The 288,358-nt window shown below is 44.6% G+C and overlaps 6 protein-coding genes across 12 annotated transcripts; 3 read left to right on the top strand and 3 right to left on the bottom strand.

Annotated features, from left to right (window-relative positions):
* Nucleotides 1-96,921: 96,921 nt before the first annotated feature.
* On the bottom strand, nt 96,922-161,251 carry Wdr27 (WD repeat domain 27). The gene is made up of 22 exons (XM_057753562.1): nt 161,066-161,251; nt 158,200-158,341; nt 152,751-152,875; nt 150,726-150,839; nt 148,513-148,564; nt 146,988-147,058; nt 145,771-145,891; nt 144,661-144,778; nt 140,967-141,070; nt 138,950-139,017; nt 138,610-138,731; nt 138,155-138,237; nt 135,856-135,934; nt 134,460-134,537; nt 131,571-131,668; nt 127,528-127,617; nt 121,188-121,309; nt 119,859-119,992; nt 116,166-116,263; nt 115,294-115,415; nt 109,685-109,782; nt 96,922-97,039 (listed from the first exon to the last, which is right to left on the bottom strand). The coding sequence occupies exons 1-22, from the start codon at nt 161,249-161,251 to the stop codon at nt 96,922-96,924; spliced, it is 2,343 nt and encodes a 780-aa protein (XP_057609545.1).
* Nucleotides 161,252-180,104: 18,853 nt separating this feature from the next.
* Nucleotides 180,105-182,913, top strand: C2H6orf120 (chromosome 2 C6orf120 homolog). Its single transcript, XM_057755215.1, has 2 exons — nt 180,105-180,507; nt 180,673-182,913. Exon 2 carries the CDS (start codon nt 180,783-180,785, stop codon nt 181,338-181,340), a length of 558 nt encoding a protein of 185 aa, XP_057611198.1. The 5' UTR covers nt 180,105-180,507; nt 180,673-180,782; the 3' UTR covers nt 181,341-182,913.
* On the bottom strand, nt 182,034-198,851 carry Phf10 (PHD finger protein 10). Of its 2 annotated transcripts, none has more exons than XM_057755202.1 (12): nt 198,666-198,851; nt 196,659-196,765; nt 193,083-193,213; nt 192,433-192,510; nt 191,599-191,732; nt 191,355-191,504; nt 190,660-190,769; nt 189,391-189,544; nt 187,365-187,520; nt 183,575-183,683; nt 183,144-183,332; nt 182,034-182,246 (listed from the first exon to the last, which is right to left on the bottom strand). In XM_057755202.1, exons 1-12 carry the CDS (start codon nt 198,747-198,749, stop codon nt 182,161-182,163), a joined length of 1,488 nt encoding a protein of 495 aa, XP_057611185.1. In that variant the 5' UTR covers nt 198,750-198,851; the 3' UTR covers nt 182,034-182,160. The 2 variants fall into 2 exon arrangements, with proteins under 2 accessions (XP_057611185.1, XP_057611176.1); XM_057755193.1 differs by having other exon boundaries at nt 182,035-182,246; nt 192,433-192,516.
* Nucleotides 198,852-198,933: 82 nt separating this feature from the next.
* LOC130863504 (proline-rich protein 2-like) lies at nt 198,934-199,629 on the top strand. The gene has a single exon (XM_057753548.1). It carries the CDS (start codon nt 198,934-198,936, stop codon nt 199,627-199,629), a length of 696 nt encoding a protein of 231 aa, XP_057609531.1.
* Nucleotides 199,630-202,191: 2,562 nt separating this feature from the next.
* On the bottom strand, nt 202,192-216,092 carry Dynlt2 (dynein light chain Tctex-type 2). Of its 2 annotated transcripts, XM_057762840.1 has the most exons (4): nt 215,985-216,092; nt 206,989-207,195; nt 203,860-204,018; nt 202,192-202,302 (listed from the first exon to the last, which is right to left on the bottom strand). In XM_057762840.1, exons 1-4 carry the CDS (start codon nt 216,090-216,092, stop codon nt 202,192-202,194), a joined length of 585 nt encoding a protein of 194 aa, XP_057618823.1. The 2 variants fall into 2 exon arrangements, with proteins under 2 accessions (XP_057618823.1, XP_057618824.1); XM_057762841.1 differs by lacking the exon at nt 203,860-204,018.
* A 158-nt stretch (nt 216,093-216,250) lies between these two features.
* Ermard (ER membrane associated RNA degradation) lies at nt 216,251-238,513 on the top strand. Of its 5 annotated transcripts, XR_009056676.1 has the most exons (19): nt 216,283-216,677; nt 216,893-217,061; nt 217,626-217,765; nt 218,817-218,918; nt 219,489-219,578; nt 220,662-220,759; nt 221,493-221,629; nt 222,207-222,321; nt 223,232-223,334; nt 224,060-224,089; nt 224,886-224,954; nt 225,885-226,058; nt 229,613-229,696; nt 231,554-231,630; nt 232,166-232,291; nt 232,613-232,831; nt 233,828-233,941; nt 236,171-236,443; nt 237,665-238,513. XR_009056676.1 is itself a non-coding variant. In XM_057761752.1 (18 exons), the coding sequence occupies exons 1-18, from the start codon at nt 216,265-216,267 to the stop codon at nt 236,355-236,357; spliced, it is 2,040 nt and encodes a 679-aa protein (XP_057617735.1). In that variant the 5' UTR covers nt 216,251-216,264; the 3' UTR covers nt 236,358-238,513. The 5 variants fall into 5 exon arrangements, 4 of the variants coding, with proteins under 4 accessions (XP_057617735.1, XP_057617734.1, XP_057617736.1 ...); XM_057761752.1 differs by lacking the exon at nt 216,283-216,677 and adding an exon at nt 216,251-216,270 and having other exon boundaries at nt 236,171-238,513; XM_057761751.1 differs by having other exon boundaries at nt 236,171-238,513.
* The last annotated feature ends 49,845 nt before the right edge of the window (nt 238,514-288,358 follow it).

The following is a 288,358-nucleotide window of genomic DNA, read 5'->3' as shown; positions in this document are numbered from 1 at the left end:
AAACACGCAGCCACACCTCTTGAAAGAGAGGTAGTGACAAACACGCCTCTGCTTCCCAAAGAGATGCCCATGCTCCAGTTTCTGAAATAATTGTCTGGAAAAAAGTATTTGTGGAAGAACACTGGGAAACATCCTTAGTACTTTCTCACGTGTTTAATGAGAGGATCACAAGGTTAGCGTGCATCTAGCTGCTATGGTGCAGAAGCAGTAGGAAGTCTGAGGGGATGGTGGGAGCGGCAGTCAACAGCCTGTCTGTGCAAGTCTGCAGGGCATAACAAGCAACTTGGGGAAGAGCAGAGAACTCGTCAGATGGAATGTCATGTGGACGCAGGTGGGGGCACACAACACTCTGGTCATGACAGGGACAGGGTCCAATGGAACCCAGGGAGTGCCCATTTACCGCTTACCAACACCATGTAGTGTTCCCTCTGGTCCAGGTGGGCTATGAACAGCTCAGTGTCACATTGTCAAACTAGGCCTCACTGTCAAGAAGAGATTTTAAAAAACTGTCACCATATAATTGTACATCAAGACCAACAGCCGCCGTAGACTTTAGGAAGAAGCATCCATGACACTTGGGACCAAGAAGCAGGAAGTCTGGAAAGCTTTCCGAAGCAAGTGACATAAAGTTTAAGCATAAATGACCAGCACTAACTAGAGGGTGGAAGCGCGTGTGTGTCCTCTGTTCTGTGTTTGTGAATTGGGGCCACAGGAAAGGAGTATTTCCAGGCAGAATGGGGTTTAAACTGGTCAGAGGGTGAGGCCCTGCCACAAAGTGTGGTGAAAGGCAGGAGGCAGGGTAGAGGAGTAAGGCTGAGAGAATTGGTCTCTCAGAACCTGTGTCCTGTGAGAGACCAGGGATTTACAGTAACAGGAAAAAACCCTCCGTGAATTAAGGAGAAGAAAGGACGGTGGCAAGCAGGAAGCTTCTCCTGAGACATTCCCTCTGGCTACTCACACTCACCAATGTGGAATCTGAAGATAGGTGTAGAGATAAGCCATGATTGATCACACATTATAGCAAGCATCGTAACTGTCACTTTCTCTTTCAGAACTTTCCTCACAAGCCTTCCAAGAAAACCCTGAAGTTGATGTCTTCCCACCCCAGAGCAAGCTGGAGACAGATGAGGTACGTTGGCTCAGGTCACACTCTTCCCGAGGCTCAGGACCACAGTGGGCGTCCTAGACGTGGGCTACCTCCTCCTCGAGGCCTTGATGCTGTCTGAGCCAGAGCAGAGTAACACCACGTGTCCTGGGGTACTGCCTGTGATCTCTGCTGAGCTCATTCCCATGTCCAGATGCTACACCTAACACTTTCTACACAGGCTCTCATAGCGTAGAACGGTGGTTCCCAACCTTCCTAATGCCATGACCCTCTAATACAGTTCCTCATGTCACGGTGACCCTCTAGCCATGAAATTACTTTTGTTGCTACTGTATTTCGCTACTGTTCTGAATAATAATGTAACTCTCCGTTGAGAGCTACTGGTATAGAGTGAGAATCCCGAGCTTGAGCTCTTTGATGCTCCTCCTTGGCTTCCCAGTTGCTGGGGTAACAGGTGTGGCTGCTGTACCAACTGATGCCCTCTGTAAGCAATCACTGTTACAGAACAGTCACAGTGATGTTGGGCCTGACAGTGATGCCAGCAGGAAATGCTATCCTTACTCCAATCCATGGGGAAAGGGGGGGGGGGCTACTGTAAGGCAAGCATCTGGAGCCAGAGCCTTGGGTTCAGTATTCTGAGGTCTTCTGACTGCTCCAATCTGGGAGGCACTGAGCCGGGTCCAGGCCTTCCACCCTGTATTTGGCCGGGAAGCAGCCCCAGGTGCTCACTGGAAGCTTGTTACAAACAAGTGGAATTCCAGTTTCAGAAGTGCCTGTCTTCCTTACTCCTGGCGCAGCCTGGGTTTTGGAGAATGACTAGCGTCCTTGAAGGCCTATGTGTCCTTGCCTCTCTCCCTTAGGTGGTGGGTATGGGAGCCTTGATTTGTTGAGTTAGCTTTGAGTTGCATGGAGACTGTAGGCAGCTAAAGAAAGAAGGCATTTATTAAATCTAGCAAAGAAAATATTTAAACAAAAAACAGCAGTATTTTAAATGAAAGTCATAAGAAGGCATATATTTTATGAGCTCAATTTGGTTGCCATTCATATAATGAATTCTTGCTTGGCCCTCATTAGCACGGTTAGCCATGCGCCAGCTTCCTCGTCAGCATTCAGAATATCTCATGAGGTAGACCTGCTTCTCCGGGGGCTTGCAGAGACCCAGCTGGGAAATACAAGGTCAGGAAGACTTCATTAGAGTGTTCATACCAAGGAAGGCTGGGAAAACCGCCAAAGGTTTAAAGCACTTAATCTAAAAAGGCATACAGATTATTGGGAAATAACAGTTGTTTATTTAACCAATGATAACTAAAAAATTCAAAGCAAAAGACAGATAAAGACAAAAACTCCCTAGCTCTTCAAGATTAAATTTTTCCAAGCAAGCAAACACATAAGTGTGTGTGAATGTGTGTGTGTGCATCTCTGAATGTGTGTCTATGTTTCTGTGTCACTGTGTGTTTTATGTGTCTGTGTGTGTTCATATTGTATCTATGTGTGAGTTTGTATGTTTGAATATGTGCCTTTTGTAAGTTTGTGTATGTGTGTCTGTGTCTATATATTTTCTGTGTATGGGTCTGTATGCGTCTGTAAGTATGTATTTGCATGTGTGTCTGCATGTCTTCCTGTGTGTGTCTGTGTGTTTGCCATAGAGACATATTTCATATATGTATATAACAACATATCAGAGATTATCTTGATAAAATACAAAATCTTTGTTTTCTACACCATTTGCCAGAGGTTCAGGCAAGTTCCTAAGGCATGATTCTTTTGAGAGCCCCTGTGGGGTGACCAGTAAAGAGTCCTGAACCACCAACATACCAATAAGAGTGCAGCTGAGGCGAGAAGCATGCATCATGTTAAAGACCATGGTAGAGCAGACACCAGGATCTCAGAAGTAGTCAGATCACGAGAACTATGAAAGAGCGGGCATGCGGCAGGCAGAGACGAAGACCTAGGCTATCATAGACCAATCATCTTTTCAACCTCAGGCTGCCAGGTCAGTCAGAGCAGGGAAGGAAAAACTTCCCAACACTGAATAGAGAAGAAGGTTGCAAATTAATTGGAAACTGTGATACAGAAATGCTGCTTCAGAAAATGATTCGATTGACAAAAATCAGATTTCATTTCATTCCCAAAGTTCCCTTTTGTGCCTATAAACCCCAACTCCATGTGCTGTGTGCCTATAAACCCCAAGTCTCCACTTGGGGAGAGAAGTTTCTGCTCTGCAGTTTCTCTGTTTCTGAAAACAAAACAAAACAGATTTCAGGATTAAAGAGAAAAACATGCTCTTCCAAATCTTTACTGACTCTAGATGGATATTTCAAGCAAATAGTATTAAATAGATAGAATTAGTTTCTGATTCTATGTAAGTATGTCAATTATTTCACTTTTGGAAGAATCTGTAGATATTTTTTCTATTTATGGCCAAATTGATCAGATCTCTTTTCATAAGATCTGCCCTTCATGGCACTCTAAGACTCATGGCCTAGTTAGCTTTAGTAGTTCCCTGTGTCTCTTTTCTCTCATTTTCTCTCATTATGGAAACCCAGGGAGTCATCCTATTTCAGAACCAGTTCTTCTGCCACACAGAATCCTCTCTGCACAGAAACATTCCTTCTCCTTTTAGTTTTCCCTAATGAAATACAGCATTCCACTTTCAACGTTGTACCTCCCTGCAGGACCTACCGATTCTGCTCACCTTGAGTTCTTAAATTTAGACTTGTAAAAATCAATCCTTTAAAATTCTGAATCAGACAAAATTCTGTTTTCTCATAGAAAATTTTTATGTCTTCATTATACTGCCTCCCATAAATGCACACAATAATTTTGTTCTTCTTGTTTTTAGACATATAGTTACATGTATTATTAGAATTTAAGTTTCTAAATTGCAAGTCAGGGAAGAAAAATCTTCAATTGTTTGCTACAGACCAACAAATTTTAAAATATTTTTTGGAAGTATAATATACTTAAATTATTTCTCTCTTCCTTTTCCTCCTCCCAGCCTTTCCCATAGATCTCCTCTTGCTCATGCTCAATATCATAGCCTCTTTTCCTCTCACTGCTGTCATTCATAAATATGTGTGTCATATACGGTAATATATAGGGAATTCCTGCATACCTAAATACAACAGGCTCAATCTATACACTGGTATTTTGTATGTCTATGGTCTCAGGACTGACCCCACAGTACTGAGTAGTCGAGGGACTCTTCACTGGGGAAGAGTATTTCTCCCACTCCCAGCATCCCCTGTTGCCTATAGTTCATCTAGAAGACTTTACCTGTAGAAGGTAGAATCTCTCAAAAGTGGTAACAGCCATCCTGTAGTTTTAACTTGATGCTCCATTTATGTTTTCCTCTTGGGGGAGTTTTCAGGATAAATGAAAAAAAAAAAGAAAAAATTATATATATGCTATAACCAAACCAAAATAAAAATTCCTATGGAAATTTCCAAATAGGCATTCACATCAAGCAGTATTAAACCTACACTCCCAGGGAATAGCATTTCAGAAGAGAATTGATGTCTTCACAAAGTATAAGTTCTCAGGAAATTGGAGAGCCCAGAGGATGATTCCTTAGACCATGAAAGGTTCACAAAGACAAGCTTGAATAGACTCACAAATGGATAAAAAGTCTTTTATCTAAGGTAACCTTATACAAATCAAACCCCAAATGAAGTCTACAAGGCTATCACAAACACACATACACACACACACACACACACACACACACACACACGGACAATCCAACTGAGAAGATTCTCCAGGACAGGAAGGTCTAGTCACGGAAACTGAAAGTGCAAAGGGCACCAAGCACGGTGTCACAGTTCTCCCACAGCTGCTCAGACCCCACTTCTGACACTAGTATAGAGGAGAGAGAGAGAGAGAGAGAGAGAGAGAGAGAGAGAGAGAGAGAGAGAGAGAGAGAGAAGCAAAGCAATGGGAGAGTGCACATGACAATGGGTTAGACATGGACAGCCAATGACATGTCCAGAAAGCTGAGGTTCAGGGGAAGTCTTTAAATATTTAAAGACGAAATTAGTAATATCAAATAACTGGAAGCAGCAATCGGAAGCTGGAAAGATTCCTATCAAATATGGTGTCAGGATTGGGATGGACAGGCAGTTACTGAATCAATGTCTTTACAGAAGTATTTGTGTGTGGGGGGGGGATTGAAAGTATTTCTGAAAAGTTGTGTGGTAATGGGGTCTTTGTAAAATGTTATTGTCAGATATGTGTATGTGAGACCCCAACGTTCCCCTCTGTTTATTTATGAATGTACTTATTTGTTTGGTTAGGACCAGACAAACCCAGCTCCCCCCACCTTTATTTTGAATTTGACAAGGTTCTCAATTTCCACATGCTGTGTGGAGTTGTCTAGGTTGTACCTGTGTGTGACTGGCAGCCCAGCAACACCACCAACAGGTAACATGCTGCCCTGTGACATTCTAATGGCTACATACAAGGTGACAAGATAGTTTTTGGCTTCACATCACCATCTGATACTGTCATCTCCACAGTGCTCAGATTACTAGGGTGGAGGGCTATGCATCCTGAGGTCAGCTTTTCAAAAAATTTCAAATGAAGGTTTGCCGTTCATTTTTTTCTCTACTCTATACCCTTGGCCTCTGCATAATTCTAATCCTAATACATACAACTAGGGCAAAAATATATAGTTATCTTCCTGGTTATTGGAAGTAGACAAGATTGCCAGGCAAAAATTGGGAACACGGGGATGGGGTGGAGTGGGGAGAAGGGGAGATGGGGGGGAGAGAGAAGGGAAAGAGGAGGATGGGGAAAGCTTGGGGGAATGGGATGGTTGAGATGGAGGAAGGGTGGATATGAGAACAGGGAAGTAGATATCATAATTAAGGGATCCATTTTAGCTTTGGCAAGAGACTTGACTCTAGAGGGGTTCCCAGGTGTCCAAGGAGATGTCCTCAGCTTGTTCCTTGGGCAGCAGAGGAGAGGGTGCCTAAACTGGCCCTATCCTAATAGCCACACTGATGAATATCTTGCATATCACCATAGAACCTTCATCTGGCAATGGATGGAGATAGAGACAGAGACCCACACTGGAGCACTGGACTGAGCTCCCAAGGTCCAAATGAGGAGCAGAAGGAGGGAGAACATGAGCAAGGAAGTCAGGACCGCGAGGGGTGCACCCACCCACTGAGATGGTGGGACTGATCTAATGGGAGCTCACCAAGGTCAGCTGGACTGGTGAACGAGCATGTGATCAAACTGGACTCTCTGAACATGGCTGACTATGAGGGCTGACTGAGAAACCTACGACAATGGCACTGGGTTTTGATCCTACTGCATGTACTGTGGGAGCCTAGTCTGTTTGGATGCTCACCTTCCTAGACCTGGATGGAGGGGGAGGACCTTGGACTTCCCACAGGGCAGGGAACCCTGACTGCTCTTAGGACTGGAGAGGGAAGGGGAGGAGGAGTGGGGGGAATGGGAAGGATATGGGAGGAGGGGAGGAGGTGGAAATTTTTAATAAATAAATAAATAATCCCCACAAAACGCATGTGCTACCGAATGAGTAGCTTCAAAGGGTAAGGGTAAGCGGACTGTGTGCTTCACTTGCTCATATAGAAACACTGTTAGTTAAAGGTAGTTAAGTTCCATTTTCCCAAGCCCTTTATCCATGAGCCTAGGCATTATTGGACATCAGTGAAAAGATTTGGGTTGAAAATATTTTCTCTTTGACTTAGCCATTTATGTCAATGTGGTCTCTAAAGTTAAGTAGTTCGTGCATAAGTGAGTCACCATTGGATGATCAAGAGGAAGATGTGGCCGGGAGTTAACACATCGTAAAGTTTAACACTCAGCTCATTTCATAATCAATTTTTAATTCTTTATTCTTAAACACATTTTGAGTTCCACAAATCTTGCTTGCACAGGACCCTGCCCAGGTTCCACACAGCCCCCCAGGCAGGACACATGTACCCACACTCTACCCACTTAGTCATCTCTTCAGAGGCCAGTCTCAGCCTGCTGTCTTCAAATTCTCGGTGTGCTGCTTCTTTAGACTCCTCTAGGGCTTCGCTTCTGCCCTGTTCTGTCTGTTACCTTCTCCTTATCGTCTCTGTTCCCAATTCAGGTGAACCCCAAGCACTGATACAACCCACTGATAACCCAGAGTTGTTACCCAGTAGTGGGTGATGTGGTATCCTGAGACTGGAGATCTTTACTGCCGGTATTCTTAAATTCCAGCCCTGCTCTTCCCCTTCAGGTGTGGGCTGCTCCCAGGAGGGTCCTTTCACCCACCAGCTGGGCAATGATATGTTTACACATTTAAAGAAAATACAAAAGCCCAGATCTACACTTAGATTTCTTCACAGCACAGTGATTCCATCTGCCCGGGTTATATCCCAGCTTTTATCTGTGGTGCAGAAGGAAATGATACTTGGGATGCCCCAGCCAGTGTGACAAACTATATGGTCACCACCCTTGTACACCACAATTATATGCACACGGCTAACTCTTGATAAAAACAGAAACACCTATAATCATATTAATCATCATCATCATGAACATGGAGGACATCTTTAAAATAACTCTATTTTCATTAAACATAGTTTATTAAACCACAGGAGTATAGGCATGTTTAAGAAACCAATGTGGTAGAATAAAGAAATGTAGTAATTCTGGTTCCTTGGGAGGAAGAATTAAAGTCCATGGGCACAGGGACATTTGGACCCTCCTGTAAGAAACCATAATTATAGTCTCTTAAGTAACAACCCAGAGAGCCAGAGTTTCAACTGTGACACAGAGGGAAAGAATGGGAATTTTTTTTCTACGTTTGCCCTTTAACTAAGAAGCAAAACTTCTCTCTAAGCATTTAGGGAAATAAGAGACAGCCGCAGGAAATTACAACCGTAGAATCAGCGCATGAGATTACAGGCTGCCCTCAGCGGCCATGCTGCCCGGGGAAGTCTCTTGTTATTAAACAGGATTGCCGCAAAGATAGAAACTGCAGATCATGTGTTGGAAAGGACCCGTGGCTCCTCCCTGCATTTATCACAGACTGGCCAGGGGTGCATGAGCTCACGCAGCAGGCAGCTGCCCATTTGCCTTTCGACCGCAGGGCTGCGGTGTCGCTTTGCCCATAATGACTTCCCCAGAATGAAGGTATTTGAGCACACGCATGCACACAGTTGTCAAATACGTAGATGCCTTCTACCCACAAATATAGCCTTCTTCTTCATAATTTGATTGTGCAATTAAACTGAGCGGCCTCTTTAATGACAGTTGGGTCTCGTCACGGCCCGTGTGAGCAGGAGCCACAGGGCCATGTACGGAAATAGGAACTATCTCTGAAGTATCCGGCCTGTGTCTCTGACTGTGAGACAGTTAAACTGTCATGAGCTTCAGGGTCTTTCTTAAATGCAGACAGAAGCATAAAGGTTTTACTGAAACAGCAGCACCACCCTGGTTCTGACCAGATGTCGGGGTCTAGCGTTGATGGAGTTCCCACGTTCCAGGATAGGGGCTTGTGGATTAAAAATATTAGGCAGAAGGAACAGAGAAATAAAAGAAAATGACAGAGATGCATAATAGAGTCAGGAGGGCAATCCAGTGACTACTGAGTTCACCCACATTTATTTTCCATGTGCTTATATACCCCACTCCAAAAATGAGGGAAGAAGGCAAAAGACTAGTGTTTTTATTGATTTTTTTTATTGAGCTCTACATTTTTCTCTGCTCCCCTCCCTGCCTCGCCCCTCCCCTTCAACTTTCTCCCACGGTCCCCATGCTCCCAAGGTACTCAGGAGATCTTGGCAAAAGAGTAATTTAACACGCTACAAAGAGCAAATGGAGCAATTACCTCTTTAATACCTAAAGCCTCAAGCAACTATACCCTGAGTTCAGTATTCTCAGTACTCTAGTGTTTAGGCAGGACGGGCAGAGACCACACCTTGGGCCAAGCACCCTGTAGGCAATCACTCCCATGGTCAATCCTACTGTCCTATCATTGAAGAAGCAGGAATAGGCCTGAACTCTCTGACCTTTGGCCAAAGTGTAATAGATCCACCTCTGTGGGCCTTCTTAATACCCGAAACACCAAGACACCACACCCTAGGCCGGGATATCTTGTTAGCAGCCACACCTTATGTGAATAAACTTGAAAGAGTAAGAATCGGCCTGAACTCTGACCTCTAGTCAAGGTGGAATGGACCCACTTCTGTGGGTTCCCACACCAAACCATTGCTGTGTTTCCTGACTTGAGGGGCGGAGTGAGGAAAATGACCAAGCGTCTGTGTCAGGTGGGAAACAAAGACAGAAAGAAAGCAGAGGCCGGGCGGTGGTGGCGCATGCCTTTAATCCCAGCACTCAGGAGGCAGAGGCAGGCGGATCTCTGTGAGTTCGAGACCAGCCTGGTCTACAAGAGCTAGTTCCAGGACAGGCTTCAAAAAACCACAGAGAAACCCTGTCTCAAAAAACCAAAAAAAAAAAAAGAAAAAAAAAAAAAAAAGAAAGAAAGAAAGCAGAATCCAGAAGGGAGGTTGACACAGTGAGCACCAGCACCGCGTCCCTTGTGCACTGAAGCAGCCACCGCACCCTGACTGGAGGGCAGGGGAATGGACCCTGCACAAGGAAATACATAGGGTGATGCCACAGACCCGAGAGAGCCCTCTGCCTCCTTCCCCAAATCCCCATTAACACTGCATACTCTGCTAGTCCTGTCCACAAGAGACTGAGGCGACACCCACAGTCTCCAGGCTGCTTGGAGAGTGGCCTGGAGTTCATGGACCTGTGTTCCCAGACAGGGGTTCATGTTATAGACTCTCTAACCTATGCGTGACTCAAGCTGACCTCTTAAAACTGATTCGTGGTTAGAGCATAGCCCCCCCTAGGTCCAGCAATCACAGTGAATTTCCACTCAGGATAACGTGTTCATGTGAGCGGCTACAACGCCATTACTCCAGAGCTCAGAGCCCAGTCAATTACAAAAGCCAGCCTCCAAGGACTGATGGGTCACAAAACCCAGTTAGTCCCCCAGGGAACTGGCAGACAGACTTAGAGAGAGAGTGCCCTGATGTGTTCACACACATCTGCACCCTACCTAACAGCTGGGTGGCAGCTTTGCCTCCCTCTGATGTAGGATATCCTTCTGTATATGTGTTGCTTTTATTGGCTAATGAATAAAACTGCTTTGGCCAACGGCTTAGCAGAGTAAAGAAAGGTGGAAAATTTGAACAGATATATATAGAGAGAGAGTAGGCAGAGTCAGGAAGACTCCATGTAGCTGCCAAAGGAGGCAGACACCATGTAGCTGCCCAAGAAACAAGAGGTAACAATCCATGAGCCTTGTGTTAAAATACAAAATAATAGAAAAGGGTTAATTAAAGATACAAGAGCTAGCTAAAAATAAACCTAATTTGGCCAAACAATGTTGTAATTAATATAGTTTCTGTGTGATTATACAGGTCTGGGCAGTCGGGAAACAAACAAGCAGTCTCTGGTTAAACTCCACAGCTGACCAGTACACAGCTTCTGACCATAACACAAAACAGCCCAAGCCAGCCAGGCGGGAGCTTTGTCCCTGTAGTGAATGAGCCTGCTGCACATCTGGCCTGTCCACAGTACACGGTGTGCCTGTGTCCAGACCTCTAGACCTGGATGACAGCCCCAACCTCTGGTCTGAGCCACGAGCTGTGTAGTCACATCCTAAGACACTTGGGCAGATGCAAACATCGCCAACATCTGCCTCAAAAAACAATAATAGATTTCAAATAGCATAATAATACAACTCAAATAACTAAAATAAAAGAACAAATGAAACCTAAAATTTCATAAATAACAAAGATCAAAGCAGAATTAAAAGTAATTAAGACTGAAGTACTATACAAAAGAATATGAATCAAAAATTTATTGTTTGAAAGCACAAAATCACCAAACCTTTAGATGAACAAAGAAAAAAGAAAGAAGCAATTACATAAATTCATATACTAAAACAGGACACATTATCACTAATAGAAATATGGAATCTTATTAAAGATCATTCTAGCAAAAGTTGGATAATCAGAAGACATGAATAGATTCATGTGCTCTTTAGGCTTATGAATTTTTGATATTGAAGAAATAAAAAATTTAATGTCAATATTGACCAACAAAATTCATTCGACCTTTCTAATAACTGATGCTGGGAAAACTAGATATGTATCTGTGTGAAGATGAATTTAACCCCTTCCTCTCAGATCATGTTAAAATCAACACAAAATGATCAGAAAACAAAATACAAACTCTTAACCTGCAGTTTCTGGAAGAAACCAGGGTCTGGCTGGTACACCAAAGCCAGTGGGCCCCTTCCTCCACTTTGTCTTCAAGAGTTGAAGTAAAGAAACTACCTCCTAGAGGAACCTATACCCAACTTAATAATATCAGTATCTGTGGGTTCAGCCAACCGGACGGAAAATATCTCAATCGTGTTTTTATTCAGCATGTGCACTTTTTGCTCACTGTTTTCCCCTGAATCACACAGTTCAGCAACCACTTACACATCATCACACTGCACCAGATCGTATCAGCAATCTAGAGATGAGCAGAACGGCATGATTCTCTGTAAATACCAGCCTGTTTGCATGAGGTATTGGCACGTCCGTCGTGGATTTGGTAATCTGGGACCAGGCACAGTTGCTGTGGATATGAGGACATGGATACTCAGCAGATTCATCTAGAACCCTCAAGAGAAGCCTCTGTCCTCTTGATAAAGGGTCAGCAGGAGAAGAGTATTATTCCAGGCCCTGGTCAGCCGTATTGTATGACTGACTCCACAGGTCTTGTTGACTACTTCTTCTGGGGAAAATAAGGACAGTCCTCATCTCCTCAAGTTATCATAGGTCAGCGGTATTGTCTGCTGTTCATGCATGAAGATTTTTAGATAAGGAATCTAGTGAATTGAGTTCAGTCTCTTGCGCACCTTCTCTTAGAGGAGGCCCCATTGCTGTCTCTCATAAACAAAGCAGTACACCCTGTTTCATCAATACATTAGAGTAATAAAGCAAGACCAATACAAAGAATCTAGGAGCAGAGCAATTTCCCCAGACCCTGCTCTTTGCTCCTCATGGATATTAGAAGACAAAAGATGCTGGCGTGCTCCACCTGAACAAGCCAACTCTCACTTTCTCCAAGTCAGTTAATTTATTAAAATAGTCACCTGTGGGTAAATGAACGCGGCTCATGTTTATCTTGAGTCAAATATTATTTTTAGGATAGAATTTTCCCTGAGTCAAATGATGGCAGTCTGGGAGGATTGCTGGCTCAACCAGTTTGTTTTCCACTCATATTCCTATTAAGAAACATATTGGCTTTAGAATATTAAACTTTGCCTGACTTTATTCTTCTGCTGGCTTGGTCCTCTGAGACTGTAGCAGTGCAAAATGTACTTAATGTTTTTGGATCCTCCTTCTTGTCTTCTCAGACCGACCTCAGTGCATCAGGCATCTGTGGGCTGGGTCATCTCCACAGTAGAAGAAAAGGCTTCCAGGCACATCCCGCTCTGACCTAAGGCCCCCAACACTGGGGCTGTGGCACGGAGCCTTCTCCAGGCTGAGGACCCATTTGTTTTTCCAAGTCTGAGCCTCTTCACTCAGCTGGTTGTCATTAGGGCCTCTGCAGTAGCTGAGAGATTAACTACAGCCAAGTCTTTAAATTCTGACACATTCTCAAACAAAATTTGATTTGCGATGTTGAAGATGAGTTGAGAAGGTGAAGGAGGAGACGTGGCTCCCTCATGTTCTAGACACCATGACTTACACGGTTGAGAGAAAGTCCTAGCCCCTTCATAAAAACCGAATGCCCGTGCTGGGGATTGGGCTCAATTGGTAGAGTATGCACAAAACTGGGCTAAATCCTCAGCAGTACATAAACTAGGTGTGGTGGCGTATTACTGTAATCCCAGTACTCAGGAGGTAGAGGCAGAAGAATCAGAGGTTCAAGGTCACCCTCAACTCCATAACAAGTTCAAGGCCAATCTTGGCTACTTGAGAATATTTCTCTTAAAACATTATGAGGAGCTAGAGGCGATTTAATTTTCAGAAGCATACCCTCCCCTACAATAAAGATAGATCCCAGAGAGAGCTTCAGTGTCATGTTTAGATGGTAAACCAGTCTCCAGTCCATGTGGCCCTTCACTGGCCACTTCAGATCTGAACTACACAGGGCTTCATTCTGTCGACTGTAGTCCTTCCCCACGAATACTGGCGATAACCAGAAAACACTTCAAAGCAGTTTCTGGAAACACACCAGACAGCAAAAACTCCTCCGGGACTGGTGACATCCAGGAGATGCACACCACTGCAGGAGTGTGTCAGTGTGATGGACTTAGTAAGGTGTATAGCCCATGTCTTCCAGGAACAAGGATGTGGCCTATGATCTCTATTGACCAGGGGATTGTAGGTGTGAGGCTTGCAGGAGTCAAGGGAGGCTTTTTGGGTAGGTAGTCACCACTGCGTTAACAAATTCTGGACAGCTATTAAATGTTCTAGGCTCTGTTTAAATTTGTAAAATAATAGGAATTGAGAAAATGACCTCTAATAGACTTCCTAAGTTGCATTACTAATAACTATCTTTGCCTCTCAGTTGTCTCATAGTGATTAAATATTGGAAAAAAACATTCAAGTATGAACAGTGGATGCAAGTGTGTTAGATAACAGGTATTTGTAAATGTTAATCTGAAGAAATGTCTCATTTTAGCTATATTGAACAATGAATCAGATGTGAAAAAATATCTGACTATTAAGTCAGTCTCTGTGCAACCAGACATTAAAACATATTAGTGATTTTAAATATAAATAAAATGAGAATAAACTGTGAAGAGGTCTTTATTTTCTGTGAAATGTACAATTATATAGCATATATACCATTTGATTAGAAATGTCTACTATCTATGGAATCAAACATTTAACATACAATAAAATAGTTGCATACTTCTATGAAATCACATTTAGTTTTTTTCATAATCATTTAAATAAAATTTTTATCCTAAAATCATTACACAATCCCAAAAACAACAAACAAGCCTAAATGTTAAGGTGATAGAGAGAAGATGAGCTGCCCAGAGCGAGGAGGACAAAAGTCCTGTTTTCTCAAGGACCTCAGGATGAAGATGAGCGTGAAACTTGAAGGAGAGAAGAAATGTCCAGAGCCTGGGCATTGCACACAAAAATTGTGTGTGCTGACACAGGTTCCTGTCCTTCATTCTGAGTTAACCTGAGTTGGCAAAGATCACCAGCAGTGTGCAAGCAAAGACAACATCATGTTTCTGCCTCCAAATGTCTCGTAATCTATGATACTCAACACATCAACTTGGATCATAAAATTCCCCATCAATGAACCTTTCCAGTCTTCATATTGCCACTGGGGCAGAATGTCATAAACTCGATGTTTGTACCCCACAACTGTGAACAAGAGTGGTCTTTTGTGATCACTCACCTGGTCCTAGATGAGCTGTAACTGCATTCATGTGTAACAGTTTCCTCTGAGATCTAAACATCCCATGTTGCAGAGATCTCCTTAAGCAAGAAGGTAAGTAACTCAAAACAGCTTACAGAAGTCCTTGAAACTGACTAGATTCACTAGGCCCCTTCCTGACAGAAAAAGCCATGAAAACAGAGCTGCGAAGAAGGTCTTGGGAATGCAAGGCTGCAAAGAGACTCTTGAGACCAGACCTGCGACCTGGAAGAGATTTAGACCAACTGAGGCTCCTGGAAAGGACTCTCTCCAGCCTGGTGAGCTGCCTGTGAGGTGCGAGGTCTCACCCATGCTGGGTGGGCTTCAGTGATGCATCTGTAGGTAACTCTCACTCATACTCCTGTAACCAATTCCAATAAAAATTTATTGCTTCACCAAACTGGACTTTGGTGGTATCTGTACTTTGGTCTGTCATGAGTTCCCTATCCAGGATGAGTACACATGTGTGTGGCATCTCCTCAGGGACAGTTTTGTTGCAAAATAAGCAGCCAAGATGGCAGTGCTGGCCTGGTCCATATCACTCCCTCTCACCTGAACTATCACAGAATGTCAGTGGGTCGAGAAGTACAGGCCTTGGGGTAGAGGATGGCCAAATTTCACTTACAGAAGATGGTAATCATATGATTCTTCATCTGTCTTTTGTCTGGAGGCAACCAGGTCTTAGACTAGCCTGAGCTAGTCTTTGTCTAATGAACTTTGATCAACCTGACATGCTATGTGGACACAGCCCAGGAACATTATGATCTCCCAAAGAAGAAAGAACCTGATTCTTGAACTGAGAATCTGTGAGTGTGGTCAACTGCTACGTAGTCATGCATGCCGGGAGTCAAGATGTTGCATTATTGTAAGGTTATTATGGAATATACAAAGCATTACAACAATAGCTGTGATTATACTACAACATACTAAATATCCATAGTGCAGTCTGTGGGGTGGCTGCTACAGTAAACACAGCCATACAGATGTCAAAACACAGTGGAGGAGAATCAAACGCAAAGCCTGAAATATAAACTAGAAGAAAACAAGATAAACATGATTAAAAATTAAAAATCAAATTGATGAGCCAGCAAGATGACTCACTGGGTAAAGGCACTTGCCACCAAGTCTGACAACCTGAGTTCAATTCCTGGGACCTGTTGTGAGCCACATTTTTGGTGTGACTTCAAGCTGCAATCCTAGCCATGGCGGGTTCATATATCTCATGGTAGGGGTGTGAGGCTTGTAAAAGTTAGGTAGAAGGAATAGAGGTAAGAAACACACAGAGGCAGGATAGTAAAGGGAGGGAAACTCAGCCAATACTGAATGCTGAATTCTGACTTCTGAGTTCACCCATGTTTAATTTTCCATACACTTTTATACCAGATACAAAAGGGGAGAAGAAGGCGGAAGACTGATTTAACATTATACAAAGGATATCCACAACAGTTACTTGCCCCAATGCTTGAGACATCAAGCCATTATTTTTCAAGAAAAGCATCTGATGCTAGGGGCAGTGAAATAACCCTAGACCAAGTGTCCTGCAGGCAACTACTCCCTTAGTCAAACCTCCTATTTCAAAAGAAGGAACAGAAGCATGCTTGAATTCTCTGACCTTCGGTCAGGGTGGAGCGGATCTACCACTGTGGGTTAGCCTAATGTTCAAAACATCAAGCAACCACACCCTAGGTCAGGGCGTGTAGCCACACTTGTCAACAATGTCAGGAGAACACAGTAAGCTCAAACTCTCTGACTTTCAGGCAAGGTGGAATAAGCTCACATTTTTGGGCCTCCACAGGGACTTACATGGTAGAGAAAAAAATCAAGTACCAAAAGTGTTATTCTTACTTTCACACAGAATGTGGGACATACATCAACATAGAAGGCTAACTAGTTAATTAAAAATCAGAATTATAGAACAAAATTATATAATAGATGCACATGTAAATACATCAATATTGTATGCTTGTATTAAAATAAAAATATAATAAATATTCCAATAAGAGATTCTTAGGTTTTAAAAACAATTATATACTTCAAAACAAAGATAATTGAACTTTATACACAAAGAAAATACTAAGTAAAATATAAAAACAGAATATATGTCATTCATATTCAGTACCCAAGCAAGCTAGTAAAGAGAGGCTGGTTCCAGATAATAAATAAATAAAATAAATAAATAAATAGAAAAGAGCATTTTTAAATGGTAAAATGACATGTACACCAAGACCGTTTAAAACCTCAAAATGCGTTTCAAAGCAGACAGGGTTCGAGGGAGAATCACAACAGAATTCAGTGATAATCACTAACAGTGTGTTATCTGAGAAATGTTCTTATAAAGTTTGTAACACTTCTTACTACTTGATAGCTCAAGTGTCTTCCAGATATCAGCATGTGTTGTTGCTATTGGTTAGACTGCTCTGGTGTTAGATCTTGCTTTGGTTGCTAGCAGGCAGACATACCCCATTTGCTGGTTGTCTTACTTGCTTTGCTTGTCTCTCTGATAACTTGTCCTGACAAAGGCAACTTAAAACAGGGACGGACACGTTTGCTGTGGTCACAGCCTACCCTGACAGCAGAGTCCTGGGAGCAGGAATGAGATGTAGATGGTTTCATTGCACACACTTAGAAAGCAGGGTCAGTGGCTGGTGGTGGTCAGCTAGTCAAGAGTTGATGCCCAGAGAATGGTGCTGCCCAAGGAATCAGGATAGCTCCTCACACGCACGTCTCCTCGGTGATTCTATAGCCTGTCTACCTGTCTCAAGTTGATAACAATTATCAGCCATCACAAATCCACACTTGTGTTGATTTGACGCCTAAACACATCACTTTTAAGCCATAACATCCAATACCATTTTTCATGTTTAATAATAATTTCAACCTTGTTTAAAAGGGCAAGGTCCAAAGTCTCATCTGAACTCCTAACTGTGAGCGCTCATCACACCACAAACCAAGTTATGTGCTCGGCTTCTGCCATTACTTCAGGCTGTGCACTCAGATCTCAAGATTTGGAACCAGGACAAATAAGAGAGCATATGGTAGTGTCTTCTCTTTCTGGGTCTCGGTTGCCTTACTCAATAAAATGTTTTCCAGTTCCATCCATTTACCTACAGATTTCATGGTTTAATTTTCTTTACTGCTGAATAGAATTGCATTGTGTATGTATACCACATTTTCACTATCTTTCATCAGTTAGGGACACTTAGGTTGTTTCTATATCCTACCTGTATTAGTCATGGTTTGCTAGGGGAACTGACTTATTATATTACATATTGTATTATATTTTATATACATACAGGGAATTTATTAGACTTACTTACAGACCACCATCCAGGTAGCCCAACAGTGGTTGCCTACCAACGTAAGGTTCAAGCATCCAGTAATTAGTTGTTCAGTACATGAGGCTGGGTGTCTCAGCTGGTTTTCAGTATACGTAAAATCGCAAAGAAGTAGGCTCTAATGCCAGTGAAGTGATAGACATGCCAACGAGACTAAGCAAGCAAAGAGAAAAATTCCTTCTTCTGTGTCCTTTACAGAGGCTGCCTCAGGTGTGGTCAAGATTAAAGGTGACTCTTCCCACCTCAAAAGATTTCCATTTAAAGTGTTTCTTCTCACTTCAAAGGACTTAATTAAGAAGAAATTCCTCACAGGTGTATGCAGCCTCTTGGGTTGTAGTTAATTCCAAATGTCTTGGTGACAATCGAGAAAATCCACCACACTACCTATTGTGACGAGGACAATACACATGGCCGAGCAAGAACTGGAAGAACAGGATCTTGAGTCCTTTGATATATGCACGGAGTGATAGAGCTGTGTCATATGATAGATCTACACTTTATCGTTTTGAGAACTCTCCACACTAATTTCCAGAGTGGCTACGCCAGTTTGCATTCCCACCAAAGTGAATGAGGTCCTCTTTCCCCACATCCTAAGTCATAGTTATCGTTGGGTGTTTTGTTGATCTGAGCTGGAATAAGAAAATATTTCGGAGTTATTTTAGTTTGTACTTCCCTAATTGCTAAGGATGTAGAGTTGTTTTCTTGTTTGTTTATTTATTTATTTATTTTGCTGTGAGATGGTGTTTTCTAGACATGGCATGTAGCTGTACCAGTGAAACCTCAACAGCACAGTTGCCTGAACAAGACCTGCACAATGAGACCACAGCTGACAAATCAACAAGGTGGAGGAAATCTGACAAGACTCCGTCCATAGGTGAAGCGCTACAGGCGACACATGGCTGCTGAGAAAGGAATAGTCGGTATGCCAGGAATGATTCCCTGTAAAAGGTTACCTGAGCCAAGAAGTCAGTCACGTATACATACAAGCAACACTAAATGGACTTAGTAGGTCACACACACACACACGTGTAAAAATAGTAATAAGGGGAAAGAGATCTCGAATGTCAGAGGAGAGAAGAGGAACCTGGGAGGAGTTAACCGAGGAGAGGGAGAGGTGGAAATGTTAAATATAGCACTCATGTAAGAAATCCTCAAAAAATTAAAAACTTCACAACAACAACAACAGAAACCCAAGTTATATACCTCTCTGTGCAATGCCCCAAAGAAAAACATACCCATTCCAAGGGGGTAGAATTGTGTCACACTAGCGAATTCTCAGCGAATGCAGAGATAAAGCTAACCTAGATATTCCCCATGGGTATTCCCAGAGGCTCCTCTAGACTTTGTGATTTTATCTCTCTGTATGAAACCCACAGAAGTTCTGCATCCAGCTCCTGTACACACACAAGACCCTTGCTCTTATGACCCTTGCTCTAATTCAGCTGCTCACTGAATTCTATCAGCCAGCTCTCCTGGCAAGGTCACACAGGTTCCATGCATACAGCCTTGATTGTGAACCACTTCGGACTGACTTTATGTAAACATTGTTGGTGTGTTTTGTGGACATAATCATTCAAGCCTGCCCTACCCAGGGAATGTCTGGGTCAGGAAACAGGTCATGTGCAAACTTAGTAAGAATTGCTGGAGAATATTGCTGGAATCATGGACCATTTCACAACCCTTGTGATTGGTGAGGTTCTCCACACTGAGCCCTCAACTGCTGGGTGGAGGCCTCTGTAGCCTAAGGTATCCTGGTGAGGGTTCCATTCCCTGTGACTTTTTTGTTATGTCTTAGCCACTAAAGTCTTAGCCCCTTCCCCAAATGCCCACTGGCCAGTGGAGTACTTGCTTTGTCAAGTGTTCCTGGAGTTTGCTGCTCAGCTTTTACTGTGGCTGAATATCTTCCTCTGGTTGATTTGTGGGTGTTCTTTCTGTATTGTGGAGGTGGGTAAAAATACCTTACCTTCGTAAGGTTATCCTCTGAGAATATGTGTTCTAGATTTTGCTGAAGTCTAATTTATCCATGATCGCTATTTGAGGTAATTTATTTTATTTTATTTATTTTATTATTGATTTTATTGAGCTCTACATTGTTGAAGGAGCTGCGGGCAGCATTTCCGCCCAGCACCTGGCCGCCTGGCTAGCATATGCCCTTAAATAATTACACAGAAACTGTATTCTTTTAAACACTGCTTGGCCTATTTCTATTAAGGTGTGTAGCACCATGAGGTGCGCTTACCAGGAAGATTCTAGCCTACGTCCATCTTGGATCGGAGCTTCATCAAGTCTGCCCTAGAGAAGAGCGGCATCGCGCCTGAGCTCACTCTTCTTCCTCCCAGCATTCTGTTCTGTTTACTCCACCCACCTATGTTCTAACCTATCAGGCCAAGCAGTTTCTTTATTAATTAATCAATGACCTTCCTCCATCATTTCCCCTTTTTCTGTTTAAACAAAAAAAGGAAGGCTTTAACTTTAACATAGCAAAATTACATATAACAAAACAGTTATCAAGTATAAATTACAATATTTGCATCTATTTTATCTTTATCATAACTAAGGAAAACTATAACTATAACTAACTATTCGTCAACTCCATCAAAGACTCCAGAAGGATATAATATTACCTAATCAAACAAGAAGTAAGCAACTTACAAAACTCTAGAAATCACAGAGACATCTCGCTGCCTGAACAGTCACCCAAAGTTTCTCTGTACCATTGGGGCATCCATCTTCGACCTACAGTCCCATAGTTTCCAGCAGACATTTCCATGAAGCAGGAAATTTCAAAGGCAGTCAGTCACTATCTGCTGTGTCCTGTAGAATGTCTCGCAGACTCTTTCCATGAATCAGGAACCCCGAAAGATCATCTCACCTTTAGGCAAGTTCAGTAGTCCTCTCTCTGCAGGTTCTCTGTGTCCAGTTTATGCAACAGTCCAGGCAAGAGCAGTTTCTTTCCAAAATGGCTATCAAACTCCATAAGGTGCCTCTTCAATGCCCATATTCTTTCTTCTTGAAGTAGATTGGTGCTGCCAGGAGCAGATGTGTCTCATTGTCATGAAAAGCCCTAAGTTATTAAAACATTTAAAATGCCATATTCTATAATCTTTGAAAGATATGAAGAATGCCTATCTAAAATATATCTATGTATATCTAGAAAATCTTAACTAACATGACTACAAACTTGACTATTATGATTATCTATTAACAACCTATATACATTACATTTTTAAGTGAACTACACAATCACAATACCTAATCAAGATCAGAAATACATATACATATAACAAAATTGACCTAAAATCTCTATCAATTAAGCAAAATCTATACTAATGCAAATTATTCATACCTATATCATATCCCCTTTTAAATGTAAGAGAACATTTATAAACAATATTTGGGAATATGGGTGCAGTTTTTTCTCTCCAAACTGCTTCCTGCTGTATGGGGGTGCCGTTAATTAGATCTTTCATGGTTGAACCTGTGTGGCAGGTTCATCTCAGTCAGCAGTTGAGTGAAGTAATCTTTTGAAGGTGTTCACAGCAACCTTTCAGGAGGGTGTGGCCTATCATACCATATTGGGATAGAAGCAGTTCACAGGGTCTTATCCTCTGTGAAAACAAAAGAAGAAACTCCTTTCCAAAGCATCACATCCTTAGATCCAAATTTTAAAGTCAAGGTATTTTCAAAATATCTATGTTGGATTAGTTCAGCATATAAGCAAATATCTTTTAGCATCTGTTGCTCCTTCCTCAGCATTCAAACAATTCAAACAGAGCATAATAGCATACAGTATCAAGATTCTCATTGTATTTTCCATCTTTGTGCGCTTTATTTTAACCTCTATTTCATTTATTTTTACTTTTATTTTATATTATCTGTATATCTTTGTCCTGGAATAACTCTGTAGACCAGGCTGTCCTTGAACTATCAGAGATCCGCCTGTCTCTGCTTCCCAGGCATTGGGATTAAAGGCCTGTGCTACCGCACCTAAAGTCACAGAGGTCAATCTCCCTCTGGTTCCCAAGTGTTGGGATTAAAGGTGTGTACTACCACACCAAACTACTCTCTTTATTCCATTTTTTTTACTTTAAGAACTTTAACTTTTAGCCTGCATATATTTTTAACACACAGTAAACCATTTAGAAATTTTCTTTGTCTTTGAATCTCTCTTTACTGTATATCTCTCTTTTTCTGACCACATGAGTCTTTAATTTACCAAGCAATATCAGTAGAACTAAAGCCGTGGCTTTGACAGATGGATCCAGCCCATTCCTTGGCTTTCCAGCCTCATGGCTGAGGTACTGCCTGTAGCCATGTTTATTGCCACAAGTCTATGGCGTTTCAAGGTCTCTGCCAGCAAGCAAGCTGCAGCATTCTGCTCATAGACCACACTCAGTTGGACTGGACCGTCTGCCTGAAAGAGTCAGAGTTTGCCTTGGCAGGACGGCCCAGAAAGCCGGCATTTTAAAACAGCACAACTTTTTTCCTGCTACAGCTGAAAACAAGCATGCAGTCAGCTTTTCTCAATACCATTTAAGTGTTTTGTGGCAGGACCTCATAAGAGCTGCAGCTGCAGGGGAAATGGTGGAGGAAGGTCATTGGTTAATTAATAAAGGAACTTCTTGGCCTCATAGGTTAGAACATAGGTGAGTGGAGTAAACAGAACAGAATGCTGGGAGGAAGAGGAAGTGAGCGTAGACGCGATGCCTCTGCTCTCTGGGGCAGACGCGATGAAGCTCTGACCCAAGATGGACGTTGGCTAGAATCTCCCTGGTAAGTCACCACCTCGTGGTGCTACACACATTAATAGAAATGGGCCAAGCAGTGTTTAAATGAATACAGTTTGTGTGTTGTTATTTTGGGTCATAAGCTAGCCAGGTGGCTGGGAGCTGGGTGGCAGGAATGCAGCCCGCAGCTCCCTCAACACTACATTTTTCTCTGCTATGTAGTACTCTGTTGTGTAAATGTACCACATTTTCCTTATCCATTCTTTAGTCGAGGGGCACTTAGGTTGTTTCCAGGTTCTGACTATGGCAAACAATGCTGGTATGAACATAGTTAAGCACATGTCCTTGTGGTACGATTGTTCATCCTTTGGATATATACCCATATTTTGGGTAATTTTTATGCCTTCAGATATTGTTGGCCCCAAGGGTATCAAGACATTTATTTATAAGACAAATTTCTAGAGCAGTATTTCTCAACCTGTGGGTTGTGACCCCTTTGGAGGTCAAATGACCCTTTCACAGGGGTTGTCTAAGACTTTTTGAAAACACAAATGTTTACTTTATGATTTATAACAGTAGCAAGATTACAGTTATGAAGTAGCAATGAAATAATTTTATAGTCGGGGTCAACACAGCATGAGGAACTGTATTAAAGGTTGCAGCATTAGGAAGGTTGAGAACCGCTGTTCTAGAAAGACATGGCTAAATCCAATCTGACAAATGTGTAAGACATAACTAGAAGATAAATTCAGTGATGTCCTTCCCACAGATTTACCCAGCTTCTTATTCTTGCAATTGATGAAAAACAGAAGATAAAGTTGATCTAATAAACAGTCACAAACTGGGTTAAAGGGTGGCATCTGAGACATCAGAGAGAACTTTCCTAGGGTTCAGGGTGAAAGAAATCAGAGCAGAAAGTTCATCGAGAGAGAAAGAAGTCCTCACTCACAGCCAATGCCTATAAAAAGGCAAGCCCGTTCCATGCCAGGGATGCCATCTTAAGGGAAGTGATTTATGCAGACATCATAAAAATGCTCAATCAAAGGACACAGATTCAAGAGTCTTTTCAGGCTGGCATAAACAATGGTGCCTTGTGCCAAGAGCATGGTCAGGCCAGGCCTGGAACATTCCTGCCCTGAAGAGTAATTGCAGCCTCAGCGTCAGAACTGAGACCAAGCTTTGCCTGTGAACTTTCTTCTTCTTTTCTCTCCAAGTCTCCTAGAACACACTCAACTGTTATTGTTTTTTGCAAAAGGACTGCTGGTGATGAAAATCTGAACAGACAGCTAATTCTACTGGGAAGAGTCTTCTCTAATCACAGCCCACATTCCAGAACAAACAGAATAGCTGACAGCCCTTTGTCTAAATCAAACGTTGAATTGTCCCAGCAGTCAGATAGCCCAGTGTTCAGTAAAACTAGAGATAAACATGAGTATTTCAGGATCAGCTTTTGGGGAATTAAGAGAACACTTAAAGTCAGAACTGCTTTCTTGTTTTAGATTTTTTTTTTAACTAATAGCTTTTATCAAGAGTAAGTTTGGGGAAGGGATTGTGGCGATGACATTAAAATATCTTGTTAAATATGGAAAGCTTGGCCTGTGGGTCCTTGGCTGGCTCCATGAGCCCCACGTAGGTTGTTTGCACAATATGCTGGGACCACATTGTGAGATGCTCTTCCCACATCTGTGCCCATCTCCTCATGACATCACCACTCCTGCGAATTAGCATCTTATGCTCATCCTTTTTTCCACTGACCGGACCTGGTTTTGCTTCTGGCCCTTCTCTCGATGTTGTGGGCTCGTTTCAAAGCACGTGTGTTCCCACAGTCACTGTCTGGATGTTGGTGATGCCATGAACCCAGGACACCTGTGACCACTTCTACTTGATTCACCTGTCCCTTGACTGTGACATCTACTCACTAAGCCACTCATGCTATGACAAAGCTGGTACTCTCTCTCTTTTCAAAATAGTCTCTCTTGCTGTCTGTGGAAAGTGCCCACACCCAGTGCTTCCACTAAATGACAATAAAAATAAGCTTGACCCTGGAGCCCAGGCACTACAGCGCCTCATTGTTGCCTCCAGTCACCCTTCTGTTGTCTTCACAGCCTTCTCTGCACTTACATCTTGTACGTTGTCTCCCTCTTGCCTGTGACTTCTGCAGCCCCCTACAGAATGTCAGTGACCATGGAAAATTAACTCCAAGCTATGTCCTCTCAGATGATGGTGGTCTTCTGAAGCCCAGAGTTTTACATCCTTGACCATGAACAAGAGGGGTTTGGAATTGGCTCCAGTTCCTTCCTGCCTATGTGTTCCAGGTCTCCACAACCATTGTTTCTCCCACCTGCTCATCATCTGTCAACTGTATGAGAAATAAGGGAAGGGGGGAGGAAACAGGGAAAAGAGAGGGAAGGGAGGAAATGGAGGAGTTTCTGAGGTCTTCAAATCAGGCTGGAGACCCAGGACAGGCTGGTGCTACCGTCTTGGCTGAGTCTTAAGACTTAATGAAAACTCAGTCAGAATTCCTTTTTCCCAGGGGCCTTGAGTCTTTTCTCTGAAGGCCTCCAATTGCCTAGATTGTCCCCCAACAATAAAGGGTCCTCTATTTTACAATAAGACTTCTTGTTTAAATACTTAATTCATGTATCCTATCACAGCAAACCCTATGCTGTGTTTGACACAACAATCACAAGGAACAGAAAACACATTATCTCAATCACAGTTTGTATGGTCCTGTTGTTCTGTCCAGCACCCTAAATTGTGTCTTCTTTAACTTTTTACCTCTCTCACTTGGAGAAAACAACTCCAAATGGACCCAGCTAGTCCCAGCCTGGCATTCCTGAGTGCTCAGAATCCTGGGATGGGCACCATATAGGTGGTAGTCAACAGACAAAATGGACCAATGTTGTTGACAAAGGTTTCTGTCCCACCCAGTCCCGCAGTCTTTCAGTCCCAAAGAAACACACAGAAGTCTACATTAACTATAAACTGGTTGGCCTATTAGCTCAGGCTTCCTATTAACTCTTAAAACTTACATTAGCCCAAAATTTTGGTCTGTGTTAGACTTGTGGCTTGGTACCTTTTATCAGAGAGGCATTCTCATCTTACTTCCTCTGCATCTGGATGACAACTGCAAACTGATTCTTTCCTTTTCCCAGAATTCTCGTGTTCTGGTTACCCTGCGTATACTTCCTGCCTGGCTACTGGCCAATCAGTGTTTTTATTAAAGCAATACAACCGACAAATCTTTAAAGGGTACAAGATCATTGTCGGCAGCACCAATGTGCTTCCAACCTTCCTGTCATTCAGTTTACCTGGGACCTAATCCCTGTTCTGTCACAGGCCCTTCTGTCTCCTTAGAAGGTGCCCACAGTCCAGTGAGCATCTGAGAGCCCACCCTGTGTCATTCTTGTGTGTTTGCCTCAGTGTTCTTCCAGACCTGCAATGTTCTGGAATTCCTACCTGTTTCTGTCTGATGCATACATCATGGGCTCAAAGCCCATCTGGGCCATCCCATTTACCTCTTCTCCCACCTCAGGGCTCTAACCCACACACAGTTCATTATCCCCTCTCTCCCCACAAGCAGCTGGTTCCTGTCGATACCACGCACAACCCAAACATCCAAAAGCAAGACCTTAGTAAAGAGACTGACTTCACATAAGCCGCATCCTGCAACTGGCCTCTTTTGGTTTTCGCCAGCCCTCTTTTCCCTTGTCTTTTGTCCCCATATTGCATGCCTGATGCTTCTCTGGACAACTAAAAGTTTCAAGTCTTTTTTCCCCAAGATCTCACTTTCCTTCTTGAAGACATCAAGATGTTTATATGGCCTGAGGCCCAGCCATGGACTTGAAGGTTTGACTCTGAGTTTCCAGGGTCCTTGTCTATACTGCACATTTACCCATCATCCACTTGCTGGTGAGATCAGATGCTGCACACAAATCTCTACTGAGCATCAAGATTATCCTGATTTTCTTAGGACAAAGGAGGCTTCAGACAAAACACCATTCTGTGGAGATCAGTGCCCGTACCATAGCAGAAAGGTGACAGCATAAATCAGATCAAGAATGAACCTCAAAGGTAAAAACAAGGAACTTTGCCCTCAACATAAACATTCCAAGGGCTTCCAAGGTCAGAGAGTAGATTAAAGGAAGTCAGTAGTCAGGATGTAGAAGGATGGACACAGCCTAGGGTCATCTATGCCCAGTAATAGCCCATGGAGTTTGGTCACTCATACTTCAGGTACTGGAACTAGCACATTCTCCTCTCTCTCTCTCTCTCTCTCTCTCTCTCTCTCTCTCTCTCTCTCTCTCTCTCCCTCTGTCTGTCTGTGTGTATGGGTGTGTGTGAGAGAGAGAGAGACGAGAGAGAGAGAGAGAGAGAGAGAGAGAGAGAGAAGGAGGGAGGGAGAGAGAGCTAGAGTTCTTCATTTCAGAGATCTGAGAGGAATATGTGCTGCACTGATCGGTTTTGTGTCAGCTGACGCAAGCTAGAGTCATCAGAGAGGAAGAAGCCTCCATTGAGGAAATGCCTCTATAAGATTCAGCTTTAAGTCATTTTTCCATTCAGTAACCAATGTGGGAGGGCCCAGCCCGTGGCGGGTGGTGCCATTCCTGGGCTGATCATCCAGGGTTCTATAAGAAAGCAGGCTGAGCAAGCCATGGGGAGCAAGCCAGTAAGCAGTACCCCTCCGTGGCCTCTGCATCTTCTGCCTCCAGGTTCCTGCCCTGTTTGAGTCCCTGTCCTGACCTCTTTTGGTGATGAACAGCAATGTGGAGGTGTAAACTGAATAAACCCCTTTGTCTCCAACTTAACTTTTTAGGTCACTGTATTTTGTTGTAGCAATAGAAACTCTAAGACAAGTGCCCTTTTCTCGGAAGTAGTGATGGGCAAGGTCCTGGGTCTTTCTGGACTTAGCCAGAGATGCCACCTTCACAGTCTCAAGACAGGAACAGGAATCACAAATGTTCAAAGTGAGTCCTACGGGGATGGCATGTAGATACCAGTTGGACTCAGCAAGCAAAGTCTCTCAGTCAGTAAATAATTCTTAAAATACTCATCCGATGTTTCACACTTATGTTAACCAAACATATGGATCAAATTTTCCTTAACAATTCCATGCTTTGAAAACCAAGCAGGAAAATGCCTGGAAGTACTATTAAGGCTATTTTTTCAGATGGTTTGGTTTTAATTATAAATATTTTCAGAAACCCCGAAAATCCATGGGACCCACCCATCTCAACCAAAGTAATAAAAGTTACTGGCATACAAACCTCATAGCAAGTGTGGTACAGCCCCCTTGTTCCCCAGATTCCACAGCTCTGGACTCAAATGTTAGCTCAGAGTACAACTTCATTACTGTGTCCTTTCTCTCAGCTTTCTTTAGCTATTGATTCTAAAGCTAGTGCCTCTCATGACATTTTAATATTTTAAACATAATGCACAACTCTCACCTCAGAACAGGATAGCCCAGTGAGTTCTGGCAGCCAACATGTGCATTTTGGGAAGCCATTTCTTTCCAGAAAATAAGTTTTTTTCATTGATTTTTATTATTTTGAATTCAAGGACCATCAGGTTACAGTGAATGAACGGCGTCTTACTTTATGCCCCCCTTTCCTAGTTGACTGTAGTGATATTCTTCCTATAGACTTACAGAGTATGTGCATATGTCTTTAAACTCTGTGTGTGTGTGTGTGTGGGTGCGTGTGCGCATGTGCGTGTGTCTTCAAGGGCTTCCAGGTCATCTCTGAGCAGCCTTTTCCTGTGACTCCTTCTTTTCTCTAGTGCCCTGTTCTTGGTTCACGTATGCAAGATCTTAAATCTCCAGGGAGAGCAGTGGCTTTTCTGCTACCGGCATACCTTTGGGCCTTCTATTCTGCTTCCTTCTCTGTAGGGTTTTGTCTTCCACTGTAAGACGTCTCTTGGGTGCTCACTCCATCCTAATTACCTAGTCATAATTAAAACCAAGATCACATTCCTGATGTTAGAAGATGCAGTCCTTGTGGGATCTGAGATTGACTGGAAGGTAGGGTACATGCTGTCTGCTCAATCCCTCCTTCACAGGCTGGGTGCTTTAATCCCACTGAACACCGCTACCCAGGGCAGGACAACAGGCTGCATCCCATACATGCAGAGATAAGCAGGTGAAAATTATCTGGACCCAGCAAGGCCGAGATCATTCACACCTAACAGATGACTGCTAAAAAGGACACAGACTCTGACAGGAAGAAGGGATGGAAAGAGGAACCAGATATCTGAGGATATTCCCCGATTCCTCTACCAGAGCCTAATGGGTGGCTGGTACTGCTGACAGGTCAGGGGATGAGTGCAGCTTGAGCTGGTCCCAGTCCTCTCCTGCTCCTTTCTCTCACCTGCACTGCTCATCCTGGTGGGTGCGTGTGGGGAGGTGAAGTGTCTTCCTGCCTGTCACTCTTTAACCCAGGTGCTGCAAGTTTTTTTCCAAGGACAACTTTGCATACAGCTCTCAATACATCTGGAAGTGACTTTGGCACACTGGAGGGATGGTTTTCCAATTGCATCCGAACAGAACGTTCTCAAATACCACTCTTTCAATCATTCGTTCTCTGAAGTCAAAGCCATGAATCGTTGGGACTGGACATCAGACAAGTAGGGTTTCAGTCCCAGAATCTGCTCCTAATTATTTCTGTAAGTTGGGGGATCTGCTGATCCTTGTATAGCCTTGAATCTTTTTGTAATATGCAGATACCAGTACAATCCAAATGTCCCATGCCTTCCTGGTCTGAAACCTCTACATTAAAAAGGATAGAGTCCCAATGTCCAATACCTCCCTAGCCTCAAACCTCTACATTATAGAGGTTGTAGCCCCAATGTCCCATGTCTCCTGAACATCAAATCCCCACTTAAAGAGGCAGCAATCCACTGTAGATGAGGAGGCTCAGGTCTGACCACAGGGGAAGGGGGGACAGAAGGACAACAATGAAGGCAAAGGGAACCCGGGCTCCCTTACATAGTCTCTCTCTCTTCCACCCCAGCATCCTCTGAAACACAAAGAAAGAAATGATTTGTGGCTTTCTTTGTACTTTTTTTTAACATTTGAGAAAGACAGGGAGCAGTGAGAGGGCCACCCTGACTCCACCCCAAAATATGGAATTTAAGAAGTCTCAGTCATCAATATTAACACACGAGGCCAGGAAAACCTAGAGCAAACATCTCCCCAGCAGCACCCACCCCCTTCACAGAGGAGAGCAAAGCAGAACAGCTCAGCGGGGCTCTGGGGTTTTCAAAATGAGAGCCAAAGCCATCTCCAAAAGTCATCGGTGACTGTCAGCCTCTGACTACCTCGGAACGTGTTCCAGGTAGGGTCACCGACACTAACACAGAAGAGGTGTGCACTGAAGTACAGGATGACAGTCAGTGCCTCCTCCCCAGGAAACTCGAAGCTTCTGTCTCTGAGCTGTGGCCCTGCACACATTGCCACCCATCCCCCTCTGAAGACTAGCCCGACGGCATGGTCATTATCTGGTCTGTGCGGTAGACTGCATTCCCACCAGGGTCACCAGTTAACTATGAAACTTGGTTCCAGACCCTCTGGGTTTCTCCAGTAGATGTCCTTCAGTCAGACATCCCTGCCTCTTCTGATCAGCCTGCGTGTATTTTTTAGGGCTTCTATTGCTGTGACTAAACACCATGACCAAAATTCAACTTGGGCAGGAAAGGGTTTACTTAGCTTACACTTCCATATTGCTATCGTGTTGTTCATCATTGAAGGAAGTCAGGACCGGAACTCAAACAGGGCAGAAACCTGGAGACAGGGCCTGATGAGGGACCATGGAGGGGAGCTGCTTACTAGTTTGCTACTCATGGCTTACTTGTTCTATTTTCCTATAGAATCCAGGACTCTCAGCCCAGGGATGGCACCACCCACAATGGGCTGGGCCCTCCTGCATCAATCACTAATTAAGAAAATGCCTTACAACTGGAGTCTATGGAAGCATTTCCTCAGTTGAGATTCCCTCCTTTAAGATAGTTCTAGCTTGTGTCAAGTTGATATAAGACCAGACCATACCAAGTGAGGAAGCACACTAGGTTGTGTTGGTGGGCACCTCCCATGTGTTACAAGCGGCCATCTCAGGCATGAGAGCTAGGAGCCAGCTAGAACCAGCCATTGTACTGAGGCAACAGTGGTAACCAGTGGACTTTGGGATAACTCTGTTCTTGTCATTCTTTCCTTATTACTTTTTCTTTATTCCAGGATATCAGATGACAAGTAGGAAAACAATAGTCTAAAAACAGTCCGGCAGGCAAATCGTCACCCCAAATGCTTAAAGTAGCTATTTCAAAATATGCTATCTACTGTCAAAATGTGTTTTCCATTTTTGTTTTGGGCTCAGCCTATATTGAGCAATCCAAGATCCTGAGCAAAGGGTGTCCAGCTGGTACTGGGCAGCCCTCAGGAGATTGGTAGTAAGGGGTGGTCGGGAGGAGGCTGGAGCCTGGAAACCGACTTCCAGGGAAAAGAGCAACACCTATGTAGATTCTACAAGGCTGATTAGGACTTTGAGATTGTAGGAAGTTGGAATGTTAACAAATCCAGAGTCGAATCGTATTAGTCTTAGGACCCACTGCCAGCATCTATGTCTAACATCTTTTCAATTACTAGATTAAACCTTTGGAATAGATTAAATTAGCACACCACTGATTTCCACCAACCATAAAGATAGAAACGTCATCAGGCAGCTTCTGAGGCCTACGACAGACATCCCACTGCCTTCCCTAGCCTGTCTACTCGATGTTCACATCAATGTATTTGAAAAATGCCTTCAGTTTTCTTTCATTTTGTGGCTATAAAGATTCGTGTGATAGCTTCCATGTTGGAACAAGGGGCAACCTGAATTCATTTCCAGTCATAGTTACAGATATTTGACTCAGAAAAAAGCTCATGTCCTCTTCCCTCTGAAGAGAGAACTGCGTTCTACAAGGACAGTTGACCTCCATCCGGGTGTTCAGCCATCTTCATAACCCAAGACAGTGGCTATGTTTGATCCCAAACCTATAATGGCTTTCACTGACATCTGAGATCTCAAGCTTAGCAAAGTGGAAGAACCAGTGGTTTCTCTCCTGTGAAGTAGAGCATCTAGGAACTTTTACATGGCCTAGAAACAAAGATGGAGCCCTGGATAGCAGATTTCATGCCACAGCTGGAGCCCAGAAGCTCAGTGTGGCCAGTACAAGTATGAGGTCACATGGAAACACAGGACAGGCAGAGAGGAAGATGTCAGGTCCCTACAGAGTTAAGTCAGAAAGGAAGGCCTGTTATGGAAAAGACCATTTCCCAGGGATGAAACAGCCCAGATCTGCAGGGGTACGAACAGCCCCTGGAAGAATCTGGCGCAGTACAATCCTCTCCATTTTGACATTCTAACCTCCTTAGAAGTCTGACCTGGAGCTGTGATGGGTTTCATAATATAACAGGTAGCCATCAAAGGCCATCCCCAAACTAGGGCATGGAACTGGCCCCATCAGAGATGCTGAGAAACCCCGTTTTCCTCGTGGTCATTGGCAGTTTGGTTTCCTTCTCTGTACCATTGGCACCTGCATCTCCACGTCCCCACTGGCCTATAAACTCCTTGGCAGCAGGACTTAGCTGTTTTCATCATCATGATGCTTTCCTTAGCATACAGTCTGGTGAGAGGCTAGCTGGGGGTTTGAACTCATAATTTCTTACCCACTGGGCTGTGCTCAAGTCATACCCAGCTTCAGGCTGTCAGACAGTAAGTGTTGCCCTCTGGAGCAATTTATTGTGCTTAATCGTATCATCATGTCCACTTGGGTACACTCACCAAAGGAAAAGGAAAATTAGAAACCAGCTCTTTGACTGTAGTTGAAGATAAACGGTCCATTCAGTAAGAACAACGTGCACATGGCTGGATCCCCAGGTTATCACTCATCCGATGTCAGGGAGGCAATTAGCACTGCTGGCTTCTCTTCTCTGTAAGATCCAGCTTTACAAACCATGGACAGGGGTGGAAAGAAGAGACCGGGGCTGTCGCAGAGAACTCAAAGAGAGTTGACACTGTGGGCCACCAGCGATGGCGATTCTCCAACCTCTATCTGATCCTCCTCACCTCGTCTTCCACTCTGCTGGCTGCTGCTTCTCTGTCATCTTTCCCCGCTTCCCTTCTCCAAGTGCCATCTGCTTGTGGCAGCCTCTGCAGACCCCAGAAGTTTAACACAGCTGCACAGTTGCCTTCCTCCACAGGCTCTGGGGAGTTGGAGACCGCCACACCACTAACAAGCTACCTAGAAAGACGCAGGCTCCCTGTGTTCTGGGAAGAAGTGCATCACCCCATGTCCTACAACTCTAGAGGGAGGCTCTTGAACTTTTCCACTTATACCCCACTTTTCCCCAGAACCTGCCCCATCCACAGGCGAGAAACCAAACCCAGAACTTGCTCCATTCACAGGGGAGACACTAACCCCAGAACCTGCCCCGTCCACAGGTGAGACACAAACCTCAGAACCTGCCCCGTCCACAGGGGAGATACGAACCCCAGAACCTGCCCCATCCACAGGGGAGACACAGACCCCAGAACCTGCCCCATCCACATGGGAGACGCGAACCCCAGAACTTGCCCCATCCACATGGGAGACACAAACCCCAGAACCTGCCCTGTCCACAGGTGAGACACCGACCCCAGAACCTGCCCCATCCACATGGGAGACATGAACCCCAGAACCTGCTCCATCCACAGGTGAAACACGAACCCTAGAACCTGCTCCATCCACAGGTGAGACATGAACCCCATAACCTGCCCCGTCCACAGGTGAGACATGAACCCCAGAACCTGCCCCGTCCACAGGTGAGACACACCGACCCTAGAACCTGCCCCGTCCACATGGGAGACACGAACCCCAGAACCTGCCCTGTCTACAGGTGAGACATTGACCCCAGAACCTGTCCCATTCACAGGTGAGACACCATACCCAGAACCTGCTCCATTCACAGGGGAGACACAAACCCCAGAACATGCCCCACCCACAGGTGAGACACTGACACCAGAACCTGCCCCATTCACAGGTGAGACACCGTACCCAGAACCTACTGCTTCCACAGGGGAGACACGAACCCCAGAACCTGCCTCGTCCACAGGTGAGACACTGACCCCAGATCCAGACCGCAGCCACAGGTGGGACAATGACATAATCTCTTTCAAAGCAGAAAGATTTTCTACCGATATGGTTAAGCTAGGATAACTGAGCAGGTACCCACAGACACTGTTCAGGTACCCACAGACACTGTTCAGGTGCCCACAGACACTGAGCAGGTACCCACAGATGTCGCCTTTCATGAAGTAGTACACCAGAGGCTTTTGACTTCTCTCTGCCATTGATCAGATACCCAACCAGGCACTGTGAGGTTGCTGCCTTGTACAATAGGTAGCCGGACACTTCATCCAGCTGTCTGTGACTGCTCAGGGGTAACTTAGAAACAGATCGTGGTTAGAACCACACTGGTTGGAATCTGTGTGCCAAAGATCCCAGAGGGGCTCAGCTGGGCAACTCGACCTGGGGTAGAGGATTTGTAGGAGGAAAGCCAGGCTGTTTGTTTGTTCCAGCCACCCAGCTAGTTCAGCCCTGAAATAACCACACAGAAACTGTATTAATTAAATCACTGCTTGGCCTGTTAGCTCTAGTTTCTTATTGGTTAATTCTTACATTTTAACTTAACCCATTTCTATTAATCTGTATATCACCACATGGCAGTGGCTTACTGGGTAAAACTTAGCACATATATCTCTGGTGGTGGATTCATGACATCTCTCTGACTCTGCTTTCTTCCTCCCAGAATGCAGTTCCATCTTTCCCCCCTACCTAAGTTCTGCCCTATCAGGCCAAGGCAGTTTCTTTATTCATTAACCAATACAAGCAACACATAGAAAGAAGAACCTCCTACACCAAGGATTCACATTCCAGACCCTAGCTGTAAAGGTGTTTGGGCAGGGACAACGGAACAGAAAGACCCAAGCCAACCAAGAGGTAACTGCTGCCCCTCAGAGTTCAGACAAATAAATATCCAGATGGGAGAAAATACTAGGCTGAAGAGAGTAAAGTTGGATATGGAATTAAGGGTACTGTGGTGGTTTAAAAGAAAATGGCCCCCATAGGGAGTGGCACTATTAGGAGGTGTGGTCTTGCTGAAGAAAGTGTGTCACTTTGAGAGTAGGGTTTGAGGTCTCCTATGTTCAAGCTACACCCAGTGAAACGGTTCACTTCCTGTTGCCTGCAGATAAAGATGTAGAACACTCAGCTCCTTCTCCAGTTTCACATGTGCCTGTATGCCACCATGTCCTGCCATGATGATAATGGACTAAACCTCTGAAACTCTTAGACACCCCTAATTAAAAGTTCTCCTTTGTAAGATTGCCATGGTCATGGTGTCTCTTCAAAGCAATAGAAACCCTAACTAAGACAAAAATTGGTACCAGGGACTGGGGTATTCCCATGATAGGCCTGGAGAAATCTGGACTTTGGGAGTTTGGATTAGATCAGGGGAATACTTTAAAGACTGCTTCATGGGCCATACTGGTAGGGACATGGAAGTCAATGGTGCTGAGGGTGATTTGACCTGTGGGGGCCTGGCTCAAGAGGTTTCAGAGAAAAATTTTAGTATGTTGCCTAGAGATCATTCTTATGATATTTTGGTGAAGAATGTTGCTGCTTTTTGCCCTTGTCCAAAGAGTCTACCAGAGGCTAAAGTGAAGAGATTTGGATTAATTCCACTGGAAGAAGGAAATCTCAAAACAGACTAGTACAGATTCTGTCCTGTGGTTATTACTGTTAACTCTAATGATGATTTATAACTGAAAAGGAGCAACCTGAGGAAACAAAAAAAATGAAATGTACATTTTGAGGAAAGAAGGACTGGGAAGTAGAATGGAATGAAGTCCTGTATTTTTGGGGGGAAAGTCAACTTTAAAGCTTTATTGTGCAGGACAGAGGGCCACACTTCTGCATGCCCACCTCCAAACTTTTACATTGCTATTGCTCTGAGATCCTGGTGACCCCTTTCATGATCATCACCAGAGTTTGAAGAGAGTATAACCGAGAAAGCTCAAAGCTTCCTTCCTTAAACACAGGCAGTATATTATATTACAATTTGTCTTTACATTGAAGATGAAAACCACACTGGAATTTATCATTAAGCTAAATTTATTTTTTCCTTCTTAAATGTTTTTGCTACATACCTTTAGCTATTCTTGTGACTTCTTGTCCTTAATTTTGTGGTGCATACAATGTCTTCATCCTTTTTTGGAATTTTGCATCTTTCTTGGCACCCCGAGTTACTTTTGGGTTACGTTCACTATCCAAAGTGGCTCCAGTTTTTCTGGATCTCAAAGACCTGGCATCTAAATCTCCAGAGACACCTTTCTCTTTCTGAGTCTTCAAGATTTCTGCACCAGCCTCACTTGTCTCCTCTGCTGCACAAGGATGGGGAACTCACTCTGTCCTCCAGACCCTAAGCACTTTGCCCCAGATGTAGACCTCTTGACTCTGTCATCTGTCTTCTGCAGCTCTGTCTCCTGGGAGCTCTTCATGGTCTTCTCGTTTGTCTTCATCCCGTCCTTCTCTGCAGATGCACCAACCTTGGGTCTTGGATGCTTTTCAATCATTTTCTTTCGGTATCTGGAGGCAGAGGTGTTTTCTGATTGGGAGGGGTTTAGTTTTCTACTTAAACAGATTGAGAAATGGAATAAAGGGAATGGTGGCTTCAGAAAAAAAGATCCCATCCAGCTAAGTTTCCAAGTTGGGAAAAGGAATTAAGTTTAGAGTTGGGTGTGGTGGTACAAGCCTTTTCTCCCAGCACTCCAGAGGCAGAGGTACACAGCTTTCTGAGTTTGAGGCCAGATGATCTACAGAGCAAATTCCAGAACAGCCAAGCTTAGGTAGTGAAGGAAACCATCAAAACCAAAAAAACTGGTAAAGATGTAATTGAAAGATCTCTAAATTCAAGGACATCCTGGTCTACAGAACTAGCTTCAGAGCTGTTGTGATAGTTTGTTTGTCTTCTGAGTGTTAACCCCTAGTTAACAATAGAGGCCAAATAGTGGAGCCACAGACCTTTAATCCCAGCACCTGGGAGGCTCAAGCCTTTGATCCCAGCATATGGGAAGTACACACCTTTAATCCCAGCACTAGGAAGGTGGAGACAGAGATGTAAGGTGAGTGGAGACAGGATTTGAATCCATTCAGTCTGAGTATTTGACCTCCCCTTTTTAGTCTGAGGATTTCTAGACAGAATCTCCCCCGTTCAGTCTGAGAATATACAGAGACAGGATCACCCCCCATTTGGTCTGAGGTTTCACTGTGGCTGCTCTGTTTCTCTGATCTTTCAGCTTTACCCTAATATGTAATTCTGTGTTTTTATTGATTAAGACTAATTAAATTAACACTTCCCAGGACAGCCAAGCTAACGTAGTGAAGGACAGAAAGCTGGTGAAGATGTCATTGAATGAGGGGACCCTGTTCCAGCCCTAATAAGCAGCAGAACTTGGCAGCTCCAACTACGTGGTTCTGGCTTTAGAACCAAGGATAGAACAAAAGAAACATGGAATATTCCTCTATAACTGAGGACAGCTGCTGAAGCCAGGCTTGTGTCAGGTGTGTCCCTGAATGGTGGCCCAGAGATGCCATTGCATGAAGTCATGAAGGTGAAGCCTGGATTGCCTTGGAGATCCCAAGATGCTGGAAATGCCAGAGCCATGGGAGACCTGCTGAGGAGAGCTGCTAACAGCGAGTGGAACAGATCAAGAGATTAATGCTGCAATCAACCAAACTGAAAGGAGTTGGAGATCTGAAGAGCTCTTTGACATCACACATGGAGATGCAGAGTCTGGAATTTGCCAAGTTGTTCTTCGGTCTTGCTTTGGTCTAATATTTCCTTGCTACACCCCTATTCCCACATTTTGGAACGGTATATCCTGTGCCATTATATGTTGGAAGTCTGATCTTTTTTATTTTTATTTACAGGGGATTACAGTTAAGAGACTGTCTGAATCTCAGAAGAGACTTTGAATTTTAGACCTTTAAATAAGTTTGAGACTGCTATAAACTATGGGGACTTTTGAAGTTGGACTGAATGCAGTTTTGCATTGTGAAATAGCTATAAGCTTATGAGGGCCAGGGAGCGGAAAGTGTTGGTTTAAAAGAAAATAGCTCCCACAGGTGTGGCAGCTTTGTGGAGTAGGTGTGGCCTTGCTGAAGGAAGTGGGTCATTACAGGGGTGGGCTTTGAGGCCTCCTATGCTCAAACTGCACCCAGAGAAACAGTTCACTTCCTGTTGTCTGCAGATTAAGATATTAAAATCTCAGCTCCTTCTCCAGCACCATTTCTGCCTGCTCGCTGCCATGTGTAGCCATGATAATGATGGACTATAAACCTCTAAAAATGTAAACCACCCCAATTAAATGGTTTCCCTTATAAGAGATGCCATGGTCATGGTGTCTCTTCACAGCAATAGAAACCCTAACTAAGGCAGGTACTGATAAGGCAGTTTAGTGAGATAGGTGAGTGCCTTGGAAGAGGCAGGCAGACCCAGGAGGTCACATGAGCTGAGAAGGACAGAGACTGACAAGCACAGGGAAGACCTGGCCACCTTGCTAGCTGTGCAGCTGGAATCCAGTATTGGTTATCAGTGCTGGGCTGACTCTTATCTTATAGCCAATGGGACGAATCAGTACCTCTTGTTCTATACCTCATGGAAGAACTGAAATGGATCTCCCTGGAGCTCAAGGAAGGGAGGTGGCAGCACCTCTCAGCCTGGGTTAGTTCTAAAGGACCAGGGTTCCAGGCATCTCACACTGTCAGATCAAGGATGCCTGTGGTTTAAGCCACTGTACATGAAAGAACTTGTTATAACCACAAGGACAAACCAGGACAGCAGTTAGCATTCATTTCTCACACATTCTGAAACCTAATGGAAAGGTTAAAACTATACCACTGCCGGGAGGGCAGACAAACATTGACATAGAACCAGGAAAGATTTTCCAGCTGATGGTGGAGAATAACACATCTCACTGGCGGCATGGTCAATCTTGCTTTCCCCTCCATTGACATGGAATCATCCAGAACCCCAGTCAGTTCCTATCAGCTCCTCAGAGTGTTTCTAGACTTTTCCATCCCTGCATCCTCTCTGTGTGGCTGTTTAAGTAGGTCCCTTGTTGTGTCTAGTGACTTGACAGGCCCCAATTCCTGCATCCTCCCTGGGTGCTGTTTAAGTAGGTCCCTTGTGTCTGGTGACTTGACAGGCCCCAATTCCTGCGTCCTCTCTGTGTGGCTGTTTAAGCAGGTCCCTTGTGTCTGGTGACTTGACAGGCCCCCATTCTTCTACTTCAGGCTGGTTTTCAGTGCGAGTTTTATTGCCCCACAGATCTCCTTCCATTCATAGGAATCCACCTGGACCTTCACTTGAAGCATATGAGAAAGCTGTGGTTCCTCTGGAGAGCAGGGCATCCTGGCATCACAGGGCTGTTTCCATCATCCAAAACTTCTCAACGCAGCATGCATGACATTATATGTATAACAGACTTTATCTTTCCTGCTGCAGTTATCTGTAGGGGTGTGGAGTATGAGCAATGACTGTAGGTGTGTGTGTGTGTTGTGTGTTGTGCTGTTACAAGTGTGTGAAAGTCTCCCTGGTCTCATGCAAAGGTTCCAACTGTATCTGAGTAAGTAGCCGTTCCCCAAGAAGTGTCTTTTTAAAATGCTGGCTGCCTTGAGTTCCTTATCCTCCTCAGCCATGGGCTCGAGTGGCATTGCTTTAGCTCAATGTGTGTCTCCAGATTCTCAGGAGCGACCCTGGACTGGAGTCAGAGGAACATTCCCTGCCAAGATGGAAATCTGTCTCCGCTCTGACGCGCTAAAATCGTATTATTTACTAACACTTCCTCAGCCACTGTCAAGGTGACCGCAGCTATGGTAAGCTGTTGTCCTGGATTTGCTGATGCTGAATGCCCTTACCCGTGGTGTAGCAATGCACAGCCACCCTCTTCAGCGCGTCATTCCGTAGTCTTTGCTGGAGTTTGCTCTTACCAGAATTTAAATGACTCACACCTGCTTCATAAAGCTGGTCACTGTGTTCTCCCACATTCCCGAGGCCCCAGACGTGCATGAATTTATACTATTTTCTATTTTTAAAAACCATTTTTGTCTAGACCCACAAAGCCGTCTGAGTCCAGTGTCATTTTTGTGGGATGCTCTATTGCTACAGTTGTAGCTTTTATTGCCTTTATTTTTGGAAGCTCAAGGTTTTCAAGATATTTTTTACTGATAGTGAATGTGAGAGTCCATGTTAATAATTCATATGTCTTGTTTTATAGTGATTTAAAAATGAAAAAAAAAAAAGCAAAACTGGTACTTTCCAATATGAACAAAAACAAAATCTAACATGCATTATGCTTTTTGCTGGTCAGCTTGATGGTTTTGCATTGACTGTTGGGGGTTACTGTTGGGAGCCCTTCTATTCTGTATCAGGGGACTGACAGTTCTCTAGGACCATCTGCCAGCACAAAACCTTACTGATGTCATATGTCTAGACAGTCTCACTCAGCGGTGGACAGACTGACACTTTGCCTTTGTGTCAGTAGGGCGCATGCAGACCAGTGGGGGAAGCTGAGCATCCCGGCTAGACAGTGAGGGAGCTGGGCACCCCGACTGGGCAGTGAGTGGGGAGGCAGCTGAGCATCCCAGCTGGGTCATTGGGGGCAGCTGGGCATCCCGACTGGGCAGTGGGGGCAGTTGAGCATCCCGGCTGGCCAATGAGGGCAGTTGAGCATCCCGGCTGGACAGTGGGGGCAGCTGAGCATCCCGGCTGGGCCAGTGGGGGCAGCTCTGGTATCAGGCTGTTCTTCTCAGCCATGTTGCTCCTTTAATGTCAGGATTTATTAGAGCACTGAGGGGGACAAAGGGATTTTTATAGTAGATCTGTTTTTAATTATGTTTGTTTTGGTCAGAATGTTGAAAATATTTTCTTCTTTTTTATATAATTTTTGGTAGAATATATTTTCTCTAAGTGTTCTCTTAATAATTTTATCCATGAAGTTTCCTCTGGATCTAAGACCTCAAGTACACATGCCTGCGAATACACACACAGACCACACACACACACGCACACACACACACACACACACGCACACACACACCAGGTCTTCTCTATGGTACTGTGGGTTGGCTCAACAGTCACCATCCGCCCTGTCTCCCACCAGTCTGTCAAAGCCTTGCTACATTGCCTTTCGATTATAGAGTGATGGAGGTGGTTCTTGTATCTTATCTGTTGCTTTCATTGGTTAACTAATAAAGAAAACTGCCTTAGCCCATTTATAGGCCAGCCCTTAGGTGGGTGGAGTAAACAGACAGAATGCTGGGAGAAAGAAGCCGAGTTAGGAGTCGCCATGATTCTCCCACTCCAGACAGACGCAGGTTAAGATCTTTCCTGGTAAGCCAGCTCTTGGTACTACACAGAATATTAGAAATGGGTTAGATCAATATGTAAGAGCTAGCCAATAAGAAGCTGGAACTAATGGGCCAGGCAGTGATTAAAAGAATACAGTTTCCGTGTAATTATTTCTGGGCATAAGCTAGCCGTGCGGGCGGCCGGGTGCCGGGGACGCAGCCCCGCCGCTCATTATTACAACAATAGAGACCCATTTGCATGTGCCCTCCGTGTTACCAGTCGGCGTGCTAGACTCAGTCTGGTGTGTACCACATTCTCACAGTCAACATCTGTTTTACTCTAATCCATCATTTTATCATTTACCTCCATTTCCTTTCAGGAAATAATTTCCCGCATATTGGAGAACACCTGCCTTCTCCCTCTGCACCTCACACATTTCAGTCATGTTTTACATTAATTTAAACTTTTCATAATAGACCTTAAATAATACTACTTTGCCCTTCTATGCATTTATCCCATTTATGTTCTGGTTTTGGTGGTGGTAGTTTTTTATTTTATTTTATGGTTTGATTTTTAGATATGGTCTTATGCATAGCAGGCTGGGCACTCAGCTCCTGAAACTTCATCTCCCAGAATACACTGGCTCCTCAGTGGCTTTCTTACAATTAATGTGACCTTACTCCCTAATACTAATAGCGATGTATCATTGAAGAAAAGAGAGAATGTCATCCACCCTTCAGAAATCTCCGTCACTGCAGCTTCAGAGAAACTCAGTATGTGCGTGACTACTGACTCTTGTGTGATTAAACTTAGATTAAAACCAGAGAGACTGTCTCACAAGGTTTATGGCAAAGAAAACGTGAATGTTCTCTGCTGTGCCTGTGGCTCAGGTGTTAAGCTTCATGCTTTGGTTGTGGTCTCTCTTGAAGCTGAACAAAAACAGAAGTACTGTAAGCTCACTGAAGTGACTTTGGACTGGAGGCTCCAGTTATCCAGATTATTGGGATGACAGCTTCCTTTCCTTAGGGACTGAGTTGCTGCTCAGGATTCTATGGTTACCAGAATGAGGACTGCAGACCCAAGGAGCTACTGGACTAAGGCCTTCAATTCCCTGTGGTTCATTGGCTGAGTGCCTCCTTCCACTGAGTATTGAGGTGAGGTCTTTAGACCTCTATGGCTGCTGGACTAAGGTCTTCAATTCCCTATGATTTGTTAGGGTGAGGGCCCCGTTCCTGCGTGGGCTGTCAGTGTGGGGACTTCAGTCACATCTGTGCTGTGTGACTCTCCCCTCAGCAGTGCTATTATGATCTGAATCTGAAATGCCCACCAGCAAACTCTTGTTTCAGGTGCCTGCCTCAACCAGAAACACTATTTTTAGAAGTTCTAGAGACTTTAGGAGATGGAATCTAGCTAGTATAGTTAACTTGCTGTGGGTGATAACTAAAACTTCCCGGGTCTTTCCACTGCTCTCTGTTTCCTGACTGCCATGATGTGAACAGCAGCCTGCTGCCACATACCGCTGCTGCCATGATGCCCCACTCAGGAGTCTGGGGCCCAACACATATGGACTGAACTCTGTGAACATTAATCCTAAATAGAGAATTCTTCCCTTAACCTGGTTCTGTCATGTATTTTGGCCATAGCAATGCACAAGCGACTGTTACTGCCAACAGTGGCGAAGATGTTCTGACTAACTAACGATATCTCGTTGTTATGCCTTCAGACTGTTTATAAAAGGAAGTCAGAGGAGGGTGGGGATGTGAGATAGGGATGTCCTGAAGGCTCATGGGGATAGCTTAATGTGTGCTCAGAGGACGAGGGTGTGGATACAAAGGACAACAAAGAACTAAGGTCCTGAAGCTTCAGACAGAACTAAGGACTGCATTGGGAACTGTCCTAGAGACTGATCACATCACATTCTGGCAAAGCACTTGTCTACATTTTACTTGCAGACAGCAAATTTTGTGAGGCTCAATTCAAAAGTCATGGGCTAATCAATTTGACACAGGAAATTCCACAACAGTGTTTAGCATTTGGGCTGTGACATGGTTATTACTGGTTGCTTTAAGGCAAGTTTGACCGTGAGAAACAGGAGCAAAAAGCAGAGAAGCAAAATGTGTAAAGCAAGCAGTTTGACCAAAACAGGGAACAGGAGCACTTTAAAAGTTGTGAACAAAGAATTGTTAAAGACATTAGTGCCTGGGAATGGAGAGATGGCTCAGAGGTTAAGAGCACTGACTGCTCTTCCAGAGGACCTGGGTTCAATTCCCAGCACCCACATGGCAGCTCATAACTGCATGTAACTCCAGTTTCAAGGAATTCAACACTTTCACACAGACATACATGAAGGCAAAACATGAATGTAGATGAAATAAAAATAAAGAAATTATTTAAAAAGAGAGAGAGATTAGTGTGTAGCACCCTGACTTTGATCCACGGGGACATTAAACAAGAGAGCTGACAAACAGGAGAGAGAGCAAACTGTCCTCTGATTGGCATCTCCCCAAGCAAAAATGAAATTGTAATGTTAAACACGAGTAAATTAAAAAGAGAGAAGCACCTTACACTAGGATAATAAAGAGGGAGACTGAGGGTGTTTTAGGAATTGGTGAGGTGTCAGCAGGTACATCACAGACTCCACTGTGTAAAACGGCAAACTCATTCGACAAATTTCCCTTTAAGAAATCCATGATAACAGGCTCACATGGGGTTGTTTAAGGAAGTCATCACAGATTCAAAACCAAGTGGTACTAAGATGCCCATTGCCACAAATGCCACCATTCATACCCAACACTGCTTGAGCGGGCAGAGCTTGGTGTCACTCACATGGCATCTGGTTTAAAGGCATGCAGAATGCAAGAACCTCAGCAGCATGCAAGTTTCCCCCAGACTCTGAAGGAAGGTCTGTGAGGATGGCTGTGGATAGCAGGTTCAGATTCCCCAGGGAGAGTCCCTGAAAAGGCAATGTGTGTGCTGTGTAGATGAACCCTAAGCTGTGCTAGAGATCCAAGCATGCTGTAAACACCAGAAATATGGAGAGCTGTAGGCACTGAGTGGAGCAGCTAAGAGGAGAGACACCATGAGACTCACACAGCAAAGGCATGGTGACAGGGCTGCCCAAATATGTTGGAACTCAAGTCGGTTCCACACATCCCTCAGATGGCAAACGTGAAGCTATGGGATGACTGTTTGGCCTCTTTGGTTTTGGTCTTGGCTTTGGGTGACTCTTTCCCTGACATCATTCCATTTGTCCCCACTTGGAATGGAAGTATTTCCTCTGTGACCTTTTATATTGGAAATATTAACTTCCCTGTTGATTTTATAACTCATCTTAATCTTCAGTAGAGAAACTTTGAGTTTGGACTTGTGGGTAATGTTGGAACTGTTATTATTATGTAGTCTCAAAATTGGGCTAAATGCATTTTGCATTGTAAGAAGACTATAGGCTTTGGGGGACCAGGGATGAAACTATGGCTTGAATATCAAATGTCCCTCACAAGTTCATGTTTTGAATACTTGATTTCCAGGTATGGGCACTACTTGGGGAAATTCTAGAAACTTTGGTAAATAAGACCTAGCGGGGGATAGGTCCTTAAGAATATATTGTCCCTGTCACTCTCTGCTTCCTGGTCCACCATGGTACAAATTACTGTTCTTGGCCACAAGCTCCCACCTCTGTGATACTCTTCTCAAGCATATAATCAGAAGTGAGACAAAATAAGTAATTCTTCACTTATATTGTCTCTGTCGGGCATTTTGGTCACCAAGAATCAGAATTATTAACATCATGATCACAGTGTCATAATTTGCTTATAAAACCTTGAAAGTCTGGAGAGCAAGAGAAAGTGAGAGCTAGCAAAGAAGACCCGAAGGTGGAAATCTTCCTGTCACAGGCCCGTGCGTGAAGTCAGACATATGGAGCTGCAATCTACTGGCTGATCAGTGTAGACTCAAGAAGGAAACCAGGTCCTTTCACGATCAAAGCCAGAGCCTGGCTTCACTTTTCTTCATGGCCGTGCATGTCTATACCTGAAAGTTTGGGTTATCAGAGTGCTTACTAGTTTGACTTTCTAATGTTGGGAACTTCTCTGGCCTCATTTGCGTTTGGTGGGGTGGTGTCTGTGGCTGTGTTACTGAAATTTGCTAGCCAGATATTATTTTAAGAGTTTTTCTCTCGAAGTAAGTGATCTTTCTACAGAGTAACTAGAATTGGAATTGCATGTATAACCTACCACGCTTGTTCTGGGGTGCACTGACATCTCTGATGACTGGTACACACATAGCAATGCTGATGCCTACCCACAGAGTGGTACTACCACCCACGGGGTGACACTATAACCCACAGGGGGGCACTACCAACCACATACCAATGCCGACTTGTATGCACAGAGCAATACTGACTCCTGCCCAAACTGTGGCACTGTCTGAAAGCCCACCTACCAATGCTGAGTGGAGACACATAATGATAACTGGTTTCCATATAGCTCCACTCACACATGGAGACATTGGTACTCACAGTAAGTTGCTGACTGGTACCCACTAAAGATGCAGACAGTCCTGTTTGGGGTTTTATAAACTTGACACAAGTTAGTTGTCTATGAAGAGGAAGATGCCTCCATCCATATTGCCTACAGGAAAGTCTGCATGGCATTTTCCTGATGGATGTGGAAGGGTTTGACCCACCATGGGAGGTGCCATCCCTAGGAAGTACAAAGCAAGCTGAACAAATCAGGCTGAGCAACCCAGTAAGCAGCATCCCTCCATGGTCTCTGCTCAAGTTCCTACCTCCAGATTGCTCCCTTGAGTTCCTGCCATGACTTCCCTCAGTGATAGACTGTGACCTGAGAGGTTTAAGAAAAAATAAACCCCTCTCTCCCCAGGTTACTTTTGGACTTGATGTTTTATCCCAGGAATAGAAACTAAGATGCTGACCAATATAATATTAAAGGTAAGTTTTCATTCACTTATCCGCATAGAATCTCAGATGTGGAGGGGGGGAAAATCCCAAATGTACCGATACTTATTTTATTTTACTCTGCGGTCAAATATGATCATTTATGAACTCTCAAACATTTGCTATGATTAAAATATAAAACAGGTTTGTTCAAACTTTTTTTCTTAGCCAGAGTAAAAGCTATAGTAGATAGGAATATAAAAAAAATCCAAGACTCTTATAGAATAGAGCAAACCACATTTGAATTAGTAATGACTCCAAGAAACATGAGCCTTCAACACAACCTATCAGAGCCATACATAGCAACAAGTATCTTGTAAATAGTTGAGTTCCTGGTCCAGAAGTTTCCCCTAGCAGAGCAGGGAAAGATGTAAGCGTAGAGTCAGAAAGAAGTGGAGAGGTTGGGTAGGCATGGCCCAGCTAGAAGCCTGTGGTGCTCAGATCAGAATCCAGGATTCCTCAGGAACCTATGCTCCCAGGTCACTATAATGTATGTGGCAGGGTCAGCATCATGACTTGGTCAACAAGTCCACAGGTATTTGAATGAACACAGAAACAAGATTTCTAATCAAAACTTGAACCAATAAGTGGATCAATCACCCCTTCCCTTCCCAAAATTCTGGTCCACACAAATGTGGCCTGAAGAGAAAGGTGTTTTTTCTTACTTTTCTTTCTCTTTTTTTTAAATTAATTTATTTATTTATTAAAGATTTATGTCTCTTCCCCACCACCGCCTCCCATATCCCTCCCCATCCCCCAATCAACTCCCCCTCTCTCATCAGCCCTAAGAGCAGTCAGGGTTCCCTGCCCTGTGGGGAGTCCAAGGACCTCCCACCTCCTTCCAGGTCTATTAAGGTGAACATCCAAACAGCCTAGGCTCCCACAAAGCCAGTATGTGCAGTAAGATCAAAACCCAGTGCCATTGTTCTTGACTTCTCAGCAGTCTTCAATGTCCACTATGTTCAGTGAGTCCGGTTTTATCCCATGCTTTTTCAGACCCAGTCCAGCTGGCCTTGGTGAGTTCCCGAAAGAACATCCCCATTGTCTCAGTATGTGGGTGCACACCTCGCGGTCCTGAGTTCCTTGCTCGTGCTCTCTCTTACTTTTCTCACCAACCCAAAACATTCACATAGCAGCCTAAGCGGGGAATGGGGAAGACGTACCATGCTGTAAATGGGTCTCTGTACAGAGAAGACCTCTTTCCTCATCCCTATGCTGCTTCGGGGCCTTGGCAGGCTGTTAGATGGCCAGTCACTCCTGAGACTGCTGAGGTTAGCAGCCAGCGTCCAGAGCCCAGGGCCCGCTGAGTTACTTCTGGAAAAATCTGGTCTCCGGATGCATTTTCCATGTGGTGAGCAGAGCCTCTCTGTTCCAGCAGAGCGGCCAGCACTTCTCCCCTAGCGGCCTTAAATATTTTACAAAGTGGAAAATATTTTGCTTCCTTGGACTATGCAGACTGCAGAAAATGGAAGGCTCTGTCCTGTGTTTGGGCTGTACACTCATTTTCCACATCTGGTGATCTCTTAAGTCCGAGTGAACTGAAAGGGTTTCGGATTTGCAGTTGAACCTCGCAAACCAGAAATGTGTATTGTTAACACTGTAAGTAGAATCTCTTCATGTTGTAATACTTTGAGTAGCATCTCTTTCCTTATCTTCTGGAAGCTACGTTCATTTCTTTGCAGTAGAAGAAGAAAGCATTTAGATTAACGTTTATCCCTACTGAGAATAGAGGGACGGAAGTTTGGAGGCTAAGACAGAGGGCATCTGCCATTCGCAGTTCTTGAGTGCAGCGTGAGCACACAGAATACTTGACCGCAGCCCGCACTGAAACCAAAGCCATGCCCTCTGCACACCGGTGTTTCAATCATTGTCTCAAGAAGTTAAAAAGCATACATTATAAGTTGTTAATAAAATGTTGGGTTCCATACTCCTGAATAATGACCGACTAAAAAGCTTAAGATTGAAATGGGATTCTTATCATTTTACTATAACTTAAATTACTACAATTGTCTTTAGAGACTTCATTTTAGCATTTTAGATTTTGTTTTCTTTAAAAGTGTAACCTATCTTCCCAGGAGCTACTCTCACACTGGTTAAGCCCATCTGACATGGAAGAATACAGTGATACATCCAGATGCTAAGCAGAATGAAGACAGGCTATATTAACTCGGGCTTTGATTTACCTTTATTGGGACAAGTCAGCTTTGACTAGGACACTAATTTTTCAAAAGACCAGATTTGAGGAATGGTTCTCTGCAAGTGCTTTGCCAGATGACAGGATGCTGCCAGAGCTGGAAGAGATGAAGGTAAGAAGAGAAACTCTACAAAACACAATCCTTCAGGAGACTCCTCAGATGCAGAATTTATTCTCTAAGAAGTTTTGAGCTAGGTTGAATAATGAGTAGCAAAGAACTTAGAAACTTACATTTCCATCCACCCAACTTTATGACATTTTTCATAAGGATTATTTCTCAAAATACCTTATGGTAAGAGCATTTGTACCCAGAGCTTTATAACCAGAAGAATTAATAATTACCTTTTTATGAGAGGCGGGCAAATAACAGTGGAGACAGCGCAGCCCTAAAATTGAGGGCCTGGCCTGAACTTACAGACTTCACCTCTGTTTGCCACACTCACTAATTAGGTCATTAGTGCCTTTGGACTCCAAAAGCTGAGATTTCATTCGGGCTAACAGATGGGAACTGGGCCTTTAATAATTTGCTACTGAGCAAGATTCAGAAAATATTTGCATTTTTACTTTTTAAATTACTTTAATCCTGAAAGTTAAAGTGAAATACATGTATCACATAAAGTTCTTAGTTATAACCCTTAAGCCTATTATGACAACTCATGCCTGTCATCCTAGCCCTGGGGAGGCAGAGGTACAAAAATCACTCCAAATTCAAGGCCACCGTGGGCTACAGAGCGGCACTCTGTCTCCATCCATCCGTGCATACCAACATCAAACAGTCCACCATAGAGCAGAGTTCATAAGGCAGAACGTGTGGTTGCTATCTAGGACAGGGACTTTTTTCACGCCCACAAGGGAAACTCCATGTCCCGTATCTTTAGCAACAATCCCCTGTAAGCCCTAACCTAAAATCCACTGTCCCCAGATCTGCTTCTGAACATTTCCTACAAATCAAATGAGGCCGTGTGTGCATGTGTGTGTGTGTGTGTGCGTGTGTGCGTGTGTGCATGTGTGTGTGTGCGCACGCGTGTGTGCGTGTGTGTGTGCGTGTGTGCATGTGTGCATGTATGTGTGTGTGTTTAATGTGGTATCTAGTTTCTTTTATAGTCTTGTTGAGGCTCTCAAATGTTGTAGCATTTCTGTAATTTTTCCATTTTTATTATGATTAAAATACAAATAAAATTTAATCCCTAAGTCCACAGTTCAGTGGTTTTAAATATACTCGTACAATGTGCAGCTACTGCTATTACACCTCAGGTTCCCTCCCCAACCACGCACTCCCTGCTCCTCTTCATCCCTGGCTCTAAGCGCCCACCTCGCAACTTCTTCTGTGCCGTGAAACTGCTCCGGGGACCTTGAGTAGTGGTGTCTCTCAACCTAACACATTTCAGGGAATAGGCTGAAACCACACCAGGCCCCCTTTTGCCCATCTATTTATCATTATGGGTACAGTTTACTGTGTATTAGTTTTGTCTAAAACTTCAGTTATTGAAAAACTGGTCACATCTTCTTGGCTGTCCCTGCTGGGGAGAAACACACAGGAGTGCCAGGGGCTAGCCACGTGCTCTAATGAAGTCGAGTGGAGGCCCCGCCCCTGCCCCCACTCTGCGCAGGAGTGAGCAGCTCTCTGTCTTTCAAGGAATTGTGTGCTGGGCTAATGTGAAGGAGTTTCTAGCTCTTTCCTCCTGGACATCCAGTCCTCCGCCTCCTTTTCAGTATCAGTGGCATTAGACAAGGCTGCTCACCAAAGTGCAACGGACTCCACAGGATCCGCTCCAGCTCACTGCTCTCATGAGGAGTTTGGCTTCTGATGCTCCGTGACTCCCAATTCCAGCTTATTTTTACAGTGTGACATATTTAAAGGAACAAGCATGGCACATTCCGGTTTGTGGACCATTTTCCTGTCATAATCTATTTTGAAAGGAAGGTAACATCGTGCCTTCCTGTAGGGCACTGTCACCTCAACAGATGACTTTTCTGGTTCCAACAGGAAAGCCCAGGGCTAATAGTTACCCTTGTAATGTACCCCAGAAATGTAATGTAAACAAACTCTCAAATATTTAAGATCTGATTTTAATGATTGACTACGGGCTTCAGAGAACTTACAAGTGTTGGTAGGACTCAGCTGTTCACTGGTGGTACAGGAGGAAGGCCGGGTTTACATTTAAGTAAATGAATCAGTTATTTTAAAAGGCATTAATTAGAACCCTAGAGGATATCTATCTATCTATCTATCTATCTATCTATCTATCCATCTATCTATCTCTATAGATAAATATAGATATAGATATCTATATAGATATATAGATATAGATAGATATAGATATCTATATAGAGATATAGAGATTAGATAGATAGATAGATAGATAGATAGATAGATAGATAGATCTCATATATATCAATATAGTATGTCCGTATAAAGTTGGCTATGATTACTCTTTTCTTTAGTCTTAACTTATAAACTATTTTAGGAAAGAAAAAAAACACAGGTGCTGGGGTCCTGACTCCGCCTACCACCATGGAAGTTTCTACAGATGCCTTTGAGCTCCTTCTGTCCCGACGGGAAGTACTGGCTCAGCATCAGCCACTGTAATAACCACACGCGGGTCTCTGGTTATTTAACACGCAGCCCTTTCCACAGCTTTTACTGAGACCCCTTCTTCCTTCCTATGCTCACCAATGCTAAGAGGGCCTCTTGGCTACATGTGGGAGCTGAGGGAAGAAGCAGGCTAGGGAGAAGGGGTGTGGAAGGGGCACAGATGTGCCTGGGCCGGGATGAACGGTGGAGGAGAGGGAGGGCTTCTTCCTGACCTGTCCATCAGAGGCAGTATTTCTGGAACCTGTGGCCCTTGTCTTCACGGACGAATTCCACCCTCTCTCACATCTGGTACACACACTTCCCCAACAAGTCTTGAATGGCAGTTCCTGTCTGGAATACCTCTTGACCCAGACCTGGGTTTTACAGGATAAACATTTAGAAAAGCAGCGCTTAAAATATGCGTTATGACTGCAAAATATTCACAAACACCACACAAGAGGAGCACGCGGAATTAACCAGCCTCGTCCCCTTTGAATTTCTGATTTCACGAGTTTTAGGATTTAAATGCCTGGCAGACACACTGACATGTGGAATCCACATTCTTCCAGGCACACATGCTTTGAGTCATTGGGAAGAAGGCTAGACAGAGGTCCCAAGGATGGTTAACATGCAGGGCACCCTGACCCTCGTGCAACAGTGCGAGAGTCATATGGAGGGTGCAGGTCATGGCTCCCTGACCTTCTCTCCTACTCCTCTGGGTGACGGAGGGATCCTCTCACTCCAGGGTTGCTTGCGTGCTCCCTCAGTGGGCTTGGCAAGCTATGATGGTTCCATGACACGGCTATCCTACTTCTGACCCGGTGCTGGCTTTGAAGGAGCAGGGAGCACAGGATGAGTTCTCATAGCCGTGTATTCTCGTGTGTGTGGTCTCCTGACACGTGCTGTGGGCACCTACCTGCACATGTATGTGTGTAACCTCACCATGTTCTTGAGTTTCTTGTCACATGTGCTCACATATATGTGTGTGAGGACGGAAAAGCAGGGTCAGGAGGAGGTGAAATCAAGTAGCAGGAAGCTGGAGAGAGTGGGGGAACTCCACAGGCCATGAGAAGGTCTGTAGACCAGATCTGAAGCCAGCACTCTCTCTCATTTGCAGTCTCCGCAGCAATAGCGTTTATACCCTGTCCGTTCAGCTGAGATTTCTCCATCCAAACTCAGCCGGCTGACCATGGGAAGCAGACCTAAACTCGCTTTTGGTGATCAGCACAACTGAATCTCCTGACAGCACACCCTTATGAGTGCAGAAACAATGGTTGTCAATCAGCAACAATGCAACACTATCAATGCAATGAGACAAAGCCAAATGGGTGCCCTGGGTGTCACATGCCACCCACCTATGGGAGCTTTTGTGATATTGCCTTGGGTTTCTTTTAATAAACAAACAAAAAAAAAACAAAGATTACAGGCATACCCCAATTTTCTCACCTTCCAAGGGGGATCTGAGTGAGGACCCATTGTGAAGGCTGTGAGCACACACATATACACACATTAGTCACAGAGGCACCTCTGTCAAAAGCCTGGAGAGGGACCTGAATCCCAAGGGAAGAACAGCTAAAATATGTAGATGGGAGACTGAGAGAGGTGAACAGGAAGAGACAGGTGGATCTAACTGGCACTGTGTTTAGAAAATAATTATTTTGTTCCCTCTGTTGCCAACTCTAATAAACGTTCCCAGCTTGCAGCTTTAAATCACTAACACATCATTTTACCATCATCTGTAAAACGTGTACAGAAGAGTTGGTAAAGTCGATTATAAGGCGTGCTTCGTGATATTATAGCCCAGATTATGACGGATCAAAACGCCATTCTGTCCCAGAATTCTGCTAGGACTGGAGCAGGTGCTACCTGAAGAAGGCATGTCACCTCATCATACATAAAATGTCCTCTGGATAATTTCTGAGGAGGAGACCAAAAGTCAGTTATCAGGACACACAAACTGAAAACCGAGCAAATCAAGGGTAGTATTATTGTCAGCCAGGTCTTTAGCAGGAAGTTGAACATGCCTCAGAAGCAGGGCTGTGTCCTGAGTCTGTGAGAACATGATGATCAGAGACCACAGGCGTGTCAAACCATCAAGTATGGTTGGATAGAACATGGAAAGGTCTCTGGACTGATCGCAAAGTGTGCAAGGGTTTCTGTTTTGCTGACTCTATGACCAGCACCTCTGCTTCTCATCCCCTGGGATCCGATCAGCACCACCCGTGCTCTGAGAGCAGGCTCTCATCTCAGGAAGCCCCACACTTGCATTGCTTCTTGATGAGTGTAGAGAGGCTCCCCAGAGCCCCACATTTGGGGTCTTCCAGTGCACCTGGTCCACAGATTCTTCAGAAGTTTAGAGACCATATGGAGCTCCTGTGGCTCCAAGTATTCCCACGAGCATCCGAGTTTGGGATGTGTGCCACACGCCAAGGACAGAGCTGATGTGGATGGTTGGACCTGGCCCCAGGCCAAAGGGGTGGTGGCATTGGAGACAAATGCATGTTAAGATAATGTATAACATAAGCACATTTATTATATATTTGATTCTAATTCAAATGAAGAATTTTAACAAAGCAAAATCCAAACTTACTTCTGCACCTACATCATCAATTAAAGCAAAAGATCCTCCCAGTTCTTTAGGACATTTGACAGGAATAAATAACAGGGTCTCCCTTGGAGTTTCTATTGCTGTGATAAATCACCATGGTCATAAGCAACTTGGAGAGAGAAGGGTTTATATTGCTTCCACTTCCTCTCCCATTATGGAAGGAATTCAGGGCAGGAACTGATGCAGAGGCCATGCAGTGGAGAGTGAAAATGACTGAATGAACCCCGTCCTGGCTTACTCAGTTGTTTCGTTATAGCCCCTAGGACTGCCAGCCTGGGGGTGGTACTGCCAACAGCCATCTGAGCCCTCTAACATCAATTGTCAATCACAGGCTAATCTGGCGGGGTGTTTCCTCAACTAAGGCTCCTTCTTCCCAGATGACCCCAACTTGTGTCGAGTTGGCATCAAACTAACCAGCACAGTGTCTGAAGCAACAATCAAGTGAGAATTAGATGTGACTGAGAAGAGCAGGACACTAAAATTCACTCAAGAGAGTGTGGTTCTGTATGACTCTTTTCAGAAATCTTGTCCTTTTCCGTCCTTCTTCTGTATTTATCTCCCTCCCCCTCCATAGTTAGGACCTCCTCTTTTGCCATTTCCTCCATCAAATCATGTACACCCTGAGATCCCCCCTTTCTCTTGCTCCTCTCGCATCCTACCTGCATGCCCTGAAAACGGTCCCTTTTCACTTTCCTGCTTTCTGCAGTGATGCCAGGATATGTGCTCACATCTGAAGATGTAGAGCTAGAAACGTCTGATAACAGAGAGCATCCTCCCAGCTGCTATACCCCCTGCCATGATGATAATGAACTAAACCTCGGAAACTGTAAGTCATCACCTCACCTTAATGAAATGTTTTCCTGTATAAGAGTTGCTGTGGTCATGGGGACTCTTCACAGCAATAGAAACCTGCTATGGAATATTAGTTTAAGATATGCTGTTGACAGAAGTTTCTGTCCTGCCCAGTACCTTAGCCCTTCAGTCCCAAAGAAACACACAGAGGTCTACATTAATCATAAACTTGTTGACCTATTAGTTCAGGCTTCTTATTAACTCTTACACCTGAAATTAGCACATAATTCTTGTCTGTGTCAGCCACATGGCTTGGTACCTTTCTATCAGTGAGGCATTCTCATCTTGCTTCCTCTGTGTCTGGCTTTCTCTGTGATGACTGCAGACTCAGCCTTTCCTCTTCCCAGAACTCTCCTGTTCTGGTTGCCCCGCCTCTACTTCCTGCCTGGTCAACCCCACCTATTCTTCCTGCCTGGCTACTGGCCAATCAGTGTTTTATTAAAGCGATACAACTGACAAATCTTTACACAGTACAAGACCATTGCCCCACAGCACTTCCCCCCTTTTTTATTCAAAACAAGAACTCTGAATTGAATCTCCCTTATTTAGTTTTCTTCCTGACCATTATCCATAATAACTGTAGCCAACACTCTAAACAAAGAAAAAATCCATAGTCCATTTTTGGGGAATGTAGGCATAGTTTGCTAGGCTACTTCCTGCTGATTGGGGGGAGCTGATAATCTTATGGGGACCAAAAGAAAATTGAGAATTATTGTCAAGTCCTAACTGGAATATTTTGTGGGTCTTGATCATTTCAGTCAGCAGTCTTGAGGCTGTTCTTGATATAGAACTCAGACATCTGCGTCATTCCTCCTATTGGAGATTTCTCAGGGGTCTTCCTTGATCAACCCTGATTTTTCTTAGCCCACAATTGATGGAGGAAGGTCATTGGTTAATTAAAAAAGAAACTGCTTGGCCCTCATAGATTAGAACATAGGTGGGTGGAGTAAACAGAATAGAATGCTGGGAGGAAGAGGAAGTGAGCTAAGATGCAGGACAACTCCTCACAGAGCCAGATGCCATGCCACTGCTTCTCTCCAGGGCAGATGCGATGAAGCTCCGACCCAGGATGGATGTAGGCTAGAATCTTCCCAGTAAGCACACATTGGGGTGCTACACACATAAATTAGAAATGGGCTAGTCCAGGTGCGAGAGTTAGCCGAGAAGAGGCTAGATATAAAGGGCCAAGCAGTGTTTAAAAGAATACAGTTTGTGTGTTGTTATTTTGGGGCATGAGCTAGCCAGGCTACCAGGAGCTGGGGTGGCAGGAACACAGCCCGCAGCTCCCAGGCCTGCCCACAGCTCCTTCTACACACAATGAATCCACAGCCTCTCATTTCCTGTGGAAACAAAAGCAAAACCTCTTCTCCAAAGTAACATTTTTTTGACTTAAATTTTGAAGTCAAGGTATTTTCAAAATATGTATGTTGGATTAATCCAGCAGCATTTATAATCAAATGTTTTTTACTAGCTGTTGTTCCTTCCTCAGCTATCAAACCATTCAGAGACAACACAATAATATACAATATCCAGACTCCCTGTGTATTTTCCATCTTTACGTGGCTCTATTTTAAACTCTATTTCTTTTCTTCTTACTTTTATTTTTTTATTTTTTTGAGACAGGGTTTCTCTGTGTATTTTTGGCTGTCCTGGAACTCACTCTATAGAACAGGCTGTCCTTGAACTCACAGAGATCTGCCTGCCTCTGCCTCACTTGCTTCTCAAGTGCTGGGATTGAAGGTGTATGCCACCACACCCAACTACTCTCTTTTCTCTTTTAAAATAGACTTCATCCTTTTTCTTTTCTCTCCCAAGCCTACAAATATTTTCAAACACACTGTAAACTGTTTAGAGGTTTTCTTCATCTGAATCTATCTTTACTGCACATCTCTTTTTCTGACCACATGAATCTTTAATTTGCTAAGTGATATGACTAGGATGCAAACCATGGATTTGATGGCTGGATCCACCCCATTCCTTAGCTTTCTGAGAATCTAGCTTCACAGTGCAGGTACTGGTAGGAGCCATGCTTATTGGCACAACACTGTAGAGTTTCAAGGTCCCTGCCACCACCAAGAAGTACGCTGTTGGTTATTCACAAACACCATTTAAGTGTTTTGTGGTAGAGCCTCTTAAATGAGCTACAAGGTTTTTACAGCTAAAGCTGAATCAGAAATCCTCTCTTAAATGAGATGCACTTGCCTTTAGCAAACAGAGTCCACCTGAGAAAATGCTGCTACCAAAAAGCCATGCTTAACCACGTTCTTTTGTGTCTAAAATTCCTTCCCAAGCTCTCTCACATTTTATGTGGATGTAGTTGTCCACATTGGAATATTTGTTTAATGATGTAAAGATGTGTTGCATTCTTTTATTTTTCATTTGTTTAACTCTGTGAAGCTGTGTTACTTTGCCTGTCTAAAACACCCGATTGTCTAATAAAGAGCTAAACAGCCAATAGCTAGGCAGGAGGGAGAAATAGGAGGGGCTACCAGGTAGAGAGAAGAAATAGAAGGAGAAATCTAGGCACTAGGCTCGAGATAACAGCAGAAAAAGGAAAAGGAGGATTGAGAAAAGAAGGAGATGAGGATGTCAGGGGCCAAACAGCCACACAGCCAGCCATGGAGTAATAAGTAAAGAAATATATATATATTAAAGAATGATAAAAAGCCTCCATGTATTTATTCAGGAACTGGGGTGGCAGCCCCCACCCAGAGGAAAAAAACTACAGAAATACAGAAGCCCTAACTAAGACAGTAACCATCAGCTCTCTAATTCAACTAATGACCTAATCAACAAGAGAAAAACCATGCCTGGTACTGGAAACCTGGTTAACTACCTGGGACTAGTGAGTTCATAGATCTTGGAGGAGAGCCTATGACTACTGTTTTACTAAACCATGGTGGTGGTGGCGGTAAGACTTTAAAAGCCAGAAGACCACGGAGTTTAGTGTGAGATTGTGTCTCCCAGTAATGTCAGAAGTACACCCATAAAAATATCACCAACATGACTGCCTAAACATGAGCTGAAGAATAACAACAGCAACAGACATGCTCACATGCATGCTCACATGGACAGATGAAACCCATGAGGTCTCAGACCTACAGGCAAGTAAGGAGTACTGAGAGAGAGGAAGACAGTCTTCCTCGGGGAAGAAAACGCCAACTAGTTATCCAATACCAAATGGTCAGTCCTGAAAACACACATGCAAATAATATTATACAGACCAAGCAGGCTGTACCTATGTAGTGTGTGTGTGTGTATGTGTCTGTGTCTGTGTGTGTATAAAAGAGGCCATGGATTGGAAGGAAAGCAAGGAAGAATATATGGGAGAAATTGGAAGGAAGAAAGAGAATGGAAAAAATAATGTAACTATATTATACTCTCAAAAAATAATTTAAAAATAAGGGAAAAATATGATAAGTTAAAAATGACAACTGTTTAGTTTTTATTTCTGCAAATGTATAAACTAACCAGCTTTTCTGCTCAGTTTATCTTGAAATAAAACTCCCTCCTCAGAGAAAGAAGGAAGAAGCTCTTCCTCTTTCATAACGAACACAGATTTTTCTGGGAAAATACAAAGGAGAAGATAAGTGTTGACCTTAATTCCCATTCTGTTCTGGTGACTGAGGCGGAAAGGCTGTTGTGAGCTTCCCACACCACCATCCTCACACAAACAGAGACTTCTCAGTGTCTCAGCCTTGCACGGGTGTGACTGTTGAAGCATGGTTCCACCGTTCCCCAAGAGTCTTAGCAGGCAGGTATTAAAGAGTGTGATCGGGTACAGGATCACCCCCATGCCCTCCAACTCCCACACTTACACTGAGAAACCCACACTGCCACTTTCTGTCACAAGAATAAGACCATTGCTCTGGTGGCTGGACCTCCTCTGGCAGATGATAGCAATGCACCCTCACTCAAGGGCTGGCTGATGGTGACCCTGTGGAATGAAAGGGGCTCTGCAGATGCTGCACAGCTGACAGAAGTTCCTAGGAAACACCACAGAGCCTGGCTGTGTCCAGCTGCAAGTCAGGGATGAGGGCTGGCTGCCTGGAACAACAGAGCCCCGAGATGACTCCAGCCAGGATTTGAATGGCAGATTCAGTCCAAGAAGTGATTGGCTGACACCATCCAGAGAGGAGAGGAAGGGGTCTGAGATTCGCTGAAGAAGACCCAGACTCAAATAGTATGTAAGCACAAACAGCATTTATTCTGCAGGAGTAGTCAGCATGCATGGGTCCATCGTCCACACAAAATGGCGATGGTGACCCTGGACAAAGGCCCCCAGGCCCCTTTAACAAGGAACTTGGGGAATTCTTAGCATGAAGAGGTAATCTTTGTTCTAATTGGTCAATCAATGAGCTGTTACAGGGAGCACATGTTGATTGGCCAGGGCTAGTAACAGCTTTACCCGTTGCGGGCTTTTTAGTCATATATGGCTAGCAGCAGCCATATTCTGTTACTTTGGGACCCACACACACACCTAGCTTTACAAGGTCAGGTTTGAAACTGTTTATCTGATTGGTTAAACTTGGCTGGGGGACTTGCTGGACCCAGGCTTGGGTCATTTTCTACAATGAAGCTGCTCTGTGTCTAAGACGGAGTCACATTCAGAACCCTTCAGAGCCTAGAGACAGTGCATTTATTAACCTGGAATCTCACTGAACATGCTTCTAAGTCTCTCTTGAGTGCACATCATGAACTGCACAGTGGGGTTCTTTTGAGTACCCTCTCCCTGCCCTGTACCTGAGGACCACTGTTCTCCTACACACACACATGCACATGTGCATGCCCACACAATGCACACATTTACACACATGTACACACATGTGCATGCACACATATGCACATATGCACATGTACACGCATGCACACACTCACACACACATACACATGTACATGCCCACACATACGCACACATTTACACACATGCACATACACATACACACACACACACACACACACACTGGTTCTGGTGACCTTCTGCATAGACGATCCAGCAGACATACTTTCTTCCACATTATTGCCATTTCCCAGCTGTATTACACATGAATGGGCCATCGATACTTGGGTCCTCTGCCTGCTCCAGGCTGGATAACTACAGTTCAAACGGCCTCCTTGTGTATATACCCATCTGCTTTCCCTCTTGGGTTTCTCCTGCATATCTTTACACCAATCTGCTTCCAATCCCTGTGACAGAAAAAAAAAAAAAAAAAGACACCTGAGGAAATCAACTTAAAGAAGGAAAGGGAAACCTGGCTCATGTTCTCAGAGGTTTTGGTTCATGGTCCATGGACTCCAGTGATTGGGGGCCTGAGGTAAGGTGGAAATCATGGTGGGGAGTGTGAAACACTCACCTCGTAGTGGCCAGGAAATAACAATGAGACACAGGGGGAGAAGGTGATGAAAGAAGAGACATCTAAGGATGGGGCTGGATTTTGACCATTTGGGACACCTCTGAGGCTAATCCTTCTTAAATATCACCAACCCATTTCTGCTACACTTGCCACAAGCTTGTCAGCAGACACTAGCATACAACTTCATGCCAAAAGTTTCTTAGCCTTATTCATCATGGTGAGCTTGCTGTGGGTCAATAGTTTTACCTTGTAAAGATTTGTTTCTTGTACTTGTTTAACAAAATGCTGATTGGCCAGTAGCCAGGCAAGAAGTAGAGATGGGGCAATGACAACAGGAGGATTCTGGGAAGGGGAAAGACTCAGTCTGCAGCCATCAACTAGACACAGAGGCAGTAAGATGTGACTGCCTTGCTGAAAAAGGTACCAAGCCACATGGCTAACACAGACAAGAATTGTGGACTAATATAAGTTATAAAAGTTAATAAGAAGCCTGAGCTAATAGGCCAATGAGTTTATAATTAATGTAGGCCTCTGAGTGTTTACTTGGGACTAAAAGGATGTGGGACGTGGTGAGACAGAAATCTCAGCCAACAGTGAGCTGGTATATTATCCCAACTCATGTTATACACTTTCAGAATAATAGTTATAATAGTAATGGTTCCCCCTGGTATTTAAGAGTATAGCTGTGCTTCAGACTTCAGGAGAGCTGGATACTCTCCCCGCAATCCAGCAAGTACACAATGAATCAGAATATAACAAACATCCCAAGGACATGCACCAGAAGGCAATCTCTGTAGCCTCAATGCTTCACAACAGAGAGGCAGCTGCCTCCCACAGAAACCTCCATGATGGCCCAGAATTTGTCCTTGGGGATACAGAGGGAGGTATGCTGTAGAACATTATTTTAAAATATGTTACATTTGTTTATGCTATGAAAATGTGTTTAATGATGCAAGGATATGTTGCATTCTTTTATGTTGCATTTGTTTAACTCTGTGAAGCTGTGTTATTTTGCCTGTCTGAAACACCTGATTTATCTAATAAAGAGCAGAAGAGCCAATAGCAAAGCAGGAGAAAGGATAGGCAGGACTGGCAGGCAGAGAAAATAAATAGGAGGAGAAATCTAGGGCAAAGATAGAGGAGACCAGGACTCCAGGGGCCAGCCACCCAGCTACACAGCAAGTCACAGAGAAAGAAGTCCAGAAAAGTATACAGAATTAGACAAAGATAAAAGTCCAGGTGCCAAAGGCAGACAGGATAATTTAAAGTTAAAAAATAAAAAAGCTGGCTAGAAATAAGCCACGTTAAGGTCAGGCATTTGTAAGTAAGAATATGGCTCCATGTGTATTTATTTGGTAACTGGGTGGTGGACCCCCAAGAGAGCTAAGAAAAGCAAGAGTAAATAACAACCAACAGTGCAAGTGTTCTCAGAGTCTTCTGGCATTGTCATGTCACATACGGGGTTACACAGGACTCCTGAGGCGTAACTTCACTACCAGTAGGGATTGGTGATTGTGTGGAATGGGGATTCCTGCCATGGCCATATCCAGACCGGTGCACAGCAATGTGTGTGCACACTGCTCCACCACTGGCCCTCCCTGCTTCTGCTGGAGTGAGGCTCACAATGAAATCAATGTGTTGAACAAATGTCTAACTGTACAACAAACCTCATAGGCTGCCTTCCTGCTGCCACCTCAGCCTCAGGCATCAATTAAAGATAAGACCTGTGGTGGTTTGAATAAGAATGGTCCCCATAGGCTCATATATTTGAGTGCTTAGTCACCAGAGAATGCCAGTATTTGAAAGGATTAGAAGGATTAGGAGGTAAGTTGGGGATGTGGCACTAGGAGTAAACTTTGAGGGTTTCAAAAGCTCACACCAGACCCAGTGTGTCTATCTGTCTGTCTATCTGTGTGTGGGTGTATTAGGAATTAACATACTTAGCTACTGCTCCATCAAGCTTGCCAAAGAGGGTATTTGATAGTTTGAGTTTGGGGAGCCTGCAATGGCAGGCTTCACACTCAATAGAAATCCTGGAAGCTGCTGTCACTACAAATGAGAAACACAAGAACAGTCAATGCCGTGGGACACTCCCACCGGCCTCGTCTAGAACTCCAGGGTGACACAGAATTGCGAAATGTGTGGAGGGGCTTTGTGTCAGTGGGAGTACCTGTCCATTTCTGGGTGTCTCCTCTGGCAGCTGCACCTGGAATCTGGCAGCTGAAGATGATGGCTAGAACCCAGATGACCAGAGCACCTTTGGGTGAAAGTGAGGGAGTACTCGACAGGTGAGCAGGAACTCAGCTTCACGGTGAGAAGGGACTGCCTAGGGAACTGGCTCTTACTAACAGGATCAAACAGTCAAGAGCTCTGGTCTTGCAAGCAGAGGCACTGTGGGAAGGAAGTTCAGCATGAGTTCCAGCCCAGCAGGGAGCTAGGGACACAGGGAGTCATGGCCTTGACACCTTTCCAGAGTTCTCAGGCTGGTGGGAAGCTGGGAAAACCCAGTCACAGACCGACAGGGACCTGCTGCATGCCGTGGTGGACAGTAGGGCAGCCTTGGCAGGTGGGGGTGGGGTTTGGGGTCCTTCTGGGAAATGTAAGAAGATGAGCTATCGAGCTACAGAAGGGCCTGGGTGTCCAGGGAGTAGAAAGAAGTCCTGTCATTTAGGATTACGGGCAGGCACTAGGGAGAACCCCATGGCTGAAGATCTTGAACAGGAGGGAGAGGATCCTGCAGTTCAGAATCAGTTCTCCTGGGGACAGTGGTGCTTTGTAGGGGGACTGGGTCAAGGCTTGGGTTCACACAGATGCCTCTATATATTGCCAGAGAATTGGGGCTGTCCATAGGTGCAAGGGGGAAGTTTGTTCTTTTAATTGTTGTGTTCTATACTTGTGGAAGAAAATAAATACAAAGCATTGGGAAGATCTTGACATGCTAAACAAGGGTCTTTTTTGTTTTTTAAAGGAAGACTTTAGCCTGTCCATGCAGATAAAATTATTTGACCGTGTGCTTCAGACATAATTCGCTGCCAAAATTTCTTAACTATGTATTTTTAGCAGACCCACTGCTGACCCGCTTTAATTACACAGCGTTCTCTGCCTGAGAAATTACTACAAACTGCAGAGGAATTGCTAGGCTGACCTCCGACGTCCTGGTGCCATGTCCTACCATTAAAAACAACACTGCAGAAATGATATCCTTAAAAGAGGGGGAGGGATGCAGACCAATGAACCCAACTTCTTTCCTGTCTCGGATATAGACAGTTAACATTTCTATAATGGTGCAAAAAGATCTTTATTAGAATTGAACTATGGAAAATGTGTATTACAAAACAACAGAGAAACTTCCAGAAGAACAACTAAGATGGTCCTTTGCCCTTTTTTTTCACTAGGACTTGACTCACAGCACAAACTCTGCGTTTGTTTTCACAAGAAACCAAATGAGTGTTGTTGGAGGCTACTTGTTCGATCCCCAGCCACCCAGACTCCTGAAATAACCACACAGAAACTATATTATTTAAATCACTGCTTAAACTATTAGCTCTAGCTTCTTATTGGCTAGCTCTTACATTCTAAACTAGCCCATCTCCATTCATCTGTGTATCGCCACGTGGCTGTGGCTTAACAGATAATGTTCTGTCCCCAGCATCTGTCTCTGGTGGGGCTACATGGTGTCTCCTGACTCCACCTTCTTTCTCCCAGCATTCAGTTTAGTTTTCTCCACCTAGCTCTACTCTGCCCTATCACCAGCCAAGGCAGATTCTTTATTCGTTAATCAATAAAAGCAACACATATACAGAAGGACCTCCCACACCACATAAACTTTTCTGGAATTGGAATTTACTTAAATTTACTTAAATTTGCTTCAAATTTACACATTTGTCTTTACAAGTTAACATGTTTGAAGTGTGTGCAACTTGGTCCTTGTCATAGCTTGTTTCTCTGTTGCCATGATAAAATACTGACCAAAAGTGACAGGGAGGAAAGCGCTTATTCGCATCATACATTCTGACACAATTCATTATTTAGCAGGCACCATGGAGGAACTAATAACTGGCTTGCTGCTCAAGGCTTGCTCAGCTTTCTTTCTTGCTCAGCCCACCTGCCCAAGAGTAGCCCTGGCCACAGTGGTCCCTCCCACATCAATCATTCACGAAAACGTTCCTCAGACATGCCCACATGGCAATCTGAGAGAGGTATTCCTCAGTGGAGGTCCCCTTTCTAGGTTTCTGTTGACAAAAACTAACAATCACAACCCTTAAATACACCAGGAAAATGGTATTTCTTGCTGGAGTGTGTTCACTGTTCAGCCTGCTGGATTGGAGGTGTCTTCTGTCACAGACTAGACAGTCTGCTCGGTTGGATATGTCCTCTTCCTGGGACGGACAGTCTGCTTGGATGGTGGTATCCTCTGTCACAGACTGAACACTTTGAGGACTGGATGTGTCTTGTTTTGTATGTGCATCTTTAACATGTCACGCAAAGGACATATTCTACATCCCTCTCTATCCTAACCCAAACACAGAAGTGAGTTCACAAATGTGCGAGGCCTCATAGCTTTGGCTATGAAATGCGTAACCTCAGGGCTGGCATTTTAAATTCATTTGTTAATTCTGTAATCTCCTGGGTGAGCTAGTGTGGTGTATAGAGTAGAAAAATACCACAGAGACCCTATTTTCAACAAAGTATAAGATAAGCATTGACACTCGAGGTTTTCATCTGATATTCACACTCACTGTGGCACCAACACACCCAAGTTCAAACATATGAATGCACACACACACACACACACACACACACACACACACTTATATAGCCATAAGCAAATTCTGATAAACTAGTTTTGATTATATAAGTTATTATAATACTTTTTAAGTAAAATGCTTTATCTTTTTGTCCTCGGATATAAATATTGCTTTAAATATCTTCAAAGACAATAATAGTTCAATATAAAATTCCACTAAAATTAGACAAGTGGCTAATTAAAGTAAAAGGCCAAGATAAGAAGTGGAGAAGGGTAGATGTAAATATCACAGGGAAACTCTACTTTGGAGTGCCTGATACAAAAATCAATATTAAATAAAGCCTTTGCTACTATGTTTCATAGTAAAAATTACAAAATATTAATTCAAATATTAGTTACTTTTATATATTCACACTAAACAATATTTTCTGAACATGGAATCATGGCTGAAGCTTTTACCTGGCAGACAGTTCAGTGGGAAGAAGCAAGAGTGTTCAGGGATTGGTTTGATGGTAATGAACAAACAACTCGGGTGTTCAGGTCATATACAGACAGCACCATTCAGATAGTATCAATCATAATTATAACATGAAAGATTAGGAGTGGTTTTCAAAATTAAAAATGTTACTATTATAAATATTTGCAGGCATTAAAACCTCACAGCACACCATAACCTCGAGTCACTGCAATGAAACTGTCATGTGTGCTTACGGCAGAGACTGGGTGGCATGTGCCATTGTAGGGACTGTGCTCTTAAAATGTGAGCCAGCTGGGCAGTGCTGGCACACACCTTTAATCCCAGCACTTTGGAGGCAGAGGCAGGCGGATCTCTGAGTTCGAGGCCAGCCTGGTCTACAGAGTGAGTTCCAGGAAAGCCAGGGCTGTTAGACAGAGAAGCCCTGTCTTGAAAACCAAATAAATAAATAAATAAGTATATACACACACACACACACACACACACACACTTGTGAGCCAGTCCATATGAAATGGTTTAGGTGACAGACTGGGAATCCCGTAGAGGGTGACACAGACTAAAACTAGGGCTGTTTTAGTCTCAGGAAGGCAAGGAGGAACAGTGCCAAGTGCCCCAGAGGTTCTGCGGCACAGCTTTGGTTGAGACAGGTGATGCGCCTAGCATAGAGTATTCGCCTGAACTGTCACAAGAGTCTGGCACTGGGACACTGATGAACAGCCAGGAAAGGGGAAGAGCACCAGTGTTGGCCTTACTGGCGCAGTGTCCTTGAGGGCACTCCTGGGTGCCTGTACAGTGTTGGCCTTACTGGCGCAGTGTCCTTGAGGGCACTCCTGGGTGCCTGTGACAGTGTTGGCCTTACTGGCGCAGTGTCCTTGAGGGCACTCCTGGGTGCCTGTGACAGTGTTGGCCTTACTGGCGCAGTGTCCTTGAGGGCGTTCCTGGGTGCCTGTGACAGTGTTGGCCTTACTGGCGCAGTGTCCTTGAGGGCACTCCTGGGTGCCTGTGACAGTGTTGGCCTTACTGGCGCAGTGTCCTTGAGGGCGTTCCTGGGTGCCTGTACAGTGTCCCGGCCCTGGCTTTCTGTTGGCCCAAGTCTTACAGTAGTCACTGGGGAGAGAGCAGTGTAAGCTGGGCCAACACAGAAGCTCAGCTGGGCTCACAGCTTGCAAGGTAGTAGGAGAGAAACCAGAACATAACTAGACACGAAAGATTTCCCCAGAAGCAATCCATGGAGAGCTTATCTAGAGTGGGCCAGGGTATAAGGCCCTCTTTCAGAGGGAATAGAACAATAAATGATCAGGTGAACTCATGTCCATTCCCCCAAACATCTACTGTTTTTATTTTCATATGGTTTTATAGCCCATACCAAAGACCACCTTAGCTTCAGAGGGCAGGAGTGAAGGCATGTGCTGTAGACTTCTGGTCGACCAGTAGAGTAGTTTGCCTTTAAAGCTTGTATCGTTTCAAAGGCTTCAACTTGTAAGATAGTTGGTTGCATGGCAGTTTGTGCTGAGTGTTTGGCGCCGGCAACCCCCATACAGCACCACAGACACAAAAGACACGTCCTGCACAGACCGGACAGATGGCAACCAGCTTCTACAGTTTACGACACTCTGAAGTTCACTCATCCATTCTAGAAAAGCCTCTTGTTTTCTCTCCTGTTTCCAGTCAGACTCGTTGCCTCACACAAAGGATAATGTATACAAAGGTTCTGGACACACTCCAGGGAATTCCCGAGAAAGCTCACATTTGAGATTGCTGAGGCAAAAGAAAAAGGCTACAAAAAGCACTGTTTTCTGAACTGCAACCCAGTGAGTGGACATGCCTCCCAAATAGTGTTTACACCTGGGAACAAGTATTCAAAACATTATCTTGTGGAGCTACTTCAGATTCAAACCACAGGATTATCTCATAAAACTACAGTGACATTTGAACAAAGTAGAGTGACAAATAGGTGGCCATTACCTAATTCAAAGGTGAAATGGTTTTTGAGTATCCGGGGTAGAAACTAACTCAGCCATTTAAATTTGATTTGCATCAATACATTTTATTTCCTCCTAACACCTTTCTTCCAGACTTCACACTCACCAGCATCTCCTCTTCTGTACTCTTGGAGAAAAACCAGAGCAGTAGTCCTTGACATCAGTCTGCAGTGGTGGTCCCTCCAGGAAACTCAGTCCTCACAAAGGCTGGGGAGGGCACAGTCTTAGGCACAGTGCTCTGTTGGAGGAGTGGAGTCCCAGTTGCTGCGGTGCTGGCACATGGCACCTCAACCTGAAGTTCCTCTTGTAAACAGCTTCTGTCGTAATTCAAAGGACAACAGGCCTGTGACTTCAGTGGTCCAGATGCTGTAGGAACCAAGGCTGCTCCCTGTGGGACACTACAGTCCCATGTGGAGACTCTTGGGTTGTGGCTTGTCATCTTTGACCCCACCTGACAGGCCAGGCAAAGGACAGAAGGGCTGCTTGCCCTCTTCAGGAAGATGTTTTCTGCCCCGGCCCTCTATAAACTGTGCACTAACTGGTGCCTACCTGGATGGGACTGTCTAGGGGGCTCCACAGATCCAGCACAGTGAATGTCAGACTCCTGCAGTTCATGTTTAGAAAGAGATAAGTTGATCCTCTTTTCCAAGATTCACACGGAGAATATAACATTTCTATGAATGTAACTGTTATATAAATCAGTGTCAAGAGTCATAAAATAATCAGTGCAAGATGGCTCCCCCTCTCCCCAGACTCCCTGGTCGAGGTCCAGGTACAGCGTCCTGTCCCTGTCTTCATCATCTCTTTCTTTGCTTGTCCCCATACGAGTGGCTATCCTTTCTACCCATGTCCAGTTTCCTGACCACTCCAAACACTGCAGAACCCCCTTCAGCAGTTGGATAAATGTGTATCACTTTTCTTCTGAGCCACCTGTGCTATGTCCATTCAGCTCTTGTCTTTCTGGAATCTATGATGTCATGATGTCATGATGAAAGGAAAAAGGGGCACTCGACTCTCATTTTTTTTAAACACACTGTTTATGAATTCAAGTGCATGCAGTAAGTAGATTAGTAAGACTTAGGCATCAGTAAGTGGGAGATAACTTGAGGCCTCAGGCGCCAAGGGACTAAGGCCCCAACAGCTACCATAAATGGTCACCTACTCATCTGGGAAAATTTTTTACCAAAAAGAAAATTCCCCATGTATGTGGAACATTCTCAACCTCTTTGGTGCCAGCAAATGTCATGAACTCAGCGTGCAAGGCACCATGGAGCTATGCCCCAGCAAACTCAGGGATAACAGGGGAACTTTCACAGAAGAAACAAATCAAAGTAAGTTGATCCTAATTAGAATATGAGCAAACTTTGATCGGCAATGAAAAAGGGAATAAAAGACATGAGAGAGAAAAAAACAGGGCAGTGAAGACATAGTTTTACGCTCACTCCTTTAAGCGAGAGATTTCTGTGGTCAAAATGTGGTCAGGCAACCAACACGCCAACAGTTCGGGTTTTGCTGTAATACTGACAGTGAGCTTCTGGGGGCCTGTCACCTGTGGCCTGCATGCCCCTGAGACCCACAGACACCTGTACCTGTACGTACACTTTGTCTTTTCCCCACTAGCCACCTGGTGTATGCACAGCACAGAGAACGTTCACGGTAGACAGGAAAGGCCAGCTTCCTCTCCAGACAGGCCTGGAATGCAGAGCAATCTCTTTAAGCTGGAGACAAGAATGGGGCCCACATCTGCAAAGAAAGTCTTGCAAGGGAATGGGGAAAATGAACAAAAAATTGCTTATTCCAGAAGGTTTGGGCCAAATCCCTCTGTGGCCAGGCTTGGGACCACGACCACATTCTTGCTTTGATGTCTTCAAACACATGGATGTGCCAGTGTTGAGCAAGCCCATGACATATTCCCCAGAACATGAATCATTTTATCTTTCAAATACCAAAGGGAATCATAAGAACCTCTTGTTAGAGACTGAGAAGACCAAACCGAGTATGGTGTCCATCTTCTGTGCCCTGGGCCTTGCTCGTACTGAAGAAACCAAAGAGGGACATCAAGGTGGACAGTATCAGGCTATGGCATCCTTGCCACCTTGCACCCTCCAGTGCAGCTGCCACGGTGGCATGCATGAAGCGCGAAACTGCAAAATGCAGAATAAGATGACCCAGCTTCTGTAGAGTCCAGTGCTGCTTCAGGCCCCCACCCTTTCTTCTCTCAAAGGTACCAACAGGAAACAGACACTGACTCATCTTTATTGAAGAATAACTGCACAGATGGGCTATGGTTTCTAGGAGAAGGGAAGCTCAGAGGAAGGTGAGTTCTGCAGAAGGGGAATCCAGCAAGGGCCCCTTACAAAAACTGCCCCATCTTCCTCAAGGGCAAGTCGTGAATGCTTTTATTTCTTCCTGCAGTCTTACCATCAGGCCGGCAGTCACTCGGCCACAAAGAGCTGAAGTTTCCCATCCAAGGTGGCAGTGGTGAGCTGTAACACAAAGTGGAGCCTACATTACCACCAAGCATTTTCCATTTACTGAGGAACCAGGGATAAAAGTGGCCACAAAGTTTATAATTAGTTGTAATGTTTCAAAGAGCAAAACTCATTAAATTAGTAAAATCTGTTGCAATAGTGTGATACTTATACTTCATCAGTCCAAGACACATCCCACTGATGCTCTAGAGTCGGAAGTGCTTTGACCTCAGGATTCTGAGTTCAGACAGCCTGGGTGATAAGATCTTATTTCCACAAAAAGTTAAAATAAAAATGGAGACCACAGGATGCATGGGGCTTTGTCAAGCAGACCAACATGTGCCTGAAGAACTCTCAGGACAAGAAAAGAATCAGGGAGAGTATTTAAAGAAATAATGACAAAAAAGAGATTCTAAAATTGATAAAAGATATATATATATATATATATATATATATATATATATATATATACATCTGTGCTCAATAGTCTCCCGAGATGAGCTAAAATAGCCTCACTCATCCATGATGTAGTAAATATCAAAAGCCAAAACCAGGCTGAATCCCAGAGGCAGCAGAAGAAAAGTGGTTCACGACCCAGGATACTCTCAGTGGCTGACAGACTAAAGAGATTAAAAGAAAGGGTCTCTCTCTGTCAACAGAGAATCCTGTATCTAGTAAACACACTTGAGTCGTGATGGGGAAATTGAGGCTTCCCAGATAAGCCAAGGATCATTACCTCTAGTCCTGTACTCTAAGAAATGCTAGAGGGAGCCCACTCTCCAATGACATGAAGGACTTTAAATATGGACTTAAAGTCACATAAGGATAAAGGTCTTAATAAAGGCAAATATATGAGCAATTACACCAATAGAACTCTATAATTTTTGAGACTTTATTTTTATGTGTATGGGTGTTTTCCCTGCATGCATGTCTGTGTACCACATGCACGCAATGCCATGGAAGCCAGAGGAGGGTGTCGGATTCCTAGGGACTGGAGTTACGGATGGTTGTGCACCATCATGTAGGTGCTGGGATTGAATCTAAGTCCTCTGGAAGAGCCATTTCTCCAGGCCCTCAGTAACTAATTTTAAGAGACAAATACATTATCAAAAAATTATTAGTTTCAAAGAATTAATGTTGTAATTTGGATTTGCAACTCTACATTTTCATACATAATTTAAGAAGCAAGTGAATTTTAAAATTATTATTGGCTTATACTTTGATGAACACACTATATTCATAAAATTGTAACTTTCAATTTTAATAACCAAAAAAAGATTAGTGGGCTGCCCAAGCTTGACAACCTGAGTTCAATCTCAGAACCCACGGAAAGGTGGGAGGAGGGAACAAATTCCACAAAGCTGTCCTCAGATCTCCACATGTCCACTGTGGCATGGATATTCTTCCTCAAAATAATAAAAATTTAAGCTGAAAAAGGCAGGGGTAGCAGTGATAGAAAAAGCGGAGTTTTGTGTGTTATTGAAGTTAATCTGGTATAAATAAAATTCAAGTGTTTCAACTTTAAAAGGTTAAATGTAATCTCTACAAAGACAGTATCTATAAAATATACACAAAAGAAAAAGGAAATATTTTGAACCATTTTATTACAAGAATTGACTAACGACAAAGGAAGAACATATGCAAGAAGGGAGGGAAAAATCTAAACCACACGTGGGGAAAGTACAGAAGTAAGCTCCTTCTTATCTATAATTACCTTAAATGTAAGCAGATTGGCTCTGCAACAGCAAAAAGGTAAAGGTTGGAAAGATATATTAAAACAAATGGTTCACCTATATGCTGTCTACAAGAAACTCATTTTAGATACAGAACCACGAATAAATTGAAATGAAAAGAAGATACTCCATGCAAATAACAACCCAAAGTGAGTGGGGATGGCTCAGAAAACTAGACTTTAAATAAAAGGTTATGAGAAATGAGATATTTTTATTGGTAAACATGTCAATGGCCCAAGACACAATGATACAAACATTCACATAGATCATAGAGACCACTGAAACACATGAAACAGAAATAGGGAAAATTCAGAGTAAGCTTTTTGACAATAACAGGTTTCAGTGCTCTCCTGTCTTCTGTCAACCCCATGGAAGGCCTGAGAAGGGAGATCATATTACTTGAGCAGGCAGGAAGTACAATCATGTAGCGTCCAAGGCGAGCAATAAATGACAGAGACAATTAGCTAGCGTACTTTACAGACCATTTTCAGAGGCAGGAAATCTTTCAAAACCTGTCTTGGCAAGATTTGACAGTCTTTTTTCTTGTATCCTGCTTGTCCTGTCTGGATATCATGCATTTTGTCAGTGGTCAATGCATGGGCAGTTCCTTGCTCAAAGGTCAGTTTTGCCAAGAAGAAAACAAGCTCCAAGTGGAGTGTCTTTGGTGCTCAACATTCTCTCAGGAATATATTAGTGCTGTCAAAAGCAGTCATGTCTCATGTCAACAAAACCCTAAGTTATTTAAATGCCATCTTCCACAGATCCTTGAAGTGATTTGAAGATTACCTATCTAGACAGAGTACAATCTCTATAGTGGTGTGGGACAATTGTCTATATTCTGTCAATTATGTTTTAAATAAATGCTGGCTGACCAGTAGCCGGGCAGGAAGTATAGATGGGACAACCAGACAGGAAGTAGAGGCAGGTCGATGAGAACAGGAAAATTCTGGGAAGAGGGAATCTCCCTCTGCAGTCCTGTCCAGACAGTGAAGAAGCAAGATGTGACTATGCCGCTGAAAAAGGTACCGAACCATGTAGCTGACATAGATAAGAATAACGGGTTAATATAAGTTATAAGAGTTAATAAGAAGCCTGAGCTAATGGTCCAATCAGTTTATCATTAATATAGAACTCTGTGTGATTTCTTTGGGACTAAATGGCTGTGGGACTTGGTGGACAGGAAACTCTGACAACATGCATCCTTGGTTAAGTTCTTAGAAGCTTTCTTTTCTTTGAGGCTACTGTGAATGGAATTGTGTCCATAATCTCTTTCTCTGTATGTTTGTTGGTGGTGTGTAGAAAAGCTATTGATTTGTACAAGTTGATTCTGTATCCTACCACATTGCTAGATTTGTTTATTGCTTCTAGATGTTTTCTGGTGGAATGTTTAGAATCTCTACTGTATAGTAACTTGCCATCTTCTTTCCCTATTTGTATCCTTTGAATTTTTTCTTGCCTTGTTGCCTCAACTAGCACTTGAGCAAAAGATTGAAAAGGAGTGGGGATGTTGAAAATCCTTGTCTTATTCCTGAATTCAGTGGGATTGCATCAAGCTGTTTTTAGGATGATGATGGCTGAGGGTTTCTCATATATAGCTTTTCTTATGTTGAGGTATGTTTCCTCCAGACCTACTCTGTCTAGAACTTTTATCATGAAGGCATCTTGGATTTTTATCAAAGGTATTTTTTTGAGATGATCATGTGATTTTTATCTTTAAGTCCATTTATGTGATGTATTACCATTTATTGACTTATGTTTGCTGAATCATCCCTACATATAAGTACACATCCAACCTGTTCATGGCACATAATCTTTTTGATATATATGTATATTCTGTTTGTAAATATTTTATTGAACATTTTGAGTCTATGTTCATCAGGAATATTGCTCTGTAGTTTTCTTTTCTATTGTTGTGTCTTTACCTGATTTGGGTATTACTATGATACTGGCTACGTAAAAGGAGTGTGGGAGAGTCCTTTTGTTTCTAACTTTTTAAAAATGAATTTAAAATGACTGACTGTAGATCTTTGAATGTCTGGTACAATTCTTCTGTGAATCCTCTGACCCTATCTTCTTTTTTTCTTAGCTGTAAAGCTTTTTATGACTGTTTCAGTCTCCTCATTTGTTATGGGTCTGTTTAGATTCTTTATTTCTTCTTGATTAAATTTTGGTGGTTTGACTGAATCTAGAAATTCATTCATTTCTTTGTGGTTTTCCAGCTTAACAGAATACAGGTTTTTAAAGTACTATCTTACTATATTCTGAATTTCTTTAGTGTCTGCTGTGAAGTTTCCCTATAAGTTTCTGGGTCTCTTAATTTGGATCCTTTCCTTTCTTTTGGATAGTTGGACAATAGTCTGTTAATCTTGCTCATCTTCTTAAAGAGCTAGCACTGGACTCATTGGTTTTATGCACTGATTTTTTTTTTATCTATCTCATTGATTTCTGCTCTGACATTTATTATTTCTTGCCATTGACTGGGTTTGTTCTTATTTTTCCAACTTTTTGAGCTGCATCATCAAGTCATTTATTTGTGCTCTTTATGATTTAGAGCCATAAATCTCCCTCATAGGACTGCTTTCTATGTGTCCCAGAGGTTTTGTTGTGCTATATTTTTATTTTCATTTAGTTCCAAGAGTTTTTTATTTCTTTTTTGATTTTTTTTCTCTGACTCATCCATCATTCAGTAATGAATTGTTTAATCTCCATGAGCTTTGTATTTACTAGAGATTTGTTTGCTGTCAATTTTATGTTTTATTACCTTGTGGTCAGATAGGATACAAGGAATTATTTAAATATTTTTTAATTTGTAAATATTTGGTTTTGCCCCAGTATGTGGTCTATTTTAGAAGAGCTTCCACGTGCTGATGAGTATAACGTGTATTCTTTGTTGTTTAGCTGGAATATTCTGTAGATAACTGTTAAGTCCATTTGATCTGTGATATCAATTAATTCTGATATTTCTCTATTCTTGTTCATTTGGACTGTCTATTGAAGTAAGTGGGGTAATGGGCTAGTACACTCACTATTAATTGATTGTTAATCTGTGTCTTTCAGTAGTGGACATTTTTTTATGAATTTGGGTGCCCAGAGTTTGGTGCAAGTATTTTTAGGATAGTAATATCTTCTTAATTGACTATTCCCTTGAGTAGAATTAAGCATCCTTCTTTTTCTCTTCTGACTGGTTTTATTTTGAAGTCCATTTTGATAGATGTTAAAACAGTAACAACGGCATCCTTTTACTCTAAAACTGTACCTATGTGGAAAGATGTGTTCCTTACAGATAACAGATAGGTGCATTCTATTCAGTTAGTCTATCTTTGATTGGAGAATTGAGGCCATTGATATTTAAAGTTATTATTGAAATATGTGTGTTAATTGTGGCCACTGTGTGGCTAATTTTTGGCATTGTTGTATGCTCAGTGTATTTGTCTTTTAATAATTATGGCATCATACTTCTTTTCATGGGCTCTCTAGTATATTCATACCTCTCTTCAACCTGAAATGTTTCTGTATTTTCCTTAGGTTTGGTGTATTGAAGATATATTTTTAGGCTGTTTATGTTGTGAATTTTTCTCCTTTAATCATGGCAGATAGTTTTTCTGGGTATACTATTTTAGGTCTTTCAGGACTTGGAATGCATTGCTTCATGTTCTGTTATTCAAAGTTTTCTTGAGAAATCAGCCATTATTCTGATGTGGTTTTCTTTATTGGATTTTTCTCTTATGATTTTCAAAATGCTTTCTTTGTTACATATACTTAGTGTTTTAACTATGATATGGATTTTCTTTTCCAGTCTTGTCAATTTGATGCTCTACATGCTTCTTGTGTCTGTATGGATGTGTCTTTCCTTGCTTGGGGAGTTTTCTGCTATGATCTTGTTGAAGATCTAGTCTATGTCATCGATTAAGGTGTCTTCTCCCTCCTGTGTGTCTATATTTCATAGTTTGGGGGTTTTTTCAGAGTGTCCCACATTTACCATATTCCTTTCCTGCATTTTTAAAGATTGTTCATATCCCTTGCTTATTTGATCTGGATCCTTTATTTTACCTTGATATATTTTAGTCTTGATATTCTATCTTCTGCTTGATTCATTCTACTTGTAAGGCTTTTCCTTGAGTTTTATAGTTGAGCTACAGAGTTTTCACTTCAGCTTGAGTCCTCTTCAATATTTCTATCTCTTGATTGAGCTCCATTCTCAAGACTGTCTTTGTCATTTACATCTTTTATGTTTGTGTTTTCTTGGGCATCACTCAGACATTTCTTCTTCTTAAGGTCTTTTTCCTTAATTTCATCAAGCCATTTCTTTGTGTTTTCTTTAGTCTTGGGATTCCTTGATGGCATTTACTACTTTTTTTAAATTCTGTATGTAATTCTATGGGACTGGTAGATTTGGAAGTTGAATACTGACTTGATCTTTCACACTGTTTCTATCTTTGTGATGAGATCTGAGCATGTGGACTCACTTTGTTAGCTCTAAGTGTGATATAGATGGAGCAGATTGGGGCAGAAAAGAGGATGTGTGGGCAGGTTGGGCCTGGAGGTTGGAAATGGCTTGGGTAGAATCAAGTCAGGTGGACAGAGGAGATTAGGTAGTAAAATATGCTTCCTGGTCCAAGCCTCTTGTGTCAGGATAGATCTGGCTGAATGGAAAGGTTGCATACGGCCTGTGTGGAGCCTGTAGACTCTGGGTAGATAGGGCAGATCCTGGCAGACACCTAGAGGTTGGCTGTGGTATAGGTAAGGGTGGCCAGACAAAGCTAGGACATTGGATGTGGGGTCCGAGCTAGCTATGGCAGGTTGGAGAAAGGATAGGTGTGGAGAGACAGGAAGACATATGGGACTAGAGCCTGGGTAAGGATGTGGGAGGCCTGGCTGGGTGGAGCGTTAACCAATCTTCATCATCAGTCTATCAGTAGCTTTCCGGGTTGATTGCTTTCTTAAGTGAGTAACAAGTATCAGTGAAATTGTAGCAAGCCTGACCACCCTCTACAAGTGTCCAGGAGAATCAAAGGGAAACACAACAGAACTAGCAATGGAAGGAACTCTGCACACTTATTAATGAGAGGCATGGTAAGAAAATATCATTAGGCTTACCTACCTGCAGGTTCAGCTTGAAAAGACAATTTTAAAACAGAAAGATCAGTTAAGACCTGTGGATAATACGTCAAGAGTTTCAAACTATATCCAATAGAATTCAGAAGACAAAAAATAAAGGCGATGCTTGAGAAGCAATTTTTAAAGAACAGAAAATTACACAGCTTAGATGCCAAATTGATGAGATTTTCAAAGCGATGTTAGTAAGTTCATAGCGATGGAAATTTTACAACAAACCAAACTTCTATATCATGGGAAGAAAAAAACAGACATTATCAGATAAAATATGGAACTTAAAAATATCAAATGTAGCTACAAATTATCACTGAAAAATTGAATAATGTATTACAAGAAAAGGAAAAGGTGACATAGAAAAGGTAGTGACCACAGAAACTGGTGAGAATTTAGCCTCTTTCCAGCAACAGCAAACCTATAGAGAGCACACCTATAGCAAACCTATAGAGAGAAAACCTATAGCAAACCCATAGAGAGCACACCTACAGTAAACCTACAGAGAGCACATCTATAGCAAACCTATAGAGAGCACACCTACAGTAAACCTATAGAGAGAACACCTATAGCAAACCTATAGGGAGAAAGCCTATAGCAACCCCATAGAGATCACACCTACAGTAAACCTACAGAGAGTACATTTACAGTAAACCTATAGATAGCACACCTATAGCAAACCTATAGAGAACACAGCTATAGCAAACCTATAGGGAGAAAACCTATAGCAAACCCATAGAGAGCATGGACAACAACACTGTAACACATGCTTGTTAGGACCTTATACTTGTCCAGGAAAAAACACATTTATCACAACTTCTGGATTTTTCAGTTGAATAATAAGTTATTAAATTCCAATTAAATTTAATTTTCAATAAATCAAAACATAAGGATAACAGTTAAAGAAAAAAGAACTATTTTATCTTCCAGTCAATAATATAAACTATATTAACTATAAGATATAAGATTATATAAAAAGCTAAATCAAACTTGAAGTAGGTGTGACCTCACCGCAGTTGTGACAGCATGTACAAAGACCTGCACAAGCTCAAACCAGACAAAATACCAGAAGCACCACCCCTAGCTAGGGGGCTATGGGCAACTGATAGCGAGTGGGAGATGGAGAGCCAGTTTCCTTTCTGCTTGTAGCTCCTGGTAGGTCAGCAATGTCTTAGTGGATGGACACACATCCAAGAATATGTGGACAGCAAAGACTGAACTTGAGGGTTGTTTTTTAAAAGGGAAGGAAGGGAGGGAGAGAAGGAAGAAGGGATGGAGGAAAGGGGGGGGGGAGAGAGAGAGAGAGAGAGAGAGAGAGAGAGAGAGAGAGAGAGAGAGAGAGAGAGAGAGAGAAATTGGATGGGCATAGAAGCAGAAGTCCACCTGAAAGGAAAGAAGAATAAATGTAATCAAAGTGCATTATACAACATTCTCAAAGAACTAATAATGTGCAGAAGAAAGAGATAACAAAGAGAATAACAGTAAAAGGAAGGCCTCCCAACTTCAGACATGAGGAAGGGCTGGTTTCCTGTAATGAGCTGATGAGAGCCTAGGAACCACTTCTTAAACTTCATCAACACCACTCACTCATTGCTAACCGTGCTCTGAAAATATTAGTGTTAGGTTAGACTGCACAGGGATCATGTTGTTGGGAATATGTTTCTTGGAATTGAAAATTAACAATAAAATTATCTTTGAGTCATTGATCCACGGGCATCTTGGGCAAGTTTGCCCACTTTCCGAATCCCTGGCTTGGTTCAGCTCTGGCTATTGTCCCTTTTCCACAGCATTACAGGAGCAGAGAAGAGTGTGATCATGCTGCTAAGTATAAGCTCGAAGTGACTGCCCTGCTGGCTGAAAAGGAATAAAATAGCAGCAGGGGCCAACTCAACAGGGGACAGCACAGACAGGTAGGGCTAGCAACACACATAAAATGTGTGCAGTCGCCAAGACTGCCCTTCACTGTGTCTGAGTTTTTCACCTAGGGAACATGAAATAAACAAGTGGACTCAGAATACAAGCAGCTATGGAACTCACTGCCTGCCTTAGGTGTCCGGGGAGAGAGATGAACACAGCCCAACATTTGAAGATGATGTCATGATACAATGTAAAACGATGGACATCCTTGAAGGACCATGCACAATGACCAAGCCGTGCTTACCACAAGTGTAAAGCTGGTGGAGCATCACACTAGCTACTCCCCTGCTGCTGTGGTGAAGTGTGAAGCTGGTGGAGCATCACACTAGATACTCTCCTGCTGCTGTAATGAAGCTGGTGGAGCATCACACCAGATACTCTCCTGCTGCTGTAGTGAAGCTGGTGGAGCATCACACTAGCTACTCCCCTGCTGCTGTGGTGAAGTGTGAAGCTGGTGAAGCATCACACTAGATACTCTCCTGCTGCTGTAATGAAGCTGGTGGAGCATCACACCAGATACTCTCCTGCTGCTGTAGTGAAGCTGGTGGAGCATCACACTAGCTACTCCCCTGCTGCTGTAGTGAAGTGTGAAGCTGGTGGAGCATCACACTAGCTACTCCCCTGCTGCTGTAGTGAAGCTGGTGGAGCATCACACTAGATACTCTCCTGCTGCTGTAGTGAAGCTGGTGGAGCATCACACTAGATACTCTCCTGCTGCTGTAGTGAAGCTGGTGGAGCATCACACTAGTTACTCCCCTGCTGCTGTAGTGAAGCACCATGGCTAACGAACTCACAAAAGAAAATGTTTAATTAGTATTCCATTTTCAGAAGGTTCAAGTCCATGATGGGGGAACAAAGGCATAGCTGAGAACTCTTTTCTCAAACTTCAACGCAGGAGGCAGAGAAAATCACAAGGGGAATGGCATCGCTCCCTTGAAACCTCAAAGCATGCCAGAGACATGACACCTCCTCCAGCAAGCCTAGGAGTCTTTCCCAAACAGCTCCACCCAGTGGAGACCAAGTATTCAAACACACATGGGAGTTGTTCTCCAATCAACACAAATGAAGGAAGGAAGGAAGGAAGGAAGGAAGGAAGGAAGGAAGGAAGGAAGGAAGGAAGGAAGGAAGGAAAAGGAAGAAAGAAAAGAAGTTCATCTGATGTACTATAATAAAATTGAGTAAAGCTTGGACCATATGATCATCTCAACAGACAAAAAATATTACACAGAAATTAAACACCAAACAGACTAGCAATAAAGGGGGCTTCCGCATGCTACTGCGCCAGGCATGCAAAGCCCACAACTTAATGGCAACGTCCTGGAAACTTCCACCACAATGGGAACACAGCAAAGACAGTTGCTCTTATAATCAGAGAGATCAGGAAAAAGAAACGCAACTCATCTGGAGTGGGAAGGCTTGAAACTGACTTTTTCGGTGATAGAATCATATGTACACAAAATAAGAAACAATCAAAAACTGCCACATACAATAAACAAGTCCAGCCAGATCACAAAGATCAATATATAAAAATTAACTTCACTTTTATATGGTTATACCCCATGCCTATCCTAAAATTAAATTTAAAGATATTGGGTGGAAAGTGAGAGTAATAAATGTTAGTGGTAGTTGGATCTCATTTTCTCTCCTGTGGACATGTGCAGGTATAAACACATACATACCTACGCATACTCAGGAAGAAATACCTGAGAGCATCCACAGTGGTCCCAGGGGGAAGGCTCAGGGCCTCAGAGATGTCACGGATTTTCCTTGTGTTTGCTCGCCCTCTCCCTCTCCCTCTCCCCCTTCCCTTTCTCTCCTGTCTGTCTGTCTCTCTGTGCACACCCCCTCCATGTATTTCTTTCACTGTGATGGGGGTTGAACTCAGACCTTTTCTGCCTCTGAGATACAGTCCTCACTGTCTGAAACTTGCTAACTCGAACTGGCTTCAGTTCCTGCCTCAGCCACCGAGCAGCTGGAATCGCGGACTTAATGGCCACACCTGTCATGCTTACTCTGTTTCCCAAAATAACATGTACTATTTCTTCTTAAAAGCTGGAAAAAATGAAAAAAAAATCCAGTAATAGATGTCTCTAGAGCTATAAAAATAGTAACCCCACTAATTTTTTTGTACTTCAGGTTATATTTCCGGGAAAATACTGCATAGTGTGTAATTTCTATAAAGATAGATTGTTTTGTCACAGCCAAACTGTATCGATAAAGTTCCAGCTCGGATCCTTTTTTTAAGCTGTCCTTGACCACAGTCAGCACAAAGGTACCCACACTTGCACAAGTCTGTGGGACACAGTTTCTGCATCTCCTCCCTTCCGAGTCTATTGCTCTCTTGAATCTGCTTGCCCTTGAGTAAAACATACTTGCCATTCTTATAATTCACAAAATTCATCAGCACAGTTCGATAACAGAACTCGATATGTAACTGGAATCCTATGTGCTGAGAGTAACAAAAACGCTGCGACTCACTTGAGATAAATTTTCAAGCTGGGTTTATAAATCACTTACAAAGAAATTGAGCAGAACTAGAATCCTGGCCCCGCTGTCACATTCCTACAGTGTGACCACAGTGTGCTCAGGGCCGGAGGCCACAGCAATGAGTGTTTGCAGACCTGGAAGCTGTGCCAGGCCATCAGGGACAAATATCCTCGCCAGCCAGATATTAGATCAACAACCATTAAACATAATCTGAACCATCTTCCGTGGCCAGGGCTCAAGAGCTGAAATCCAAACAGTCGCCCTGCCGCTGACTGTCCGCGCGCTGCACAGGCCCCTAGAGAACCCTGGGAGAACCCCAGGGCCATGGAGAGGGCAGCGGCAGAGCCCAGACCTGCCTGGCATTTATCCCTCTTTCCCACGTAACTTGCAAAGCTGTTTGTTCAGGAGGCGCCTCTCCGGGGTCCCCCCTACTGCTCTGCACCCACATGTGCCACGCCGTGCGGGTTTGCAGAGGACTGCGCAGGACCTCGGTTGTGCGCAGATCTGACTCATGGATCCCTGGATCACTCACGCTGCAGAGTTGGCTCCATCGTGTGCAAAAACTGCTAGGGTTTGCTGCTCATCCAGCAGCGCTGCTCTAAGATGGGAGATCAGAGTCCTGGGAACTGTGATTGTTCCCTCCCTCCCTCCTTCCCTTTCTCCCTCCGAAGATGTTCCATCTCTCTGCTCTGTGGATCAAAGGAAGCAAATTCAAGAGAAGAAACGCTTCTGTCACCAAATTTTCCATGTCATAGGAGTGAATTCTATGATTTAAAAATTACATCCCTAAACAGTATTACAGGTTTCCTTGAGCACCATGCTCTCTCTCTCTCTCTCTCTCTCTCTCTCTCTCTCTCTCTCTCTCTCTCACACACACACACACACACACACACACACACACACACACACACGCTTATGCGTGCAGACACACACCCCGCATTGCTGAGGTCAGCAGTGTCTCTGTACCCACACAGCAGTCACCTCTGCCACAGCACTCAACAGGCCCCTCCTGACTGTTTCTGCTCACATGTCCATGGCTTGTTTCACACTAAGCCCCAGGGAAGCACAGATCCTCCTGTCTTGTTAGTTCGAATTCTCTGCACAGCTAAATGAGCCCTCTCCACTTTGCACCTGAAGTGACTTTCTTGTTCGTGACCTTCCATCTCCTGTTCGGTTGTGGACTTCCTCTTTTCTTGGCTTGCTCCTACTCTTAAACAGCATGTTTGCATGTAGGTAAAAGCTGGGTAGCAATACAGCTTTGTGGAATACAGCAAGAGCAACATTCAAGCTTTGTCTTTTTCCATAATGGTTCTTTCTCTACACCATGTCTTGAACTAAACATCCCTGTGGTGTGCACCTGATGTGAAACAGGTTACCAAGCATGCCCTTCCAGAGGGCAGGAACTCATGGACTGGAGAGCAATGCTCACACACTGGGTTTTGCTCTTCTGCTATGGTCTAGAGTTGACATCAAATGAGCTGACAGAAAATCACAACAGGTCTACGTGACATCAGGGACTGTTTTTGCACATCACTATCAGTTATGTCTCTCTCTGTGCAGCTGTGTGTCTAGACAGAGCACACATGACCTGTGAAGATTGATCTTAACATTGGTATGCAGACCTAGACACTGGATTGCAAACTATTTTTATTTCCTATGAAAATATTTAATAAGATGTCTTTAGTCTTAAGAAAATTAAACCATGCCATCTTTATTCAAAGTCAGAACACAATGAATCAAGTAGAAATTATATGCTTTTAGTTTTAATGAAAGTGAAATTTTCTAAATAAATGTTTAAAGCATATAAGCTTCATTTTTAAATAATCTGACCTCTTGAAATTTTGTTTTGATAAAAAATGTTTTCTGTATTTTTCTGTTTTATATAATTATCCTTTATCTGTTAGGGCTTTGGGTAACAGAGAACAAAGATATGCTGTGCAGGGGGCCCTGTGAGTGCACAGCAGTGACCACTAGTGTCTAACAAGTCAGCCACCAGATACATGATTCCCTGAGGGGGACCCCACCCATGGAACTGGGGGTCACTGGCTGTGGGAACCAGCTGCTCCTGTCTGCAATGTCTTCCCTGAGAACAGCTTTGGTTGCATTCCCACTGCTTGTGTCTTTATCTCATGAAATATTCCATCTACTGGGCACACATACAGCTGTGGATGGTCAGGAGGCAGATTTCTACGATCTGTATAATTCTGATCAATAGAAAGAACACTAAGATATTTTACATTTCTCAGATTGTTACACAGACAGCTACTTTGGACTCCAGAGAAAATTCAAAGCAGGCCGGTTCCCCATGAGACAAATATCTGGCTGTCCCTAGAGACAAATACATGAGGTCATTTTTTTCAGGTGTTGTTTTACTGACTCAAGGCTGGAGCCTGAAGTGACTTTAGCAATAAGTCCTTGCAGCAAACCTTTCTGCACGTACTCCCCAGCCTCAAGGTTCAGCCAATTGTTTTCTGTCTGGAAACCCTCATCAAATTAGAGCTATGTACATGGGTCAGTGTGACATTCCTAGCCTAGGAGAAACTACGTGACTTATCTTGGGTTCTGAAAATCTAACATCATTGTCTGGAGTTTGCCGTGAGAGGGGGTAGAGCTGGAGAGCAGAGGGCAGCAGCAGTAGGGGTAGAGCGTGAAGGGCAGAGGCAGCAGGGCAGCAGTAGGGGTAGAGCGTGAAGGGTGGAGGCAGCAGGACAGCAGTAGGGGTAGAGCATGAAGGGCAGAGGCAGCAGGGCAGCAGTAGGGGTAGAGCATGAAGGGTGGAGGCAGCAGGACAGCAGTAGGGGTGGAGAGTGAAGGGTGGAGGCAGCAGGACAGCAGTAGGGGTGGAGCGTGAAGGGCGGAGGTAGCAGAGCAGCAGCAGGGGTGGAGCATGAAGGGTGGAGGCAGCAGGGCAGCAGTAGGGGTGGAGCGTGAGGGAGCAGATGAAAGGGCAGCAGCCGTGGGGCAGAGAGAAGGAGGAAAGCAAGAGAGATTTTAGAGAGCACTTTTTTTAAGATGAAGGAAAGAAAAAGTTACCATCAGAAAGTGTCTGTGCTTCTTTTTCCCCTCAGCTAGAAAAAGTATAACCTTTAGACGGGTAAGAACTTTTCCTAGCTATCACCTCATTCGTGGATTTTCTTCTTTACCCTGGTTCTGACAGGGGGCTGGCACCCCTAGGTCAGCAACAAAGACAAAACCTGACAGGGAGAAAAACCCATGAAGAATGGGTAATGTGGACTCCACAGGGACACACACCGACCCAGGAAGCAGCACGCACAGGAGCCCTACCCCAGACCACGTGGACACAGCTTTACCAGGGCTGCCATGTGGCCTCCTTCCTAAGTTCACTCCCGCACAGGACGTGTTGTTAGAGCTCTGAGTGGACAGAAGATGCCTGTGTCACACACAGCTCTTTAGAGGAGACTTGCTGAAGAGTCAGTCTATCCACACACCCTGCACACAACAGTCACACTGAAGGGTCAGCCCATCCACACACAACAGTCACACTGAAGGGTCAGTCTATCCACACACAACAGTCACCCTGAAGAGTCAGCCCATCCACACACAACAGTCACACTGAAGAGTCAGCCCATCCACACACAACAGTCACACTGAAGAGTCAGCCCATCCACACACAACAGTCACACTGAAGAGTCAGCCCATCCACACACAACAGTCACACTGAAGAGTCAGCCCATCCACGCACCCTGCACACAACAGTCACACTGAAGAGTCAGCCCATCCACACACGACAGTCACACTGAAGAGTCAGCCCATCCACACACGACAGTCACACTGAAGAGTCAGCCCATCCACACACGACAGTCACACTGAAGAGTCAGCCCATCCACACACGACAGTCACACTGAAGAGTCAGCCCATCCACACACGACAGTCACACTGAAGAGTCAGCCCATCCACACACGACAGTCACACTGAAGAGTCAGCCCATCCACACACAACAGTCACACTGAAGAGTCAGCCCATCCACACACCCCACACACGACAGTCACACTGAAGAGTCAGTCCATTCACACACCCCACACATGATGGTCACACTGAAGAGTCAGTCCTTCCACACGCCCCACCCATGACTGTCACACTGAAGAGTCAGTCCTTCCACACGCCCCATACATGATGGTCACACCATTGGGATATGTTCGCTCACATCAGATAAAGCTCAACTGTGTGGTTTTTCTCTATACAGGTGCATTCAGTGTGTTTTCTGATTCAGGTGTATTTAGTGAGATTGCAGTTAAGCATCTTCTTTCATAACGTGTTAGCTGGTGGGAGAGTTCCAGTCCTTACTCTGACGAGACCTCAGACTTGGCCACCAATGATAGACAGACACACCACAGAGCTGCAGAGGGGTCTGCACAGGAGGGGTGCAGGATTCTGACAGAACTTCTCAGCTAAGGTCTATATCACATGACACCTAGACCCAGGAAGTTTGGAGGAGACAGGAGGAAAACAGGTATATGAAGAAGCTGGGCCAGGCACACTACAACATTGTCAAGAAGATGGACCCTGCCTAGAGGATGACATGGACATGGGAACTGAGGACTCAGGGAGTCATCACAAGCCGGGAGACCACACCAGAAGAGGAAGTGTAGGACACGGAGAGGAACACAGGTACGGCCAAGCAGGTGACTTGTCATAAGATCTGGAGTAAGGGGCTGGAGAGATGGCTCAGTGGTTAAGAGCATTGCCTGCTCTTCCAAAGGTCCTGAGTTCAATTCCTGGCAACCACATGGTGGCTCACAACCATCTGTAATGAAGTCTGGTGCCCTCTTCTGGCCTGCAGACATATATGCAGACAGAATATTGTATACATAATAAATAAATATTAAAAAAAAAAAAAAGATCTGGAGTAAGGCATTTTCTTACTTAGTGATTGATGACGGAGGGCCCAGCCCATTGTAGATGATGCCATCCCTGGGATGGTGGTCCTGGACTCTATAAGAAAGCAGGACTAAGAAAGCCATTGGGAGGAAGCCAGTAAGTAGCACCCCTTCATGGCCTCTGCATCAGGTCCTGCCTCCAGGCTCCTGCCCCATTTGAGTTCCTGTCCTGACTTTTGTTGACAGTAATCTACAATCTGGAAGTGTAACCCAAAATTCTATCCCCCCTCAACTTGCTTTTTGGTCATGGTGTTTCATTGCAGCGATAGAACAGGCTCATCTACCATAAATTCTCCTCCCTCTTCTTCTTTTATGATCTATTATAATCATGGAAAACAAAAGAGAAATTAAAAAGCAATAAAGAATGTGCAGTAGTTCACTTTGTCCAGGGAAACAAGGCTGCATCGCTGCCCAGACAAACTTGACAAGGCTCAGCCCTAAAGTTCAGTTCAACGACTCGAGCATGTGCTATTTGCTGGGTTCATGACCACCCACATTTCAGAACTGTCCGGCATTCTCTCAAGTGAGCCTCCTGCAAACCTGGAGGTTAGGGAAGAGCCACAGGGGAGAACAAAGGTAGCTTTGGAAGGGTCTGCGCCAATACACAGATTTATGTGGGCTGTTCGTGAACCATGAAAGCAAGTATCTGTGCACCGCTGTGGGAAATGCCAGTACTGAGCCACTGCCCCAGATCTTGTCCCCATCAAGCCCAAGTAAGCCCTTCCCACATTCTTTAATTTAGAGGAATTAAGACCAGTAACTACACACACGACTAGGGATCACTTTACAGCAGCATACCCAGGAGCTGCAGCGTGCCTGTCAGATTTCAGCCCTGGAAAATGTCCTCTGTGCCAATACAAAAACAATCCTCAAAGGGAGTGAAACTTGACGTTCTGGGATAATCACTCACATAAAGGGAAACCTTTTGTGGTTTCTAAGTCTAAAACTTGCTTTTTGAGCACGGGGGACGTTTAGGAAGGCAGCTGCAGCCTCGCGCCAGGGCCAGTATCTCCCGTGCAAACGCCATTTCTAAACTGAGTTTAGAAAACCACTTTTCTTGCCATTTAAATTCCTCTTGGTCCAGATTTCCATTTTCACTCTAAGGGCTGGAAAGTATCAGTCATTAAATATCAGCAAGAATATATTTTCCAAACTACGTCAATTGTTTTTTATAAATTGACTCTGTGGCCACAATAAATCTATTTGAACATATCTGATGTCTCTGTAGACACACGAGAAATGAATAATGAAACTGGCCTTGTTCTGAAACAACTACTTAAAACATGAATATGCTAGAAAACATGGACCTCACGACCCTCCCATAAAGAGCAAGCACATTCACGCAGAACGTATACATTGGAGTCTTTCTAAGGTGAGTTTGCAGTTGGGCCATGAAGAGTGGTCGTGGGCAAATCAAGTGCAATCTGAAGTTACACTGAAGATCAAGGACGCAGCAATGCAGATTCTTCATTTCCTTTTATAGCTTTGGATAAATGAAGTCAGTGTACATGGCTTTGTTTACATGCTAGGTACCTTAGGTCATGAAACATCCCCACTGAATATGTTATACGAACACACAACAATGATTTATTTCTATAGACTTGTGACTTGTAGATTCATAAAATATAGACTCATTCACCACGTAATCCTAGTCCAGAGACATGATGCTAAACCTAACATATAGATAAGAATTCTTGTCACAGAAAACTCCAGATGCTGGGTAGGAAAAAAAGGGAAAGGAAAGCAACAGAGAGAACAGGCAGAGGAATGCCAAGTAGCCCAGAGAATGGCCAGCTTAGGTAATGATGACCTAGAAAGGGTATCAGGAATCTGGACTAGGTACTAACACTAAGCCTGGAGTAGATAAACTGTTTCTTAGTAAAGGTACTGTAACATGGGCCTCATCTTCTGTCAGCTGTCAATGTTGCTCAATTATTTATAAACAGAATGATATAATCAGTATTTTCTTCAAAATATAGGGTTTGTAGTTAGAGAAAGGTAAACATAAAGCAAGATATGAATTGGCACAGTTGGATGCAGGTCTAGTCTCAGGATGCTGAGACAGACAAACTCCATGTCAAACCATCAGATTTATGTTCACAATGTCTCCTAGTAACCGTTCAGTGGTCACAAAGGAATAAATTTCTGGTGACAGATTACACTTCTCTCAATTCACTTCCATCATAGAAAGTCCACACTTCAATCCACAACCCAGAACTTGTTCAGCATCAAGCTTGACCACACTCCCTCTACCTTGTAAAACTCAGAATCACCAGGCTTGGATTGTGCTAATTCATTTTACAGGAAAAGCATATATTTATTTAATATTTCTACTACTTTCTTTCTTCTTTTTATTAATTAAACTTTTTCTTTGACAATTTCAGACTTGTATAAGATGGATACAGCTCTCCCTTCCCCCTCTCAACTCTGCCCATCTCTATCTACCCAACCCTTTCCTACAAATCTCTTTCACATATTCTTGCCTGTTTTGTTTCATTTTGTGACCCACACCTTTAACCTTAGCACTCAGGAGGCAAAGGCTGGTGGATCTCTGAGTCAGTGTCAGCCTGGTCTACAGAGGGAGTTCCAGGACAACCAAGGCTACATTCTACCTTGAAAAACAAAAAAGACAAGGGTTTCAAAAATAGCAATTATTAATATGTTCAAGGACCTTAAAGAGGATATGAATAAACTACTTAATGAGGTCTGTGTAGACACAAAGAGTGGAATGAAATAATAGAAACAGTTTAATACATAGAAGCAGGAATAGAATCACTAAAGGAAAGCCAAACTGAGAAAAAATGGAAATGAAAGTTTTAAGAAGTCAAGCAGAAACCTTAGAGGTGAGCCTCACCAAGAGATAGACATGAAAGAGAGAGTCTTAGGTATTAAAGACAAGATAGGTGTAATGGGCATCTCAAAGAAAATGTTAAATCTGAAAGAAAGAAAGAAAGAAAGAAAGGAAGGAAGGAAGGAAGGAAGGAAGGAAGAAAGAAAGAAAGAAAGAAAGAAAGAAAGAAAGAAAGAAAGAAAGAAAGAAAGAGGAAAGGGGCACAAAACATCCAAGAAATCTTTGACACTAGGAAAAGACTAAATCTATGAATAACAGTAAAAGAAAAAGACTAAATCAATGAATAACAGAAAAAGAAGAAGAAACCCAAGTCAAAGGCAGAGAAAATAAATATTTTTAACAAAATTATGAAAGAACATTTCCCCAGCCTAAAGAAAGGAGTAGTCTATCAAGGTAATTAGAAATTTACAGAATACCAAGCAGACAGGAACAGAAACGAAATTCCCCACAACACATAATAATAAAAACACTAAATATACAAACAAAGAAAGAATATTAAATGCTGCGAAGGAAAAAGACCAAGTAATGTTAAGGGCAGGTCATTTCAAATAATATCTGTCTTCTCAGTGAAGACTCCAGAAGCCAGAAGGGACTGGCTGGATGTTCTACAAACTCTGAGAGACCACAGACGCCAGGCTAAACTATTATACCCAGCAAAACTATCAATACAATAGCTGTATAAAGAAAAAGATTCTATTATAAAACTGGAATTAAGAAATATCTACCTACCAATCCAACTCTATAGAAGGTACAAGAAGGAAAACCAGTCTGAAGAGGTTAAAGACACCAAAAAAGACACAAACCTGAGAATAGCAAATCAAAAGTAGGAGGGGCACTCAAACCATAACAACAAAATAACAGGATGCTTATTGGTAACACTTGATATTAATAATCCAAAAATAGTGATCCTGCCTCCAGGAAACCTCAGAATGAAACTGGGAGTGAGAGCTGTCTGCCCCTGTTTTATAATCCTCTCTAGCATTGGGATTAAAGGTGTGAACCACTACCGCCTGGTTTCTATGTTTGGGGTTTCCATGGTTTCCCTTCATTCAACTAATGACTCAACTAGATGTGATCCATTCCTGGCACCAAATGTTTCAAATGGTGAAAGACACCCATCTGCAGCTCTGTCTTCCCCGTTACTAGGTGACTCCATGTAGAGTTCTTTCATAATGAATATATTTTAGGATGCTCACTGAGTAATACATATATACAAAACATCACACTATCTTATTAAATATCAAATACCACCGCCAGTAACATCAACAAGGAAAAAATTGTACCTATCCTTGATGCAGAAAGAGCATTTAACAAAAACCAAGGAGTATTTGTGATTAACAGTTCCAGTAATTTCAGAAGAATAAACAGTTACTTCAACTTTAGAAAAAGCTTCAACAAAATATTCACACATAGTATCACACTGGCTGGTATAAGTTCTAGAGAGAAATAAATGTTTATTTCATTTCATAAGAAGTGTAACAGATTAGAAAGGAAAGATAGCAGACCTACATGGAAATGATTATACAGGAATCCCCAAGAAGGCTTAAGGAACTAAGGCGAGAAGGGGGAAAAGCTTATAAGTCTAATAAATAAGTCATCGAGTCTGAAACTGTCACCAGCACAGGAGGGTCACTCTTGCTTCTGAGCACTAGCAAGGACTCTGTGGTCACTCTTGAGGAAAGAATAGACTCTGTTACAACTTTTCAAACCATAGAAGCAGATGGCTCACCTGGCAGACATCTCTCTGCTTCTCTCAGGACTCTTCCTGCACTCTCAGATCACTAAGGAAGAGGACTGAAATATCGATCCTTCACCTAGACCAGGGCCACAGCCCTTTAATACAGTTCCTCATGTTATGGTGACCCTCAACCGTACAATTATTTTGCTGCTACTTCATACTGTAATTTTGCTACTACTATGAACTGTAATGTAAATATCTGATATGCAACCCTAAAAGAGGCTGCAACTCACAGGCTGAGAATTGCTGATCTAGACATATCTAAATGAGAGTTTCACATCAAGCACGGGAAGCAAGGAATATCTTTCCCTGCACTCAGACCCTTGATCTTATTAAGAAGGTTCCATACCAAAAGTAAAGCTTACCATGTATCCAACAGGAATCTAAAAAAGAAATTCTGGTAAAACTCTCCATCTCTCTTGCCACGTGTCCAATAACAACTGTAGAGCCACCAAGCAAGATATGTACTTTGCTAAATAGGCCTCTGGATCTTCTGAGGTTGTGAAAGGAATCACTGGTTCCCTCAGTGCAAACACTTTGCATAGCTCCAATGACTGAAAGCAAGGAGCTCCCAGGACAGCAGCCCTGACCTGAGCCTCAGTCCACAGTGGGCTCCTCAGTCACTGCGCTGGTTTGTGTTTGGATTCTGCACAGAGAGAAAGCTACAGCAGTGTGGAGATCATGTTTTCCCTGGGATGAAGATCTGGGTGCCAGTTATTCCTGATTACATGCTGGCTTCAATACCAAGGCCACCGTCTACAGAGGAACCTTCTCAAGGTACAGGGAATTTAGCGAATACCAGACACACAGAGTCCTAGTCTGTGATACAGGCCTACAGGAGTTGACTAGAAGGCAGGCTCAGGGCCTGTGATTCACTGAAACAATCGGTTCCAAAAGAAGAAGACAGGGAACCCTTCCCTGCAGTGCACATATTTCCCTAGAGCTGAGAAAGCAGACTTCACTGTGGTGTGTGCAGCACAGTGTCCTCAACTCCTGCACACTTCCAGGATCCCACCCAAAGTCAACAGAGTTAAACACCAATTGGAAAATAGAAGCTAAATTACCAAAAAGGAAAAGAGAAAAAAGAATGAGCAGGTAGTTACTCCAAGGTTCAAAAGCCCCACTATTTACATTCAGGGCAACAGAGCTGCCTGCATGGTGCTCTCTAAAGCAACTCTACATATGAAGAAATTAACATATCATTTCCTTCCAGGCACTATAAAAACAGCGGGGGGGGGGGGGGGGCAGGGACACTGGCTCCACACCGTCTGTCCCCAGCCTGTTTTCCTTACTATCTCCACAAAGCTGCCGCTAGCCAATATCTCTGGAAACCGCTGACCAGAGCCCCCTATCCACCAGACACTGTTCCAAGACCTCTAGGGGCTGCCCAAAGCCACAGTTAGCACAAAGCCCTGTAATTCGGGGCACTTTCCATCTTAACTAAGCTTTTGGCCGCGAGTTCTACAGTCTGAGGTACAGCAACAAAACCAGTACAAATTTCTTTTTCCTTCTTCCCAGTCTGATGGAGAGAAAATCTGTTCTTATATAGATTTTAGCGATGTCAGCAGAAGCTTCGCCTTTGTCCTGTCAAGGACTCACACCGCCTTCTCATGGAAAGGGAAATCTCCTCTCTGGTCAGCTGGACTCCCACCATCAGCACTCTGGTACTTTGGAGCCACTGTGAAGTCAAACAAGGGTCACTTGAAAACAAGCACTGTGGAACCTCCACAGACTATATAAGTGAAGTATCCCGTGAGTGGGCGGTGAACACACTGTGGAACCTCCACAGACTATATAAGTGAAGTATCCCGTGAGTGGGCGGTGAACACACTGTGGAACCTCCACAGACTATATAAGTGAAGTATCTCGTGAGTGGGCTGTGAACACAGTGGGCTCACTGGACAAAGGGTTGGCTAATGTCCCAGGTAAAACAGAATAAGATGGCAAAGAATACTCAAAACGACAAAGAATTTAAACCTTGTAAATTATTCACTCCTGTAGTTTCCTATCTAATATTTTTGGCTCATCAATGGGTAATTGAAGCTATAAATAATGACACTATGGTATATGGCAGCTACTGTGCTCATCTTGTGATAACTGACTTATCAGAACAGGACCACACGTTATCTATATAGCAGGGAGTGTGTGTGAACTCCGTGATAAGTGCCAAGTACTACAGCACATGAGAGCATGCCTCCTGACTCGCTGGGCTCGGAACCTTTCTGAAGCCTGCAGACGCCACATGCTGAGGTGCCCAGGTCCTTAGACACAGCAGGGACACCAGTGTCAAGATGAAGATTAAATACAAAAAGGGCTGTCTTCATCATCTAATAAATCAAAACGAAACCAGAGTTTTGGTGTGTGTCTCTTGGATAATGAACGATTTTTGCACTCTCCTCTCTGAGGTACTCCAATATTAACGGCTAACAAAGAATGTAAGGGAAAGATACAGACTTGAAGAAAGACAATAATAGATGGTGGACTTGTACACATGGGGAATTGCTGGAGATGGTGTGTGTGGTTGGGGGAGGGGCTTGGTATGCTATGACATGTGTCCCAGAACCTGAAGCAGGAGAGTTCGTGTCTGACAGGAGAGAGTGGATCCGGAGCAGAGAAAGGGCAGAGGCACGTAGGTGTCTGAAGACCACAGTGAGAAGGCAGGACAACAGTGCCAGGAAGCCAAGAGGGCCTCCCAGGGAAGACATGGAAACAGTATCCGTTACTGCCGGAAGCTTTCCTTGGAGACAGAAGGGACACATCTCTTGGAGCTAGCAGGCAGAGGAATCCCAGTGACTTCACCTGTTCTCTGACACTTTCTTTAACCATGCATCTCCCCCTATGATGCTCTGTCACGAACCTCAAAGCCAAATTGTACAGCTTTCTTGATTTCTCTTAAGTACCAAGAGAGCAACAGCCTTGTCTAGCTTCCCAGTAAAGCAGATCCTATTCTTCAACATCTTTGGGGAAGGACTCTATGATAGGCTCCCTCAGTTCATATGACCCCCGAGTTCAAACGCAACCTCTTAAGAAAGACTTATTATGAACTTGAGGTCTCTTCTGCTCCTTCCTCATCCTAATGGTCCTCAGAGCCAGAACAACTGGCGTGCTGCATTGGAACTCGTGACACTCACCGTGACTCTGTGGGTAGCCATGTTATCTATACTGACCGTCTGGGAAATGTGTCCAAGACTGCATCTCAAGAAAAAAGATTTGCCTCCCTTCTTACTGGAGTGAACCTCTAAATATTAGCAATACTTGGATCAGGAGGACTAGGAGCATTTTCTAAAACCAGGGAGGGAATGGTTTTTCATCAGGTTGGCAGCTTTCTGAGCAGAGATGTATAGAGACATTATAGAGATGTATAGAGACATTATAGAGATGTATAGAGATGTATAACAGAGACATTATAGAGATGTATCTGTAACAATGCACCTTAGACTTAGGGCTTCAGGGAACCCCCAATCTCGTTCTATAAGTAGGAATGTAGGAGTTCTACTCTGTCCTAATAAACAGCTGAACAGACTCAACCCTGGTCCCTTTCTTTGCTCCCTGAGAGAAGACCCAGCGCAAAGCAGTGACCCTGCTAGAGAAAGGAGGAAAGCCGCCCAGATAGAGTGACTAAAACCAGTACCTTCAGGGACACCTGTACTGCCCTTCACAAAGGCCAAGCAGGACAAGTCAGAGATTCAAACCTCCAGGGGAGAAGCCCCATTGTGAGAGCCTCTATCTCCATGGGAACCACTGGGGGGAAAGTTCTTTGTTCCTAAAACAGCTAAGAGCATTTGTCCTCCGCCTGCTGTCAGGGAACTAACCAACCACAGCACCCCTCCTGCTGGGGGCTGTTAGAGCTTAAATAACCCGGAAAGGAAAAACTGTAACTTCAGTTAGCCAGCCTGTCCCATCTACATGTAGGGTGTGAGAAGGCTGAGCCCAGGGACCAGGTTCATAAGATAAAAACCTCATCACAGGGCTGGAGGAGCTTTCAGTGGTTCCTTCAACTTAAGCATTATACATCTAAATTTTAACCAAAAAATTACAAATCATACAGAAGTCCAAAAGGAATTTCAACAAATGTATCAACACCAGAAGCAGATTCTACATGGTAGAGATATTGGAATGGAAACAAATTGAATTTCGAAAACTAAGATTAACTTGCTAAGGGACAGCCCAAGGAGTAAGGCAGCCAGCATGCCAGAATGCGTGTGCTCCGAGGAGTAAGGCAGCCAGCATGCCAGACTGTGTGTCGTGGGAACACCCAGGAACAAGAGCGAATGGAGTAGAAGGTGTAATTTGGATGAACTGAATTTCCCTAAAGCAATGTCAGGAAGCTCAGAGAACTCATGCAGGATAAACACCAACAAAACTACAGCTAGGAATAGCATTTACAAAATGAAGAAAAGTCAGAAAAAGAAATATTCTCCAAAGAAACCGGAAAGAAACAAACCTTCAAAGAAAAAAGTAAGAATTGGAGCCAGTTCTCAGAAACTTTGCAAACATGGAGACAGTGACGTGGAGAATTTCAGGTACTGAAAGAGGAGAGAGAATCTCTCATTTAGTACCTTGGAAAATTCTCTAAAAAAAAAAAAGTAAAACATCCTCAGTCCCCTAAAAAGAGAGAAAGAGGAGGATTTTGTTCCTGACAAAGCTTCCTCGCTAAAGCCTTCCCTGAAATCCGTTCTTTCAGCAGAAAGACAATGGTTTGGAAATTCAGATTCATGTCATCCAGGAGAAGAAACTGGGGGCAAAATAAAAGTTCCAATAATTGACGGACCTAACCCCTCTCCCCACAAACAAAAAACCCACTTGATTTAAAAGAAGAGCAACAGCGCATTTGAAGGTGTCGGTGCAAATGCAACTGTGCATTTGAAGGAGTCGGTGTGAATGCAGCTGTGCATTTGAAGGTGTCGGTGTGAATGCAGCTGTGCATTTGAAGGTGTCGGTGTGATGCAACTGTGCATTTGAAGGTGTCGGTGTGAATGCAACTGTGCATTTGAAGGAGTCGGTGCGAATGCAGCTGTGCATTTGAAGGTGTCAGTGTGAATGCGGCTGTGCATTTGAAGGTTTCGGTGCAATGCAATTGTCAGTGACATAACGGGAAATGGGAGGGATGGAGAAGGATGCGGATGTTGTTATTGCGCACTTGCAGGATCCGTATGTCAGCTTGCTAGTGTGTAAACCTAGTTATAAATGTATAATGAAAACTTTAGGATGAGCATCACAAGGCCAAAAGGAGTAAGAACTGAAAAGTTATAAGTTAAAGCTGATACACTAAGAAAGGAGAGAGGTGGAATCAAGCTCAATCAACGCCACAAAAGTCAGAAAAAGAGGGGAAAAAAACACAGAAACTGGAACAAATAACAAACCATGATAAAAATCTAAATGCAGACTATTTACAAGAAACCGCATTTAAAGTACATACACATAGGTGTTAAAAATCAATGGACTATTTAATCCCAGCACTCGGGAGGCAGAGGCAGGCGGATCTCTGGGAGTTCGAGACCAGCCTGGTCTACAGAGCTAGTTCCAGGACAGGCTCCAAAGCTACAGAGAAACCCTGTCTCGAAAAACCAAAAAAAAAAAAAAAAAAAAAAAAAATCAATGGACTGGAGGTGAACCCAAAGAAAAACATATAGTTATCCTCCTGGATATTAGAAGTAGACAAGGTTGCTGGGCAAAAATTGGGAACTGGGGGGTGGGGTGGGATGGGGGAAAGGGGAGATGGGGAGAGAAAAGTGAGAAGGGGAGGATGGGGAGAGCTTGGGGGAATGGGATGGTTAGGATAAAGGAAGGGTGGATATGGGAGCAGGGAAGTATATATCTTAATGAAGGGAGCCATTTTAGGGTTGGCAAGAGTCTTGACTCTAGAGGGGCTCCCGGGTGTCCAGGGAGATGTCCCCAGCTAGATCCTTTGGCAGCTGAGGAGAGAGAGCCTGAAATGGCCCAATCCTATAGCCATACTAATGAATATCTTGCATATCACCATAGAACCTTCATCTGGCGATAGATGGAGATAAAGACAGAGACCCAAATTGGAGCACTGGACTGAGATCCCAAGGTCCAAATGAGGAGCAGAAGGAGGGAGAACATGATAAGCGGCACTGATTTACATCACATGACAGGATGTCTAGAGTCAAAGCCAAGCATGTGCCAGGAACACCAGCAGGCCCTGGACCACAGCAATTCTGTGTCAGAGACAAGTATGGGTTAACAGCACGCTGCTGCACACAGGTCAGGCTGAAGCACATGTAACGCGATTCCTTCTCGGTATCAAAGCTTGGGTTATAGAAAGACAGGTGAAGCTGGCGTTCCTGAAGACTCAGAGTCTGCAGATATAGAACACTTTTAAGTCTTCCACATTGTCCATAGCAGCCGTGTTTCTACACAGCTGGTGTGAAACTCTTATTCCCTCCCGGCCTTCAATCATTAAGACAGTGTCTTTACAAACTCTGTGATACCCTTTGTGTGCCCAAATTCTTTTCACACCTGTCTCCTGCTTGCTTTCTGAGTTCTGTCTACAGTGTCTCTGTTTGGCTTACACAGAGCTGCATCTGCCATTGGGTGCATGTGGCTTTCTATAATGCAGTAAGAGCAAACATACTGAATGATAAAGACTTTAAGAAATCTATATTTCTCTTTCTCCCAATAAGTTTACTACCAAATTTCCTCTCCTGGTACCCAAAACTATCATATAATCTTTTCCTCATTTTGATTTTTTTTTTTTTGAGACAGGATCACATAAAGCCCAGACTGACCCCGCAGTGGATATGTAGCTCAGGATGACCCTTCTGCGTCAATCTCTGGAGCACTGGGACTATAGGCACTGGGCACAGCTGTGTGCACTCTTTAATACCATGAAGACTTCATCAAAAGAAAACCTGGCCATCTTTTAGATGTACCGTAAGACAGTATGAACTGGAGAGGCCCTGGTCACACCAGAAGACTGTACCTGAGGAGCTGCTGGGTTGAAGGCAACCTCAGTGACTGTGTCTGTGTGTCCTGCGAGACGGTAGAGGAAGCTGCTGGAGCCCATTTCATACACGTAGGCCTAGGAGACAAGACAAGCAGATGTTCGCGGCTGACAGGACTGAAGGTCACTGTTAAAATCTCAGCTCCTTCACACTATGTGTGTAGCTCTCAAACCGTATTATACTACGTGTTCCCACGTCTTATTCTCCCACTTTAGAAGCCTTTCTAGGTAGGAGTGATTTCTTAGACGAGACTGAGAGCCTGGTGTACGCCAGGTGCTCAGTATATCTGCACATGGGTCACACCTGAGGCCCAAACTGACTTCTACAGAAAAGGAAGGAGGAGAGACAAAACTTACACTTGTTAGACATGCATATTTACTAAGCATCTGCTATATTCCAGGCAAAGGGGATAGATTACTTTTCACTTTGACAAATGTCCAAGTCCTTATTATATTAAAAAGAAAAGAAAGAAAAGAAGAAAGGAAAGAAGAGAGGAGGGAGAGAGGGAAGGAAGGAAGGAAGGAAGGAAGGAAGGAAGGAAGGAAGGAAGGAAGGGGGAGAGAGAGAAAGAAAGAAAGAAAAAGAAAGAAAGAAAGAAAGAAAGAAAGAAAGAAAGAAAGAAAGAAAGAAAGAAAGAAAAGAGAAGAGAAGAGAAGAGAAGAGAAGAGAAGAGAAGAGAAGAGAAGAGAAGAGAAGCCCGCTCTACTGACTCAGCCTCCAGAGACCCTTGCGCACTTTTCAGGCAGTTTGTTGATGTTCTTTCATACACCATAGAGCAGTATTTTCCATGAAATATTCTAAAACAACGGCTCTCAACCTTTCTAATGCTGTGACTTCATGCTGTGTTGATCCCCAACCATAAAATTATTTTGTGGCTACTTCATAGCTGTAATTTTGCTACTGTTTGAAACCCTAATGTAAATACCTCCTGCGCAGGATATCTGCTGTGCGGCCCCCAAAGGGGTCATGAGCAGTGGTTGAAAACCCCACTGCTCTGAACACTGTCTGAACGAGGAACGGATGGCTCTGGCTTTCATTCCAGTTTGACAAAGGAATACCAAAGCACTCCTCCCTTCGGTGGCAGTGAAACAGTGGGATGCTTTTAAGTGCCAAACACCCATTTTTGTAAAAAGCTGAAGCACTGAGATCTATAATACCACATGCGAAGCCAACCAGTGAGCTCTCAGAACACACTTTCCTTGGGCTGTTACCTGAACGCAAAGAGTCAGTTACAGAGAGCCTGTGGGTAATGATGGCAGACAAAATTGCAAGTGGAGTCAATGGTGTTAAGTCTTCAGAGCTTTGTGCTAAACCTTGCAACTGCTTCTAAAAATGAAGTTTAGCAGTATTCCAGAGAAACCAGCAGTTGTTCCCACGAATAAAGGGCCACACATATTTAAAGTCTTTTCTTTTCAAAGCAATTTAGTTTATTCTAGGATTTTTTTGTTTGTTTTTTGGTTTTTGTTTTGTTTTGTTTTTCGAGAAAGGGTTTCTCTGTGGTTTTGGAGCCTGTCCCGGAACTAGCTCTTGTAGACCAGGCTGGTCTCGAACTCCCAGAGATCCGCCTGCCTCTGCCTCCCGAGTGCTGGGATTAAAGGCGTGCGCCACCACCGCCCGGCCTTATTCTAGGATTTTGTTGACCACCAGTCTTCTTAATTTTGCTCCTCCTAGAGAAAGAAGGAATCAGCTGACCGTGTGAGCATTTTGCCATCCTGATGCCCTGCTTGTGAACAGAGGTTCTTGTCTTCTCCCATGGAGCCTGAGCTCCTTTCAGAGACTATGAGCAGGACTGGGGCAGAACAAGGAGCGCTGGGGCTCTTCTCGGTCCTCCAGCAGCACCAGTAAGCATCCCTCAGTCAGACCCAGGCCCTTGCTTGGGCACCACCATTTTTGTGCCTCGTGTGACTCTCAAAATGCATTTTTATGAGGACATTTTATAAAAGACAAGCCCTCAGTTCATTAAGTGACCTTTCAGATGGCAGAGGGATTTGAGACACACGGTGGAGGAAGGGGAAGGAGCCAGCTCAGTTTCCAGCCAAGGAGCACCAAGACCTCACAGAGGCTGGTCTCCTCTCTGGGCTTAGCCTCCAGCTATGTGGCAGTGTGTCCCACAGTGCTGGGACTCATTAGGACCTCTGTGTTCCAAGTCTGCAGGTAGTGTGGATCTGGCATAGAAGATATGTGGCGAGGAGGGTGGCAGCTGCATGGGGAGAAGCAATGCAATAGAGGTAAGGACACCTTACCACACACGAGCTGCACTGTATGGATTAATGTCATCACCCTGTCATGCCTACACTGTGTTTTCCCCCACTCAATTCAGGGGGTATATAAGATGTTTGGAGAATAAAGAGAGATCTGGCTTCTTCCATGATGACCGTGTAAGCTGTTTTATTCCTCGCGACTCCGTTCGAGCCGGGTTAGGGAATCTGTGTTGGACCCACACGGGCTCCGACATAATGGTGCCGTAACGTGGTGCTGACTACTGAACCCCGAGATTAAAGACAACGTGGTGCTGTCTACTGAACCCCGAGACCAATGCCAGAGGAAGAAGTACGAAAAGGAACGTGGTGCTGACTGCCGAACTCCATGACCCCAGAGAAGGGACAACACGAGAGAGAGAGAGAGAGAGAGAGAGAGAGAGAGAGAGAGAGACGGTGAATGCTGATTGCTGGATCCCAGAGGGAAACCGGACAAAGGATGGAGGAGAATCGCGAGGCTGATCGGCGCTCCCCCAAAAGCAAGGAAGAGGTGACCAGATGTGAGGAACCCACGAGAGAAAAAAATCGGTGGATGCCTGAATAGTGAGCGCTCAGAAACAGAGATGTAGCATAGAGAAAGAAATGTAGAAAAAAAGAGGGCAAAATTTAAATTGGTAGTAAAAAATTTATAAATAAGTTAGATATGGGATAAGGAAAAAGTATTCGGTATATATGTTGGCAACTTAATTTAGAGTGGAGCAGAACATTGACAGAATTATTGAGAATCTGTAAGCGTGATATATGCAGAATTGCAGCTTTTATTGCCTGCTAAATAAGTAGGAAAGGTAAGAAAAAATAACTTTTAGCCCAAGAATCACCAAGTCACTGCAGACTGAGGTGCCACGTGCTCACAGTAGCCAGTTAATCTAACCCACCTGTTGGTAAAAGGCAAGGAGAAGCAAGAATAAGTTTAGAGAGCAAATTTAACCTTACACAGTCTATAGAACAGAGGAGAGGATTCAGAAATTCTTCTAATTTTATGATTTACAAGTTAAAATAAAAAAGATAGTTAAAAATCTGCCTTCCAGAGCTCAGAAACGCAGTCTAACAAAGAGAGCCTGTGTCCTACCCCCTGCCGTGCAGCGAAGCTTCAACTGAATGAAAAGGCCAGGTTTAAATTAAGGTAGCCTCTGAGATAAACAGGTTAAAATGCTTGTTTTTCATTTCACAATTTTGCCTTTTTGTCAAAAGTCTGTTGTTTATAGGCAAGTGAATTCATATCCAAGGTGGATTGATTCCAGTACTGTGGCTCTGTAGTAAAGTTTAAAGTCAGAGATTGTAATGCATTCAGAAGTTCCTTGATTGTACAGGATTTTAAGATTGTTTAGGCTATCCTGAGTCTTTGTCTTTTCTCATAAAGTTGAGGATTGTTTTTTCGGAGTCTGAAGAATTTTGTTATAAGTTTGATGGGCATTTGCATTAAATCTATGGATTGCTTTCAGTAAAATTGCCAATTTTGCTATATTGGCACTGTTTTTACAAGAGAATAGGAGATCTTTACATTTTCTGATGGCTTAAATTTATTCAGAGGTTTAAAGTTCTTATACAGGTTTTTCAATTTGTGTGATTAGAGTTACTCAAAGATTTGTGGTATTTGTGGCTATCTCATTTACATGGCTGAGCATGTGTCCTCGTGGTATGGTTGAGCATCTTTGTATATAGGCCCAGAGGAGGTATAGCTGACTTTTAAAATGGTTTGTTGCCTAATTTTCGGAGAATTCGACAGCAATAGAGGAGTTTCTCTTAAGTATAAGTTGTGAGCAGTGTTTTTGATCTTGGTCATGTTACAGAGATAAGATGGAGTCTCAGAGCTGCTTAGATTTGCATTTCTCCAATGGTTAAGAATGGTATATTTGAGCATTTTTTCAATGTCTTTCAGTCATTCTAAGTTCATCTATTGAGAGTTTTCAGTTTAGGTCTGTTGCAAATATTTTTAGTGGATTAATTGTTCTTTTGGTGACTAATTTCCGGAGTCCTGTACATGTTTTTGAAGTGGATTAATGATTAGTGAAGGTATTTTCCAGTTGTATAGGTTATTATGTCTTGTTGATTAAGTCCTTTGCTATATAGAAGCTACTCAGTTCAAGAGATCTTATTGTTTCTCTCAATGTGTATGCCACTAACGCTGTGTTAGAGTTGTACCAGTGCATTCAAGTGTTAATTCTAAAATTTTTCTTATATGAGGTTAAGTATTAGGTTTTATGTTGAGGTCTTAGAAAAGAGGAGAAGATGAATTTGGTTCGTCTGATGCATTTTGAGTACAGACCATAGATCCTCAGAGACCAGAACTCACTTTGTTTATAAATGGAAAAAGATTTTCTGGCCTCCTGGATACTGGCGCGGATACTTCCGTCATAACCGCCAGTCAGTGGCCTTCTAAGTGGCCCCAAAACAGAGACTATTACCCAGTTACAAGGAATTGGTCAGACTAGAAATCCTGAACAGAGTAGCAATGAACTGCAGTGGAAAGATGAGGAAGGACATGAAGGAACTTTTAAGCCGTATATTATTCCCCATTTACCTGTGAACTTATGGGGCAGAGATGTCATGTCCAGAATGGGAGTATATTTATACTCTCCCAGCACGGCTGTTACTAATCAGATGTTTCAACAAGGATTATTACCTAATCAAGGTTTAGGCAAAAATAATAAGGGAAAGGTAGATCCTGTCGTAGAAGATGGTAGACCTTCTAGAGCAGGATTAGGGTATTTTTAGGAGAGGTCACTGAAAGACCTGCACTCCATGCAGACCCGATAATATGGTAAAGTGATGAACCTGTATGGGTGAGTCAGTGGCCTCTAACACAAGAAAAACTACAATCTGCCCAGCAGTTAGTGCAGGAACAGCTGGATAGTGGACATATTTCACCATCTAATTCCCCATGGAACTCTTCAACTTTTGTCATTAAAAAGAAATCGGGAAAGTGGAGATTAATTCAGGATATAAGAGAGGTCAGTGCAATCATGCAGCCAATGGGAGCATTGCAACCAGGGTTGCCGTCCCCGGCAGCCATTCCAAAAGGCACGCATAAGATTATCTTAGACTTGAAAGATTGTTTTTATACAATTCCTTTAATGCCAAAAGATTGTCAAAGGTCTGCTTTTAGTATTCCTTCAGTTAATCTCAGAGAGTCAATGAGGATACTTTACTAGAGACATATGGATTGTTACAGCAGTGTCTAAGCCATGCAGGTCTGGTTATTGCTCCTGAGAAAGTACAGAGGCACCCGCATTTTCAATATCTAGGTCATATCTTATACCCCAAAGAAATTAAGCCTCAAAAGATAGAAATCAGGAAGGATGACTTAAAGACTCTTAATGACTTTCAAAGGCTATTAGGAAATATACAATGGCTAAGACCTTATTTGAGGTTTCCTACAGGAGCCCTTGAGCCGTTAAGTGAAATACTTAAAGAAGACAGTGATCCAAATTCTAGCAGGCAGCTTTCAGAAGCCGCCAGACAGACTCTCTCACAGATAGAGCAGGCTATACAGGAACAGCAGGTGTGCTATATTGATTATAGCCAGACATGGCAAGCATGTATTTTACCTACAAGGCTGACTCCTACAGCAGTCTTATGGCAGAACGGACCACTTTTATGGGTGCATCTGCCTGTATCACCAGCAAAAGTATTAAATCCTTATTTTGAAGCAGTAGCATGTTTAGCACAGAAGAGCAGAATGGAATCTAGAAAATATTTTGGTAAAGAACCAGCTTTAATCAATGTGCCTTACACTAAGCAGCAAATTGAATGGTTATTTCAAAATAGTGACTCATGGGCAATTGCGTTTGCTCAGTTTCAAGGTCAGATTAATAATCTTTTCCCAGCTGACCAGTTACTACAGTTTACACAACAGCATTCATTCATTTTTCCTAAAATAGTAGCAAAGAATCCCTTAAAGGATGCTTTGTTGGTTTTCACTGATGGCTCATCTAATGGAAAAGCTGCTTATGTTGTCAATGGCAAAGGACACGTGGTACAGACAGAACCAGCTTCAGCTCAAATAGTTGAACTGCGGGCTGTAGCTCTGGTATTTAAGAATTTTGATAATAAGGCTTTTAATTTATATACTGATAGCCGGTATATTTATGAAGCAATAAGGATCCTGGAAACAGTGTCATATATAGGAACTAGCAATGAACAAGTTAAAATATTGTTTCAGCAGATTCAGAAAGCCGTACAATGTAGAAAGTTACCATGTTTTGTGGGACATATCAGAGCGCATTCAAGTCTTCCTGGTCCGTTAGCTGAAGGTAATGCTCTAGCTGACGAACTTACAAAAATAATTGCCATATCTCAGGTTGAACTTGCACAGCAATCACATGCTTTGCATCATCAAAACAGCTTAAGTTTAAGAAAACAATTTAAGCTGACCAGGGAAGCTGCTCGACAAATTGTTAAACAATGTGAAAGATGCCCACAATATCTACTTGTGCCTCATCTGGAAGTAAATCCCCGAGGGATTCTTTCTAACCATATATGGCAAATGGATATAACTCATATTACTGATTTTGGAAAATTGAGATATGTGCATGTGACAATTGATACTTACTCAGGATTCATAATGGCCACAGCACAAACTGGGGAAGCTGCCAAGCATGTAATAACTCATTGCTTAAAATGCTTTTCATGAATGGGTTACCCCAAAGGTAATAAAGACAGACAATGGATCCGATATGTTAACAAAGCTTTTCAAAGATTTTGTACTCAATGGAATATCATTCATAAGACTGGTTTTCCATATAATCCTCAAGGACAAGGAATTGTGGAGCGTGCACATAGCTCCTTGAAAACACAACTCCAAAAAGTAAAGACAGGGGAGTTGTATCCTCAGACGCCACACAATGCCTTAAATCATGCATTGTTTACGCTAAATTTTCTAAATACAGATGTCCATGAGCGATCAGCCGCGGACAGATTGTGGCATAGCGGTACAAAAACCACATTTGCTAAAGCCAAATGGAAAGATCCGTGCACTGGGATTTGGAAGGGACCCGACCCCATCCTAATATGGGGTCAAGGGCATGTCTGTGTTTTCTCACAGGACGAAAACCAAGCAAGATGGCTTCCAGAGCGGCTAATTCAATACACTCAGCAGAAGGACAGCGGACCTGGACCTGAGGACAGCGTGGCTGACAACCGCGCCACAAAAGGAACAGAAAGAAAAGGGCTCCAGGAGGAATCCAGTAACCCAGCCCACAGAGAGGAGCCTGATCCGGACCCGGACCCGGACCCGCAACTCGCAGGGCTGCAAGGAGACTTCGGACAGAGAGATCCTGCTGAGAGGAGCTGACTGCGGTGTCTGCTGCTGGCTGTGGTGTGAGACCTGTTGCTTCAAAACTAAGATACAAACTGAACATTTGAGTGTTCTTGGTTTATGGGACAGAACTCATTTTGAATAAAATATTAAACCTAAGAACTAAGACCTAAGCTTTCCCCTCAGGGAAAGAAAGATACAAAATAAAGTATGACTAAAATCCCTCTTCACTTAACAAGGGGACAGACTAAGGGTTTAACAGCTACACAGAGACTGAAAATGAGATTTAATAACAACAAATGGTATTATACTCTTAATGGTAATGACCTGATATTTACAGCTGCATATAAGGTGATGGGAAAAATCTGGTAATGACCAATGGTGCTAAATACATCAGTAATGACTGAAAAGAATATAAATTTATGGTAAAGAAAATTATGAAATTATAAATAATTGGAGAGCTGGTACTGACCAGCTAAATGTGAAATTATGAATAATTTGGAGAGCTGGTACTGACCGGTTAAATATGAAATTATGAATAATTTGGAGAGCTGGTATTGACCGACTAAATATGAAATTATTAATAATTGGGAGAGCTGGTTTTGACCGGCTAAACATGAAATTATGAAAATTGGGAGAGCTGGTTTTGACTGGCTAAATATAAAATTACGGAATTAGAAATTTAAAGATCGGTATTGACCGATGATGTGAAAAAATCATGATTGTGAATTGCTGCGATTGACAGTTGGCTGAAAGAGAGGTTGTGACGATGAATGTTGAGAGTTGATATGTATGCTGAGAAAGTAAACTCTGAATGATGTTCTGTACCAGCAGAAGAAACATCTTCAACTCAGGTGATTCTACTCTCCTTTAAAATAGGAGAATATAGTCATTGGGAGCATAATTATTCATAAAGCGTTATGATACATCCTGACAAGAAATATGGCTGATACACAGGGCCTGAAAAGTATATTTCTCTCCACTAATCTCTTCTCTTTACAGAGGTCGGCAGTCAATGACGGGTTTGAAGCTTCTTCTCCCCAGATGCCCAAGACAGGGGCTTGCATAATTGATGCCTGTTCCAATGACGGGAAAATTTGGGTAAATGAAGAGGGCTTTGCCCAAACCAGGTGCGACTTATCTGTCCTGTTGCAGAAGCACAGGAGTTATTAAAATTAATAAGAGAGAGTGGATTGTGGGCCCATATTTCGATTTGGCACAGAAGCCATTAGCCCGGTCTGAGCTGGTCACATAGCTCTGCAGACAAACTGTCTCTGCCTTAACAAAAGCCAGGATGTGCTGCTCCTAGTTTCTTTTGTTAGAATATAGAGTACCTGAGAAGAGATGTTGACCGAAGCTGATGACTTAATAGTTTAGAGCTTCCCTTCCTTTGTAATTTGGAGGATGTCTTACAGAGATGCTAATTCATGGCCTACCTGACTGCTAGATGCGGATGTGACTTGAGCCCAGGCACGTGGTTGCCTAGGAGACAGCCTAATATGTTTTCCCCCACTCAATTCAGGGGGGTATATAAGATGTTTGGAGAATAAAGAGTGATCTGGCTTTTTCCATGATGACCGTGTAAGCTGTGTCAGTTTTATTCCTCACGACTCCGTTCGAGCCAGGTTAGGGAATCTGTGTTGGACCCACACGGGCTCCGACACTACACCACACATTACGGGCATTCAGGAGTGTGTGCCACTGTCTATGATGACTAATAAGTGAAGAAGTAAGTGATTGTAGTGGGAGCTGCGGGCTGTGTTCCTGCCGCCCCAGCTCCTGGTCGCCTGGCTAGCTTATGCCCCGAAATAACAACACACAAACTGTATTCTTTTAAACACTGCTTGGCCAATTATATCTAGCCTCTTCTCAGCTAACTCTCGCACCTGGACTAGCCCATTTCTAATAATGTGTATAGCACCCCAAGGTGCACTTACCAGGAAGATTCTAGCCTACGTCCATCCTGGGTAGGAGCTTCATCGCGTCTGCCCCAGAGAGGAGAGCTATCGAGTCTGAACTCACTTCCTCTTCCTCCCAGCATTCTGTTCTGTTTACTCCACCCACCTATGTTCTAACCTATGAGGGCCAAGCAGTTTCTTTATTTTTTAACCAATGACCTTCCTCCATCAAGTGATGGATAGAAGTGCTACTGTGATTCAGTAAAACAGAAGCCTCTTGTGGCCATCTGTGGAGCTCTAATGCTCCTAAAATACTGTCTCCTAAAATACTGTCAGGCTTATTTTATCAACAAGGTCTATTTGATAACACCATGTGGAGATCCTATACTTAGAGAAAGCACACATACATACATGTCTGTCCTCTGCACCACAGCCCACGAGCCTTCCGCAAGGACTGAACGCAACTCCGCAAGGGTAGCAGCGGTGTGGATGCCCTTCAAAGCGGCGCACACACCTACAAGGGAAGAAAGAAACCACTGGGCAGAAAATGACTGTGACATCTTAAAACACATTAGAAGGCATCAACATGTTTTCCTTCACAAAATGAACAAGTTAATAGCTAAAAAAAAAAATACTTTCTTTGATGTCTGTGTATAGTGTTGATACTCAAACCCATGGGTTTTTTTGTTTTTTTTTTTTTTTTAGGCTAGACAAAACTTCTACCACTGAACTACATTCTTGAAAAAAACTTCATATTGAGAATTATTAAATGGTAGGTAATTAAGGAGACCTTTAAAATAATTCAAACTCTTTTCAAAATCATAAATTCCCAAAGATAACAAAACTAAGAGCAGATGAACCTTTATATATAAGAAATATTAAATAAGCAATTTCTATAATTTGGTTATTATAAATTCTTCAAACAAATCTTTTAAAATTATGGACAGAAACAGCCCATAGCTTTGGGGGAGGTGGAGCAAGCTAGTAAGAGGGTTGAGTTTCACAACCACTTATCAAGGGCTGCATAAAACTTATCCATGGGGCACAGGAGAACACTTCCTACGTACAACCCCAGCAGCACAAACACTAAGGACATCATTGAATAAATGGGACCTCCTGAGACTGAGAAGCTTCTGTAAAGCAAAGGACACTGTCACTAAGACAGAAAGGCAACCCACTGACTGGGAGAAGATCTTCACCAACCCCGCAACTGACAAAGGTCTGATATCCAAAATATACAAAGAACTCAAGAAATTAGACCGTAAAAGGTTAATCAATCCAATTATAAAATGGGGCACTGAGCTGAACAGAGACTTTTCAACAGAAGAAGTTCAAATGGCCAAAAGTCACTTAAGATCATGCTCAACTTCCTTAGCAATCAGGGAAATGCAAATCAAGACAACATTAAGATACCATCTTACACCGGTCAGAATGGCTAAAATCAAAAACACCAATGATAGCCTCTGCTGGAGAGGTTGTGGAGAAAGGGGCACTCTCATCCATTGCTGGTGGGAATGCAAACTTGTGCAACCACTTTGGAAAGCAGTGTGGCGGTTTCTCAGGAAAGTCGGGTTCAACCTACCTCTTGACCCAGCAATACCACTATTGGGAATATACCCAAGAGATGCCCAAACATACAACAAAAGTATATGCTCAACTATGTTCATAGCAGCATTGTTTGTAATTGCCAGAACCTGGAAACAACCTAGATGTCCTTCAATGGAAGAATGGATGAAGAAAGTATGGAATATATACATATTAGAGTACTACTCAGCAGTAAAAAACAATGACTTCTTGAATTTTGCATACAAATGGACGGAAATTGAAAACACTATCCTGAGTGAGGTAAGCCAGACCCAAAAAGAGGAACATGGGATGTACTCACTCATATTTGGTTTCTAGCCATAAATAAAGGACATTGAGACTATAATTCGTGACTCTAGAGAAGCTAAATAAGAAGGTGAACCCAAAGAAAAACATATAAGCATCCCCCTGAATATTAACCTTCATCAGGCGATGAAAGAAGACAGAGACAGAGACCAACATTGGAGCACTGGACTGAAGTCTCACGATCCAAAGGAGGAGCAGAAGGAGAGTGAGCACGAGCAAGGAACTCAGGACGGCGAGGGGTGCACCCACACACTGAGGCAATGGGGATGATCTATCGGGAACTCACCAAGGCCAGCTGGCAGGGGATGGGACAAAACCGGTCTCGCTGAACATAATGGACAATGAGGACTACTGAGAACTGAAGAACAATGGCAATGGGTTCTTGATCCTATTGCATGTAATGGCTTTGTGGGAGCCCAGGTAGTTTGGATGCTCACCTTAATAGACCTGGATGGAGGTGGGTGGTCCTTGGACCTCCCACAGGGCAGAGAAACCTGCTTACTCTTTGGGCTGAGGAGGAAGGAAGACTTGATTGGGGGAGGGGGAGGGAATGGGAGGTGGTGGCGGGGAAGAGGCAGAAATCTTTAATAATTAAATTAATTAATTAATAAAACAAAAAAAAAGAAAAAGAAAAAAAAAAAACTTATCCATGGGAAAAAAGACAATGATTTATGTAATTTTATTAAGAGGAATGGTCTGCACCCTTTAGCAGTAGCCAAGGTCTTCCTTACATAGGTATTGAAAAGCATGGCCAGCACCTAGTGGGTACCCTGGGGCATGTTAAGACAAAACAGGGTCCCTGAATAGTAGGCAAGATCTCACTTAAACCATACAATGTCGAGTGAGCCTTTTCTATTTCTTCTACTGGCAAAGAACAAGGCACACTGCTAGTTGTTTCTTTGTGAATATCTGTGCACTATGAAAATATGTTAACACTGGCCACTTTTATGACTATATATATGTGTGTGTGTGTATGTATGTATATATATATATATATACATATATATATGCACATATATGAAATTACCAGAAGATAAAGATTAATGCTTAAATAGAAATGCCTTTATAAGAGGCAGCTCAAACAGCCTAAGGAGAAGTAGCATCAGTGTGGCCCCAAGCGGCTATGTGACAGGAAAAGAGAAAGAAACCTTCTCTGGGGTAGCTGCACCATAGTGCACATGCCATTTCTCACCTCTCTGACCCTCAGCAGCCACACGTGACTAACCCTCGGAGAACAGACGAGAACCTGTGGTCTTACCATCCCCGAGTGTCTGCACTGATTCTGTGCACAAGCCAGTCCGCTCCAGAGCATACCTAGACTATTCACGGCCTTGTACTATCTGCAGCCAGGATCAGGCTGCGTTCCCAGCACAGCTCCAGCTTCCTTTGGGGCAGTGTTTTGATGCAGGCTGGCCTTACCTCAGAGTCCTCAAGTCCCACAGCCGAACCCCATCGCCAACAGCTGTGGTCAGGAAAAGATTATACGCCAGAGACTGCTGGGCGGCAAATGATGATCCCTGTTCAGTGGGGAAAACAAAAAGTCAACAAGAGCTTTCAAAAACATTTAACTGCCGGGTGGTGGCACACGCCTTTAATCCTAGCACTCAGGAGGCAGAGGCAGGCGGATCTCTGTGAGTTCGAGGCCAACCTGGACTACAAGCTCTAAAGCTACAGGGAAACCCTGTCTTGAGAAACTAAATATTACATTACTTATTTGTTAGTGGATACATGCCACAGCACAAACTTGCAGGAGTTGGTTCTCTCTTTCTGCCATGAGGGACCTGGGACTCAAACTCACATCAGCCTCAGGCTTAGCCATCTCGCAGACCCCACGGTGAATTGTAAAGGCTGATAGCAGCTAACAATGCTGGAATCTAAAGCCAGAAGCCAACACAACCTTTCTTAAATGTATGGCTTTAGAGTGGGACTCTAAACATCCATGAATAGCATAGCAACCTGTGTAGATAACAGACTGCACATTAAACAGGGCCTCTGAAGACGGCCTGATGATGTCATAGCATACTAACCTAGGTAAGTGCACTCTGTGGCCAGTGATGTAATTCTCAGAACACAACCTCAGGTTAAACAACATCAGCAAGCATGACAACTAGGCAAATACACTCTAACCTTAGGAGTTAATGTCTGTTTGCTCCACACTCAATGCCACTGAGAGCCACAGAACTGGAAAGCAACAAAATATAAAAAGACTAAGATGTCTACCCACCAGTGTTTGTGTCTCAGAAGTGACCATAATTCAACAAATGATCTGGAATGGGAAGCATTCCTTAATGACACTTAGAGTTATTTTCCAGTTATCACCCTCTAAGACAACCGAGCGGGGTGCCTTGGTGATGAATCACATAAGGTCCTATGGGCCTCAGGACCCCACATGTCACTGGGAGCAAATGCTCTGCAAGCCTCGGCCGTGACATCCGAGGACTCTGATGGTCCCCCAGAGAAGAATGGCTGTATGAAACAGCTGAACACCATCAGAGGGGCCGTTTGGCTCAAATTGTTCCTTAAACACACTATAATTCAGAAGAATCCCAGTCTCTTGCTATGTCAAGATTACCTGAAATGTTATGACAAACTTGATATAAGATGGACCCAGAAGCCATTCTTCATTTACAAGCAGGAAATAAAGGTTCAGTTTAATTCCAGTGATAATCCACACTCTGAGGATTAACTGCCAGACAGCATGCTGCACACTTCTTTAGCTCTTTGTCCTTTTAGCAAACAAAGTATTCAGTCCCCATCTATAGTCAAGAAATCTGATACTTGGGGGTCTATTCACTGCTTCACAGCTGAGAAACTCAAGCTGGTTGAACCCTGAGTTATCTGGCAGAAGAGTCTCAACTGGAGGATTGCCCAGGACAGGGACAGCAGACTATGGTTGGTGAACAGGCTGGTAAAACCGGTCAGCAGACTGTAGCTCTACGGGCAAAGCTGGTGCTGGCCCAGGCAGGCAGCAGACTCCTGATACAGTGTGTCCTCAGACAATGCATAAGACCTGAAGACGACACTCCCTCCCAAGCACACTCAGACAGAAGCAGGCTCTCTAAAGTAAAATAGCATTGTGTCTGCATCAACATAAAGTAGTTCTGAGATTTGCTATTCCACTTCATTTTACAAGGCAGGTCTGCAAGGCATCAAGGGTACGAGGAAACAGGGCCTAGCTTGTTCTCTTCCTGGGTGATAGCCCAAGGCATTCCTTTCTCTTAGGAATCTTCCCATCAAATGTGTCCGCCAGAGGCTTTAAGTTCTACTGCACGGCCTCTGTGCAGTGATTGCGGTGTGCACATGTGCCTGCACAGGGCCTTGTGGGCTGACCATCTTTTGAGAGTCACTGTGCTGTGCTCTTAGATGGGAGGTGTTACGTTAGAAAAGATGGTTCTGCTTTGGGGTTTTTGTTGTAAATGGGGAAATACCTCATTTAAATTCCCGAAAGTAAACATCTGAGGGGGTGTGATGGAATGAGAGGAAGGGCATGAGGCCGCAGAGGCTCGCAGTGTGTTTGGTGGCTTGTACTCTGACATTTTTGTACACTGATGAAGAGCACGTCAGAGCGGCCAGACTCACCACAGCCGTGTGGGTGCTGTGGTTTGTGCTGGCCTTCCAGTTCAAGCACAGGAGCACTTAGGTCATACTTGACCCAAACATCAGATGTCAGTAAGAATGAAGTAGGCCAGTGCTCACTCTGTGAAGCTTAGGAGCCAATGTGGCCACTCCGGTCAGTGCCAGCGAGGCTTCTTTTTTGAGTGTCTCTATGCACCCCTAGAGCAGGGTCGTGAGAGAGGTCTCCAGTGGTTAAGCTGGACAGGCAGGGTTGGATTCACTGTTCTTCTGTATTAACATGAATGCCTCTGAACTGGGTTGATGGCCAGTCTTTTCTATGGCTATGTATTGTTAAATGATTAAATGCTAACTATTTATTAACTATTATTAAATCAAATGATTTATTTTTAGATTGAAAAGATTGAGTCTTGGGGTCTATTGCTATCTTTAAAATCCATCAGATCCTCCTTATTTATTTAAAAAACTTTGCAGGTGTTCTAGTTTCTTCATGTGGCTATGGATAAAACACTGGCAATGGCAGCTTAGAGGAAGGAGAGATTGATTTGTCAGCTCAGGAACTCATTGTGAACCTGAAGGCAAACCTGCTTGTTATTACACAGTCTTACCTTTGACCAGAGAACTCACTCACCCAGCCAAGAAAGTCAGTAGAAACCATGGTGGGGTGTTTCTTGGTGGACTGCAGTCTCATGCTTAGACAGCTTTCTTATATACCCAGGACCACAAGCCCAGTGAACGGTACTAACCATAGCGAGCTGGGCTCTCTTTGCCAATTAACAATCAAACAACCTCCCACAGACATGTCACCATCTGTCTGGGCCAGCACTGGCTTTGCCTGTCAAGCACACAGTCTGCTGGCAGTGATGACCTGTGCACCACCCACATCTGCTGTCCCTATCTGTGAGCACACGGTCCGCTGTCCCTATCTGTGAGCACATGGTCCGCTGTCCCTATCTCAGCCCCGTTACAAGAATAATGACAGACTTGTGATCAGAGGTTGCATCTTCAGGAGAGGCTGCACAAAGTGCTTAGCTGCTAAAGGGAGGATAAGAACCAGAAAACCAGGTACACCCAGACTGAGTGTAGCCTGGGGGACTTGAGGAACAGTCTACTCAGTTCCTGCTGCACTGGACCCTCTTAGCTTGCGGTAGGGTAGAAAAGGGTGGGCTTGTGGCACTACCAAGGGAAGAGAGCCAGGCCAGTTGGCACATCCAGAGATCAAAATGATCCTAATTCTACTCATGGGATATGAAACACTGGGTTCCGCTGTTGTTGGGGGAATGAGCTGTTTCTGCCAGGGTGAAAGCACTTGTCTTTGTGGGACAGTGGGGAAGCAGAAGCAGGATTCCTCACATCACAGCCTGTTCACAGGTTAGAAATTAGCAGGGTGGGATCTTGCTCTGAGGTCACCACTCCCTTTATTTCATTTCTTAATCTGTTTATCTCCTTGAACACAGGACTTAGCTCCATCCCACTTCCTGGTGCCCATTTTCTCCTCAAATTGTTCATTTTGTGTTTGTCCTTGGTCAGCTTGCTCCTTCTCATTATAAATCTTATAACTATGAGTGTTAATAACCACACTACAGAGTCTATGCTAGGCTGTCCTCTGCCAATGGAATTAACCCAAATCTCTTCACTTTAGCCTCAGGCAGAATCTTTGGTCAAGGGCAAAAACAGCCACATTCTTCACGAAACTATCACAAAAATGATCTCTATGCCACATATTATTCTTCTCGTGAAATCTCTTGAGCCAGACCCTCACAGTTCATCAAATCACACTCAGCACCACTGTCTTCCATGCTCCTACTAGTTTGGCCCACTAAGCACGCCTTTAGTACCAGCACTCCGAAGGCGGAGGCAGGTGGATCTCTGTGAGTTCAAGGCCAGCCTGGTCTATAGAGTGAGTTCTAGGACACTCTGGGCTATAAAGAGAAACCCTGCCAAATAAATAAATAAATTAAAAAATAAACAAACAAAAATAGGAGTCAGGGAAATAGCTCCGAGGGGTAAAGCTGTTTGCCTTGCAAGCCTGACTATCTGAGTTCAGCTCTCTAGAGCCCGTGAACTGGCTGTGGTCACAGCTGCCTAGGATCTCAGCACTCCTACAGGAAAATGGGCGTCAGAGCTCCTGGAAGCTTGCAGGGCAGGGACAAACAACAGAGAGACCCTGCACTGAGTAAGGTTCAAGGCAAGAACTGCCAGTCAAAGTCTTCCTCTGACCTTATGTGTGTCATGGTACACACTCACATGCACACACACACACATATATATAAACACACACACACACACATATATATATATAAACACACACACACACATACATATATATATATATATATATATATATATATATATATATATATATATATACACACAGCTTTTCTTACAAGTCTTAGATGGCTTCTAGGTAATGAGTTACTTTGGGACTGCCCTGGTTGGTTGTTTTCATTGTTGTTTTGTTTTGTTTCATCAAATTTGGCACAAACTAGAATTACCTGAGAAGAGGAACCTCAATTAAAAAATACCTCCATCATATTGTCTGTGTGGCATTTTCTTGATTAATGATTAATGTGGGAGGGCCCAGCCGCTGTGGGTGGTGCCACCCTCGTCAGGGGTTGCCTAAGCCAGTAAGCAGCACTCCTCCATGACTTATGCATCAGTTTCTGCCTCCCGGTTCCTCTCTTGAGTTCCTGCCCTGGCTCCCCTCCAGGATGTGACTACAAACTACAAGCTGAAATAAATGCTGTTCTCTCCAAGTTGCTTTTGGTCAGGATATTTTATGACGGCAATAGAAAGCTATCTAAGAGAGGTCTTGGTCGGTTAGACTATCAATCAGCCCTACCTTTCGACTCATCTGAGGACAGTTTTAAAACCCACAATATCTCAAAGAGGATAACTGTGTCTAACAGTGCAAGGAGAATCTGTGATGCAGAGACCACCACAGCCTGCAACGGATGTCACTGCCACTCATTCCCACCATCACACGCACACCCAGACCCACCCAGCTTCAGTGAGAATGTGTGCCAGTCACAGAAACTTACATGGATCAACAACAATCAAAGACAAAGAACAAACATTCCATGCATGAGCTAGACATGTGGACCACACACTGATCTTGGAGAGGACCTGAGTGTGGCTCCAATCACCCATGCTGGATAGCCTACAAGCCCCTCCAACTCCAGCTTCAGGACAATCTAACATCTCTGCATCCAAGAACATGGGCGCACACACACACACACACACATGCATACACACATAATTTAAAAATACTATAAAATAAATAAATAAATCTTTAAGAAATCTGTAGCAAAGGAAGAAAGTATAATTTGATGATTAGAAAAAGCAAATACTAGACCTGGCAGTAGTTATAAATATGAATCATAATATATCTGTAACTCTTAAATACATTAAGCTTAGAATTAAAATTCTAATAGTTCTACTATCTACAAACTTACTTTATTCTGACAAATTTGATGGGCAGGCCGTGAATGGACTTCAGCTATCACTGCAGCACTGCGGCCAACATTGAGGTCAAAAACTTCCACAGCCCGGTCCCGGCCAGCTGTGAGTACGATGTCTGCAGGATTTCAGTCAAGGGATTATCTCGGCTATTTCACCTAGGGGCACACAGTTCTACCCACTTCAGAAAAAAAAAAGGGGGGTGAACCTCACAAGGCTCAGAAATTGATAATTAGTAAAGAATTTCTGAAGGTCCAGAGAAAATAGTCAGAGCAACTCTACCAATTAGAGCTCCCAGTGAGGGCCAGAGCAGAAAGGCAGCAGTGAGGGGGACAGCACATGGCACAAGACACAGTGGGGACACACACCAGCGACTGCAATACACACTGTGAGAGGAAGATGAGGACACAGAACACAGCCCTCCATGTGGCTAGTCACCAACACGAGTTGTGAACTCATACCACGCCCTGTCAAAAGCCATCTGCTGAGTTTTGCCAGCCCAGTGCCTGTAATCCAAGCATGTCCACAGCAGATGACAGTGTATAAGGATGTCCACAGCAGGTGACAGTGTACAAGGATGTCCACAGCATGTGGGTCAGTTTACTATGAAAATGCACTAGGTGACTATGCATTCCTCACCGTGCTGTGTCATAACCCAGACTGTTTTCCCTTGGAGGTGCCTCCTATTATTAAGATTAAGGCTGCTTCACCTACAGTTGCTGCACAAGATCCCACATTCCACAAGGAGAAGCATCCGTCTGTCCTTTTGCCTAGCAGAATGCCTGTGGCTTTTCAAATGCCCAGAAAGGGCTTTGCCAGAAAGCAATGCTTAGTGCAAGGCACAGTCACTGGGTAGGAGGAAGGATACGGGAATAAAAGTCGTTCACTGCAGACAGGGTGGTCACGTCCGCCCCACTGGTCAACGGGAGCCTGAAAACAGGTTTATACCTGCTTTTGGGTTTATACCTGGAAGAAGCGGGGGGGGGGGAGATTACCAGTATTTTTACTTCTGACTACAACTAAACATTCTACATTTAAAAGGATAAAAATGAAAATAAAGCATTTTTATTGCTTAGTCATATGTTTTAATACAGAGGGAATGGGTGAATAAGACACGCCAATATTCCTTTGGGAAATTTATTCAATTTTCTATCAGAAATTCTGGGTGGTTTTTTCTCTAGAATGCCTCATGAAAATAACAGTATGTTATACAGCCCAAAATAACTCATTCCTAACTATGGGAAAGCAAGTTTGTCTCTTAATTCTAAAATAATTACATATTCCCTTATAAGTACTCACCCAGTTACACAGTGTTGATATCTTATCCTAAATATTAGTCCTCACTCCTTTCAGAAGGGTAACATGAGCGTCGGGTGTTGCTTTAATAGACACACCATCTTAACCATGGAAATAATTTCCTCAGGAAAATAACTGGTAGGCCAGCCCAGCAAGGACTCACAACCCAGCCCGAGCACAGTTTGGCAAGGACAAGACAAAGAGAATGGCAACAGGGTCAGACTGGTGGCATGGAGGAGCTAGGCCAGGCCCCGGCAGACACTGCACTGTCCGGGATGAGGAACACACTTGTGTTATCCAACCATGGTGGAGGGAGCTGCCTGGAAGAGCACTGAATCTGAGCGAGAAACTCCGGAACAGGCCTCAGAGCAACAGACTCCAGGAACAGGCCCAGGCCTGAAGAGACATAAAAGAGGTGACCATACAGAAACGGAGTGCCGTCAAGTCTCGAGGGAGGCTGGAGAATAAATGTTTCAGTACAGAATGGTCACACAGATGCCATGATGAAGCGCTGCTTCAGCTACACAGGAGGGTGGCTGAGGAAGAAGTCACTTTGTCTAGAAAAATGTGTTAAAACTAGGAAATGTTAGGGTAAGGGAAGGCTCTCTGGAAAGGTGGCCAGGCAGGTGTGCAGAAGAAAAGAGAACCCAAAAGGCCATGCAGATAACCCAGTCTTTGTCCTCAATCAGCTTTCATAATTAAAAGCACGCCTGTTAGAAGCCCTGGCCCCTACTCTTCACTGCCACCATCTGAGCTGTATTTTGGATTAGTTATTTCTAAGCCTATGTCTGCCCAACCAGGCAAATACTGTCAAGAAAAAAAAAAAAAAACAGAAAAGGAAAAGTCCATTCGCACCATAAGTAAAATTTGGGTTAGACTAGAAGCCATAGTGGTGATCACAGAAAATATAAGCACTGGTGACTTCAAAGATGTCTGGTACAGAGCAGTTCACCAATGATGAACGTCCTTGTTGGGACCCACGTCACCCTACTTTAGCTTCTGGAGTTCCTGACAGGAGCTGCCAATCACAGCAGGCAGTACTTTCTGTTTTGGGATGGTACGAATTGGAGTGGACTGGGGTGACGCAAAGTGGAATAGGATGGGATGGCGTGGGATGGGGTGGGGTGGGGTGAGAGAGGATGGGGTGGGGTGAGACAGGATGGGATCAGATGGGAAGGATGGTACAGGATGGGGTTGGATAGATGGAGTGGGGTAGGATAGGACTGGGTAGGATGGGACTGGGTAGGTAGGATGGGATTGGGTAGGTAGGATGGGGTTGGGTAGGTAGGATGGGACTGGGTAGGTAGGATGGGGTTGAGTAGGTAGGATGGGGTTGAGTAGGTAGGATGGGATTGGGTAGGTAGGATGGGATTGGGTAGGTAGGATGGGATTGGGTAGGTAGGATGGGATTGGGTAGGATGGGGTTGAGTAGGTAGGATGGGATTGGGTAGGATGGGACTGGGTAGGTAGGATGGGATTGGGTAGGTAGGATGGGGTAGAGGGATGGGATTGGGTAGGTAGGATGGGACTGGGTAGGTAGGATGGGATTGGGTAGGTAGGATTGGGTAGGTAGGACGGGATTGGGTAGGTAGGATGGGGTTGGGTAGGTAGGATGGGATTGGGTAGGTAGGATGGGGTTGGGTAGGTAGGATGGGGTTGGGTAGGTAGGATGGGATTGGGTAGGTAGGATGGGGTTGGGTAGGTAGGATGGGGTAGGTAGGATGGGACTGGGTAGGTAGGATGGGACTGGGTAGGTAGGATGGGGTTGAGTAGGTAGGATGGGGTTGAGTAGGTAGGATGGGGTTGGGTAGGTAGGATGGGGTTGAGTAGGTAGGATGGGGTTGAGTAGGTAGGATGGGGTTGGGTAGGTAGGATGGGGTTGGGTAGGTAGGATGGGGTTGGGTAGGTAGGATGGGGTTGGGTAGGTAGGATGGGGTTGGGTAGGTAGGATGGGATTGGGTAGGTAGGATGGGGTAGGTAGGATGGGATTGGGTAGGTAGGATGGGGTTGGGTAGGTAGGATGGGATTGGGTAGGTAGGATGGGACTGGGTAGGTAGGATGGGGTTGGGTAGGTAGGATGGGGTTGAGTAGGTAGGATGGGACTGGGTAGGTAGGATGGGGTTGGGTAGGTAGGATGGGATTGGGTAGGTAGGATGGGGTTGGGTAGGTAGGATGGGACTGGGTAGGTAGGATGGGGTAGAGGGATGGGATCCGATGCAATGGGATCAGATCGTATGGACGATATAGGGTGGGCGTGATAGATGGGTTGGGGTTAGATGGGATGGTATGGGAAGAATAGGTTGGGAAGATGGGATGTGGTGGATGAGAAGGGAAATGTGCTTGGTGGGCTGGGGTGAGTGGGATGAAAGGAGTGGGTTGGGTTAGTTTCCACACTGGACCAGAAAAATGAAAGAAGGGTCCAATACTGCACGCTCAGCCCAGCACACGAGCTCTAGGCACAGCAGACAAACGGGAGCCCCTCACTCTGACTTGCGTCATTTATACCTGCCGTGATGAGACGGTGTGTCCTGCCTATAACGACAAAGACGTTATGAAAAAGTACAGTGGCAGACATCCAAGAAATTGTATGGATTCTAACAGGCATCTGCAAGTCACTCGCCAGGATGCATTGTTGCCTGTGCTCCTATCAAGTCCCCTGATTAGGAAAGCCAAATATGTTGTGTAAGGTTATAAATATAGAAGGAAAACAAAATGCCTCTTTTTATGTAAGTGATGAATATTCTGCCAGACATTTTAGTTTAAATCCATATATATGAAAAAATAATATACTTTAAATATCAAAAAATTCTCATTATTATTCGATATTCCTCTAAGTAATATATCAATGTTTGTATTGAATTACAGAATATGAGTATCATTGTTCAACTATGCATTAAGTTTCCCAGCATTTCTACGTTATACACACACTCCTTGCATCCATCTTGCCATTCATCCACAGTTATTTTCTTAAGATAATTAAAGAACAGGGGCTACAGAGGCAGAGGCAGAGACGCCCTCAGAGTGCCACCTAAGATGACCCAGCACCTGCTCCTGTAGAGAGGCAAAGTGATGACTGGGAGCAAAGATGAGCGGACCAAAGGGTTCAGGCAAAGTGGGATGCAATGTGAGACCACAGAAACAACCGAGGAGCGAGTAACTAGAACTTCCGCCTTCCTTCTTTTATAAAATTTTAAGGTGTGTGTCTCTAGGAATGAAGAGGTAGGGCGGGATCGGAAGGGCTACAAGCAGGGAGGAGGCCACCTACCTCCGCATGTCATCCCTGCAGAGGTCAATGTGGTACTTTAGGAGCCAAAGCTCTGGGCCAGAAGACAGCAGCAAGAACGCATCCATGTAGAAGAACTGTGCGGACGTTACTGGCTGGGAGAAAGACTCTGGACCCTGTGAAGCAGACATCCATGAGCACTGGGGTGCACTGCAGCGGTCTCCCCCAATCCCTCCTCACCCTGAACACACGTCTCATCACAGCAGCTCAGAAAATGGGAAAACAGGGGTAAACGAAACATGGGGTATCAAGGATGAAATTGAGAACATGATTTGGAACATGGTTCTAGGTGTCTACTACCTACCAACTTTGTGTCTCATGGCCAGTCAGGCCCAGGTCTGGTAGAGCCCACCCCTTCCTCTGGGGCTGCTGAGAACTCCCTAAAGGGTGCTGACTCTGACCAGCCCCTCTGCCCTTCTGACCTCCCCAGAGGAGTGACTTGTGAGGCGATGAATCTGACTGTGGCAGCTGATAGTGCACTCAATGCCTAGCAGATCATACAGCACCACAACTTAGCATCCAGATTTGCAGAGTGTGGGTCATAAGACCAACTGAGCATGTGCAGCCCAGCATTACCAGGGAGCACTGCATCCTTGGGTCAGTAGTCCTGGAAAAGGTCAAGCTTCAAAGCACAGTTTCTATCATTTCACCTACTGTTAAGTTTAAACACTATAGTTAAACACCAGTTTAAACACTATAGTCAAATACAAGTTTAAACACTATAGTCAAATACCAGTTTAAATACTACAGTCAAAAAGTCAGCCTCTCTAACTTTTCTAAATGCTCACCACTCCTGGGTTAGGTCCTGATTCGTGAAGAGAAGCAGCAATTCTCAGCACCCCTCCTCCTTCCATCTCAGTAGTGAGATTTTTGTGCTGTCTCTCTTTCCCCATGCTATTTCCAAATAACCTTACATAATTCATTTTAGCAAGTCCTCTTGTCCACCATTATTGCCTCTGTGATACAATGGTGAATTAACATAAAACAATCCAAGTTTTACTATGGGTATTGTTGGCATTTTCATACCATTACAAATGCAAATATATATATGAAATGTATTTGTCAATGTACATATCACACACCAAGAGTGTGTTCCCATGTGTTTTATGTGCAAGCATTTCATATGTAAATGAATACAAGAAACTGTCCCACCATCGTGTTTCTATGGTAGTGAAACAGCTCCTCATTCTAGCTGTTGCTGGTCTTCCCTACAGGCAGGCAGACAGCTGTGACTGTCCATGGCTTGGGAGCACCAGGCAGTTTATGTGACATCACTACCCGCCATGACATATGTGCTCATGGACACATTACCAAAAGCAGCATGAGTTCTGTCCTGTGAACTGACCACACCCTCAGTGTCCGGTCCCGGCCTGTAGACAGCAGCCATCTCTTGTCGTGGCTCCAGCAGACAGTGCTCACAGCTCCATCGTGACCTAAGTATTCGGGATAAAGGGAGAACCAAGGAGAATGCCTGCTTGCACCACAACAGGCCACAACTCCCTCTTCTCGAGGAGGAAGGGACGCAGTTTCTCGCTGTGAGGCAGGTGGACCAGGCCCAGTGTCGGACGACTTGCACTAAAGGCCTATTGATGGGGCTTGTAGAGGAGGCCTTTCTAAAGTCTCATGTTTCTTAAAGATGAAGTTCTGACTTTGTGTGTCCAGGCACACGCCTTTAATCCCAGCACTTGGGAGGCAGAGGCAGGCAGATCTCTGTGAGTTTGAGCCCACACACACAAAAAAAAGAGAGAGCCTTTTCTTTTGGTTTCAAAGGGAGAAAATAGAAGACTTAACTGAAGATTGGAAATACTCTTATCATTTGCTCTGGCCAATGGCTGCTTTGGCTGCTGGTTTACACAGGCGCTAGCACACCTGTGGACAGCACCTGTAGGGAACCCATGGGTGCTAGCACACCTGTGGCAGCACCTGCTAGGGAACTCACAGGCGCTAGCACACCTGTGGACAGCACCTGCTAGGGAACCCACAGGCAGATGGAACTGCCCTTCAGTCCCCATAATCTTTCAGTGATGCAGTCCCTACTCCATTCTTTTTCTGACAAGAAACATATTGCCTCCTAACCCCATCTTTGCCTTCCTCCTCTCTATGAGGCAAACCTGAAACCATGACTGCCTGAGTGTTCTAAGAACCTGAGGATTCATGGAGCCAGGTACTTAGAGACAACACCATGAGTTCTTCCCTGGGAGGACCAGTGGGAACAGGCAGATGGGAGCAGGAGGCTGTGGTGCCAGGCATGCACCAGGGTATCAGAAACCCAAGACTTGCTGAACCATCACATTTCGCCCCAGAGCGCTGTGCGGTGAAAACTGCAGAGTAAGGAACCCAACGCTGACCAGAATCTAGCTGACAGGATCACCCACTCGGGCTCGCCTCAGCACAAGAACTGCACACTGCAACTGAAAGGGCAGTCAGTAAATCAGTATCACCGGAGCATGCTAGCCAGAAAACCACCAAAGTAAAAATGAAAAGCCAGAAGAGAATCGTAAGTAGGATGACGCTCTGAAATGGCTTAAAAACAGTAAAAAGTTACCATGCAGAAGTTATGTCAAATGGCTTTGCTGCCCTCTTGTGTCGAGTTCTGGCATTTTTCCCACTGTTCATGGGAGCGCAAAGTGGGCACTACGGAAATCCATGTGGAAGGTTCTCAAAAATGTAGAATTGAATCTATCACATGCTATCTAGCTATAGCATTCTATACCCGAAGGACTCTGTATCGTACTACAGATATCCTTCCTCATCCACATTCTCCATTATTTACCCAAAGGACTCTGTATCCTACTACAGATATCCTTCCTCATCCACGTTCTCCGTTATTTATTCAATAGCCTGGACATCTATGTATAATGCAGGATGATTACACAATAAAATATTATCCAGCTGTTAAGAAAAATGAGACTATGAAGCCTTCAGGTAAATGGATGAGGCTGGAAGCAACCATCCTGAGCGAGGTAACCCAGACCCCGAAACGCCATGTGCCATGTTTTCTCTGATTCTTTAGATATATGTGTGTCATCTGGAATATCTACAGAGGCCAGGAAATTAGTAAGGGGCCATGGGTGGAGTTCTCAAGGGAGCAGGTATAGGATGGAGTGATGCAGAGGTAAAAGGCAGGGATGGAAAGGGAAGGTTAAATGAGAAAGACGAGCAGAGCAGGGAACACGGGGAAAAGACACATAGACCTTTGAAAGAATCACACGGAAGCCTACTACTGTAGACACTTCTTAAAATACATACTTACACAAATAAGAAGACTGTAAATGGAGGTGACAAGCCCTTACCACAGGCCAACAAATGAAAGGCTCAATGTCCAGAATGGTCACCACTTCAGGAGCTGGTGACCACTGGGGTCCCACAGACCCTCAGACATTCCAGGCCATTGCCAGGGTTTTTAGTTACCATCCAGAAACTGATGGTAAGACCCTACTGAAAAGACACTACCTACTTAAGTCATATAATGTAAAGAAACCGATCGGGGAAAAACATCTGGAAGTTTCTTCCAGGATGGCTAGTTTCACAGTCCTGTGAGGCGCTATGTATGCTAGCAAAGGAGAAGTAACCATAAATCTTATCTGGCCGTAAACTCTGAAAGCTACAACCATGTGGGCCTGACAGGACATGTCCACTGGTGCAACAGGGACATTGATGTCATGGGGATAAACTAACTGCTTTCTGATTGCATTTAAGGCCCATCCATCAGTTGAAAGCCAAACCTGGGGACCAATACCAGGCTTAAGAATCTGTGGCTAGACAGGTCACAGGTTCTGGGGGAGAACATAATACCATTGTTCTGATAAATGGCCACAGTGTTACATTGACTCCTAGTGACCTTTATATATATATATATATATATATATATATATATATATATATATCCTTAATTAGTGCACCTCTCAACCTTCACCAAATTCACTTCTTTCTTCAAGAGGGGGTGATTGCCATGGAGACCCACAACTGGAAAGGGTGCAGAGACCCCCTCCTCCCAAGGCTCAGGAGTCCTTTCAGAAGGAACAGAAAAGCATAGAGCAGGGTGGTATATGACACATGGAAACTGTTTCCAGGCTCAGCGAGGCACTTGGCCTGTGAACTCACAGCAGGCATGAGAGTATGCATAAGACCTGAGCAAACTTAGACCAGACAAAAATCCCAAAATGGAGAGGACAGGTAGGCATGAAGAGCCATTAACAACTGGTAGCTGCTGGGGAGGGAGAGTCAGTTTCCTTTACGGGTGTGGCCCTGGCAGGTCATCCAAACTCCAGTGGAAGGCCAGACGTACAAAAGCTTATGAACAACACAAATTAGAATTGATGAGTTTTTTTTTTTTTTAAAAAAAAAAAAGGACACAAATTCTCAACAGAAGAAATTCGGATGGCCAAAAGACACTTAAGGTCATGCTCAACCTCCTTAGCAATCAGGGAAATGCAAATTAAAACAACTCTGAGATACCATCTTACACCGGTCAGAATGGCTAAAATCAAAAACATCAATGATAGCCTTTGCTGGAGAGGTTGTGGAGTAAGGGGCACACTCATCCATTGCTGGTGGGAATGCAAACTTGTGCAACCACTTTGGAAATCAATGTGGCGATTTCTCAGGAAATTCGGGATCAACCTACCCCAAGACCCAGTAATACGACTCTTGGGAATATACCCAAGAGATGCTCTATCATATGACAAAAGCATGTGTTCAACTATGTTCATAGCAGCATTATTTGTAATAGCCAGAACCTGGAAACAACCTAGATGTCCTTCAATGGAAGAATGGATGAAGAAAGTGTGGAATATATACATATTAGAGGACTACTCAGTGGTAAAAAACAATGACATCGTGAATTTTGCATGCAAATGGATGGAAATAGAAAATACTATCCTGAGTGAGGTAACCTAGACCCAAAAAGATGAACATGGGATGTACTCACTCATAATTGGTTTCTAACCATAAATAATGGACAGTGAGCCTATAATTTGTGATCCTAGGGAAGCTAAATAAGAAGGTGAACACAAAGAAAAACATATAGTCATCCGCCTGGATATGGGAAGTAGACAAGATTGCCAGGCAAAAACTGGGAATGTGGGGGATGGGAGTAAGGGGAAATGGGGTGAGAAAAGTGAGAAGGGGAGTACAGGGGCACTTGGGAAAATGGGATGGTTGGGATAAAGGAAGGGTGGATATGGGAGCAGGGAAGTATATATCCTAATTAAGGGAGCCATCTTAGGGTTGGCAAGAGATTTGACTCTAGAGGAGCTCGCAGGTGTCCAGGGAGATGTCCCCAGTTAGTTCCTTGGGCAACTGTGGAGAGGGAACCTGAAATGACCCTATCCTATAGCCATACTGATGAATATCTTGCATATCACCATAGAACCTTCATCTGGCGATAGATGGAGATAGAGACAGAGACCCAATTTGGAGCAACAGATTGAGCTCCCAAGGTCCAAATGAGGAGCAGAAGGAGGGAGAACATGAGCAAGGAAGTCAGGACCACGAGGGGTGCACCCACCCACTGAGACAGTGGGGCTGATCTATTGGTAGCTCACCAAGGCCAGCTGGACTGGGACTGAATAAGCATGGGATAAAACCGGACTCTCTGAACATGGTGGACAATGAAGGCTGATGAGAAGCCAAGAACAATGGCACTAGGTTTCGATCCTACTTCAGGAACTGGCTTTGTGGGCGCCTAGCCTGTTTGGATGCTCACCTTCCTGGACCTGGATGGAGGGGGAAGGGCCTTGGACTTCCCACAGGGCAGGGAACCTGGACTGCTCTTCAGACTCGAGAGGGAGAGGGAATGGAGTGGGGGGAGGGAAAGAGGAGTGAGGAGAGGGGGAGAGGGTTGGGGTTAGGGGGAGAGGAGTGGGGAGAGGGGGAGAGGAAGAGAGGGGGAGAGGAGTGGGGTTAGGGGGAGAGGAGTGGGAGGAGGAGGAGGGAAATGGGAGGCAGGGAGGAGGCAGAAATTGTTTCAACAAAAAAAATAAATAAAATTTAAAAAAAAAAGGTTGGTGGGTAGGGAAGGGGTGGAATCTGGGGAGTGAAGTATGAAGTCCTTCTGTATATGTGCTGCTTTTATTGGTTAATGAATGAAGCTGTTTTGGCCTATGGCAGGACAGAATATAGCCAGGCTGGAAGAGAGAGAGAGAGAGAGAGAGAGAGAGAGAGAGAGAGAGAGAGAGAACAGAGTCAAAGAGACACCATGTAGCTGTTGAAGGAGAAAGATGTCTACCGATAGGCCACAGCCTTGTGGTGATACACAGAATGATAGAAATGGGTTAAATTGAGATGGAAGAGCTAGCTAAAAATATGCCTGAGACATCAATCAAACAGTATTGTAATTAATATAGTTTCTGTGTGATTATTCAGGTCTGGGCGGCCGGAAAACAAACGAGCAGCCTCTGTTTACAAACTGGTGTCTAACATCCAATTTGTACTGTGCCATATGCAACTACATCACATAAAACCTGAGAGCGTGGAAGGAATTCTAGACACAAAAGAACAGAGTCGAGCACGATTTCTTGGTAGCGGCATTTTCTCAAGTGGATCTGTTTGCTAGAAGCAAGCAGAGGCACGATTCCTTTAAGAGAAGGTTTCCTGACTCAGTTTTAACAGCAAAAACTGTGCAGCTCCTTTAAGAGCCGGCTTCCTGCTTCATGCTGGTCCTGTTGTGGAGCACTTAAATGAACTCTGTAAGTTGTGTGTTACATATTGCTTAATAGCAACACAGATCCATTGGATCCCTGGAGCTGGGGTGGTGAGCATAGCTCACAGAGGCAGTGAACATGCCTCCACCATGTTGGACTGGGCAGAGTAAACAGGCAGGGCCACAGAGTTGGTCTTAGCATTCTTGCTTAGCATTTAAAAAAAAAAGGCGCTCCTGGTCAGAAAATGATAACAGCTACACAATAAAGACAGATTCAAACAAAAATAAACCTCTAAATGGGTCATAGTGTGTTTTCTTTTCTGTCCAGGGCTGCTTCTTAAAATGTTAAGCAGCTAAGCATCATTTCTAAGACTAAGGCTGCTTTGCGTTTTGGCTCCGCCCAGTCCAACATGTGTATTGCCACGTGGCTGTGTCTTACCGTCAAGGTTCAGTACGTCTGTCCCCAGTGGTGGCTTCATGGCTTCTCCTTGACTCTTGACTCTGCTTACTCTCTCTCTCTCTCTCTCTCTCTATATATATATATATATATATATATATATATTCCAGCCTGGCTATATTCTGCTAAGCCATTTGCTGAAAGGAGCCTCTTTATTCATTAACCAATAAAAGCAACACATATACAGAAGGACTTCCCACACTAATCCATTATAAATCCTACCAAATTTCAAAATACACTTCAATGAAAATATTTTATTAAATTAAACATAGCTCTGTAAAAGTGGACTTCCTTTACTGCCCCAAACCATTCAAATGCTATAACTTTCGCCCATAAGGGCTCCAGCTATAGGCTGCTGCTTTGTCTTACAGAACATATGCACTGGGGAGGACACAGGCTACACCTGGTTTAGTACCTGGCAGTGATCTGTCCCAGAAGCCCAAGCCCACTAAGAGCCACTGTGTACTAAACTGGAGCTTAGTCTGCTGCTGGCAAGCACAATCCACAACACCCACCCTCCCTCACTCCCCGTTCCTGAAGATTTAGGATACCTGAAAAAGCAGCAGGTCTTCCAGAAAGGCTAGCATCAAAGACCAGGGAAAGATGGTTAGCTAAGCCACAGGCCAACCGCTGTCCGTCCCCTATTTAAAAAAATTAAGTAAACAGCTCAATAAAATCGTAACATGGGAATCCCACTGATCAACCGACTGTTAACGTGGAGAACATTAAGATAAATGGTCATTTCTCAGGTAGTGAAGCATCTGAAAGAACACATAACAAGACTCCCAAGGTCTATCCGGCCTTGAGCCAGCCTCAGCAGAACCCTCACAGAGCAGCTGTCTCTGGGACCATTGCAGCCTTCCTCTCACAGAAGATACGCAAAGGGACACGGCTGCAAGAGCACAACAGTGAAAGTGTGGATCTTCACCAAATATGCAGCTTCATAAAGTGAGCACAGCAGTGCACACTCAGTCATCAAAAGGTGTCTTTGTCTAGAATTATCTGAAGAGTTCCTTTATCTAGAGTGATAAACTGTGATAACTTCTAGATGACTCGCCAAAAACACTCTGAAGAAGGTCAGGGCACCTTCACGGAGTCACAGATACCCACAAACAGCCACTTCACCCCCTTCAAACACTATCATGAAAAAATGTGAGAGCCCATAAAAGAGTTTTGGGAGAAAGGCAGCTGGGGTACATTTGAGAACACAGCAGCACCTGGGGAGGCCGACGCCACTCTTCCCTGTGAGACAGGGTCCATCTGAGGGAGAGACACAACTCACAGGCCAGTGTCATGGCCACCTTGTGATCCCTCTGTGGTCACATATCCAGCTTCTGTCTATGAAAAGCCATCTAACCAGGCTCCTGTGTGAAGGAGTCATCATGAAAAACATATGTGTATTGTCGTGGCAGCACTGAAGGACAGAGTGTCCTGTGATGGCCCTTGTCAAGTGCAAATGAAGCCTCACCTCACTCTAGAGCCAACCGCTCATGAAAATCAGTCCCAATGTGATGACTTATCTTCATTGTCAACTCAACTACATCTGGAATCAACTAAAACCCAAGCTGGGCACACCTGTGGGGGATTTCTTGATTGTATCACTTGAGGTGGGAAGACCCACCCTAAGTCTGGATCAGTTGAGATGGGAAGACCTGCCCTAAGTCTGGGTCAGTTGAGGTGGGAAGACCCGCCCTAAGTCTGGGTCAGTTGAGGTGGGAAGACCCGCCCTAAGTCTGGACCAGTTGAGGTGGGAAGACCCGCCCTAAGTCTGGACCAGTTGAGGTGAGAAGACCCGCCCTATGTCTGGGTCAGTTGAGGTGGGAAGACCCGCCCTAAGTCTGGGTCAGTTGAGGTGGGAAGACCCGCCCTAAGTCTGGGTCAGTTGAGGTGGGAAGACCCGCCCTAAGTCTGGACCAGTTGAGGTGGGAAGACCCGCCCTAAGTCTGGACCAGTTGAGGTGGGAAGACCCGCCCTAAGTCTGGGTCAGTTGAGGTGGGAAGACCCGCCCTAAGTCTGGGTCAGTTGAGGTGGGAAGACCCGCCCTAAGTCTGGGTCAGTTGAGGTGGGAAGACCCGCCCTAAGTCTGGGTCAGTTGAGGTGGGAAGACCCGCCCTAAGTCTGGGTCAGTTGAGGTGGGAAGACCCGCCCTAAGTCTGGGTCAGTTGAGGTGGGAAGACCCACCCTATGTCTGGGTCAGTTGAGGTAGGAAGACCCATCCTAAGTCTGGATCAGTTGAGGTAGAAAGACCCACCCTAAGTCTGGGTCAGTTGAGGTAGAAAGACCCATCCTAAGTCTGGGTCAGTTGAGGTAGAAAGACCCATCCTAAGTCTGGATCAGTTGAGGTAGAAAGACCCATCCTAAGTCTGGACCAGTTGAGGTAGAAAGACCCATCCTAAGTCTGGACCAGTTGAGGTAGGAAGACCCATCCTAAGTCTGGATCAGTTGAGGTAGAAAGACCCACCCTAAGTCTGGACCAGTTGAGGTGGGAAGACCCACCCTAAATCTGGATCAGTTGAGGTAGAAAGACCCACCCTAAGTCTGGATCAGTTGAGGTAGAAAGACCCACCCTAAGTCTGGATCAGTTGAGGTAGGAAGACCCACCCTAAGTCTGGATCAGTTGAGGTAGGAAGACCCATCCTAAGTCTGGATCAGTTGAGGTGGGAAGACCCACCCTAAGTCTGGGTCAGTTGAGGTGGGAAGACCCTTCCTAAGTCTGGGTCAGTTGAGGTGGGAAGACCCGCCCTAAGTCTGGGTCAGTTGAGGTGGGAAGACCCGCCCTAAGTCTGGGTCAGTTGAGGTGGGAAGACCCGCCCTAAGTCTGGACCAGTTGAGGTGGGAAGACCCGCCCTAAGTCTGGGTCAGTTGAGGTGGGAAGACCCGCCCTAAGTCTGGACCAGTTGAGGTGGGAAGACCCGCCCTAAGTCTGGGTCAGTTGAGGTGGGAAGACCCGCCCTAAGTCTGGACCAGTTGAGGTGGGAAGACCCGCCCTAAGTCTGGGTCAGTTGAGGTGGGAAGACCCGCCCTAAGTCTGGGTCAGTTGAGGTGGGAAGACCCGCCCTAAGTCTGGGTCAGTTGAGGTGGGAAGACCCGCCCTAAGTCTGGGTCAGTTGAGGTGGGAAGACCCGCCCTAAGTCTGGATCAGTTGAGGTGAGAAGACCCGCCCTATGTCTGGGTCAGTTGAGGTAGGAAGACCCATCCTAAGTCTGGATCAGTTGAGGTAGAAAGACCCACCCTAAGTCTGGGTCAGTTGAGGTAGAAAGACCCATCCTAAGTCTGGGTCAGTAGAGGTAGAAAGACCCATCCTAAGTCTGGATCAGTTGAGGTAGAAAGACCCATCCTAAGTCTGGACCAGTTGAGGTAGAAAGACCCATCCTAAGTCTGGACCAGTTGAGGTAGGAAGACCCATCCTATGTCTGGATCAGTTGAAGTAGAAAGACCCACCCTAAGTCTGGACCAGTTGAGGTGGGAAGACCCACCCTAAATCTGGATCAGTTGAGGTAGAAAGACCCACCCTAAGTCTGGATCAGTTGAGGTAGAAAGACCCACCCTAAGTCTGGATCAGTTGAGGTAGGAAGACCCACCCTAAGTCTGGATCAGTTGAGGTAGGAAGACCCATCCTAAGTCTGGATCAGTTGAGGTGGGAAGACCCACCCTAAGTCTGGGTCAGTTGAGGTGGGAAGACCCTTCCTAAGTCTGGGTCAGTTGAGGTGGGAAGACCCTTCCTAAGTCTGGGTCAGTTGAGGTGGGAAGACCCGCCCTAAGACTGGGTCAGTTGAGGTGGGAAGACCCGCCCTAAGTCTGGGTCAGTTGAGGTGGGAAGACCCGCCCTAAATCTGGACCAGTTGAGGTGGGAAGACCCGCCCTAAGTCTGGACCAGTTGAGGTGGGAAGACCCGCCCTAAGTCTGGGTCAGTTGAGGTGGGAAGACCCGCCCTAAGTCTGGACCAGTTGAGGTGGGAAGACCCGCCCTAAGTCTGGGTCAGTTGAGGTGGGAAGACCCGCCCTAAGTCTGGGTCAGTTGAGGTGGGAATACCCGCCCTAAGTCTGGGTCAGTTGAGCTGGGAAGACCCGCCCTAAGTCTGGGTCAGTTGAGCTGGGAAGACCCGCCCTAAGTCTGGGTCAGTTGAGGTGTGAAGACCCGCCCTAAGTCTGGGTCAGTTGAGGTGGGAAGACCCGCCCTAAGTCTGGTTGCACCTGGTGGCAACCTGTACAAAATGATGTGAAATAAGGAAGTTCTTGCTCTTTGCCTACTTGCCCTTCACTGTTTCTGACAAGTTCATCTATCCTGATGCTGAGGCATTCCTTCACTGGTGTTAGAACCTACTTCTCTGGGATCCCAACACAGCTGAAGACCAGCTGAGATCCAGATTCAAGCACTGAACAACTACTGAATTCTTGGCCTTTCCACCAGGAAACAGACTAGCTGGACTACAGTCTGCAAGTCACTCAACTCCCATGTCTATTTTTATTCTATGTGGTCTGCTCCTCTAGAGAATTCTGACCAATATAACCAAGATCTTCAAAAACAAATTTACCCCACAACAGTGGGCAGAACCCAGCTGCAGGTACGAAGGGCAAATGGTTCCGAGACTTACCTGAGTACTGCAGACAACTCACGGCAACAGGCTCCTGAGCCACCGCAACCTGCCTGCTGAGATTTCTGGGTGGGCAATGCTCCAAAGAGTATTCCTTACTTTAAGGAAGGTCATAGTGAAAACCAAGAGATAAGTTCAAGGAAAATTAGAAATAAACTAAAAATTAAGTACATTTCACTCTACTTAGATATATCCTTTTATATGATTAAAGCTCAAAATCTATATGAAATCCTATAGTCGCATTCATAAACAATTCTTTGAAACAGATTTATATTGTGTATTGTCAAAAACATATCTTTGTGGGTTTGTGTGTAGTATAAACATGTGCAGGTACACATGTGGGCAGGTGCATAAGGAGACCAGGGGTCATCCGAAGATGTCATTCTTCAAGCTTTTATGTGGGTGCTAAGGATTCAAATTCAGACCCTTGTTTGCATAGCAAGCACTCTTAACCATGAAGCCATCTTCCAAGCCCCTAGTTTCACACATCTACGGGTTGGTATTATAACACTAACTACAGTCATGGCTTAATAAACCCATAATTGGAAAATACCCTGAGCAGAAATGCATTTTGCATCCCTAACTAGAGACATGCAGGGCTCCGCTGAGCAGAGTTTGCAAGGCTCTCAGCAGTCTGTGTCTAAAGACTCACTGAGCCATGAAGACCCACTTTCCTCAACCAGCATGTTGATCCGGGCATCCTCTCCCTTCTAGGTTCTCACACTGTGAAGGGGACATGAGCTTGCCTGCCTACATGGCTATGGCAGAATCAGTCACCTCGGAGGGGTCTATCTGGTTGCCTGGATGCTATTCTAAAGGTCGGGCTATTGTTTATACATTCATGTTGAGTAGGAGCTGGTGATGCTGGCTTGCCTCCAGGAAATGAGCATTGCTCTTCCTTCTCCACACCTGTCAGCATCTGGAAACTGCTTCCTGGGGAGATTCCATTCTTAAACCTCAGGGCCCTTCCAGAACCATGCCTGCTTGCTTCCTCTCCCCACGAGAGCCAAAACTGTACAAGAAGTGGCTTTCTCAGTGTATAGAACAGAGTCATCAGAGAAGAAAACAGCCCAGTGGGTGAACAGGGCTCCGTATAGGAGAAAATGCCATGAGGAGCATGGGGTTCAGTCACTCTTGGGGGTTCATGTTACTCTCAGGGTTCAGGTCACTCTTGGGGTTTAGGTCACTCTCGGGGTTCAGGTCACTCTCGGGGCCCATCACTGGGATGGGATCAGACATCTTATGCTATGGGTACATGGTCACCTGCTGATGAGAAAACTAGTGGAAACTGACAGGAAAAGTAAAAAAAGAAAAAATAATGTTTAAGAAAAATGCCAATAAGCATGACTAAATTACATCCAGAATATCAAACACCCTGAAGAAGTGCTCTGAACATGGGCTCCCTAAAGGAATGCAATGACCAGTAAGTACACAGAGACCCAGTGTCCTGACGACAGGAAAATACAGCTTGAGGTGAGTTACAGTGTCACTACACCCAAGATTACCATCCAAGAAAACAAAAAGTAAATAACAAATGCTGGCCAGGAGGTGAAGGCAGAGAAACCCTTGACCCACTGTTGAGGAGATGTGATTACAACAGCTGTCACGGAACACACTAAAGGAGATGCCTCATAAAACTAAAATGAAAACTACCATGTGATCTATCTTACTCCAGAGCACAGACTCAGAGGAAATAAAATCACTACCAAGGAGACTCCTTCTTGTCTGTGTTCACTGAGGCTAAGCTGAGGCTAAGTTAAGATACAGATCAACCTAAGTTGATCAATACGGGAATGAAAAGAAATGTGGTATATATGCACCATGAAAAAGTATTCAGACATGGGCTCTGCAGTTGACAACACTTGCTGTCCTTCCAGGACCAGTAATCTCTGACACCCACATGCAGCCCCTCACATTGGCCTGTGACTTCAATGGCCAGGTTTTGACGCCCTCTGCTGGCCTCTGTGGACACACACATGCATTCACAGACATATATACTAAAATTAAAATAAATCTTATAAAAGGAAATCCAGCCATTAAGAAATAACATTCTGCCGTTTGTAGCAAACTGCATGGGAAGTGTAAGGTGTTGAGTAAGATACGCCGAATGCAGACCCTCAAATATCATACGTTCTCGCTCTTATTTTAAAGTTGACCTGGACATAGACTAGTGATGATTCTAGAGACCAGGAAGAGTGATACAGTGAGAGTCATAGATGAAAGGAGGTCGGTCTCATCAAGGAACACTGTACATATGGGTTAAAGCATCATGCTAAAGCCCCAGGAATAGGTGCAACTGATCCAAGTCAATCACAAGCACTCCATGTTTCAGTAAGCATTTCTGTAAAAGCACTCAATGTTCAAACGTATGTGTGGGATATGTGAAGATGAATCTTACATTAGGCAGTCCATGATCTCTTTTGCATCAACTATAGTATACGTTCATCATATGTCATATACAGTTCTGCCTGAAACAAGCCCAAGGCCCCAAACTCTCCTTGTGCATTCAGGCTGTGTTGCAGCACGTCCAGGCCAATGAACCAGCCATGAACACTAAGAAGCAACTTTGGCTCTGCAACTGCCCCTTTGTCACTATTGAGACCTGAAATGCATCTCAGGCGTGGTCAGCCAACAGACACAATACTCTCCTACAATTGCATTTTAGCAAAAACTCACTATTTCAAAACTAGCAAAATAATAAAAAGAGCAGAATACCCAAAGGTTTACTAAAATGAGACAACCATATTTTGTTTGAAGAATGCATGTCAGTGATATATTTGTACTCATTTTTATGCACATATCGTCATTTCTGTTTAAAAATCAAGAGAGCACTTTAAGAGTGTTTCTAAGTTGTTCAGATTTATTTAATGCACACACTCAATTACATACCACTTGTGACTGTTCTTGCATTTGGAAGTTCTTTTGTTAATATGCTTGATGTTGGTCTTTGGGGAAAACATAGTCCCACTGGAAGGAAAACACATATACATATGCATCTATCACTCTCAACAATTATTTACATTTATAAGGAAAAATTAAACATGTACAAACTTACATAATTTTCTCAGTTGCCTTCTGTTCTTGAATCTAAGAATGGTCACTCATCCTGACTCAGAGATGCCACAATGCTACACCTCTTCAGGGACCCTATCTAATGCTTCTCAGCTCAAAGTTCCAGGGCAGCATCAGGACCACCACAGCCTCCCACATCATCCAGTGTGGATCCTCCAAATCCACACTTAAGCTCACAGATTAAATGCTGCTTTGTTCTTCTACCGTATGAATTTCCATCCATCTGCCATTATTCATTCAGGGATATGTTCTCTGGGTCATTTGTCATCTATGAAGTTCATGCTCAAAACTACTTTTATTCAATCAAATTTTAAAACTTAACACACAAAAATCTCATATTGTTTTGTCTTGGCTGCAGTCATAGCTATCCTGTAGCTTATGTGGTCAGTGGGCCACAGCTGGGACACACCTGTGAGTAACTCACCCTTCTGTCTAGTCACCTTTCTCTCCATCTGTGATCTCTCCCTCCATCTACCCATCTCTCTACCCATCCATCCCTCCTTTTATCTACTTGCCATCTGTTTATCAGTGTCTTAATGAAGAGTTTAAGGAGCCAGGCACTGCCCCAAGCACAGGTCTACAGAATAGACAGGTAAACAGCACCCACAGCTCTTGCCATTGGGGAAAGAAAAGGCATGGTCAGATACTGAGGGCTGAGGGGCGCTAGAGCTGCAGTTACACACAGGATGGCCGAGGTCAGAGGCCTTGGAGAGGCCTGAGTGGGGTCTCAAGGCTGAGGTGAGTGGGTGGGCATGGATGAAGGTGAGAACACCAACCGGGAGATGACAGAGACCAAAACCCTGTCACGTGCTCTAAGTGCATGGAGCCCATGGGAGAGAGAGAGGAGAGAGATAAAAGAGAGAGAGAAGAGGCCACAAATTTCAGAGAGACTGGGCTCACAAAAAGTTGAGGATGTTTAGTCAGGTTATGATGAGGCCATGCGTCACCTTTATCCACTTTCCACCCTCCAGCTTCTCACTCACTACAACCAACTTTATGATCTGAGAGCAGCACAAGAAGCTGAGCCGAGATCAACAGCCAGTGGGCATTTAACAAAAGTTGGCTGTTCGGCTGCCACCCTTATGGTGACTGTGTACTCTGGGGTCTGGCTCACGTTTTCATCCTGAGCACCCTGTCCACAGAAAACCATCCCAGTGGTGTTCCTGCAGTCAGTGCCGCCACCGACACAAGAGGCGTGATAGTTGGTACTTACTGTGGTGCCGACGTATAACCAGATGACCTGATTTTATTGTGGAAAACCAGGGGCCTGTCCTCTATGACACTCCTCACAGCTATATGACAGGATACAAAATAAGCAGCAAACATTTAACATCGCAATTTCACTGTCCTAGAAAAAAAAAGAACCCAGACTCCCAAAACCAGGAAGATTCTAACAAAATGACCTTCTGACCTAATGAAATGCAGGCTCCATATAGAAGCCAAAGAAAAAATAGCCAAAAATTCATCACGGAGACAAAAGGTGCAAGAAAGCAATGGAAAATATACTAAACTGTACCACGAGTGATGCCGTGCATTTATTTTCTTTCTTGTTTCTGTTTGTTTGCTTGCTTGCTTGTTTTTGAGATAGAAATTCTCTGTGTAACAGTCCTGGCTATCCTGGAACTCTCTTTGTACACTAGGCTGGCCTTGAACTCACAAAGATTCAAATGCCTCTACTTCCCAAGTGCTGGAATTAAAGGCATGTGCCACCATGCCTAGCCAACAGCATACATTTCAAATGTGTTTGGACTACAAGCCAGTACAGGGTCCCTGCTCGAAGACACAGAAATGGACAACACACGGACTCAGCCTGACAGGATCCCACTGAGAGGACAACCAGGAAGAACCATGGTGAAAACAGGGACAGGCTGCCTGCCCTACAGATCAAATTCAAGGGTTTAATGACTTACTCCTCAGAATGGGGTGCATGCCCTAGATGATAGGGGCCCTAGAAACACAAGGGAGGTTTAGTGACTCATCTATCCAGGTCTGGGGATCTGGAAGAGGCCAAGCCAGTAGCCTGGGGGTAAAAGGCAGGAAACATGTAGATGTGGCATATATACAGAATGGATCTGACTGGGAGGAGCTTAATCTTCTTAACTACGTCAATCAGGAGACTTTAAGGGACTGTGAGTTTACACTGGAAAATGAAGGAAAACAAGGGAGCATCAGTTAGCAATGATTCCTACAATATAGAAGACTGGGACACAATGAATTCTGCCTTCTTAACATGGAAACTAATTTTAAACTATATTTTGAAAAAAAATCAACATGAGGACTAGTTGGCTACAGTTTACAACAAACCAATCAAAACCTATTTTTTTAATAGCCAATAAAATTTTATTTTGGCCTTGCTAATACAAGAACCCATTTCTAGTTGTGACAGGATGTGATTCTGGCAGATGTCTCAGAAACATACCCTGAAGTGTGCATGATATGGTAACACACTGTGCAACTACTCAGGGTCCAGCAGAGGCGCCACTGCAAGTTCCCCACGGAGTCACATCAGAATTGAGACAGGCCCTGGAGTTCCTATGAATTATGCCCAACTCAGGGGGCAGGTGTGGAATTGAAGACAGTGTGCAATAAATCTGAGAGACATAGAAGCCGCATTGGATTTATTGTAAGTGGAGACTGTTCATTCATGTTCTGGCCACCCACCTGAACAACCACACAGAAACTCTATTAATTACAACACTGCTTGCTCAGGCATATTTCTAGCTAACTCTTACATCTTAAATTAACCCATTTCTATTCATCTATGTATCACCACAAGGCTGTGGCCTACCAGTAAGAATCCATCATCTTTCTCCTTCAGCAGCTACATGGCGTCTCCTCGACTCTACCCCTCTATCTATCTATCTATCTATCTATCTATCTATCTATCTATCTATCTATCTATCTGTCTATCTCTCTGTTGTGATTTCCCACCTGGCTTTACTCTGCTCAGCCATTAGACCAAACCACTTTATTAATCAACCAACAAAAGCAGCACATATACAGAAGGACATCCCACATCAATTTATCTTTTGGCAAATTCAAGTCCCAAAGTGATGCAGCAATGTTGACTGCAGGGGAGATGGCTGCAACGCACAAGTGTTTCAGAGCTGCAGGGGAGATGGCTGCAATGCACGTGTGTGTCAGAGCTGCAGGGGAGATGGCTGCAACGCACAAGTGTTTCAGAGCTGCAGGGGAGATGGCTGCAACGCACAAGTGTTTCAGAGCTGCAGGGGAGATGGCTGCAATGCACAAGTGTTTCAGAGCTGCAGGGGAGATGGCTGCAACGCACAAGTGTTTCAGAGCTGCAGGGGAGATGGCTGCAATGCACAAGTGTTTCAGAGCTGCAGGGGAGATGGCTGCAACGCACAAGTGTTTCAGAGCTGCATGGGGAGATGGCTGCAATGCACAAGTGTTTCAGAGCTGCAGGGGAGATAGCTGCAACACACAAGTGTTTCAGAGCTGCAGGGGAGATGGCTGCAACACATGTGTGTGTCAGAGCGTGCTGTACTAACCATGTCGTTTGCTATTGGCAGGCTTAGGAAGGCTTTCCTTAACGATTCCAAAATACAGTGGAGAGGTTGGTAGGACACAGGAGCTAAAATAAGGACAGTCACATGGTGAGAGCAGTGATATGACAACCGTTTCAATGCAACATACATATTTAAGAACAATGTAAGATTAGCTCATTCAAATGTAGATTTACAATATTTGGAAATTAAAACTACCAAGGTCCTTATCTTTATGAGAAAAATATTGATATACTTTAATGAAAGTGCTTATTTACATTCTACTTTGAAATAAACTAGCATTTTATGTTAAACTATGAAGCATTTAGGTTTGAGTAAAATAAAAATCATGGCATAAAACATTAGTTCTCTCAGAGAGCATTAGTTTGCTGAGCGTCTCCAATGTTCCAGTATTTCTTCACATGAAAAAGATCTAAACAGTGAGCAGCACGGAACTGTACCTTGGCAGCACGGAAAGCACTCTCCCGCCACCGTGGCTCCTCTGGGAGCTCAGCAGAGCAGCCAGGTTGACGTCCAATACGGTGATCTTGTTTCCAAACATAGATGAAAGTATGCACAGTGCCTGTGGGACACTCAGAAGGTGAGCAGCACGGCTGGGCTGGGGGCCCGTGGGTGCACCCCAACTCTCCAGTCACAAACACAGCTTTCACAGTGAGGTCTGCTTCACATTTACAAACATATGAAACACCACCAAGACTGTTGTCAACTGAAGAGGTACGTGTCAGAGCACAGGGAAGTGTGTTAGACAGAACTGCCCACTGCACAAGTCTCAGCACTCACCTTGGGGCTCATGGCCTCACTCATCACTGCACAGGACCCAGCGACTTGGACACTCAGGCTCTGAAATTCTTAATTTTCATCAAAATAAACATTTGAAAGGTTGATAAATGAAGATAAATAGCTGGCTCATTTGTTCAGCCTAGTAACAACTAACACAATTAGTGTTCATGTGCTGTAAGGTGTGTGCCTGGACAGAGGCCCACAGTTGGGGAGACAAGGTGGAAAGAGTCAGCTGGGAAGGAATCCAGACACAGGCCAGAGCACAAGCATGCATGGGAGTAAGGCTTTGAATGCTGGCGCAGCCAAGAGGAAATACAAATGACAGGGATACTGAACCTATGGGACCAGAAGCAAAGACAGCCCAGGGGAACGGGAATTTTGTGCTGAACATACATTTACCCAGCTGAGGTATGGAGAAGCAGGAGATCAGAGTACCTAACGAGAATGGGGTGTTATGGAAAACAGAACTGTGGGAAAGGACCAAGCAGCAACCCTGCTCGCCACAAACAGCAGGCAAGCCCCAGAATCTAAAGAACAGACACAAGAGAACTGAGGAACACAAGAGTCTGGGGCTTTTGGGCAGGAGGAAGTGTGGGTACACATGGGGAAGTCTTTGTCCCAGGGCTAGAGAGGACAGCTCCTCCTGTAGGTTGTCTGGACCAATGCCAAGTGTTCAGAGTGAACTGCCAGTATTGCCAGCAGTACTGACAGAAGTACACGTGGGGGAAAGAACCCGTGGGAGCCTGTGGTCCATACCTGATGCATGCAGGTGTCTAGGAGCCTGTGGTCCATGCCTGATGCATGCAGGTGTCTAGGAGTCCATGGTCCATGCCTGATGCATGCAGGTGTCTAGGAGCCCGTGGTCCATGTCTGATGCATGCAGGTGTCTAGAAGCCTGTGGTCCGTGCCTGATGCATGCAGGTGTCTAGGAGCCCGTGGTCCATGTCTGATGCATGCAGGTGTCTAGGAGTCCGTGGTCCATGTCTGATGCATGCAGGTGTCTAGAAGCCTGTGGTCCATGTCTGATGCATGCAGGTGTCTAGGAGCCTGTGGTCCATGTCTGATGCATGCAGGTGTCTAGGAGGAGCCTGTGGTCCATGCCTGATGCATGCAGGTGTCTAGGAGCCCATGGTCCATGCCTGATGCATGTAGGTGTCTAGGAGCCCATGGTCCATGCCTGATGCATGTAGGTGTCTAGGAGCCCATGGTCCATGCCTGATGCAGGCAGACGTCTAGGAGCCTAATACACGGGGGCAGAGGGGAGCCTCATGGTTCCCAACACAAAGATGGCATGGTTCCCAACACAAAGATGGGAGGAGAGTGAATGAAGGAGGGTTTCACAGAATTCTGACACACCAGGATGGAGAAGGGCCCCACACAGTCCTAACATACCAGGACAGAGGCCTGAGAGGCGTACTTGAGAGATGGAAGTGCTGAACTGAAGCTCTGTCCTTCAGATTCTGCAGCATGGAGCTGAGTGACAGTCTGAGTGGGTGGCTGTGGTAACAGGAGCGGCGGGCTGCGTCCTGCTACCCGGCCAGCTTTACCCGAAATAATCACACGGAGACTGTATTCTTTTAAACACTGTCTGGCCCATTAGCTCCAGCCTCTTATTGGCTAGCTCTTACATATTTATCTAACCCATTTTTAATATTCTGTGTAACACCACGAGCTGGCTTACCAGGAAAGATCTTAACCTGCGTCTGTCTGGAGTGGGAGAATCATGGCGACTGCCTGACTCGGCTTCTTTCTCCCAGCATTCTGTTCTGTCTCCTCCGCCTATCTAAATTCTACCCTATTAGAGGCTAAGCAGTTTCTTTATTAATTAACCAATGAAAGCAACAGATAGAAAGATGACCCTCCTCCATCAGGTGGCCATGTGTGGTCACTGATAAACTTATCCTCAAATTCAAATGCTCAGACTTTCTACCCTAAACTTGTACTCCCCGTCAATCTTTTTTAAGAAAATGAAGTTATAAGAGATTAACATCAAAAATTACTGAGTTCAAGATCTCACCCTTGAAATGTAAAGCAGCTTCTAATTCAACGCTTGCCGGGTTAAATACGAATAAAGCTGTTGAGCTTCCAATCCACAGGCATTTGGTGCACTCAGAGGAAAAACTAATCTTAGAAAGAAACAAACAGTCTTCCTTCAGGTTAGTGCCACAGCATCCCCCGGCATTCCTGGTCCTCCACACAGTGAGGATGGACACACATCTGTGTGACTAACGCAAACACTGTCTCCAGCTAGTCACACTCGGGAAAGGTGCTTAGCTTCAAAGCAGCCACCCCTGTCTACTGGACACAAGTATCCCCACAAGTGAGAGCACGACCACGGTTCAGTTCTGACAACCGTGGTTTACACCTTCTCCTGAGTTGTCAACAGCAGTTGGTGGCAAAGTTACCCAAAAGCCTGCCGATGTGAGAATCTAGGAAGTGCTCAGATCTGGGCAGCCAGTGGCCATGTCAGAGGAGCTATGGGCATCAATGGAGCTTACAGAACACAGCCCAGAGAATAACAAAGCTGCTCTGGGTACATCTCGAAGGGGCAAAGCCTGGAAAGATTGTTTCCAGAACACCCTCTGCTTCTGCTGCGCTCCCTGCTGCTTGCTGCTGCTGTGTTCCTGGTGTGTTTGGCATGGTGTGATTGCTATATGAAAGAATCCTACTGTATCTCGTGTAGTGTGATTGTTTCCTGGGAAAATCCCACTCTTCACTGTACAATTTACTTGAAAATCATAATGAAGATGATTTTTCTAAGAGCAATGATGATTAGTTAGACCTATGATTTAACTGGATTTTCTGAGTTAATCTAACAGATGCAGGTGGTTACGACAGTTGGTAAAGACAATTAGGGAAATGGCTTAGGTAATTCTGTAAATTGCTCCAATAAGAGATACGAAAAACATAAAAATAGGCTAGAAGTTAGTTACCCTTTGTTGGAAGTGATATTTGCAGAAGATGTAAAATAAGAACAAGGAAGTTTCATGCATTTAATAGACCCATGAATTCTGCCTGTAGTAAAAACAGGCTGATAATCAAATTAATTATGTCCCCACACTCAAGGAAAGGCCTGAGTTCCTTGGTCATGTACTTTACAGAATTAATCACAGGCCTTGGTATGCACCTTGAAAAAACAAAGTTGTGAAAGGAAATTAAATGACTTATTGTGTGTAGAGAAAAAGAGATGGTTAGCTGAGCACTCTAAAGTTTCTCTAGCCTAGAACTAAGAAGTGGAATCTGTGACACTGAAACCACAAACAGCTACCCGCCAGAACAAAGGAACTGCTGACATGTACCTGGCCTACTTAAAACTTTGTTAACCAACTATAAAAGAAGTACTGGTTTGGGGTGAAGATGTTATAGTGGAAAAATTAAAACAAAGAAAAACGTTTAATTACTTGTGGGCTTCTAAGAAAGACATGTAACTTGTGATCATAATATAATTTCTTCCTGTGTAAAGATTTTAATTTGTTTTTGGAAAATATATAACTTATGGTTGTGAGGTTATCTTTTCTTGCATGAAAATTATTGTCTGAGGAGGTATAAAAGGGATAGAAAAAGTAAGAGAGGTAGAAGAAAAATGTGGAATCAAAATCAGGGAAGACATTAGGAAGAGGACTACAAGGAAAATGGAGAAGGACAATGTAGGGAAGATGGAGGAGGAGAACGTAGGGAGGATGGAGAAGAATGTAGGGAAGATGGAGAACATAGGAAAGATGGAGGAGGAGAACGTAGGGAGGATGGAGAACATAGGAAAGATGGAGGAGGAGAACGGAGGGAGGATGGAGGAGGAAAACGGAGGGAGGATGGAGGAGGAAAACGGAGGGAGGATGGAGGAGGAGAACGGAGGGAGGATGGAGGAGGAGAACGTAGGAAGGATGGGGAGGAGAACGTAGGGAGGATGGAGGAGGAGAACGGAGGGAGGATGGAGAACATAGGAAAGATGGAGAAGGAGAACGGAGGGAGGATGGAGGAGGAGAACGGAGGGAGGATGGAGGAGGAGAACATAGGGAAGATGGAGGAGGAGAACGGAGGGAGGATGGAGGAGGAGAACGGAGGGAGGATGGAGGAGGAGAACATAGGGAAGATGGAGGAGGAGAACGGAGGGAGGATGGAGGAGGAGAACGGAGGGAGGATGGAGGAGGAGAACGGAGGGAAGATGGAGGAGGAGAACATAGGGAAGATGGAGGAGGAAAACGGAGGGAGGATGGAGGAGGAGAATGTAGGAAGGATGGGGGAGGAGAACGTAGGGAAGATGGAAGAGGAGAACGTAGGGAAGATGGAGGAGGAGAACATAGGGAAGATGGAGGAGGAGAACATAGGGAAGATGGAGGAGGAGAACATAGGGAAGATGGAGGAGGAGAACATAGGGAAGATGGAGGAGGAGAACATAGGGAAGATGGAAGAGAACGGAGGGAGGATGGAGGAGGAGAACATAGGGAAGATGGAGGAGAATGGAGGGAGGATGGAGGAGAACAGAGGGAGGATGGAGAAGGAGAACGGAGGGAGGATGGAGGAGAACGGAGGGAGGATGGAGGAGGAGAACGGAGGGAAGATGGAGGAGGAGAACATAGGGAAGAGAAAGGATAACAACAAGGAAGAAGAACAGAAAAGAGAAAGAGCAGAGTAGGAACAAGCAGGAGATAGAAAAATGAAGAACTAAGTTTTGGCCCTCAGAAAAGTCCCCTGTGTGTAAGCAGCTCCACTCACACCACACCTCTTTTCCAGACTCTCTGACCTGCTGAGTGTTGACCCTTCAGCAGCACAATGTCACCAGTTCCGTTTGTGAAAATAAAGATAAGCTCAGAGAGGAGCTCTGGTCCACAGTGGCAGAGCTCATCAGAAAGCCAACATGCGTCTGCTTTTTATCAATCAGCCTCATTCAAGCTTGGTTTGCACTAACTGTCCTCTCCCATCTGCACTGTCTGTCCCTTCATTCTACCCCTCCCAACACTAGTCAGCTGGAGCCCTCTCACTAGGGCAGGCAGCAGGCACCCCTCCTCAGACCCACAGTACACAATCCAGCACTTCCTATATCACCTGACAAATCAAGGTGGACAGGGTTCAGCAGTGTGGCCCTGGCTTTGCCTGCAGGAACTCTCAGTACTCTGTGCGAGGACACAAGTCCTGTGACTCAGGGCAGGAACCAGCCCACCCTCCTCCAGCCTCTGTTTTGCCAGCATAGCATGGACTAGGAAGGAGTCCTCTAGTCCCAGGGCCGAGGCAGTGAAATGAGCTCTCCTCACTTGCGAGCAATCTCTCCCATCTAGAGCTGAATTTGCAGATGCTAAAGTTGCTGAGCTTTCTCAGGGGAAGAGGCAGGCTCAGAGACAATGCTTCCTTGTGTTCCCAAGAATCCATAATATTCCTACCATGCTCAGAAATAACTGAGTCACACTCGCTTGGGATCAGTTTTAGCGTGGAACACCTGGGAGGAAAGAGTGGGCGAAGACTGATGTGTCGTCACACCCAAGAAAAAGTCCTGCTACAGAGGCTTTATCTGCCTACATCTGCTTAGAAAAGTTATCTCTCAAATAAAACCGGCAAAGCTTACTAAATCTCAGACAAAATATGCTATTTTGGAACAATTACAATCAGTAACAATAAGAGACACAACACTTGTTTCCTTTAACCATTCACAAATCTGAACTTAGGCCCACTTAAGAAAGTTAGTGACCTACGGCTTTGGCCCCGTTAATTATACGCACGCTCCATTCTGGGAGTCCAGCAGGCAGAGGTCACAGTGTGCCAGGCTCAGGACAGGGAATGTGGCTTCAGCTTCTTCCCTTTTATCCACCTCAGGTGTGGAGTGGTACTGACTGTCTTCTAGGGAACAGAGTTATTATTGATTACCTAACAAGCAAAGTTCTCAGCGATCAGCTAATAGAAAAGAACAGATGCAAGGACCCTTCAGAAGTACATGTTACAGAATGAATCATGAATCAAAAAGGCATTTAGACTTTGAGTACTAAGAAAAATAAAGCTATAAATCTAAAGGGAACCCTATATTGAGTCTATAAGGGATAAGGAAAGAGACAGCCATTGCAGAGATCAATGCCACCATTCCTAAAATGGATCTGGGCTGTAGAAAAGAATGAGCAACTGCTTATTAAAAAAAAGTGACAAAAATCATGGCTTGATATCTTAAGAGAAAAAGAGATACAGGACAGTAATTTCTGGCCTAATTTAAAAAATTATTTAAAGCCATTCACAAAATATAAACTAAGGGAGGAGTGACTATGTGTAGGAACAAATACATAGGGCAGGAGAGTGGCAAGGGAACTAGTACACACACCATAACAGCTCTCAGCCTCACTGAGAAAAGACGCCGGCACTCCTCAAGTCGGTGCCAGCCCCATCAGGGACCTAGAGCAGCACAGGAGGCACGGAGGAGATAGGTGTGGACAAGCTGTTGCAAGCTTGGACAGCAGAGCTGGGGAGGAGCTTAGGGGAGTGGGCAAGGATGCAGAGGCCTTTAGGGTCTGAGACCTGAAGGAGGAGATGGGTCAGCACTGAAACGGGAACAATGAAGCAGCAACCTGGGGATGATGCCCCAGTTTACACAGATGCACCATTCAGATGCTGCAGGGCTGCCCTCTGGAGTCCCTGCTGTGATGACAACCAAGGGTTTGTGTTCTCCCGTTCTCTGAGTCCCTGGACTCCACACAGTGCTCTGTGAGGTACCCTCCAGCTCGAGGCACAGAACCTATGGGGCTCGGTGGTTTCAGAAGTCAGGACCTCCCACCCTGTCCATGGAGATCCCAGTGATTCTGAACGTTGCCTCCATTCAGGAGGCCTACAGGGCACAAGAGGCACACCTGGAGGGCTGCACTGCCTGGCTGTCATTCTTCGAGTGGAGAAAGTCTCACTTTTCTTCCTCAGGTCCACATGTGCCACACAGTGATAGTGGTGTCTCTCCATCAAACTAAATATCCACAGCTACAAAAACCAAGATATGTAGACACAGATCTCTTTTGTTGTGGGAGCTGCGGGCCGCTTCCTGCCACCCTGCTCCCGGCCGCCTAGCTAGCTTTGCCCCAAAATAACAACACACAAATTGTATTCTTTTAAACACTGCTTGGCCCATTATATCTAGCCTCTTCTTGGCTAATTCTCACGTATTAATTTAGCCCATTTCTAATAATCTGTGTAGCACCCCAAGGTGCGCTTACCGGGAAGATTCTAGCCTACGTCCATCCTGGGTCGGGGCTTCATAGCGTCTGCCCTGGGGAGCAGCTGCATTGGCATCTAAGCTCACTTCCTCTTCCTCCCAGCATTCTGTTCTGTTTACTCCACCCACCTATGTTCTAACCTATGAGGGCCAAGCAGTTTCTTTATTATTTAACCAATGACCTTTCTCCATCACTCTTTCAAGAATTGATATTTACTGTAAAATCCAAAGGAAAGTGGGGCAGAGCAGACAAGCTGCATCAGATATGCTCCTGGGTTCTCCTAGACACTTGGGCTGCCCTGAATATTGCTTTTAGCCCCTCTTTGAAAGTTGCACAACTTCTAAGCAGGTGGTTACAGGGGGAAGTTTTTCCAGAACCTTAGGTCAGACATGGCTGTGATTCAGAGTCACCTATGGGGTCCCAAGATCAGTAACACCTACACAGCACATGCTACAGTCTTTGAGCCATGAGTACTTCTACCATGTTACTGGGCCCTAGCACACACGATAATGACAGCTGAACCTATGAAGAAGAAAACAAACTAATAAACTATCTTAGCTTCCAAATGTACAACTTCATCATATTTATATCGAGTGTCTTTATAAAATAAACCTAAAGTGTTTACATTAAATTTTTAAAATAAATATCTTCAGTTTTAAAGTCATCTGATGCTAACGGCTGAGCAAGTGATTCTAACTTTTGCTGCATTCAGATACTGCATAGCATTGTTAAAACGTGCAGATCAAGGTCAGTGCTGCAGACCAAAGGCCTCCCAACCCCACCCCAGTGCTGAGGTGCACAGGGGGACGAAGTCCTAACACTGCAGGAGACAACACAAAGCAGAGACCTGGCATACGTCTCACCTGGCCATCCGCACTGCCAGTGACCAGCTGTCTGTTTTCTTCACGGATAAGCAAACTCAGGAGAGGGTAAGCTGAGAGGGAGCACAGGACATTCAGTATGGACAGTGCATCTTCTAGTTGACTTAGCACTACTCTAAATCTTCATACCAGGAGGTAAAATTATAAATGAATAGAAATTTGGAAACATTCGTGAGCAAGAAAGAAAAAAGGAATGCTGTCCCAAATAAGAATGGTGGGATATATTGCAGCCAGGATGTAAAATTAAAAAACAAATAAATAGATTCAAAAAAAAAAAAAAACGGTGACTGCTGGTGGATCCTGGCTACCCCTTCTCATGTGCCCACTCTGAGCAGGTCTAGAGCAACTGTCGGTAGCCAGGAAGAAGGAAGTACAGCTCAGCCAGCATTTTAAACAGGGCAGAGAGGTTCCTGTAGGCTAAAGACAATGAAATCCTAGACTTGGCAATAAAAACAGTTAAACAGATGACATACAAAAACAAATAAAAGAACTCCCTAAGATTTAATTTAACTTAGAATGTAGTCTAAAGTATCAAGAATTTGGAACAACTAGATAAACAGAGGTTAGGAAACACTGTGTGTCCTAACTAAGCTATAAATGGCATTCATGGTGAGTCTATAGCAGTCTGCAATTGTGTTCCTCAATCAACATGTTCTACAAGATTATATTCAGGAAAATCGAACAAACTTGCAGAAAATGCACTTCATGCCCAAGCTTGGCAGAAAACTCCAGGCTGTCAGAACACAATATTCTTTATGTGGGTAATTGACCTAAAAATGCTCTATCCTGGAAAACTACAACCGTAACTCCAGCAGGCCACCAAGCCATCTGTTTTCTGTAAGGGGCATTCTCATGAGCCATCTCAAAGGAAGGAAAGGTCCCAACATCTGGCATCCTGCTCTCCCACAACACTGCTGCATACATGAAGGGACATGGGAAGAACCCCAGAATCAACCCATGAGATGCAGGGAGGAACCCAAGTGAAACATTCCTCTGGCTCACACATAACGCCCCAGGTCCCCGGAGAGCCAGGCCACAGAAACTGGTCACTCCTCTGTATAAGCTGTTGGTTCCATTGCCCACAAAAAAGACAATTCAATGAAAGAAACAATTATCCTAGAATTCACAGGATGGACGAAAGCATCCAAGCTAGCCAATGACTTGCGCACTGCCCAGTTCTCTGGTCACTGGTGAGAGAGGTGTCCCCCAAACTCTGCCAGCTCTGGGCCTCTCCACAGGACAACAGGGACCCTATCTTGGGCAGTTAATCTGAGAGCCAACCTACTCCACACACTTACCTGAGACAGAAGCCCAGACACCAAGTGTGTGCGTGTGTGTGTGTGTGTGTGCATGTGTAACATAAAATCCTCAGAGACAGTAACTGTAAACAGGAGTCAGAATTGATGGCTACACACAGACAAGGCCGGTGACTTCAGCTGTCACCCCTCTACTCTGACAGTTTGTTCACATAGCCTACTAGGCTAGAACGTAAGACTCTTTGATTTACCTGTTAAAATGGATGAGTTGTATATCGAGGATCCCACACAATAGTCCCAGACCTTTAATGAAAGATATTTATTTAAGAGACATAAAACGGTGTTAATATTGCTAAACCACAGACTAAATTTTAAGCAATTAGAAATTAATCTGTATAAATAATAATGAAAGAATTAAAATTCACATAGTGGATGAATCACTGCACTATTAAAACCCAAGACTTCAGAAAACTTCAAAGACGACCACCTATGGATTTGGGAGGACTGAAGACACACCTAAGAGACAGCAAACATCACATGTACTCACTCATAAGTGGCTTTTAGACATAAAGCAAAGAAAACCAGCCTACAGTTCACAACCCCAGAAAACCTAGACAACAAAGAGGACACTAAGAGAGACATACATGGATCTAATCTACATGGGAAGTAGAAAAAGACAAGATCTCTTGAGTAAATTGGGAGCATGGGGATCTTGGGAGAAGGTTGAAGGGGAGGAGAGAGAAAGGGAGGGGACCAGAAAAAATGTAGAGCTCAATAAAATCAATTTTATTTTTATTTTTTTATTTTTCGAGACAGGGTTTCTCTGTAGCTTTTTGGTTCCTGTCCTGGAACTAGCTCTTGTAGACCAGGCTGGCCTCAAACTCACAGAGATCCGCCTGCCTCTGCCTCCCGAGTGCTGGGATTAAAGGCGTGCGCCACCACTGCCCGGCTAAAATCAATTTTAAAAAGAAGAAAAAAACAGAGAGACCAAGCCCTGGGTACATAATCAGTACTTCATTGGAAGCTTGGTGAAGAAGGGCCAGCGTGTCCCTGGGTCTATGCCCCACATGTAGAGGGTGCTCACCCACAGAACTATATTCTAACCATGACAGTCACACGGGTTTGCTATCCCTTCCATGGTAGCTACATCTCCAAGGACATTCCAAAATACCAACTCTCTTCATTCTCACGATCACCAGTGAAACAAGAGGCCCCATTGTATCTATCTGAAAGATAAAATTGAGTGCAACATAGTTTACCCAAGTATGGCTTTCTGCCCTAACTGTTGCTGACTCCCAGGGGAAGTCGGGACCCACTGGGTCTTATCAGATGGGTATTTTTAAATGACAATAGTATGAAATTTCATAACTTCTGTGGTTTGATACACATGTGTGACTTTTAGCTTCTAGGACAGTGATAAATGTCCACCCTTTGTCAGTAAAACCACAGTTACAATAGCTAACTTGGGGCTGCTCGGAAGTGAACCGGCATTTTGCTTTGTTTTTTTCTGAAACTCAGTTCAGTTCTTACTGAATCCTCATTGGGGACACTGTCCTCAGCTGTTGGTCATTTGGAAACACTGCAAATACACACTGCCTCCTCTATATTTAAATGTGAGAAAGTCCCCACAGTTGTCCAATCTCTAATTGCTGGAGGCCTAGGAAGTGCATGAAGGGGTACCCAGCCCAACAAGAGCATCAAAACTGCGCTTTAGCATGGGTGAGGAAACAGCCTCCTCAGGGACGCGCTTTAACTGCAGTCATTTCTATTCTGTGCGTAGAGCTTGGCTTGCACACTAGTATGTGTACCGCAGGTGTGCAGTATCCATGGAGGCCAGATAAAACATTGGTTCTCCCAGAATTAGGATCCCAGACTGTTGTGCACCACTGTGTGGGTGCTGAGAGCAGAGTCCTCAACAGTGGAGCCTTAAACCACTGGGCCGTCTTGTCTTCAGCTCCGTCATGCTTGTGTTACAAGAAAAAAAAAACTTGCACAGCAGCAGCAATCCAACAGCAGTGTCATCAACAAAATCCCTACGTCCACAGCATCCCTATGTCCATAGCATCCCCGTGTCCACAGCATCCTACGCCCACAGCACCCTACGTCCACAGCGTCCTATGCCCACAGCATCCTACGTCCACAGTACCCTACGTCCACAGCGTCCTACGCCCACAGCATCCTACGTCCACAGCGTCCTACGCCCACAGCGTCCTACGCCCACAGCATCCTACGTCCACAGCACCCTACGTCCACAGCGTCCTACGCCCACAGCATCCTACGTCCACAGCGTCCTACGCCCACAGCATCCTACGCCCACAGCATCCTACGTCCACAGCACCCTATGCCCACAGCATCCTATGCCCACAGCTCCCTCTGTCTACAACATCCCTATGTCCATAGCATCCCCGTGTCCACAGCATCCTATGTCCACAGTATCCCTACATCCAGAGTCCCTGCTGCCCACCTTAAAGGTTCTGTCTTCAGACACTGAGATGAGGATGTGTGCTTGCCAGGGACAGAACTCCACAGCTGTCACTGAGCCTTGATGTCCCTGAAGCTCCACCAGCACAGACTGCTTCTAGGAGGATTTGTCAAAGGTTATTCAAGGAATTTTCTAGAATTATCAACATCAAGAAATCACAGTCCACCAAAGAAAAGAGAGTTGCTAAAGTAAATTCTACAAGGCCAGACAAAGGGCTCAGCAGGTAAAGGCCCTTTCCCCCGAGTCTGAAGACTTAAGTTCTATCCCTGGAACGCACATGGTGGAAGAAGAGAACCAATTCTATAGGTGTCTTCTGGCCTCTACACAGGTGCTATGGCATGAGTTCCTGCATGCACATGCACGCATGTGCACACACACACACACACACTGTTTTTTTAATTTAAAGGATAAACTCCATTTATACACCACTCCTTCTTCCACATCTGGGCCTACCCTACCCATATCACAGTTAAAACCTGATACCCAAGATCTGTGGCAGGGGCATTGTCAGAAAGGGAAAGGTGAGAACCAGCCGAATTTGACTTTGTAGGAAACAGGAGCTGGAGTCTCCTAGACTTCCTGTTCTCTGTGGCTTTCTCCTGTCAGCCTCTTCTCAACAACCAATATGGTTCAGGGTGAAGGTAATACTTAACATCTACTGTCCCTTTGTGCCTCTGTTTCTGTCATCTGTTTTCTCTCACTGGCTGCCTACCCCCCACACACCTATCTGAATGTGCCTATCCTACCTTCTACCTCCCTTTGAAGCTGATCTCCAGTAGAAAGTAACTAAAATATAACAAGAGACCCGTGGTAACAGCTACTAGGGAGTGAGCGATCCATTTCTTCAATTCTTAGCTTCACACAGTCCAGGCTTGGCCTAGAAGTAAATAGACTGGCTCACATTCTCACGAGCCCTAAGCAACATGCTGTGAGAACAACAGGGCCTGAGAGTCACAGCTGCCTCTCAGCACTGGTCCCAGTGGGCTCTCTGTCCAGTGGCAGGAAGATGCTTGAATGTTACGATGCTTTATGCAGACTGTAAGGACAACTCAGGCATACAAAGATATATAATGACAGATCATAGGTCTACAGATGATCCATAGACAGACAGATGAGGTGTAGAGTTGCATGCTCCAGCGCCATGCATGCTGCCATGTTCCCTGCTGTGACGACAGTGGACTAAGCCTCTGAAACTGTAAGAGCAAGCTCCTGATCAAATGCTTTCTATATAAGGGTTGCCTTGGCCATGGTGTCTCTTCATAGCAGTAGAATAGTGACTAGGACATTTCGTATCCACAAATGTCTCACACATCCTAGGGCCGAGGATGAGCACCTCATGATTCTTGGCTGTCGTCTTTCCTTGCCTAAGAGTTTTGAAGTAGATCACAAGGAAAGCCGTAGCAGGCAAAGCTCTTCCATAGCTGTATTAACCCAACAACAGGTAAGACAGCCACTCCAGGCATTGGGCACTCTCCATGGACTCGGGGAGCAGAGGCTCCTTCCCTCTCTCCAGGGAGATCTTCTAACACCTGGCACTGCTTTTCCATGCTCAAGCCCAGTGCCCGACAAATGCTGGGCTAGAATTCCTAATCTAGGAGATATACACTTTTATGTAAACTGTCTCAAGTAAGAAACAAGTGAGAAGTCTGAGCCACCGTGGGAAGTGGGTTTTGACAAGTACACAGCTGAAGCACTGTGCTACGCAGATTCTGGGGGACTCCTAAGGCAGGAGACTCATCAAGAAAGAACTGTTTTGGTAAATGTGCCAATGAAAAATATCCCTGACACAAATTCACATTAACACGATTCTAGTATCTTATCAATTACAAGATCAAGATGTTTTCTTTGGATTACACACATACACACACACACACACCTTTACAAAAAAAAATCAACCAAATTGCCACTATAAAAAAGGAAGGAGGAGTGAAATACTCACCAACAGGAACCCAGCCTGGAAGGGGCTACCCAGTGTATGCTCGGCACCTTCACATATGTCGTCCTTACCTCCACGTCTATCACGGATATTTTGTTTCCAGCACACACCGCGACAGCACGATCGTCTGGACTAAATCTCAAACAGAGCACTGTTTGTAAAAGGGAGCCCAGGACAGTCCCTCGAGGAGTCACCCCTAGAGCAAATTCCAGATACGAGCGTCAGGTTATCAGATGTCACAAGAATGGGTCCTGGACGGTTCTCTGCTCCGGGGCTACAAGCAGAGGAACTGGGCAGTGACAGTGGGCACAGTCTTTGTTCTGAAGCAGCTCAGTGCAGGACCAAGGTGATAAAGAAACTGGTCTTCAGATGGCCATGGGCACACAGAAGAGTTGCACACACCAACCCAGCACTTGTCCCTGTGTCCCTTGCCATTCAGGCTCTGGCAGCGACCAACTCTGACCAGTGTTGCAGACAGCGTGCTATGAGAACTCTGACCCCTGAGGCTCTTACCGCCAAGGCGACATCTCCACGGCAGCCTGCAGAGCCCTGGGTAACAATGCAAAACGTGCAGAGAAGACTGAATGGAGCTAACCAGAAAAGACGTTGCTTGCCATCTGCTAATCACCATGGATGTGTCACCAGGCAAACAAAAGACCCTGTATGTGGTGGATCAGCTTAGCTGTCAATCTGACTACATCTGAGATCAACTAAAACCCAAGCAGTGGGGCACATCTGTGAAGGACTTTCTTGATTGGACCATCTGAGGAGGGAAGACCCATCCTAAATCTGATTGTTTGATGTTGGAGGACTTACCCTAAGTCTAGAACACACCTTCAGTGACAGTCCACATAAAGAACATGGAAAGGGAAGCTTTCACTCTCTGCCTGCTTGCCCTCACAGCTACCTTGTTGCTGGGGCATTCCTTTGCTATTAGAGCCCACTGTGAGGGGATTCTAAGATAGATGGAAGGCCAGCAGCTCTCCAGAAATTCCACGGGACTCCAGCACCAAACTGGAACTGGTGAGACATCCAGTTTCAGGGACTGAACTGCAAGATTCCTGGCCTTTTAGGAGACAATCATTATTGATCTACACAGCCTATAAGGTGCTCTGATACTCCCCTCCACACACGTGCGCACACACATATGCACACACACATGCGCACACACATGTGCACACACACACACTCGCACACACACTTTCACTGTACCAGTTATCTATGTTTCATGCTACCAGCTCTGATCCTTCAGAGAACCCTGACTGAATGCTACAGAAAGGAATGCATGTGTGTCACAAACAAAACCACTCACTCAGGATTTGCCCTGATCTTTCACAAGCACCGGGGCTAAACATGCTATGCCAGCCTGGGCTACACATGCCAGCCTGGGCTACACATACTATGCCAGCCTGGGCTACACATGCTATGCCAGCATCTTTTCAGCATCTGCAGGATCAGCTCCCAAGAGACAGCCTCTGCCTCTGTGGAAGATTAACGTGCATGAGGAGAAGACACAGCAGTTAACCCCAGGAGGCAAAACAGATGACTGAGTTACATGGAGGAGCAGTCACGGCAGCCCACACAAAAGGCGTGGCGCATGGGGAGGGCGGAGACCAAGCAGCAGGAGTACAAGTGCAGCCAACACCTGTGTCCAGACCTAGGGACTCCGTGATGCTGGCAGTGGCTGCAACAGGCTGAGGGTGGGGTTGTATGCATGACTCTTTCTCTGCATGGGTGAGGAGTTGCTGGGCTTTGAGGAAACACTGAACAGAAGCTGAGTAACTTTGAGAGTACCCTCGGGCTACTGAATTGTGAATTAAACACAACACAGGCACAGAGAGATCGAGGCAAAAGAAGATGGTTAGAAGTAAATCAGAATTCAGAAGAAGGATTTGGCAGCTTGTGCCTATGGACGTGTGACAGGTGACCAAATGCGAGACAAGGTTTAAAGGTAAAAGAGATGAAACTCAACAATGATTGGGTACGGAGTGAGTTGAGGTCCTAACCTGAGCAACTGAAGGACAGAGCTCTGATGAATCCAGACAGAAAGATGGTGAGAGGGGGCTCTGCAGAGCAGGAGTGGCAGTTCCTGGCATCTAAAGTGCTCTTAGACAAGACGAGGAACTTCTGACAGGAAGTCTCTGGAGGCTGAATTAGGAGGAGCTCCAGATGGAAACAAGGGGTAAGCCTTCAGCACATGAATTGTTGGGTAAGATCATCAGGGGGATTCTGATGGGAAAAAAGAAAAACCTGTATTTCAGTGAGGGGACGCAAGTCAGAAGACGGGCGCCAAACAGCCAGCAGGGTCTCAGAGTAAGGTTGACCACAGAGGGGAGCCAAACAGCCAGCAGGGTCCCAGAGTAAGACTGACCACACTCACCACTGTAGAGGCAATAACCACCTCCTTCTCCAAATAGAGCTACCCCCAGTGCGCCCAGGAACCAAATACAATTAGGCACCAACTCCTGTACAGACAGAGCCACGCGGAGAGCTTCCAGCTCCCAGGAGTTACTCTCCCCTCAAACCCGTAATGCAAGTTCATTCTCATCTCCAGGAGCTTCAGCATAGTAGATTAGACATGGAATGATCTGTATGTACAGTGGAAGACGCCAAGTGGGCACTGGTGCTGTGATCCAGAAAGAAGCTTCTACCCAGGAGAAACCATTCGGCCATCAACATCCATGTAGGAACCTATAACACAGTAACCATGAACACGGGAAAACAAAAACCTCACAACACTGACAACACAGTCAGCTGTGGATCTACAGCCTCAGAAGTGCAGCCACTTCTAAAACAGAGGACGGTGTAGCCACGACATCAGGAGCACAGCTCCTCCAGCACACACGGCCGTCTACACACAGCCTGGGCACAGCTCCTCCAGCACACACGGCCGTCTGTCCACAGCCTGGGCACAGCTCCTCCAGCACACACGGCCGTCTACACACAGCCTGGGCACAGCTCCTCCAGCACACACAGCCGTCTACACACAGCCTGGGCACAGCTCCTCCAGCACACACGGCCGTCTACACACAGCCTGGGCACAGCTCCTCCAGCACACACGGCCATCTGTCCACAGCCTGGGCACAGCTCCTCCAGCACACACGGCTGTCTGTCCACAGCCTGAGTATAGCTTCTCTAACACACAGAACCGTCTAAGAGAGGGAAGACAGGTTATATGAGCAAGGGGGTTAAGATCCTGATGGGGAAACCCACTGAAACAGCTGACCCGAGCTAGCGGGTGCTCGGGACTCTGAACTGACAGCTGTGGAGGCCTCTGAATGTGGGCGACAGTTGTGTAGCTTGGTCTATTTGTGGGATTCCTGGCAGTGGAGCCAGAATCTATCCCTGGTGCATGAACTGGCTTTTTGGAGCCCATTCCCTATGGTGGGATACGGGGGAGGGGCTCTTGATCCTGCCTCAACTAGATATGCCAAGCTTAGTTGACTCCCCATGGGAGGGCTTACCTTCTCTGAGGAGTAGATGGAGGGAAGTGGGGAGAAAGAGGAGGGGAGGGAGTGGGAACTGTAGTTGGTATGTAAAATTAATAGAAAATTTAAAATAAAAGACAGCATAGATTTCTCTATTAGATTACAGGGTAGAAGGGATTGTCTGGAAATTGCTGCCATTGAAGCTGCCATGACTTGTGAATTTGTTATTACTAAAAAAAATTGTTAATTGTGCAAACACACAAACCTGTCTGGCTATGTTCCTGGCTCACTTTGCTCACAGCACTGAGGCACACACTGTTTCACAATTCTGTGGTTACCCAGCATCTCTAAACACAATCCGATAAACACATGTCTGGGATGTTACCTGGCATCTCTAAACACAATCGTATAAACACACATCTGGGATGTTACCTTGCATCTCCAAACACGATCATATAAACACACATCTGGGATGTTACCTGGCATCTCCAAACACGATCCTATAAACACACATCTACGGCATCTCCAAACACGATCCGATAAACACACATCTGGGATGTTACCTGGCATCTCTAAACACAATCCTATAAACACACATTTGGGATGTTACCTGGCATCTCCAAACACGATCCTATAAACACACATCTGGGATGTTACTCGGCATCTCCAAACACGATCCGATAAACACACATCTGGGATGTTACCTTGCATCTCCAAACACAATCCGATAAACACACATCTGGGATGTTACCTGGCATCTCTAAACACAATCCGATAAACACACATCTGGGATGTTACCTGGCATCTCCAAACACGATCCTATAAACACACATCTGGGATGTTACCTGGCATCTCTAAACACAATCCGATAAACACACATCTGGGATGTTACCTGGCATCTCCAAACACGATCCTATAAACACACATCTGGGATGTTACCTGGCATCTCTAAACACAATCCGATAAACACACATCTGGGATGTTACCTGGCATCTCCAAACACGATCCTATAAACACACATCTGGGATGTTACTCGGCATCTCTAAACACAATCCGATAAACACACATCTGGGACGTGGGCCCACCTGAGCCATCAGCCTCAGCTGGGAAAGCTCTTATCACACACACTTCCTCAGTCCCTGCTGGCCAGGCTCTTTGCACCCAGTCCCTGCAGCCACGTCCTTCCGTGTCTACCCCAGCCCCAGCTGAGTCTCCCCTCTTCAGCTGCAGTCACAGTTCTGCAGAAGTCGCCTGGGTGAAAGCATGCTGTCATCTGTCCAGTCTAAGTGGGAAATGTCCCTGCAGAGAGCAAGCCTTGCCCCTTCGCCACTGTGTTTGCAACATGAAACACAGCAAGCACTGAGGTTATCTACACAGGAATGAAGTAAGACACCCCAAACTGCCCACGGATCCTTGGAGGTCTAAATATCAATACCAACAAGCCTCTGCACTTGTATATCACACAGCAAAGGTCCGCGGGGTTGGTGTCAAGGTGCATTTATTTAGACACCTGCAGCATTGAAAGGACTGTAAAAGGCCCAACTCCTGATGTTACAAGTGTACTTACAGAAACGGTTCACTCCCTGCGTGGTGCTAGGATTAAACCATGGTCTCCTCCATGGAAGGTGTCTTAATTAGGACTTCTGTTGCCATGATAAAATGTGATGGCCAAAAGAATAGGGATGGAAGATTTATTTCATCTTACACCTTACAGGTCATTGTCCAGGAAAGTCAGGGCAGGAACTCAAGATAGGAACTGATGCAGAATCCATGATGGAACACTTATTACTGACTTGTTTCTCGTGGCTTGATAAGTTTTTTTTTAATACCCCCCGACCACCTGCTTGGGACCACACCACCAACTATGGTCTGGGCCTTTCTATACCAATCAAGAAAATGCCCTCATGTCTGCCTAGAGACCAATCTTACAGAGGCCTTTTCCTCAACTGAGGTTCCCTCAGATGACTCTAGACCGTGTCAAGCTGAAGACAGACTGACTAGGACAGCAGTGAGCACTCTCCCTACACGCAGATGCATCACCAACACCTCTCCACCTGAATGTTGCTGAGCTGTGCTTCTCATCTCTGCTTACCTTTGAGTGTCTTCTCTCTGCATTCGTCCATATTCCACATTATAATACAATCCTGGGAGGCAGAGCAGAGTTGATGTGGATCTATTTGATTTCCAAACGCCACTGCGGTAATCAGCTGATGGTGTCCTTGTAAGGTGAGGAGCTGAAAAAACAAATAGGTTGATTATAACATCGAAAATATATAGATAAACAATATAATTTCAAACCTGGGCTTTTAAATGTATTTACTACACACGTTGGCTTTTAATTCATCAAAACTCCCCGCATGCAATGCTGATTCTTCCATCAAGTGACTGCATCACTACTGGTTGTTATCATGCATTGTTACAACGAGGCAGGGACTCATGCTTCTCTTCCTTACTATGTGTTAACAAATGTGTACTGAGTACTCAATGGATGCAGAAGAGCTGCTGGCTATACTGACAGCTAAGAAGAGAGGAGCTGGCAGAGGATGAGCACATTTGGACCATCAGACAGAAGGGATACAGAGGCTCTGCTGGCTACGACAACAAGTAAGGATGTAGGGTGTGTGGCTTGAGACTGCTGCAGACTCTATACAAGGAGACTGGACAGCAAACGTGCCAAGACACTGAAACCAGTACTCAAGTCCAAGCAGAGGGATACTGGGATGTATGTGTGTATGAGTGTGGAAGAAACACTAGCAATGAGAACTTGTAGGCTAGAAAATTAGCAAATCTGTTGTAGACAGAGAGAGGGGACAAACAAACTCCCCATAGTCAAAAGAAAAGGGAAAGGTGTACAAATGGAAGATGGGGTGAGGGGCCAGGAGGTTGGGGTGCTTCAGTCCTTTGGAAGTTCAAGTGCACAGAAGTTGACAATAAGCAATTTGGGATGAGGGGTATTATTGGACAGGACAAGAAACACTCCACTCCTAGTAACACAGGCTTGTCTAATGGCACATGATTCTCGGTGAGAAAGACAAGAAAACTGGAAGACATACAAGACTTAATGGCTTTTTTTAAAAAAGGTTTTTTTATTAAGCAGACAAGGAAGGCACCAGGTCTCAGTACAGATGGTTGTGAGCCACCATGTGGTTGCTGGGAATTGAACTCAGGACCTCTGGAGGAGCAGCCAGTGCTTCTTACCCTCTGAGCCATCTCTCCATCCCTGGCTTTTCTTGAAGACATAAAAGTGCTGAAAAACTATGATATCATGAGAAAATGATCACAGAACCTGTAGGCACCTGTCCCACAATGACATCATCCCCAAGGGCTGGGGCTGTAGCCCAGGTAGAGCATTTGCCTACAATCCATAAAGTCCTGGGTCTGATTCCTAGTACTCCCAGAAAGAAAGAAAATCTCCCTCAAAGGTGATGGTCAGACATTCTATAAAACACAGTTGAGAAGCTTAGATATTAAACATTAAAAGACCTAAGAACTGAGATACAATATAATCAAATGCATCTTTTTCAAGGACATATCAAAATACTATATAAGAGGAGGGACAGACTGTTCATTCTGTCATGCTGGTCTTATATAGCAATCCCGAAATCAAGTTAAGTGCCTTAACGTAGGAGATATAAGAAAAAAAATATGGATGGATAGATAAACACATTTCTGCTAGAATTCAACACACTAGGACAAGAGCATCATGCTACCAACATCCAGCCTTAGAATAGGAATCCAAAAAAGACCAAATACAAGAAGCAAAGAAACTTCTGCCCTTATCATGGCAAGCTACCAGAAGCAAACATAAATTCTATCTGAAGAAGTAAGTTCATCCTGAACAATCTATAAATATCTTCTTCACACCAACATGAAAAATACAGATAACCTAACAGAAAAAATAAACAAACAAACAAAAATTCAAGCGATCCAGCAAAAGAGGAAGGCCCTGGACACACACTCCAGCAAAGTGCATATCTAAGTGGCCACTCATCACGCAATAAGACTCTGACTCGTAGTCATCATAATGCATGAAAGAATTGTGTAACGGGGGACTGCTATGTCCATCACGGCTAACATGAAAGGGTCAAGTGTGGTCAGCTGTGGCTCTGACCATCAGCAAAGACACGGCTTTATAGTCACTTGAGAAACTCCCGAGTAATATCTATTAAGTCTGTACATCTCCTGTAACTCAACCATTTCCATGTGGGCCCCCAGAAAACGGCAAGAAACAAGTAAACAAACAGATCAAAGAAATCAAACTCCCACCAACAGTACTGGGTAAAATGGTCTATTTGGTGTACTGTAAGCCGTGAACACGAAGAGGTTCAGGACTCTTCTAGCTACAGCAGAATGTACGAGAAGCTCCATTCCCATCAAGTTAAAACATGAGGAAAATGTGCCTCACTGCCGGAAGTCAAGATGGTGTTGCGTTTGGTAGGAGAAGAGACCTGGCCTGGCCACGGTTTCCCAAGTGACACTTTTCTCCTAAACATTTTATTCGTCACTGCAAAGCAAGAAAGCTCAAGCTAAGTATGAATGGAGGAGGCTTCCTTGAGTTAGGATGAGCTTTTTCTTGTTCATATTCACTAAAGAATTTTAAAGAAAGTCAATTCCATCACACAGGGATAGCAGGCACATTTAATCCTAGCACTCAGGAGGGAGAGGCAGACAAATCTCTGTGAGTTCAAGGCCAACCTGGTCTACAGAATAAGTTCTAGGACAGCTCACAGAGAAATCCTACCTTGAGAAAATCAAAAAAGAAAAGTAAGTTAATTCCAGCCCATTTATATTGTAAAAATAAGAACTTAACACAATGATTGTTTCTCAACATCCCTCTGTCATAGTTCACAGTCGGCTCCATGGTTGCTAACATTTCCAGAATATGGGAGAAATTAAGAGACAAGGCGAGGTCTCTGTGACCCTGGATCTCACAAGAACACCCTTGGTTTGTGACCTGCCTGGTGAGAAGGGTCCCTGGGGCTCCACACACAGAGATGGTTCCCATCTAAAGGAAAAGCACAGTACTGTGTGCTGCAAGCAAGTGGAACATGGGCTGTGGACTTCTTGGACTCAATCAGGTATCTTTCTGCAACGATATCACTGGAGTGGGCATCAGTGGAGGGCATCTCTGGAACTGTGTCCATTATCAATCTGAAAATACAAAGCAAGTGTAAGGTGAGGGCAGGCCAGCATGAAAGTCTAGTTAATTCATCACTATTAGCATGAGTACACATATCACACTTACCCACTCATCCCCACCTCCCCCCAAACGGAAAAGGAACCAGTGAACACGGAATGACCTCTACTGCTTTCCCATGGTCTCCACTTCACAGGCCTTCCTCCACCTTCTCGGTCTCTTTCAGAACCAGGAAGGTGAACAGCCACCGACCAGTGACCTGGCCCGAAGGAGGCGCCTGCGTAAGTGGTGTGGTAATTCAAATATAATTGGTCCCCATAAGATCACAGGGAGTGGCACTATTAGGAGGTGTGGCTTTATGGAATAGGTATGACCTTGTTGGAGGAAGTGTGTCGCTGTGGAGGTGGGGTTTGAGGTCTCATATATGCTCAAGCCATGCCTAGTGTCCAGACTACTTCCTGATGCCTGCCAGTCAAGATGTAAGACTCTCAGGTCCTTCTCCAGCACCATGTCTGCCTGCATGCCACCATGCTGAACCATGATGATGATGGACTAAACCTCTGAGACTGTAAGCCACCCCAATTAAATGTTTTTTTCTTTATAAGAACTGCCATGGTTGTGGTGTCTCTTCACAGCAATAGAAACTATATTTGAGACAAGTGGAGTAAGAACCAGGAACCCTCAGAGCAGCCCTGGGATGCACTTAAATATCTCAGTTCTCTAGTAAGAGTTAGTTTACTGTGGGCTACAACATCTGTGGTTCGTGGCTAAGTATCACCAAGCATATTTTAACAAAAATGCTTCAGATATTTACTTTATTGGATAGACCAATGTGGCAGTAGGCTGGAAGATTCCTTGATGCCACTCCTCCCCACATCCCACTGTGAGCACAGATGTACTTGATGGCACACCCAACAGATTTTGAAGCAGGTGGTTTCTGGTCATCACGATGCCCACACCTTGCTATCAACAGAGCTGATCACATCCTAGTCCAGTCTTTAAAACCTTGTCATTGTTTTTCCATATAAAGTTGATTATTGTCCTCTCAAGATCTGTGAAGAATTTTGATGGGATTTTAATGGGGATTGCATTGAATCTATAAATTGCCCTTGGTAGAATTGCCATTTTTACTATGTTGATCCTCCCTATCCAAGAGCAAGGGAGATCCTTCCATTTTCTGGTATCCTCCTCAATTTCTTTCTTCAAAGACTTAAAGTTCTTGTCAAATAGATCCTTCACTTCCTTGGTTAGGGTTACCCCAAGATATTTTGTGCTATTTGTGGCTATGGTGAAGGGTGATGCTTCTCTGACTTCCCTCTCTGCTTCCTTATCCTTTGTGTATAGGAGGGCAACTGATTTTTTGGAATTGATCTTGTATCCTGCCACGCTACTAAAGGTGTTTATCAGCTGTAGGAGTTCTTTGCTGGAGTTTTTGGGGTCGCTTATGTACACTATCATATCGTCTGCAAATAATGAAAGTTTAGCCAAGGACAATGGCACTAGGTTTCGATCCTAATACATGAACTGGCTTTGTGGGAGCTTAGCCTGTTTGGACGATCACCTTCCTGGACCTAGATAGAAGTGGGAGGACCTTGGTCTTTCCGCAGGGCAGGGAATTTGTACTGCTCTTCAGTATCAAGAGGGAGGGGGAATGGAGTGGGGGGAGGAGAAGAGGAGTGGGGATAGGGAAAGGGGAGTGGGGGGAGGGGCAATATTTGGGAGGAGGGGGAGGGAAATGGGGAATGGGGACAGGTGGAAATTTTAATTAAAAAAGAATAAAAATAATTAAAAAAAAACCTTGTCATTGGAAGGGAAAGTGTCTCTAAGAACAAACATTCTTGCTGAGAACTACAAACAGTGAGATTTAAATAAAATACAGAGTAACTGATTTCTGGGCCTTTACAGTAAACCTTGTAAAACAAGTGTGCTGGCTGCATGTCCATGTTTGATGAAATCATGTGCCCCTGTTCCTGCAGTGCCCATTACAGGTGATTCTAATTTATGCTCATGTATTTTAAAATATAACATATTGCAGCCCAAGACTATAAGAGCTAATGCTGCTGTTTAATTTTTATGGGCATGCTGGGCCTGGGGAACTGCCTTCTAACTATCTGTTTATGCTCACGGGCTAACACTGCTCTCAGCTGTGCTCAGGGAAGCTTCCTTTTAAAGTGGGCAGCAGTCACTGCAGAGACTAAATACAAGTGACTGTTGAATGACCAGTCACTAAGAGACATCTGTATTACTTCCTCCAAGGCTCAGGGATGTCAAAGAGAGGAAAGAAGGTAAGAGCCAGAGAAAGAGGTGGAATGTTGTGGAACAGTCTTCTGCAGGACATGGCCAACGCCCTCTTGCGAATCCACAGCATCTGTGATTATCTATGTGAAACTGAGCCTGTCAAGATTCTGTCGTGGAGGAGGGTGTTCATGAGTCCCCACCTCTTCCTCGGGATTTATAGGTAATTTATAGTTAATAGCTGCTAGGGAAAAGAGAGACGCTTCCTTTAGTGGCTACATTACTGGTAAGGGGCCCATGTTTCTGTGAATAGCCTTTCACCCTTGCTCCTGTAAACACTTATTGGGCCACAGAAAAAAATGATATTAAAAATAGAAGAACTAATTGGGAAGAGGGTGCAATTAGTTGGTGTGGGAGATGTGAATATGATCAAAACATACACGTGTGTAAAATGTCACCAGGAAAATCATCACTGTCTAGTTAATACATGCAAATAAAAATAATTAAACTGGGGCCTGAGCATCAGAAATCTGCCAGCTTCCTATGAATGCAGTATGACCAGTCACGGCACACTCCGGGCATCCCTAGGACTCCCTCCATTTCAGATCACACATGTTCTATGTTCTACCCTCCCCACCTCCCGTGATGCCTCTTCTCCCATCCCCATGATCCATTCTAGTCCAGGTCTCTACCGACATTCCAGGTTAAACTAACAAATCTCAGAAATCAAAGCGGTACTCCGTATCAGAGGACATGCAGTGTTTGACCTCCAGGGCCTCAGTTATCTTAATGCATTTTCCAGTTCCATCCACTGCTCTGAGTAAAATTCTATTGTGCACATGCACCACATCCTTCTTATCCATTCGTTGGTAAATGGACATCTAGGCTAGTTCCATTTGCTGCTGTGAGCAGAACGGCAATGAACAGAGATGTGCCAGTGTCTGCAGTAGGATGCACAGTCCTTTGGATATGTTCCATTCCGGTACAGTTGGATCATATGCAGTCTTGTGTTTGTTTGGGAACTGCCAGGCTGATTTCCGCAGCAGCTGCACAAGCTCACCCTCCTACCAACAGCAGCTAAGCATTTCCAGTCTCCACATCCACACCAGCATTTGCTGTCATTTGTGCTCATGGTGGTGGCCACCATGGCTGGAACGAGGTGGAATCTCAACGTAGTTTTAATCTGCACTTCCCGGGTAGCAAAGGATGTTAACACGTTTTTAGTATTCACTAGACGTGTATAAACAGGTGAACTTTTTCCATGAACTCTGTTCCGTTCCATAGGCCATTTTTAATTGGGTAGTTTGTTTAGGTTTTTTTTGGGGGGGGGGTGGATCCTTTGTATATCCCACACGATAATCTGATCAAACACATAGCTAGCAAAGATTTTCAGCCACTGCACTGTCAGAGTTATGCAGTCTTCCCTGCGCCCTTAAGTGAAGTTTATGCTCTACCATTTCCTTTAGCAGTTTCAGTTTCAAAGACCTCAGTTTTATACCCAGCTCAAACTACCACTAGTCTACTAAAGAACACGCCTATGAAACTGTAGCACAAGATGACCACAGACCAGACCTGGCACACAGCAGGCACCCATACACACTCACGAGGGACCAACACAGGGCAGGCACTTGTGCATATCTGTGACTAAGGGCCCTGTACTATCCCTCTTCTTCAGGCAACCTGCCTCTTCCTCCAGTTCAAACAGTTGCCTTGTGGATTAGCAGTGTGAACTAAATTAGAATATAAACTCTCCAATCTCCCCAAACCCCAGCTACCACAGCTTGGAATGCCCTATATAGCTAGAGGTTTTGTTTCTGGGACTGGTGCTGGTGTCTTCCATCAGCCACAGATTTGCTTCTAAAGAACAACTCTTGTCTGACAGTGAGGGCAGGAATCTGCAAGCCCGCCCTGGCTATGGAAACAGATATCTGCTTAGAGACACTGAAAGATGGATCCACAGACGCTAGGGTTTCTAACAGTGAACACACTCGGCAACACTATGGTTCTGCTGAGGCCAGCTCCTAGCATACCCAAGCTTAGGACCACAGTAGGTGAGACAGGAACAATGCCCTGCAACACGGATGAATCTGTAAGGGCTAGGGGCTAATTGGGGAAGTCTAACATGCTTCCTAGGTTGTTGGCCTAAGCAACTAGGCTGCTGTTTCTAAGACAGAACAGCATGTAGTATCATAAATTAACTTGGGAATGTGATGATTAGATGCAAAGCTTCCATGTGGCATTCTCTAGGCTCTGATTCCAACTTTCTAGCAATCACATGGGAAGAAACAGGAGCCAGTTTCCTACCCCATGGGGTGTAAATTCAGAGAGTAGCAATCTGAATGCCTCGTGCTGCTCTTAGCATCCAGGGACTGGTAGGATGGGTGAGTCTAAACACACGGGAATATGAAAGGAGGCATGACAGTAACACTCTACAAGACCCCACATCTCAGGTGGAGCAGGGAAGGCAAGCCTCTGAGGAAGACAGTAAGTGCAGGAAATTCTACGGTAAGAGTCCAAACACATATGCAAACACACATGGTCATGGGCACACACATACATACCAACTCATACTCACCACACTTGAGCATATACCATACACACATAAATAGGACTGGTAGAGAAGAAATATGGTTAAAAAAAAAAACTTAAGGACACTGTGTTGGTCAGGATTCTCTAAAGCAACAGAACTGGGAGAACCAATCAATATAGACAGAGGTTTTATTGAAGTGGCTGTAGTCTAGCTAAGCCAACTCTGGAAGTCCACACATCCAGTAGTGTTCAGTTCACAAGGCTGAATGTATCAGACGGTCTTCAGTATATGCCAGGATGCCAAAGTAGGCACTTCGTGCCCATGATGGGATGAAGTCAAGTCAGAGTGAGGGCAAGCAGAAGACAAAGAACTTCTTTCTTCCATGTCGTTTCTATAGGCTACCATGAGGAAGTGTGGCCCAGGTTACAAGTGTGTCTTCTCACTTCAGATGACTAAGAATAAAAACCTCTCACAGGTGTGCCCAGCTACTTGGGCTTTAGTAAAGTCCAGATGTGGTCAAAGTCGATTACCAAGAATAAATGTCACAGAAAGTGCCACATCTTTTAAATATAGTATGATTAATTTATTCCTTGAGAATTCCATACAGTTATACAATGTATTTTGATCATATCCAGTCTTTCTCCTTTCTCCTTCAACTCCTACTGGACTTTCCTACCATCAGATGCTCCTCCCATCTTCCTGTCCTCTTCCTTTTTGTTCTTTGAAATAACCCATGAGCATGGGTCTGTGGCTATTCAGCCGGGCATGAGCAAACTCCCAGGGGCCACACCACCAAAGAAAATTGACTCTCCCCTAGAAGCTATCAGTCGCCAATAGTTCCTCATGTAGGGATGAGGTCTCATGCTGGAAATTTGATGAGTCTGACCTTGTAGAAATCTTGTACTGTCACAGATCTTAGAAGTAAAAACAAAAAGCAAACCAAACAGCCCCTGGCATTCAGCATCTGGCATTCCTGAAACTGTTTCCAAGTAGGAGTAAGTATAGATCCACCTTAGTATGCTGAGATCTCACGAGAGGGAAAGTGGCTGTCCAGTGTGAAACAGTCATAGGAGACAGCCTTGAACATCAAGGGAAGGGAAGCCCAACTGTGCAGACACATGGCTGTCTTCAAGAGGTCAGTCTGGGGTCCAAAGCCCTGTCATCAACCTGGTACAGCTCACACTGCTGCTGCAACCTCTCTGTGCTGCTGATGCTTGACCTTCTCAGCTGTAGCACCTGCTTCTCGTAGGGGCAGCAGTGTGCAGCAGTCAGAGATGTGGGGAAATCTGGAAAACCAGGTCATTCTACAGGAAGGCTGAGAGACACACACACTTGTAGCTGCAGAGCCCTGGGTTGGCTAACAGTCTGTCCTCTCTGACCAGAGCTCAGATGGGCCCCTAAAACCGATTGTCATGACAGAGCTAGTTTTATGTGAACACACTTGTATTTCTGATCAATAGCCTAGCAGTTATCTATCGGTTTCTCACCCAATACTTTCGGCTTTTTCCCTAGAGTCACGGGAATGTAACAAGACCTACACTTCCCAGCACTCTACAAGTCGGGGCAACTGAGCAGCAAAGCTCCAGCAAGTAGAGCTCCAGAACAGTTACCCCACTGGTGCACAGGCGTGGTCTAAGACAGTCCCCAGAGCAGGCGTTGTCTGTGTGCAAATGGACTTGGCTGTGTTAAACTACTGACATTCTGAGTTTACTTTCCACACTTCTCCATACCAACACATAACCAGACACCTCGAAAGAGGATTTGGTGATACTGTGGTTCACTGCTGGGTAACCTGACCAAGTTGGAGGCAAAGAAAGTCCCACAAGACCCAGGAGAGCCCAATGTTCATGTCATACTAACAAAACACATGCTAAGACTTTCTAAGAACCTGGAAGCCTGACTTGAGCTCTACAGGAAATTATCAGAAAGCAAGTTAGCAGCCCACACATAAGCCTAATGAGTCAATGTGAGAGCAGAGAGAAGCAGAAAGTGCGCAGAAGCATGGAGGCTTCCAGGCTGGGCTCAGACGTCTCAAGGTGCCCAAGTCAGGCACAAAGAATGGTCAAGACTTGGCCTTTTAGATAAAAGCAATTCCTGGACAGTTAGGGCTACAGGGATTAATCCTGTCACGAATTGTTTTTGGATAAAAGAACAAATTACTTTTAGTCCATGTTGTGGTGATATTTTGTTTGTAATCTAACAAATAAAGCTTGCCTGAATATCAGAGTGCAGAGTTAAATCACTAATTAGCCATAAGTCCAGGCAGTAGCAGCACACACCATTAATCCCAGCACTCAGGAGACAGAAGCAGATGGATCACTGTTCAAGGCCACCCTTCACTACGTGAAGTTGATCTAATCCAAAAGAGAAACAGAGCCAGACAGCAGTGGTTTACCCTTTAATCCCAGCACTAGGGAGACAGAAAGGGATATGGCTGGGTGGAGAAAGGAATGTAACGTGGGAGAAGACCGGAGCTCAGAGGCAGTCTGAGGATGCAGTCTGGAGAAGCAGTCTGAAGCAGTCTGAAGGTGCAGTCAGAGGGCCCTGTCTGAAGACAGGATTGCCCTTTTGGTCTGAGGATTCGGTAGAGGTAAAAGGTCTCTCTAGTGGCTGGCTGCATTGCTTCTCTGATTTCTCAACTTTCACCCCTGTTGCCTGAGGTTTCTGTCCTGCCTGGTCCTACAGCCGTTCAGTCCCAAATAAATACACCGAGGTCTATATTTGTCAGGAGCCATTTCAGGCTTCTCCTTTCTCACATCCCACAGGGCCTTGAAGGAAAAATCTTGAGACAAGAACACTTAAAGTTAGCAAAAACATTACGTGCTGACCGTGGAGACTCAAGCTCTGGAAAGCACCACAGAGTGTCTTCATGGCTTCCTGCTTATCACTAACAGCAAGTGTTCTAGCCACTGACCTTGCAACTGCCCTGCTTAGCTACCAAACTGCCCCACTTAGTTGCCTAGCTACCGAGCCCCTCCTTCCCTTCCCCCTTTCCTCAGTTCCCCCTTGCCCTAGCTCCTTTCTGAGGAGTATTTAAGACATGAAACTTGCTTCAATAAACGGGATGCCTTGACAAGGAATACCGCTTGGTGTCCGTTTCTCTCCCCCTCCCCCCCCAATGTCTTTCAGATAGTGCCTCTTCAAGACCCTGGAATAACTTAGGACCTGCTGGGCGGGTCAAGTGGCGCCCAAACCAGGGACTTGAAGCACGGCCTCCGATTGGGCGACGGAGCGCACCCCGGGACAAGGAAATAAAGGAGGTTCTGCAGCTGTAGTTCTCGGACAGATCTGCAGGACGAGGTAGGCGCAGGTTCATTGTCGCCCCATAGACATGGGCATTTTCAAAGGAATAGAAATTCAGACAAGAATTTAAGCAATCATTCAGGGAGAGAGGAATAAGAGTTAAAAAGAAAGATTTAATAAACTTCTTGTGTTTTATTGATGAAAAATGCCCTGGTTGGTGTTGACAGGGCCAGAAATTCACCCCCAAGCATGGGGCAAGCATTTGGTAAACAGGAGATCCTGAATGAGCTCATTTTTATGTCTGTCTGTTTGTGTATTGTGTTTCTGTTTCTGTGTAATTGTGAATCAGTAATTTAAAAATTGTACCTGCGCAGGGTCTGTATTGAAACAGGACCAAGAGAGGGGGTAGACGTGCCCCAGACCTCTGGCTCTGAGCCCTGAAAGACGTTTCATGGGCATTTGTGGGAGGGAGGAGTGACCAGGTCGCTCGCCCTAGTCCCCGGGGTAGGTGTGATCCTCCATCTGTATTTTTGGATTTGCTGCCGCGCGGCTTCTGATTTTGAGTCTATGTCTGTCTTTTTGTTCTTGTGATTTTCAGTTCTGCATCAGGGTGATGGTGAGAGTACCAGCTTCTGAATTTGAGTTTGTGTCTGTCTTTTTGTATTTTTGTTCTTGTGTATCAGTTTGTCTTTGATAAAATGGGACAACAGTTAACTACCCCTTTAACCCTGACTGTAGATCACTGGAAGGAGGTTCAAGATCAAGCTCATAATTAATCTGTAAAAATCCAGAAGAAACGCTGGCAGATGTTCTGTTCCTCAGAATGGCCCTCTTTTGAGGTGGGCTGGCTGCGGGACGGGACATTTAACTTGGATACTACCTTACAGGTCAAGGAAAAAATCTTCTAAATTTGCCCACATGGCCACCCAGACCAGGTTCCCTACATTGTTACCTGGGAAAGCTAGATTTTTATTCTGTGGTGCCTAAAAATGTAAAACTACTGGGAATGCTTATTGAAAACCTAGTTCTTCTTGGAACTGGATAACTGTTCGTAAAAATTATACTGGACTAAGCTACTCTCCCTGCTTCTCTGCTGGCACCTCCCACCACCAGCCAAGGAGTATTCAACCTTGTACAGGGAGCCTTTTTCTTGCTAAATAATACTGACCCCAGTTTGACACAATCTTGCTGGCTATGCCTGTCAGCAGGATCTCCCTATTATGAGAAAACAGCCTCATCTGGCAGTTTCAACACTCATACGTCCTGTAGATGGGGGCAACAGAAAAAGTTAACCTTAACAAAAGTATGTTTGGGGACTCCAACCCCTCAATATCAGTACCTGTGTAACCTAACTCTCCCAAATCCCAAGAGGACAGGAAACTGGTACCTGGTGCCCTCTATTGATCTATGATGAGCCTACAACATTGGTTTAACCCCTGTATCTCTGATGATACTGCTAATTTCTGTGTACTGATCCAATTAGTCCCCCAAATTTACTAATATCCCAGGATTGGGATATTCGGCCAAATAAGAGGGGGAAATGTAAAACTTTAAGAAAAATCTGAAGCCATTTCTGATGACTCTCAGTACTTCCCCACCTCCCCTGGGAACCAAGGACATAACAGCTATGCATGCACATACTGAGATGTTGGAAACTTTCCATCTCCCTGAATAGGGGCATGATAACACTTAGGTGTTGATTCAGTTACTGATGTTTTGACTTAGTCCCTGGGAAGGGGCAAAGTGACCTTCAGAAGTTTCCCTTTACCTCATCTGATCTGGCAACCACTCTCCAGCTAATTATTGGTAATAGCCTTTTTGAATAAGCCAATCATAATAGTTAAAGAACAACCCCCTGCCATATGGAGGAAAAACTGCCAGGCAGGTTTGCAAGAAGGAAACTAGCCTCAAGAAACTACAGCTTCAGGACAGTAAAAGAAAGGTAAATATGCTTCTTTTCCATTTTAAAATTTTGCTTCTTGGTAAAAAATCTTTAGTTTGTAGGCATATAAATTTTTATCCAAGGTAGGTTAATTTCAATACTATGGTTCTATGGAAAAGTTTTAAAATCAAAGATTGTAATACATTCAGAGGATTCTAAAAATTGTTTAGGCTATCCTGAGTTCTTGTCTTTTCCTTATAAAGTTGAGGATTGTTCTTTCGAGTTCTATGAGAAATGTTGCTATAATTTTTAATGGACATTTACACTAAATCTGTAGATTGCTTTCAATGAGATTGTCATTTTTGCTGTGTTTCTTCTATTTTCCCAAGAAAATGGGAGATCTTTTTATTTTCTAATGTCTTAAATTTTTTCTTCTTAAAAGAGTAAAAGCTCGCCGGGCGGTGGTGGCGCACGCCTTTAATCCCAGCACTCGGGAGGCAGAGGCAGGCGGATCTCTGTGAGTTCGAGACCAGCCTGGACTACAAGAGCTAGTTCCAGGACAGGCTCCAAAACCACAGAGAAACCTTGTCTCGAAAAAACCAAAAAAAAAAAAAAAAAAAAAAAAAGAGTAAAAGCTCTTATCATACAAGTTTTTCCATTTGTACGGTCTGCTCCTGTGTGGGAGTCGAGTTGTTTCAGCTTAAACTCCTTTCCTGCTGCCAGGTGTTGCTTCAGGGTGCACTGCTGAGACTCAGACCTCTTACTAAATTTATCAAGGGCCAGAGTTATACTCTAACAAGGGATAATGGTTAAAAATAAAAAACAGTTCCCCCTTCATAAGCAGAGATGACAGGACCCAAACTTCTGTCCTGCTTGCTTAGAGTTACTCCAAGATATTTTGTGGTATTCATGGCTATTTAAAAGGATGATGTCTCATTTATCCTAGGTGTAAAAGAGATACATTTGGGTTGTTTTCAGAATCTGGCTATGATAAAGTTATTCTGCTATAAGCATAGCTGAGCACAGGTCCTTATGGTATGGTTAAACAACTTTTGTATTTAGACCCAAAAGGGGTATTGCTGAGTTTTAAGATAGATATTTCCCTAATTTTAAAAAATAACCATACTATGATCCAAAAGTGGCTGTGCTAGTTTACATTTCCAGCAATGGAGTTTTTTCCTTACCCACATTTTCTTAAACATAAATTGTTAATAGTAATTTTTAATCTTGGTCATTTTCACAAGGATAAGATAAAACCTCAGAGTTTTGATTTTCATTTCTCTGATGGCTAAAAGATGTTGTTTAAACATTTTTTTAAATGTCTCTCAGTCATTTTTAAGTTCGTCTGTTAAGAGTTTTCAGTTTATGTCTGTAACAAATATTTTTATTAGATTAATTTTTTGATACTAATTTCCTGAGTTCTTCATATTTTTTTTTGAGTTTTTCGAGACAGGGTCTTCATATGTTTTTAAAATCGGTTTATGATAAGTAAAGATCTTTTCCCACTCTATAGTCTTGTTATACAAAAGTTTCTCAGTTTAGGAGATCTAATTGTTTCTCTGAATGTTTGTGCCACTGAAGCTATGTTTGAGATGTGGCAAAGTGTACTTCTAATTTTTTCTCTGTGAGGTTCAATGTAATTTTTATATGCTGAGGCCTTTGACTTATTTAAACTTGAGTTTTGTACATGGAGATGGATATGGATCTATTTTTATTCTTCTACATGTTGATGTCTAATGAGGCCAACATCATTAGTTAAAATGCTTCCTTTTTCCATTTTCCTATCTGAAAGGCAGACTTGGAACTTAAGAGGAGGATAGCTTATAAACTTTTAATTAGATATTCAATGGTTAAAACCCTGGTTGTCATTTTTTTATGGGAGATATTGAGCCGCTAGGTAAAATTCTTACAAAAAACAATGAGCCAATTTCCAATAGAGAGCTTAAAGAAGCTGCCTAACAGGTACGCAAACAGGTAAAGTATAGATCAACAAGTAAAGTATATAATAATCAACAAGTACAGTATATTAATTATAATTCAACTATGACAAATGTATATATTAAATGTAAAACTTATTCTACAACAGTTTTATGAAAAGGCAAAATGCTGTTTATGGCTAAACCTTTCCAGTTTTGCCAGTTAAGATTTTAAACTCTTAAGTTAAAACAGTAGCCTGTCTGGTACAAAAGGGCAGGATAAAATCTGGGAGATGGTTTAACAGAATATTGACTATGATCAATGTTTCTTATACTAAACAATAGATTCATTAATAGTTTTAAGATTGATTCCTGGACAATTGTATTTGCTCAATTCAAAGGCCAGAATAATAATCTTTTCCCAGATAATCATTGCTACAATTCACACAACTGTATTTTGCTAATGTTATAGCTACAAATCCCTTAAAGGATTTTATGCTAAATTTTACAAATGGCTCTTCCAATAGAAGAACTGCATATATGGTTAATAATAATAATAAAAAAATATTTGTGGAGCGTACCAAGGCTCCTTTAAAGCAACTTATAAAAATTGCAAACAGATCTTGATACAAACGGATCTGACATGATGACACCAAGCTTTACTAAGGCAAGGTAAAAAAGCCCTTACAATGCATTAATGAAAAGACCCGACCTATATATATTTGGGGTCGAGGATATGTTTATGCCTTTTTTTTTCACAGAAAGAAAATAAGCTGGACATGATGATGTCGTAACTGCAAACACCCCATAAAGGAGTTCCAGAACCGAGTTGGGGAGGAGTCCTTGATCCATCTTCCCTGCCCCCGCAGAGAGAAATGCCTGGTGGCGGGGCCTGCTACACCACTCTGAGGGTGTCCTTCTGCCTCCAAAGAGTCCAAGGAGATCCCGCTGGGATGGTTGCCAATATGTGCTTCCGGTGGCTGGGTCCCGCTTGCCTCGCCCAGGAGTCCCACCTGCCCTGAGACACTTTGGAGCTAAGATGCAGACTAAACATCTGACTGTTTTAATCTTTGGGACACAGAACTCATTTTGATTAAAATATTAACCCCTCTTCACTTAAGAAGGGGGAAATTGGGGTTTTAACTGTTGCTCAGAGACTGGAATTGATGGTATTTAATAACAACAATGTCTGTCATTGTACTCTTACTGGAATTGACCTGATGATATTTGTAACTGCTTATAGACATTGGAAAAAGTTTGACAAACCCTGTAAAATGTTTGGGTTTAATGCATATGTTAAAAATTTTAGATTTTGACCCCTTCTCTAACCTTACTAACCCACCTCCTCAACCCTGGAACCCTTGGAGCAGGATCTTTGGTAGAAAAAAAAATAAGTTAAAACATGTCTCATGACTCTCCAGCCCTCCCTCCTAAAAAAGCTCTTCGCAGTCTTTTCATTGATGATTCACGCAGAGGCCCAATGACGGGAACATTGTGGAGCCCCCCCTGAACATTGATGATTCACGCAGAGGCCCAATGACAGGAATATTGTGGAGCCCTCCCCTGAACAGCACATCATACAGAGACCGTACAGGCCGGCTCAACATGGCATGGTGTCAGGAGATGAGGATTGCCCTCCACATAGCCTAAGGCAGGGACCCTGTGGTCTAAGGTCAAAGACCTGCTTACTTTGTTCTTGCCGAGGAGTGACAAAAAAAAAAAAAAAAAAAAAAAAAAAAAAAAGGAGCATATGTCAGGAGCCATTTCAGGCTTCTCCTTTCTCACATCTCACAGGGCCTTGAAGGAAAAATCTTGAGACAAGAAAACTTAAAGTTAGCAAAAACATTACGTGCTGACCGTGGAGACTCAAGCTCTGGAAAGCACCACAGAGTGTCTTCATGGCTTCCTGCTTATCATTAACAGCAGGTGTTCTAGCCACTGACCTTGCAACTGCCCTGCTTAGCTACCAAACTGCCCCACTTAGTTGCCTAGCTACCGAGCCCCTCCTTCCCTTCCCCCTTTCCTCAGTTCCCCCTTGCCCTAGCTCCTTTCTGAGGAGTATTTAAGACATGAAACTTGCTTCAATAAACGGGATGCCTTGACAAGGAATACCGCTTGGTGTCCGTTTCTCTCCCCCTCCCCCCCCCCCAATGTCTTTCAGATAGTGCCTCTTCAAGACCCTGGAATAACTTAGGACCTGCTGGGCGGGTCATATATTAATTATAAACTTGTAAAACTTTAAGACAATTCTGAAGCCATGTTTGAGGCCTCTCAGCAGTAGTATTCCCTTCCCTCCTGGGAACCAAGGACCTAACAGTTACACATGAACATACCGAAATGTTGGGAACTTTCCCTTTCCCCGAGTCTTTGTGAATGTTCTCCAGAAATTGGGGCAAGATAACCCTTAGGTGTTGACTCAGTTCCTGGTGTTTTGACTCAGTCCCTGGGAAAGGGGCAAAGTGACCCTCAGATGTTTTCTCTTACCTCATCTGATCTGGCAACCACCTCCAGCCTGATGGAGGAAGGTCATTGGCTAATAAAGAAACTGCCTTGGCCCATCTGATAGGGCAGAATTTAGATAGGTGGAGTAAACAGAATAGAATGCTGGGAGGAAGAGGAAGTGAGCTCAGACTCGACAGCTCTGCTCTCTGGAGCAGACGCCATGCTCCCCTCTCCCCGGCAGATGCAATAAAGCTCCGACCCAGGATGGACGTAGGCTAGAATCTTCCCGTTAAGCGCTCCTTGGGGTGCTACACACATGAATAGAAATGGGCCAAGCAGTGTTTAAAAGAATACAGTTTGTGTGTCATTATTTTGGGGCATAAGCTAGCTAGGCAGCCATGAGCTGGGCTGTGGGAAGAGGCCCACAGCCCCTTCTACACCAGCCAATTATTGGTAATAACCCTTTTGAATAAGCCAATCATAATAGTCAAAGAACAACCCCCCGTCACCCCCCCTCCCCTTGCTTCTGTGACTTTTTCCTTTAAAAGTAGCCTATACCAGCTATCCGGGGTCTTTCTGACATCTCTAATGCTGAAAGACCCTCTCATGACAGAATAAAATCCTCATGCTTTTACATCAGCTGTGGTGTGAGAGATGATCTCTTGGGGCAACTCCTCCTCAGTGATTGGACTCTAGGGTCCAACAAACTGATTGGTCTATTAGCTTAGGCTTCTCATTAATAAATTCTTATATCTTACATTAACCCATTATTCTCATCTGTGTTAGCCATGTGGCTTGGTATCTTTTTCTGCAAGGCAGTCACATCTTGCTATCTTGCTCCTTCTGCAGCTGGGTCATGACTGAAAACTGAGACTTTCCTCTTCCCATAACTCTCGTTGTCAAGCCTCTACTACCTACTCGGTCGCTGTCATCTACCTATTCTTCCTGCCTGGCTACTGGCCAATCAGTATTTTATTAAAAATAATACAAGTGACAGGATAAAAGACCATATAAGTTATAAGAGTTAATAAGAAGCCTGAGCTAATATGCCTATCAGTTTATGATTAATGTAGACCTCTGTGTATTCCTTTGGGACTGAATGACAGTGGGATCTGGTGGGACAGAAACTTCTGTCAACAAATGGTACCCAATGTGGACATCTACCTCCACATAAAGCCTGAGAGAACTTAGGAAGTTATTCTAGACAGAAAAGAATAGTTAGACACGGCTTCTTGATAGCAGCACTTTCTTGGGTGAGCTCTGTTTGTTAGAGGCAAGTGCTCTCATTTAAGAGAGGCTTCCTGACTCAGCTTTAGCTGTAAAACCTTGCATCTCTTTCAAAAGGTCCTGCCACAAAATGCTTAAATGATGTTGATGAAAAGCTGACTGCATACTTTTTGGTGATGGCAGGGACCTTGAAACAGCATGGAGCTGTGGCAATAAACATGTCTCTGGCAGTACCTCAGCCATGAGGGTAGACCCTCAGAAAAATAGCTAAGAAATAGGCTGAATCCAGCCATCAAAGCCATGACTTTAATCCTAGCCATATTGCTTAGAAAACTAAAGACTCATGTGGTCAAAAAAAGAGAGATATACAGTAGAGATATATTCAAAGATGAAGAAAACCTCTAAACGGTTTACTGTATATTTAAAAATATATGAGGGCTTGGGGGGAAAAGGGATAAATTCCTTAAAAGAAAAAAGAGAGTAGTTTGGTGTGGTGGCACACACCTTTAATCCCAACACTTGGGAGGCAGAGGCAGGAGAATCTCTGCAAGTTCAAGGACAGTCTGGTCTACAGAGTGAATTCCAGGACAGCCAAAGATACACAGACAAGCCCTGTCTCAAAAAGCCAAAATAAAAATAAAAATAAAAGAAATAGAGTTTAAAATAAAGTCAGATAAGGATGAAAAATACACAGAGAGTCTGGACACTGTATGTTGTGCTGTCTTTAAATTATTTGATGACTGAGGAAGGAGAAAAAGCTGTCAAAAGATATCTGATTATAAATGCTGCTGGATTAAGTTCTGACTTTAAATTTTAAGTCAGAAGATATGTTACTTTGGAGAAAAGGTTTTGCTTTTGTTTCCACAGGAAATGAGAGGCTGTGGATTCATTATAGGTTAAGAAAAATCAGGTCTGGTCAAGGAAGAACCCTGAGAAATCTCTGATAGGAACAGATGGCCCATATGTCTGAGTTCTACATCCAGAACAGTTCAAAGACTGCTGCCTGAAATGATCAAGCCTCACAGGATACTATAGTCAGGACTTGATCATAATTCTAAATTTTCTTTAGGTCTACGTAAGATTATCACACACACACACACTTCACGCGGTGCACCTCCCACAGGGATGGGCCATCCACTCTAATATCCTCAGTAGCCATGTCACATGTGGCCATAGTGGAAACACAGGGTAGAACAAAGGACCTTAAAAAAAAAAAAAAAAAAAAAAAAAGAGCAGAATCGGGGTGAAATCAGAGAAATATTCCCAACTCCAACCAGCAGCTTCTGAAGTTTCCCTTACAGTAACCTGGCCACACTCGGGCTCTGTGACCCAGTGGGAGCCAACAGTACATCTTTAGCTCCGAGGTCTCTGGGCCTGAGAAGCCTCCGTCAGGCCCCATAAGGAGAATGTGTGAGGAGGGTGGCTATGCCCTCCATGTTAGATGCCGCGACCAAGCAAGTGAATGTTTTCTGATTGAGATCCACAGAGAAAGAGATGTTCGTTATTTCTCACCAAACTATTGTGGTTTGGGGGAAGGCATATGAGATACCCTGCATATCAGATATTTACATTATGATTTATAGCAGCAGCAAAATTACAGCTATGAAGTAGCAACATGAGGCACTGTACTAAAGGGTCACAGTGTTACAAAGTTTGAGAACCACTGCTCTCGGCACAAAACAAACCATCACTACTCAGTTCCCCTGTAGTCAGGTACAACCGCATGGCTGTGTGCTAGCCAGGGCAACAGGGACAAACATGTAAGCATGAGTAACACATTTCACTTTGTAAGCTTGACCCTTGAAAGCCTCACCTACATGAGAGTGGGTGAATGGAAAGTCTGGGGGAGGGGGTGTTGGGGCACATCAGACAAAGAAGGCTAAGAAAGACTGTGTTTATTTTTCTAGTAAGATTACAGTGTATGTAAGAGCTGGGAAGCAATTCAAGAAATGTAATGATGAGAGACAGATAAGAGACAACTTGGCTTTAAGGCTAAATCAGTAAACAAGAACAGTCATCTCAGATCGACTAGGAGCTGTATATAACACAGAAATAAAAACATGCGATGATTCTCTATTGCCCAAGGACCATCACTGTTGAAACTGGTTCATTCTATCTGCGTATTCTTTGAAAAAAATTGTTTCCTTCTAATTATATAATATTAAAAATGTTTCTCAGTAGCTACAGTGGTAGAATCAGGTCACTTCATTCTTGAGTTTGGAAAATACATTCGGGCAATTCAACAGCAAATGGGCTCCCAGAGAAAACGGCAGCATCACCAAACACCAGAAGCTTTACTCACAACGAAAGATGAAAATCTCCGCATTAGCTAGAAAGAGAGTTGGTTTCCAACACAGGTTCTCGACAGACCTAGGCCTTGAGGACGACACTATATCTATTAACTACAGTTAACAGAGGTAAAGAATGCATCAAAATGACACCTGGATTTACTAAGGCTTCAGTTCTTTTATAAATTATTAAATGTGCCCGAAGTTCCTATCTTTATACTTAAGAGTGTTTTATTTTCTTAATCTAAAAAATAACTAGTACCCTGCTTTTGTTGGCCTACGATACAAAGTACAATTTTCAAGCCTAATTTTGAACTTTCGCGCCACCATAGAATATTACATAATGTTCTTGTTTGAATGTGTCCCCTACAAAATTTCTATGTGAAACCCTCTCGTTCAAGGTGATGGTCTTAAGGCTCAGAGGGGCCATAGGCAAGCTGGTGGTGAGGGTGGCGCCTCCTGGAGCAGTTTTGGTGCACTTGTAAAGGCGTCCCAAGAACTATTTGACTTTCCAGTACTGAAGCCAAACATTTATAAACTAGGGAGACTCTCCAAACAGTAAATATGATCTGAAGAAGGGGTGGGGGATAACAAGCAATTGTTTCTGACACTCGGTTAAGTCTCTGGTGTGGGGCTGAAGAGATGGCTCAGAGGTCGAGAGCACTGGCTGCTCTACCAGAGGTCCTGAGAACAATTCCCAGCAAACATGGTGGCTCACAACCATCCGTGATGAAGTCTGGCGCCCTCTTCTGTTGTGACAGAACAATGTATACATAATAAATAAACACACAAAGTCTACAGTGTGCTGTTATATAAACTGGAGTGGACTCAGAAAAAATCATTCTTACTAATAGTTCTCACGCGGAAATACAATTTTTTTCCTTCTGCCATGGTTTAAGACAAGTCCAAAAGTATCTCTCCCGGTGCTGCCTGCACTCCCGAGGGCTACAGTATTCCGGGCTCAGCGAGTGCCCTCTGGCGGCTGCGCAGAGAGGCCGACGGCTTGGCGCGTGCGCAGTCCGGGCTGGCGCGCGTTCCCGCCCCATCCCCGCCCCCACGCGCGGCCCGTGGGAGAGGAGGCTGGGCGGCGCCATCAGGGACGCCCGCCCGCCAGCGCGCGTCTCCGTCCTCCGTCGTACCGGAGTGGGCTCTCGGACCGTCCCCTCTCAGGAGCCTGTCGCCGGAAGACGTCGCGGACACACGCGCCAACGCCACGCCGCGGCCTCCGACCGCCTCCCCCACCGTCTCCGGAACTGGCCGCTAGCGTCTTCGCATCACTATGGTTACGAGAAAGCGGACCCTTGACGCTACGCGCCTCCTCTCTACTCTCGCGAGAGCATGGCGTTGCCTCATTTCCGGTCCGTAGGCCAGAGTCCGTTCCCGAAAGTCCTCGCTTCTGGCGTACCACACTTCCGGGCACGGCTTCTCTTCCGCCTGCTGGGGCGAGTTCCAGGTTGAGGCCGGATGCTGCGGGTGCTGCGTGGCCTGCGGGGCGTGGCGGTGAGTCCGGGGTCGGCAACCCCGCTCCTCTCCAGACACCTGCGCCCCCAGGGCCCTGTCCTACTGCCCCTCTCTTCCCACCCCGCCTCCTCCTCCCCTTTCTGCCGTTCCCTACTCTTTACCCCTTCTCTCCACCCCCTTCCCCACTCGGTGCCCGGGACCCAGCTGCATGCATCTTGGTCACCTGGACGAGCACTCCCGGTCAAGCCTGTCACCCGCGCCTTCCCAGCACAGCGGCTGCAGATGAGGGAGTCCCCGAGTTGAGTGTCTCGGCGATGGCTGCTCCCTGGAGGTGCGCCCTGTTGATGATCCTGGCGTCCCAGGTAGTGACCCTGGTAAAATGCTTGGAAGAGGACGACGTCCCGGAGGAGTGGCTCCTTCTGCACGTGGTCCAAGGCCAGATAGGAGCCGGGAATTACAGCTACTTGCGGTTGAACCACGAGGGTAAAATTATTCTCAGGATGCAGAGCCTCAGAGGGGATGCGGACCTGTACGTGTCCGACACCACTCTGCACCCAAGCTTTGACGACTATGAGCTGCAGTCGGTCACTTGCGGCCAGGATGTGGTCTCTATACCGGCGCACTTCCAGCGCCCAGTGGGGATAGGAATTTATGGACACCCCTCACACCATGAAAGCGACTTTGAGATGAGGGTGTACTCTGACAGAACTGTGGATCAGTACCCATTTGGAGAGGCTGCCTATTCTGCTGACCCCACAGGAGCCAGTCAGAACCAAGCTTATGCTCCAGAGGAGGCAGCCCAAGAGGAGGAATCGGTCCTCTGGACGATACTGATTAGCATTTTGAAATTGGTGCTGGAAATTCTCTTCTGAACCTTTATTTGCACGGATCGACTGGTTTGCCGCGGACCTTGTTACTTGACCTGGTGAAATTTTGGTTTTTTCTAGATTAGGATGGAAAAATAAAGCCATACGGTTTTGTTACCTCAGTTTACTCCCCAAGCAGGAAAAGCAGCAAGCACAATATTTTATAGATTAAAATTTCTACAAAAGGAGTCTGCTCAATAAAATGTTTAAATACATTTTGGTTAGTCAGGTGAGTAAAATGATCCCTGCAGTAACAGGCTGTATAAATCAGATTAAACTTTTGTGCTAGTGCAGATGAGATTAAAAGGCTGTAGAATTTATTCTATAGACATTCTAAATGAAGTCCAGCACTTGGAGCTTTAATGAGGTCCTAAAGCCAGGTCGGGAATGTGATAACAGCCTCTGTGCACAGGAGGGACAGGGTACCTGATACCAAGGCCTCTGCAGACTGTTGCTGTGCCAGCTGATGACCGTCCCGGATCCAGTTGGACCAGGTCTTGGGCTGACAGGAGTAACCTTGATACTACCTACGCAGGACAGTCATAGCAGACGGTAACTTTGACTCAAGAAGTATTTCAAATTAAGTTGATACATTTTTCTGCTGATCTCCGGAAAAAGACAGCACAAAAGAGATTAAAATATGGGGAAATGAGCCATTTCTCTTGACTTTCTTTCAAGGATAGGAGTTGCTAATGATGAAATAAATCAACTTGAAGATGTTTAAGGTCATAGTTAATTTCAAAAAAAATTCTTTATTGGCATAAAAATGAAAATGTAAATAAATTGGCACCAAATATCCCAAACATGAGGGTCAAAAACCTATTTTTTAGCCCTCTTTGCTGTTTTTTCCCCTTCTGCCCACTTTCCTGGGTGTTGGGGGAGCTCGCTGACAACAGTCACAAATCCAGCGACCTAGGAGAAAAATTGTTAGTTAATATAGAGTGGAATTTTATTTTTATAGGACTGAGTACAATCCACCTAAACTCATTCCTGAGCTATCTATCCATAGTGATAACTCTGGGACTTTTCAGTGGGGGAGGGAGTGCTGAGCTCCTTAAACAAGGAAGAAAACAGAAACAGCCCTAATCAGTGTAGGATTTAGTGCACGGAGGGCACAAAACAATCATTTGTACCTTTAAAAAGATACACTGTAATCCTTCCTAAAATTCAGATACCATCATGCTCTTAAAACTTCAGCAGCACATGTCCTAATGTAGAACCTGCCAATGAGTCTGCCTTCCATGACCTCTTCTCCACTATTCTCACGGTTCTCTCCATGGCACTTTAAAGCCAGCACCTCTACCACACACTTGAGCTGAATTACTACAGAACCTTAAGTGATGGAATTCCAGGAAACTTAGAGTACTATACAGTGTTAACTATGCAACTAAGTTCTTAAAATCGCACAATTATCTGTATAATATTTCAATAGAATTACTGTGATTTCTGTGTCCATCCTAAAATTATCTGGAATTGTCATGCTGCCTCCTTTATAGAAAGATGTCTTAGTATATAAAGGCATAACAGCCACTTTGTTAAGTTTCTAAATAGATGACCTTTAAAAATAAAATCAAAGCATTGGAACAAACTGGGTGTTACTTTAGCAATTTTAGTAGAAAACACCAGCTCTTTCTATCCCCAGACAATATTTGCAGACATAACCTAAGCACTCTATTTCATTTCTTCTTTGGTTGCACTAAGGATGGAAGTCAGGTAGCTGTGACATGGACAATAACGACTTGATCACAATTGGAACACTTATGCAGCCTTAAAAAAAAGTGCTGGGAGATCTTCAACACACATCTTTACCTGATGGAATAGCACCAAGGCCCACACAAAAAGTATGATAACCTCTGTCACACACATCACAGAACATCATTTCTTCTTCGTGGTGGGGCTGTCCACATATAATGCATGTCTTACATTCCATACACTGCCATGGGTAGGTCTTAATCATAGAAACAAGCTCCATGGTCATATCCAAGCAAGAAGGGTGGCCTAAATCAAAACCAACATTAATAGCATTTCACAATAAAACTTTTAACTTAATGCATATAAAATATTATTTCCCAAGAATGGCTGTCTTGATTACTGTCACCATAAACATCAAAATCAAGGCACAGGACACATGGGTCCATTTGTTGGTTCTTTGGTGGATGCCTGGCTGACAACTATGAACCCTAGTTTCTGAGGCGACACGCAGGGGGAGGTTAAAATCTTAAGGAGACATCTCTACTTACCACTGTTATCACACTGGGAGCAGTGTATAAGTGATTCAGCCTTTCCTTTCTTGTTGGACTCCTTACCCTTCAGACAAATTCCACATAGAGCATTTGGAATGACCTTTGGCTGGAAGGGTAGAAGAGGGCTATAAATTCATGCCAGAAGAACTCACTATGGTTTCAAAAGGGATTCTGTTATTACCTTTACTTTTGGTAATTTGATAATGAGAACCTTATAACTGGAAATAAATCAGAACATAAACCCCCTATGGAAACCTAGGCCGCACCCCATAACACAGCATGAACTTGGAGCTCTGTGCTCCCTGTGCACAAAGCATCAGGAAGGAAAAATGAAATAGGATGTCAAATGCCACTAATAAGTGGTAAAGAAAATCCATGTGCCAAATGACCACACATAAAAGCTAAGCCTAAGTTTTAAGCAACTTATATATTCACTTTATTTCAAAGTCTGATATTTTTCCAGAGATACAAACTGAACCTAAAAAAATCTAAGTTAAAAAAACCAATATTTTAACATTTTAATTGAAAGATTTCTCATTCATCCACTGTTGTGCATAAATGTCTTTAGAAATCTGAGTTGTATGCAAATCCTGTTCCATGTCTAAAAAGTTAGGAGAGCAGCATTCACTTCACTGCAACACGTCAAGCACAAAAAGTGCTTCCAGACAAGGAAAGTTAGGGTCTAGGAAATAGACAAAGCATATTTTGAGTATTATCTTTCAGATTAAAGACATACACATTATTAGGGCTTTAAACATGTGTAGGATAAAGAATAAGGGGTTTCCTAAACCTAAAATGCCAGGGAAAGGAAGGGCATAGGCAAAGAAGGGCTCTCTGAGCATCACAAGCCTGACCTCCACGTGGTACTCACATGGACTACATACAGGTGCGCATCAGTAATGGTAAAAAGGGGAGGGGCAAGGATAACAGGGTAATAGTCTAACAGTCAAATTGTTTCTTTTCTAAATTACTGTACCACAGACATCTAAACTCACTTTCACAAAGCAGTATCACTTTAAATGCTTCACTGCCACTTGTATATCTTGTCAGACCTAAATAATTTGTTTTTACTTTTAATATTTTCTTGGCAAAAGATGACAGAGGCATTCAAAAACAATTTTTGGCTTATTTATTTTTTAAAAAGTCAACCTTATACATAAATATAATAAAACAATATCTAAACAATCACAAATGTCTCTACAAAATAATAAATATCATGAAGTTAAACACACATATAAGATGTCCCCAGTGACTACGCTCCATCTCCTCTGTGTCTTCTACCCCTGCTCTCCCACACTGGCAGCAGTTAGTTACTCTGCTGTTCTTGCTTCATCCTAAGTACATGGTTTCCCTGCGTCCAGGAGTTCAGTTCTAATGCTGCATCTTAACTGCCATAATGTGCAGCAGAACTTTCAACAACCTGCACTAAATGTAAAAGATAAACTTACTGGGTACTGTGTTCAGTTAGACACTGGCGTAGGAAGTACTCTCATTTCTTTCACTAAAGTCAGGGAAGAAACTACACAATATTCAATTGTGAAAAGAGAATTCCTCATAGGAGACTCTTTACAAAGCAACTCAAAAAGAATAAAACACAAATCTAGTTATTCACATTCTAGAGCAATTCAAGTTCTACAGTCACTAAAATACATGTAATGCCTACAACAAGAGAGACACTAAGAAAATTCAAGGTTTACCTTTAAAATTATACATAATGTTTTGTTAAACAATTTAAAAAATTTTTTCTTACCCAAAAATCTTCATCTTGTTGAAAAGAAAATATGGGAAAAGACAGAAAGAATGGGAGCGGGGAAGAAGGATGAAGAAAGAAGGTGACGGAGGAGGGACAGCAGCCGAAGAGGGAGAGGGACAGCACTGCAGGGTTGTCTACGGTGATGCTACAGGTCAGCACCCAGGCTCTAACACGTCAGAGAGCCTGCATCCAGGGCCTCACAGACAGTCTAAAGACAGCACTGAGGGGGAGAGGGAAGGTGCAAAATCCCTTGAAGATCATGGGGAAAGACCCTCTGCCTCTTATGAGATCCTCTGATCTCTTTCAAACAATTGCAACAACCTTTTAGTTTTCTTCAGCCGACAGCCCTCAGCATCTCAAATAAAAGGCTCATGTATACTTACTTCTCTTGTTGAAAATAGCAAAATAAGTTGAAACTTTCATGGTAGCACTAACATAGTATAGATTTTAATTATGTGTGTGTAGGCTGGAAGCCTAACAATTACACTTTAATTTCAGGTTAATGTAACCTAAGTAATACTGTCCTACAAGTTAAGGGCAAGCACTAGTCCATCTTAGTAAATCACATACATGATCATGTGTGTTTGTGTGTATCTATGTCTGAGTGTCAGCTTGAAGTACCCTAATATTTAGGCACATCTTGGCTCATTAATACTTTTCATAGAGAGGTTAACTTTTAATAATCATGTTCACATTAATATATAATATCTATATATTGACTGTTCCTATCTTTGAAATACCTGAAACATTTTTAGTTACTAAAAATGTTTACAGATTATAAAATGTTTATTTTGCATATGCAGCTCCCTTGAGTACTACTAACTAAGATTAATCTATATGATTCATTCACTAGATCAGTGATGATATGGATAGTTCTTCATTGGTAGCCTGTATTATATGTCTATGTCAATATTCTCTATTTTATAATGCATGATCAAACAGCTTCCTCAGCCCTGGGAGCTGTAAGACTGTGACACATATTAGCCCCTGCAGGCTGTTTCTAAAATGTCATCTTTGGAGTTTGTTTGGTTTCAATTATTAAGCAGTAACTGAAATCTTTAGTTTACAAAGCATAGATAAGCTATAATGTATAAAAAAAAAATACAATCTGCTGGCAATACACAAAAGCATGTGGCTTTAAGTGGACCATACATGGGCATTTCTAATAGCTTATGGAACATTATATTAATGATGTACTGTCAGCAAGTGTTCCAGTGAGGCTGAGGAAAATGGCTCACAGCTCACTTCTGCTTGTTTTCTGTGCCACATGCTATGGTTCCAATGCTAACACGTACAGTCCAGCACACCAGGACCAGAACTGTAAGCTGGGCAGCGCCATCCACGTCATACAGCTGACCACTAAGTCCATTCCTCCTACGCTCACACCCTCTGCCCACTACAGCTGCTCCCCTCACCCAACCTTCTGAAGGAGAGGTAGACAGAAAAGAAACACTAAAAACACCAGAGCTTCTGACCCTCCAGGACCTTACTCAGAATAATCAGATCCACAAACTAGGCTTTCGTCCTTGTCGACCATGGTACCCCACTATCTGCCAGAGGTTCCACAAAAGCATGATGTAAGTAACAGGCTTCATGGTTGGCAGAAATTTGGCAACTGGACCAACAGTCCTTAAGAAAGCCCAGACCTTCTCAGTGAAGGCACTACAGAAACACCACCTGAGCTCCACTCCTACTTCACAGCTCACCAAGCTTAGCTTTACCAACTGCTCGGATAGCTAACATTCTAGACAATTATGCCCTGTCCTCAAAAAAAAAAAAAAATCAAGTTCTTCCTTGAAACAATGTTTTAAAAACTCATATTCGCCTGGCTATTACTTAAAAGGGGATGAAGACCTATAATTTGTTCATATACAGGAAAGAGAAGCCATACCATAACCGAAACTGACAAGAAAGCCACCAGGGAAGGAAAGCAGTGGGCAGGTGCGCAGCACAGGGACGGAGCGAGCTCAGCGAGCTCAGCTCCTCAGCTCAGAGCTAACGGAAGAGGCTGAGTCAGGGGCTTTTTTCTTCTACCTTGTACCCAGGAACTGACTTGGACAGTACAGAGCGTTTGGAGCCATCTTTTCTTGGAGTGGCCACTTTGTCTTTTGATTTCTGTCTTCCCTGGAAGGCGTCCTCCTGGCTGTCAGGGGGGCTGTCCCCTTCAGACACATTGCCTGAGGAGCTGTCCTGTAGCAAAACAAGTAAAAACAAAGGTTCCTTGGAATTAAGACCAAGTTGAGTCTCAGGTTTTTGTTTGTTTCAAAACAGGGTTTCACTGTGTAGTTCTGGCTGTCCTGGTACTCACTCTGTAGACCAGGCTGGCCTCGAACTCGCCTGTCTCGCCTCCTGTATTGGATGGGATTAAAGGCGTGGGCCACCACCACCCACCAAGTCTCAATTGTTTAAATGACAGAAAACATTTTTTGAAGTTTTATCCAATGAAAAATATAAGGATGATTCTAAGAAATTTATTTCTAATAGAGTTTTTAAAAGGCCACGGTATTTCTATTAGCAAGTATCCTATGTTTTCTGATTTAAGTCAACAAAAGTGGAATTACTGACTTCAACTACTATGTTATACAGCTTCAATATTTTTCATGCCACAGGATGTACTGTGTATTTATATTTATAAAATACTTATTTCTCCTCTGAGTGACAGAAGTCACTATGAAAGTCCTTCAAATACATAACCATGTTCACCCTGTAAAGATGCAAGGCCATGTCCCTACCTACAATAGTATGACATATTTTATTTGTTCCAAGGATAAGACCTCAGTATCAGTTCATTTAATTCATTTTATAATTTAAAGTTTTATACCAACTTTATATTCACATATAAATGTGAAAACCGAAGGGAAAAATCAAGCTGCCATAACCACCTGATAAATGCCCGCAATGGCTGACCATGTGCTGACGTCTCCTCTCTGGCTTCTCGGTGCAATAGGTTCTGCAGAAGCCCAGGCTCTCACGCATATACTCTAGATCCTCAGAATGTGCTTTCACCCTGACAGTGTAATCCACAAAAGTGGATTATACTGCATGTGTGTGCACATGTGATCATGCTGTATGCACCAGTGTACATATGACCAATGTGTACACACAATCACATAGACTGTATGAATGTGGATCACATATGTGCTAATGTGCTTTTGTCTTGTTGATAAAGTACTACATGCATTTTTCTCATATCCTTTGAACTGCATTTCTTTTGTGTAAATGTATCACCACTGTGGATAAAAATTTATTTCTAATTTCTCTAACACTAAAATCAACTCTTTTTTCCCTCTATTTTCAAATTTTGCTAATATCTAATGAAGTCCTTAGAATCAATTGTTAGCAAATTTCCAGGTCAAAATCTGTGGGGAAAAAAAATCTGGTTATACTGTCAAAATGCTTTCCTCAAATATGAGATTAATTTACATTCCTCAGAACGGTGTGATAAAACTGGGTTTGTCATTCCTAACTTCCACAGTTCCTTTCCAGGACAGGACTTGGATAAGACCTTGTTTCACGTACTACACAGGATTGAGTGTGTGTCAGAAGCTGTCGTAGACAAACACAATGCTCAATGCTGGCACATATTTGGGCTGGCTGCCATGTGGACAGAGTCACAGCCCTGACCCGCCTCAGGGCAAAAAAAGGCATGGAGAAAAACAAAATACACAATACAACATATTAGTAAGCTAATGTTTTCCTACGGAAGCCTCAGAAAGCAAAAGGAGCAATGTGCTGGCACAGCCCAGGAAATGTACATTTCTCTACGGCAGAAGATCAGCATATTTTGTTCAGTATTTTAATCTACATAAGCAGCAAGATGGATATAAGAATATTAATGTTCTGCCTATCTTGCTCAAAATAGAAGGTTTTCAATACAAAACATGCCTTAAAAAGCAATGCACAACCTGCTTACGTCAACAGACAATAAATATTCATGGTGAAATGTAGAAATGCATGCAGTTGTCCTGTTCAAAGCAGTATGGTAAGAGAGTTCAACCTCACATCCAGGAATGCAGTCAGCAAGTTATCAAAGAACACCTGCTAAGGTGCACAGTCCTACCGAGGTGCCTTTATTTTTCCGCTTTTCATCCCCTCGACCATCTTCGCCATCATCTGAATCACCGTCACTATCTAGTGCCGGAAGCTCTGGGTCCAGGGGCGGCTCATACAGGGCTGTGTTTAACGGCAAGTACCGGAGCTCATCTGGTGAGTACCTAAATTTAGAAAGATCGCTTTCATTTTTCCTTTAATGTTACATAAGAAAAAAAAAACACCACCCTTTTAAGCTGTGAAATTGACCTTAAGCGCCTCACTCACAAAGACCTGACAAAATGCAGAGGGAGAATATTTTCATTTTGGTCATCAGGTGGGGAAGTGATAAATTGTAGAGATTTGCACGTTTTCCCGACCGATCATGCAGTTGATCCTATCTAAACGTACTGTCTTTCCCTTTACCCTCAAAACAAGAAAAAGTAATAAATAAATGAATAATGTCTAACATGTCAACAGGCAGGAGTGACCCGGACAGCCCGTCACCTCACAGTCGTGTTCACACCCTGCCCGAGCTGTGCCGTGTCTGCTCTGCGTCCTTACACGCAGGAGACTGACAGCATGACTAACATTTCCATCAAATGCACAGCATTTACAGGTCTCCAGGTCTGGTACCACACAGCCCTCCTGGCCTCAAGAGAGCTAGCTACTTCACCACGACAGAACCAAGAGAGTGACAGAACACCACCAGATTTTTAGTAACTTCCAGATTAAAAAGAAAAAAAATCCAGTTAAAATTTTGCACAGTTCAGACTATGGAACGGCAAGTCCAGTCCATGCTCTGCAGAACACCGAAGTCGTCTGCTGGAACAAAGCAGAGGGTCTTTAACTCTGGCTATGTTTAGGATGAGACAGGAAATAAGCGTCTTAGAGGAGGGCGGCCCATGGCTGCCCTGCACCTGCTCTGCTGCTCCTGTTACTGTCCAGTCTATTACACACCCCACTCTGCCCTGCATTTTGTGAGCACCACTTAAGTGAAGACTGGAGAGGAATCTGAAGCTGAACCTACCTGAGACTCTGATTTCAAAAGCTTCCCAATAATACCAAACTACTGGGCTACATGCCATACTCTGAGTACCAAGAAGCTACAGGACCTCAGGTACTTGTCTGTGACAAATGCAGTCAGGGCAGGAAGAGCCATGGGCACTCCAGACTTCATCAGCAGGTCTTCCATTTCAGATAGAATGGTGTTCTTTACACAGAACCCAAGATAAATGCAGACACAAATCCTACACATTTAGGAGGCTCTGAAACCAAATGTAACTGAAGTACTGAATACCTCTTATAGTACTCCTGGAACTGTCCGGGGATGAGCGCCACTGGGTAAGAACTGACCTTTGTCCGGTCTGTGGGCAGCACTTTGTACTTTCCTTGAGGCACTTGGATAACCTGTGTTAACATCAGGAAACATGAAAACTGATCCCAACCTGGGAGCCATGTGTTCACTATATCTATGTCCCCATCCCACAGACGAGCTAGCAATTTAAGTAACACCTATCAGGGATGCTGGGCTTTCTGGCTGTCACGCACCAGGCACGCAGACTCTGAGGGAAGGTGCTATGTCTGGCTCACCACACTCTTTCACAGAGTTGGAAACCTCTCTATAACTCAACTGCTCATTCCATGAATTGTGGGGATACTGGTCTAACGTCACAGGACTCCCATCAAAACCAGAGACAAGCACATTATGCTGCTCGACCACTCTTGGGACACAGGAATTAGGATACATAGCTACTGTTAGTCTTGCTCAGTAAATTCTCAATCATAAAGCAAAGAGATTTCAGGCAGGAGGGAGGGAAAGAGGGCAGGCAAATAGCATTACTCAATACAACATTAAAATGGTGTCTTAACTTCTGTGAGAAAAGAAACTCAGCTAGCACCATAATAATAAATGATAATAATCATAAAGAAGTGAAGACCACTCTGCAGTAACAACCAAGGAGCCCCAGGTGCGACTGAACTGGGTCACCCTACATGCGTCTGTAAGTCAAAATATGCTCTTCTCTCTTCCATGCGTTCCCGGTTTAAGTTGCTGTTGAATTCAGCTGCTTTCTTGGCAGCTTTCTTAATGTACTCAGGCACTTTGCTGGCTTCGACTTTCTGAGTATTCTGTTGTTGCATTTGCTGAAGGAAAAACATTACAGTTAGAATCATAATTTTATAAAAATATTGTTTCCCCACTCCCTAAAACAGATGTCAGTAACCTCAAATCACTTACAGAATACTCTTTATAATGGTCTGTAATTCTCTGACGTTCCTTTTCTTGTAGAATAACAGAATATTCAGCATGTTTAGCTGGATATTCTTTAATCATTAGATCAATCACTTCATCACTGCGCAATGCTGTTAAACCTATTTTAGAACACCCCCAAAAAGTAAAGAAAATTTTTTAAGGACAAGTCGACACAAGTACTGTTTCAAAACTGTTTCTCTTTCAAACTATTCTACATCAAAAAAAAAATACAATAATCCGAGAAAAATTACTCTTTATATAAAGTCAAGCAATCAAAACTAAAGGTTACCTTGTAAAGACAAAGAAATCAATTTTTCAACCAAATTGGGTTTCTTTTAAATTTTATGTAAATTATAAGAATATACTTAGAAATAACTGTGAAATAATGATATAATTATAATGTATAAAAATGGTATAATTCACTAATACAAGGATATATAAAATAATTATTTCTCAATATATATTTCCTAGTCTCCAAATCTGTATCAGAAATACAATCAATCACACTTCATACTCGCCAGTCTACACAGCTATGTAACTTTCACAACGTGCAGCGTCAGATTCTGCCCACTGCTGTGATAAATTTAACACTGAAAATTTAACAAGATTCGTCTTTTAAAAAGTAAGGATCTATGGGTTCAACCCCAGCACGACAGAAAGATAAAGGTCTCCACTTAGATACAAACCTAAGTTTTATTCATGTCAACAACTTAGCATTTAAATACTCTATTTTGTTAACTGTGCAAACACTTTAGGTCACGTGACAGTTGTCTAGCATCAGCTTCAATGCCCAGCACAAAGGACACACCAGCTGATTACCTAGTGTACACTGTGTCTCCGTAATGACGTTTAATTCTCTCAGGTAGAGTTTCTCCTTGTGAGATAAATCTCGTCGCTCTAAATCTCCAAAATCAGAACAAAAGGAATGTTAAAAACTAAAACTATACATCAGAAAACTTTTAAAAATTTAAAAACTATTTTAAAATACATTTCTTACTGCATATTCTAAGTATCATTAATATTGAGGTAACCACACGAAAAAATTCTTACAAATTATAGAAATAAACATTGGAAAACTAAAACTAAAATAATCCAAAGTAAAGTATGCATTTAATCACGCATGTCTCCCTATAATTCAGGTATGGCTTAGAGCTAACTATCCTTGAGGTCAGAACAGTAACAATCAAAAACCTTGGCTATAAAGTGATTTTTTTTTCCAAAACTAACCTCAAGTATTTAGGTATGGTGGCACACACCTCTAATCTCAGTACTTATTCTGCCCTTAACTTGGTGGAACTAAATACATACTAACTATAGAGTCTGAGCTGCTGAGTGCTATGTAAATTAAATTCAGCAAGTATACTTGCTTTTTAAGTATATAAAATAGAAATCATACTCAAGACTGGAATGAACGCCCTGTCTTGTCAGAAGTCAGATGTCACCCGTCATACACACCAAGCCTGAAGTACCTGGATATTTCCGCTTGAAGGAGGTCACACCCAGATATTCGCTGACTTGCTCCTGAAGCATATAGTACTCTCCTGTCTCATCAGGTGGCCATTTGTACTCTATTAAGTTTTCTGCTGGGTAGTAACTAAAGCTGAGACATAAACACATATTAAGCCTTACATGTGGCATTATATTTTAATCATATTTATAATTCAGATTATTTTCAAAACAATTTGAAGGATTGAAATTTATCTTTATTACTGCTATACTTATCAAGAAAATTACAAAATTATTAAAAATGATACAAAACTTCACATAAAAAAGTTCACTGAAAGTGGCAATTTCTATTCATGCCAAGAATCTGAGGCTAGAAAGAAGGCGCAGTTGTTAAGAGCACTCGCGGCTCTTGCAAAAGCCGAGGTCCAGTTCCCAGTCGCACATCAGGCAGCTCACAGCCACCTAGGACTCCAACTCCCAGAGATCTGTGTGATCTTCTGGTCTCTGCAGGTACATACACGTGCATGCACACATAAAGACACATCAATAAGAACGCAGACTCTTAACACGTGTGCATGCACACATCAATAAGAACACAGACTCCTAACACACATGCATGCACACATAAAGACACATCAATAAGGACACAAGACTCCTAACACATGTGCATGCACACATCAATAAGGACACAAGACTCCTAACACATGTGCATGCACACATAAAGACACATCAATAAGAACACAGACTCCTAACACGTGTGCATGCACACATCAATAAGAACACAGACTCCTAACACATGTGCATGCACACATCAATAAGAACACAGACTCCTAACACATGTGCATGTACACATAAAGGCACATCAATAAGGACACAAGACTCCTAACACGTGTGCATGCACACATCAATAAGAACACAGACTCCTAACACATGTGCATGCACACATCAATAAGGACACAAGACTCCTAACACACGTGCATGCACACATCAATAAGGACACAGACTCCTAACACATGTGCATGCACACATAAAGACACATCAATAAGAACACAGACTCCTAACACGTGTGCATGCACACATCAATAAGAACACAGACTCCTAACACATGTGCATGCACACATCAATAAGAACACAGACTCCTAACACATGTGCATGTACACATAAAGGCACATCAATAAGGACACAAGACTCCTAACACGTGTGCATGCACACATCAATAAGAACACAGACTCCTAACACATGTGCATGCACACATCAATAAGGACACAAGACTCCTAACACACGTGCATGCACACATCAATAAGGACACAGACTCCTAACACATGTGCATGCACACATAAAGACACATCAATAAGAACACAGACTCCTAACACACGTGCATGCACACATAAAGGCACAACAATAAGGACACAAGACTCCTAACACACGTGCATGCACACATCCATAAGGACACAAGACTCCTTACCTCCAGGGTGGCCAAACCCTAACTTCTAGAGACCAAAGCACGGCAGCAACACCTCTCCAGTCTTTTTATTTTATATTCACCACAATTACTTCATGCATATGAGGTACAACTTAGAAACTTCTGATCCCTGTCTATTGCTGAATAAGTCACAAACAACTGAGAAAACAGAATCCCAAGGACCTCTTTCTCGGTGAGCTGAACAATAAGCTATAATTCCTTTCTTATGCTCTACAAACCCAGAAGCAAAAACCAGACCTCTTTTGGAAGTTCCAGTTTACTGCATAAAACTGAGATCCTGAATCTCAAAGGGCACAGTGACTGCCTCCATCTGGATCCCCAACTTCTATATGAGGCAGAAGTGCAAAGTGCAACAGTGTTTTATTGCATTTATTCTTGTTTTTAAGATTTATTATATAAAGTCTTGTTCTCCATTTATGCCTGCAGGCCAGAAGAGGACACCATATCTCATTACAAATGGTTGTGAGCCACCATGTGGGTGCTGGGAATTGAACTCGGGTCCTCTGGAAGAGGAGCCATTGCTCTTGACCTTTGAGCCATCTCTCCAGCTCCTGCATTTATTCTTTTAAAAAGCAGCTTTCCATTTCTTTTTTGCTGTTATAGGATTTCTCTATGTATTCTGCACATTAATCCCTTTATCAGTTATATGGCTTGTGTGTCTGTCTTCTGGCATCCTATGCCTCTTTCCCTACAGCTGACAGGTCTATTTCCCTTATTAGATTTTGATGCTAAGTTGTCTGTTATGTATCTTTTGTTTTTATCATTATCTCTAATATCTGTTGCTAACTCGGGGTTTTCTGGGCAGTTTTTATATTTAGGAATGGTTCCTTCTGAGCTACTTTTCGCATGTGAACATGACAGGAGATGAGGCTCCTTTCTATAACTATTTAGTGTTTATATTGTTTCCTAGCACCAGGTTTGACAACAGGGTCTCATGGTGCACGCCTTTAATCTCAGCACTCTGACCTTAAGGCCAGCCTCCTCTGCGTAGTGAGTTCCAGGACAGCCAGAGCTACCTAGTAAGACCCTGTCTTGAAAAAAAAAAAGAAGAAGAAGAAGAAAAGATAAAGGAAACGGACAAAGAAGGAAAACAGATGTTTCTCCAAAATACAAATCAAATAATCAAAAAGCACCTAAGAAGATATTCAACAAACATTCTAGCCATAACATAGATTACATCAAACAAGCAAAAACCACAAATAATGTTGCAAGGTTATGAAGAAATCAGAAGTTTTGTGTATTATTGGTGGGAATACAGAATGGAGCAACAGCTGTGGGAATGTATGGAGGGTCCTCAAAAATACAGAATTACCACATAATACAACTTCCTACTACTAGCTAGACACCAAGGTGTTGAAAACAGATTCTGAATGCCACTGTGCATTGATTACCCCAGCCTATGGTGAATAAACAAAATGTAGTGATAAACATCAGGGAATACCGTTCAGACTTAAGGACACTCTGACATCAACTCCAACACTGGTGACCCGCGAAGACATTATGCTAAAGACAAGCCAGATACCACAGGGCAAGTACCGTATGGCTCACTCTTGGGAGCAGGAAGCTAGAGGGGAGGAACAGGAGGTATGGAGGGTTGCGCCCTCTGAGTCCCTGGAGTTTTGGAGAGGGATGACTGTGCAGCTGCACAACGCTGTGAACGGAATCAACACCACTGAAGTGTGCACTTGAACACTGTTACAATGCTGAGCGTCATGGACGAATTTACCGTCACGTTTTAAACAGTTCTCAGGAACAAGATCTACTTTGGTGTTATATGACTTTTTTTTCTTAAGATTTGGAGCTTTTTATTTTTTGCTTTATGTATGTATGTGTGTATGAGTGTGTATGTGTATGTCTGTGTGTATCTGTGTGTGTATGTATGTGTATGTCTGTGTGTGTATGTGTGAGTGTGTGTGAGAGAGAGAGTCAGGCCAGAATGGGATATCAGATCCTCTGGAGCCCACGGGCCACTGTGAGCAGCCATGCGGGCTCCAGTAAACAAACTCTAGCCCTCTGAAAGGGGATCGAGCACCCCTAACTGCTGAACCATCTCTGTAGCCCATAAATATAACTTTTAACAATTTCTCCTGCTGCCTGGGGGTGGCAAGGGCAGTACCTGAGATCCTGACTTGAAGTCTCACAACTTCTGGAGCTATCTCCTGAGCCCATTCGCCTCCTTTTAGATGGATGGGTCCCATCATTTGAATTATCTTCATTATCATCCTGTACATTGAAACAAGATAAAAAATAATTAATAGAAAATAAAAGAACTAGTTAAAAAACAAATGATTATGTATCTTTTCAGTTCTCCTAAGACTCAACAAGAGAAAGCATATTTCTAACTAGTATCTTTAGAAAACTTAATTTCCTACAATAATTAAAAGGACAAAGACTTTGTTGTAAGCAAGAAATGGAATAAAACTAAAAGCTGACCTTCAATTCAAACAAAAATAAAAATTTCAACTACAATTTTTAAAATATATTCTACTTTTACTTTCTTACCAACTGGGTGGGTGTACACCGCTCTAAAATGAAAGCAAGCCTTCCTATTTGAGCTGGAAAAAACATATCAACAAATTCTACAGCATCCTCCGACTTACTGATCCACAGAAAGATATTCTAACTACTACTCTGGATACACAGGACTGAACACGGGCTAACAAGTCTAACTCCTAACTCCCATCCATCTAAAAGGAGGTGAATGGGCTCCAGAGCCGGCTGGAGAAGTTGTAAGACGTCAAGATCTCAGGTACAGCTACCGAGGTTCCACCTACCTGTGCTGGAGTTCTCTTTCTTACACTGTAGAAATTCAGCACATTGTGATACGCTCATCCATGATATATATCTTGTTCGGCTATTTCATTAAGGGGATGAGTTATCAAATGGTTTTAAAACAATTTATTTACATATTACTTGAGGCCTAAAGTCCCATTTTTCTTAAGGTAATGTAGCTCCTAACATTGCTACTCTTACTATATATTAAATAAAAACCTGAGAGAGAGAGAGAGAGAGAGAGAGAGAGAGAGAGAGAGAGAGAGAGAGAGAGAGAGAGAGAGAGAGAGAATGAGAATAAAGAGGCAGCACAGGTCACCACGCCAAGGTGGGCTGTCTGGAGTCTTACTGGTAACCGCCCTTCACCAGCTGTGTGGTAATGCTTGTTGCGAGCTTCTCCTTGTCTGCAGTTAAGTGGCTGATGCAAGGATCAAAATTAAGTAAAACGTGGATGGCACTAGGAGCAAGGGTTAGCACATAACTGTCTGATATATAGTAGTTTTATGATTACTGGTCAGTTTTTACATTTCGTCTTAGCACCTAGGAACTTACTAAAATTATTTTCCAAATAGAAGAACACAGAAATAATTCTCCTTTTCAGTCATCAAAACTGAAGTCAATTAAACAGACTAACTATTCCCCTTAGGACTAACAATCAAATAGAGTTGGGAAAGAATATTTTTTCTTAAAATTTATCTGTGTATATTATTCGTATTTCATACTTTAGACAGTTCATTTTAAGCAGTGGAGTGCCTATTTTATGTGTGAACATTTTAAGCACACTTTTTATATGCCAACAATTTCCTTTAGTTAAAAACAACGATTCATTTGAAAAGGAAACAAAAACGGAAGTTGACACTGAGAAGTTTTAGAAGCAAAAGGTGGGAACTGCGAGGTCTACTTTCATTACGGGTCCTCTCAGCGGAACGACCGAGGCTCTGGCCGGGCTACCGGAGAGGGGCACCGACAAGTAGCCGGGGGCCCCGCGGGAAGGGACGGGGCACGTGGCTTCGGCCCCGGACAGAGAGGTCCTCGCCACCGCGGCTGGCAAAGTCCGCCACCTCGGGATACCGAGCGCGGGTCCCGCTCCGCGTCGTCGGGACCGAGCTCCGCGAAGGCCGCAACTTTTCCGAGTGTCCTAGGCTGCGGGCGGGCGAGCCGCCCGGGCGCCCCGGCTTTGCCACAATCTCCGTCTTCTCCGGCCCCCGCTATTCCCGGACAACTTCTCACCCCGCCGGCCGCCCCTAGGTCCGCGCCCACCGTGCGCCTCACTTGTTGCTCCCCGACCCTCCGCTCCCCAGCCGGGCCCGGCCCGGCCCACCGCCGCCGTTGGGCAGCGCGTTCCGCTCACCTTCGGGGACTGCGCTCCGGGGGAGGCCGGGTCGCTGTCGCACCGCCGCGGGGACAGCGCCGCCCCGGGCCCGGCCGCTGCCATCAGCCCCAGCGCCCCGCGCCGCCGCCGGCGCCGCCGCCGCCGCTTAGTCCCGGCCGCCGCCGCTGCCGCCGCCGCCGCCGCCGTCGCGCGGGCCGCCCGGCGCCCCGGCCCCGCCCCCTCCGCCCGCCCGCCCGGGGGCCGGCCCCTGCCGCCGCGCGCCCCGCGGCCCGCCAGCGCCACCGCCATGGCCGCCAGCGCGCCGCCCGCCGAGCCCCGCACGCCGCTCACGTCAGCCGGCCGCAGCTGCGCGTCCGCCGGCCTCCGCAGGGCCCGCCGCCCGGCCGCCCTCGCCCGGCGCGCCGCGCCCGGCCCGAGCCCCGCTGGCCCGCCGCTGCCCTGGCCCCGGCCCCGCCCGGCGTCCCGGCCGCCCGGCGAGTTCGCCGCCGCCCCTTCCCTGCGCCCCCGGCCCGGCCCTCCGCGTCAGCCGCGGCCCCGCGCCGCCCCGCCCCGCCGCGGTCCCGCCCCCTCCCCTCCTCCGCCGCACGTCAGCCGGGGGTCCCCAGCCCGCGGCGCCTTCCCCTTCCCCCACCTGGGTCCCCAGCCCCTCCCCTCAGTCGGGGGTCCGCGTACCCGGGGGGCTCTTCCCTCCTCCACCAGGGTCCACGCTCCCTCCTATAAAGGCAGCATGGGTCTACCCACTCGGCTTCCCCATCTCCGCAGCCAGGAGGGTCAGCCCCGCCTCCTCCCCCGTTGGGACCCCTCTCCCGCAGCGCCCTTTCCCCACCCTATATCCTTCCCACCCCTCCACCCCACCTCTCCACCACTCTGCACGTCCCAGGGTCCCCAAGCGCCCCTGGCTCCTTTGTTTTACATCTGCCTTGGCTGCGACCTTGGCACGGTGGCCGTCGTGGCCTCTGGAAAAGTCAGAGTGGCTCTCTAGCTGACCCACACAGCCAAGACCATAGGATGAGACTGGCAGGGCCCGTAAGCACCTGAAGGACACAGGACTGGGAGAGCCTGGAAATGGGAGCCCTGGTTTTTGGATAGGATTTCTAATTTAGCTCTTGGACTTCGCCATGACATCTGAAAGTCGGACTCTGCCATTGAAAGGAGCACGGGAGGCCAAGTCCAGAGGACAAAGGAAAGGCAGAGATCCCCATCCCCATCCCCTCCACTCCCCACCCGCCTCCAAAACAGTACAGGACCAGATGAATACCTGCAAGGTGATGGTGATCTAGCAGAAGGAGTTCCCTTTCACCACTTTCAAAGCACTCCAGAGTCTGCAAGACCTCATGGGTGGCTCCTAGCTCCTGATCACCGACACCTTTCTCCCCACCTGAATTATGCACAGTGTGTCCAGATGAAAGATAAAGTCCACACATCCAGACTCGGCCTGCATTTGTAGAGTGAAGGGCGTGCTGTAGATCAGGATGTCTGCCTACAGATCAGCAGCTTCAAGCTGAAGCAACAACACACAAGCACACTGAACCTAAGGGCAGCTTAGATGGGGGAGGGCTTACTTGCAACTAAAAACACGATTTTAATGTTATAAAACTTGAAAGACAAATACAGGTAAGATGTAACATGGAGATTGGATTTGTCTGTTGTGATAAAAACTCTGACAAAGCAATCATGGGAGAAAGGGTTTCTCTGGCTCAGCTCAGCAGGCACATCACACCCAACCTGGTGCAGAGAGAGAAACAACTGCACCCAGCTCGCTTTTGCTTTCTGTGTGGTCCAGGATCCTACCCCAGGGTATGGTGCTGCCCACAGTGACGCTGTCTTTCCACCGTAATCCATCCATCAAGCTTGTCCCCCCCAAAGCATATCCAGAGACTAGCCTAACCTAAAGTCCAATCTAGATGATTCTAGAGTCTCAAGACAATTGAGATAAAGTACCATATGTTTCAAATGGGAAAGGGATAACAATTTGGAAACAGGAAGTGTGTTCAGGTTGAGAACAGGGCAAATGAAACGGGAGTTAGGAGACAATATGACCTATAGAGAAGACACGGATTTAGAATTAAGATCTCAGCACTGTTATTAACTGTGTGATTGGAGGAAAATTTAATCCCTCTGGCACTCCATTTCCTCATCTGAATGTGAATAATGATGGTGCCCAACTGCCTGCATCCATGAACTCAGCCCCCAGACAGTGGCAGTACAGCAGAAAGGGTGGGGTAGAAACCTGATGAGGCCAGTAAGATGTGTGACTATATGTAATGTGTAACTAGAGGTTACATAGTCACATAGTAAGATATGTGACTATATGTAATGTGTAACTAGAGGTTACATAGTCACATAGTAAGATATGTGACTATATGTAATGTGTAACTAGAGGTCAGAGAAAGGCCCCATCTAGAGGCACCTGACTTTTGGCAATAAGATGAAGGGAGTGGGGACTTTAAAGTATTGGAAGCCTTGAGAAGCATTTCAGAAAGAGTGGTCAGTTTAGCAGTTGGGGAATAATCAGCTATCTTGAATTTTTGATGAAATTCTGGTAGAGTGGTGGTTTCAGAGACCAGGTTGAAGTGAATGAAAGTTATAGGAAGGCTAGGAATTAGAGGGGAAAAAAGACAACCCAGAGAAATTCTGTTAAAGAAGTTAAGCACAAAACCAGAGTTGCAGAAGAGGTGGTGGTTTTGGGGGCAGTTACTGTAGGTCCCAAGTGGGACATTCTCATTTGGCTTCATAGACTTTTTCCTTCCTACTCTCTGGCATGCTATCCTTTCTTAAGCTTACTATGGACGGACCTTTCCCTCTGTTTTCAGCTGCTGATCTTAAGGCAATCCCAGGCTTCTGAGGAGAAACTGGGTTTGCTCCACACTGTCTCCTGTGATGGAGATTGTTCCAGGCCCTATCTTTTTACCTTCTTAACAGGTGCCTTCCAATTGCATTCCTTTCTCCATTGTCATGACATCCCCCACACAAATGTGCATGTGTGCCTCTGTCCCCAAAACCTAAATCTAAGTATGGATTTGACTAAGAATTCCATAAAGTCAGTTTCTGTTGACTGGGAGGAGGAGGAATTTATTATATAAGAGAGCACTAATACTTAAACATCTCTCCTTTAAGCTTAGGGATGCCTTTCAAAAAACAAATACAAAATATTAAAACACCACCCAAAATGCATCTGTCCTAACTTTTCCAAAATGTATCTTCCACTTACATTATCTCAGACTTCAGCTTAGCTTAGAATGGGGTATAAGAAAGGGCTCTTTATTTAGAGGTAGACTCGCAGATCACAGTCCTCTGCGCAAGCAGGGAACAGAAACCAAATCCCCCAGCTGAGAGAGAGATACCACGCAAGCTTTACTTCTATTTACATTTACAGTACAAGAGACCACACACACGTGGGCTGGGATCTTAGAGGCTATTGGCTAAAGGAGTTCCCACACATGCTAATAGTAAATATAGCTGACTTTTCAATGTTTGTTGTTAAGATAACACATGAGGCTTACACAACTGTACATGTCATTTATTTTGGAAACTTAGTCCTGAGCTATTCACAGTAGAGAGCAAATACCAAAACCAGCGCTACATAAGACTCTGTTTCATGCTGAGCTTGGACCCAGCTGTCCCACGCCACATCCCAGATCCATCTGCTGGCAATCTGTGAGAGAAAAATTTAAAGACTCAGATAGCATGTGTTAAGTATCTTTTAAATTACATAATCTGGTTTTTTAAATAGTGTGGCCAGTGTCTCAGAAAGTCATATTTAAAAAATAATTTGTTAGGCTGGGTGGGGTAATTCAAATGGTAACAACCTGCCCCGTGTGCTCAAAGCTCTCAGTTCCATCCTAGCATATGAGGAAAATCAAGAGGATAGAGCAAAGGCTCCACAGAGAAGAGCATATATTGTGTTTCCAGAAGAGCGGAGTTCAGTTCCCAGCACCCACACCAGATGGCTTACACCTGTCGCCCCACCTCCACAGGAATCTGTCACCTTTGGCCTCTTCACGGGCCTTCAGTCATGAGCACACACCCCCATCCCCCAAACACACACTAGATGATTAAAAAGTAAATATTATTTAAGGACATGTTCCATTCTCCCTTCCGTGGAGAGACTCGGGAGTGGGACTGCCTGGCTCCCTTCCTTGCTGGAGGCTGGGAGTTGCCTTACAGGGAGCCTAGGCAGGGTCAGAAGGCACTATAGTGGACTCTAGTAGCTCAGCCTGTAGCCCCAGGCTACTGTTCCAGACCCAGCTTCTTACCACATTTAGAAACCTACAACCAAAAGCTTCGAGTCTTGTCTGGCAACAACGGTGCTGATTGTAAATAGGCCATGACTACTTTGTGATGCCTGCAAGGACAAGCTTTACAGTCTGCGATGGATCCAAAATGGCCATACATTCTTCAAGACAGGAACCTGGGGGCAGGAGCTGAGCAGAGGCCATGGAGAAGCTGTTTACCAGCTTGTTCAGCCTGTTTCTTTACAGCAACCAGGACCACTGGTCCAGGGCTGGAGTCTCCCCCATCAGTCACGAATTAAGAAAATGCCCTACAGGACTGCCTACAGCCCAGTCTTTTGGAGGCAATTTTTCAACGGAGGTTCCTTCCTCTCTGATGATTCTAGCTAGCTTGTGTTAAGTTGACATAAAACTAGAAAACACAATTGACTCCTTTCAACAGGACACATAAGCATATCATTAAGCCATATCCTTGTTCATCCCTGATCATACATCAGTAACATCACAATATATAATATTCTTCATTACTTAACATGCCTAAATGAAACTTACTGGTAAATTAATATTTATTTTGATGTTTTCAAGACAAGGTTTCTCTGTGTAGCCTTGGATGTCTTGGAATTCACTAGTTAGACCAGCCTGGCCTTGAACTCACAGAGATCCACCTGCTTGTGTCTCTTGAGTGCTGGGATTAAAAGTGTGCACCACTACCCCTAGCTTACTGGTTAATTAATTTAAATGACATTTAAATTATCAAAATTGCTATGACCAAGAAGCAGGCTACATAATCTAGTAAATTATTGATAGCAAAATTGTATTTCTAGGCTAGTATTTTTTAAATAATTTGCAATGAAAAAAAGTTTGCTTTTTTTTTTTTAACAAACTGACCTTTGTATTCAAGAGGTCCTTCACGATCTCTACACCCCCTGGGAACACCTCAAATCTCAAATGAATGAATGTTAGGTCACTGGGGCACTTACATTTATTGCTTGACCAGTCTTTTGAATAAATAATACTTTTATAATGAATTTATAACGGTGGTACCCAAATTCTTTGACTGCTGCCAATATTCGATCTGCCAAGTCAAGTGACAAATGAGAGAAGGCTTTATCATCATATTTGACATCTTTAAGACTTTCCTTTAAAAAAAATTAAGAAAAAAGTTTCAATTTTTAAATAAAATGTTTTTATAAAAGTAGAAAACATGTATTTTACATACAACTGTTTTAAGATACATAATAGTCCTGAAAATTACCATATATTATACTTACCAATTTATTTTCAGTAACAATTTTGAAAAAATGCTTTCAAAATTATGTTCAGTTGTCAAAAACCAGGTTTGGTGACACAAACCTTTAATTCTAGCACTCAGGCCAAGGCAAATGGCTCCCTACAGTTGTAGGCCAGCCTGACTAGACAGTAAGTTCCCGGCCAACCACAACTACAACAGTGAGACTCGGTCTCAAAACCATGGGTTCAGTTCCCTTCATCACCAACTCTCGGGCTGTGAGTTCCTGCTTATGAGGCTGCTCTGTCAGCTACAATAGCCCAGTTTCCATTCTTCACTAGGGAGACGGAAGAATTTCAGAAAGTTTCTGGAAATTCATAGTAAAGGAAGGAAACCTCGTGTGACTGTGATTACACGTTGGCTTTATGTCACTGTGTCCTCTGGGTCTCCTACTCCGTATGGCATCAACAACTCCGTGTATTTACTAATTAACACATCTAAGAAAGAGACGTGGCTCACAGACCATGAAGCAGGAGCCTTTCTTTAAAACATAAACCAGATTTACTTTAAATGTATGACTGCTCTGCCTGCATACATGTCTGTGCACCATGTGTGTTCTGGGGCCACAGGAAGGGAGGGGACTGGACCTGTGAGATTGGAGTTAAATGGTTGTGAGGCGCCATGTGCATCCACTCTTCATCCCAGGAGCCATTCTTACAGACTGAGCAAAGCTGAACTGAGGAGAGAGCTGAGCACAAACCCTTTGATTAACCGGCTTTCTGGGAGCGCACCAGACTGTGCACTAAGTTCTGGTGATAACAAATCAATCAGCTTCATAGGAACAAAACGTCAAGCAAATGTCCTCCTTGATTCTCCTGCACCCTGCTAGCTCTACCCCCTTTCCTCTCGGCCCCCTCCCAACTTCTCCTAGTGGCTCGCTGATAGGTTTCTCCCATGTATATGGCTGGTCTAAGGCATCTATCTTCCCAATACTCCATATCATCTGCTTTCTTCTGAGTCTAATTCAAGTTCAAGGTTAGTCTTCTCTCAAAGTAAACCCAACACATTGCTTGTCTGTCTAGGAATCTCTTTGACTCCATATTCTGACTGTAACTCTGGCCTCAGGTGGCTGATCTATACATTGATCCAGAGGTTCAACCCTATTCCATTTTTTCAACTTTAATTTCATTTACGTGGTAGAATCAAGTGAGAGACCAAAAATATACACTCACATCACACATACTATTAGTGTTGATTAGAATTCTTTCCCCCTAACCATAAGCTATACCATCTTTGCCAAATATCATTGTGAAATACATAGTTAGCATTGGAGGGATGGAAGGTAGTAGAGAGGTTCAGATTATACATCCTTAAATGTGTTGCTCTCTCATGTAATTTTGACCCGAGACAGGGAAGAGGAACAAACACACCACTTCTTCAACTAGCCTGACTTTCCTAGGCACATGTCTGGGATTCCCTGCCTCAGCTCAAACACCTTTAATCAGGCTTCCAAACTTTTCTAACCTGTATCCCAACTAGTGTACAAGAGCTTGACTCTGCCTTTCCACACCTCTATCTTCCTCACAAAGTCTCCCATATACAGGTAGAAGTTACTGAAGTTTGCTTTTCTCTAGATTTGCCTTATAGTATTTTAATTCTTAGGTGAGGTGGAAACCTAAAGGGAGAGACATGTCTCCTGTAGACGAGGGGACTGCAGCTGCTGGAAACCAAATGTTGACCCTCAGCATGCAGATGCAAGCTGAGCTCCTGGTCGTACAGGTTGAGAATGGGCCCATAAATTAAGCAGTGGAGTGCGAACTCAAGTCCATTTCACAGTGAACATCAGGTTCTCCAAACCCATGCCGAGCCAGTTATGGAACTGGCATGAGTAGAACAGACATTCTTAGGAGCTGCAGAAAAGTCAGTGCTTTCACTGAAGAAAATCTTCAGTGGAAACATTTAGAATTACCTCTACCTTACTCAAAAATAGTATGGTATCATGAAGGGGCTGTATAAAGCATCACCACTGTGACTGTTACCATGTTCTCTTTCCATCTATTTGGCTGTTCTGTAAGCTTGGCCAGGCAGCATCTACAGTTGCAGCTGCTGTATGGTACATGGTCTCACTGCAACACATCTTTTGGTACCATCTATGTAGTTACGGACATGGGAAAAAAAGCCTTTTTCTTCATACCTACCCATAAGAGCTATTAGAATCAGTTTGCTTTTAGTTAGCAAAGCCAGACTAAATCCTACCTGAAGTCTACCAGCTGTTCAGCTCTGTAAACAGAGGCAGAGTTTTCCTGTCTCAACAGCCTGGTCCCAAACAGAGGCTTATATATAACTATAAATGCTCTGCCAATAGCTCAGGTTTATTACTAACTAGCTCTTACATTTAAACTAACCATTTCCGTTAATCTATATATTGCCATGTGGCTTGTGGCTTTACCTGTTCTCTAGCATCTTGCTTCTTGAGCGGCTTGCTGGTGTCTCCCTCAAGTCCGCCCTTCATCCCTGTCCTCAGTTTGATTTTTCCACCTAACTTTATCCTGCCTTGCTATAGGCCAATATGCTTTATTATTAACTAATGAGAGTAATACATAGTCACAGCATACAGAAGAATTATCCCCCACACAGCACAATCCCATGTCAGAATTTAGTTTACAGAGAACTTGGTTGTCTTTCCCTTTAGGTTCAGACTGAATTCAACACTCAGAATTGTAGGACCATTTTGCCTCTATATTTTTACAGGGAGTCGCTGTAGGGAATACACACACACCTTCCTCAATAGATATCACATGACTTATTTTGACCTAGCATGGCCTCAATACTTTCATAGACAAATGTCTACCACTGAGCTATATCCTTGGGCCCTGATTACCTTTAATATCTGCTGGATTTTAGTTTCTACTGAATGTGCTTGGAATTTCTTCAATGGCTCCATTCTATATGAATTAGCAAACTTTAATTTTGCCAGGGCACTCTTCCATTCTTTGCCTATATCAGCAATTGAATCATCAAACGGAGGTTCCACATACTGAACATCATGAAAAGATTCTCTCAGTCTTTCTCTTAAGATCTGGGCATACTGAAAGAGGAAGGGAGAAAGATTACATTTCAGACTTTAAGAATATCCATACACTGGAGGCTGAGCTAACAAACCTGAAATCTTCTAGGCAGACTTCAATGCAGTCACTAATTCTTATGACTATTAACTTCCAACTATTAAGTTTCTATCATCAATTTGAGACTAAATAACCACCTGAGAGATAGGTTTGGCTTGCCTAAGGAGGATTATTTTGATTTGATTAAAGATAATGAGGAGACCTATCCTGACCTGTATAGAAAGGAGACAGTGCGTGGAGCACAAGTAATCACTGCTCTCTGCCTCCGAAGTGTGGATTCAATGTGATCAAAACCCCTGCTGCCGTGACTTCTCTATCTTGGTGGACTGTACCCTGGCACCATGAGGCCAAAACAAACTCTTCTTTATTAAGCTGCTTTTGTAAGGGTATTTATCACAACAACAGGAAAAGGAACTATGACATACACAAATATAAAACATGCAAGCTTGTGTGCTTATATCTAGAATACCTAAAAAATATCCAAAAGGACAAGAAACAAGAGTAGCCCCAGAGAGTGCCTGAGGGATAAAGATATAACAACTTTCCATGTTTCCTTACAACCTGCAATTATGGAAATATTATCCATACATTTAGTTATCTTTAAATAAATAACAGATTTAAGTAATACACTATAAATCTTAACTTGAGAAAATAACAAAGGCATATATATTATATATATCACATGAAATGTATCGGTCCATGATCTTTAACACGATGCCATCTGAAGTATCTAATTTGTGTTAATAAAATAACTAGAGCCCTACCGATGAGCCCACCCTGTGACTGACGGGTGGAGTGCATGCGCCCAAGGCTGTCTATAGACATTGTGGGAACAATGCTGCGCATCTGTAGGTGACAAAGCCACACAGCAGTTTCAAAATACTGGACAACACTGCCGCAGCTCCTGGATCACCTTCTTGGCCTTAAAGTGGCAAGCTTCATTGTCTTAACAACCAGGAATTTCTTTCTGTACCTACTTGCTTGGCTAGAACTTCCAGTTTCATGTTGACCACAAGTGATGAACACGAGATGAATGGACAAAGCCTTAGTCGCGCTGGAGGACGAAGTTCTAGTCTCCTACCACTGAATATAATGTTGGCTATGGGATTTTAACACGTGGATTTTTAATATTCTGATAATTCCAGTAGTTTTTCTTTCATCACGAAAGGGTATATTTTGACAAAAATGATTTTTCTTAATCAATGGATATGATCACATAACTTACTACTTCGTTGTATTACTACATTGGTAGACTTTTATATGATGACCTATCTTTGCATCCAGGAAAACTTGGTCACAGCGTATAACTCTTTGAAGACTGATACTAGTGCTTTTTCCAAAGTGTTTGGTTTTTCTTTTGTAATAATATTCATAGGGCTATTAGTTTTCTTTTTTGGTTTAGTTACGCTTTATTTGCCAGGAGGTGGTGGTGTATGCTCTGGTATACATACAGAAAGGACACATAAAAACTTACATGTACAAATCTGTGTACACATATTTGTGTACTATTCTAGCTTCACAGAAGTTCATTGAGGTGTATAGACTTTGGATCTGGTTAATTTCAGTGCATAACTTTTTTATTTGCAAGTTTTTATAATAAAGTTTATTGAAAGCTAAAAAAATTCTATGGTTGGAGATCATGCATACCTAGGGCCTCAAGCACAGTAGAGAGATGCTCCACACAAGGCAGATCCAGCACTGCCATTTTTTGAAGGTGTATTACTGAAATCTCCCACTATAATGTTAGGCTGGCGTATTTCTCCTTTAAACCTATACACTGTCCTCTCACATACTCAGATGCTGCACCATCAGTTCTATATTTGCAAGAATTGGTCTGTTTTCCCAGACAACTGGCCCCATCCTCGCTATGCAACACCTCGCTTCACCACTGATGACTTCACTTGCTTTGCTTTTGCTTTGTCTGAAGTCTATTGCTACTCCTATTTGTGTGTGTGTGTGTGTGTGTGTGTGTGCTTTTTTTGAGACAGGGTTTCTCTATGTAACAGCCCTAACTGTCCTGGAACTAGCTCTTGTAGACCAGGCTGGCCTCAAACTCAGAGAGATCTGCCTGCCTCTGCCTCCCAAGTGCTAGGATTAAAGGCATGTGCCACTCACTACCGCTCAGCTAAATGTAGGCTTGTTTGTTTGTTTGTTTCTTTGTTTGAGACAGAGTTTCTCTATATATCTTTGGTTGTCCTGGAATTCATCCTGTAAACCAGGCTGGCCTTGAACTCACAGAGATTTGTCTGCCTCTGCTTCCTGAGTGCTGGGATTAAAGGTGTGTACCATCACTGCCCGGCTAACTTCTACTTAATTTTAATATTAGTGTGTCTTTCTCCACCCATCTACTTTTATGTATATTTTAAGTGACTTATTATAAACACAGTTGAGTCCTAGTTTAATTAATTAACTCTGACAACTGTTGTTTTAAATTGCTGTATTCAAACCAATGACAACGTGATTATGGTACGACTGGATTAATAGTTATATTTGTTACTCTTTTCTATTTGATGCCCTTGTTCTTTGTGTTCTTGTCTTTCATTCTTTCGATTGTGACTTAAACTGAGTATTTAATGTGATTCCTCTCCTCTAATATCTCAGCATGTTAATTACTCTTCCTCCACCTCCTCTACTTCCTCTCTTAACACTAGAGTTTGGAAATATGTGTTGCAGGTAATTCAAACCCACTTTCAACTAACACTGTAACACTCATGGACAGTATAAATTAATATAACAAAATAACTCTAATTCTTTCCTCCCATTCTTTCTGTCATGCCGCCCTTCATCTCACCTGTAACAGATACACACTTACCATGTATTCATAAGCAAACATCACTGTAACAGATACACACTTACCATGTATTCATAAGCAAACATCACTGTAACAGATACACACTTAACATGTATTCATAAGCAAACATCACTGTTTCTTTCCTGTTATCTGTTAGAGTAGAAAGAGGAGCATTAAAGGTTCTTAATTAAAAAACTTAACATTTTGTGTATGACAGATTTATTGGAGACAAATTTCTTTCGTTATTTTGTCTAAAACATTTTTCCTTATTTGAGATGAGAGTAGTTTTCTTTTCTTATATTTATTTATTATGTAAACAATATTCTGTCTACATGTACATCTGCAGGCCAGAAGAGGGCATCAGACCTCATTACAGATGGTTGTGAGCCACCATGAGGTTGCTGAGAATTGAACTCAGGACCTTTGGAAGAGCAGGCAATGATATTAACTGCTGAGCCATCTCTCCAATCCCAAAGTAGTTTTCTTTACAGGGTATAAAATCCTAAAATCTTAGGGCTGGAGAGATGGCTCAGTGGCTAAGAGCACTGGCTACTCTTCCAGAAGACCTGGGTTCAATTCTCAGCACTCACACGGCCACTCACAACTGTCTGTAACTACAGTTCCAGGGGATCAGACACCCTCATACAGGTAAACATGCAGGAAAAACACCAATGCATATAAAAAAATAAATATCCTAAGTTGTCACTCTCAGCTGAGTACTTCTGTGAATATGAATGTAACTTTCTCTTATAGGTAGTCTGTTTTGTCTTCTGGCATTTTTGGATTTTTCTTCGTCTTTAATTTCTGTAGATTGAGACTATATCCCTACATACAGACTGAGTTTTGGCTTGTTTTCCTGCTGTGTTCTCTGACCTTCCTGGCACTGTGGTATAGCCCCTAATTCATACATCTTATAATATCTTATATTCCATCCTCTATTTGGGATTTCCATTATGAATAATTTACAACTTCTATAACTGCCTCAAAGTTTTCAAACATTCTCTTCTTTTTCAGACTGGACATTTCTGTGATACTTTGATTCTGTAGTTTATGGTTCTTGCTTGCTCTCTGTGGGGTGTTTACTACTCAGTACACCTTCTGATTGTTTTCCTTGGTAGTCAGACCTTCTGCAAAAGGCCTCCTAATGTGTTTTTACACACTGTGGGGCATTTGTACAGAGGCACGGCTCTTTTAAGAGGTCCTGCTACTGAGCACTTGAATGGGTTTATGAGCAGAGGGCAGAGTGATACTCAGTGGAGAGAGACGAGGTAGAGTGCCTACCAGAGCGGGGCAGACAGATAAGACAGCTCCAGGTCAGGGCCTCACTGGCCTGAAAGGGGCTGAGCCAGCCGCCAGATCAGTGCTAAGCAAAGACATCTGTTTGGATTTCCTGCCTGGCAATATTCTGTTAAGCCATTGGCTGAAAGCAGCTTCTTTATTAACCAATAACAATCAAACATATTCACAGCATACATTGGGAAATCCAACATCATTCTACTCTTAAAGTATTATACCTATGCAGTTCATTTTAAAATATAATTTATAATTAAGAAATACAGGCTAGTGGTTATTCATCTATTATAATCAACTTGCAGTCATGTTAGGTATATTTTCAAGGTCAAACAGATATTTTAGATAGGCAAATGGTCTTCAAACACTTTAGAGACCTACAGAGCATAGCATTTAAGATGTTTTAATAACCTAAGACTTTTCATGACACGTCTGCTCCTGGCAGCACCAATTTACTAAAAAAAACAAAACAAAACAAACAAAAAAAAAAACGATGATGGGCATCAAAGAACCTTCATATGGAGTTTGCTTTTACTGTGGCAAAGGTAGCCACTGGGCAAGAAACAGCCCTTACCTCAATTGCTGACAGTATGCTGTCCAAACCGGACAAGCAGGACACAAAAGAGAGTGACTGCTAAACTTTGCCAGGCAAAGTAGGACCATCCTTCAAAATTCCTGCTTCACAGAAAATTTTGTCAGAAAATTGTTGGGGCCCGTGTGGGTCCAACACAGATTCCCTAACTGGACTGGAACGGAGTCGCGAGGAATAAACCGACACAGCTTACACGGTCATCATGGAAGGGCAAGATCTCTCTCCAAAGATCTCTCATTTATTCTCCAAACACCTTATATATCATCACATCAATAGATCGGGAACATATTAAGCTGTTTCCTAGGCAATCAGGTGAATGGGCTCAAGTCACATCCGCATCTACTTGTCTGCTAGCAGTCAGGTAGGCCATGAATTAGCATCTCTATAAGACATCCTCCAAATTTCAAAGGGAGGAAGCACCAAACCTCTTAACTCTTAAGTCATCAGCTTCAGCCAACATCTCTTCTCAGGTAATCTACATTTGTAACAAAAGAAACTAGGAGCAGCACATCCTGGCTATTGTTAAACAGAGACAGCTTGTCTGCAGAGTTACATGATCAGCTCAGACCAGGCTAATGGCTCTTGCGCCATACAGAAATATGGGCCTACGATAATCTAGGCCTGTAGGTCAAAGATGGACGCCTAACACTGCAGAGAAACCCTGGGTGACTGTCCAGGCATCCAGCTATCTCTGTCCTTTCTATAGTTTTGGAAGCTGTTTTCTCTGCACTTCCTGTTTACTCAGGAAATATACCATTCTTGGGTCTTTGATGGGATTGACAACTAGATGGTTATTAGTTTTCCTTGTTACAAATTCAGAGAAGAAACTTACATAAGGTTGGGAGACTAAAAGCTTAAGTTGTTTATCCAAGAAAATGTTTTTAAGCCTAAAAAGATAATTTAAGGGCAGTCATACAAGTTATGACAGAAAGGTATAAAACTTGGACCCACTAAGATAAGGGAGATAATATGGTAATTTCTCCAAATTTGCTATGTACAAATGAACTAGACATTGTGAATGTAATTCTTCCTTGATAATGGTTCTTACTATATATAATTATACTGTACTAGAGCTAAAACCTTTCCTTTTATTTAGACAAAAAGGAGGAGCTGTTGTGGGAAGTTTGTACACTGTTCAAAATGTATTGAGGTGATTGGTATAATAAAAAGCTGAATGACCAATAGTTAAGCAAGAGGTATAGGCGGAACTTCTGTGGAGAGAGAGAGGGAGAGAGAGAGAGAGAGAGAGAGAGAAGCTGGGAGGAGGAATCTAGGCACACAATTTCCTCAGCAGACATGTAGGTTAGTCAGATGTGCTGCACTAAGAGGTAACTGAGCTACATTGTAGAACACAGATTTGAAAAAAATATAGGTTAACTGCTCGGTGGTGGTGGCACACGCCTTTAATCCCAGCACTTGGAAGGTAGAAGCAGGAGGATCTCTGTGAGTTTGAGGCCAGCCTGGTCTACAGAGTGAGTTCCAGGACAGCTGGAGCTATTATTACACAGAGAAACCCTGCCTTGGGGGAAAAAGAGTTAATTAACTTTTAAGAGCTAATTGGGGAAAAGCCTAAGCTAAAGTCAAGCTTTCATAATTAATAGTAAGTCTCCAGGTCATTATTTGTGGGCTGGCAGTCCAAAGTTAGTCCAACAAGAAAGCTTGCTACCCATACACACACACACACACACACACACACACACACACACACACACACGCTCGCACTTAGAAGGGGACTATAGTAGTTTACCCATTACATTTCAAGTTTTCATACCCTACCACTAGAAGCCTGAGCTTTGGTATGCTGAGTCTCTCTACCAACTATCACTAATCTTTGTGGTAGTAATTTGTACTATAATCACTTTTCTAATGTATTTAAAAACTGATTTGAGGTTTGCAATTTTTTACTTTTATTTAAATGTAGGGACTTCAACTTCCTTATATGACACTTTGGAATTCTGTTTTTGAGATATATTTTAGCCACGTATGGTATTCTAGGTATGATTTTCTTTCAGTGAAGATGATGCTCCAGTGTTTTCAGATTCAGCTGGTTTCTGAGAAGCCTATTTTCTCTTTCATAGAAATATTTATACCACTGGTTTCAAGTATGTCTCAGCAAAATTTCTTGTGCCTGGAATTCACTGAGATTCTTTGGTTTATGGGTTTAATTTTCATATTTGTCTTTTTTCATCTACAATTTCAAACATTATTTGTTATCCTTCCTTTATCCTTTAAGGGATTCAAATAACAAGACTACTAAGACACTTCACTGACCTTGAACACCTTTTCAAAACTCTCCCCTCATGCTTCTAGGCGTACTGGTCTTCTTTCTGTGAGATTAAATCTGTGAGCTGCATTCAATGCACCTGATCTGACATGATGTTTGTTTACGGAAGGCTAATTCAACCTTTCTCTTAAGAAGCAACTGCTACCTTCTTTTCTACTACAACACACTCAAGGGATACGCTATTATTAATACACTGTATGACTAGCCGTGTTTTCAAGGTTGCATGATTCTTCTGGGAATAGGACACATGAAGCTCCAAATTAACCCTTAGTGAGCAGACTACTTTGAGAACTGTATTTCTGACAGTTCTTCTTCATGTATAATACTGGTCACTTGATTTTGCATACCCTTATTAAAAGTACTTTATTCTTTCAGCTGAGTTGAAATCCTTATCATCTTTTTAAATGCCACCAAATTTGTTATCGATATAAGCTACTATCTGTCGTTTATCTACATGGTGGCTACTTACAGACCTAGAACAAACTGAGCTTACTGGTGTCATTACTCCAGTGAGATATTTAATTATTTAGCAAAAGTGGTATTTATTATGGTTTTCAAATACACATGCTTGAGTGGGATTGACAAAGCTGCCAATTTTTAGTAATCTGGCCTAAGGTGTTGTAATCTCTGTTGTAAAGACCTAACTCCTGCTAAGCAAAAATGCATTTTGTTGGAAAGATGGTAGTAATTCACAGACAAGACGGAAAACTGTAATAACTAGACTCAGAAAGACACATGAAGGACATTCCAGTTTGCACCTGTCATTATAATACACCTAAGCCTTTTCTTAGGTCATTAAATAAATCTAATTTTGTTTCATCTTGCTACAAAGTTCAAGTTGTCACCTACACCACTAAAGCCTACCAAGCTGCAGATGAGCTACTTTTCTGAAAATACTCCCTAGAAAAACAGAAACAGATACATGGGGCTGGAGAGTGCCTGCAGAAGACACAGCGGTCCCCAGCGACCACGTGGTGGCTCACAACCACTGCTGCCACTGCACATGTATACACCCAGGCATACCAGGCACACATACCTGTGCATAAAACAAATGAATCATTTTCTACAAATGAATATGGGACATACTGATTCAAGTGTGTCCTGACTTTTCATGTTCTCAGAAACACAGAAACCACTGGCCACTTGAAATTAACGTTCAGTGTTGGTGAGCAAACAAGTGGGGTCCTGTTCTAATTTCTTTTTAATTACTGGCCTACGCAAAGATTTTACCTTCAGAAGACTAGACTTTAAGGGATGACCTTTTCTACTGCTATCAGAGAAATAACTAGATTATGTTCTAACTTTCCTCTTAAATATTCTTCAAATAACAAACAAGACTGCACGCCATTTTTTTTCCTAGTGTTCTCTCTCTCTCTCTCTCTCTCTCTCTCTCTCTCTCTCTCTCTCCGTGTGTGTGTGTGTTTAAGGTGCATAAGTATGGTATAAACTCACTTGGGGTTGGCAAGCTATGTATATACTAAAATTGCGTTTGGAAGGCGCAATGTATATAACTATTGGATAACTTTGGACATTGGTCAGGTTAAGTCTGAAAAGAACTGGGAACGATCTTGTAAAAACTTTCCATTAGTTAACGTATGGCTCTTTGGATTTAACAACGAAAAACCCTCGGCCTTCGACGTCTAAACCACGTGGTTCGACCTAAACTCGCAAGGGTCAAACAAACGGAAAGAAGGTGAAGGGCAGCCATCCTTCCCGCGGCTCGGGACGACGACTGGGACAGAGCAGCTTCGTCTAGGGGTCGGGAAGCTGCCTCGGGCCTGCGCTCTGCACTCACTGCCTCCTTCTCGAACATGCTAGGCCTCCTTTCCCTCTTAGGCGCCACCGGGGAGTGATGCGGCGCTTGGCTGGTGGTCGGCTTCGTCATTCGGGCTCGCCGGTCCATCTTGATCGGTTTTCGCCCAGGCGCCGCGCCTCCCGCCTCTGCAGTCGCCCAACGCCCCGGCCGCGACGCCAGAGACCGAATCTCGCGCCAGCGCCGCGCCCGCAGTCGCGTCCCGGAAGTCGCGGCGGAAAGACGTGCATCATCAGAGAGCGCCACGTCCAAGCCGGAAGCGATGGAGGTAGGGTGACTGCCGCCTACAGGGGGTTCCCGCGCGGCCCTGTCCAGACCTGGTCACTGTCCTGGGATTCCTGCGGGGTGGGGACGGACATTGCTAGTCGGTGTCGCCCTAGTGGCAGGCCCGAAGCAGGATGATAAGCTGCAGGGAAAGCCAATGTACACAACACCGTGTTTGATGACCGGGAGGAAGCGTGGTGGAAACAGAAAAGTCGGGATCCGTCATTCCACGCACCTCCTCGGTGCTTCTCGGCCTGAAATTGTGTTCCATACCAAGGACGGAAATGTTCTGTTCCCCCACTCTCTGTGAAGAACCGCTGATTTTGATCACTGCGGCATAAAGGAGTATCAGAGGGAATGGCAATGCATTTTCAAAAATCCCGCGAACCTCTGAACACCGGCATCAGCAAGGTTGATTAAAAAAACGATTCAAGGCTTTCAACATGCACTTTAAAGCAGACCCATAAAATACGCTTCGTGTCTAAGCACGGTTAGACACATGCAGCTATTGCGGTATCCAGACAGCATATTAACAGCTTCCCTCCCTTAGTTCTGTCTGTACTTAAGATAGGATTTTCTTTTGACTTGGATGTAACAGTGAGTGCCCTTTATGTTTTATATTACAGATTTTAACAGAAGATCCCATTACCACATGCCTTTCTCCTTCAGTGCATGACTTGATTTGTAACCTTGGCTTTGAACTCAGAGAAAAATGTGATATCAATAGCATTGTCACTCAAGATGGTGAAGTACTCTGGAAAGCAATTACAGACCGCATGTGCTATGCAGAATCAGGTTTGTATTGTCAGTCAGTACCATTCCACTTGAAATGTTTTGGCCTGTAAGACCCTCCTTGGTTCTTTTTCTTGGAGCATGTAATAATGTAGTTGTCAGAGGAGAAAAAGAAAACTGGAAAATATAGAAAAGTCAAGACATGCTTAGCTGAGAAAATTGTGTGTGAGCAGGAGGCAGCCAGGGATGCTGGAATCCATCTCAGGGCCTGGATTCGCTAGTCACTAGGTGAATATACAGCATGGATACCTGGATACAGGACAAGACAGAGTGGGGTGGTGTGCCTCCATCGTGTTCCTCAGAACAGCACCTACTTGACACTATGGATTATTTCTGCAATTCGATAATTTTTAGTTGATTGTGAGTGGCTAAAACTATAGCTGCACGTTCCTCACTGGTAGTAAAGCCTTCTGCAATTCATTTCTACTGAGCTGCAAGGACATTTACCATATCTCCAGTTATAAGCTGCTTGATTTTGGAACATTTTGCAATTAAAACTTTTCTTTTTTTTTTTTTTCATCCTGTGGCATACAGCTGTGGAACTAAAACATATTTCTCCTCCTATAGGGCAGAGTCTGGATTACAGGGAAAGCGTACGACTGCTGGGTCCTGTCTGTGAGGCCATCCATCTACATACCGTGTCTCTGACCAGGGCACAGTTTGAAATGAAGTATTCACGATGGTTCCAGTGGACAGCCTATCCAGAGGTTTGACATTTGCACAGCTCTAGAAATAAAAGACTTTGGAACTTGGAAATCCTCATTATTTGCCAAGTTAAGGGTGTCTTTTTCCATTTTGGCCTTCTAATGTTGAAGAGGTCCTGGGAGCTGCAAGAGAAATCCAAGTAGTTTATCTATAGTATCTGAAGCCTGAGTTGAGGAACACACTTTGAACAACTTTTGGGCTCAACTAGGGAGGCATTTGTCTTAGACTTATATTGCTGTGAAGAGACACCATGACCACGACAACAGGAAAGCATTTGACTGGGGCTGGCTTACAGTCTACTGGGTTATTTCATTGTCATCATGGTGAGAAGCAGGGCAGCAAGGAGGCAGACACGGTTGGAGCGGGAGCTACGAGGCAACAGAAAGTGACCTGGCTTGAGCTTCCTCCAACAAGGCCACACCTACTCCAACAATAGCGCCGCTCCCTGTGGGCCAGGAATCCAAACAGAGTCTCTGGGGGCCATTCCCATTCACACCACCACAGCAGTAGAAAATAAAGTCCACTTTAGCATCAGGACAGAACTCCCAGGGAGACAATCACAAGGTTAGATCAGAGAGTAGGTGCTTGGTTTCTTCATAGTGAATTGTAAAATATATAGTCATTGGGGTCCTGATGCAAGTATTGTGTGGTTTGCTTTTTTCTTTTCCTATGTTTCATCTGACACAGGAGCATAATAAAGCAGTACCTGTAATATCTGATTCCAAAACAGTCTGGTAAGGTGAGCTGCCTTAGAGGAGCTAAACTAAATTATTACAGGAAATAAGGAGTAGGTCAAAATATTTGGTTTCACTATTATGCCAGACTTATGCTTTGAATAAACATTTAAAGAAAGAACTTTCAAAGAACTCTTTATGTATTAAATAATTTTATTATAATATTTCAGTAGACGCTATTTGCTTATCCCAAACATTTAAATGTAGCAGTTGAAATATTGAGGCTTGAATTCAGAATAGTAGTAACTCAAAAATAATTTTTGTTTTGAGGATGATTTTCCTTCAGTCTGAGCTCTAATGTGTGTTTTGCTCTAAATAGCTGTTTCTTGAAATATTTGATACCTTGGAAGACTTGCACTCCGCTGCTATCTCCCTCGGTGTGATGAAACTGACTTCCTGTCTGGAGCGAGCCTTAGGTGATGTGAGTGTGGGGGTCCTCGTTGTTTGCTAGATTGCCTGGATGAACACAAAACCTTCAGATTTCTTGATTTTTATTATTTTTTTTCCTGTAAAATACAATGTTTTTCTTTTCATATAATTAAGAAATCCTAGTACCTGTGAGCTGGGAGAAGTTTCAATAGATCCAAGTACTTTCTGTGTAAGCACGCGTTCCTGGATTTAGATTACAGCACCCATGTTTAAAAAATGAAAAGCTGTGTATGGTTGCTTCTACACTGGGCGTGGGGAGAGAGAAAGTGGACAGAGGATCACTGGGGCTTTCTGGCCTCTGTTCTAGCTCTAGTTTCAGTAAAAGACCTTCTGTCCAGAGAATAAGATGGAGAGTGACTGAGTAAGACACCCGATGTTGTCCTCTGGCCTCTGGTGTGTGCAGCCAGCACGCACGCACACACACACATGCACACACACACGGAAGGAAATCTGTCTAGCACTTTTCTTTGCTCATTTGTGCTATACATCATAAATGATGCTCTGTTTTAAAATACTGCCTCATTGTAATGCAGTTATTATATGATTTCTGTTTGAACTTTAGGTGTTTTTACTGATTGGAAAGGAGTGCCCCTTCCTTCTGAGAGATCTTCTTGCCTCTGCAGAGCTTGCACAAGTCTTTGGGCACGCTGCGGTAAGTGTGTGCACAGCACGTAAAGCAGAGAGGAGCTGGCGCGAGCTGTAGGGATAAGCCCCACCCATTGGGGGCGTGTTCACCTCGGGCTAATGTTTACTGATAAATCTGCTCGGCAAGATCCCTGCAGCCCTTTTTTCTCTGCTTTCCTGTTCTCTGCGGGAACCTGTGGTCCTGTAAGTCTATTTCTCCATTAAAGCTGTATATATTTTTATAATCTGTCTGTATTCATTTACGTCGTTACAACGAGCTGTTCTTTTGATCCTCTAAGACGACAGTACTCTGGGAGCGCTAACCATCTCATGGATTTAAGTTCTTCTTCCTTCCGCCGGGAACTGTCCTGCCTGCACTATTCCAGGATCTCTCTCCCCAGATGCCATGGTGTTGGGATAACCACATAGGTCCAGCCGGAGAGACAGTTAGAGCATATCACTGTATTCAGTGAAGTATTCACAGTGCTTGTACTAAGTCGCTGCAGCCCGTGGTTAGCACTTTGGAATGATAGTATGGCATTTTTGTCCTAAAATACCTGTGTTTTAGCAGGTAAGACTTTGTACGTTTTGCAGTTATCCAGACTTAGAGTGGCAAAAAAAAAAAAAAAAAAAAAATAGAACTTGGTAAGAAATTACAGAGGCTGTTACACTTCTCAGAATGTTCTAGAGGGACTGTAATCAAGAGACTTCAGACTAAATGGTGCCATGTGGGCAGCTCAGTGAGGCAGAAGACTAGAAAGAACGGCCATCTTAGTTGGACCGGAATTCCACCAGACTCACTATTTGGGGCTGAGACATCCAGACACCGTCTCCAGTGAGCCCTCCCAATGCTCACTGGATCATCTCCCTTGCCAGCCTGAAAACGGTTTTCTGGTCAAGAGCCTGAAATGGGGTTCCCACAAGTTGTCCTCTGACCTCTACATCCTGGCACACACCAATGAAACTGCATAAAATTTTGGTGTTAGTTTCATTGTTACTATGTTATACTGGCAGAAGCTTTTGGCTCTCTTAGTTCTAAGGGAGCAGCAAACACTGTAGGAGTGAGTTTATTTACTCTGCTAGTCAGTAATCTGCTCTCTTAATGGATTAGATGGACGTACTGAAAGTCTTCATCGGGTCTCCCTGTGGACTCAACCTGAGGAACATCCTGTGGCACGGCTTTGCTGCCCCTCAAGACATCCCTCCAAAGTAAGTTGTTGGCTGGGTGACTTTCCTCCTTAGTCTGCTTCAGAATGTGTGTTATGTCGAATCTCCTAAGAGGAGAGGGTTAACTGTGAAAGGTGGGAGAATGTTGGTGCCTCACACCCCGAGAACACACCCAGAAGCCTGGATAGGCAGGAGCCCGGCGTCCTGAGATCTCAGTGGATAGGGAGGAGCCCAGCGTCCTTCCTGAGATCTCAGTGGATAGGCAGGAGCCCAGGCGTCCTGAGATCTCAGTGGATAGGCAGGAGCCCAGGCGTCCTGAGATCTCAGTGGATAGGCAGGAGCCCAGCGTCCGTCCTGAGATCTCAGTAGATAGGCAGGAGCCCAGCATCTGTCCTGAGATCTCAGTGGATAGGCAGGAGCCCAGGTGTCCTGAGCTCTCAGTGGTCTTCCTTGCTGATGCTCAGCTTAGCTCCATCTGTGGAGAGTTCTGGAGTTTGATGGTTTCTTTCTTAATTCTTTTATGTTTTATTTTCATTGGTTCATGCACACATGCAGCACAGCATTTGTGTGGAAGTCAAAGGACAACTGTGGGGAGGGGGTCTTCCCTTCCAGATGTGGTCCAGCCCTTAGCCTGAGGTCTGCAGCTGGGCTGTTGCCTCCTTCGCCTGCTGACCCATCTCAGTCCTCCTTCCTGCATAATTTTAGCATTTTTTTTCCTAAGAAAAGTGCTTTGTGTGTAGACTAGGTTCATTTTCTGGTTTCTGCTCGTCCCTAGGTACTGTTCAGCTATGCTGTTGTTCACAGCAGGACTGGGCCAGTTGCTGAAGAGCTACCTTCACCAAACGAAAGTCACATTGGCACATCGACCTTTTGCCACTCTTACAAACCTAGAGGACGTGATTGTTTTTCCTGGCAAGTTCTGTGTTTCACACTGCCCCCTTACGTCTTCATGGAGACTTAGATTCCTGGTGAAGTACTTACTACCATTGCCAAGTTGGCTTTGTGAGTGACTTGAAGACCTTTTAAGCTTCCCCACTTCTAGCTGTCCTGGGCGCTGTCGGGGACCCTGAGAGTCACAGATAGAGTTGACCTCTTCCTCAGATGTGCTACCCTTCAGAACAACTTGGGGCCACTCATGTTGTTTTCCAGTCCTCTCACCCTGTCTGCATCTGTGCTCATAGCCATTTTATCAGCTGGGCCAGCCTACAAAGGGCTGCCTGTATCCCCTGAGAACGCATCCTCCCCCTCCTCCTTGTCAGTGTGATGAATGAGGGTACCCTGAGGGCACTCTCAGGTGCTGCCCAAGTCCCTAAAGTTCATTTGCCCATTTCCTCTTGGCAGGCTTCCTGAGGCCACCCCTCTGTGGCTGTAGGTCAGGCTCTCTTTAGGAGTGCTCTGCCCCAGGTCAGTCCATCCGTCCATATGTGCTCCTGGCTTCTTTTGGTTGGCTGCTGTGACTGTATTTATAAAGATGCTTGCTCTTCCACAGGTGTTACCTATGAGGTGCTCTCAGCAGTAGAGAATGCCATGATGAACTCCGCCTTCGTATTAAAAGCCATGTTACCATATTGGGAACTGGCAGTGGCCAAGTTCAAAGTACACAGGTAACAAGGGTGGTGTGGTGGTGTTGGTGCTTAGATGCCAGGTCTGCTCTGTGCCCTTCGCTGTCTGAAAGTCACCCACTGTCCTGACTGAGAAGAGGAGAGACTGATGCAGATCAGGCTCAGTACAGAGTGTTTTTCTTTGATAACTTAGACAGGCTGTAACTGTTTCAAGTGTTCCCTGTCATCCTCTTGGGTACAATTGATAGAACTTTTTTGGTTTTTCTGGACAGGGTTTCTCTGTAACAGTCCTAGCTGTCCTGGAACTCACTTTGTAGACCAGGCTGGCCTCTAACTCATTGACATCCGCCTACCTCTGCTTCCCAGTTGCTGAGATTAAAGGGTGCACCACCACTTGCTGGCCATATAACTTTATTTTTTAAGAATAAACTTCTTAGTTTATTTTCTGAGTCCTTGCTGTAAGAAAAACTTGAACCTAGCATTACAGGTGTGCTTGCTCATTGGGTTCCCTCACAGGCCAACCCTGTGTGACAGCCAGGAGCAGCACGTTTTCAGGGAAGCAGAGACCAGAGAACTAATCAGTTGGTCCTTGCTGGTCTGCAGTAACCTCGTTCTTGGATTCACTTTGCACTTCAGCTGCCCTCTGGAGCTTTGTTCTGGCCGTCCTCAGAGGTGATGGGCAGCATACACAGATCTTTGATGGCATTTTGTTCTACGGAAACTACTAAAGACATTTCATTAAGATCAAAACACCAAAAATGGCCGACTAGGCTGCCGTTCTCTACCTCACTCTAGGGCCACGTTGGCCGTCTAGGCTGCCATGTTCCACCTCACTCTCAGTGCCACGTTGGTCATCTAGGCTGTTGTGCTCTACCTCACTCTAGTGCCACGTTGGCCGTCTAGGCTGCAGTGCAGTTGCTGCAGCATTTGTTGATTTCCTCGGATTCCACAGGTTTGCTGACTGCACCACGCTGTTGCTGTCACAGCTAGAAGCTGGACTCAGGAGAGTTTTTGCTGCAGTTAACAAATGCCCTGCTAGACTCCTCACGGCCGAGGTACACGTGTTTCTGCTACTCACTGTGCCTGTGGGGACTATATTGATGATCTTCTGTGGCTGTTTGGAAGTTTTAAAGGGTAGAGATGTAGCTAAGTTGGCTAAGCACTTGCCTAATGTAGACAGAGGCTGTCCAGACCCAAAATAATCACACAGAAACTATATTAATTGAAACACTGTTTGGCCAATGACTCTAGCGTATTCCTAGCTAAATATTACATCTAAAATGAACTCATTCCTATTATTTTATGTATTGCCACAAGGCTCGTGGTTTACCAATAAGGTTCTGGGAGCATCTGTCTCCTTCAGTAGCTACATAGTGTCTCCCTAACTAAGCCTACTCCTCTCTCTCTACATCTCTCTTCAGATTTTCTGTCTGGTTTTACTCTATTAAGCCATTGGCCGAAAACAGCTTCTTTATTAACTAATGGGAATAAACATTCACAACGTACAGAGGGGAATCCCACATCCGCCTGATATGTACAAAACCCTGGGTTCAATCCCTTACAGTACACACACACACACACACACAAAACATACACATCATCCTCATCATCACATCTTATTTGCTGTTAAAGCACACAATTATTTTAATTGTGATTATGTAAGATGGTGTCCTTTAAACTTCATGTTATGAAAGCAGCACCTTCTGAGAGCCAGAATTGTTTTTCTTTGATGATATTACTGTTTTAATTATTTCTCTTTTATCTCTTCCCCTTTCTACAGTCAACAATTCTATATACCACATTTGATGAAGTAAGTAGTCAAATTTGCAAAAAACCTTGGAAAATAATCATCCTCTTTTAAATACAAATTAAAACACAATGATTAGGGCTGGGGAGATGGTTCAGTGGTTAGGAGCACTTGCTGTTGTTGCGGAAGACCTGGGTTGGATTCCAAGAACTTGTATGGTGGCTCGTAGCCATGCATAGGTGGTACATGGTGCACATGCATACATGCAGGCAAATACTTACACACATAAAATAAGTAAATTTAAAGTAATTTAATACTATGAATTAAAATCCACAAAGATTAAGTAGCATACTTACAGGAAAGTGTTGATAAGCAAGAAGGAGAAGCTTGTGCTAGATTTGAATACAGCACCAGGGCCATATTTCAGTGGATTGAATGCTTGAATGGTGTTCATGAAGCTTGGGTTGATTCTCCAGCACTGAGTACACCCAGCACGGTGGCACACACCTGAATCCCATCCCTGGTGATGTAGAGGCAGGATTTGAAGGCAACTTGTAATACATGAAACTTGTTTCAAATAAATAAAGCTTTCAGGTTAAGTTTGAGGCCCAGTATTATTAATCTCATTTCTGAGGTTGTACAAACACAGAGTTGGAAAATGCAAACAGATTGACACCATTGGCTGTAACCACTGTTGAGAACAGCTGCCCTTAGCCAGTGCAACAACATTAGAAATCAAATATTCTGACTGTGTATAGATCAGTGTCCGTGTATGTGCAGGTCCATGAATCGGGGTTGTTGGATGCTTGTGCGTGTGTCAGTTTAACAGCTTATTGATTAATCTATTTTGGTGTTTTAGATACTGGCAAAGCACTTGAATGATGGTAGCATCAGCCGGCTTCCTCATTTCCTGGGAGAGCCTGCCATGGTAAAGTACCGGGCATCTCCAGTCCTAGGTCTTTCTGTTTATAAGCTGGTATCTCGAGCAGCGTGAACGTGTTTGCGGTGTGCTCGGCAGCCGGCCTGCTGCTGTGCTGTTACAGACACCCATAGGGGTGCCTGCATATAGGCACTGGGCTTGTTTATTCTGGTGACTGCCATGCCCTTTGAATGCCTGATGACCTTGTGTCTCTTAAGTGTTGGATGAAACAGAATTAATGTTTTGACCCCCTTTTCAGTCAGCATTTAATATTTTATGAGGATGCTACAGTGACTGCTCTAGACTACAGTAGCTACTTTTTGTTTATTCTGCCACACTGAGAGACGATCTGGATTCTACTTCCCATTCCTTATGTGATTCTGGCATCCCTTCCTGCCCTGTCGTGAGTCCCTGGACTCGTCCTGTGTTGCCAGTCTGCCCACATCAGTGGTTTCCTGACCTTTTCTCTGTAGTCTGGCAGAGAGAGGTTTTGGGCAGCTACTGTTAAGGGGAGCAAGCAGCTATGTTTGTTGATGTAAGATGCAGGAGTGGTCTACGGGTAAGTGCAGGGGAAAGGACTGGACCAATGGACACCTGCTTGGGTCTGCTCATTCCAGCAAGAGCAGCAACTTAAGACTTCTTTCGGATGTTTATTTTCCTTCCAGATAGGAGGGTCAGAGTAGCAAAGATGGGAGTGCCTAGGCTGCAGCTCCTTCCAGGCTGCAGCCTCCGTGGTTGGTCCTCAGCTCCTGCAGGCAGGCTGTACAGAGCATGCGCTCCCCACCCCAGTTCCAGCTGCAAGACAGGGTGAATGCCCTCTTTGAGACTCATATTTCCCATTAGTTTGTAAACAAGCCAGGGACTGCTTGGAACCCTGCCTTCTGCTCTTCCCTTTGCTCACAACACTAACAGAATGCCTCTCTGTTAATTTTCTAAAAGGAATTCTTGTGGGATTTCCTGAACTATCAGGAGGGTCCTCGTATCCGGGACCGTCTAAGCCATGGAGAGATCAATTTACGTGAATTTCCGAGAGAAGCAGCCAGCCAGCTGCTCACGTTCTCCCTGGTGCTTCTGCTCAGGTTCACTGAGGAAGACACGTTGTCAGAGCTGAAGGTACCACAGGGGGGAGGGTGGCTGGATCTACCGCCTCTAGCAATGGAAGAACCTGTCTGATTTTTCAAATGTGATTATCTGTTCATCATTTTTCATTTTAATTTAAATTATAGTCTTCATCAGAATAACTATAAATTAACAGCATACATGTATGAAAATCAGAGTTGTGAATCTGAAATAATTTGTCCTCTCTTAAACACCTTTGCCTTTGCTCTTAATAGCAGTGTTGGTGTTAAAAACCAAAGAACAGGTTATAAACACGATTAGCCAAATGCAGGAAACCCCTACAAGTATATGTCAAATTGATGGAACAGGGTATTTGCATTTCTGAAACGAATTATTTTGTTAAAGTGAATAATTTCAGTTATAATATTGTAGGTGATATTTTTTTAATTGCTTAACAGTCCAAGCAAGCTGGGCGGTGGTGGCACATGTCTTTAATCCAAGCACTTGTGGGGCAGAGACAGGTGAAACTCCGTGAGTTCGAGGCCAGCCAGGTCAACAGAGTGAGTTCCAGGATAGGTTCCAAAGCTACACAAGGAAGCCCTGTCTCAACATAAATAAATAATAAAGTCCAACCCATCAGGAACCCCCTTTGCCAGAAATGGAAACAGTTAAAAGTTGATGTCCTTGCTTCTCTGTCTTTCCATGGTGCCTCCAGATGGGCTCAACAGGAAGAAAGCTTTGTTCTTTAAACAGTGTTTTTCACTAGTGTAGCTTGGGTCTCTGCTGTGTCTGTTCTCTTTGTTAGTGCCTGCCATTCTGTTGCATCAGTAGACCATCTTTTATCTAAACCATCTCCGTTGATGTGTGAGCTGTGCCTTTGCCTGATGGAACTCCCTGTAACGGTGGGCTGAGGACTGTGTTCATATGTTAGCAAGGCCTGTGTTCATATGTTAGGAAGGCCTGTGTTCATATGTTAGCAAGGCCTGTGTTCATATGTTAGGAAATCCTTTGTTCATATGTTAGGAAAGTCTGTGTTCATATGTTAGGAAGGCCTGTGTTCATATGTTAGCAAGGCCTGTGTTCATATGTTAGGAAGGCCTTTGTTCATATGTTAGGAAAGTCTGTGTTCATATGTTAGGAAGGCCTGTGTTCATATGTTAGCAAGGCCTGTGTTCATATGTTAGCAAGGCCTGTGCTCATATGTTAGGAAAGCCTTTGTTCATATGTTAGGAAAGTCTGTGTTCATATGTTAGGAAGGCCTGTGTTCATATGTTAGCAAGGCCTGTGTTCATATGTTAGCAAGGCCTGTGTTCATATGTTAGGAAAGTCTGTGTTCATATGTTAGGAAGGCCTGTGTTCATATGTTAGCAAGGCCTGTGTTCATATGTTAGCAAGGCCTGTGTTCATATGTTAGCAAGACCTGTGTTCATATGTTAGGAAAGTCTGTGTTCATATGTTAGGAAGGCCTGTGTTCATATGTTAGCAAGGCCTGTGTTCATATGTTAGGAAGGCCTGTATTCATATGTTAGGAAGGCCTTTGTTCATATGTTAGGAAGGTGTTCATATGTTAGTAAGTTTGCAAAAGCAAAACCCTGTGACTAATATCAGTAAGACCTGGTTTTTCTCCTCACTGTTGCTGCTGTTCCTACATTTTCCCACTGCTTTATTAACCTTGCTCCTGTTCTCAGTGAGGTACCACCTGTTATGGTTTTTTTTTGTTTGTTTTTGTTTTTTGTTTAGCTCCGGTTCCTTTTCCTTTGGCTTCTGCCTTTGATGTCATTCTTGAAAGCTTCTTTGCATTTCAAAAATTATAAACATAATCATTATTTTCCTAGGTTTTTATTTTTGTTTTTTGTTTGTTTTAGTTTGGTTTTGTTTTTTCAAGACAGGGTTTCTCTGTGGCTTTGGAGCCTGTCCTAGAATTAGCTCTTGTAGATCAGACTGGCCTTGAACTCACAGAGATCTACCTGCCTCTGCCTCCCAAGTGCTGGGATTAAAGGTGTACAGCACCACCCAGCCTTTTCCTAGTGGTTTTTTTTATCTTTTGCTCCAGATAGAACTTAGTTCCTCTTGGGAGTGAAGTAAAGAACCTAGTTTTCAGTGTTTTCTTGTTGAAATTGCTAGCAACTTCTCTGAATGCCATCTGGAGAATTGACATCTTTATTCACTGTGCATCAGGCTCCAGCCCTGGACTCCCTTGCTGGAAGCTCTGCCCTCTGCTGAGTCTTCATGACACAGTTTAGTGTGTCATGTCATGACACTAAGGACAATCCCGTTTCTGTCTCCTCGTCTGTTCTCACTGTTTATATTCCATGTGAGCTATGTCCTTAAAGTAAACACAGACACGGAAAACAAACTAAAAAGAATAATTTAGTGGAACGACATAGGGAAACTGAACACTGCTCAGTTGGTAGAGTGCTTGCCTAGCATACGTGGAGACCTGGGTTGGCTCCCTAGCACTGCATAAGCCAGCTGTGGTGGCCCACACCTGTAATTCCAGCCCTGGCTCGGAAGGTGAAGGCAGAGGACCCAAAGGTCCTCCTCAGCTCCATGGAGTTTCAGACCAGCCTGGGATGTATAAGACCGTGTCAGAGAAAAACGTTATCAGTAATAAGTATGTCCTGACTTCAGGCCTGTGATGAGTGCGGACCCCTCCCTCCCCTTCACACTGCACTCAGTTTTCTGTCTGAAAATACGTCTTGAGTCTATTACCCCATGTTATTCCGTCACCACCACCTGCCCGAACCCCTCACTTCCTGGGGTGCTCGCTCTGACAGCCTTTCCCCTTCCCGTCCTCAGCACGGCGCCAGACCCCTCGGATATCACCTTCCTCTATGGAGGCTGTCTGTGACTTCATGTCCTAGAGCAGAAGGAGCGCTCTATCCTGCCTGAAGGCATACTCTGTCCCCCAGTGCTTATTCCAGCCCTCATCTCCAGCCTTCACAAGTCTCTGCCCAGCTGGAACCACAGCCACGGGGATGCTGCCCACAACATGGCTGTGGCTCTGGCCAGCGGTTATCAGCAAATGAGAAGTTGACCATGTCCCCAGCACTTTGATCTTGTGGTCATTTCAGGCATTTGCTCTGTACTGTTGAGAAAATGGCAGTTTGTGCCCTGACTCTGCCAGCTTTCGGCCCCCTGACTTTATCCTTTTGTAGTGTGCAGTGGCTGGCCTGGGTTTGCAGTTAGATATTTGTAACAGCTGATGGAATATATTATAATATTTTATCCTTGTTTTTTAATATTTATATGTTCAGCAAGTAACTGTTTATGGTCATGTAATTCTCTTCTAATTGTATTGATTTTCAGTCCTTGAAAATTTCCCTTTTTTCTTAGGATCCTTTTCTCCTTAGGTATTTGTTGTTTTGCCATGCTCTGGACAGGGTGGATGTGATCTTTGTAAATTATAGTGGCCAGTTAGCTCCATTTCAGTCAGCTGGTGACTACCAGCTCCATCCTACTTTAGTGAAGAGTTTTACCGTGCTTTAGATGAGTAGGGTTATTTCACAATCGTGAAAGATTGGGACCCTTAAGTGACTGTGATTCAGAAGAAGACACCATAATGACATCATTATATACAACGACTAAAAGCAATGTTTCCAAACTAGGAGGAAGCAGGAATACAGTTGCTGGTTAGTCTAGCTGAAGGCTACAGATCCCGCTGCCACCCAGCCTTCCAGCTTCAAAAACAGGTATGCCACATGCGGTGTTTGGGAGTCGGGACCACGCGTGACACTGCTCTTCCTTCAGAGACATCAGAAGGGCCCCAGGGCTTTGTCTGCTCAGTCTTCTGAGCTTACAGCTCAAGTTCTATGTCTCAGAGTTAAAGGTGGTTTTAGTCTCAAGGATGACAGGTGGAGTATTTAGCATGCAGCCTCTTGTTACTGCTCACTGCCCAGAGAGAGAAGCAAGTTTTATTAAGTGAGAAATGTCATTTTTTTCTTCTACCATATAAGACAACTTTCTGTTAACTTATAATTTTAAAAAACAAACTTTCAAGCATTTCCATCAGGTAGTTTGGGGAATTATTTCAAATGCTTTATACTCTTTTTTTTAAAAAAAATTTTTATGTAGGGGCTGCAGTATATATGCATAAATATATAAGCGCAGGTGCCCTTGGAGCCAGAGGTCTCTGATCCACTAGAACTGAGTTACAGGTGTAAGCCACACAGCAGGTGTTGGGACTTGAACTCAGGTCCTCTGTAGGAGTAGTACTTGCTGTTAACCACTGAGCATCTCCCAGCCCTCAGACGATGGGAGACAGGACAAGAACGGCCATGAATGTCAGTCACACTCAGAATGGCTCTTGCACCCTCACAGGGCTGTGTGCACTGGTATGTGAGCGTAGGGGAGACCTAGAAAGGCAGTGTCAGAGGCCAAGACTGACCAGTGCTGTCTTCTGACAAACACATCCATGGTGAGACTTTCCCTGGGGAGATGTGAGCAAACATTGGTTCTCTCCAGATAGAGCCCCAACCACAGATCAGAGAACCATTCCACCCAGGTCTGCCACAGTCAACCAGCGAGTTTTGGGAGTTCCTAACAGGAACCTTGATGCCTTAGGCAGCTGCACCTAGTGACGTCCATCCCAGCAACAGTGACAACTCGCAAGGCTACCCTTTAGGGTTCTCTATACAGCTTGTGGTCAGAGAAGCCACGGGTGTTCTCTTCCCAGTGGTTGTCGTGTGCTTTTATAACCATGGGGACGGGCTTTTGAATCTTGTAAGTTTCATAGCTTCCCAAGTCTTCAGAAGGTTCCTCCAGGTGGGGCGTTTGAGTCAGGAGGAAATAGCTAAGCAGCGTGGGTGAGAAGGGGATGCCAGCACACTAGTCTCCGTTCTGTGGCCAAGCAGGAGCATGGAGGATGTCCCTCACGATTCTTTCCAAGGTACCATTATAGAGGACAGGAGGGAAAGTTCTGGAAGGAAGGGAAGCTTCCAGATGGTAGACTATTAGGTGACCTGATTGCTGAGTCCCCAGGCTGTGCCCTTTGTTGTCCTCTGCTATGGCCCCAGGTAGCACCCTGGCTATTTTGGACCCTCATCTGCTATCCGTGTCGTGTGCTGTATAAGTTCATTGCTCTGGTTATTGCTGCTACAGAAAATCGCTCACATTCAGTGTTGTCCACACAGCTGCCACTTCATTTGCTCCTGTTATCCTGGGGCAGGACCTGCTGGAGGATGTTTGTCTTCACCTGGGTGCTGACAAGTGGTGACAGTGTTGACAGGCCTCCCTCCTCTGCGCTTGCTCCCACTCACAGATTGCCAGAGCTAGTCACAGTTCATAGGAGGGACAGGTCCCTCTCAACCAAGGGTGTCATATTTGTGAACATGCTCATCATCACCCCAACAGCAAGGACCAGCAGTATTTGTAACAGTCCATCAAATGAGCATGTGAAACACTTGAGCTCACCATATGCTTTTCAAATATGCAATCTGCAACAGTTTTGCAAATATTCTAGGAAGTGATTCAATATTCATGACAGTTGAAAACCCACTTTCTAGGATATTGTAAAACCTTAGACAGAACAGTCAAATATTTCTACCCAGGTCCTGAGCTGTGAGGAAAGCCTCAGGATGTGGGATGTGCTGCCTTTGCCGGAAGAGCCTCGACAGGAAGCAGCCAGGTGCGTGTCGTCTGGACTGGGTGTACCATGGCTGGCAGGTGCAGTCAGCACCAAAGCTCTTCTTCCTTCTTATACTTTGGGAAGGAACTGCTGGGCCAGTTTTTGGCTGTTGAGCACAGACTGGAGGTGTCTGTCGGGAAGATAAGGGGCTCTTCAGTAAGGGTTCAGCAGACATGAGGAAGGTCTGGACCTGAGGAGGAGGAGGAGAAGGAGGAGGAGGAGGAGGAGGAGGAGGAGGAGGAGGAGGAGGAGGAGGAGGAGGAGGAGGAGGAGGAGGAGGAGGAGGAGGAGGAGGGACACAGATTTGGGGACTGCAGACACTTGCACTGGTACTAATCGGGGCAGCCACAGCTCACCTATCTGCACAGTGCCCTGCTCTCAGCTTCTCATGTCACTCACGTTATCTTCTCATGATGCATGTTTTCATTTTGTGTTGGAGATCACGTCCACTGTGCAGTAAACATCATTTTATATTATCAATAATGTGGGAGTTTTAATCATTGGCATATACCTTTAAATATCGTGTGTTCTTCAGATTAGAAGATAATTCTGAAGCACATGCCTGCAACTCTTTAATTAGCAAGATTCTGTGTGAGCTCTGTCGCCATGTGCCTGGGAGTACCTCTGCTGTAGGTGGCTCGGATGGTCTTCCCCCCGAGAGGTGAGTACTGAGGAACCATACTGGTAGTTTATGGTAGCAGACGAGACTTACTGTTTCCACTCTGAACTTTAGCAGTTTGGTATTGTGTCCCAGAAGAGGTCGTCAAATGAGGTTAGGTGATCTTTGTGCAAGTGGCACATGTCTAGTGAAGTCACCATGTGTAGTGAGATCATCTGTTCACTGCAGCTGCATTTCACCTACCTGTCACTTGCTGAGGTACCACTTGTACCAGCAGACCCAGACCAACACAGGTTCAGGAAAAGAGATGGCAGTGGCAGCCCCTGGTGTTGTGTGTGCCTGATTGCTGCGCTCCCCCTGCAGGTGGCCGCAGCTGCTCCAGGAACTCTGCAGCACACGAGTTCCTACCCTCTTCTGCCCCAGACTCATCCTAGAAGTTGTGGTTGTGCTCCGAGGCATCAGCTCCCAATGCCAGCGCGTGTCTGCCCAGGTCATTGCCTCTTTGCAGCTGAGACACAGGCAGTGGGTGGAGCGCAGGCTGCGCTCGAGGCAGCGTCAGAACTATCTGTGCATGCTTAACAGGTAGGCCCTTCCCCTCCTCAGCACCCTCTACTCAAGCTGCCAGAGAATAATTATGGTGTATATGTTTTATAGAAATTTTAAATTTTACCTGTGGGAATGGATCCCACCACCCAAGCGACTGTGTGGACTTAAGCCCGAGAGCGTGTTCTCTGGATTGACCAGCACTATAGGTCTTCACATTTCCTCGAGAAATAACTGTTCTGGACACATCTAGAACTTTGGGTGAAATGGTGGGGTGTTTCGTAGGCCTAGCAGAACACTTGCCTATTCTGGAAGGCACTGACCTTCCAGAAGTTTCTCAGTGTGCACTCAGATTGTTTATACAGAAGTGCTAAAATGGAGTGCACTGGTTTTAATTATCTCTGCTGGTCTCATGGGCAAAATAAGGTCGGGATTTCATAGGAATTTCTTGGAATCTGGCAAAGTTAGAATACACTTGCTCCTCTTGGTGCGAGTGGACACAGAGCATGGGACCCAGCGCAGTCCCTGGGGCTGACCTGTAAGTGTTCTTGGAGGTGACTGAGACTGAGCCAGACTCAGAAGTTGCTGGTCCCAGGGAGTGAAAGCACTTTGTGACCTGGATGTGAAGGGCAAGGAGGGGCAGGGCAGGGCACAGCAGGGCAGACCTTCAAAGATATTTAGATTTAGGGATACTTTTTAAAGGTGTTGGCAAAACAAACTACATGCTTTTTGTTTTGTTGCTGCCTTTCTTCCCTTCTCATTTTGTCTGTTTTTGTTGTGGTTGTTTTGTTTCGATTTTCATTTTGTTTTGTGTATGTATTGTGTGTGTGTGTTGAAAGAGAGGGCACACTTACAAACAAAGTTGGGTGTGTTGGAAGATGGGGAGGATCTGGGAGGAGTCGGAAAAGGGGAAAATCATGATCAAAATATATAAATTTTTAATTAAAAAAGCTGTTGATTAGGTGACGTGCTGTTTCCTTATGAAAATGGAGAGAGAGGACCGACAGCCTCCTAACTCTGCTTCCTCCTTTCTAGTGTTAGACTTCTGTCTCCTGGGCTTTACCTGATTTTGTTGCTCCTTGCACTGGAGTTGGTCAGTGTTCATGCTGTCCTTGGTAAAAGCGCTCAGGAGCGTCAGCACTATCTCAGGTAAGGTGACCTGCTCAGAAGGAAGGAGATGGTGCTTGGGCGACTTTGAGAAGTGTTGACTCCTCTTGGCTATTCCTTGGTGATGTTTTTAACCCCACAGCTTCTCTTGCTCGTCTTTTCCGTACGATGTGATGCTAAGTTTATGGACATTTGAAACTGCTTCCTTAAAGGCACATTTCACAAAACTGAACCCAGTTTACCTGGGAATCCTCTCAGAACTCGCCAGTCTACAGTTTGGTGCCCACATGCAAGCTGAGTTAAGACTGTAGGGATGGTCTTGGAGGAGGACCCTAAAGTCAGAGCCCTAAGGCAGACCCCGCACATCCAGGTGACTCACGGTCACTTCAGTTGTATATAGCTAATGGTGTCGACTTAAGGAGTCTACCTTTCTGCAGCATCCAGGTCTAGGGAATCTGAAACTGGAGAAAACCTTTATGTAGCCCACTCCACCTGCAGAGGTCCCAGAGCCCACCAGACTCCTTAGTTCAGATGGTATCCTGTGGTCAGTTGTCTGTAACTGTGTGACGTAGCCTCCATCCATGCCCACAAGTTTTTCGTATCTTAGCTGGCTTTATGCTGTACTTGGCAAGGGGTAGGAATCCTTATGTATTATGGATTACAGTGATGTAGGGGTGTTTGGGTGTGTCTATGTGTGTGTGGTGTGGAGGGTATATGTGGGGACTGGTATGTGGTGTGTGTGTGTGTGTGTGTGTTTTAGACAGGGTCTCATTATGTAATCTTGACTGGCCTAGAACTCACTATGTAGTCCAGGCTAGCCTTAAACTCACAGAGGTCAGCCTGCCTCTGCTTTCCGGGCGTTGGAGTTAAGGGCATATGCCAGCCACCATGTCGAGATTTTTAGATACTCCTAAAAAAGTATTTTTTTCAATTACTCCGGGGGAGGAGGATTGAGGGGGGAGTTGTGAAAGTCAGAAGAGGACTTTGTGCCGTATGGTCTATCCTTCCACCTTACGTGAGTTCCTGATTGAACTCAGGCCAGCAGACTTGCTTGGTGAGTACCGTACCTGTTGGACCGTTCCTGGCCTGCACTGGTGTTTCAATTGCCCAATTGACCCAACCTGGAGATGCAAGTTTCAGCTGAAGAATGTTTTAGATCAGGTTGGCCTGTGGGCATGTTTGTAGAAATTGTCTTGATTGTTGATTGGTGTAGAAGAGCACAGCCCATTGTAGCCCATTGTAGATGGCACCATTCCCTGGACCCTGGACCCTGAGCACTAAACAGGCAGCGTGAGTGCATCTGTTTCTCTCTGATCTTGACTTTGGATGCGGTCTGGCCACATCTCAGGCTCCTGCCACTGTGCTTCCCCTCAATGGTAGACCGTAACCTGGACTTCTAAGCCAGATGAGCCCCTTCTTCCCCTAAGCTGATTTTTATAAGGTGGTCTTATCACAGCAGCAAAAATGAAACCAGGACGTGCGTAGATGAACAGAGCTGAGGCAAGTGCAGATAGCACGCCCGGAAAGCAGTGTGCAAGGCTGGTGATGACGTTGGGGACTCAGCCTTATACCACTGACACGTGATCTGTAGCCTCTCTGTGTGCTGCGTGGTGCTGCGTGTCATCCGTGGCATCTGGCCACATGCTAGTAACACTCTCCCAGTGGCATCACCAAGAGTCCCTAGGAGAGGAGCTTCTCCCTAGACCAAGGCTCTGTGGGTTTCGTTATACGATTCATTTGACATATTTATAAAAATTATATAAATAGTTATGGGAAAGTCTCCACTACTCAGGAAACTGGGGGGAGTCTAAAAATGTAAAAATGATGTTTATCCTAGTCAGCTGGGATATCTTTAAGGAAACTGTTTTCAACGGTGGCACAGTAATGGGGTTTCTCTTGAGAGAGACATGGCAGCACAGAGGGAAGAGAGCCATGATGCCACGTTAGCACCCAGAGAGACTTGTGGGTCCTTCTCTCACTGCGTGTCTGTCATGTCTCAGTCTGAGCCTGATGGCCCTGGAGTCTTTGGAATTTTGTCCCATCTCTGAGAAACATCATGTCAAGATCTGAGAAGAGTCTGGGACTCGTAGCTCATCCCAGCTGACAGCATTGGCCTCCACATTTTTGCTTTCTCTAGTTTCTCTTACTTTCATTTTGCATGCATTTCTTCTTGAATCCACACACAGTTATTTCCAAGAGAAGACATGTATGCTGCTATGTTTATAACAGCACAGACAAAGAAACTAAAATTCCTCTCTGTCTTTCCAACAGGTTCTTAAAGTTGATTCTGCAGTACACCGAGAACCTCGCGGCCTATACTAACCAAGAGAAGAACAAATGGAACGAAGCCATCAGTCTTACACATGCAGTTCTGTTGAGAATTTGGACTTTCAGTGAGAAGAAACAAATGTTGATGCATTTAGCCAAAAACTCCACAAATCAAGTTGACACAAGTTGACAAGGAAAACAAAAGTCAGGCTCCTTATGGTCATAAGAGAAAACTCAAGTAGATTCAACAGCAATTGAGTTGGGTAGCATCCAAAGGTGGGATGGATTCTGTGGTCACTCTGGTCATGGACCAGGAGTGCTGGTATTCTCGGGGATAATGGAGTCATTCCACGGGGTGAAGAAATAGTTGAATGTCTAGGAGAGACAGAAGACCAAGACATGAGAGAGGGAAAGCAACAGCCTTACTGAAGGAAGGGCTATGAGGGGACCCACTGCAGTGGGTATTTTAATAGGGCCCCCGTCCTCACCTTTCCCTTACTGGTTCTGTTTAGAGTCTTCCCTCTGCCTGGTGTCTCTTTGCACAGTGTCTCCTGTGTAGTAATAGGAACGGAGGCGGGGCTGCGTCCCGCCACCCGGCTAGCTTTACCCGAAATAATTACACGGAAACTGTATTCTTTTAAACACTGCCTGGCCCATTAGTTCCAGCCTCTTATTGGCTAGCTCTTACATATTGATCTAACCCATTTCTAATATTCTGTGTAGCACCACAAGCTGGCTTACCAGGGAAGATCTTAACCTGCGTCTGTCTGGAGTGGGAGAATCATGGCGACTCACTGACTCGGCTTCTTTCTCCCAGCATTCTGTTCTGTTTACTCCACCCACCTAAGGGTTGGCCTATCAAATGGGCCTAGGCAGTTTCTTTATTAATTAACCAATGAAAGCAACAGATTAGAAAGAAATCACTCCCACATCACTCCTAGGAACAAGAAGATGCCATCCAAGAGAGGCTGCTTTTGCTTTCCCTGTCTACCTCTGCCCCTTTAATTCTCCCCCAGGGCTCAAGCTGTCCTTTCTCTGAAGCTTTCTGGTTTGGTGTCCTTGTGACCCCTAAGCTAGTCTTAATGCCTGCAGCAGGTCCTCATGGTGCACATTGGAGGCTGTGGTCACTGCTTTGCCCCTAGTTGCCCTGAAGCACATGGCTTCACATGTCTTGTTAATCACGTGCTCATTTTAGAAGCTATCTTGTAGCTAGAGTCTAGTCATACAGACGGTGGGGGTGGGCTAGTTACAGTTACCCCTGGGAGCAGGATCATGTTCATCTGTGCTCATTTCATGGGTGACTAATAAGCACTAGGAACCTGTGAAGGTGGAGGTCACAGAGGTGGGTGATGGACCCCAGGTCCCCAGTGAGCGTTTAGCAACGAATACATTTCAAGATGTGAAGGCTGAGTGTAGGAGGCTCTGAAAAGTTGGAGGAGAAGAGGTCATTTTCATTGAATCCCAAGAGTTCGTTGAAATGCCACTTGGTTGTTTCAGGATCTGGGAAGAGAGTCTTCCACCTCAGTTGCAGTGGCTGCATTGCCTGCATGTGTGAGAATGCACTTCGCCACCCAACCTCAGTGGGTCATGGCTTCTTGGATCCACCTTTCAGATCTTGACTGGATACGTCCTGCAGCCACCAGAGAAAAGTTTCCTGTGACACTGAACTGAGCCATGGAGAAGACTTTGGGGTGCTTTGTACCAGCCGCACGTTCTGCTTGTTCCTTTGTACTTCTAACCCCACCCCCAACATACACACCAGTCAGTTTTTGGATGAAAGAGTAAAAGTACCAAGACACAGTTTATCAGTTGGATTTAACACCTTATTTAAAGGAACAGTACCCTACATGGTGCCGTATCTTCAGTGAGTCCCGTGAAGGACACATGATCCACACATGTGAAGATGTATTCGATATCTCTTCAAGAACATCTTGTTCTTATGCATAATGACTTGTCCTCGTGTGTCAATCAGGGACACATGATCGTGAGTCCTTTATTACATCACTTCAAGGAAATGTAGTCCATATACATGACAGCGTGCCCTGCGTCACATCAGAGGTCCCTAATTCATGCACAAGCCGTTCTCAGCCCATCTACCCTTTTGTGTGTCGTCATTTGTTGTAGCGCAGCAGGAGGTGTTCTGTTTGTTCTGTTACTGTAGTGTGGAAATTGGTAGCCGTCCTAGTAGGTCAAGATCAGAGTTCTTTACTATGTGGCGTCTCTACCTTTTGAAGTTAACTAAAAAGCAGTTTGATACTTGAACCTTATAAATATCTTTTTACCATGGACCCTCTCCAAATGCTGATAGTTCTTGCCTCTCAACCCTCTTTGTTAATTAAATGTTTGTTCTGGTTTTTTTTTTTTTTTTTAATTTTTACTGTGAGCTCCATGTTGGCTTTCAATTTCCTCAAGAAAGATATCTCTTAGGTGTGGTGATACATGCTTGTAATTCCAGTACTCGGAAGCCAGAATCATGAGGATCAAAAGATTGCCACCAGCCTGGTCTACGTAAGGAGACCGCGTGTTTGTGTGTGTGTGTGTGTGTGTGTGTGTGTGTGTGTGTACACTTTCTGTCAGAATTGTCAACTGTTTCTACGCAAGAGTGAGGCCAGGTGATAGAAGTTTGGAGACTCACTTTCCCCTACATGTTATCAGAAAAAGAAGGAAACAAATTCAAGTATCAGAGCCAGTTGCCAAGTGTACCTGCCAGTGAGGCCCAGCCTGCCCTGCCTTTGCAGGGCTGCTCAGGGCTGCTCAGCTCTCAGCAAACCGTAGAGATACACATACAGATTTAGGTTCTAAAAAATAATCATGGCGGGAGGAATGAATGAGTGTTTTTCAGCATGTAGTCCTGGGCACTGCCCCTCCTAACTCCCAGCAGGATGGGCCTGTCTGGGTGGACACCACTTCAGATCCTCTCTAGGCAGTACTGGTGTCCTGAGAACAAAAGGAACCAGGGCTGGGGGCCATGCTGTGGAGACTGGTGGGAAGCGTCAGGAAGAGGAGGTCTGCGAGTCAAGAGCAGACGGTGCCCTGCCTAAGGCCTGGTTAGATCTGGGGTCAAGTCACCCTCAACTGTCCTGTGTGCGGATCTCTGCCTCTAGAAGATACCAGTCATTTCGGGAGCGACCCTAGAAGTGGCCGCAGAAGCACAGAGGTCAGAAGATAGGTTAGCAGTGCAGACCCAGCCTGGGGAAGGGGATGAGAATCCTTCCTCCATATTTTACCAGGCGTGTGGGCAACCTTGTGGTTAACCTTGGCAAGGTGTCTTCATCTGTTCGTGCTGATGGTGACATTGCCATTGGATACATCATTTGACCGACACCAGGGAAGGGGAAGCAATGCTGGAGATGTTTTGCTTTGTCCTGACATCAACAGACACTGTCTTTCCTTGTTCCTCAGGGATGATGATGGGAAGTGATTTGGATTCTGTCATCTTAGGCTGCGTATGTGTGCATGGTGTGGAATGTGTGTGTCTGTACAGTACGAGTCCGAAATTCCAGATATCCACAGCCTTATGTAAATGAAGTGGTGGGAAAATAGTAACTGATTTCAAGTCCTCACCTGATGTCCCAGCTGAGAGTAATTTGGCTCCACAAGAAATGCCCCTTATCTGTAGATCTGAACCCTGGCATGGGTGTGCATCCAAACAGGATTGTCAGCGTAAGCAAACAGTCTCACTGCAGGCTGTTCCTAACTAGGATACCGGTGGGGCCTCTTTCTAGCCTTGCTTCTTGAAGGATCTGGGGAAGAACACATCTTAAGGAGAAGCAAGTGCCCTTAGAGCACAGTGATGCTGGATTCCATTACAGCATCTCTCGGTCTAGTTCCGGACTGTGCTTTCCCTGATCAGACACAGGGTGGCACTCTTCGTTAAGCTGTGAGAGAAGACGTCTTCCGTGAACTCCTGTGACTCCAAGGAAATGAATTCCTTTTCCTCTGCTGTGGTGAGGTAGATCGCAGGTGACAGGAAAGAAGCTGAGCGCTGCCCTCTGGCCACTGGGACTGTGGATCGTCACGCTCACCTTCCAATCATTACTGCTGTGTTGACGAAAGATAGGAAACAATCACAGTCCATAACCTTTCCCATCTCCTCGGAGAAGGATTGGGATTGTATTGTGTGAATTAATCCCTTGGGGGAAGACAGGAGAATGAGGGAGGTACCAAGGTCACCATTAACCAACCACCAATCACCGTCCTGTGGATGGGGGAGGGGAGCCCTTTGTCTGCGGGAACTGGATTGAGCCTGGCAGAGAAGGAGTGGAAACTGGCTTCTAACCACTCGCCCTCCCCAGCTGCATCCCGAATTCACACCTTGACATCACAGTCAATCTGCCAACTCTGCTGCCAAGGCATGGGGCCCGTTGGGGATTGGCTGTTAGGGGCTGACAAAGAAAATTCTTTACATTGGGTAAAAGGGAGTGTCTGTGGTTTGCTTTATAGCCCTACTAAGTAATTTTAATGAAACCAAATCACCTCGCTACCTCCTGAGTCTGGGCTTTAGAGGGCCAGAAACCAGCCTTCTGTGGTCTGTGTTGTCTGGATTGTAGCGTATCCATATGAATTAACTAAGAATGTTTAAGATAAATCTTTGATTACATCTTAAGTTCTCCAAATGAGACCCTGGATAGAGACAGGAAGTCCCCTTGACACATCAATTAATTAATTGGAAATGAAATATGCTAAGTTCAAAAAAGCTGGTCATAAAACTAAGTCCTGCGCCAGCAGTTAGAGTTATGGAGCCTATGAGCATAGACTTGTCATTATAAATATCAAGTTCCGCCTTCACAGAAAGCTTACGTATTTTCAAAGCCCTTTGAGATCCTTAATTGCTCAGGACTTCGAATACCCCCAAGACAATGTAATTAACTCCATTTAAGAGAATGAAAACTAAGTCCAGAAAACCTGGAACTCATTGTCCTGTGAGGAAGACATGGGGTATGCTAGTGTCCTCAGCTGACAGGCCTTGTCTTCATGGAGATCTGCTGGGCCCTGCAGCACCCTTCCTCCTCTCCTCAGGCTCACTCTCCTCCTGTCCACTGACGGCCTCTCTGGATTCCAGAAATGATCTTTGTCGTCTCACAATAAGCCTTCCAGCAGCTTGGTGGGATTGACAAGACAGTGGTGTGGTCCACAGCTCAGAGCGCAGGGCTGCTGTACTAAGGCCGGTCCGGAGGGTGTGGGACCCAGGAGGCCCCAGTCAGAGCAGAGGCTGGGTCTGCAGGTGATGTAGGGACAGTGGGCACAGAAGTCTCTGTGTCTGTGTCCATTTTAGTTAGGAAACCCGTGAAAGCAGCTTAGGACCTTGCTCATCTCTGAGCATAGAACTTCTGGGCCATCACTGAGCCTCTTCTTCCCCAAGCTGTTGACGGTCACCTCCCACTTCCTATTTTACACAGGTACATGCTAGCCCTTCCTCAGGAATCCATGTTAGTTGTCTTCCTGAGGTTGGAATTCGGATTATCCATCTGGACCTGGGCAGTCTGCACTTCTGCACTTCTTGTTTGTTTGTTGTTGTTTCTGGTTTTGTTGTTGTTTCTCCCCATTACCTGTAAATGGTAGAAAAGCTAATGGTGACTCTTCAGTTGGACCCATCCTGTGCAGTCAAACAACGCTTTGTATTTGCGTATTGATCTTAGCTGCTGTGAGCTGTGTTAGTCAATGTGGGAACAGGAGGTGTGAAGCCACACCTCAGGGGTCCTCCATGAGGTGTGATACTCACCGGCTGACAAACGGTGGGAATATTGCCCTCCTTAAGTGCTGGTCATATCCAGATGGTGCTCAATATCCGGTGCTGTGCCCCACATCCCCCCACACCCCTCCACCCAGCTCTTCTGCCCCTACCCAGTGCTGTGCCTCACATCCCTCCATACCCCTCCACTCAACTCTTCTGCCCCCCACCCCCCTTTAAGCCCTTTGCCTGAGGACCCCAGTGACTGAAACCCCCAGTGCTTTCAATGAGAACTATCTCTAAGGCTCGGGCCTGAAATTTGAAGACCATTCAGGAATCAGTTCTTATAGCCTGTGACATTTCACACGTCACTCTGAAATGGCTGATCACCCCAGGCCTGTGCCATCAGACCGAACTTCATGGTTTTTTGTTTTGTTTTGGCAGAGGACTCCCCTCTCCAAGTTTGAAATAGCTGCCAGGAAGATCAGGGCTCATGGCTACCCTCAGGCCCAGGGCCATCCTCCCATGCCAGGACTGTGCAGGCTAGACTTGCTGAGTCTGCAGCTACAGTGTCTGTGCTTTTATCTCTGCCTCCACTGCTTCCGCTACTCCGTTTTGGAACCCACGGGATAATATGTCCTGGTCCCTTAAGGATGTAGAGGAAGGAACCATTTCCATATCCATTTGACTCAAGTTACCACAGTCAGCTGCTGGCTGAGCAAACTGACCTAAGATGAGTCACAATGTAGCTCACGAAGGTCACAGTTCAGTCAGACTCTGATGTCTGTGCTCAGGATGTCAGTGGATGCAAAGGGGGCAGGAGGGGATGCTTGGTCCCAGCAGCTTCCAGGCATATGTGTCAGCTGCATTCAGGAGACCACAGTGAGACCAACCCCGAGGCCCCAGCAGGGAAGGGTGGCCAAAAGGCAAGGCAAGAGTTGGTAGGGAGCTGGCGAGAGTGAGCAGGAACTGCTGAATGGGACCCCGGGAGCTGCTGGGCTTCCAAATCCAGGGTGCTTCCAGATCAAAGGAGGGGGACCTGACTCCAGAGTGAAGCTGTAGGGCAATCGGCCCCAGGTCACAGGGACCACAGGAGGGACACAGGCAGCAGCATTGTCACCTTGACTGGGTGACAGGAGCCGGGTTACCTGTGAGTCACCTCTGTGCTCTGCTCATACCACTCTGACATATCCGAGTGATCCTCACAGTCACTGGAGAACAGGTGGTGGTAGAATCAGACTGTGGTGTACAGGGGAAGGACATGGGTCGCCCCGAGGAACATTATCAGATCACCGGGTCAGCACAGAAACCCCATCTTCTACCAGGCGTATTGCAGGTCTCCGGAACCCCCAGGGTTTGATTTGTTAGCACTCATCTTTTCCTGTCTGGCTCCTCGCTGGTTCCAGGAAAGCTCTGGGCAGGTTGCAAATGTCTGGGTTGAAACAGCTCTTCCAGGGGGAGGATGCAGCAGAGACTGACAGCAGTGTGTGTGTGTGTGTGGGGGGGGGAATATCTGCTTTGCCATCCTGCAAAAAGCTGCAGATTCCACTTGCCCTGACTAGGCTTGCTTCCAGAGCAAGCATGCTGTGCTCAGCCCCAGCATTTCCACAAGCCTGACACACTGCAAACCACGGAATGTTGCCCGGGTGTGCTAGTGCAGGCAGCTTCCGGAAGTGCCTGACTTCCTGGTGTCCCGCAGACTGTTGGTAAGGAAGCTGGCTTAAGGAGTCGCTGCAGGAAGCGGCTCAAGTCAGGGATCCTAGCAATTGCTTAGGAAGTGGCTTTCATCATCGCGAGTGGCAAGAAAGAGGCAGTCAAGGAGGAAATGGACAGTGACTCCAGAACACTCTAAGGTCACTCCCGCAAACACTGCACCAAAATGATTGCTCTGTGAAGTCAAAGGGAGTTGAGTTTTTCTATCTGGAAAACAATGTTTACTATTTGAGGCTTTGAGTTTCACAAAAAGTGTTTAAAATTTAAAAAGAGAATTTTACACTCCAAAATTGGAATTTAAATCTGCAGTGCTGAATGAGGTGTAATTCACGTAGATCAGAAATCAAAAACCCCAGACCATGGAATACACAGTTTGCTGTCCATGCATACCCTCCACAGCCCTCGAGGTAAGAAATTACTTCTTGTTGATTTCTAGGCCCTTTATAATAAAATTGTGACCTGTGATTGGTTTTTCCAGTGCACATATAAGCAGATAATTTCGCCACACATTCATCCTCTCCAGTTCTTACACAAATGGTAGCGTATTGTACAAATACATTGTGTGCAGCACAAGGTTTTGATGAACAATGTAAGTCTCCTATAGTAGTACACAAAGAACATCTCCATTTTTAACAGCTGCTTAAAATTTGGGAGCTTTGTTCTGCCTTTGTTTTCACTTTGTTTTGAGACAGGGTCTCTCTCTGGATGACCTGTGACTCTCTCTGTAGACCAGGCTGGTTTGAACTCACAGAGATCCACCTGCCTGTGCCTCCAGAGTGCTGGGGTTAAAGGCTGTCCAGCATCACAGAGACATGAAACTGTGCAGAATTTTAACATTACACTATGAATATTTACATTTTAATGGGCACCAAGTTATTTCATCATTTTTTGTTATAGTAAACCAAGCTAACTCTTTTTTTAATTAATTTATTTATTTATTAAAGATTTGTGCCTCCTCCCCGCCACCGCCTCTCATTTCCCTCTCCCAATCAACTCCCCCTCCCTCAGCAGCCTGAAGAGTAGTCAGGGTTCCCTGCCCTGTGGGTAGTCCAAGGACCTCCCACCTCCTTCCAGGTCTAGTAAGGTGAGCACCCAAACAGCCTAGGCTCCCACAAAGCCAGTATGCATGCCATGCCTGCCAGTCTTCACAGTCATCCCAGAGGTGATGATGCTGGGTCAGAAGATACACACATGCCTTTGTCATTTATTAACTTAAGAGTCGGCAGGGTCTCAGCCACACCTCTCTGGGCTCTTTGTGTCTGGATTTTTCTGTCTTTTACTGAAGCTTGGAGTCAGTTTCCCGGCTCTTCCCCAGCAGTCAAAGCATATGAAAAACATGAAGATCATAAGAACTCTCTGCTTACTTTTATCAGCTATATTAATCTATAAAACATGCCAGGGGCCATGGCTGACAATGTCAGGTTCACTTGCCCAAAGCTGTTATTGTTCTTATGCTGACTTAAACATTCTTATGTGGACACTTTAGGGTGTTTAAACAGTTTCACACAGGGCTGCACTTTCTTGTTTAGACTTACTACTAGAAACTCTGTCCATCCCTTATGGCTAACTGCATGAGAGAATTCCTTCTTTACACCTTCAAAGCTGTTGTTTCTATATGTTCACTTTATAATCTGCTATGTCAATCAATAGATTTTCTAATTTGTAGGTTTTCATTGGATCTTTTTTTTTAGGGGGTGGAGTGGAGCCAAGATGGATATAATTGCTATCATATCAATCCTACTTATTTTTTAATTGCTGAATTTTATTGCTTTTTAAAATTCTATGAGTTTAATACTAACTTTTACTTTTGAACCTGTCAAAAGACAGAATTACCTATATCCAGTTTTTAAAATCATCTTTTATTAGAGTTCTTGAATCTGATTTTGACATCATTAGCTAGTTTCAATACTATGTATCATTCAAACCCCAATAAGAATATTGTTAAACATTTGGAACTCAGCAGCACTCTGATTTCATCTGAAAAAAATACTAAGCAGAAGAAAACTTGAAGCATGGCCGTGCCATGATTGCAAAGCTTCCAGTCTTCCCTAAGTTTAAAAAGAGAATGAATGCTTGCTTTAATGATGAAAACTAATTTGCATTATGCTCATGTTAATTCCTTCTTGAGAACAACAGACAAGTATGGACCAGTGAGTTGAGAGTGGTAAATAGGTTGTTAGACATTGATCAGATAAACATCGTTAGTACATTTAAATTAACAAAGCAGACAGTTTCTAAACCCTTTCTTAACAAACGGGAAATGCACAGGAGATCTGATGCACAAATATGCTCCTGTGAGGTAGACCCCTGATGCTGGTCTCCATGGAAACCATAGAGTGCAGGAGGAAGGGTCCAAGGTGATGCCACCATAAGTCATCCCTATCCTGACACAGCACCATGTCCTGTCCACAGTTCATTTGCTTTGTGGAGTTGCACTGTGATTCGTGATGTCTACCTTCAAGGCATAGAATAAGCTTGTAATGTTGAAGGAATCATCTAGATTTTTACCATGTATTCGTCTCCTAGGGAGTAGCAGAGCGGAGGAGAACAGTGGTTACATTGTTACACAGATCCTAACATCACCTGCAACATCTGGCTTATGATGCTTTTGTGTCTGCTATGTGACAAAGGGGCCTCAACAGCCCAGATACACAGTTGTCTGGCTAAACTGTTTGTTTCCCCTTTGATAAACCAGCAGTAAGTGAATCTCCCAGTACCCTGGGGAGGGAAAAACGATTATCAAGGCACTCCGCTGTTCTGAATCAACTTCCATGTAACAAGTGGGCAGGGACTGCTCCCCCTCCCAGCTGGTTCCAGTAGTTGGGGGGCAGACTTCACAAGAGCGACCCCCAGCTGGTTCCAGTAGTTGGGGGGCAGATTTCACAAGAACGACCGGGTACAGAGCTCAGCACCATGCTCTCAGACGGTGGTGTAAAAATAATTTTGTTGGTGCCAATCCATGACTTTGAAAAGCTTCAACATTCTCATCTTTTAAAAATTCCCACTGCTAGCTGGGCGGTGGTGGCACACGACTTTAATCCCAGCACTCTGGAGGCAGTGGCAGGCAGATCTCTGAGTTTGAGACCAGCCTGGTCTACAGAGCAAGGACAGCCAAGGTGGCACAGAGAAACCCTGTCTGGAAAACAAAACAACAAAATCACCACTAGTACTTAAAATTCATTAGCACAGCACACGGAGACAGCTTGCTTCTCAGCCTTCCGTGGTTTCCCTGTTTGTAAATCTGCACACATCCAACTCTCGCGATCATTGTTTGGTTTCCCTGAGTGAGTTTTCATCTACATGCATGAAGGCACTCATCAGAGTAAGCAGAAGAAATACGGGACCCGGTATGGACATCAGTGGGCAGCGCAGCATATGGTCAGGAAGTCACAGTGAGCAAGTCCAGGTGGAAGGCAGACAAGAGTAGCTGCTTTCTAAAGAATATGCACACCTTTAATTCCAGTACTTAAGAAGCAGGCAGAGCTCTTTTAAGTTTGAAGCCAGCCTGGTCTACATAGTTCTAGGTTAGCGAGGGCAACATAGTAAAACCTTGTCAGAGAGGAGGGTCTATTCATGCTAGTGGTGAACAAGTTCTTTACTCCTTCCTACTTCGTGAAGCTTGGCTACAGAAAGTAGTGGGAAACGCGTGCTTCTCTGAGCCACACACACAGCCTCCATCCGTCAGGAAGCCCCCCAGTATAGTAGACACCTCCATGGAGAAGCCTGATTAAGATGAGTGACTGTGTCCTCTGCAGGGGTGATTACTGGTGTCCTCGTGGGCACTGGCAAGCCCTGGATAAGCAGAGCACTTTTTTCAGTGAGCCAGATGAGACCCTGTGAGACTCCTATTGTGATGCAGAATTCCTGTGCAGAATGCACTTTGCCTTCTCCCCGAGACTCTTCAGGGCAATCCGCAGTAGATCCCATGCCTACTGGTCCAGAGGTGCAGCATATGGGATGCTGTCCCAGGCAGGAAGCAGCCTTGGCTTGAGCTGAGACTGTAAAGAACATGGCTTCCATTCATTGTTCCCCAGGAAACAGACCACCACCACCCCCTAGTCATACTTGCCACTGAGCCTGGCAAAAGCAGAGGTGAGGAAGGAGTTTGGACACTTGTGTCAGATTGAAATAATTTTCTTGATAGCTATTTGCCATAGTGGTTAATATGGATTGTGAACTTGATAAGATCTAGAATCACCTAGGAGGAACATCTCGGAGCTTCTCTGTAAGGGAGTTTCTAGATGGGTTGAGATGGGAAGACCTCCCCTAAATATGGATGGCACCACTTCCTAGGCTGTCCCTCCCCAGCTGAATGGAAATGAGAAGCAAGCTGGGCGCAAGCTTTCATCCCCTCTATTCCTGACTGAAGATTCAGTGTGACCAACTCCTGCCCCTGCCGTGACCTTCCTACCTTGTGGGACTAAACCCTCAAACCGAGGCTGCATAAACCCTTACTTCCTAAGTTGCTTCTGACTGGCATTTCGTCACAGCAGTGAGGAAAATCACTAAATCGCATGCCCACAAAGGCACCTGCTGTGGCCGGACCTGACCTGAAGTCACTGTGAATCTAGGTGAAAACCCTCTCCTGACCTTCTAGGGGCACCACGGCTGAACTCCCTCTCAAGAAATGGAAAGGAACGTCCCAATGTGAGAACTGGAGGCCTGCGCCCGCGGTGCCTCCCCTCCCCCCTCACCACCCTGATCTTTAGTGGAATGTTTAAACAAGCACTGATAACAGGTTCCCCCAACAGCCCAAATAAAGTTTTACAAGGAGAACAGGTGGGACTGTTTGTAAGATCAACTTTCCCCAAAGCAACAATCAGACAAGCTCCTCAACCTTGCTGCTTGGTTAATGTTTCTCCCTGGGCCCCCGCTGTGTGTGCCCCGCGTGGCTGCCTGCTTGGCTTTTCACCTGCTGTCTGCAAGAGTGGCCTCAGTCATTACACACCATTAATACTTGTACTTGAATCCTAGATCTCCAACCCCTCCCCCACCAGCCTGCCCCGCCTCTATGGGTCCTGGATACTTGGGTTTCCACGTTGTTTGAGCACTGCAGGTGGGCACCCAAATACCACTTTCACTTCCCAGACTCCAGGGCTTTATTCCCTGCCTGGGTTAGAGCCAGTCAGCTCTTTGGTACTTCCCATCTATTCATCTCTTATCTCAGTACGTCCTCACGTCCCTGAGGGGCTCAGCCTACAGATCAGGTGTAGCCGCAAGCAAGCAAGGTGTTCTGTAGACGCCTTGGGTGGGAAGCCGCTCTTCCTATTGCTCCTCCTCTGAGTTCCCCAGCTCTTTGTTCCTGACCCAGAGTAAGCGGAGGAAGGCAAGCCTCAAAGGCTAGAGGTCAGGATGCTTTTCTCCCATAGCAACGTGAAGCGTTGGTACACACAAAGCAGACAAACGGACAGGAGGCAGAGCTCAGCAACAGAGCCAAAGGGTGCTGTGGGTGGCGGGAGCCCTGGTGCATAGCTGCTGTTCCAGACAAGATCATGCTCTTTACTCAGCCTACTGTCTTCTTACTACGCCAACCCCGAACCACAGCTGTGTAAGCCTGTCTGGGTTGTGGATGGTGGAATAGCCTCTGACCCACTTGCTTTGCTTCTCCCCGGTTGACTCCTAAACAGGATTTTCTCACATTCTCAAAGACTGGGTGGAGCTCCCAGAGCCACTAGAACCTGTCCTTGAAATTAGCCTCTCAAGCATCTCAGCTTCTTCCTGGTCCTTCTCTCACGGTTTAGCCTCTGAGCTAGGGCTGCTCAGCTAGATGGAAGACCATTGCCCCATCGGACCCCAAGTGTAGATCCTATACTAGTGGTAATGAGTTCACGGATCCCCAACAAACCTGTGTGAATTCAGCGGGCTCAAGATGGACTTTGAGGTTGGGCTTGCTGTTGGCAAAACTCCAGTCCCTGGCAGCTTCCAGAGCACTGCAGGTCTAGACCCTGCCACGCTCCATCTAGTCTTCCGGGAGCCCAGCAGTACCTTCTGGAGGAAAAGTCAAGGTGCGAACCTGTCAGCAACAGTCCCCAGGGTTTGCTTCCTTCTGGTGGCTGCTGACATACCCCTGTTCCTCCCCGGGATGCTCACAACTTTCAGCTACTGTGTGGTGTTCTCCCAGACCTTTCTGATGCTCTGCTGTGTGTGAGGTGGGTCCATCACTCCTGAATGTGTGTGTGTGTGTGTGTGTGTGTATGTGTAGATATAGATACATTCCTCTGTTAGACTACTGGGCCTTGCCTCCCATCACTGGTTAACCAAACAGCCACCTGGCACTGGCTCCTTCCCTATGAGGGGATTATTTTGAGGTCTGTTATCCTCTCCATTGTACTAGTGAGTAGCTCAGGACCAGGAATGGGCCAGGTCATGTTTTAATAGACTATGGGCACGGATAGCATCCTGTTGTAGCCTTACAGCAGACATTTCGGCTGCAAAGCCATTCATTTACCCACTTTTTAAAAAGTTGTCCCAAGTTTTGGTGTCACGACAGTGCAGGTTCTCCTCCTGCCCGCAGCCTATGCAGCTCCGCCCTCTCTGAAGGGCAGGGTCAGCAAACAGCCAGAAAATAAGGAGTTTAGTCCTGTGAACCTGCAGGCTCCGCTCCATCTGCCCATCAGTCATAGCTAGAGGCTGAGCCAACAGGTGGGTGTGTCCGGCTCTGAAAAAAAAATGTTATCTGAAGCTGCCTAGGGTTACGGTTGTAATCTGCTTGTCGGCCCTGCCATCCTTGGCTGGTGGGCCATCTGGCTGGTGGGCGCAGAGTGTGTCTGGGTGGGCAGCCAGTCATTTCTACTGTATGTTGTTTATTTTATTGTCGAGGAAATGAGCCAGCGGTTTCTCAGGTCCTCCCATCTGCTAGGTGGATTACAGTTTGAACCTCTGAGGTCCATCTGACCTCAAAGCCTCAGCACTTTCCCCAGTCTGAGCCAAAGTCCCGCTGGTCCCACTAATGAAGGGTATGATTTAGGCAACCACAGCGTGTCTCTCTGGTGCTAAGAAGCTCCTGGCTGGAAGATGAATGCTGAGATCAGTGCCCTCCACAGGCCATTTCTATGGGGATCCAAGTTTTTTTCCATTTGGAGCAACTTCACGTGGCATCAGGAGGAGGGTGGAATAGCCCTTGGAGTCCCTTCAGGACCCTACCAGTAGCTGAGTCCTAGGCTCTTATCTCTAGAATGGAGATAAATATGGTAAACCTTCCATCTTGCCCTGTTGGCTTCATACTGAAAATACAGCAGGCTTCAGAGAGCCCTGGTTCCAGTGCACTTCCTCCTCGAATTCTGCATGTGCTGATTTTTTATGCTACCTTGTTGTTAGACTAATGGCTCTGGGTTCTGCAACCCCAAGAGCCAGGTCCAGATAAAAGCCCGTATTCCAAAGCCCACATGGACCTGGCTTCAAGCTCTTGACATGGGTAGACAGTCTCACACAGAGCTCTGGGGTGTCGGGGAAAGAAAACAGCAGACAGTATAAGTGTGGTGTGTGCAGATCTTAGCAGAGAGGCATAGTTAATGGTTCAGGTGCAATAGTTGTGCTGATGGAAGCAAGCGTGAATTAAAGTATTGACTATTTAAATTTTAAATCTAGTTTGTTTTCACTAATTTGAAAAGATTTAAAATTAATCTGCATTATTTCAAAAATTGTTTAATATAATCTAATTCAATGAAATTGTTGAAGAATGGCTTTGAGGTCCAGATTAAGTACCTTTGTTGCTATTGTTTTAGAAAAATAATTCTTGTGTCTTTAAAGTCTACGTGGTTAAAGTCTCTAAACCAATGCTTAAAGATTCCAAGAGTAGATACCATTTAAGAAAAATTGAATTTTTTTCTTATGTAGAACTCATAAAAGTATGGGGCATAAAACAAAGAACCCCGAGTAATCTTGTTTGGTTACGGTCGCTTTATCTTCAGTAAACAAGCATCTCAGGTATAGTTTGAGTCCTGTTCCCAGAGGTTAGCTTTCTGAATATGTCAAATACGAATATGTAACTCCTGAAAACATAAATATGCTTTACACCCTGAAGCGCAAATGCACCTGCTTTGTTTTTTTTTTTTAATAAAGAAAATTTCATATTTTATGCCCTGGCTTAATCTTAAAACTGTAAAGTTGACGTTTGAGTGAGAAACATTGGGAAAGAACTGGAAATGTAAGCCCTGGGCAGCTTACAGAAGGATCCACGGAGCCCATGACTTGATGGCTCTCAAGTATTTTGGAAGTTATGCCAGGATTTAATTGGTTGGTGTGTGTATGTTCCTGTTCCTTCATCTTAGTCTTCAGGTGACATCTACACCTTCCTTACATGGTGATCTGTTGTGGGTTGTCTTTTGATTAGTAGGAATGATTATTTTTGACGACTTTTGATGAGGATGACCTGGGATTTTCCCCCGCTGTGGTATGCGTTGGTGTCACGTCAACCTTATCTTCTTCTCCCCCCACCATCCCTTTGCCGCCTCTCTCACCATCAGTATTTTGACATGTGCATGTCCTTTTCTTCTTTTTTTTAATTTTTGCTATCTCCCATTCTCTCTGTTTTTCCCTCTACCACTGGATCACAGTTTCAAGAATATTGTACGCACTGGTATGAAAACCCCTCAGATCTATTAGTTAACTAACTTCTTCATTAAAATTAATTTCCTTGTTTCTTTTTATTTTTCGTTATGGCTTTTTAATACATTGTCATGTAGAGCTTCAGGGAGCTGGGCCTAGACTGTCTTAAGAAAATATACCTGGATATAAGGTTCAAGTGGGGCCTGAAGTTACTGAGCCCTGTTGTGTGGAGAGGCTTTCCCTGGCTCACCTGCCTCATAGTGATGCCGTCTGCAGGAGCAGAGGCCACTGGGCCGGTTCAGGAGTTTGTCAAAGAACACTTTACATGGTTAAACACTTGGAGCTTATCCTCTCACTTCCCAGTAACCTGTGTTAAGAGCCACTCGTGTGAATTCTGCAGATGGTTAAACTCTCCATGCTGATCTTGTAGACCAGACAGGAATCTTAGTTTCTAAGGTACAAGAACAGAGGGTGCAATCCAGGAGGGCCTCAGTAACTAGGGGTCCTCGGGGAACATTTCCCTGGGGGGAATTAATCCCAGGCTGAGTCCGCTTATGATTTACGCACACCTCATAGTTAAAAGATCCACATTCTAAAGGGGCTGCAGGAACCTTTGCCCCCAGAGAACAAAAGCAGGAGATTAGCTCTGTGTTATCAATCAGTGTTGTCAGGATGGAATAGAAAAGCTAACTTTAAAGGCTTCACCTGTTGAAGCCTTAGTTAGAGCTTCCCCTGGAATCAAAGGTCACTTCTGCTTGACGTTTTGTGTCTTGAGTCCTCAAATGGGCACACTGAATTACCTTTAAAAGTAGCCTCAAAGCACCGGAGATGAAGCATGGATTAGTGTCTTAATCTTAATAGCACGAGGCCTGTAGTTAGGGTTTGGGACTCACTGGACTCGGTAGCATTGTCTGGGGATGTCCCTGGCATGCGGTACTATTAGAGGTGGGCGGGGGGATGAGGGTGGGCTTTGTCCCTCAGAGCCTTTGACCGGCTTTCGGGGTGTTCTTGCAAAGCCCTGCCAGCTGAGTTGGCGTCCACCCTCAGACAATGGGATTTGTCAAGAGCCAAATAAATGAAATCTTGGGCTCAGGCAGGGAAGGGTGGACACCCTGCCTCTGGTATTTGTGTGGAAAACAATGGCAGCTGGGTACAAGCCTAGGACTGAGAAGGCTGGACATGGAAATGCTACATGAAATCTCTTTCCCTTCAAAGTCAGACACCCAAGAACAGCTGAAGCTGACTGGGAATTGCCTTCTTTGATCACTGTCCCTACCTAGTGACAGGAGGAGTCTCTGTTTGTCTGTGCATAACAGCCTGTTATAGAGCCGTCTCACGTTAGACACACGGGTGGCCAGGCACTTTAAGGCCCCAGCGTAGAGATACTGGTGGTTTTTCACAATGTCAGAATTTACTGAGAAACAGTCCATTCACAAGCCGAGTTGGTCTCATTGGCTATATTATTGGAATTGTTGGGTCCATTGATGCCACCTTTCACTAATGTCAAAGTCTGGATTCCTTAGTCTCTTGGTGTGAATTGAAGGCCACACCTCTCCAGGAACCCTACAGTCCTTCAGTGCCAGACGGGCACCGAGGAGGTGTTGGGCCTTGTTGAGTGAGCAGAGACCAGGCTCTTAGCATCTTCACTGTGAAGAGCTATTGCTGAACTACCCATGCTGAATTGTGTAAGCCAATCTCCTAAATGCCCTTTGGATATATTTCCTTCTATGAATTCTGTTCTGCTGGAGAAGTTTCTCTTCTGAGAATGTCTTTGTTCCTGCCTGTTGATTACAGGTGAAATTTGTCAAGTAGTCCTTATTCCTTGGTAGCTGGTCCAAGCAAGCACAGGTTCTTTTGTTCTGGTCTTAACTAATAACTTTTGGAGAGTTTGTTGTTACATATCAAACAGTAATTTCATCTTTTATCTCTGTATCCGTGGATTACAGAATGGTTACAGAGGGTTGGAGAGGCTCAGTCCCGTGTACCACATGACCAAACCCATCTCGCATGGAGAGATACTTTCTTCTGGAGCCTGCACCTCACAGGTGCACCGTGCTTCCTGCTTCCATCTTTCCCCATCCCACCCCAATATGACCTTGGATCCTCCATTGTATAGTGGTATAGTGAGTGAATCCTGGGACCCTGTGGACTTCCCCTAGTGTCTCTACATTTCATGGACACATCACTTCCCAGTTTTTTCCCCATGGTCCCTAGGTATGACAGATCCTTCCCTGTTGGCTTCTTCCTCTCTTTGGTCTAAATGTGGCCCACTGACAGTGAGTGAATGGTGTAATTCAATGAATACTGAATTGCTGAAATTGATTTCACTTGGAGATTGCTGGTTCACTAATGATCTTAGTTAAGATGGGAGGAGAAAAAGATACACCTGGTTAGTGTTTGTCTCCTTCCCCAGGGTCATCATTTAAGCCAAGGATGCTGATGGTGGTGGAGATTAGCAGCTCTGACTTCCCCAAGTGCTTTTCCTGACAGGAATTGCCTTTATCCCTGTCTCCTTCCACATCCCCTGGTGACTGTGAGCAGTGGAGAAAGGGAAGACATAAGATGGGAGGGGCTGCCTCGGCTGAGCTAGTCTGAGTCCCTGAGAACTTGCCAGAATGTTTGCTCCTTGTGTTTTTGGCAAATCTCCATTTCCATTTCATAGCTGCACAGGGAACACACGCCCCACTGTCTGCCAGGATTCCCTCCAGCCCGGTGGAACCTGGTGGTGGCCGAGCAGGCTGCAGCATGGTCACAGCTGTAAGTGACAGACAAGGGCTGTGATTACTTCTGGAAGAAAAGAGGCCAGGAGTATGGGTAGGGCTCCCCACTGTCCACGGTGGCTCCCCACAGTGTATGTCAAAGATAGTTGTGTGGCCCAACTCCGCTTGCCTTTCTGTGTTGCACAGACAGACACACTCTTCAGCTGAGCCAGCAGTGGCCGGTTTTAGGGTCAGGGCTGGTCCTGACTGTCTTTCTTCTCAGGATCCAAGCTCCCTGGTTGTGCAGATGAGGAATTAGGGAGTACTCTCCTAGCTTAGGGAGCCTGAGTCCTGAGCGGCCATGTTTGTGCAAAGCCCAGTCCCAAGCCCATCTAGGCTGAGAGCCAAGGGAGGTGCTTCTGCTGGGAGAAAACATGGAGTTTCCAGGCCCGTGTATCCAGTGAGCTCCTACTGCATCCTCACTGCACCGACCTGAACTCAGTCCCTTTGGTTCTATCTTGAAAACAGAAAAACAAACTTTCAGACTTGCATGAGAAGAAGTGAGATGCTGGCGAAAGGACTTTTGGTTTGCAGCTGGTATTGCTGAAAAGGTGCCGTGGGCTGAGATAGTCATGACCTCCTACAGTTAGTCAGCTAGAGACAATGCCAACCACCTAGGGTCTCCTTGACCGTGGTACCTGTTGAGCTGAGACTTCCTAGAGGAGAACACAGTATCAGTGTGGGAAAAGCATAGTTTGTCACCTCAAAACCACCTTGAAGTCATGCCCACTGGGAAGGAAAGGAGCACCTGGTATGGTCTGAATATTAACAGGTATCCATCTTGAGAAGGCAGTCCATAGAAGTACCCTCTATGACAGTCCCTGAGAGAGCGCTCCCTTGTGTCAAAGGGCCATAGCAGGTAGAGGATGCCTGGGATGGTTCCCTATTCTAAAACCAAGAGTTACATTTTTGCTTTTTATTTTTTTCCTGCAAGAGAACATCAGGGGGTTGTGTGGAGACCACAGTGACATGTTCATACCCTAAGGTCTCCATCTCTTCATCCTGCTTCCCTCTGTTTGTGGCTTTTCCCTAATCACACCGTTTTCCTGTGTGTCTCCTGAGCTATCTCAAGCCCCACAATAAGGTTCTTAAGACGCCAGTGAGAAATGTAAAGCCAGAGTTAGGACTTGCTGCAGTAGAGACTGAAGCTCCTGGATCTCAGCTTTGGGGACAGCGGATAAGTGACTCTCCCAGGCACTCAGCTTCCCCTAGTCACCAGCTGGCCCTGTAGGGCTTCCCAGGGCCCAGGTATCTGACCCCAGTCCTGGCTTAGAGGGAGAGATGCCCCAGTGCTGGGGGCCAGATATTGTTCCTGTCATCCACAGCAGGAACTTTCCTGAGCCCTTGTATATGACCAGTGTCTTGACCACAGTGCTATGGATGTGGAGGAAGCACCATGACCGAGAGAGCTGTTAGGAAGGAAAGCATTGAATTGGGGCCTTGCTTACATTTCAGAGGTCTAGTTCATTATCGCCTTAACAGGGATCATGGCAGATTGCAGGCAGGTTCGGGAGCCGGAGCTGAGAACTACACCCTGATCTATAAGTTAAGAGATAGAGCCTGGGGCTGGCGCAGGCCCCAGTGACTCACTCCAACCAGTCAACACCTTCTAATCCTTTCAAATGGTGCCACTTCCTGGTGACTAAACATTCAGATATATGAGCCTATACAGGCCGTTTTAATCCAAACCACCACAGCTGGCATGACCTGCGTTCCTCCTGAACTAACATCTTTCATAGAAACCACATCCCTTCCCAGCAACCACATGCCCAGGAACACACTTCCTTGCTTCCTTGGATGCTGTCGCCCAAGGAAGGATACCTGCCCAGGCTTTCTCTCAGTGTATCATGTCCCACATAAGCTGAACTTATGTTTAGATGCTAGGCAGGGACAGAAGTGGAAGGCAGGTACCCACAGAGACTGGAAATGTAGATCTAAACATGATATTGTGACACCATGAGCTTTTAAAAAAGAAACACTATGTGAGCATCAGGGGCAGGGGAGGGCATAGTGGTGGTGGCAAAATCTGTCTGCAGGCCAAGTAGTGTCATTGGCCACAAGCTTACCACTTCCCTCTACCCTTTAAGCTTCCTCCATTCTCATTCATTTATTTAATACTTACTGTGCCAGAATCAGGCTGAGGCTGAAGACCAGACACGTGGTTGCCTCAGGCATTCTTGGTGAATAAGCCTGAGGGATGGGGGTTTCAGCCTCTGAGGTAGGAGGCAGCAGAGAAGGGCTGCCCTAGCTAGACAGATATGGCTGTTCCATGGCACAGGGAAGCCAGGGAGGCATAGGAATGGAAGACTTCATCTGCAACTGTAGGCTCTTTGTTTGCTCGCTGTTCATTGGTTTTGCAATGCTGGGGTTGACCCAGTGTTTGGCACATGCAGAACCTCATTCAACCTCTTTATATCTTAAAGACCCACTGCAGCCAAAGGTGATGATGCCTGGCAGATGACAAAGACAAGGCAGGACAGAAGTGACTATAAGCCCAGCAAGGACTGCAAGGATGTATTTTAGGACTAAAGATGACAAACTAGAGGTAGAAGTTAAGGTAAAGACCAGACGAAAACAGACTCATGGGTGGCTCAGTGGTTTGGCCTGGAAAATCGTGTAGACACTCAAGCTCTTTATAAGTAAAATAAAAACTTTGTGGCTCTCTTACCAAAGTGTCCACTCATATCCTAGTGGGTGCAGAAACAGGCTGCAGGAACGACCCCAGGGCTGGGCAGTCTGTGAGCCTCACTTGTGGGCAGCAGCCTTTCATGGAGCTGGACAAAATCTCTTAAGACAGGTAGAAGGAGACTTTTCTTGAAGGTGAGCAGAATGTTGGAAACCCAGGGAGAAACTACTCAGGAAGCAAATGCTGTTGTTTAGCTTAAGTAACTTCCCAGGGAAGATGGCCCTGATGACCCTGGCTCCCGAGTAGTCAGAGGGAAACTTCCAGGAGCCAAGCCCATTGCTAGACCCTAGGACTCTTTTTCATATGCATTTTATACATATCTACCCTCCCTTCTTTCCTCCCTTCCTTCCTATCTCTCTCTTTTTCTTATATACGCACCTTCCTTCCTTCCTTCCTTCCTTCCTTCCTTCCTTCCTTCCTTCCTTCCTTCCTTTCTTCCTTCCTCCCCCTTCTCTCCCTCCTTTCCTCCATTTCTTCCCTTCATCGATCTTTCCCTTCCCCTCCCTCCTTTTCTCCCTCCCTTTCTCTCTTCCTCCTATTCCTTCTTTCCTTTCTTCCTTCTTCCTCCCCCATCTCTCATTCTTTCTGGAAAAAAAAAAAGGTAAACTTTAAGTTATGCTGCAGCAGGGTTGGGGTTCCCTAGGAGGTGCTGCAGCAGGGTTGGGGTTCCCTAGGAGGTGCTGCAGCAGGGTCAGGGTTCCCTGGGAGGAGCTGCAGCAGGGTCGGGGTTCCCTGGGAGGAGCTGCAGCAGGGTCGGGGTTCCCTGGGAGGAGCTGCAGCAGGGTCGGGGTTCCCTGGGAGGAGCTGCAGCAGGGTCGGGGTTCCCTGGGAGGAACTGCAGCAGGGTCGGGGTTCCCTGGGAGGAGCTGCAGCAGGGTCAGGGTTCCCTAGGAGGAGCTGCAGCAGGGTTGGGGTTCCCTAGGAGGTGCTGCAGCAGGGTCGGGGTTCCCTAGGAGGAGCTGCAGCAGGGTCGGGGTTCCCTAGGAGGTGCTACAGCAGGGTCAGGGTTCCCTAGGAGGAGCTGCAGCAGGGTCGGGGTTCCCTAGGAGGTGCTGCAGCAGGGTCAGGGTTCCCTAGGAGGAGCTGCAGCAGGGTCGGGGTTCCCTGGGAGGAGCTGCAGCAGGGTCGGGGTTCCCTGGGAGGTGCTGCAGCAGGATTGGAGTCCTCTGCCCCTCTCTTAGCCTGCATTGGCAGTCTTACATTTTATATCCAGGAGGAGAATCTATCCATTACCAGGTACCCATTACCAAGGGAGACAAAATATGTTCTCAGATTAAGAGAAGCAAAGGCAATTTATCTCCAGTAGATTTGTGTTTTATGAACTATCATGGAAATGCTTTAGGCAGGACTGACAGGAAAGCAAAGGGAATGGTGGTATCAGGGTACACAAAAGAGGTTCTTTCTTCTAATTTCTTAAAAACACGCAGGGTGGATGAGAGTAAAGTTTGTGACAGTCTTCACGTTGCAGATAGAATGCAGCACATGGGGCGCAAAGGGATGCAGGGAGTTCCTGGGTGGGCAAAGCATCAGGGGGTTCAGTACCAGAAACACAGCCATGACGTCTGTAGTGATTCCGACTTTGCCTAAACTAAAATCCACAGACAAGGTTTGAGTCCAGAAGGAACCCACTGGGATGTCTCAGGGGTGCTTATCCAGGTCCTTAGATATTGTAAGAACTGGACCAGGGGCGCCTGGTTAGCAATAGAGACGGTTTATTAAGAAAGAGAAAGCGCTTAGCAGAATGGAAGGCGTTAGTGAGTCAGTGAGCTTCATTCACAGGGTAATGTTGATGCGCGTCAGACTCCATTGCTAAGCTGGGGCTATTACACGCGTCCACACATGCACTGGGTCTCGTAAAACGGCACCAAAAGAAGCTTTCCTTCATTGTTTATAAATGAACAAGAGTCATATATGTGTACGTGTGCATGTGTGTGCATGCGCCTGTGTGTGCATGCGGGTGCATTCTTGTGTGTGTGTGCACGTGTGTGTGTGTGTGTGTGTGATAGGAAGAACACAGTCCACCAGACATTCACGTTTCAGTCAGATCTTGTGTTTGTTAGTTTATCTGACAAAGGGGACGCAAGCATATGGGGCCAGTGTGGTCGATCAACTGTCCTTAGAGAGTCCGGACTCGCCCAGGCAAGACCATCTTCACTCTAGGCTCTAAATATACCAAGTGAGATTCCGTGCCAGGAAGACTTGGTCTTGAGCTAGCCTATAGCTTGTATAGAGAGCTTGCCTGTCATTTGCCAGACCCTGGATTCTGTCCTTAGTATTGGGGAGTGGGGGTGACAGAGACTAAAACAACCACTGATAGCTCAGGAAACAGAGTAACAGGGTGGCCAGCAGGCTCAGTCTTTCTTGTACCCTCCAGAAGCCAGAAAAGAAAAGAGAAAGTGCTAATTCTTCCCCTAGTTCTGTTGACACCTGAACTGTAGCCCAGAAGACCTTTCTGGACTTTGAAGCTGTGGAGTAGGGAAGGCGTCAGTTTGCTATGGCGGGTGTCCTTCTGGACTCCTTGGTGGGCCTTCATTTATGCTGATGCCCCTCGGTGCACAGAAGATGCTGACCCCTGGATCTCTTGGGGATTTAGCCTCTTGGGGACGTACTGTGTCTAGGTTCTAGGACTGGAGAGCCTGTCCCCATCACTCTCTGGCAGGCACCATCACAACAAACCTGCATGTCCGGGCCCCACATCTGGGTGAGACCCAGGGGTTTTCCAGTCTTGTGCCTCTCAGGGAACAGAAAGCCGTGACCTGGGCAAGTTTTGTCTTCTGCCCTAATTAGAAATCCAGACTTCTTCTGGCCAGGTCATCTTTGTGAGGTTATTTTGATTCTCATCAGCTCATTTTCCCAGCCCTGGTTGTTGAGCACAGCGGGGGAGAATTATACTCCAGGCAGGTCTGGCAGGGCAGCTCTTCCCTCATGCCCTCGGTCCCCTACACTACAGCTGCGGCCTCGACACACTGTGAGATGCGGGGCGGGGCCAGAAACAAACCCTGGCAGACGGTGACACTTGGTCTCGGCTCTGACGATCCGCAGGAACCTCCTGTTGGAAGCACCAATTACCACCCCATCCCCTCAGGGAAGACCTATCAGATGTATGTGGGTTTGTAATAATGATTTGGAAGAAGCTGCCCTCTGAGCACAGCGATCTGGGCATGCAAGTCAGCAGGTTGTAATTAGTTAATTAAACGCCTGGGCTGACAGAATGGCCCCATGGGTCGCTGCCATGCAGGCCGGCTCCAGACAGGAGCAGGAAATGCTGGAATCCGTGGGGCCTTTCCCCATAAAAGGTCACTGCAAGGCAGAAGAAGGACGCGGTGGGCAATTTCATGTCTGAGGTTGCCGAGACAAAACGGAGAGACAGATGCAGTCTTCATAAGGCTCTAGACATCTGTAGATGCTGGGGCCATGGCTGCGGTAGGCAGGGGATGAGTAAGTGGCCTCCTGAAAGAGCCTGCAAAGCAGAGTCCAGCTGAAGGATGGTGGGCCAGGGAGGGTAGGGAATGAGGGGAAGTGCCAGGGAGGGAGGGAGGGAGGGAGGGAGGGAGCAGAGGCGGAGGAACTGACGGAGAAGAGTCTGCTGTTGTCAGAATAAGCTTTGTACCATGAGAGAAGCTGTGTGGGTACAAGGCACAGGGCATTTTAAAATCTCCAATCACTGTTGCATAGGTCCTTATCAAACGGTTTTCATGTGAGCCTTCCTTCAGCCAGACAGAGACAACGGATGACCCCAGATACCCAGGCTGGGCTGCCTATCCCAAGACTGCGGAATGTTCAGTTTATACAGTGGATCCCATTGATAAAACCTCCCCAGAATTCGTGCCTCTCTCTTTCATAACCAGCCCACCATGCCGGGCTGTCCCCATCATCAGAAGCCGACCAGCTCCTTCTAACTCCGAAGTCTCTGAGTTTCACCCAGCGTTCTCAGTGGGCAACAGCAGTGAGGTGGTCTCTACACACTCCTTCTGCCCCACTCACTTCGTTTCTCCTCAGGAGCCTCGAGATCTTGAGATAATGCCGCAGGCCATGTTGTTCCTGCCTGAAACTGTCCCTGGAGTCCCCATTGGTCTGAGCACACTGGAGCTCCAGCCTGCCCTATATACTTCACAGTCCCACGCCCTGCCTGCCTGTTCTTTTCTTGTTTCTTCTCTAGGCTCCTTTTAACTTTTGAATATCCTAAGATTAGGGGCCAAGTGCTTGCTTACTGCCATGGGATAGTTCTCTTTAAGGCAGGCATGGCATCCTTTCCTGCATTCTCCAAACTGGAGCAGCATTTAATGAATCCTCTAGGGTTTTCCAGATTAATCACATGACATTTGCAAACAATAGTATTCTTATCAAACTCTAGTATATATTTTATTAGTGAATTTTTTTAAAAAAGTGCTGGGAGCCACATATTATCCTCAGATTCTTTTTTTTTTTTTTTTTTTTTTTTGGTTTTTCGAGGCAGGGTTTCTCTGTAGCTTTGGTGCTTGTCCCGGAACTAGCTCTTGTAGACCAGGCTGGCCTCGAACTCAGAGATCCGCCTGCCTCTGCCTCCCAAGTGCTGGGATTAAAGGCGTGCGCCACCACTGCCCGGCTTATCCTCAGATTCTAAACTTGAGGTTCTACCTGATAGTGCTGTCCTCTCACAAAGGACCTAAAGATGCAAACCTGAACTTGACAGTGAGGTTCCTGCTTGTGAAACCTTGGGGTCAGGAACGTGATTTGCCCCAGACTCCAAATGTTTCAGGGGAAGACTGATGGCAATGGTGTCTAGTGAGTTCAACCCCCAAGAAGACTGTAAGGAGCTCTGGGCCCTGGTTCTACCTGGATCCCAGACTTAGATCTGTAACAGGTTTTTTATCCTCAGCAGCCAGTCATTTGTAAAATTTCAACTTGGAGGGATTTTTACTGGCAAGTGCTAATAAAAAGAACCTGTGTCTTTCTGGATATACAGAGCACACTTCTGTATGCTGTGAGTGGATTCAGTCCATTGCTCAAGTTCACCGCATCTTCAAAATTAATAGCAGGCTACTGTCTGTGAGGTCCCCTAACACCAGGAAGGTCGGTGGCCCCAGGGCAAGACCTGATGCCTGGCTCAGCACAAACAAGGTCTTCTTTCTGTATCCTGTTGTCTTCCTGATGGCGTTGAGGAGGAGTGACAGTCTGGGCTCAGGACACCTGGACAGGATCAATCCTTTACTTCGTTTCATTGTAGATCACTGAGTCTCTTGAGGCTAACTGGGAAGAGATGACCAACAGAAGGATATTGCACTGAACTAAAACCCAGGGGTGAATCCTTTGTCGTCTGAACTCTTGACAGATGAAATCACAATCATGGGACATGTGCTCTACACTGTTACTTACCCTCTCTCTTTTCTCCCCCTACACTCGTGTTTGTGTGTGTGTGTGTGTGTGTGTGTGTGTGTGTGTGTGTATGGGGGGGCAGCCTCAGGGGCTCAGGGATCATTCCTTAAGTGCTGCCCATCTCTTTTTTTTTTTTGAAACATGCAGGGATCTATGCTGTTTTTGCCTCCCTCATGCTGAGATTGCAACTGTGTGTCACCATATGTGGTAGTTTGAATGTAATTGGCCCCCCCCCCCCCGTAAGCTCAGGGAGTGGCACTATTAGGAGGTGCGACTTTGTTGGAGTGGGTGTGGCCTCGTTGGAGGAAGTGTCACTCTGGGGGCAGGCTTTGAGGTCTCATGCTAAAGCCATGCCCAGTGTGTGACACCACTTCTTGTTGCCTGAGGAGCAAGATATAGGACTCTCAGCTCTCCTCCAGCACCATGTCTTCTTGCACCCTGCCATGTCTCACCGTGATGATGATGGACAGAACTTCTGAACTGCAAGCTACCCAGTTAAATGTGTTTCTTTATAAGAGTGGCCGTGGTCATGGTGCCTCTTCACAACAATAAAACCCCTAACTAAGACACCATGTCAGAATTTTACCCAGGTTCTGGGGATTAAACTCAGGTCCTCATGCCTACAAGGAAATACTTTACTGACTCCACTGTCTTTGCAGCCCCTTTTTCGTCTTGAGATCCCTTGTACTCACCGCGCTTGTTGTCCTTATTGCTGACCAGGATTCCAGCTGGTTTTCCTCATTTGAACAGTTTCTGCTGGCTAGTTTAATCCACTCATTTCTAACTGGAATGTTACTACAAGGTATGAAATGAATTTGTATGTTTACACCTCCCGCTTACACTCAAGAACTTATAGAATGGTTACAGAGAGCAGGGACTGAATCTTATACTGTGGTAGATAATTTGGCAATTTTTCTAAAACAAATAATCTCAATAAGTATTTGAAAATTAATCAAAGAATCAACATTGAGGTTATTTTAATGATTCAATACTCAGGTATTCAGTCCATGTCTAGGTTCAGCCTGGGGTAGACCAGTTATCTCATTTCCTAAGGGCAGTATTGGTTAGGTTCCCTGAGAAGGCGCTGTGTCCCCAGGGTATTTTCTTCTGCCCTAGAGTACCTCCTCATGAAGGGAAAGGGCAGAGGGTACCAAGAATCTTTCCAGTCTCTTCCTAGCCATTTTCTCACAAGGCACTCTCGGGTTATTCAGAAGTTACTACTAGGTGATTGCTGGGTTCACTTCCAGCACACAAGGACCTTGAGGGTCCTGAAGACAAGACTTTCCCAGCAGGGTTGCCCTTGGATTAGGGTTACCTGTGATTGACTTGTGGGCTATTCCCAGTCAAATCAAAATGGGATATGCAGTTGGATTCTTTCTATAATTCATACTCACCAGGAGATTATTTCAGCAGCTGTAAATTACTGACTACCTAGCTTCTCACTCTTGAAGACCTTTCTCCAAGCTGAGGAAGTCTAGATATGAAAGAAATCAGACTTGTAGTTCCGTGAACTACCTTAACATGTAGCAGTCACTAGGGAAACAGATATGATGACCTAACAGCTTACTGTGTATAACCTTGTTTCTGAACAGAGAACTGGCATTACTTAGTGACTGGTTTGATTACTGCTTTAAAATTATAAGGCTATGGCAATGCTCTTTTTGTTTGTATGTTTTGTTTTGAAAGAAGGTCTCACCAACTCATCCTCATTGACCTGAACTTGATATTTAGACTATGCTGGCCTTGAACTCAGATATCTGCCTGCCTCTGATTCCTGAGTGTTGAGATTAAAGGCACGTGTTATCATACCTGACTATAGAAATGGTATTTAATGGTAGTGTCAACTTGCATGTTCTGAAAGAACTGGATGGTGTAGTGGGATATGGATCGTATGTAGGATGATGTTTCTCTGAGAAGAGTCACAGATATTCTCTAGTTTAAATGTCCCTCATTTCATTGGTAGGATGTACAGTTCATAGGAAGTTGAGTAAAACTCTGTGAGTGTAAGTGAAGTAGCTAATGCCTGGGGAAATCTTACATTTTGGAGAAGTTTCCACAGAGAAACTTTGTCATGGGTTCCTGTACCTTCTTTCCTCACAGAAGGCTAGCTTCCTTTGGGTGACGGCTTATCTACAGCTATGGTAAGAAAACCTAAAGGTGTAAAAAGAAAAATCTTTTGTGCTTTGGCTTTTAATTTGGGTTGATGTGTTCCACCAAAAGCAATCATAGCCATATGAACAGGATTAAACAAAATCTGAATTTACTTAAAAACAAGGCATAACAATAAGAGCAATAGTGTTGCCGGAGGCTGCTTGTCTATTTCCTGACCACCCTGACTCAAAATAATCACACAGAAACTATATTATTTGAAATACTGTTTGGCCAATAGCTTAAGAATATTTCTAGCTTGCTTTTATAGCCTAAACTAAACATTACTCTGTGTATTGACACGTGGCTGTGGCTTACCAAATAAAGTTCCTTCCAGCGTCTATCTCTAGTGGGGCTACATGGCTTCTCATTGACTCGGCCTACTCTCTCTCTCTCTCTCTCTCTCTCTCTCTCTATATATATATATATATATATATATATATATATATCTCCAGCCTCGCTATATTCTGTTAAGCCATTGACTGAAAGCAGCTTCTTTATTCATTAACCAATAAAAGCAACACATATACAGAAGGACTTCCCACACCACAATAGAAGACAGGCTGGAGAGATGGCTCAGTGGTTAAGAACACCGGCTTCTCTCTGGAGGACACAGGTTTGAGTCCCAGCACCCACACAACCCACAGTAATTCTAGTTGCAGGGGATGCAACACCCTTAGTCTTATACCAGGCACACACATGGTACTCAGAAATACACACAAGCAAAACACCCATACACATAAAATAAAAATAAGTAAATCTTAACAAAAAAGACAAAGGTGTATGATGTTATGTGTTCAATGGTACAAATGAGGTGGCTGCTATTGTACCCCAGCAATGTAGAAAATACCACAGAACAGTGGACTGTGAAAATGTATATTTTAGAATTTCTCATCAACAGAGTATAAACATAACTGTTTAATATATAAATAGAAACTTATTTTATGAAAAATATTTGCATTTGTGATAAAACACCAAAGGTCCAGGGTGCAGTAATTGCAAAAGTGAACTAATGAACTTGCTTGTACCTTTCAAAGCCACTTGGCTTAACAGTTTCTTGCAGCTGAACAGCTGAATTACATAGCTGGTGTACCCACAGATATGCCTGCCAAGAGTTAGATCTCTGAGCCGCTCCTTCTTTTCACAAGTCATTAATGCCCATGCAGATGTGAGCCTGCAAGAGGGGCTGGCTGGTCAGCGGGGATCCCCTGAGGGCTCAGCGCTCCCTTCCCTTCCCTTGAACAAGCACTCCATCTGGCTGGAGGCTTGGCCAGGCTTGGGCCATCTGGCTGCACCTGCTCATCACAAGGGAACACCTGCTCTGCCGGGCTCAGTACCCAGGTGCTCGCTCTAGAGATAAACCTTGTTGCGAGTCCCTTCTCTCTCTCCCACCCCTCTCTCTACCAAGGAGTTTTGTGTCTTCAGGGGTCTCGCCATTGGCTAAACATTCACTTCTTTGCATGGTGAGTGCTGTGTTGGAAAGTATCCACCCTGATAAACAGAGGTTTGAGAGGAACCAGTGAGGTTAAAAGCACAATTCCTATTGCAGGGGGAGACTGACAGCGGCCTGTTTAGGGCATGGTGTTTGATTTGGTTTTCTATATCTCTGGTCTCTGACCCCCATCTAGATTTCCTTTGGACATGATTGATCAGCGTTCTTGGGGCGGGGGACTTAAGTGATTGGGTGTTTATGGGAGGGAGAGTAGAGAGCAGTTCTATTTATCAGGACCCACATTGGTAAAACGCCACAGAGATAGACAGATAGTTGGTCTCCAAGTCACACTAGTGGCAGGCGTTCAAGGATGTGGGGCTTTGGCTGGCAGACCTTCCCATTGATTGTGACAGCATTGGCTTTGACACCCCCACTAGGCTTCAGCTGAGTGGATTCAAACAAATCCTAACTGAGTCTGCACGTCTTGCTCCAAATGCACGAACGAGAGCCCACACCCAACCCGGAAAATCAGTTTTCCTTATCTGGAAATGGGAATAATGAAACCTGTGACTGCAGGAAGGAAAGGCTAGCGCACAGCACTGATGGCAGTTTAGTAGATGCCGTCCGCGATACTCACTGCAGTTTTGTCAGGGGCATCCTCAGTGAATTACCTGTTTATGTGTGTGTGTGTGTCTGTGTCTGTGGTCGCCTCCCGCAGGCAGCTTTCCCCAAACCTCAGCGACAACTTCCTTGGTGTCCTGTTAAAGTGAAAATTGGCTCAGTGAGACTAGGGAGAAGCCCAGGACTGTTCTATGAGGTTCATAGATGAAGTGCAGGGTACTGTGAGCAGTGGGATTCTACAGTGCCACAACCAGCCTCACTATCTGCACTATCCAGGTATCTAGCATAGTGTCTGCATGTGGTAGGGTCTATAAAACTTTTCTTTTTCTTTTTGGTAATTAATTGACCGGAGAACTGCACAACTAAAGGAAGCAGCATTAATGCAATGACTGCTGTAGGCACTATAGTGCAGTGTTAATGCAATGACTGCTGTAGGCACTATAGTGCAGTGTTAATGCAATGACTGCTGTAGGCACTATAGTGCAGCGTTAATGCAATGACTGCTGTAGGCACTATACTGCAGCGTTAATGCAATGACTGCTGTAGGCACTATAGTGCAGCGTTAATGCAATGACTGCTGTAGGCACTATAGTGCAGCGTTAATGCAATGACTGCTGTAGGCACTATAGTGCAAACAGGCATGCTTTGCTAAGGAACCTGCACTAAAGAATCTGTGAAGGTGTGGCAGACAAATCTACTCGTTCTCAGGGACACTCCTGTCTGAGATGTGAGGGTGGCTGTTGTCTTTGGTGGCTGAGCAGAAAGCTTCATAGGGGGCCTTCTATTTCCTCTGTCCAGCCAGAGAGTCCGTGCTGATTGACTGGGCCACTGACTCTTTGTTTCCTTGTCCCACCAGTTTCTAGCATAGAATGAGTGTGTAGGAGAGTTCAGCAAACATAATTTGAATGAGAAGAGAAAGGAGCAAGAATAATCAAACACCTGGGGCAGGAATGCCTGCCAGAAAGGTTTGAACCCAGGTGCTGTGGGTGTGCAGAGGAGAGAGAGCATCAGCCTGATGGAAAGGGTAACGGGCAGCTGTAACGAGCTCTTTATGAGCCAGGACATCACAGAAAACCAAAGGCAACATTCCCTAATTGCTACCGCTCTGTTTTATCAATCCCTGGACCCTGTTCTTTAGTCCTACCAAACTCAAGCACCTGCGGATGACCCTGAAGCACCAGGCGTCATGGGCCACTAGCTCTCTAGATCTGGGAATTGTATGACCCTGAAGCACCAGGCGTCATGGGCCACTAGCTCTCTAGATCTGGGAATTGTATAGTAAGTAACTAAAGTTGTCCTGTGCTGGTAGATCATACCTACTTCCCATCACTGTCATTCTAAGCATGACCTATACAGGACCCCCTCCCCCCACACACAACTCAACACACACCACATAGTGTTTCTGCCCTTCCTGCTTGTCCCCTACTTCCATGATGTGGGGCTGATGACAGGAGCGGCCCAGACATCAGGAGACATAGACAGGCATCCTCTGTCTTCATTTTGACCCTTCTATGTGGCCCCCATTCTAAGGAGGATTATACCCATGTATCCTGTCTCTTAGGGAGACCATGACCGCAAGGTCCTATCCAGCTCTGAAAAAGACTGTGCCTGCTTCTCGTTGACTTGGAGAAGAATTGTGTTTGTATAAATCTGTCTCTAAGAAGGCCATGAAGATGGGTTTTCTGGCAAGTCAAGTGTATTTTCCCTAGGCCAGAGCAGCTGGGAACAATCTGTCTGCATCATACACCTGCCAGAGTGAGAAAGGAATCCTTAGAAAATAGGATGGAGGTAGCTAGCTCTGCAGGGGCAAAGGGGTCAAACCTGACCCTGGGATCCTGAGTATGAGCTGAGAGGCATGCCTAGAACAGGAACAAAGGTTCTCTGTCTATATAGTCTGCAAGGCAGACGGAAGGAAGAATCACTATTTGTTGGATCTAAACAGACCCTTTGACATCATGGCATCATCTAAGCTCTGGATGTCTTTCATCGTAGGAAGGGAGATGGTGAGAAGGCACAAAACTGAGAAAAGTGCCCACCACACCAAGAAGCCTGTGTGTTGAGCTGTAAAGTTGAGAAAAAAGTAACTACCCTGCTAGGTACTAAGGGTATGTCTAGAACGGCTGAAAACTTACCCGTGTTCAGGTCATCTGCAGACCTGTGACATGTGATCATTATACCAGTGAATGTAACTACCATGCTAGGTACTAAGGGTATGTCTAGAACGGCTGAAAACTTACCCGTGTTCAGGTCTTCTGCAGACTTGTGACATGTGATCACTCTACCGTGAACTTGAGGAGGCTAGAAACCAGATGAGAAGAAACACATGGAGGCAGCAGGAAGGACTGAGGCGAGCAGGAAAGTCCCCAAGAGATGTTTAGGTCTTTTTCAAGGAGGATCCCTGCCTCAGAAGGGCTGCACACCTTGGCCAGTGCTTGGTTCTGGCATGAGCTGTGGAATCTTTCATAATGGGTATGAGATAAGAGGCCATGAGGTAACGGGATACAGGAAGGGAGGCTCCTGAGCCTTCCAGAGCTGGCACAACCTTTTTCCTTTCGAGGTGGCTTTCTTGTGAGGTGGGAGGGCGCAGCCAGCCTCCCCTCCAGCGAAGGTCACCCTTGCAAAGAGCTCCATGGTTTCTGGGCATGCTGTGTATCTCCATGGCCTCTACTGTAGCTCTCTGTGCTCAAGAACGCAGCCGTTCTTGCTCTTTGAGTGTGGGGTTGATCTCATGCAACTGAGGCTTATGACGTGGAATTGCGGGATGCATACGGACATAATATGGTGATGGGAATAAAGCAGCCTGCCACATATGTAATGGCTAGGAGTGGTTGTGTGGTCCATAAGATCTCTAGGTCTGTTTACCAGCAGGCTCCTACTTTGTGAGCCCTCCTTCCTAGCCAGTAACCACTGTTTCTCTCTCTCTCTCTCTCTCTCTCTCTCTCTCTCTCTCTCTCTCTCTCTCTCTATCTCTCTGTGTGTGTGTGTGTCCATGTCCACAAGTGAGTGAGACTTGAAGCACTGATTTTCCCATGCCTGACCTATTTCACTTACCATGCTGAACTCCAGTTCCATCCGTACTACTACAGATGACATGATTGCTTTTTTATGGCGCAGTGATGCTACATGGTATAAACGCATCACTCTATCTTTATTGCTCACCCACGGGAGGGCATTCAGGTTGACTGCACATCTTGGCTCTTAGGCACAGTCACATTGCACCGGGGAATGCAGGTGTCCCTCCCACAGACTGACTTCATCTCCCTGAGGTGTGTATCCAGAGAGTACTGGCTAGCTCTGTTTTCCATCTCTACATTTTAATACCAGGAGCGCACATGCCTCTTGTGGGCTGCTAGAAAATGTCATACTCTGAGGTCAGAGTTCATTTGTCACATGGAGCCAGCCAGTACAGGAGCACAGCGTTCTGCTCTCTACCCCACTGTGTCCACACAGACATTCTCCTTTCTCTTGAGTATTTCCAGTGGTCCAGTCTTCCCTGCTCCGTTTCATCTGCAATAATTTACCTGCACACCAGTGTAGGGCTTTGGCACTGGAGAACTTTGTGCATTTTCTTGGAATTCCAAGACACCAGAAACGATGGCAAGATGCTAATGCCAATGCTCTCAACCCAGTGCGTATGGTGGGTTAGCATTGGGCTCCTGGCCGTGCTCCACAGAGACCACTTAGACTTGGATCTGTGACACTGGTGGATGTCATTCTCAGCCAGAAAATTGCTATTGGTCCTGGGGTGCCCCGTGTGAGGGTGTTTGGCCTTGTGGGGTAAGTAACTATCACTTGACATTTTATGGCAAATGCTGTCTTTGTTATGGAGGAGGGAGACCGTCCCTGCTGCCTTCTGATGTGGCTCATCTCTGTGTCTGCATCTGCCACATTGTCTGTGCCATCATGTGGGCTTGGCAGCAGCATCCCCATGCGGGGTGCCTCACTGAAGGAGTACAGAGAGACCACACCCATCAGGCAGGCAAGGCTGCCTGGTGAGTTCTGTAGAGCCATGGGGTAAGAGGGAAGGAGAGGGCCAAGGCCCTGATCACCTAGAGATATTTTTTTTTAGCACTGCAGAGGCCCCTTTCTTGGCTGTGTGGTGAACCTGTGAAGTCTGTGCTTTGGAGATAGCTCGGTAGCTCTGTGGATTTCTGATGCCTTCCCTCATGGATCCCAGTGTTTGGGAAGCCAGCTGTTCCTCCTTAATACCATGTCCTATCTATAAACCTTAGGGGCCAAATGACCATTCAGAATGCTCTATGCCTATGGACAGCATTAGCTGGCCAGTCAAAGGCTCTGCAATGTGCTATTGGGCTTCCTTTATAATCCAGATCACTCGGCCATATATGAAACTACTGGTGGATCCCCAGAGCTTCCAGACTAGTCAAATTTTCTTCTTTAACATGATATAGCACCCTAGCCCCCATCAGTTACCAGCCTTACTCCACATACCCCCATTCCTCAGTGGCACCAAATCATATATAAGAATGGTTGACCTCATTCTATGTTAATTCCTTATTTATAAAAACACCTCCATGTGGAAACTTTTTTTTTAACAATTTTTTTAAGATTTTTTTATTTATTATGTATACAGTGTTCTGCTTACATGTATACTTGCAGGCCAGAAGAGGGCACCAGATCTCATTACAGATGGTTGTGAGCCACCATGTGGTTGCTGGGGATTGAACTCAGGACCTCTGGAAGAGCAGTCAGTGCTCTTAACCTCTGAGCTATCTCTCCAGCCCAGTGGAAACTTATTTGTAAACCCAGAACCTAAACTCCCTGGTGCACTTGTGGACGTTGGAGACATTTCCAGAGCAATGGAAAATTCAAATCTCTGACGTTGTAATGCTAGTTGAGAATTAAGGAGAAAATGAATGTTCCCCACACTGGCCAGTTCAGTGTTCATTGTTTTGTGCCCTCGAGTATCGGAGTGAATGGCCCAGACCCGGTGACGTGCTGACACCTGTTTCTAAGTCACTTAAGAGGGAAACAACCTCATCTACGTTAATACAATTCAGCTTCACTAAAACTTGGGGGTGAAACCGTGACTTTGAGAGACATTCTTGCTGGCTTCATGCAATGTCTGGAATGGGAGAGGGCTCAGTTGGGCTTGTTGGATAATTCCATGAGGCCTTCCTGCAGGGGGAAATTAGACAATAAGAACAAACTTCATATATGGGATTCTCTGGCTTGGTTCTCTTGGTGCCTGTTACCACATGGTCTCACAGCATGTGACACTGTCTTGTGGGCTGGGGGACGGTGAATAGAGTGTTCTCTGCTCTTGGTTCTCTGTTCTTTGTCATCGTCTTCAAACATCTGTAAGCAAGACCTTGAAAGGAGGAATTTCCAGGTGAAGCATCCAGGCAGGCGCTGAATTTGGGCAAAAGCTGAGCAAGAGAGTCACAGCTTCAAGAAGTGGCCAGAGAACTGGCTGGCAGGGATTTCTCCTTGTGGGCATAAATTTACATGTTCTAAAGAGACATGCTACCAAACTTGGGCTGTTTGAAACAGAGAAAGGCTAGGCTCAGTAACCAGAATGGATTCATGAGAAAAGCCTTGTCTCCAAGGTGACTCCAGGTCGTCCTGCTACCTCATGTTCATCTTCGATCAGAATCTGTTCAGATTTGTCTGTGTGGCATTGAACATGGCAGAAGGGGCTTATGGAGTTGCCAGGTTGGGCTATAGATACGTAATGGCTTCTCTTTTCTCTCACACTTGGATCGCTTGCCAAGTTCTATGTCTGGACGATGCTCCCTCATCCCTGGGGAAAAGCCTTCTGACATCATGGCAGTGAGCCCAGCTGGCAGTGGTTCCTCTGGCCCCTGGCAAGCTTTTGATTCTACAGCCCCTTGGATCAGAACCTATTTGGCAAAGTTACTGCAAGATTCTTGGCTTCTAGAAATCACACGGGATGGTCGATATTTGTTGTCTAAACTGTTAAAATCTAGCACAATTTGTTGCAGAGCCATGTATGACTAATGCTCAGCCTTCATCAGCTCAAAGCAGAGGATTCTGATGATGATGTCATGATAAACTTCCTGCATCCCTTCAGCTCCCTGATCCTGGCATCCTGGGATGCAGAGCCATTTGTCTGACCCTAAGAGATGCTGTGAAAGGAAGGAGATCGTCAGCTCAGGTCATCAAGAGACCCCTTGCCACAATGGCAACAAGACTATGCCTCAGAAATTCCCAAGTTTCTGAGTTCTGGCCAATCAATGGATAGAAAAAAAATCTCAAGTGTATCCCCTAGTGTCAGGAGAGTTGAAAAACCAATTGAATGTGGTCCAGAGCTCACAGCATGCATGATCTTCCACTTCCGTTAGCTCTTCTTGACATTCAAGCCATCTTGACATGCCATGCCATTTCCCTTCGTTTGGCTCCACAGTGAAGCATGTTGACCTGGAAACTTGTGTGTGAAATGATTGCTTTAGAACTTGGTAGTGTTCTCTGATGCAGTATCCTGAACCATGTGGGACTGATTCACTGTGTATCAATTAAAATTGAATGAAATCTTAAGGTCACTGACTCAAATAGGTCCGCACGGCCTCCACTTATGATGTCCATACTGGATTGTGTAGATTAGGAGGTATCCCAACATGCAGAGCAAGGCCGAACAGGGAATATCTAAAAAGAGATGCATCCCAAGTCTCCCTGAGCTGTTCCCTAGTGACACTGTGCTCTGTAGAACACAGATTGTGGCCATGCTGTCTTGACCCTGCCGATCCCTCTGGAATTGTACCGGCTTCAGACTCAGGAGATCCTAGAAACAGTAATCTCGCCTTTTCCTGGCTCCTTAGAGACAGAGGCCTGTTCTTGGATCTGTGCCATATTGAGGATGAACACTGAGGTTCACATTGGAGGTGTGCATGGAGCTGAGTTGCCACACATTTCTTAGAGAACTCTTCCTGGGAAATGGAACAGTGGCCTGGGGCTTTTAGAACTGATACACTGGCTTCCTGCCTCTGCAGCCTCTTCCCTGGCTTCCTCTGAGGGCACTGAGAGCTGGGCACTGCCTCTTCCACAGGGCTGTAACCATGGCTGCTATTTGATGACTTCTCCTGGCATCCGGACCAGGACGGCCCCAGTTCTGTGCCAAGCTGAGCGCACTGTTGCCTCTTGGAGTCTTGAATGTCACTTTGTCACGTGTAACCAACCTCTCAAGCAGCAGCCAAAAGTCCTGGGCTTGTTTGGGACTCACATTCGACAGCTGTTACCTTTGCTCCTCGCTGGCTACTTGGTGGCTGCCTGTTGACTGCACTGTTACCAGGCACAGCTAAGCCCCTGATGCTGCCTAGGCTGAGCAGTTTTCTCTCTCAGCCTTCACGACTTGTGTTCCTGCCTCCTCTTCTCTTCTCCCGCATTCCTTCTTACTCTATTCTATCTGCGAACTGTTGGGAGTTATAAAGATGGTGTTGGCTTTTTGTCCAGGCTATCTGTCTGTCTCTCTCAGCATTGGAGGTCAAGGGCACAGTGGTCCCCTTCTTGTTTCTCCATTTGCCTGGATACTCCTCTAGATCTGCAGCCCCAGCTTCATTTTGTGGACATCAGGGCTTGGCAGAAGGACTGTGATGGGAAGGTGCTTGCAGGTGCTGTCTGTGTGGCCCTAGAGAGGTGCTGTCTAGTGTAGTAGCCGGAAGAAAAGTGTTCTAGGTACAGGGGAGTCATCTTCTTGGAGAATAGAGAATGTGGAGACAGCACTGTGTACAATTACAGCTTCAACAGTAAGTCAAACCTTACCTGAAAACTGTTTAGACACATCCAAGAATGTCCAAGAATGGAGGGAGGGAAACAGGTGAGGGTAATGGAGGAGGCAAATTTTTATGTATTTCCTCATACATATGTATATATATATATATAGTATGTGTATATATATTTAGTATGTATATATGTATATATATATTTAGTATGTGTGTGAATATGTGTGTGTGTGTGTGTGCATCCTTCTGTTCGTATATGAGAGAAATGAAGAAGAGGGGACTACTTTATTTTTTATTTTTATTTATTTATTTTTTAAAAAGATCTATTTATTTATTTATTGCATGCATAGTGTTCCACCTGCATGTATGACTGTATGCCAGAAGAGGGCATCAGATCTCAGTACAGATGGTTGTGAGCCACCTGTGGGTGCTGGGAATTGAACTCAGATCCTCTGGAGGAGCAGTCAGTGCTCTTACCCTGAGCCATCTCTCCAGCCCAGAGGGGGACGACTTTAAATGAGGCAGTGAAAAGGAAACGAGAGAGGTAGCAGCAGGTAACTGGGTAATGAGAATCCGGCCAAGGTGCAAGGGTATACATAGGGAGATGCCTATGAAACCATCATCTTGTACAGCTAAACTATTTCATGAAAACATTTTCTCAAACATTCCCAAAGGTGAAGAGGGAAGTGTTGGTGATTTCCCTTACCAAGGCTCAAAAAACGTTGTAGCATCCTCAGGATGGCTCTGTCTCTCTACACACTTAACAGCTGATCTCAGATAAACACCATAATTTCCTTCCTATCCCTAGCAGGTTGGTTCCCATTATTTTTAATTTAATTTAATTTAATTTTATTTTTGGTTTTTCGAGACAGGTTTCTCTGTAGCTTTGGGGTCTGTCCTGGAACTAGCTCTTGTAGTATTAACCCATTTCCAGTATTTTATATTTTACCACGAGGCTCGTGGCCTGCTAGCAAGGTTTTGGTATGTCAGTCTCTGGTGGTGGCTCTGTGGCTTCTCTCTGACTCCAGCATTCAGTTTAGTTTTCCCCACCTAGCTCTACTCTACCCTATCACAGGCCTAAGACAGTTTCTTTATTTATTGACTCTAGTGCTTAGATGATAGGGAATAATTCATGCAGTCCACAGAGCCATATGAGCCAAACATGATTGGTCAAAAAAGGTCAATAAAATGATTCCTGATAATATTCTGCTATTGTAAATTCTGCTATTGTGGCCCGCCAAGACTCGACCAGCGATGAATTGAAGACCACCGACACAGGATCCTTCTCTATCGCGCTTTATTGAAGTGCACTCGGTTACAGTTGACTGGTGGAAGTAGGGGGCCCCGAGTGGCGGAAAGCGGCTGAATATATACAGGGAGAATGGGCGTGTTCAGAACGAAAGAGACGTGGCCGCATGGGATTGGAAGCAGCTGTTGCTGGGCAGATCAGGAGCAAGATCAGGCGGTAGAGACGTTGGTCTAACACGCCAAAACACACTTGTTCATCAGGCTCTCGGCGCCATCTTGTAATGGCGGCGATAGTTCGCCACATCTCCCCCTTTTTTGTTTGATTAGAGAAAGAGACCTCCAGTCATGGCTGAAATTAGAGGGTTCCCCCCTGGGCAAAAATGATAATCTCTGTTTTTCCAAGGATGGGAAAATTAGTCAGAGGAAACCCGTCTGCACGGAACCATGATTTCCAGGGTGGCTCACCCTGTGCACTCTGTGGTGCAAGCCACCCGGGTAAGGCAAGCCGTTCTTCCGAGTGCAATGGGCAACAGGACCCGTCGGGTGCAAAGACACGGCTTAAGTCTCTTTAAACATAGTGAGCCAAGCTTGGGGGGATGTGCCAGCCTCAAGTGCAGCGAGTGCTCGGACAATTGCCATCTTCTCCCTTTTGCGTGCTCTCATCATCTTTATAATCAAGAACAGTGCCACCATCAACCCTGCACACATCAGCACACCAATCACACCAACCCCAGCCCACTCTTTAATATAAGAGAAGGTAGTAACCAGCCAGTCCGTAAACTCTCCAAGTGTAATCACTTCTGCTTTGGTAGCATTTAAACTTAAAATTTTCAAGCTTAAATTGGATTGTAATTGCTCAAACTCCAAGCTCCAATTACCTTTCAAGTAATTGGATAATCGTTTTGATTCATTAAATGATGCAAAATAAGGAGTAACACATAAGTATTCTTTGCGTAAAACACAACTCATAGCCATAACATCAAACATCTTATATAAATTTTCTTCCACTAAATCTATCCTCTTATTAAGTAATAAAATTCCTGAAGCCAAATGCTTATTTATAGCTTCTTGTTGTATCAGGGCTTCTGAGGTTTTCTGCACTACTTCATTAATGGTATTTGCTACATGTACCTGGTTGGCCATAGCTACCCCAGCTGTAACAGCCGCAGCTGCGGAAACAGCAATAGCTGCTACGATAGCTGCTGTGATACCGAAATCTCGCTTTTGCCGAATCAGGGACAAAACAGAAAATTCATTTGGGTCTGCCTTCACTGGTACCCACACCTTCGCTAGCAGGCCGGTTGTGTGCCGAAAGGACCAGCATTGAGATAATACACAAGAAGTCTTTGAGCAGTTAAGCTGCTTGTCGGTAGAGTGATTGCTTAAAATCCATAAAAACGGGGCATCCACACAAACTGGATTTTTTGATTTGGAAATATTAGCCACCCCTTCACTCTCTTGGATCAACAACTTGGACCCATTTAACACTCCTGAACTATTTGTTAATATCCACTTGGAAGTGTTAAATAAAATAAAAGGTGACAGATCCACAAAACCTCCATAATTATTGGAATAAATCCAAGGTGAGGTAAGCAGACCCCTTTTTAATCCTTGTTTCGTTGACTTTGGTAGCTCTTTCCAAAGCCACCAGCCCGGAGAAGCTGGTTTGGGCTTGTCAAAGCGAGGGACACAATTTAAAAATGTAGGTGGCCATTGAAAATTTACCCTACGCTCACAGCGAGGTAAGGATAGGCTGTAATTATGGGTATTGTCTCTTGTCCCATCGGAATTACCTGTCTGAACAACAAATGGAAGGGCAGCGGTAACATTTAACGTATAGGTGGTAACATTGAAAACAGTCTGGTTGCTTATATCACCTGAGCCACTTGACTTGCCCCCATTCACCTGCTTAAGAGTCTGAAATATGGCATCAAGCATCCACGATTCGTGAATGCCATTTAAAGGATCTAAATAACTAGCAAACATCTTAAAGTCTAACATCAAACAAGAGGGAAGGGAGGCGCTACTATTACTAGTCAGGCAAAGGGTTCCCTGTAAATCATAGCTGGTTGCATTATAAGCTTCTTCTCTATAATCTACTTGTTGGCAGGACAAATCAAAAAGGCAATCTTTTATATACAAATGGGGCAAGATTCTAGAAACATTAGTAACCGGCATGGGAATGGGCCAGGTGCGGGTAACTGCCCAAAAATAATTGTCTTGGCTATTAACAGTCATCAGAAGGGGAGCAAGGGCGAGTATGATGTTCAGGGTCAGACGGTGCTTCCTCGAGAATTGGCTCATCATCCTGGGGCTGTCCGGCGTCTTCTTTGTCTGCCACTGTTCTGGTTAACCTCGAAGGCACCCACACCGGATCGGGCCGCTCCTGAGGAAAAACACAAACAGCTCCCCTGGATCTCTGTATTACAGGATCCGGTCCATGCCATTTGTTATCTAACACATCTTTCCATTTTACATATTCTGTGGATGTTATAATGTGGCCAGCATGTCTATCTGCCGGTGAACGGCCATGATTATCCAAGATTAAAAAATTCAAGGTAAAGAGGGCTAGTGATAAACGATCCTTGGGAGAGGCAGAGCCCTCAATACCCCCCTTTTGTTTTTGTAGCATCTCTTTGAGGGTTCGATTTGCACGTTCAACAATCCCTTGCCCTTGAGGGTTGTAGGGCAGCCCAGTGAGATGAGCTACTTGCATTTGAGCGCAAAAGGATCTGAAGCCCTGGGCCACATAGGCAGGACCATTATCTGTTTTTAAGGTCATAGGCTTTCCCCAAGCTGCCCAGGCCTCTAGACAGTGGGTTTTTACATTTCTCACTTTCTCACCCGTTAAGGCGGAAGCATGAATGACACCTGAATAGGTGTCCACAGAAACATGCACCCATTTCTGTTTGCCAAACTCAGGAACGTGGGTTACGTCCATTTGCCACAAGGTTAGGGGTTTCAATCCCCGAGGGTTAACCCCGGTGTGAGGCGGGTGATGAAACATCACACATGTCTGGCAGGATTTGACTATGTCTCTGGCTTGGTTCCTAGTGATATTAAAGCGGAGGCGTAACGTCTCGGCAGGTACATGAAAATTGTGATGGAAGGATTGGGCTTGGAGTACTGGGTCGTATAATAGCAGTCCAAGCTGTTCTCTTGTAAGAGCATCCACCGTGGCATTAGCACCAGCGAGTGGTCCAGGCAAGCCTGAATGTGCCCTTATGTGACCAATATAGAACGGCGTGTCTCTTTTATAAATACACTGTTGTACTTGATAAAGGACTGCCGCAATCATACTTTGTTCTTTAATATGTGATGTAGCCTCCAAGTGTCGAACCGCATTAACAACATAGGAGGAATCTGATAACAAATTAAATGAGCATGAATGAAAAGCCTTGAAAACTTCCAAAACGACCAAACATTCAGTCACCTGGGGGGCTCCAGGGCGAAATTGTAACTGCACTGGCTCGCTCCCCATAACTTGATAAACTCCTAATCCTGTTTTTGATCCATCTGTAAAAATATGCAGTGCACCTGAAATCGGTGTTTGAGAGGTAATAATAGGAAAATATATAATATTATGGCACAAAAATTGTAACAATTTGTCTTGGGGATAATGATTATCTATCAAATTTGAATAAGCTGTAACAAGAATGGCCCAACTATCTATTGTACCAGCAAGGACCTCTACCTGCTCTTTTGTATAGGGTATGATCAATTTATCTGGCGCATACCCAAAGGTAGAAATTGAAAACTTCAGCCCCAATAAGGCCAGAGAGGCAACAGCTTCAGGGTAATAAGTTAAAGTTTTTTGGCCTTGAGAATGGCTATGTATCCACCATACCGGAGCATCTTGCCAAAACACCCCCGTGGGGCTACCAGAAGTGTGAAGTATACAAAACGTTAATGGGCGCAAAGGATCAATGCGCATCACTTGTACTTTCTGAATTGCGGCCTCAACCAATTTGAGGGCTTCGCGTCCTTCTGCCGTTAAACTCCTTGGTGAATTAAGATCAGGATTACCTTCCAAAATCCTAAATAATGGTTTTAATACTTCCCTCGTCATAGGGAGATATCCGCGCAACCAATTAATATCTCCTAAAAGCTTTTGAAAATCATTAAGGGTCTTTAGGTGTTGTGTGCCTATCTTAATTTTTTGTGGTCTGATTGTCTGTAATTCAATCTTAGATCCTAAAAATTCCACCGTTTCAGTCTTTTGCACCTTTTCTGGAGCTATATAAAGTCCTTTCTCTCCCAGGGCTGCCTCCAAGGCAATTAAGGCCTGATCTAACTTAACCTTCTCTGGGCTCACCAGTAAGATATCATCCATGTAATGAATTATTCTTACATCAGGAAAACTCCTCCTAACAGGGGTAAGGGCCGCATCCACAAAGAGCTGGCACATAGTAGGACTATTTGCCATGTCCTGAGGCAGGACCCGCCATTGGTATCGTTTGTCGGGTTCCTCATGATTTAATGAAGGAATAGTAAAGGCAAAGCGCTCTTTATCAGCTGGATGCAAGGGGATGGAGAAAAAACAATCAACAATATCGATGGCATATACGTGCCATCCTTTAGGTAAAGCTGAAAGCACAGGAAGGCCTCTTTGAATCGGGCCCATTAAGGACATTTGTGCATTAATGGCTCTCAAATCATGCAATAAGCGCCATTTTCCTGATTTCTTCTTTATAACAAATATGGGAGCATTCCATGGCGACGTGGACGGCTCTATATGTCCTAGTTGTAATTGTTCTCTCACCAACTGCCATGCCGCATGGAGTTTTTCCTGAGAGAGGGGCCACTGGGGTATCCATACGGGCTTATCAGTCTTCCATGGAATTTTTATATAATCTTCAGTGGCCCCTAAGAAAAACCCAAACCCTTTCTATCATGTTTTCCCTCTGGGATAACAGGCTCAGGCCTACCTTGTAAATTACAGCCTAAACCTGCTCCGGGCATATATCCCTGCTTACTCATAAGTTCTTGGCTAGTACTTGAGTAACTTCCCTCATTGGTTAACATAAGTTTTAATTGCTTTTGTACATCTCTTCCCCACAAGTTTAATGGCAGATCTAGTACGAAAGGTTGAAAAAATCCTTCTTGGCCATCCACATTCCATTTTAAGCTCTTCGCACTCATGTCAGGTGTGTTCTGATATCCTAGCCCTTGGAGTGTTTGTGAAGCCTTTTGCAACGGCCAGCTCTTAGGCCAAAACTGACGGCTCATAACGCTCCTATCTGCCCATGTATCTATCAGCCCTGTAAAGGACTTCCCTTCTATTTTTAATGTACACATCGGCCGATCGTTCAACTCCAAGGAAAGGCAGGCCATATCTACTCCGGAAGACCCGAACCCTCTGTCTCCTCTCTCCGCGGTATGGGCCGGAAAGCGCTCATGCATGGATGGCACGACTATCATCTGAGCTATTCGATCTCCCGGAGCTATAGAGACAATTCCAAAAGGAGAGTGACACATGATCTTAATGGTCCCTTGATAATCTGGGTCAATAACTCCTGGGAGTACCAGCAGCCCTCTCATTGTACTAGAGGATCTACCGATAACAATTCCCACTGAATCTTTTGGAAGCGGTCCCTTCATGTCAGTGGGGATCGCTTGTACTCCCATACTTTGAGTTAAAACCAACCCGGAGGTGGCACGGAGGTCCATCCCTGCGGAGCCTGATGTGGCTCGTCGGGCGATTTGGGAGGATCCATGTTCCCCTCCTGTATTGCCCCATAGATTTTGGGGCCCTGGGGTCGAGGGCCCCTCTGCATGTTTTTTGACCTGGGAACATATGGGTTGTTTATGGGTTGACCATTAATATCTTTTGTTGACCTGCATTCATTGGCCCAGTGTTTCCCTTTCTTACACCTAGGACAGGTGCCCGGTTGTCTGCCCGCCGGTGGGCCATTGCTTGAGCTCCCTTTGTTTGGACAATCACGTTTCAAATGTCCCTGCCTATCACAGGCAAAACAGCCATTCTGGCGGCTCTTTTGTTTTGTGGCAGCTATCATGGCACGGGCTAGCCCTTCGTTTGTCAATGGGCCTCCAATCTCACGACAGGCCTTTAGCCAGGCATCTAGCCCTTTTCCCTTCCAGGGAGTAATGGCCCTTTGGCAATCTTTTGTACATTGTTCATACACTAACTGCTGCACCAGCAGCATGGCTTCCTGGGCGTCACCAAAAATTTTTCCCGCTGCTTCCACCATTCTAGCTACAAAATCTGAGAATGGCTCATTTGGGCCTTGTATTATCTTAGTCAGATTTCCTGACACTTCTCCTCTTTTTGGGATCATTTTCCATGCCCTTTTATAAATATCATGGATTTGTTGATAAACCTGAACTGGATAAGCTGTCTGGTTCACGGCCCATTGGCCTTGACCCAGAAGCATGTCAGCATTCCATGGCGCTGTATTTTGTGCTTGAGCATTGACTCTAGCCTGCGCATGGGCTGCCTCTGTCACCACAGATCTATAATCTAGGTATTGCCCGGTGGTCAAGCAAGCTCGCGCTATCTCCCACCAATCATCGGGTGTTAATGCTGAATTCAATATCCTGTCCAATAAGGTTATGGTATACTGTGCGTTGGGTCCCCAAGTCCGGGAGGCCTCAACTAAGTCTTTCAGCTGTTTATATGGAATTGGTTCATGATACCTCCTCTGGTCCTGATCCTCAAAAACAGGAAACGCCATAGATGGGATTGGGGTAAGTTCAGCTAGATATCGAAGAGTATTTCGAGAGAGTCTATGAGCTCCCCCTGCCGTACCACGCTTGTTCCGACCTGGGTATGGCGGTGGAGCATAGCTAGGCTGTGGTTCATATCGGCCCTCCTCATATCTAGCTGCCTCTTCCTCCAGCTCCTCCTCCTCCCACTCAGTTAGTTCCTCATCTCCCTCTAGTCCTTCATCCTCATGTAAGTTCATGGTGGCAAATTCATCTAAAAATTCATCGAGGGGTGGGTAGAGGGGTGCACTTGGCACAGATCTCTCACCCTCCTCCCCTTTTGCTCCCTGATTGGGATTTCCTTTTTTCTCTATTCCATGATCGGGGTCCCTTTTTTTCTTACTGGGTTTCTCCTTCTCTCCCAGTGTGGATCCATTTCTTTTGCTATCCTCATCTCCCTTCATTGAGCTTAACTCTGAGAGGCTATCCTGATGCTCTGTCAACGCGCGTCGCCCTCTTTTCACATGCTCCATATGCTTGCCTTCTTTTAAACAAGCACGAATTAATTTCCAGAGCGGGATCGTACCTGCTCTAAGTTGATGTCTTTCCTCTGCCTTGTCGAGGTCCTTCCCCAGTTTCTCCCAACAAGGGATATTTAAGTCCCCTGACACTACGAACCACGGCGCCTGTTGGTCAATGTCTTTTAATATGGTTCTAATAGTGCCATCAGAGACCTTCAATCCCCGTTCTTTCAATAAAGCTTGTATTGGGCTGACAAAGTCAGGCGCCCGACCCTTGCTGCTGTCCGAGCCCATCACCTTCCTTCTTTACGAGAGTCTTACGATGGGACTGAAATACCGAGTTGTCTACCCCGGATTTTACTTTCAGTTTGACACGCAGCAGAGGCACTCCTCTCCGGGACGATCACACCGCAAGCACAGGCAGCAGAAAAAAATTACCAACCCAAAGACTACCGCAGCGATGCCAAACCACACAGGCTCAACCCCCCCCACCAGCAAGCTCGACATACCTGAGGATACTTTACCGACGTCGACCACTTCGCGTGTAGAGTTCTGAATCCTCTTCGGCCCCCTACGGTGTCCGCCGAAGCTCCCGGGTTTCGGCACCAGCTGTGGCCCGCCAAGACTCGACCAGCGATGAATTGAAGACCACCGACACAGGATCCTTCTCTATCGCGCTTTATTGAAGTGCACTCGGTTACAGTTGACTGGTGGAAGTAGGGGGCCCCGAGTGGCGGAAAGCGGCTGAATATATACAGGGAGAATGGGCGTGTTCAGAACGAAAGAGACGTGGCCGCATGGGATTGGAAGCAGCTGTTGCTGGGCAGATCAGGAGCAAGATCAGGCGGTAGAGACGTTGGTCTAACACGCCAAAACACACTTGTTCATCAGGCTCTCGGCGCCATCTTGTAATGGCGGCGATAGTTCGCCACATGCTATATCATATAGCAGTGCCTATCTCAGTCATCATCAGAGAGCCTTCCTGTGTTTGATGAGTTATGTAGTATTGTCTTTGGTAATAGGGCCGTGCTGTCAGCCTTGCAGAAAGCAGCCTATAGTCTTGGCAGTAGCCTGGGTTGCTTGGGGATGCCCATGGGAACTATTAGGCCAACAATTCAACCAGATGTAACCCATTCCCAGTACTGGAAACTTCATTTGGTGACAAGAGATGCCCAGCTAGGACTCTGTCTCTCCTACTATTTCACAATTTCATTTAGATTACTTTTGTATCTGTGTATATTTTTGGAAGCTTCTACTGTATTAGGTTTCCATACTACCTGATGTGGGAGTCCCCTCTGTATGCTATGAATAGGTTTTATTACTGTTGGTTAATAAAGAAGCTGCTTCAACCTATGGCAGGGCAGAGTATAACCAGGCTGAAAGAGATATTGAGAGAGAGTAGGTGGAGTCAAATAGACACCATGTAGCTGCAAAAGAAGGCAGACACCATGTAGCCACCTAAGAAGTAAGAGGTAACAAACCATGAGCGTCATGGTAAAACATAAAATAAAAGAAATGGATTAATTTAAGATGTAAGAGTTAATAAGAAGGCTGAGCTAGTAGGCCAATCAGTGTTGTAATTAACATAGTTTCTGTGTGCTTATTTGGGTCTGAGCAACTGGGAAATAAGAGAACCATCTCTGCTTACAAAATGGCACACCAATGGGGTCAACTACATCCACATAAAAGCTGAGAGAGCTTGGGAAGGAATTCTAGACACAAAAGAACAGAGTTAAGCATGGCTTCTTGGTAGCAGAATTTTCTCATGTAGACTCTGTTTGCTGGAGGCAAGCAGAACCATGATTCCTTTAAGAGAAGGCTTCCTGATACAGCATTAGCGCAAAAATTGCATGGCTCCTTTAAGAGCTGGCTTCCTGGTTTGTGCTTGAGCACTTAAATGGAGTCTGTGAGCATCATGTTACATATTGCTGAATGGCAACATAGACCTGCTACCTCCCTGGAGTTGGGACCTTGAGCATGGCTTGCAGAGGCAGTGAACATGCCTCTGTATTGTGGACTGGGCAGAGCAAACAGGCAGGGCTGCAGAGTTGGTCCAAGCCATGTCCATTTAGCATAAAAAACAAAAAAAAATGCTCCTGGTCAGAAAATGATTACAGATACGCAATAAAGAAAGATTCAGATTTTAAAAAAAAGGCCTCTGAATGTGTCACAGTGTTGGATAAATGTATGTAGGCTTAGAAGACAGGAGAGAAAGAGTATAGACAATTATAAAAAGAAATAGGTTTAAAAATAAAGTATTTAAAAATGCAGTAAAAGTAATATAAAAGAATACAGATAATCATAGATTAAAGGAGTAAAGAAAAATAAGTCACATAAAGATGAAATACACACAGAGAATCTGAATTATGTATGTTATTGTGTTTTCTTTGAGTGTTTGGACTTCAGAGAGATATTTGATTCGGGGGGCTGATAAGATAAAGAACATAAAGGTATCTTGACTTTAAAATTTGAGTCTAAGGATATGTTACTTTGGAAAAGAGGTTCTGCTTTTGTTTCCACAGAAAATGAGAGTCTGTGGATTCCTTTCAAGCTAATGTGGTTTGATGGAACAATACTCCCTGAAAGGTCTCTGAACCCTAAGAACACTTTGCCCAACAATCAGAAGGAAGTAGTCTCAAGAACTATGCCCAAATTCCCAAATATTGTTTATAAATGTTTGTTTTCATTTAAAGGAGGTTGATTATAAATTGTTAATGGTCACAATCAAGTTCTTTCTTAAGAAAAAAGGAGATATGATATAGAGATGAATACTTTGTATTGGTATAGATCTTGGTCTAATGATACAAATTTAAGGTCAATTTTGTTACACTGTGTATATGTATTTCTGCTCTTGTTTAAAGTATTGTGTTTGTGCAGCTCCTTTAAAAATGTAATGTGTAATTAAGAAATACAGATTAATAGATAGTCATCTATAATAATCAATTTTTAATTATGTTAGTCAGGTTTTCTAGATATACAAAGATATATAGAGATATATTTCAGTTAGATAGATATTCTTCAAACCTTTCAAAGACTTACAGAATATGTCATTTAAAATGTCTTAAGAACTTAGACCTTATTCTGCTGGTAAGCCATGTCTGCTTCTGGCAGCACCAATTACTTCAGAGAAGTTGATGGACACTGAAGAAACTTGTTATGGAATTTGCCTTCAATGTGACAAGGTTGGCCAATTGGGCAAGAAACTACTCTTGCCTGGACTACGTGATGGTATGTTATACGAACCGGGCATGCAGGACCCACAGAAAAATGACTGTTGAACATTCTAAAAGACAGGATAGTCCTTAAAGTTCTCTGCTTCACAGAAGAAACTGCCAGACATTCTGCAATATACAGAAAAAAGTGACTGAGAAACTTCCAAGATAGACAAAACAGCCTTTCAAATTTCCTGCTTCATGGAAAAGTCTGCCGGATACTATAGGCCTATAGGCTGAAGATGGATGCCCCAACATTACAGAAGAACTTTGGGTGACTGTCCAGGCATCAAAATGTCTCTGTCAATTCTAGAGTTTTGGAAGTTGCTTACAATGCACTTCCTGTTTACTTAGGTAATATTATATCCTTCTGGGGTCTTTGAAGAGTTGAAGACAGATAGATAAAGTTTTCCTTAGTTATGATAAAAGATAAATTAGATATAAAATTTTAGAGTCATGAACACAGTATAGATGATAGAGTATGTTCTTTAATTTGCCAAATATAAATGCACTAAGTATTGAAACTATAATTCTTGCTTGATAACTGTTTTGTTATATGTAATTTTACTATGTTAAAGTTAAGCCGGGCGGTGGTGGTGCACGCCTTTAATCCCAGCACTCGGGAGGCAGAGGCAGGCGGATCTCTGTGAGTTTGAGACCAGCCTGGTCTACAAGAGCTAGTTCCAGGACAGGCTCCAAAACCACAGAGAAACCCTGTCTCGAAAAACCAAAATAAATAAATAAATAAATAAATAAATAAATAAAGTTAAAACCTTCCTTTTTATTTAGACAGGAAAGTGGAGATGATGTGGGATTCCCCTCTGTATGCTAAGAATATGTTTTATTACCATTGGTTAATAAAGAAGCTGCTTCAGCCTATGGCAGGGCAGAGTATAACCAGGCTGGAAGAGATACACAGAGAGAGTAGGCAGAGTCAGATAGATGCCATGTAGCTGCCAAAGGAGACAGACACCATGTAGCCACCTAAGAAGCAAGAGGAAACAAGCCACAAGTCTTGTGGTAAAACATAAAATAATAGAAATGGGTTGATTTAAGATGTAAGAGTTAGTTAATAAGAAGCCTGAGCAAATAGAACAAACAGTCTCTTCTATTTCACTTTCCTAGAGAGATCCATCCCACCCTCATACCCTTACTCTAAGCCCAACCTCCATGGTTTTACACATTGTAGCTTGGATCATTGACTTAATGGCTAATATCCTCATATTAGCAAATATGTACCATTTTTGTCTTTCTAGGTCTGGGGTATCCCAAGCATCACATAAGATAATGATTTTTTTTCTAATTCCATCCATTTCTCTGCAAATTTCAAGACTTTATTTTTTTAATGACTGAGAAATACTCCCTTGTGTAAATGTAACACATTTTCTTTATCCATTCATCTGTTGAGGCTCAACTACATTGTTTCCAATTTCTGGCTATTATGAATATAGAAACAACTATAAAGATAGTTGAACAAGTTATATATGCTCAAAAGCAGTATAGTGGTATCATGAAGATCAATTCCCAGCTTCAGGAGGACCCACCACACTGATTTCCACAGAGTCTGTGCAAGTTTGCACTCCTACTAGCAATGTATGACTAAGAATGTTGAACATTTATTTATTTCTTAGCTATTTGAGTTTTGTCTTTTGGTAATTCTCCATTTATATCTATACCCATTTTTTGATTGGGTTATTTGTTTTCCTGATATTCAGTTTTCTGAGTTTATATATATATATATATATATATATATATTTGGATATTAGTCCTCTGTTGGATGTGTAGTTGGTAAAAACATTTTCCCATTCAATAGGCTGGCACTTTGTCCAAATGATGGTGTCTTAAAGGTAAATATTTGATGTTTAGCTTTTATTCACAGATGGCTAATGGTCCAGGTGATGTATGTAGTTAA

This window comes from Chionomys nivalis, chromosome 2 (assembly GCF_950005125.1).
Source record: "Chionomys nivalis chromosome 2, mChiNiv1.1, whole genome shotgun sequence".
NCBI classification, from domain to species: Eukaryota; Metazoa; Chordata; class Mammalia; order Rodentia; family Cricetidae; genus Chionomys; species Chionomys nivalis.
The sequence above is the reverse complement of the archived record's forward strand: the minus strand, read 5'-3'. Positions and strand labels throughout refer to the sequence as shown.

What these genes read in the sequence shown, in the direction of transcription:
- Wdr27 (XM_057753562.1), bottom strand. Translation starts at nt 161,251, where the DNA reads ATGGACACAGTTCCAGAGATGCCCTCCACTGATGCCCACTCCAGTGAT. An exon ending in CTGAAGACAGAACCTTTAAG is followed by an intron (nt 148,565 to 150,725) that starts GTGGGCAGCAGG and finishes CTTTCATTAAAG; the next exon opens with GTCTGGGACTATTGTGTGGG. An exon ending in CAGGCAGTGCAGCCCTCCAG is followed by an intron (nt 144,779 to 145,770) that starts GTGTGCCTCTTG and finishes TCTGTTCCCTAG; the next exon opens with AAGACAGTCAGTACCACTCC.
- C2H6orf120 (XM_057755215.1), top strand. Translation starts at nt 180,783, where the DNA reads ATGGCTGCTCCCTGGAGGTGCGCCCTGTTGATGATCCTGGCGTCCCAG.
- Phf10 (XM_057755193.1), bottom strand. Translation starts at nt 198,749, where the DNA reads ATGGCAGCGGCCGGGCCCGGGGCGGCGCTGTCCCCGCGGCGGTGCGAC. An exon ending in ACTTCAAGTCAGGATCTCAG is followed by an intron (nt 193,214 to 196,658) that starts GTACTGCCCTTG and finishes TTTATGTCTCAG; the next exon opens with CTTTAGTTACTACCCAGCAG. An exon ending in AGTCAGTTCCTGGGTACAAG is followed by an intron (nt 183,684 to 187,364) that starts GTAGAAGAAAAA and finishes CTACCCTTCCAG; the next exon opens with CCAAAGGTCATTCCAAATGC.
- LOC130863504 (XM_057753548.1), top strand. Translation starts at nt 198,934, where the DNA reads ATGGCCGCCAGCGCGCCGCCCGCCGAGCCCCGCACGCCGCTCACGTCA.
- Dynlt2 (XM_057762840.1), bottom strand. Translation starts at nt 216,092, where the DNA reads ATGGACCGGCGAGCCCGAATGACGAAGCCGACCACCAGCCAAGCGCCG. An exon ending in GCATGTTCGAGAAGGAGGCA is followed by an intron (nt 207,196 to 215,984) that starts GTGAGTGCAGAG and finishes TTCCTCTTTCAG; the next exon opens with TATGCCCAGATCTTAAGAGA. An exon ending in AGACTGGTCAAGCAATAAAT is followed by an intron (nt 202,303 to 203,859) that starts GTAAGTGCCCCA and finishes TTTCTCTCACAG; the next exon opens with ATTGCCAGCAGATGGATCTG.
- Ermard (XM_057761751.1), top strand. Translation starts at nt 216,624, where the DNA reads ATGGCAATGCATTTTCAAAAATCCCGCGAACCTCTGAACACCGGCATC. An exon ending in CATGTGCTATGCAGAATCAG is followed by an intron (nt 217,062 to 217,625) that starts GTTTGTATTGTC and finishes CTCCTCCTATAG; the next exon opens with GGCAGAGTCTGGATTACAGG. An exon ending in ACACGTTGTCAGAGCTGAAG is followed by an intron (nt 226,059 to 229,612) that starts GTACCACAGGGG and finishes TTTCCAAACTAG; the next exon opens with GAGGAAGCAGGAATACAGTT.